The sequence below is a fragment of the Meleagris gallopavo genome, chromosome 22 (assembly GCF_905368555.1).
Source record: "Meleagris gallopavo chromosome 22, MGAL_WU_HG_1.1, whole genome shotgun sequence".
Taxonomy (NCBI): domain Eukaryota; kingdom Metazoa; phylum Chordata; class Aves; order Galliformes; family Phasianidae; genus Meleagris; species Meleagris gallopavo.
In genome coordinates, this window is record NC_139425.1 from 1,212,440 (window position 1) to 1,499,148 (window position 286,709).

Below are 286,709 nucleotides of genomic sequence, written 5' to 3' on the forward strand. Positions count from 1 at the left end.
GATTTTTAATAAATCTTGGAATTCTGGGGAAATTCCAGAGGTTTGGGAGGCTCTGGAGAAAAGGAATTCAATTCAGTACTATAATAGGTTGCTGTGTTGACCCGGCAATTATAAGCAAATTATGGGACTGTTGATACTGACTGAGTCTTATGATGTGAACAAAGGATGGTAGTTTAATTCATAGTTGATCAGGACAGGATGGACAATTAAAATCATTTAGCCAGACGAGCTGCACACCCCAGGTATAAAATTTTACCTGGGGACTCCACATCTCTGAAAATGCCATCTCAGTTTTCACAGGCATCAAGGCAGCAAACACCATTGTAGCAAGGGCTGGGAGAGTAACAGTGGAAATGGGAAATGGGAAAACAATGTGCAGGCACTCCAGGGATTGACATGGCCCTTGAACACTGTGATATGGCAGAGCTGGAAAAAGGCAATAAGAAGGAATTGGAAGTATGAAACAGCTTCTGTGAGAGGAGTAATTAGATAGAGTGGAGCTCCTCTGAGAGAGGTGGCTGGGGCAAGAAGGAAAGGTGATGAGGGCTAAGAATGTGGATGGGGAGCAAGCTTGCTCCCAAACGAGAACCACAGTGCCCTAAATGACACCAGTTCTGGACAGGGTTGAAACAGAGATACTGATTCCTACAGCGTAGCCCAGAGGTACAGCGCCCGATCATTCGCTGCCTGGATGTTAAATGTCTCCATATGTTAAAGAAAAACTGACGACACAAGTTCATGGAAGAAAGCTCCATGAAAGCTGGTGGGCACAAGGCCCCCCTGACCTCCTGAGCCACTGCAGCTGGAAGCTGAGGAGCTGTGATGGGAAAACACCACTCCCCATTCCTCCTGTCCTTATTGTCTTTAGGGACCCATTGCCCACTGGAGACAGGCCAGATGCCCCCATGGTCTCACCTGGCAAAAACTATTCTCATGTTCTCTGTGGAGACCAAAGCTTCCAGGGAAATTGTACAGCAGGACCTCCTGGCTGAAGCCATTGGGCAGGACTTGTGGAGCCCTGGCTACTGCCCTGTTAGAGAAGCATGGCTTTCTGATGTGGGATCTCTTTTCCCACCAATTTGTTTTTAAAAGGAAGTCTATTTTTAAAGTTCCTTGGAATTAAATGATACTACATAATAGCTGGGTATTACATATTTGGAAAGAGAGATCCAGGATTGATTTAAAGACCAGAAGTTTTAAAAAGCTCACCACAGTCAGCTCTGAGCTAATTCTGTGAATATTAGCACTTCATTTTTTTAATAAGCAGCTTATTTCTACCTACTGTCCAGTTTCCACTTTGAGTCAGTGAATTGGCTTCTTTGTCTGCTACGCTGAAAAACTTATTCCCAATGGCATTGTTCTACCTATGGAGATCGTGATGAATTTTTCTCTTTTCTTTTCTATGGAGAACATAAATCAACTTGGTCATGCTTTTGCTGTGCTGTGTACCTTCCTTACCAGACTCTTGGTTTTTATTATTTTTTCTTTCTTTAGATGTTTTTTCCATTTCTCCAAATATTATCTGCGGCATTGAGCGCCAGGTCTCATTTGACTTTGGGTTAACAGTGACCAACAGTCTCATTAACAGACACAATACTATTTCTGTACCTTTTCTGGATTGTGACTTTCACTATAGTCCCTCCCAGCTATGCTTCCATGTTAGGAGCTCAAACTCAGCCTTCCACTATGATCAACACTGCTCTTCCACTGCTGATGAAAAACTTTCCATCTCACAAGTTCTTGCTTTGCAGTTGAAAATCCTTGTTTACAGACGAGTTAAAGAGCAGCTTAGTACCACAAAAATGTTTCTGTCTGACAAGATTTATTTTATTCCTGTTAAAAGTAAAAGTTGCCTTGTTTTTTAGGATGAGGCGCTGAGACAAGGCACCAGCTCACGAGCTGTGTCAGCAGCAGCCCCAGGAACAGACCAGCAGAATTGGCAGAATTTCTCAACACCTTCCTGGGATGCCAGGCAGAGAGCTCCTCAGCAAGGGATTATAGGCAGCACTCTGTACTTCCCAAATGCTGACCAAGCCCTGGGCAGAGGACTGGCAGATCCTCTCCTGCAAACACACATTTGCTAAATCCCTTTTTCTTAGGACACTCTCCAGACATGTAGAGATGTGAAGATCAAGATGCGCTCCTGTTGGCATGGATCTGAAGGTGACACGAAAGCTGCTCTGGAACAGAGATGTGATTGGTACGGGTGTTGTTATCCACTCAGCAGTGCTCACAGACACCCTGCTCTCCCTGGAGAACGCTGGCTGACACAAGGAGACCTCAGTGCAGGGCACCAGGCTGTGTTTGGCACTGCAGCCTCCAGTGCTGGCAATGTGGGCACTGCTCTCCTGCCCAGCCCAGCAGTGGCAGGAGGCACCGATATTCTTACTGCAATATGGGCAATATACTGATGCTACGTGGGCCATCCCATTGCTTAGTCCCTCCAGGATGCTTCAGAGCAGCAGGAGCCCCAGCCACCACGGGGGAAAGCTGTTTGCTGCCCCGCTCCCAACCTGCCCTACTCCTGTAGCTCTCACTGGGAGCTGAGTGAAGGGGGGAAGAGGGACTTACTGCTGGACGGTGGGGGTGTTTCTCAGTGAAAACTGTTCAGTCTTTGCTAGGGGGGACTGACAGCATGCTCCTGATAGATTACCCTGGATAGCCAAGCCTTTCCCCATATTATATGGTTTTGATCACCAGCATAAATGTACTTGGTATAAAACAGAAGGTCAGGAAGGTTTAAGACATGGTATATGAGAAAACATTTTCCAGATTTCAGCTTCCTCCAAGGTAATATGCAAGTGTAATTAAAACAGAACCTGGAAATATAGAGTACAGTACCCTATTGAAAGTGTGTTGTATGAGCTGAACTCCCTTCATTGATAGTTTTCCAAAACACACAGCTGCAATAATCTTTATCCAGGAGAAGGGAATAAATTAAGTCTGAACACCTCTGCATATAGTGCAGCACAGTGTATGGCACTGCACCCCATATAACCTCCTAGCGGTAATGGAAAGCCGAAGGAGGCGCATGTGGAAAACCTCTCTGACCAGCAAACATTTTCTTCTTCAGAAAGCATACAGATGGGAAGAAAAGCTCACGAAGCAGAGGCGGCTTAAGTACTGGGATGTCTTGTTCCTGAAGCTGTCTGCTCAAGTCGTTGAGGCTCTGCAATGGCAGGGTGCCAAAGCACACTCCAAGCTTGACAGGTGGGGAGGGAAACGTTCTGGGCTTGCCCCAGCAAACAGCGACTGCTGACAGCAAGCTAAAGTGAACAAATAGGAGTTTATCATATTTAACAGTAGCAGCAGCCACCAGGATATATAAGCTCGGAAAAAGTTATCAGGTCTGACTTTGACTTCCCCTGGTCGGCTCAGTCGTGGAGTTCAGACTTTGCTCACAAGGCTTCACCGAGCGCAGGCAGGGCAGCAGCGAGGATCCTGCTGTGTGTCACATCTGCGTGTCCTCCCGCAGGGCTGGTGCGCGTCTGGGGGACCTTCCTCCTGCAGAACAGAGCAGGGACCGCTTTGCACCCCTGGCCAAGGAATTCCAGGTCAGGGAACGGATCTCCCTCCTTGTCAAACCTTGCAGGATCCGTCGGGCGTTGGCAGGATTGTAATTCCACTGAAAATTCACTTTTTGCATTTTTAAAATAATGTTTAGCCTGGGAAACAGCGGTTGGTCAACGTGTTTATAGTGACGCTCTACACCGAGTCTTATGGAGAGGACTAAGCATCTTTATGTTGTTAATAATAGAATTAACTTCCATTAAAATTCCTTTTTCAGCAGGTAATGACATCTCGAAGGTGGACTTGGTCTCAAAATGTCCAGATATACTCAGTATGCAAAGGGGAAAGATTCTGTGAAAGCAAAATTTGACAGATGTGTTATAAATCATCAGTTCAATCCTAGAAATGCTGCTTTCCTTCAGCACAGAGCCTGAGCTAGAAAGCCAGCCGAACCCGGGTTTCCCCTTGCCGAGTCAGACGGCCCCTCGCTTCGTTTCTGGGACTGGGAGTTCTGGGAAGAGCAGCGCAGAGACATCCAAGTGAGCTCTGGAAGAAGGCAGTCCACACAGACCAATGCTCCAAGGGCCTGTTATCGCTGATTTGTGCTCCAGCTCCTAAAAGGGCACGTTAGACAGGATGCAGTGCCAGACCTGCGCTGGCTCCGTTGGTACATACAAGGCCCTTTCAGAACCCGGAGCACTGGGAAAGTATGCTGCAAAGACAGTCAAATAGCTGAGGGGCCAGCTGGCAGTCTCGTAGTGTTGGCACTGAACCAGAGTTAATAAGACCTGCTGGACCTGAGCTGAGTTTTTGCAATTGGGTTTCTCTTTATCATGATCTCCAGGGTGCCCTGCAATATCCATACAGACTGTATTCCCTCTTGTTATCTGAAGGACCCCAGCCCCACTTGTTCCAGATAGCATGGAGAGATCCTGTTTCTCCATATGTTCATTAGATTTCCTTCAGCTTTTCCTCTGTGGAAGCAGCAACATACGGTTAAGAAGGAAAACCAATATAATTTTAAATTCTGCAGTTAGGTAGGAACTCTAGTCTGATTAGAGAAAAGGCTGAAGTGGAGATCTGTACTTTTGCCCTAGGCCGAGCTATGTTCCTCTTTTGGAACCAAGGAGCTTTCCCCCGGAAATGTTGGGACAGTGATTGCCTTAGGTTGGCTTTGATTCTTCATGAGACCGAGAGGAGAAAAGCTCAAGAAGTTGTCAAGGAACTATCAGACTATTATGAAAAGTTTGATTTACCTGTGCAATTACTTTTTAAAAGACTGAAATACATGCCTGCATAAAAATGACCGGTGAAACAGCAAAAAAGCACGTTCTGTGAAAACATCTGAAATAAAATCAGATGCTAACAGGAAATTAGGAGAACAGAAACGTTAAAATATTTTCAAATGCCTTTGTTTAAGAGCTATATGTCATTTCTTGTCTTTGTAGTAATGACAACTGTGCTAGCTTAGGATAGGTAAATGCACATGTAGTCTCAAAGCCACAATAGCCCAAGGAGCTCTGTGCATTTTGTGGAAAGGCTGTGGGGTCTTTTGAAAGTGGACAGAAATCCAAAGAAATAAATAGAGAAAGATTTACCCGTCAGAAGGTCTGACTGCAGAGTGGTCAGCATAGAAAATCATCACTGCTGGAGAGGAGGAAACGTAACAAGAAAAAAATAGCAAAGGTGTTCATTGAGGTGCTTGATTCTTAAGTCTAAAAAGTAGAGAATTCAGGAAAGATTTGGCCTGGGGAATTCCAATTTAGCAGATCAGGCAATGCCTTCCATGCTCAATTCCCAGGTGCAGCCCCTTCATCCGTTAGGCACTGCACTGCTCACTGAAAGACATGGGCATTCTGCAAAGCAGAGGCCTTGGAGGACCTGGATTGCTGCGTCACCATATGACGTCTTGTATTTTTTACAAACCTGCTTGTCTTTCTTAAAGGCATTATAAGGACCCATTTAAAAAATAAAATAAGAATTTTAAAAGTCCACTTCATTCTTTGAGAAAAGCGCAGAATCACTGAACGGCCAGGGTTGGAAGGGACCTCAAGGATGATGAATCTCCAACCCTGCTGCCACAGGTAGGGCCACCAACCTCCCCATGTCATACCAGCCCAGGCTGCCCAGTTCCCCATCCAATCTGGCCTTCAACACCTCCAGGGATGGACGGGGCATCCACAGCCTCTCTGGGCAGCTGTTCCAGCACCTCACCACTCTCATAGCAAAGAGCTTAAAATGAAAGTAAATAGTAAAGAAGTAAAAATTAGTAAAGAACATAAAATTTGTGTGTATCCACCAGCAGGGTGAAGAAAAGCCAATTTGCAAAGCTGCATTAAGAAGTCTGATCTCCAGAACAGCCAACCAAGTGCTTCTCTGCATCTCTACAGATCTTCTGACAGCAAATAGCCTGAGGCCCATTTACTAATGCCAAGCTCTGCTCTAACCCAACATCTTTAGAACTGGACATCAAAGGGAGGAGAACAGGGCTCACACTGAGCATCTTTATGGTAGGTATGAAAAAATTTTAGCAGTGGAAGACTGGAATGAGTTTCATATGGAAATGGGGAATCCCTCTATTGAAATTTTTAGGTGCACGTAAAAGAAACACGCATCAGAGAGATCTAAGAATATTTAGTACTGCCTTGGAAGTGGAGGATGGTTAAGGTGATCTTTTTAGCTACATACCTATAGGATTTGCAAATGTTTGTAATTAATTATGCCAACCAAGGAATAACATAACTACCTGGAATCAAAGTCATAGCCTCGCACACCCAAGCAAGAGCAAACATTTTAGAACTAGTAAATCATCTAAGCATCATAGCTGGTCTGAAACACTTCATCTAAAAATGACAGTTCCTCCAAACTGAAGTTTGGGGCTAGATAAATACTCAGCTTAGACAAGGTGGCATTCTGAGTTCAGCACTGAATTATTGGGTAAAATAGAGTCCCTGTGAGCAGAGTCCAGCAGCTGCCCTATGTTAGAGGACAGCCAGCTCCACCCAGCTCCAAGAAGAACCACAATGGAATAGTGCTTGGAGAGCTGCAGCCTGCGGGAAGCCCACCCGGGCTGAGTTTGGGAAGGATGGCATCCATGGGAGGGACACAGCAGGAGCATGGAAGGGAGTGAGGATGAGGGAGTGGCAGGGACTGACCACAGCTTTCATCTTCCATTCCCCTGTTCTGCTCTGGGGAAGGAGGTAGGAGAGGTGGATGGGATCAATGTGTTTCAAGTGTGCTTTTAGCTCTCACTACTCATGCCTGTTGCAAAGAGGCAATAAATTATATTAATCTCCCTCAAGCTGAGTCTGTTTTGCCCATTTAAATTCAGCTGCCCATCAGTGTGAAGCCACCACATTATGCTAGGGAGGCATTGCCCTCCTCCAGTCTTTCTTGTGGCACTTTATATGATTAATTAGCAGTTCACTGAGTCAGCAAGTCAGTTTCTGTTCTGACAATATTTAATTAACAGACGTCTGAGACTCCCAATTGATAATAGTCAAATATTCTTCCCTTGCAACTCTTCTTTTCTTACATATGCTGCAAATGGACCACATGCAATTAAACAGGACTGTGATCCTGACAACTAAGTCAGTAGAAGGTGACCTGAAAGTGGATCTGTACAGCAGCAAGATTAATCATAGAATCATAGAATCGTAGAATCATAGAATCGCCACAGTTGGAAAAGACCTCCAAGATCATCCAGGCCAACCATCCACCTACCATCAATATTTCCCCAATAACCCATGTCTCTCAGAACAACACCTAAACGTTTATTGAAATTCCTATACTGGCTTACATGGGCTAAGCTAAATTGAAATTGCCAAGAAGGAATGTTAGGCACAACTTGGATCTGAGTTGTTTCAAAGTGCTTAGTTTCAGTATAAGACCTTAGCACTGAAGAAGTTCCTATATGCTTGTAACTAAGCTCTCTCCTGCTTCTGGGCTGTGAAATCACAGTGCCTTGTTGGTATATTGGATCCTTATTCTGTCTTCACTACCTTCATAACAAGTGGATGCAGATTTTTTCCTTCCTGAGTTTTCCAAGTCTGAATAAGCTTCACCCTTGCCCTTTGTGTGTTGATGCTTGCTGGACTGAGGCTTTAATGAATAGGCTAGAATTATATCCTCCTTCATCTTCCGCACAATAGTCAACTTGTCAGAATGAAGCCTTGCTAACCAGCACAACAACCCTGACCTAGATATCATGTGCTCTAGAAAATTTTATGCTTCTGCAGAACCAAAGTTAATCCCCAATGAATACAAGGCAGCCCACAACACAGTGTCTTCTCCTGCACAGCTTCAGGAAATGTTTTAATTGTTCTCTACATCTGGGCTATAATGATCCCATGAGGGCCTGAGATGGCTTCCTGCCTGGATTGGATGTAAAATACCAGTGTAAGACCTCATCAAGAGTGGTTCAAGCATCCTGGCCTCTCAAAATGGCCTCTTGGGGAAAGAGACTTTTCCCCGTTATTACTTGAAGGAAAGGAATCACTATCACTACCTTAGCAGAAGGACTGACAGCAGCAGCAGTTGGGATGGAGGTTTCACGTGGTTTGACAACACAGCTAAGCTGACAGAATAGCAGGCTGCTGCCAGAACAGCCAGTCTGCTCTCCCCACCCTGTCCCCAGCCATGCATTCCTGGCATTCCTCTGATCCTAAGAAGGGCTGGTTCAGGTAGATAAGTTCATAGAGAATTAATCCTATTAAAAACAACAAAAAAGGCAATTTTCAATGGTCTTGCTTCTTCAACCAGCTCACTGGCTCTGCATTCTTATGATGAGAGCCAGGTGCTAGTACAGCCAGAACCCTTCAGCTATTTTAAACTCTTTAGTTGCATTGAACACTGGCACCATTGAACCAGACTTGCAGGAACAAAGAGAGGCCTCTTCCAGCTCTACCCTGACACATGTGGATAATTACTGCACCCATCTGAATGGATGACACATGTTGGACTGCACAGCACATCCCCAAGCATTAGAGTAAAGGAGCAACCATTCCTGCTGTCACCAGGCTTTTGTCACCACCAGTGACAAAGAGCAGACTTGTGGGCAGATGTGGAGAGTCAACTCCTTTTTTCTTGCTTTCTGCAGCCTGCTTCTCTGCCTTTAGCACACAGCAGTCCCATGCCCCTTATTGGTCACACTTTGAAAATAACTAATATCAGCTGTTTGGAAGATTCTGCAATTTTTCACTTTCTTTTTTAGGTCTCTGTTCATCCCTAAACTCAATCTTCTTTCCTATTCACTAACCCAGTTGCCAAAACACTTGTTGCCATTGTTAATGTCCTTGGATGAACAAACACCAGCACTTAGATGGAAACTTCACTGCTCTGCTGGTGGGACTTCTTGGTGCTGTTTGAAAATGCTCACCCAGAAGGAGCAGCATGCTGAAGACTCACTATGATAGGTAAGACTCATGCAGTCATGGAACCACCCACCAAGCAGAGATGAATGGTAGGAAGTTGAGGATAACAAAAATTGCATGAAACATAAAAAGGAGCAGATTGCCGGTGTTCTGAGTGAGAAATCCTCCTAGAGTTGACACTGAAATTCAGATCCCCACCACCAACTGTTCTGTCTTCACCCTTCACCAGACCCTTTGGATTCAGTCTGGTGTGCTGTTTGGCGCATGAGATAGAAAAGTTTGGCTAGATTGCCATGAAATCGGAGAATGAAGTAACAGAAAAAAAAAAAAAAAAGATAGAGGAATCTTAGGTTAGGACACTAATTTTCTATTACTGAAGCATGTCAAAATTCTTCTGTGCATTATTAGCTGAGACTGGAAGAAACCTAGGCTGGTATCAGGAACTGGCATACTCAGTGTATTCCTGACACACAGCTCCTAGCTGGAAAGTATCTGCTGTGGTGGACAGATTACTGCACAGCACCGAGATTCCTCTGCTGCTGATGTGAAGTCTTTTCACTATACAATTATATGCCAAAGGGATTCTCAAGCTTCACCACTTTCAGTGACTCTAACTCACTCGAGGCAAAAAGGAGGCTTCAGAAATGGGTATGCATTCCCCTCCGTTGCCTTCTCACAAAAGAAAAATGGCTGCTATGAATGGTATTCAACACTGCTATGAGTTGAACACACAGAGGACAGCTAGGCAAACAGAAAGCAGCAGAACTTAGCTCTGACCTTCCTCCCTAGAACTGGCAACAGGCACAAGAGCCAAATGAAATAAGAGTGCATCCCTGAGAGAGATCTACAGCCTGCCGTGTTGCTCAATATCCAGCATCAGAACAACTTGTTCAATAAACACGTTGCCAGATAGTTAGACCTATTTTGACAGCGAGTTGCAGTGAGCCAGAACATGTCAGAGAGCACTGGTTGTGTGTGTGGGGATCCGGGACGTCTGCAGAAAGGAAGCCCAAGCAGGTGTCTCCATTGGCCCCGTGAGAGCTGACATTTAGGGACATATGAAAGAATTCTAAAGACTACCGTGGAGTTTCAGGGCCATTAAAACAGTTTCTACTGCCCTCTGGAGAAGCTGCCGTCCCCATAAATGCGCGGGGAAAGAGGGGAGGAGAACATTACGGCTCCCCCAGCCCTTCAAGCCAGCAAGCAGCACGCTGAGAAGCGCAGCCTTCATCCTCCCCGGCTGCTGTCACACATCTGCAGCAGCCTCCAGCACCAGCACCGCGCAGATTTGTGAGGTGACGTGGACGCGATCCAGAGCAAGCCGTGTAACCTGGCAGAAGCAGCTGCCCAGCTCTGCAGCCCCACAGCAGCCCCTGGCAGCGGGAGGAACGGGCGGGGCAGCGCGCTGAGGCGGGCGGGGCAGCTCGTGGCACGGCGGACCTGCGGCACTGCAGGCTGCCATCTCTACAGAGACGGGCAGAGAAAACCGCCGCTGCCGTACGCCATGCAGACGAGATAAAGTGCAACCGCCATCGCTCTCACGGGCAGGGCTTTGCAGCAGAGAGGCCTCACGGAGCGGGGTGGCAGGGCATCACCACCTTTAGCCTTAAGTGCCAGCCCCAAACCCAACCCGCTCCCACCCCGGCCAACCACGCGCACACATCCCCGCCCCTCTCCGTGCGGCACTGCGCCTGCGCGGCCCGCGGAGCGGAAGGGGCGGGGTCTCTCTGCCGGAAGTGGCGTGAGGAGGCATGGCGGCGCTGGCGCGGGCCGCGGTGAGTGGCATTGGCGGGTGGTGCCGCCAAGGGAACGTGCGGTGCTTTGCGGCCCCGCCTGCCCGGCTCCGTCCCTCCGGTCCCGGCGGTTCGCCCGTCGCTCTGTAAGCGGCCAGTTCTCGTCCTGAGCTTACGGCGTGCCTCGCTGTGAGCCCTGCGCACGGCGCTCTGCACCGCGCTGCTGGGGCGCTCCCAGTTTTGATGCACGGGGCCGGCTCCGATCCTTCCTTCCGAGCGTGTGATCCAACAGGAGCCGGGGCAGACCTGAGTGTTCCGGCTGAGTGGTGCCCTTGAGGCCTTCTTTCTGTGCCCGTGGCGCTGTGCTGGGCGGTGGGGATGTGCGTTCCTATGGGCTCTCCGTTGGAGGTGTTGGGGTGGGAGGTGACGTTATCAGGTTGCAGGTTTTGCATCGAGTGGCAGAGATTGGGTTCCCTTGAGGATGGATTCCAGCTCACTTCCCTCCTTTGTTCTTTCTCATGCGTTTGTGTGCTTTTCGTCTGTCAGGTTTTAGAGCCTCTGCAGCACATTGCCGGATGTCAGGGCCTACAAAAGGGAGCTTGGAGGCTGGAGCTGATTTGTGCCACAGTACAAACGAGGGATGGCTGATGCTGTTGGATGGAGACAGGGTGGTGGCAGAAATGCAAGGCTTGTAGTCACAGAGCAGTGCCCACTTCTGAAAATAATCCACCTTGTTTCTGACATTGATGTCTTGGGTGTGGTATCACAGTGGTGAACCTTTCAGCCCTCCAGCTGAAAACAGCTGAGAGCAAATCTGCCTGAGAGAGACTGGAATGCAGTGAGCTGAGCTCCTGTTTCCTGCTTCAGCGGCTGTGCTCTGTCCTTGCATGTGGTTCTGTGCTATTGCATACCTCTGCGTGCCCCAGCATTTTTCTTGGCCCCTGTGCTCTAATGCCAAAGCAGCAGAACTGGGACAGTATAAAGTTAGTTTCCTGCTGTTTTAATGAGCTGAAGAGGCAATCGCTAGCAAAAAGCGAGGGGGAAGCCGAGCGGGAGTGGAGCAGTGAGTCACTGAGGGTTCAGCCGTCCATGGATCTGTACCCCAGGGTGCCAGTTTCAGTGTAAAGCTGCATGCAAAAGGTGCAGGTTTGTCTCCTATGCTTCCTATCCCCATGCAGTGCTCCTCTCTCATCTGCTTCTGGTATTCATATCGCAGAGGAAGCTGCTTGAACTTTTTATCCCGGCTGGAAGAAATTCTCTTTGGACGAGATGTAGTTGTCTGCCATTTTTGTGGTCTGAAGCACCTTGCTTTGTGATTAGAGAAACTCAGGAGCTGTAGTAAGTGGTGAGAGTACACAGATACAGATAGGAGGCAGGGGATTTCTAGCTGCAAGCAACATAATTCTGCTCAAGCTATGTGATATCGTGTGATTGCTGATACATGGTGTTCCATGCTATCATCTTTTGCAGTAGGATTTAATAGTTGCCTAATCAAATGAAAGCAAATCTTCAGCCTTTAAACATTTCTTCTTTGTACTGAAAATAAGAAGGGACAGTTTTGTTTTCTTCTAATCTTCAAGCTTTCTCAGGCACTCGTTGTATGATACAATCCTGGGTATTTTCTGAACATTTCAGTTAATAGTTCTGTTGTGGTAAAACCATCCTTTATCTAAGAAGAGATACTGAAGAGTAGTTTGTCTGCTACCTATGGCTTTCCTAGTAGTTGCCAGGAAGGGTTTAGAAGGCCGTAGGTATTTTCTTTCACCTGGATCTTGATAGGACAGCTGGCTGCAGGCTGCCATAGAGTAACTCCTTTTGATTTAGACTAGGTGTGTTTTCTTCCACCATATTGTGAAGAAAGAGCAGCATTTGTGGTTTAAATGGGAGGTGATTTTCTACGAATAGTGATAATGGCTCCTAATATACTCTTTTCCTTATTTCCTTATGTTTTTAATGGTAAATATCCCAATTTGTCTGTCCTGTCTTCTCGGCAGATCTGCTATAGTTATACTTTCCCTGGCACCACTGAGAAGAGTTTGGCCATATCTCCCCTCATCCCAGTGCCTCTATTTGTGCACATTGATAAAGTTTCCCTGGAGTTTTCTTTGCTGAAAGCTAAACAGTCCTAGCTCTTGCAGCCTATCCTCACATGTTGGGTGCTTCAAACCCTTAATCATCTTTGTCTCTGTTAAAAAAAATAAAGCTGTTTTTATATTAAAAAAAAAAAGCCTATTCTCTCTAATAATATATACATCGTTTCCAATATTAATGTAGATCATGTGTGAAGGAGACAAGTATTATACTAGCTTGAGTATAGCAAGTAAATGGAAGGTGCAAAGATAACCCTCTTTTCTATATTGCCTCTAATTCCTATTGAAGGAATTTTTTATTGTTGAAATTTACTGGGCCGACGTATTTTGAAGTACTAAAACACAGAGTATGATGAAGATGCATAGAATCTGAGTGTCCAAGTGCTTTTTAGTGATCCTCCAGTCAATGGAATACATGTCTGAATTTATTCTGCAGGTGTAAGTGTCATGCTGTGTTTTATGATTTGGACAGCCCACTGCTTCCTTTGATTGATCTGCTTCTGCCAGCATTCTCAGGTGGCGTGACTTTATCGGAGGGCAAGGGATTTTTTTTATAGTCAAAATTTATGCTTCTGTCAAATGCAAGTTTGGAATTTAATCTGAGGGTTTTGTTTTGAGGGTACCTGTGCGACCTGGTGTAGGGAACTACTTTGGCAGGGGGTTGGTCTCGATGATCTCTAGAGGTCCCTTCCAACCCCTACAATTCTGTGATTCTGTTTAAATAACTAAAACCCGTGGAAACAGGAGGACAGTTAAACTCTTCTTGAGTATTAGAATCTTCTTTTGCATTGCTTGTCTTGTTCCAGAGCTGCCAGGCTGAAGTAACTCAATGGATAGCAGCTTGCAGTGGCTTATTACAGACAGCCATGGTCCAAGGCCAGTGCAGGAGGATGCTTCATGGTATTTTTCAGGTAAGGTATCACTGTACATTAATTATGTAAAAACTGGGATCTATTTAAATCTGTAACAGTTTTTATGAGGCTTCCAGAAGTGCTGTCCTTGCTTCACTGTTGGTAAATTGCTGAAATATCAAGGCAGCTTAAAAGGTTTTTGCTGCTGAAAGAGTGAACTCCCCTACCCTCTATAACACGGTTGTCATCATTCTACCAACGTAGTCTTTTAGTGGGAAAGAATATGAAGCTGTTTTGAGTAGATTACACACGAAAATTGAAATGTAGATGTCGTTTTTCCAAAGCAGACGTTACAAATTTGTCACGTTTGCAATTTATCGCCAGCATTTTATTGTATTTAACATTTATTTACCACAGTAGCCTTAGGCTTTCCAGTATTGATAGTACATTTGCGTGGCACAGTGCAACATAGAGTAATATTGTTTCAGTATAAAAGCTTTGTGTTGCTGCTCACGGTTTTCAAGTAGCATTCGTAGTGTCAGACTGTGTCTATCCATAGTAAGCTAACCATAAGATTGCTTAACAGTTGGAGGTTAAGGACCCATATATGAGAATGCAATTAAAAATGCAAATGCAAAAAGATGCAGGCTATCTGAACAGGATCAAGGTATGTCTGAGTGTTTTCTTCTTGCACAAAATAAAACCAGAGGAGATTCAGCCTCCTCTTCTCCTATATGTTACATCTGGACGGGTATTGTTGGAAGTAGTGAAGGAAACGAGTAGATTTCAAGTTGACTGTTAAAATTAAAGTTAACTCTGAGCCACCAGTTTGGTTTTAGTAGGCATCTGGGAATGACTACGCTGAACAAAACAGCATGTTTACTTTATCTGACTTTATTCATAAACAGTTGACCACAAATCTGGGAAGATACTGTAGATGTGTGTCCCACTCTTATGTGGAGATGCTGCTTGCTTTTACATGATGTTATTCTTTATTGTACAGAAGCTTTGTAGCACAAATCATGTGCCATGTAGATGGTAAAGTGATTGCTGTTACTGTGCAGCTTGTTTTACTCCAGCCTTGGCCACGAAGGCAACTGAATGGACCATAAAGTTACAGAGAAAAATAGCATGGTCTGTTTTCATGCCAGGCCAGGAAGAAGAATTATTCTTTACTAAAAGATTAAAAAAATGTAATTGTGAGGAAACCAAAGCAGATAGCTTCTTGTTTTTGAGTTCTGCCAGACTGTTCCATCAATACATCTTCAGAATGCTTAAAAATACGTAGTGAGAAGCATTAAGCATGGACAACCATTTTGTTTGTAACTGTTAGTAATAGATTTGTGCTTTTTGTTGCATAAAGTTTTTCAGAATTGTACCAAATCGGCTTGGAAACAAAGTAAGGATCATTGCTGTAAAGTTAAGTATTCACTAGTCAGTGATCTCTTCAACTTTTCCTTTTTTTTTCCTTTGTTCTATTCTTTTTACTAGAGATGCAAGACTGGCCAGTTCCAGCTGCCTAAAGCCTGTGGTGGATTGATTGAAGCCAATGGAACCAAAATGCATCAGAATAGATTGATTTACAGTACAAATAAGGTTAGAAGAGTTTGATGTTTTTGTTTTTGGAGGGCACTTTATGCTAAGAAGTGGATAGATAGAGGTAACAGAATGCTTTGGAAACACGCAGCTGATGAATCTATGTCAAATGGTTTAGAGTAGCATTAATAATGGGTCCAATAATTTGAGAAATGTTCTGTTGCTTTCCAGAAAATGAAGTGCTAGCGTAGGAAAGTCAAATCACAGCTGGATTGTTTGTGGTGAAGGTTCTTATAATAAGCCCACTAAGGAAAGAAGGTAAGTTAAGGAGAGTAGTTATTGGTAGCGGGAGTGGCAGATGTTCCCTTCTCATCTTCAAAGAAGGAAATGCAGAAGTTGCCCATAGATATTGAAAGTGAATAAGATGAGTCCTGATTCCTTATCTTGGAGATAACGTGTAACAAAAGTTTTGCCATCTGCTAAACTGAAAGTTGTCATGTTGCATATTAATAAAGACTAATTATTGTTATACTTTTTATTGTTATCTGTATTATTTTGTTAATTTGTTATGTCTGCATCTCTTACATTTATTATCTTTCATCTTAGAATAGGAGTCTTCTGGAGCATGAATCACCTCCAGAACTTAATCAAAGCATCTATCAATTAGTAAATATCCTGATCCTATTCTTGCTATTTTGTTGTGAAGGGAATGGTAAAATGGAACATTCATGAAAGAAAAGGGAGGGCAGGAAAAAGGGCAGTAAGGGATTTATGGGTAAAACTTGCATAAAAATCTCATTTTGCTGTCTGACTGATTATGTATTTTGCTGGTGTAAGTGTTAGAAAGGTTTGGAATTTCAGTTGCTTATTTTGACATGGGTAGTTAAAATGAACAAGGGGATATGAGAAATGAGGAACTACTGGCTGCTCTTTGCATCTTGTCCTTAACTACAAGTTTTCACCTTTTTCTTCTTTTTAGCCAGTTTCTCAGCTGGTGAAGCAAACCAAACATTTTTTTTCAGACAAAGACTGAAACAAACAAAGTGGTTTGCACCACTTACATCATGAATTGAGCTAAGACTAGAATCCAGGCTCTCAAAGCTGGGGCATGGCCTAATCACTGTGCCTGCCTGGGACACCTCTTACATTTGCAGAAATACCATTTGGAGGGCAGATCTGGGAGAGCAGAGGGTGCTAAAATGACAGGTCTAACATGCCAGAAGGGGCATGAAGGTCTTCAAGTAGGGAGTGAGGGCCTTGGTTTTGATGTATTCCTCATTTAGCCTTTTCCAATACAAAAGTAGAGAGAGGTATAAGGGAGCTTCCTGGTTAAAATAGCCTTGATGTAAGAATCTGTGCAGAGAGGAGGTGTCTTACAACAGGGTAGGTCAGGTGGATAAGTTTTTGGACTGGAACCTTATTATTTTGAATAGAGAAATACTTGTCTTTGAAATGTGAACTTGATGAACTACCCCTAGTGGAAAAGTGGTTTAGAATTAAAGGGAAGCTCCAATTGTTTCTTTTTTGTATTTTTTGACAAAAGGAAGAGGGTTTTTGTTTTGAACACTCAGTTTTTGTGTGTTGAGCAAGAAAGATGGGCTTATGTGCTTTTCAGTGTTTTTGATGAGCTTGCTTAAATTTAAAGGAGAAGATTTCAAAAGTGTTTTGTTTTCTGTTTGGTTTTATACACACTTAAATGACTGTTTAATTGCATTTAGCTACAGTTGTACAGTTCATCCTGACAGTGCTATATCTCTGTCCATACACTGAACAAAGAATTTGCTGCTTAAATCCCCACTTCATTTCCTGAGGTAGTTGAGTCAGACTTCTGAATGAAATAAGAGTCATGGCAATTTGTAGCAGAAGGTTGTTCTCAGCTCTTTTATGCTTTTTGGTGATGGGCTAACAACAGTTGAATCAAGATAGTGTTGGCTTTTAACTTAATTTCCTCTGCATAATGAAAAGTCTGTACCAAAGGAGGCTTCATAATGCGTTTGTAGACAAGAGACACGTTGTAAAATTGATGTGCCTGGGTTCACTAGAGAGTTAGTATCACTTTAATTGATGTGGAAATTGATTTAGTGAGCTTGGTGTGACAGTGGTTACTGGGACCAAAGTTTTCCATTGAATATATCCTATTATTGCCTACCTGTCTTATGAAGAGATTCTATGACATAAGATTAGGAGTCATTTTTAGTGTAGAGAAGAATAATGCATGGAATAATCTTGAAAAGCCAAGTAGTAAAGGTGGGATTAAATCTTTATTTACCCATTCATAAACTCATTGGGTCCCATCACACGTGGTGTGGAAAGCACGAGGTTTGGAAAGCACCTTTACAGATGTGGCTGTTCTGCATGTTAGCAGTGGATTGGTGAACAGGTTTAATGGCCAGCATTCAAAGCAAAGGGGTCCTGGACAGTGGGATGCTGTCTTACTGATAGGTAATCAAATGGCATTGAGCACATTTCTTCACACTGATCTAGGCACGATGGAGGTCAAGAAATTAATAGCCATCTGTGGGTTGTACATGAGTACAAATCATTTTATCTCAAATGCCCTCCGTATCCCATGGAGATCGATTATGTCTCAAACTACAATTTTTATCACCTTTGCAGTTAGTTTTCTGTGGAAGTATATCAGCTTGAGCTGAATATATGTCAGTATTTTAATGCTTATTTATCACTTACGTCGTTTCAAAAATTACTCGTGCTAAGGAAGCTGTAGAGAATGTACAAATTATAGGAATCTGAAAAGCCTTCTGTATGTGAAATAGCTATTGTAGGGCTTTCCTGAACTGAGGACTGATAATTGGTGGGCATATACGTAGTACTAGTCTATAAAATTTGTAAAAGATGCTGAGAAAGGGAATAGGTAATGGCAATCTGTAACTTCGTACAGGTAAGTCGGGAGCTTTCAATGAACTTGCGAGGTCTGAGGCACAAGGGAACTGATTTTACACAACAAAGCAGTGAAATTCATGTAGAAGCGTGCCGTGGAGGTTAAATATTCAAAAACTGTTTGAGGTGCTGAAATGAGTAGCTTCCAAAAGTAAATGAGTGCATGCGTTTCTAGTTCAGGGATGAGTCTTTAAAGCTGGGCAAGTGCACCCTTGGGATCTGCAGTGTATGTGACTGTATTTCCCTGCTCTTCTCAGTAGCTCTTCCAAGTATCTGCAACTGGTCCTTGGTGGAGCTGGGGCACTGGTCTGAGTGTTCTGGCCATGCGTGGCAGTCCTTATGTTCCTGAATTGCTTCCCTACTGACAAAGTTCTTGGTATGTTGTAGGAGGAAGTTCATTGTGAAATTCCATCAATTCAAAGCAGTTTAACTTTCCTTGATCAAGGAACTTTCTCAGATGAAAATGGTTCACAGCTGCATTCCTCAAATATACGTAGGAGATTCACTTGCAGTAGGTTTTGGTTTGAATGGTGAAAATGAGTTTATTGATGAGTTTATTTATGCCAAATTCATTAGAATTAAGTATACTTCATTCATTAGAAATTATTTTCTGGAGTACAAATGACAACTACATGTTGTTCAGTACTGCAGTGATGTTTCAGGCAGAATGCCATGAACGTTTCTTATCAGCCTAGTGCTGTTTAAGATGTATAGGTAAAACCTTTATCTTCATGTTTGCAGGCATTGCAGGTCACTGAGGACTGAATATTTCCCTGATCTAGATTTTCTGCAAATAAAATTGAAAATAACTCTAATGGGAATAAGAATCTGGTGGAGCTTTTCAGTTAGAACAGTGGGTTCCTTAGCTTCATTAATTTTAAGGGGAGCTGATTGTTTTATATAATACATAATTACTCTAGAATACAGTATGTCTGAGAGAATGTGAAAGGACCCAGAATTTATCTTATTTATGATTTATTTGCTCTCTTTCTGTGATTTATTTACTCATTTTATCTGCTCAAGTAAAGGGCAGTCATTCAGAAAGCATATGGTAATCCAGAATAGGAGCACTGTTTTAGAAAGCAAATTTCTGTACAGTCAGAGCCTGAGCTTACAGTGGATTGCTTGTACTTATAAATAGAGGAATGTGAAGTAAGAAAAACAGGATGCTATTCTGCAGAGAAAGCTTAATTGTGTGCGTGTTGTTGAACAAAGAAAGTAACCAGAAAATTAAAATTCTCTATGAAGCTTGTAGCCTGCCTCTGATCTGATGTGTCAGGTCTAATTGCTGAGACTGATGTGATAATCTTTCTATTTTACAGCAGCTTTCTGCAAAAGATTCTGTGCAGACGTCTGAGGAGAAAGTGGGTCCTTTCACAAGGATAATAGAAGCAATGGGTTTCACAGGTCCACTGAAGTACAGCAGATGGGTAAAGCGTTTATTTGTCATCTTCTTGGTTGTTTAATACTTTTGGCTTTCTTATGGCTTCCTTAAGGGGGAAAAAAAAAAAAAAAAAACAAGCAGGAAAACCCATAATCAACTCTCTTTTCTTAAGTTGGGAGCAATACTTATATGGAACAATTCTAATTATTACCCATGTAAGTTATTGCTTTGTAATGTGGGAGTCTGGTAGTTCAGAGCTGGAACCTGCCCTGGTGGGTTTGTTGTCATTATTGATGTAAGCAGGGGTATTGGATTTGATTTGTAGAGTCGTAATTTAGCCTTTCTAAATTTGTTCTGATATCCTATTTTCCTCTTCATTGGTGCACCAAGGGACATGATAGCAGCTTTATTATCCTAAAGTAAGTGTGATGTCTACATAGGCCAGCATCTTGTTTCTGATAAATGACCAATAGTAGTTACCTAGTAAGAATTTAATTACAGGAAAACCATGTAATGGTACTTCTCTCATGTGCTCCTCTACCTTTCAGCAGTGTCTATTTCAGGACAACGTAAACATTTTTTTGTAGTATCCATTGATTGATCTTTGTTCTACAAATTTGTAAAGTTGCACTTGAAGCTCTCATAAGCTTATAGTGTGTATAGTGTCCTGTATCACAGAGCTCCATAGCTGAAAAATATGCTGTAGGAAGACGTAAAGTTGTTTTTAGCTTTTTCTAGATGGTGATTTTTCTTTCCTTGGGGTGGATGTTCACATTCTCCCATTCACTTGTGACTTAATAGTCTCAAATACACCATATTAGCTGAGCCTTCCACTGGGCTGAAGGGGACCTATTCTAACTTGTTTCTATTGCTGGATCTCTGTCATGTTTTTATTTTTGTTGGCTTTCTTTGATTTCTTTTCAGTGCTCTGTATTTCTGTGGCAGGAGGATCTCCCAAATGGACAGTAGTGAGATGTGTTACCACTGCTGTTTGTGTTGCTTTTCAGTCACGGCCTGAGCCAAAGTCACCCAAATACCTTCTCTTCAGTGATTTTTAAATAGTCCTTCCCTAAAGCTGTTGTTAACAATGATTGAATGAGAGCAGTTCTGTAAAACAGCTTCAGTTCCATCTGCAGAAAGGAAAAAGGCAAAGATGAAATTCTGAACGTAGCTTTGACCAGGACATGGTATAAAAGCAATTCTGAACGTAGCTTTGACCAGGACATGGTATAAAAGCAATCACAGGAAAAGGTGGCGTGATTCTGTGACTGGGAAGGGCTGAGCCCATCTCTGCCAAGGTCAAAAGACTCTCAGCTGCTCTGAGTACCTGCAAGGCAGAGTGGATGTTCTCTGATTCTAGTTTGATGCAGTTTCTTATTGCATCTCACCCCTCAAAAAGAAAATACAAAGAAAAGATAACTCGCTCCCTTAATATACAGTTATTTTGTTTAAAAATCAGTTTCTTTTATCAGGTGTTGCTAAACCTCATGAGAGGGTAGTTTCTCTCTCATGTGTTTGTATACATATTGTTGTAATAAAGATTCTCATTAGCTACAAGTGTTGATTCAGAGTTCTCCTTAATTGCTTCTCTTTACTGCTTGCTTTTGGCTAGGGAACTTGGGTTTGAAGAGAGTTATTTTGTGGTTAGGGCCCAGGAGACCTGAGTTCATTTTTGGCCTTGCCAGTGCTCTCTATGAGATCTTAGGGAAGTTTCTTAATATTTCTCTGTTTTTTTTCCACTTTCTTCTCCCTCCCCCCTTACCTTTTACCCACCAAAACCTCCACGATTAAATTTCACCAGTTTCTCCTGTGTTACTTGCCTAATTTAAAGGCTGGATTGCAGAAACTGCTCTTTACAATATGTTTTTAATGTCTAGTAATGCCTGTTCTGGGGCAGTGGCTTTCACAAGGGAGATCTCTGCTCCCAGGCCAGGCAGTGTTTCCTTTAAAATGGAAACCTTCACAACTCCAGTAAATGGTGTAAATTATTTTACTGCAAGAATTTTAGACATGCACTCAATTGTTGAGGAAGCTTCTAATCCTTCATTTTTGACAGAACCCTGTAAAAATATAATAGCCCCAGTGTTTCCATAGCTGATCAGTTGTAACTTCTCTATCTTGGTTGGAGGATATACAAATAATACTTGGGTAATTTGAAGTGTCATTCAACAGGGATAGGGTGTTTATCTGTAGCATAGTGAATTACTGACACAATCCTTAATAGATATCAATTAAAAACAAACAAATCAACCCAGTACTTCTTCCTGGCCTCCAGTTTTTTATTTCTGTTCTGCTTTCCTTGAGATCGGTGGAAAGGAATGGATAGCAGTTCTTCTCTTGCACATCTGTTCTGTCATTTCTTGTTCTCTTTGAAGCTTAAGCACATGTATCTTGGTTATACATTATGCCCTAAGGTGTTTCTGGTGGAATGGCAGGCCATGGACAAAATTAAGCTCTGAAGCACCTGAAATATACCTCGTATCATTCATCATGTGGCGTTATTTCCTTGACTTTGAAGCTTTGCTGGTCAGTTTTCATTACTGTGGGGAGGAAGAAGATACTTCTAGTGCATGTCTGGTATATAACTTCTTAAAAATTAAATTATACACCACACTCTTGCATACATAAACAGTGAAAATTATTGGAGGAAACTAAGAGTTGTGAGTTGGGATCTTTGGAGTCTATGTGGAGAAAACCATTTCAATTATTTTTGTGATGCAAATATTATATTAAACTAGATTTAGAAGGGTATTCATTAAGTCATTTAGCCATGTTTTGGGGTTTTTTTTTGCCTTAAGGCAAGATGAATTATACTTTGGTAATCCCTGAGAGGTAATATGATGTTTAATGTGCTCTTGAAAAATCTCAACGGACTGTGATTCTCAGAAGTCTTTTTAGAAGATGGCAGCTTGTGTGTTTAACTAAACCAGTAGTGTTCACTAGCTCTTCTCATGAATACTTTGTGTATTGTCTTCTCTTTTTCTTTAGAAAATTAAGGTAGCAGCTTTGCGCATGTACACGTGCTGTGTGGAGAAAACTGACTACGAGGAATTTTTTAACAGTAAGTCATGAATTTGATGATATTAGAATTTGAAGTATTACTCTGATGAGGGAAATGCTGGTGAAAATTGCATAAAACTATAAATAAGAGAGCAGTGAGTCTTGCCAGGGGTTGAACAGTGCACGACCAATAAGAAGCTGTCTGTGCTACACCTTTACACGGGGCAAAGGTGCAGGGGAGTGCTCTGGAGTCTGAAACTGTTAGATTTTGTGTCCTGTAGTGATTAACAAGGGTGGGATAGGAAAAATCTCAGAATAACCTGGAATTGGAAGAACATTGCCTTTTCTATTACTGAGTGAGATAAATGAAGAATCCAGATGCTTATTCCTTTTTTTTTTTTTTAATGTGATCCAATGGTCTCTGTGTCCTGTCTGTCCATTGACTAGTTCTGAGAAGGTTCAGTGTAAGGCATATCTTTGTCTGTTCATCTAGAGCAAAATGTACTGAGAGGGGTTTGTTATATGGTGTTGCTGCTGCAAAAATTTCTAATGGTTTTCAGAAGGTTTTCCAAAACTCTGATGTGGTTTCAGAGGTGGTAGAAGTGAGAGAACTCTATAAGCAGTTGGAGTCATCATCAGTGATCAGAAAACTGGAACCTCGTTTTTGCTGTGCACGTACCTCTGCTCAGCTGTATGCCCTCTCAAACTTTCCCTTCTTCATCATGTTTGCCTCTCAGATGGAGGTGTTACTATTTGTAGCTGTTTCATTCTCTCTGCTTAACAGATCAATTGTAAAAAGATGAATGGATGTTTCCCTAGATAAAAGGAATTTCAAACTGTCTGGGAAGGAGGATACCACATCTTTTCTTTGCCACAGATTTTCAGGCTCAGTACTAAATAAAAATTACTTCAGTTGTATCCTTGGCATTGTCTTGCTGTTTTAAAGCAAAGATACTCAGAGCTCTCAGCTGTAAGTGTATCACAAAGAACAGGTGATCTTTCCCCATTTTCTCCAGAATGTCACTGTTGCTCGTTTTTTCTTTTTGCTCTACAGTATAAGTTGTAGCAGTCCAGCTTGATTTTACATTTGGGGAGATCTTATTGCATACACTTGAGACCTTTGTTCCATCAGGAAATAGCTTGTTTTGCTCAAATTGACAGTGTGTGATGTGTCTGCTGTTGTCATAAGGATCCTGTGGTGTGGTTCCAAAGAAACCATTGCTCTCATAGAAAAACAGGTGTAAGGAGTTTCTGTTATGGTTCTCTACCTGCAGCTGTTTGGAAGATTGGCTTTAAAACCTAATAGGCAAGTGATGTGATCTGTTTAAAGAGTAGTTCCCCTAAGAGATTGTTTGGATGGGATGGACAGGGACCTTTTACACTGATGTAAAAGAGCTAGGGCTGTAATTCCATGGGTAGCTGAGTTGAAGCAGTGGCCAAAGGGAGAAGGCTCAATTCTCCTCTTCTTCCTGTGCTCCTCATGAGCTTTGGACTGGAAATTACCATATCTATTGAAGTAATAACTACTGAGGTATGTAGGTCACTGTAAGAAACTAGTTCAATGTTTTGCTGACTTGCTGTTTTGTTCTGTTAGGGAACTAGTGGCACATAGAAGGGTCTGATGGCAAGCAGCTGGCATGAATTGAGTGGTGAGGAATATGTCTTTAAAAGAGGGGAAACATGGAATCATGCAAGATATCCAACTTTTAATTCAGGTCATCTTCTTTTTTTTTTTCTTTTCTTTTTTTTTTTTTTTTAATCAAACTAGATCAATGAGAATGGGGGTTTCCTTTTTCTATCAAGTAAAGATGGGCAACCCTTAAGCCAGGACCACGGCTTGTTCCCAAAAGAGCAGTCTGGGTGACTGGACTAGCAGGAACAGGAAGCACTTACCCTTAGCTCTGTCTCTCAGTGATGTAACAAGCAAAGATGCACCTGAGACCATGCTGGTGTGGGTGCTGCACACCTACATAAGAAATTGCACCGTTCAGGACCCTTAAGAATAGTAGTGCTGTGGCACGGGACCCAGCTCAGGTCTGTCCTCACTGAAACTGGCTGCACACAGACATAGCAGAATATTTTTTATTTTTTTTCTTGGCTTTGCTGCCCCCAGCACTTCTGGCTGAAGTTGTATGGCGTTGAGATATCCAAGTGAACTGCACAGAGTCGGCTCTGGTCTCTGGAGAGCTTATTAGCTTTTTCTCTCTAGTTTGTGAGAGCTGTTAACCTACTGAGCTGGCCTTGAAAACAGTACACCCATGCATGTGTAAAACCATTTGTGGGCTGATTAACCCTGTGTGATCAGAATTGGTTCTTCAGTGTTTCTGGACTTGCTTTTGTGATGTGGTTGTGCTGTGGCTCGAATCATAGCTGCATGACCACGCGGATCTCATATTGGTATGCAGATTTCTGTAAGGTGGTTTTCCAACAGGTGAGGTAGACTGCCTGGATATTATGGTGCTGTAGCAATGACAGATAGTATTTCACATCTTAAACTATTGCACTTTCTCAGTGCCTTTCTGATGATGCCCAGTGAACTTTCTGAGAGTCTCTCTAATGCAGAATGAGCCCTGTGAACTGCCTTTCTGTGTTATGCTTTTGAACAACAGTACCCAAAATACATGAGCTGTGAATCCGCTGTAAAATGTGAAGGAGGTATTGCAATTGAGGCTGTCCAGTATTATACTGCGGTTAATTTTACTGTACCTGCCATTCTGCTGTCCCTTTGTCCATAAATGATCATCAAGCAAAATTTTGGGAACTTTAGTTAAGGGCTGATGTTCCAAACGTCTGCTACCCTGTACTGCTTGTATGGAAAGTGGAGCTGTTTTAGGACTTCAGATATACTTTGTGTAAAAGAGAACAGAGAAGTAGTAGAGGGAATAGCTAGATTACCAGCACAAAACTTTCTGTGCATGAAGCTTGCAAAGTTTGGGTAGTTCTAACAAAATGAAGTAATTTAACCATTTGTGAGGATAATGCCTCATATCTTATATTTGAAAGATTAAAAGAGCTTTTAGGATCAGGTAGGTGATACTGAGAGCTGAGCTGGAATTTGTTGATGAGCCTGAACTATAGGGTTGCTGCAATTCATCTTGAACTGTTAATACTGTTAATTGCTCCACTGTCCTGCAGTTGTAGCAAAGTGATGGCTCTATTTCCAATAGTTTCTAGTGGGTCTAACAAAGCAGCACAGAAGGGCTGGAGTTTACCTACAGCACTCTGGATCCTTCTGTTCTCTGCAGCCTTTTGGGCATCCTGTAGATACCTGCTGTTCTCCCTCTCAGTCAGTATTCTATGAGTGGGATGTTAGTGGGATGCCTGTTTTTTTTTATATATATATATATATATATATTTATTTATTTATTTATTTATTTATTTATTTATTTATTTATTTATTGCAGGATGTGGAGATGTTATCTCATTTCATCCTTCCTTAAATTGTGGTAGTTGCTTTTTCCATCACAAAAAATTCTATGTTAAAGTTTGCTTCTCTTACCTGATGAATTTTAAGTGCAGTATATGAAAAAGATGTACATCCCCATAAGCCTGAGTGTTTATGTCTCTTAAATACACAGACATGTAAACAGAGTGTGTTCTGCAGGCAGAACAGATTTATTCCCCAGCTGATCATATCACAGTATTTCACAGGTGGTTTTACTGTCTCATATTTTTTTCTGTATCTAGCTGTATTCTGAAGGAAATAATTTTCTACTGAATTTTAGGATGGATATTTCTTCCCTTTTGGTTTTTGGAAACAAGGTCTCCTGAAACTCCAAATTTTAGAAGCGTCTCCTTTTTAAAAGGCTGGTAACTAAGGACAAACTTGTTGCTCTAAAGCAACCATCCCTCCTTTAAATTAGGACATAGCCAGTCCTAATACAGAAGTTAAAAAGTGAATGAAGAAATAGAAGTGCAATACTTGGGGAAATTAGAGGAAAAAAATCTTCCCTGGATTCTACTGAGTAGGTCTGTAAAAACTTTCAGAATTTCCAGCAGTGGAGGTGTGAGCTTTGCTTTCCAAAGAAGAGCAGTGTCTGTGGTAGCAGACTGATGCATGCTAACTTCTATTTCAGAAACTTCTGTCTGTTGAACTAAGTGTTTCACTCTGAACCTTGTCTGCGGAACCCTCATTTAATTAACTGGTTTGATTAATGCAGGCACTGTGCACTTTTGCTCTGGTTGGAGATCCTTTGGCTTGCCTTTAGGTCAAAGTATTCATTTCTAAGGACTTGAACTATTTCTACTTGTAATGAGACAGCCAAAAGGGGAGAGGGTGGAGGAAACCTGTGGTTAACCTCCAAACATACTGTTAGTGACTTTATACCCTCTTAGAGGTGGTGTAGGTGATGTATAGGCATTGATGCTGAAGCTTGGCACGTTCTGTCCCCTGATGGCATCATCACTTTGAGGAGGAGGAATAATGATGAGTTGCTTGTTTGCTGTGGTGGCTCCCTGACTGTGGTTGACACATAAAAAGAAAGAGGCTATAAAAACTTTGCTTCGTGATCCATGTGAGCCTCCTTGTTACTGCCTGAGAGCCAGGAAGTAGAGTTAGGAAAGAATACATTGCATACAGAAAAAGGGATTGACTTCCCTGAGGGAGATCCAATGGGAAAGTCTGCTTCTGAATACTCTGCATCCCAGGTTTGAGTAGTCCAGAAGACGAGGCCAAGTGCTGGGTAGGCCAAGGTGTCAGATGCTTTTCATTAGGGTATTTCTTCAAGAGACTGCTGTAGAAATGGCTTCCTATAAGGAAGCTTTAAATCTGAGAGGAACTGAAGGGACTTACTGTGCACATAACCCGTAAGTCCATGCTTTCCTAGCATGAGGAAGAGCAGTCTGGTTTCTGTGGCATAGAGCCTGAATCTCCAGCCTCCCAACATCATGACATGGATGGTTTTATAATGTAATGTCCATGTGCACGTAGACATTTCTGGGAAACCCAGCAGCTTTAGCAGTAGAACAGAAAATGGAAAGAGAAATTATTTCTGTGGCTGGTTTGTTCTTTTAATCCTAATATGTGATGGCTTGAGGCAAGGGACTCCGAGAGTGCCATGGGTTGTGCAGCCACATAACAAGTCACAGCAGCTGAGTGAGAGCAAAGTGCCAGCCAGCACAGTGAGCAGCATCCTGCCTCTGGCAGGAGGAATCAGCACGTGCTAAAGGAGGAGTGCAAGGACTGGGCAAAGCATCCACAGATACTTCCTTGTAATTCTCTTCTGCTCTGGGACTTCCTGAGGTAGAAGCCGTATCTTTTAAATTGTGATTCTTCGTGTTTTTTTTCCTCCTGTTAGTTTTACCTCAGTTCTAAATATATGAAGCCTTTTGGTATCTACAGTGTCCTGTGACTGCACGTTCTAGATCTTAATGATGTCTGACAGTAAATGATATTTGCTTCCAATATGTATTTATAGAGTAAAGCTAGAAACTTAATTATTAATATGTATTCAAATTTTGGTGTAGTGAATCTGTTAGGTTAAAACAAAACAAAACAAAACAAAACAAGTTAAATTTAAATTAATTTTTTTTCTTTTTTTCTTTTTTTTTTTCTCTTTCCCATCAAGGGTGCCAAATGCCTGATACATTGAATTCATGGTTTCTAGTAGCCCAGCTTCATGTCTGGTAAGTGAAGCTTGAATAGTAATATAAATAGTCTCAGGAAATAAAATGATACGAACCTTACTGTGCAAAAAAAGTAGGCTCCATGATTATTGATAAAAGTGGTAATATTCAATTTACAAAATAATGAATTCTAATAGTTTTCTACTAAAGAGCAAAAAGCCCCATGGAGAAACTGACATCTTAAATCTCTGTATTTCTAGGTAATGGAATAACCCGTGTCGTGAGCTTTCTAAAAGCCTTACTCAGCCTGTGTGGAAAAATCCCATTTAGGTGTTTTAGGAAAAGTTTAAATTTATGTCGAAGTGGTTTAAATTGTGAGAATTTGTGGTGGTTGAAGTTTGCTGCTTGTCAGAAGCATTTAACAAATTATAGCACTGGCATTTATTCTTGTGCCTCTGAAATGTACATACAGGTTGGTGAATGCCAGCTTGGCTACATCTAAAAATATGTAACACCTTAAACATTAAGTTTTTTTCCTCCTTTTTCATTTATGAAAAGAGTAGCCAAAAAAATCAGTTTTTCATCTAATATTACATACTTATAAAGGTCAGCAGGATGCACAGGGGAGTACAGTAATTCTTGTTAAGTGCCAGATCTTTCATGAAACTGAAGTCCATAGACTTACATTTTACTACCCAAAGACTCGAAAGGAAGTTTGTGCTAAAATAGTTGCACTTAAGAACAGGCCTCTTATTTCCTTGCCTCCTTTTTTTTTTTTTTTTTTTTTTCCCCTTCCCTCCTTTTAATTTCCTGTCTCCTCAATATATTGAAAGATGGGGCAGCTCATTTCACTAAGGAATGAATTAATTAGCGGAACCATTGAATTGGTTAATGAAATCAGTGGATTCAATTAATGGATCACCCTTGAGATTTGCAGTCTGTTTCTTACTGTTCCATGTGAAAAGGGCTTTAATGACTGAATTAATAAGCTAATCATTTGGTTTGGTATTTGGAAAACTGCTGCAATAAATTTTCAAACCAAACCATTTGTAAGTGTTTGAGGAGAAATAAAGGGAGGTAACACAAAACTGCAAAAAACACACTTTTTTCTCAACAATTTTGCATTGACAGGAAAATGTGCCGTGTAGTAGCATGGCCTTTGAGATGCACAATATTCTTTCACAACTGACAGGCATGAAAATAAATAAGGGAACTATGATAGAGAAGGTAGTATTTAATAGACATGGAACTTCTGAGATCACAGTTATGTCAGAAGAAGCCAAGAGTTGCTGCTCTTCGAGCCTGTGATGCTAAAGAGACCCTTAAGGAGAGGAACTGAAACATTCTTATGCTTAACCTATAGTCAGTGTGTTAACAAGAAGGTCCTGCTCAAGCAGAAAGGAACAAAATCATTTTTCATTGGACAGTGGTGAAAATGTGAATCTGGAAGGTAGTACTAGGCTAATTTTTAATAAGAGGTTCATTTTTTTCCAAAGTTTTTATACATGGCTTTTCCATGTTTCTGACAGCTTGACCTAAATGAATGCTGTCATTCTCACAAATCAGAGATCTGGTTTGATGCTCTAGGACACAGAGAAGCCTACTCACTATCTGGGCCACTGGAAGATGCTGCATGTTTTGCTTCTGACTATCTCGGTGGCCAAGATTCTGCCATGACGTGGCAGATATATCGCTGCATTCTCTCTGATTCTCTTTTTTAAATCAGTATCTCAGTAAAAAGGGAGCAGGACATGAGGGATTCTGCTAACACTGGCGTATGTAAAGGTACCCTACTTCTGAAGGCTCTAACACCTATCTCTCCTCCTAGCCTTTTGTCTCAGGCTAGAAGTCTTTCTGATATGGCAGCCAACAACCTGACCATAGAGCCTAATTGCCATCTGTTAAGATGTTCCCGTTCCCTCTCATAAGCCTAGATCACTTTCTGGATTACTCGTTCCTTCCCTCTTCACCTACAGAGACTGACTTTCAACTGATTTAGAATATTTTCTGAAGCAGGAAAGGTTAAGATTTTTTTTATGTATACTTAGGTAAAAACCCTCCTCCTCTCTCTCTGCTATCATTGTCCGTCGTGTTCCAATCAATTCCTCGTGCTGTTGGATCCCACCTTTTATAAACTGTAAGATGCTTGTCAGAGCATCCTTGCATTACAGATTCTGATCGGTTCACTGTTTGAATATCTGTCCTTTATTTTTTCTTCTTTTCTGTGAACCAGATTTTCTATTTAACCAGAAAGGAGGGGGAGAATCAGACACTCATTTAGCTCATTCTTTATTAACTTATTTAAAGATAATGTTTCTTCAGATACACTCCATTTCTTTCCAATGTTCTTCTAAAATTATACTTTAGAAAATCAGCCTACTAGTGTTCTTCCCTGAGTTTTATAGGCTCTTTCAGTTACCTCCCACCCTTGATGTCAGGAGGACATCAGGCTCAGAAGCCCATACCTTCTAGGAAATCTCAAGCTTTTCATTCCTACTGCCACGTTGTTCTTTTCTTGTGACAATCTAATTGAAGTCTAGGCTGTGTCCACACAGTTTCCAAACTGCAAAAGAGATGACTTTGACTGTAGTAAGAAAAGTCTTACCTATGTGGTACATCCTGCATTACCTAGCATTTGGGGTCAGAATACAGCAGAGCTTCAGCTCCCTTTTTGAAACTCACCAAGGTTTGTTCACTGCTTTCTGTAAGAAAAACTGTGCTTGTGAAAGTGTTGATCAGTTTGAATGAGTGTAGAGGAAAAGAAGAACCATCAAGTTTGTGGAAAACAGTTCCTGCAGGGATAGATTTATCAGATTTGCAGAGAAAGGACTGAGGCTACTGTTCTATTTTGAGATACGCTGTCTCAGGAGAAAGAGAGTAAACTGTCCATGGCTCATCCTAGAAGAGCAGAGTGGAAGGAGTTTAAAATTACACCAAAGAGAGTAATATCTTACCTGAGAGACATTTTAAGAACAAGTTTATCTGGGATGTCTTAAGGTTGATCCTGCCTCACTATGAGTGAGTGGGCTAAACAGCCTAAGTGCAGGCATCAGGAGAGAGGGAGACTACACAGCCAGACTGAGATCTGTTAGCTTGTACCTCCACAAAAACCTGTACTTAGCTGTAGATACTATACCTAGTGAACTTGCTAGGCTGAAGCAAAGGATATCATGCAAACTTGCTAAAGGAAATAGCAAGAGTTCAGAATTCTGCTCTGTGCCATTATTCTGAGCTTCCTTTCATCATAAAGGTGCATGTCTCCACATCTAGTTGAAATCTATTCAGGAGATTTCTCCTTCTATCTTGAAGTAGCTGGCACTTCATGGATGATTTGGGTTACACAGAACAAAGCAACAGCCTTCTTATTTGGTTGTTGTTACACCTGTTGTTAAACCAGAGTCATTTCTCTGGTCTGGTATGATGTAACCCTAGAAATAATTGCCTTGGAACACCTGAGGAAGGCAGAATGCCTGGTCCTGTGAAAGGGGATAGTAGGAAGCTCTGAGTGGGCTTTAACCTTGGAGGCATAATGATTCATCAGACATTGACTGCATAGCATGGAGCTGCATCTCAACACTTGGAGAGAGTAGTGCTAATTTCTGCTCCTGGAGCTTAAACCAGTGTGTTTTACTATACTGGCAGAAGCAGTCACAGCTGAGGCTCCTGTTGGAAACTGCTGCTCCTCACCTCAGATGGAAGGAGGTGTATGTGCTCACGTGCCTTTCCAGACATCCTTACGTATTATTTTCTTCTAGTGTAATCTTTCTGCCTCATTAAATATGACGTAAATAATCTACCTCAACCAATAGTAGACAATTTTCTAAAGATGGTTTGGAATAGATTTGCTTTCATGGTTTGACAAAGATGGGTCAGTATTTGAGTAAACTGCAGCACAGATTTTGTAGTGAAACGACAAAATGTTTCACACTGTGTTGACCCAGTTAGAAAGTTTATAGTCTTTAAAGAGTGCGCGTCTTTCTAAACCTCAGACGGCAGGTGTAGTAACAAACTACCAAACTTTAAAATAAACTGCAGAATTCCATGATCTCACTCGCGGTGCTGCAGAACAGCTCTATGACAGCACTAAGCATCCAAACACAGAGCTGCCTTTTAGGCTTCGAGGGTAGCAGGCTTTCCTCTGAGCACTGCTCCATGGCTGCTCATCAGTGGGCGGTTGCTAACTGCTGGTCTTTGTGCTGCACTCTCCTCTTGGTTCACTGCTGCTGAAGGGAGACTGGATGGGAACTTGTATTTATGCATATGGGGGTGATTGCCAAGTCTCTCTTGCTATTTTGTTTTTTTTTCCCTGAGGTTGTGAATTGAGTGAGAGTAGTGTAAAAATACTTCTCTCAACCCAGTTAGGCTTCCAAGTCTTAGGCTGAGTGTTTTTCTCTTTGACTTGGTAAGAGTGAGCAAAAAAAAACTTGGAATACAACAACTCTTACTAATTGACTGTTTTGTACGGGTTAATTACATAAAAGCATAAGAGGAACAAAGGTTTTGAAGCTGATGAAAGTAAGACAAGTTTTAAGCTCACAATATGTCTGGCTCCTGTCAGGGCTGATAACTAGAGAGGTTTTCCAAGTTCTGGATCATTATTCTAGCTGAAAGCTTTGCCGTTTTTCTTTTAGCAAGATGCTGATAGATTTACTTCTTGCTACCATCTTCGCAGAATTTGGAGCATCTCTCCCATGGAGAAAGGTTGAGGGAACGGGGCTTGTTTAGCTTGGAGAAGAGAAAGCTGCAGGGAGACCTCATTGTGTCCTTCCAGTACTTGAAGGGAGTGGATAAACAGGAGGGGGAACGGCTGTTCAGAAGGCTGGATGGTGATAGGATAAGGGGGGAATGGTTTTAAACTGAGACAGGGGAGGTTTAGGTTGGATGTTAGGAGGAATTTTTTCACCCAGAGGATGGTGAGGCACTGGAACAGGTTGCCCAAGGAGGCTGAGGATGCCCCATCCCTGCAGGCATTCAAGGCCAGGCTGGATGTAGCTCTGGGCAGCCTGGTCTGCTGGTTGGTGACCTGCACATAGCAGGGGGTTGGAACTGGATGAGCATTGTGGTCCTTTTCAACTCAGGCCATCCTATGATTCCCTGATTCTTTGATCTTAATTGTAATTGTTTGCTGGGTGCTGTTAGACAGAAATGGGATTGTCACTACCACCATATATACCTTGGGAATCCTTACAGCTCTGTTTCCTGAGCCAGAAATTGCTGCTCTTCCCAATGTTCCTTTTGCTGACTGCTGTCCTTCTCTCCCTATTATCTTCTCCCAAGGCTCTCACTCAATTACCCCCTTTGATCACTGATCTCCTTGCCATACCTCAGTCCCTCTCCAATCTTTTGACCTCATTCTGCCAGGACTGTGTTGTGCTGGAGCCTGACCTGCCTCTCACCTGGTGGCTGCCATTTTCAAAAGCATTCATGTAGAAATCTGATTCTGGCTCAAGGGCTTTTCTTCTTTTGGTTCTGGAGTGCAAGTGGAATGGACCTTGTATGGGACTTAAATGTATGGTTCTATTTAGAAAAGAGTATAGAAGCAATGCAGCTCTTTCAGCTTGTTTTACCTCTGTGACTCAACATTGGCAGTAAGTTTTGCTTCCTTTGCAGGTTTAAAAAAAAAAACACAACAAAAAACACTTTACTAACAAATCAGATAGGATCCATCATGAAGATTGGCATCTGCCCTTTTACAGGTCAGCCCAACAGACGAGTTTCAGATGTTTATGATTTTCCCTGTTGAGCTGGCATTCACAGAGCACCGAATACTTCTAATGCCTGAAGGGAGGCCCAGATCTTATCTCCACTGCAGAAATGAACAGATACATAAATCATTTTTACCTCTTAACTCTTGCAGTGCTTTCACTATTAGTAACATGGCTGCTTCAAAGTGGCCTGTAGCAGCTCTGCTCTCCTGCTTTTTCAAAAGGTGTGAGAAGAAGCTTTTACATGAACAGTTCCCCAAGCATAGACGTCTCTGTGCGAAGCAGTGACTTATTTCAGCTTCAGTATTGGAGCATCCTGTCATCCCAGCTTTCTGCCTTGCAGTGCAGGAGCAGAGCTGACTAGTGAGGTAGAGAATGTGTCCTGGTGGTGGGACTCATCTCGTGGCACAGTGAGGGAGCAGCCTGCAATTCAGTTCGTGCTGTTTACAGATGTAATTAAAAAAAAAAAAAAAAAAAGTATGGTTGTGATGGTTTGTTTTTAGACTGAACATCAGCAGTAGTTTGAGTGGCTTTAATGCTTTATTTAAAAAAAAAAAAAAAAAGTAAAACAGCCCAACCTGGTATTCTCATTAAGATCCTGCTCACAAACTTGTGATTTCTTCTAGCATGTAGGGGGTTTTGCCAAGTGGTTGGATGTGTATCCTAAGACCCCTGTAGATGAAATAATTTAGGATATTGCTAATGTGAGTTTGGGTGAAGTCTGTAACCTGCTTAAGCTTTCACTACTTGGCTAGTACAGTCTTTTCCAGTATTTTAGTATACCAAGCTGAATTACAGCTGGCTTGTAGCCTAGGATTAGAAAAGACATTTGTTCTTGCTCTAAAGGATGATATGTTCTTAAGGCTGTGGAATTTAAGTTGCAGTACTGCTTAACTAGATTACAGTGCTGTCAGCCAAAATAGAATCCATTGTCACTCTTCCGTAGCTGGATTGGCCAAAATCCAGCAGATACAGCCCTCGAGTACAGAATGAACAAGTTTATGATAGTTGTTTTTTAGAAAATCTTATTTTTATTAACTTGATGAAAAAGCACATACTGTAAGAAGAATCTTAAATGAGCTGAAGCTGATTAAATGTATTCTTTAAACTTGAAGAAAGACTAAAAGCTATGGATGTGGTGTTTATGTTCCTGCAGGATGTGTCTGGTGCGAATGAAGCAGGAGGGTCGAGCAGGAAAATACATGTGTCGCTATATCGTCCATTGCATGTGGGAGGATGTTGAGCAGCGTGGCAAGGTGATGGGGGTAAGTTAACTCTGGTGTTGGCGATCTTGATGACTGAGTTCCTGCAATGAGTTTGTAATTTTGCATATCTTGGAAGAATGCTTAATAATAAATCTTAAATGTAGCTACACGTATATTTCTTTATGAGCTTAAGCTGGTGCGAGTGGTTATCATCTTGGCCACTCGTTCCTGCAGCTGTTGTACTGAGCCACTAACTTTGTTTTGATAACTGTATCATGGCCTGGATGAGATGATGATTTGCGTGAAAGTAATTAATTTTTCAAATATTTGCCATGTGATTACATAAACAAGGATGCTGCTGTAACAGGATGGGCATTTGGGGATAGGAAATAAGCAGCTCGAGTAGGAAGATACATCACTAGTGCCAAGCTTACAACTGCAATTTAAGTCATTCCAGAAGAGCTTTGAATTTTCTCTGTATCCAGGATGGTGAGCAAAAGGAAGGTCGAGGGACAAAGCTATTATGTTAAGTTCCTGCACGTGACTGTGTGCTTTTCATTAGTTTAATTTTCATTCCGGATTCTTAATATATCTAGTCCTCATTTCAAAAGAAAAGAGTTAAGGAAAGCTCAGCTCCAAGGATAGTTGATTTGGAAGTTTGAAAGAAGAAGAGACTCGGTCTTCTTGGTCTATACTATGAGCAAGGTTATGCTAGGTAGTTGTAATAGTTGTTTCTGACTTTGTAGTCTGTAAATATGTTTCTCCTTCATCGTGTTGGTGACAGTCTCCAGTATGACAGTGGTGGCAATAGCCTGATGTAGTTGAGAATATCAGTATTCAGGATGCTTCTAGTGAGAGAACAGGGCTAGGAAAGGTCTTCTGTGATGCTGGAAAAAGAAGTATAGAATTGTTAAATTATTGTATAGAGGTTTGTCTGACAAACAAGGAAATTAACAAGTGAGTTTTTATGATTTGGTGTGAGATCACACCAGTAATTCAAGAAGTTTTCTTTTTGTTGATATTCTGTTTTGCATGTGGTCTTCAAAAGCATTGATTCTGTTGTAACTTCAGTGATTCTATTGATTCTTTTCTTTTTTTTTCTTTTTTTTCCCCAATCTGTTGGAAATTAACTTTCCTTGTTACAGATTGGTTTTTAAGGTGGGTCTAAATTTAGGCATCTTAAAATTTCTGGCTACATCAATGAGCAAGACAAAAAGAAATGGGAATCCTTCTGTCTTGGTCAGATGCCATGAGGTAGTGTGCGCAAGCCTGGGCAAATTAGATGATTGCTAGTACAGGGCATTCTTAGTAGCACCTTTTTTTTTTTTTTTTTTCTAAAGCTCTTAAAGTATTCTTTCATTCTAGGAGACAGACAATGATATAAATACTCATATAACAGGTTTCAAACAGCTGCTTTTGTGCAATGCCTGTTGGGCACAAGCACTTCACAGAGCAGAGGAACTGAATTAATTTCTGGAAGTCTTGAAGGCCAGATGGCAAAAATCTCGCATTATTAACTGGCTATTCTAATGTCTCTGTATTTACTTTAAGCATTGCAAATTATTAATTAGCATTCTAAACTCATCTTTAATTGTATTTCTCATGTATTTTGTTTTCAGTATTTCATTATCCTCTGCTTTTGGCCTTAATTTCCTTTCTAACCTAGTCCTGGCTAAGAGAGAGAGAAACAAAAACATTAGGAAACCTATGGTATGTGAAAAGTATGAGGAAAAAGATGGAATTAAATGGGAAACTTACATGTTTTTGTCCTTTTCCTGTGCCTTCCTGGTCATAGCAATGATTGTTTCATGTTTCAGAAGGAACTGAAGGCAGTTCAGATCCTTGATATGGGTGTAAATTTAAGGTTGCTTTTTTATAAGAGCAAACAAAAAAACCTACACCACTGCTCCCCAACCCTCCAAAAATCCCTTTGGGGTTTTTTGAACTCCATTTGGGCAGAGAGAGAATGCTACTTCTGGATAGAAAGCTATTTCTCTGTTCCTTTTGACACGGATTTTTTCCTAATATCAACTAACCTCAAATGCCATCACCTAGTTTTCCTTGCAGGGTTTGAAACAGCAGAAAGCAGTGACGAGAAGCAAAACTGTTTGCTACTCTTACAAGCATGCTGAACTCAAAAATGAAGCGTGGTGTAAGTTAGAATTGTGTGAAGTTTAATGAAGAAAGGGAAAAAGATAGAACTCGTAGTCTGTTCTTTGTGAAGAAAAGCATGTAACCATTTCTGCAAACTGAATTATTCCTTTGCTCTCAAAATTCCCCCCAAAATGTTTTAAATGAAAAGAAAAAAGCGTCTCCTTATATTTTTCATCCAATCTGGAGCTTCAAACATTAATAAATGTTTACAATAATTGTATGGTTGCTGTATGATGCAACTGTGAAGAGTTCTTAAGTTGTTTGAGTGCCATTCATTCCTTGCTTGACAAGCTAGGCGTCTTTTCAGTTTGTCTTTGAGTTTAAATTTCACAATCTTTAATAATGATAATGCAACATAATAGCAAACAGGCTTGGATTGTAATAATATGATTCCTGTGAATCAATCCTGTTTACATTGGTACCAAGATAGGCTTTTGGCTGTAGCCTAGTCCTAACGTAGCTTTTATGTGGCAGTAGCTGATGCTTAACCAAAGTATGTACACATTTAAAGTCTTGATCCCACAAACAGCTCCATCTCTGCATATATTTAATATAGTTGAACTGCACAGAGGCCCACTGATTTTAGTTACACTCCTTGTAAGAGAAGGTAAACTCCTGAGGTAACAGCTAACTAGATGAGGTACTAAGGGTGTGTAAGAAAGTATGGTGAAGTGTGCTAGATAGTAAACTTGGAAATCAGGACTGCTCTTTTCCCCATACTGTTTGTGAAGGTACAGCTTACATGATTGTTTGATGTTTTTTTCATCTTTTAATTATTCCCAGTCTTTCAATCATTAGTTTGTCAACTTTGAACTCTTTAGTTTCTTCAAGTACTATTTATTGTGTATTGGATGAAAATACTTTGATGCGTGGATGGTCAAAGAGATTAGCTGCTCCTCTGCTTCTGATCTCCATTCCTCTCCTCTGTGCTAGTGATGTTAGCCTACCATCCCATTCTGGCCAAGACCCCACACAGGTGACTCCTGTTTTGTCCCTGTCTGCTCACCTTTCCTTGCTTCTCTTCACTGCACATGCACGTACTGAACTCCTTCCTCACATCTCAGCTTAAGCAGTTCCAAGGGGCAGAGAGGATAGGTTAAGGACACTTACCCTCAATATTAGGTTCTGCCTATTAGTTCTGATATATTATCCTTAGTGTTTCATTTTAAATGAAGTTGAGGTCATGCTTTGCCTTCTCTCATGCTCTGACAAAACATTTGTGAGCCGACTGAGGAATATATGTAACAGTTACTTATTCTCAAGCAGTTCAGTCTTGCAGTCAGTATATATTCTGCCTTCAAAAGAAGGTAATTAAATATATCAAAAGAAGAACAGTAGATACAAAGATGATGGCATTAATGTTTCTCTGCTGATGATTTCGGATTTCAGAATCTGAGCCTTTCTCAGAAGTAAATCAAACAAAAGGACATTTTCCTGAATTCTTTTAGGTCGCTAAGCTATCGCCTGCACAGCTCCCAGGTGAGGACATTCTATACCCAGCTTTTTCTGTCCTGCAGTGTCTCAGTGGTCAGTGTTGAAGCAGACTGGCACACTGCTGTATTGTGGTATAAGGGACAGAGCACCTGTATGAAACTTGCTGCTTGGATGCAATTAGCTGAACTTGCTGACAGGCCAGGCTGCAGTTCTTCAGCTCGTTTTCATATCTAGCAGCAATTCCAGCACTTGGTGTAGAAAATGGATATTATATTCCTGAATTGATACTGATGGTTTATTAAAATATGCCATCTGCTCTTAAGTACACAAGTTCAATGGAGCCGAAAGTGATAGAATGCCAGGCATTTTAACTGCTAATTTACATCAGCCCCAACTCCAAATGGAGTTTGTATTATTTCAAAAACTGGTTGTTAAAATTGCTGAAATCTAAATCTCAGCTACAAAGTTTTGGGACTTGTTAGCCTGAGCTCCTTCAGCACTCCTGAATGTCGGCAAGAGTCAGAAACCAAAACTTGACGCAGCTGTAAAAACACACGGAGAGCCTGTGGCCTCAGCAAATTCTACTGGTGCAGGCATATTTCAGATATAAATTTTACTCTGCTGTCCCTAGTACTAATGAAGTCAGTTTCTTTTGGTGGGTTTGCAGCCAGGTGTGTCCAGTTCTGTGGCTAACCAGTGCTCTTTACTTAATTTTTCCACTAGTGACATTTCTATCAAACTTTAAAAACAAACAGAAAAATTGGCTTGATGCAATGGCTCCAAGTGTTAATAGTAACATTAGGCTGGGTACAAGGCTTCCTTTCGATCCTGCTTTGCCAGAGATCTCCACCTTGTGGCTTGCACTGAATAGATTTATACTCCTCAAACGGGCAGATGCTTCATCCATTTGTAAGGGGAATTCAGGCAATACTGGACATTGCTGCTATTTGTCTTCCTATGAGAGTGCTTCAGCAACCTAAATATTAACCCGAGTCAAGTATTGTTGCAGTAACTGTATGTAAAAGCAGTTTTTGTGGGTCTGAGTATATTTGAATACCTTTAGATGATGCAGCAGACCTGATCAGAAGGGCTTTGGGATGCTGGAGTTCCATGGAGTAGAATTTCAGCTGATTGACAACAGAAGTATGATGGTTTTTTCTTTAAAGGAAAAAAAAACAGCAAGTCACTCAAAAGAACAACGAAAACTGATGCAAATCACATGCTGTCTTAAATGCATCAGTCTTTGTCCAACTACATGCAAGCTGCTCCTCTTGGCAGCAGTATTCTTGTGTGTTGCAGCATTGTGCTTCTGAAATGAGTGAGACATTTTCAGTGCAAAAGAACAGTTCCATTTTATAACCGTACATGTTCTGAAAACTGCAGAAGAGATAAGAACGAGAGGGGCCGACAAGCCAGGCATGCCAAACCTGTTTTAATTTATCTTAATCCCACTTTCCTGTTTTCCCAGCAGAGCACTCAGGACCCCTGCCCCCTTCTTTTTCCAGGAACACATCTAGGTGTCTTTTGAATTCATTTATTGGCTCTGCAGCGCATAGCACAATGCAGCCTTTGTTATACTCATAGCCAGAGCTGTTTATATACAGTGACCCATAATTTGCTCTCAGTTACATTGGTTACATCTGAGGTAACACCATCAGAATCAATAACGTGGTTCACATCAGTGTAACTGAGAGCAGAATTTAGCTCTGTAAACTTGAACACAATTTTGTCTTTTAATTGAGAAAAGACATTAAAAGATTAAAATATCGTCTTGCCTTACACTAACAAAACAAGCAAACAAAAACCAGCCATAACTTGGGCTTACATCCTACATTACAGGACTTGCCTAAACGTGATAGAGTACATTTCAAGTTGTTATTTTTGTGGAGAATTAAAAGTCTGACACTTACCTAAGAACTCAGAAATCACATCAGAGTGAGACCAGTATGATTCTGGAATGGCTTTCAGAGATGAGGACATGGCATAAAGTTGACAGCATTTCAAGATTGAATTCAAACTTTGTACTGACTGAAATATGCTGTTGATTCACCCACAGTGCTTGAAAGTTCAGGAGGTCCCTTTCAGGCCAGTCTTTTAAAGTCTCGTGGGAAATCATGGGTAAGATGGGGAGATGCTCAGAACACAAAGTACATTGTTATGGGAGAACAGGAGCAACAGGAAAGTGTGATTTTGTTTTGTTTATCAGTACAACTAAGAGGAAAAGTTGAAACTTCAAATGATCCGTGCATTTTTAAATATGCAATGTTAATAGGACGTTTTAAGGAGAAAAGTGTTAGGATGCTAACAGCTATATTCACAGAGCATGAAAGCCAAGCTGTGTCAGTTCTGTGCACCACTCGTGGATCCAGTAATTCTTGTGCTCTCTTGGTTGTTTTTTGTTACCAGAGCTCTTCATCCGCAGTTGGTCAGGACAAGAAATACAGAAAAATACATTTACTGACAGTTCTTTAGTCCAATATCAGATGATGGTGTTTCTTTTCTCTCTTAAGAAAATAATCCACACATAAAAAGTTAAGCATTAAACTTCTCTAGGTAGACAACATTTGTTTAGAATGTAAAATACTGTGGACCTCAAGATCCTCGGCACAAAAGAGCATTGCCTGTGATTGTGTAGAGTGAATGTATATACCTTTCTGGTGGTTGGAGCGTTCTTGAAATTGCAGTTGTAGGGCCTGTTTACTTAGCAGTGTGAGAGCACTGAGATGAACCAAAGAGACAAGTCATGTAGAAGATGGGATTTTTGTTGTTGCTGCTGTTTTAGCAAGATAAAGCAGCCTGCTGAGGGTCTGGTGACCAATGGAGCTGCAGCAAGGCTGTATGCATGGAAGGGGGGAGAGGATCCACCAAACCCATACCTGAGGACAGGATGGATTGCCCTTCGAGAGTTCAGGTTTTTCTCCATTGGCTTGAGAGAAAGGCTGGCTGACCAGTTTGAATTGGATGCTAAACTTCTGTCTAAATAGGAGTGAAAAATACTCCAAGGAAAATGTTTAACATTCTAAACAGCTTAATAGAATAATTTACATCTAGTTATCAATATTGTATTTGGAGTAGGAAAGCATGATGGGGTCACACCGTATCCTGAGAGCTACATGCTTCAGAGGGAAGTTGCAAACATCTGTTGTGTGCTTGGGAGTGTGCATGAGTACAAAATGATTGACTGTTATCTATGCAATAGAGCAGTTAGTTAGAGCTTATTTAATAAAAATAAAAATAATTTTAAAAAAGAGATACTTTCCCCTTACAGGTACTCTGAAATCTTGAGTAGGTGGCCATGAAAATTTCAATAGATTGGTTACTGTCATTGGGGTTTTAACTAGGGAAGCCAAAAGCGTGTGTTTTTATGTCAAATCAAGTAAGATGGAATGTAAGAATCTTTGGCTTGTTCTCAGAAACTTTGTCTGTGGTGAAACATTGTTGTTCCTTCATCGATAGGACACGAACTTTGATTTCTTTGCCTGCAGTCACCTTCAGAATGTCACTGGGAAGTGATTTCAGAACACCAAATTGAAATTCTGACTTTGATTCTGATGGCGTGAAGTCCACCAGCATATAAAAGAAACAGGGATGCAAGCAGAAAAGGAATGAAGTATAAACTCTTGATCACTTCTCAAAAAGCTCCAAAGCTCACCGTAAACTTCCATTAGCTTGTCATTTAATCAATGAGAAAGAGAACCAGACACTGCTTCCAGAGTATACTTAGTATAATCTGCTTTAACTGAAATATGCAGGAGGATGTTTGTGTGTGGAATGTTACCTTGAAAATACCCAAATCATGATGAAGCCTGGCACAGGTAGTGTGGATGGTGATAAGAGCTTAGCTTTGCCAGGTTGCAGAGGTTAGAAATGGGCTATGTCACGGAATCTGTTTTTAATGTAGTTCTAGAACCAGGGTCTGTGGGACTAACATCCCTGAGGGTCTGAAATAGGCATGTTTGCTGCGTGCCAAGGATACCTGGCATTGAAATCAAGGCATAATATATGCTTGAGTTATTTCCAACTGACCTGCCTCAGTTTGCTGTAGAATTTGACATAAAAATTTTAATTTCAGTTTCCCAGATGCGTTGGATGTTATTGCTGTACAGCAATGTCCTTGGTCTGTTTTGTTCCTTCCTCTCATGCCTACAAGAACTACACTGGAAGCTGCCTTGTGCCTTTTCTAGAAATGCTTCTGCCATTATTCCCCACATACTACGTCTGTGAGACTCGCCTGCCGAAACTGATTTTACTGTGCCATGGCTGTAGGCACTGAGTGCTGCCTTGCACTCCTCAAATTCCTACAGCGTAGCATAGCTCCCCAAATCCAGTGTTGAGCAACAGAACTGCTGCTCACTACAACTGTATTATTTTTCTTTTGACAGCATAGCGATGACAGTGGAAACAGGGAAGGGACCCATATCGAACCTGCAGCCATCTCCAGGCTCAGCAGAACTGGAATAGCAGTGAGAAGTGGCTCAGCAGTTAGGTTGTCAGTGCTGCCTGGCTTCTGTCATTGCTCTGTGTATCACTCACAGTTCAGCTTGTGCTTTGCCTACAGTCAATGCAAAGTTAAATAACACGGTGTTGTACTGGGTATTCTGACATTTGTTATCAACCTCCTATCCTTTTGGATTTTGTCCCAAAATTCCACAACCAAGATCAACTGATCTGCTTGGCTAATTCTTGTGAGTCTCTTGGAAGCAAAGTATTTCATGTTATGAATGTAGTTCTTTAATAATATTAAGCTGCTACAAGGAAAACGTGTCCACTTTTAAGCAAAATATCTACATCAGTGTCTCTTCTAAATCAAAGCATCGAGAGTTCTCAGTGCATTTTGATTATATTGTTGCCTGTGATTTTCACTGCGACTAGAATGTCACTGATACCTTCTGCTTCCTCTTCAAAATCTGTATGATTTAACAGTGAGATTGGAGTGCTGTGTTGTGCGTAAATTCTGGACTTAGCTCTCGGGTACAAATGGCGCAAGTGAGATCTGTTTAGTGTTTGGGATCTCTTCTCTAACCTTTATTTTGCAGAAGAATTAGCAACTATTTTTGATTCCTGTGTTTCTGAGGGAAAATGTGAATGCAGCTTCTCAGGCTACTCTGTCTGCAGGAGAGAAAGGGGCACAGTTTGAGAGATTGTTTTCTCTGTGACTGGCAGTGCATTCAATCTAGAAGGATCTTTGTCGTGCTTTAGCAATATCTGTACAGTTGTGGTGATCAGCCTTTACCTGTGCTGCCTCCTCTTCTGTAATAAAAATGTAGTGATGCTGTTTTGATTGCCTTCCTTGCATGACTGTTTTTTTTCAGGAGCAGCAAAGGTAGAAGTTTACTTCCCCATTTATGATTCTCCTTTGTGGTGAATTGGCTGTCCTCATTTCTGTTATGCCTCATTTTGGCATTTACTTGCAGTCCATGGGTAATTACTTAAGGTCTAATCTCACCAATTCTGAATGTTTTCTAAATGCTTCACCAAGGGAGGGTTGTGCCTGACCAATCTGGTAGTCTTCTATGATGGATTGGCAGCATCAGTGGATAAAGAATGCCAATAATGTCATCTACCTGGACTTCTGCAAAGCCTGTGACATGGTCCCCTGCCACATCCTTATCTCTAAATTGGAGAGAGATGGCTTTGAGGGGCGAATAGTTTGGTGGATAATGAATTGTTGGGATGGTCACAATCAGAGGGTTTTGCTCAATGACTCTATGTCCAGGTGGAGGCCAGTGACAAGGAGTGTCCTTCAGGGGTCTGTGCTGGGACTGGTACTCCTTAACATCTTTATCAATTACATAGATGTTGGGATTAAGTGCACCCTCTGCAAGTCACCTTGATACTAAGCCGAGTGGTGCAGTTAATATGGCAGAAGGAAGGGATGCCATCCAGAGGGACCTTGATAGACTCAAAAGCTGGGCCCATGTGAACCTAATCCCGGGTATGTATACAGACTGGAAGAAGAACTCTTTGAAAGTAGTCTTGCTGAAAAGGACTTAAAGGTCATGATAAATGAGAAGATTAACATGAGCCAGCAGTGTGTGCTTGCAGCCCAGGAGGCCGACAGCAACCCTGGGTGCGTGGTGGGCAGGGATGTGATTGTCCCGCTCTTCTCTGCCCTCGTGAGGTCTCAGCTGGAGTACTGCATCCAGGTCTGGGCCCACAGCAAAGGAAAGCTGTGGAGCTTTTGGGGAGGATCCAGAGGAGGGCCATGGGAACCTCAGAGGGCTGAAGCACCTCTCCTATGTACACAGGCTGAAGGAGCTTAGGGTGTTCAGCCTGGAGAAGAGGAAGCTGTGGGGAGACCTCACTTCAGCCTTCCAAGATTTAAAGGGAGATTATAAGCAGGAGGGAAATTATTTTTTTCATGAGTAGATGGTAATAGTACAAAGAAGAATGGGTTTTAAACTAAAGGAGAGAAGACAGATTAGGTGTCAGGTGGAAGAGAGAGTGAATGGTGAAGTGCTGGAACAGGTTGGCTTGATGGGACCCTGGGCAGCCTGATCTAGTGGTTGGGAGCCCTGCAGCGGGTTCCCAACTGAGGGCCTTTGTCATTTTTTATTACCCTGATTCCTGAATTCTTGAACTTCTATCTTCCCTTTTGGGAGCTTTTGCCTGCTTTCATGTCTCTCATGTCAGCATGTCTCGTACTTCTTTCCTATCTCTCATTTTGTAGAGAAATTAGTCTGTTGCTGTACCATTTCCTTTTACTTGTCTTCTGTTAATTCTCTTTGTTTCTTTGCAGGACATTTTTCTTTATGTCACTGACACATCCTTGCTTCCTTTTCTTTCATGTTCAGCTAATCAGTTTAATAATCCATTTAATTCAGCTAATAATCATCAGTTCCAGTTATGCCTGCCATGCTGCTTCACTGGTTCCATGGTCACACTGCCTCTGTTCAGTATGCTCCTCCAGCAACTTTGTATTGCAGAGGTCCACAATGAAAGCTTGGGATCTGTCCTCCTCTCTGCTTGTTTCAAACCTACACTTGCAAGTTGAAGCATTTTCATGGCTTTGCTTTTTTCAACTCCAGATCATTTTTTTTTTTTCTCCTTCAGTTGCTTTATTTCTCTACCTGAACACTTGCTTTTAATGAGGGGTCCAAAACCAGATAGAATATCTGAGGTGCAGCCTGTGCCATGTACAAGGAGATGGTCACTTCCCTAGTCCTGTTGGCCATGTTATTTCTGATGCAGACCAGACTGCTGTTGGCCTTCTTGGCCACCTGAGCACACTGCTGGCTCATGTTCAGCCAGCTGTTGTTCATGACCCCAGGTCCTTTACTGCCAGGCAACTTTCCAGCCATTTTTTCCCCAAGTCTGTACAGCTGCGTGGGGTTGTTATGACCCAAGTGCAGGACCTGGCACTTACTCTTGTTAGATATTATGTGACTGGGCTCAGCCCATCTACACAGCCTATTCAGATCCCTCTGTAGAGCCTTTCAACCCTCAGGCAGATCCACTGTCCCACCTAACTTGGTATCATCCAGAGACTTACTGAGGGTACACTTTCTGCTCCTGCAGATGGTTCTGTGCCAATTGAATTGTACAGCTCCTTCATAGTTCAGGTCTTAAATTCTGCTGCAGATGCAGTGTCTTCATGTTTGCAATGCACCTACTGCAGTGCCTTGTAGCCTGGCTGGGTAAGTGGGTTGCGAATGTTTATATTTTTCTGTTAGAACTCAGTTTATTTTTTTGCTTCATTTTCTGACTTCTGCAGCCCATTTTACCTGTTTATAAAACTTTCAGTACTGTGAAGCCCTTTATGACTGCTTTTGCTAACAACTCCCACAGTAAAATAAATGACAATGGTCATGGAGTGCAAATATAGAGTATTCGAGTAATTTCAATGCTGTCTTTCATGCTTCTTTACTGTCTTTTACTTTCATATGAGCAATGATATGTGATGCTTTTGTGCACACCTAGACAGACTTCTGTTTTCCATTCTATATTGGGAATCTCCATAGATTCAGTTATTTCTGTTCCCTTTTGTTTTGGGGCGCAAACACCACTTGCTCAATCTCTATTGATATTAAATAGCTAATTATCATTACACTTCTGAACTTGAATGTTGTTTCCGTGTTCAAAGGGCAGGAAACAATGCAAAAAGTTAAAACAATATTATCAGAATACCAGCATATCTGATCTTAATCTTAGTAAGGGATCTCTATTTGTTGCTTGCATCATGTTGATTTTCAGGTTGGTCAGTTGGCCTTGTGGGCACAAGAACAACTGCATATACAAAGGGATATTTGTCTTGCATTGTGGGATAATGTAGATGGGAGTCTGGATCAGTGAAGTCTTGGTGTATGTAAAATAAGCAACACTGATCTGAGTTGATTTTCAGATGAATTGGGCATATCTATCAAATGTAGGTGGCAGATAACAAAAAGCTGGCAGGCCTGTGAATGGTGGTTGTTTTGAGAATGTTACCTGAATGGTAAATTCATTTGTCTAGTTTGTGATAAAGGTATTACCTGCTTTCCTACTGGTAGTTTCTATTGGTAAGCTTCTATGTGAAATCTTGGTTTTTTAAAATTGAAGAAATGGTGGAGACCGTGTAGCTGGTGGAAGTCCCTGGCTGTAGCCCCCGAAGACAGCTTTGTACCAAAGAGCTGGAAAATAACGTGATTGAGAGCATCCTAAATTTACCCTTTTCTATTCCCTGCTTAATTCTGTACTTGATGATGGTCCATATGCAGGTTTAATATGCACTTGGTAGGAAAAAGTGCACAAGGAAATTTTTGCCCTCTTAAAACCCTTGCCCGCTCTTTCAGGATCTTCTGGAAGTTTATTTATCTACAGTAGCATCAAGCCTGGATGAAATGCTGAAGTGAGATGGAAAGCTCACAGTATCTTACCGTGCGGCTTTTTCATGGTTTGCTTTCCTCCTTTGCCTTTTACTTGAGGGCAGAACTAGGGTAGAGAAATAATTTTTGTTCGCTTCTGAAAGGTTACAGTAATAAAGAAACTCTTGTTAACATCAGAGTATATGGCAGGCAGGAGTTTTCACAGTCTGGCATTGTTTATTTTACCAGCAATTTGGAACCTTCTACACTCTTAAAATATTGGCAAGAAAATATTTAACTGTTAACTATTCCGTGGCATGCGTATGCTGGAAGCCCTGGGGAGGAGGAGTGCTCAGGGAAATTGGGTTTTTCTCAGCTTATGATTGAAACCAGAAGGTGCAGGATATTGGTAGAAGGTGAAAGCACTGCGACTTCAAATTTCAATTTTACCCAAATGTACGAGTGATGGCAGAATGTCCAACAGGCCACATATAGACAGGGTTGTGATAGGAGAGAGCGGGGTGTCTGATGGAGCAAACACAACCAAGCTTAGATGCAGCAGAAAGGAATTTCAAAGATAGAGTGTTTGCATTTGTCTTGGCCTCTGTTAGTAGGTCAAGATTGTAGCAGTACTAGGTATTAGCATTAAAGTTTAGGTTGGTTAATTGCTTATTAATTGCATGGAATCTAACAATTGCCCCTCCGTTCTGAAATGGAATTAATTCCTTTTTTTTTTTTTTTTTTTTTTTTTTGTGGAGAGGTTTTTTGGAGAGGAGAGAGAACAGCTGCTTTGGGTGACTTGCTGCTACCAGAAGAAACTTGGAAAGTCCTTGGAGGAGGCATTTCCTTATTTTTTTCCCCAGGGAGAAATAATTATTTGCTACGAGCAGGATCATTCTTCTAGCATTTCTACATAATATGCAGCCTGTTCCAGTAAGACTACTAATAGTTGTGCTACAAACAGCATTTCTTTTCTAATCACACTGGCTTATTTCAGGTGAAATTAATAGGAAGTCAGCAAAGTGAGCTGAGGATCAGAATTTGTGATCTATTGGACTGCAGCTATGTTGCTGTGAGTTGGGGGGAGCAGATGCACAGAGAGATGTCAATCTCTCTGCAAACATCAGTGGAAAAAATAATGAAACAGAACATATAAAGTGGTCATCTTCTAGTGTCGGATGAAGATCCTGTGCACCACTTCTGACAACAACTGGAGATGTTTGGGAAAAAGGATAAGAAGCAGAACAAATGTGTAGCATCTCTCTTCTGGTGTGCCTTCTCAGCATTCACTAATGAGTAATGTGAAGGTTGTATAGGAACTGTCACATGCACAAATACACTTAAATGCAAGCATAGTGTGATGGGTGAGCAGCTGGCTGGTGGGCTTGTAGTAACTGAGGGTACAGCAGGCTGGTGGCTGGTCACCAGTGGGGTTCTGCAGGGCTCTGTTTTAGGGACAGTCATCTTTTTTGTATTTTTGGTCTTTAATGTCCTGTGAAAATGACTTCTACAAATCAATAAGAGAACTTCCTCTACATGAGAAAGTTTTTCCATTTGTTTTTCAAGTATTTTTTGGACGCTTCATTAGCTTCTTTTTTTTTATGAGAGAGGAATAATTCCTTGTTTATTTGTTCCATACCACTCATGATTTTACCTCTCCCATCATCTTCTTCCTCATTCCTACCTGAACAAAGCTAGCACGTCCTCATGTGTCCGATCATCTTGATCTTCTCTCTGTTTTCTACTTTTTAAAAATATCTTTTCTGAAACAAAAATATAAGAAGTTTGTGCAGCATTTTATATACAGGCACACTATGGACTTGTGGCAGAAGAGAGTTTCTGTTCTGGTTTATATTTCCTTGTTAACAATTCTTGAAATTGATTCGTCTTTCTCCACTATTGAATGTTAAGCTGAAATTTTGGAGATTTATCCACAAAAACTTTTAAGATCCATTTCCTGAATTATAGCTGTTAAATGGGCACGTTCTTCTGTAGATTTTGATTGCTTTTTCTTAACATCTACTACTAGTACATTTATCAGCACTGAATATTACTGGTCATAATCATCTGTGATTTTTAATTTCATTTTATTTCTGTATTTTCTACTAATTTTTACCAACGTCAGTCAGATTTCCATCAGTTTGCACTGCCCGGGATCACCTGAAATACTTGTCCAAATGGACTCTATGCTTCATGGCTCTTCAATCACATTAGCTAATATTTTTCATGTAGTTTAGAACTTTGGGAGCACAGGGGTTTCGGTACACTTGAGTTCTGTTAAGCCTTTTTCTGTGTGCAGATCATACTACGTGGAACACAGTGGATGCTCTGAATCCTGTATGGTGGTGAGGCGGTGGAGCACTTCATTCAGACTCATCCAGAGAAACACCAGGACCATCAGATGAAGCTAGCAGACACCACTTTCAAAAGAAACAAGCAGCAGATGGTCGTTCTCACGAGTAGCAGACCAGGGAACTGAAGCATATGCAGGCGCAGAAAGTTCACTGAAGTTGTTTGAAATAGAGACCTTCTAAAGGCTGCTGTGTAAACACATCAAGGGTTAAGAAATGCCTGAGCTCATAGTGTTTGGGAGAATGCTTAGAGGAAGTGCATGTCAGCTTGCACTCCTGTTATCTCCCTCAGTGTATCTGGCTGCTGTTGAAGCCGGACGGGGCGTTGGGTGGACCCTCAGTCTGCCCCAGCACGGTTGCACGTGACTCTTTCTCACAGTTACTCAAGTTTGTCTCAGTAATGAGATCAGGTTTTATGGGATCTGTGTAAAGTGCTCGTGGTGAATATCTACCCTAATGATTTACTTTGCTTCACTACTGTCTTCTCCAAGTGCCTCTTTTAAACTTGATTGCGTGACTTCCTTTCAGTCTCTCAGTCAAAATTCTTGCTTCTGGTGCGTTCAGAAACATTCTAATGATCAGATTTAGGATTTTAGCAAGTGATTTTTCTGAGAGGCATTACAGCAAAAAATCCTCTGCACCTGCTCACCCCTACAGAGAATCAGAGCAACTAGACAGAGAGCATAGCAATTCGACCTTTCTTCCATGATCTCAATCTTGAGAGATCATCAGTGAGCTCTGCCAGCCATGCACTACAGAGAAAAGAAAAATTCAGAATAAGCCCCCATATATTTAGTATCATTAGGATTGTATGGTGACCTCCTGCATTTTTTACTGTTACCATGGCAAAGTTTCCAAGTTAATAGACTGCAAGATAGAAACATACCTTCTATTAGACATCTGGGGAATGACAATCATTATTTTTGCTCAAATATGTAGATAAAGTAGTATAACTTGCTTTTCTACTTCAGCCTGGAAAACATGCGTGCTCTGAGGTGTGTTATTGGTAACTGCAGTTATGAAGGTAGCAGAGCATAAAAGAACTCTTTCCAATAACATGTTGTTTTAGTAGACTTAGCATTTGGCAGAAGCTGGTTCTGATACAATCTAAAATATATTTAGCTTTAGTGTAGGTTAGTGCAATGCTGAAATAGGTTGTCACTGAACGTTTAAGAAGGCTTTAAAGACCATTTACCAAAGTTAATCATCTGCTGTGGTACATTAGAAAATTAATGACTTTTAATTAGAATCGTCAAAAAGTTAGTATTTTAAAGTGCATGGGGAGTCACAGCTGCAGCTAATTGCAAGCCAGTAAACTTGACCTTATTTGCAGACAAAGCAACAGTGGTTAATAAAAGACTCAAAAAATGAAGATTGGAAAAATGATTTCTGCAATTTCTTTGTCACTCAGCTATGTGAGGTTGCCTGAAGGAGCTAGCCATTTTGGCCCCTTACTAAGAAGGTATTTTTAATCTGCTTTGTTAATTCAATCTTTTTGATCTTACCTGCAGTCTCAGTCATTTTCAAGATTATTGTCCTACAAGTAGTAGTTATGTTCTTGGCAGAAATAAAAGGGCTGTATGCAGTCTTCTCCATTTTATGCCATGTGCATTTATTACAAGGGCAGCAAAACACTTCAGATGCCTGTATATAACTGTATGTGGCTCCTTTATTTACAACTCATGTAAATGTCTGCATGCAAGTCATTCTTTCCAAATGCAGATTTGGGAAAAGCGTGGAGGGGGGGGGGGGGGGGAAAGCCTGAATGCCAGAGAAATGGCAAAAAAAATATTATGGAAGGTTTGTTCTGTGTCTTCTTCAGGAACTTCTGCTGACACTGACTGTTCCAATAATCAAAAGTGTAAATAAGAGTGATTCATGTTTATGACAGCGTGGCAAGCAGAAGTCCTTGGAGTAGACTCAGTCATAACAGCAGAAGGTTTCTCATACCTGCGTGACTTGTTTTGCACAGGAGATGGACTGATTTCACTGCATCAGCATAAAACCCTACTTTGCTGCTACAGCTTCTGAGTACTGCGGGTGTGCTCTGATGATGCAGCACTCGCTGCACCCAGCACAAACTTACCTCTACAAACCTCAGTTTGGTAGAAAAGATGACTTTGGTGACACTCTTACTGTGTGTGTGTGCAGGAGCAAATACATTGCATGGTACAGAAGAAGCTTTATATTCTAGCAGGAATGGCATAATGGGAATGAGGGGGTGGAAGCTAAAGCCAGAACATTCAAATATGAAATGAGATACACATGTTCAGCTGTGAGGGTGATACGCTTTAGCCAAGCACAACTTACTGAGCTTAGTACAGAGGGAACTCAGTGAAATGTAATGGCCTGTGATATGCAGAGGGTCAGGTTCTATGATCTAATCATTTCTTCTGGCTGAAATCTCTTCATAAAAAAATCTAGTTCAACCATAACTTATGGCCTAAAGAGAGGAATTGCTGCATGAAATTCAATGACCAGTGCTTGCGCAAGGTGAGGTTGGAAGTGTCCCTTCTGGCTTTATAGTCTATGGATGGATTAATGTGCTGAAGTAGCTTAAGGGCAATACGTGCTGGCAAAAAAAAGTACCAAAAAGAAACTCCTGCTAAAATACTTTCAAATAATGTAGCCTGTGGAGATGGCAGCTCTGTCAGCAATCACATGTGCTATGGCCCAATAGGGAACATCTACGTGGAGGAAACAGCTGACGATCCAGCATCCCTGTTCCACGGTCTGCTCTTCAGTCCGTGCTGGTGCTGGACTGATCCCATCGGGCAAACGTCCCTTTGCAGGCAGAGCACCTCTCTCAGCACATTATTTTCCTGCTTCTGCACTCTGGGAATTTTCTGCAGTGTAAACCTAAACCAAAGATGGTAAGTGCAGGTGAGGAGGAGATTCGTTATGAAAGAACATTCTCCATTCAACAGAAGGGATCAGTGGAGGCTTATCCTAAAGCAGCTTTCAATTTAACTGTAGCTGTACATGAGATATTTCCATATGTGTTTAGCATGAGCACTAGAGCAGTGTGCTCTTACGTTCCTAGAAATTGTGATGGAACGAAAAAGCCTCAACTGCGACATGGTATAATAAGTTGCCTGGTATAGCAGTAAGCCTCAGCATCTGGCTGCTGAACAGTGCATGTTGGACTTGTTGAAGCTGAAGATAAGGTTTCTCACTGCAATACAACAGAGTGAACGCTCTAGTTTTGCAGGCAGTGTGGGATGATGGAGTGTTTTAATGAAAAGTTGTTACGTGTAGGAGGATGTACAAAACCATGTTCTGTGTTTTGAACCAAGATGGTTCTGTTTGTCAATTAAGGTGATGGATGTAAACTCGTGGTGGTGATAGCTCTACAGTGGGCTGTTGCAAACAAGGCAAAGGGCTCAGTTCTTAGGAGAGCTCCAGATGTTACTGATTTCTTTCTTGTTATTAGCAATTACTCACTTGGAATTGTCTGGCAGTTCTTGTCCTTAATAATGAACTGTAGAAGAGTCTGCAGAATCATGACCAACCAGATCATGAAACTGGCTCGTGGTAAGAATATGTACATGTTTGAGAAGAGGAAGCATTTCCAACAAACCCTGATTTGGATTTGCTCGTTTTTCTTGCTTTACAAAGAAGAGTGTTTTTTTTGTCTTTTCCTGCAGTGATTGTACTTAACCTAGGCTGTGGTATTCTTCAGAAACTGCAGTATTCCTTTAAATGTAATTTTATTGCCTGAGATACTGCTCCATCCCCAAAGTCACATTTTACATTTTAAACTGTTTGTCTTTTAAGATGTATTTATTGCCGTGTTTGTTTAACTTGGTTATCTCCTTCATCAATCTATTTCTTGCTAACTTAAAGCTGCTGCTCTTTGTTTTTAGTACAGAAAGCTGTGTCCCAAGGGACGTATAGTCCAGGACTTGTCTCTGTAATGGGACTATTTGTTTTCTTTGCCCCTTGCAGTTGCCTGCTGTAACATTTGTAGTATGTGTTAAGTAATCCTTGAGGTAACATTTTTATTATGTCATAAAAAGTGCGTGGCAAATATATAATAACTCATGGAATTTGTTTGTTTAAAAATGGAAGGATAATTTATTGAGTGTGTTACATGAGACCTGCTCCCCCTTATTAGAGCTGTAGAAGTGCAGCTTATTTAGAAGTACGTTCTATTGAGAAAAACCACGATCTCTGACATGCATCGAAAGTTTGAGCATGGTTGGGTAGAAATGACATCATAGTTTATGTACTCAATAAAAATTTAATTAAGTCATTACAGAAGTTGCAGTCATCATTTAACCCTCTGATTTCTTATGTTTAGTTCTTTTTTTAAACATTCAGTAATAACCAGTCACCAAATCTTGATAGCCTATAAAATATCTGCACGAATTTTAATAGTTTATATTAGTGGAAAAATATGAGTAACTGACATGAAAGGAATTTTCCTTGTGTTTGCACTATATGCATTTCTATAAAAATCAACTGATGAAAAAAAGATAGTGGTTTAATGGAAGAATATGTGAACTGGAGATTTGCTAGCATGGTAAAAACTAAATCACATGTTGGTAGAAAAGTTAGTTGTATTAGCACCAAGTTGAGTCTCTTAGGGATGCTAAGTATGTATTGGGATGTGGTTCACACTTTCATTAGTTTTAAGATATTAGATACGCTTATTTCACAGCTTTTCTTTAGCCTTGTCATAAGCTGTATGTCAGAGACAGTAGTGCTCACTCCATTGGAGAAGTGATTTTCCACCCCGTATCCCTGTTGTCAGAGTTTTGTTCAGCTGTCTCCAAGATGTGAGGTGTGTAAAATAAATAAAAAGATGATTTACCAATGGAAGCATAGTTCATCTCTCGGGAGAAGTGCTGTATATTAAATTGTTCTGTTGGTAGAGGTAAAAGATACAGGCAGAAGGAGTAGGCAGTTTGCACCAGGGAGGTGCATGTGAGTTATTCCAGCCATCGCTCTGGACCTAGCAGCTGATCACTTTTCATTCTGTCTTCAGCTTACATATGGGTCAGTTGTTCAAGCCAGTGAGTGGCGAAGACCAGACCAGCATCTATTTAAGCAATTGTTAAATTATGTAAAAGTTAGCATGGAACTTAAACTGAGCCACAGAGCGTGGGGGGAAGTAGCTGTATCATTGCAAGCTGTAAGAAAGGTAGTGTTCGTGAGCAGTAGTAAGTCTGAGCTTCTGGTGGGATGCTGTAAGAGCAGAAATGTGACTCCTGAATGTGCACATCCACATTGAGAAGTAATTAAGGAGTGGTAGGGATGCTGCCTCTATCTCTAGCATTACATCACTTCTCCTGGTTATGGAATGTCCAGCTTTGGAGTCCTTGCTTTAGGAAAAAAAATTATTGAAAGACTGCAGAGTTTCTAAAAACTCTGTATGAATGAACCCAAGGCCTGGAAAACCTGCCCACTAGTTAAAGTGCTACTTTATGTTAAAGTCTTCATTGTGTTAGTCAGTGCTACTACTGAAAGTGAACTACATTGCCTTCACTCTTCACCCAGTTGCTTTCTTTTTCCTCTACTGATGTGCCTGTACATCCGCTCTGGTGACTGAAGTTTTTTGTGCTATTTGAACATTCTAACATTGATTGTCTTTCTTTTGTGCACGGACTAAGAGTAGTTGTCCTAAAACCTTTGACAACATGAACATCACTATTACAACCAAATCCTAACCTATTTGGACCAAGGCACTTTGTCTTCTTTTTCTACAGATGGTGTTTTTTCATCACCTCCTGAGAGCCATACAAATGTGTTTCTGTTTTATTTTTCAGATTAATTCTGTTGTTCTAAAGCAAGATTTGAGAAGTATGGTAGAAAATTTCTATGCAGCTCTGTTTGGATATGATGAGGTAAGAAAGATGTTTTCAGAGAATGTGCAAGAAAAAACTGACTGAGCAGAGAGTGCTGCAGATGAGTAGCATGTTTGTTGTGTGTATCCTCAGAGAAATGTTAAATTGTGGAAGGAGAATTCTTAGTGATCACCTTAGGCCTTGAATTACAGTGCTTTTAAGGGGAAAAGAAAGCACTTAATATACCAGTTTAAACCATGGGACGTGGAAGTAAGAATGTTCTTTCTTGTTCTTCACCATCGCTACTGTCAGTGACATTTTCTCCCTCTGAATCCCATTGTACTCAATTATACTTTAAGAGCAAAAAGAGTATTTATAGGGAATGACTAAGTGAGAGAGTTTTTAAGGAATTATCTGGTGAATAATTGGAGCCAGAAGTACCACTGTGCACAAGCATCTATGGGGCTTCCAAAGGGAAAATACATTTGTATCAGCTCTTCCAGTAGTTTATATATTTGCTGTAGTGTATTGATCTTCAGATACTCTTCTCGTTCACGTGATGATTTTATTTTTTAAAACTTTGATTTGCATTATTATTATCTGGTAAACTTAAATTGCAAGTTTTAATCTAGTTTTAAGCATAGCCAGGATGTGTCTCCCTGTCTTTTTTTTTTTTTTTTTTTCACTTACAATCTCTTTGGAAACAAGATGTCTAGTTAAATTTAAGACAAATGCTGACCTCTTTTATTTTTAACTGAATATTTTAAAGTCCTCTCTTGCCTTTGGCAAATGTCAGCTGAAGACAGAAGTTACAAGACTGTGGTGCTAACACCATATAATCTAAAAAGACAATAAAAATAAGAGAGAATTTAGACAAAAGTGCCTGTGGATGTGGTTCTTGTGTAAGCCAAAAATAATATTAGGTTTAACTGGAAAAATGTAGATAGTTCTTGATGAATAATTCATTTTTTCCTCATTTAAACAGAAAATGGACAAGAAAAGCAAAATTGCATAGCCGTGATTACTTTCCTGCAGCATCATGTTATATATCCTTCCCGTTTTTTTCTCCAAGCATCACGGCCTTCATGCAGCTTTGTGAGGTGGTGCAGTTTTTGAGGATATTGTAAATATCTGCTGGGCAGAAGTCAAGTAGATGGGGCCAGGCCTTTCTCTGTGGCGCCCAGCAATGGAACAAGGGGCAACAGGCACAAGATGGAATATGGGAAGTTCCATCTGAATGTAGGGAAGAAAATATTTAACTGTCGGAGTGATGGAGCCTTGGAACAGGCTGCCCAAAGAGGTGGTGGAGTCTCCCTCTCTGGAGATGTTCAGACACACCTGGATGCTTTACTGTGCAGCCTACTCTGGGGAACCTGCTTTAGCAGCAAAGTGGAAGTGGGAGATCTCCAGAGGTTCTTTGCAGCTCCTACAGTTCTGTGATTGTGTCATTTCATAGCTTCTAGAAATGCATTTATCAGCTTCTACATTAGGAATACCCTAACCTAGACTTTTTCCAGATTAATTTGCTAGAATATTTGTTATAAACTGCTCTGTAAATCAGTTAATTTAAGCCCAGGGTTGTTTTTCCATTCTGGAAAAGAGTGATGTAGGTGTCTTTTTGTACAGTCTACACCGTCTGTGGGTTTGAGGCATCTAATTTTGTCAGGTGCCAAGTAGAGCAGAATCATAGCATCATTAAGATTGGAAAAAAGCTCCATCAAGTTCAACTGCCAACACACCACCACCATGCCCACTAAACCATGTCTCTCAGTGCCACATCCTATGTTTCTTGAACACCACTGGGGACAGGGACTCTACCAGTTTCCTGGGCAGCCTGTACCAGTGCATTAGCACTCTTTCTGAAAAGAAATTTTTCTTAATGTCCAGCCTGACCCTCCTCTGATGCAACTTCTCTCATCCTATCACAAGTCAGCTAGGATAAAAGGCTGACTCCTACCTGGTTACAGCCTCCTTTCAGGGAGTTATAGGGAGTGATAAGGTCTGCCCTGAGCCTTCTCTTCTCCAGACTGAACCATCCCAGTTCCCTCAGCTGCTCCTCATAAGACCTGTGTTCCAGACCCTTCACAGCTGCACTGCCTCCCTTTGGACGTGCTCCAGGGCCCCAGTGTCCTTCTTGTAATGAAGAGCCCAGCAGTGAGCACAGTACCTGAGCTGTGGTCTCACCAGTGCCAAGTACAGAGAGACAACATTCTCACTACACTGCTTCAGTTGCCTTTTGTTCAGACCCTCTTCGTGTGCACTTTTTAACCCCTCTCTATACTTCCTGTAGGGAATCCTGTCCGATGATCACGTTCTGGCAGCAGCTCTGTGGAGAAACCTTTTTAACAGGAACTGTGAGGACCCTCGGCACCTGGAGTTACTCGTGGAGTACGTGCGCAAACAGGTACACTGCAGCTCCCAGCACAGCTTCTCTCCATACTCTTGGTTGGGGTATTGAATGCTTATTTTTATTGCTCGGATACTACATAGCTCCGTTGTCTTTATCACTTTTTTTTTAACCTGTTGAATGCTTATAAGAAGATAAAAGTAAAAACATAAAAGCTAACAGGTTCGTTGCAATTTGAGAGAAATTCACAGAAGATTGAGAGCATCCCTGCTTATTCTTTTCCTGGACCCACTTTATGAAGGGACTCAACAAAACGTTCCAGCAGTGGATGGTAACTTCTTGTACAGTTACACCTGGTGCTGTGGAGACTAAATCCTCTTGATAATGAAGTACACGATGTACAGTGATTGAAAGTCTTCTGATTGTTTGGGGAAAGATGTAAAGTATTTGTTTTCCAGGTTCATTCAGTTACTATGTGGAGGAAAATATATTAAATAATGTTTGTCCTGTGAACCATTAGGAGGTTTCTGAGCCAGATTTCCAGGAAACATTGAGTAGGACCTGGAAAATGTGGTCCATGCGGGTACTGGAGACAGAAGATGGGTGAGAGAGGGCTGGAGGAAGGGTGTAGCTGTGGGACAGGAAATTGGTGACCAGAAACTCCACAGCAGCATTCTCAGTAGTCTCTCCAACGCTGAATTTAGGACCAGATAGAGTTGGAGATGTATTTCAGCATAACTCAGAAAGTGAAATGGAAAATGAGGGGAATTTGTCAGAGACCGAGGACGCTTTTGGAATGCCAGCAGGCAGTGTGTGCTGGCTATGCACTGCCATCTGGAAAGTGCGTAGCAACTTTATAAACTGAAGCAGAAGATGGGAAAGAACCTGTCAGCAGCCTAATAGGAAATAGTGATTACACAGATAAACGTGGCACATTGGAGAAAAGTCAGCACAGTTTCTATGGAGGCAGGTCATGTCTCACCCATCTGTGGCTTGAAAGCATCAGTGTAGATAACAAGTATCTGATTTATGTCATCTTTATGGATTTTTAGGAAACATCCAATAAAACACCTCGCAATGATTTCTTTTAAAAGAAAGAAAAAAATTGAGCAGTCACAGGGGAAGAGTGAACGTACCCATAGACAAGCAACTGATTGAAATATAGACAATAGAGGTCAATAAATCCTCAGTTTTTAATAGAAGAGAGAAGGTTCGTTGCAGTAAGAATTCGTAACTGCATGAAGAAATGGTTGATGCAGTTGAGTGTAGACAGTTGCAAAGTAGTAAACTTAAAGAGAAAAACAAATTCAGCTTTATGTTTAAAGAGATGAGCTTTAGACTATCAGAAGACCACAAAGAATGAGTTCTTGAGATTATGATTGTAATATGTAAATGACAACTCAGTGCTCACTAGTGTTAAAGAAAAGTAAAACAAATGCTCAGAACTAGTAAGGGAGGAATAGAGAATAAACTATAGTGTCACGGTGCCACTTTTTGAGTTCGTGATACCATTGTGATTTTGAGTAATCTGTAATGGCCCAAAACAGCAAGAAAGATAAAAACTGAACTGAACAAGGCTCAGAGTAGAGCAGTGCAATTGGGAGGAAACAAATTCTGTATCAGCAGTGACTAGGTTCCTTACCTCTAAAACAGCTGGGAAAGAATGAGACAGCTCTATGAAACCTTGAAGGTAAGGTGTATGGAAGGTGAGTGTGTTAGCTGCACACTAGTAAGAAGCTAAGCTTCACCACACTGTTCTCTCACTCCCCTTCCTCAAAAGATCAAGGGAAGAAAACATGATGGGAAAAAAGCTTGCAGCTTGAGATAAGAACTCACCAATTACAATCACAGGCAAAATAGACTCAGCACAGGGAAATTAGCGTAGTTTGTGCTGCTAACTACTAACAGACTGGATCAATGGGAACTAAAAGCAAACTGAAGACACCTCTGATCCATGCCCCAGTGGTGCTAGGGAATGGAGAAAAGGGGCTGTGATCAGTCCCTAGTGCTTCCTTGCTGCTGTTCCATGTTGGTTGCTGCCTTCCCCTGCTCCACATGGGGCCCCTTCCATGAATATCATCCTTCCTGAACAGATCCTGCATGGACTTCCCACGAGCTGCAGCTCTCCAAGCACTGCTGCAGCATGACTCTGTACCACGGGCCCCATCCTTCAGAAGCAGACTGCTCCAGCATCTGGTTGTCTGCAGCACTCACTTCTGATTTCTCACTCATCTCTCCCAGCTGCTGTTGCACTGTTGCACAGCAGTTTGTTCTTCCGTCTGTTCTCTCAGACATGCACCCAACGTCATTCCTCTGGCCAATGGCAGCTCCATTTTGGAGGGGGCTGGCTCAGGTCTGACATGGGGCTCTGCTCACAGACCTCTCTCTCTCTCTTGCATCCCTCCTCGCTACCAAACCCTTGCTACTTAAACCCAATACAGCAAGGAAAGTCTGAATGTGGATTGCCACACGTTGCTTGGGATGCTGTGTCAGTTCCAGTGTCACTGGCAAGGTTTATGGAAGAGAGAAACCTGTCTAGGGGTATTAAGTACAGAACAACCACTTCAGGCTCAAAATCTCTGAACTAACAAATTTTAGGAGGGCTGGGAAATAAGGAAGTAAGGTGGTGTTTGTGCATTGCGTTGAACTGCTGCTGGGAAGTCTATTCACTCTCAGTAATACAATGCTGTGCGTAGGTGGCTTTTCAGTCTGATCCTGTGACTGTTGCTGTATTCTTTCCTCTGTTGAGAAACTGCTTGTCAAATTATATTGTGTTTCTAGTAAACACTGTAAATCCTTTGTGTATGGTATCTTTTGCACAAGTTCTTGCTGATCCTGTCTTTAACAGTGACTATTAGTGAATGCACAGAGAAGAATACAGCAACAGGGCTGGCATGGGTACCAATTCCCTGGTTGACTCTCCCAGAAATCTGTGTTCAGACGTCCTGAGCTAGAGGTGGTACTTCTGAGTTTTAATGTCTCTTGATGGGCCCTTTTTCTTCTCCCATACCCATTTCCCCCTCTCAAGTCCCTGAAATGTCCTGTGGCAGCAAGCTTGCATTTACAGTGTGTTAACAGTGCCTCTCATGACACCAGTACTGAAGTGTTCACTGAGTGTTTTGCTTACATTACACCTTAACGTTTCTTTTGATGTCAGTTATTTCTTGCAGTGTTCACTCTCTGTTCAGCTCCTCCAGCCCATATGTTTTTATAAATCTCAGCTGTTCCCTGCTGGTCAGGTCCTTTTCTATAGGAGAAAGCCCTGGCTGACATGAAACCACTCTTATTAGAGCACTCCATGCAGATGATGATACCAGCAGTGTGTCATTGGAACTAGCTGCCAGGAACTCGGAATGCTTTGCGTGGCTCTTCTTTGTCCTGTTGCCAGACTTTCAGAGGAAGCATTAGCTAAGGTAGAAGTGGACAGCCTTGTGTGGTTACCTCCAGTTGATCTGCAGATACTTATCTCCTTGCCTTTCCGAGATGCTTAAGTAATCATGAATCTTTTTTGCTCTACTTCTCCAAAATGACAAAGCACGCCAGAAAGGAACATGTTTGCATGGCTGTTGAGGACCTTGAATGGAGTGCAGGATACTTTGTTCTAACAAACACCCCATCTCCTGCAGGTGCAGCACCTGGATGCACTGAGCGGGGAGGACCTGCTGCTGACAGGCGAGGTGAGCTGGAGGCCTCTCGTGGAGAGCAACGCTCGCAGCATCCTCAAGCCCCTTTCTCCTGTTTACAACGACGAAGGACTCTGAGAGCATTCGTCAAACCAGCTTGGGAAACAGGCCTGAAACTGAATTGGGCTGAAGCTGTGGGATCAGGAAGGAAAGTTTGCTGTTGAAAAGGAATGTATTTAAATAGATGTCTTACCTGTGGTGAATTGATAGCAAATTGGACAGCCATAGTCTTCTGCATTTTCACCTGGTGCGAGAGCCTCTGTTCTTTTTATGGCACAGAGTGGTCCTGGCACACAAATTGCAAGACCTGCCTTCCATCTTTGGGAAAACAGCTATTTTAACCGTGACTTAGTTGTCTCCAGAAGCCATTTCTGTCCCTTGCCTCATCTGAAGAGCTGCTACCTACAGAAACAACGGTATTCCTCTGCTGGATGAATGGTTGTGAATACAAACCTGTGCTTTGCATTGTAGATATTAACGAATTCTAAAAGCCTGGTATCAAGAAAGAACGGCCCATTTTTCTTTAATAGAGTTAAGAATTATTTATCAGGTTCTGAAGGATTTTCCATGAAAATCCTTCTTAGGAGCTCTCTGCTCTGTTGCACAAGAATAGGAGGATGCAAAGAATAACGCACAGTCCTCAGTAGTCCTCTGTGACTGTAGCCATCTTAATGAGGAAAGAGTCTGAAACGTGTTTGGGCTGCCACCCAAGGTTGTCTCAGAGTGCTTGGTATTTCAGAGGAGCTCAGCCTTGCTGATAGTTCCATACTCTTTTTAGAGCTGTGGTCTGAGAATTTCTTCCTGAAAATGACATCTCTGTTTCTGTCCATGGCTCTTAATGGCATAGGACTGTGCTGCCTCCCACCCCCAAAGCAGTGGTCCGGGGCTTTTCAACAGCACCTGTCAACCCCAGCTAAAAGTTGATATGGCTGTGCAAGCAACTTACACTGATACGGTAATTATGGGAGCCAGAGCTCCACTAATTAAACCAGCAGAGGCTGAGGTGTACTGCGTAGGTGGATGGTTCACAGGGCTATTTCCAGGCCAAAACAGTTTTCATTTTACTCCTGTCAAAATTGCAGTTGGTAATAAATGCCATTCTGGGTACAATCCATGCGTGTGCATTTTCTGTGCTCTGCAAGACTTTGATAAGAATCAGCCCTCTGATATTAAGGCGTATTCCTGATAATACTATTATGCAAAAGTCAAGGATGACAATTCTTTAGTTGATGAGGTGTTGTTTCCGTTGAAATTGTGACTGCCTGGATGTGACTGTTCTTCTTTCTGAAGCTGTTTTGGTGAGTACTTGACATCATCTGAACAGCAGTTGGGTGTAGCATTCAGGCTCCCAAACACTGGCTTGCTTTTTTTTTTTTTTCCCTTTGCCTCTCTTAAGGAGCCTTCTCTGTGTAAAAAAGGCATTTTGTTATTTTTTTTTTTTCCAGGGCGAACTTCCTCAGTTTAACTTGTTATAAAATGAGTCATGTAAAGAAACCCTCAATGTGTGAGGTGTATCCCTTCTCTGTGAAAACATTACAGACCAAACAACTTGCTTGCAGTTTATTTAAGATGCTTTTGTTGAAAGCTGAGCTAAGCAGAGAAACCTCTTATGTGTGAAGTATTATACAGTGTGTGTGAGATAATAACACCTTGTAATTCATTACAGCTGGGTTGTATTTACATAAAAGAAGGCTGAGCTGTGTAGGAATTTGCTGATTAATTTATTTTTAATGGGAGTGAAGTATACCAAGTACCAAAATAAACTTTACTTTGTGTATCTTACTGCTCCTGAAATAGGTGGAAAAATTAATGGTAGATATTTTGGCTCAAAGCTACATACATTAATTCACATACAAAACAGTCATTTAAACTTTAACCCCTTTCCTGCTATGTAATTTAAACCTGGACTCGTGTTATCCATGCCATGGGAACACAGGACTGGGCGTACATCACCTCCTAAGGCAGAGCACCCAGTGCTGGATGCAGCTCGGAGCTGCGTAGTGGCTGTGATGCTGATGCTGCAGGGCCAGCAAGGCAGCAGCACTCGTGGGACCATTAGCCCGGGGACAGCACATGCCTTTGGTGGTCTGTGTGGGTGTGGGACAAATGGCCAAAATTGAAGCTTCTCCTCGTTTTATGGGCAAGAGGATTCAGAGTTCGTGGTGCTGGTTTGTGGTTGATGGCATCTGCTTTTGTAGTTATTAGTATGAGGATGGAAGACCTGTGACCTTGCTGCAGAAGATGCCTTCAACTGCCCCACTGTTACGGAGCCGAGCCGGTGGTCACGGTGTGTTTTGGACAGAAACGTGTGGGACACGCTAAGAGAACAAGGTAGATGCTGTCTGTGAATTAAGAGTGATCCCTGTTAAAGGGGAAACATACAATGGAGGCTGCACAGGACCAGAGAAGACTGCTTCCCAACCATCAGTTACCTGGAGACAGCATTTGGATGTAAAGTATGACTCCAGCTCTTCAGAGATGCACGCCAATAGGCTAGAAACATGCCACTGCCTACATCTTATGGCACCTTTACAACCAGAATTTAGGGTCCTTGAGAGAGAATATAGATTGCCAGTAGCAAAATCTGCACCTTGCAAGCACTGCAGCAGCAATGATTAGCAGTTGAAAGATTGCTATGTACAGAAGTGCAGCAAAACAGTTATTTTCACTGAATGTTCCAAAGGCTGTTTTCCCATTGTGAAGGTTTTGCAGAGGGAATTGTTTAGAAGTGTTTTGTTTATGGACAGTTCTTTCTGCTGCATCAGCCTGGGAGCACTGACTGTATTTTAAGCGAATAAATGGATGTACATTTCTTCTGGAAGGAGCCGTGTTGAGCATTTAGTCATCCAGCCTGCTCTCCTGTGTCACCTACAGAGTTTGGAGATCGCTGTTTATTCTAAAGGAGTTGTTCCCCCTACTGTCAAGAGAGATGAGCCTGTGCAAGCACTCGTGCCAGTGTGGCTTCCTTGTGTCAGCAAGCAAAGGCTGACCCTTGCTGTCCTTTGCTCTTGTGCAGCAGTGCAGTGCAGTGCAGGTGTGCTCTGCCTGCAGAGCCAAACCTGGGATGTCTCTTGCTGCAGTTATATTCTGAGATGTGCTGGGGCTGGGGGCAGCCATCTGATACCCTTGGATCCCTGATTTTATTTGGGGCAGTTACATGCTTTTCTGCAGTTTGTTTCACCTCCTCTGTTCCTGTGTTCACACCTCTTGTTGCTGTTTGTATCTAACAGTTTTCTCATCTTTCTCAAGACAGCTACAGCACTAAAATTGCAAGCATCCTCAGTGATGTGCGTGTTTCCTGCCCTGTTAAAATGTGGTTACCACTTCCCAGATTTCTGCAACCCGTCCTCAGCTTCCACAAAGTGCAAATTTTAGTCATGTTCCTGCCACGCCACTCCCTCAGGTCAGAACTGTGGCTCCTGACATAGCAATGGGGCTGAACCACTGCCCCATCTTGTTTATACTGCCTTGGGCATGGCTGATGAGGTGAGCAGAAACTGGAGATGGAATAAGAGCAGATTTTTCCACTGGAGCTTTAAATGAGGTGAGCATAGAGTGGATGAAGAACAGCTGTAGGGGGCGAAGCATCAGTTGGAGAAGATAATGGATGATTCTATAAGTGTGGTTCCTGTGGTGTGTGCCACTACGTGATGCCCTTTGAGAAGCAGTGAGCACCAGACCTGTGCTAGTTTACCCTGTGACCCATACCTTTCTGTGCTCTCCTACCTCTACAACCCCACAAAGAAGGTCCTCATTCAGAAGCATAGACCTGGTGCAGTCTGCTTGCAGCATTCTCTGGCATGAGTTGAATCCTCAGAGTATAAGAAAGATTCCATGCATCCTTGATGTCCTGAAGTACTGCTGAGAGCATGTGGAGAAGTTTACAGGTCTGCTCAACAGGTGTGCAGAGCAATTCATCTCCCTTCTCTTCAGCTCCATAGCTGAGCTGTGTGTGCTTTCTTCCAGGAAGATGAAAATATTGCTGTTGGAGATGGTAAATGTGTATCATACCTAGAAATTACCAAGCATGCTTCTAACTCTTTTGCTAAGAGTTGTGCCACAGATGTGGCACACCTGCCCTCCCCACCTGCCTTTTTTTTTTTTTTTTTTTGCCATACTTTGTCCCATTTCTCTTATAATCTCTCATATAATGAGCTCCAGTCAGAACTCCTTTTTGCCTGTTCCTCACCTGCTGAGCAGCACAGAGCCAAAACTCATAGGGCCCTGGTGATCCCAGGGCGGTTATCAGCTCCTCCAGCGGCACCACCACTGCAGCATGCCTGCACGAGCAATACCTCCATCTTTTGGGCATACCGTGCCTGCACAGCCTGCCTCAGCCCTGTGTTTTCCTGATGGTCTGAAGGGTTGAGCAGAGGGCAGGAGCTTACACAGGAAGCTGAGAAGCTTGGCGAGGGCATGGGAAGGACCCTGAGTCTCAGCATGGAGTGGGAGGCTCTGCTGCATGGGCAATTGTGCTGTGCTTGGGAAGTGTCCAGCTCATTCCTGCCTGCAAGGAGTATCACTCACTGCCGCTGGTGGGCCTCCTGCGCTGTGAGGGGCCAGCTGTGCGTTAATCATCTCCTGACCCTTCCCACACTGCTCTGGCGAGCTTTTCTTTCCTGCTGCATTTCAGTGGCTGCACCCCAGGAGTTCAGGGGAGGTGACAACAGAGCTGCTTATGCCTGGGGCAGAGCGGTGTAAACAAGAGAAATACGTGCAGCCGTGTTCTGGGGCAGATTTCTCTCTTGTAGGAGGGCTCTGTGAGGTGCTGCTGAGGATGGGTCCTGCTAGTGACAGCATGCTGCTGCAGCTCTTCCAGGAGGTGTGAGCCTCCATCGTGCTTATTTAGGAAGCAAGGAGTCTTGCAAATGCAAAGCTCTCATTAACAGTTACGTCACTGACAAAAGGAGCTGCCCCACATCCTGCCGGAGCGGGGCATCCTGGGGGGGTTTGCTCATTGTCCACATCCTTCCCTTCATATCCCCTTCCTGCCGGTATCTAAACCCAATTCCATTTCTGTTTCCTCTGGAAGGAAGAGATGTCTGGAAATGCTCTATCACATGCCCAGCACAGAGCAGTGCCGTGGGGCAGAGGAACTCTGTGGCCCTGGTTGGCAGCTGCCGATCTGCACCCACAAAGGGACCCTACAAGGACAGCGGGGTGACCCCGTGGCCACACAGAGGATTCCCCACGTGGCACAGAGGTTGTCGGAATGGCAAACAAGGAATTCATCTACTGCCACTGAGTTAGGAGAGCGATTCCGAAATGCTGTGATCAGAAACTTCAGGCAAAGAACTGGGAGGTTTGGCACTGCACCGTGCTGTTTGTGAGCTCTGTATCGACACAGATCTCTGTGCAGTAACTAAAATTCAGGGTTTTCTCATCCAGTTGCCTTTGCTGCGTACACGTGGCACAATCATCCACAATGGAATGTTTAGGGGCTTTATGGGTTTCCAGGAACACCTGTAGATGTGTGTTTGAATGTCATGCTGTATTGTGGTGGAGGATAATGGTTGCAAAGCTAAGACAGAGGGGCAAAAAGCCCATAGGGCTTCCTGTGTTCCTGGCTGCACAGCCTCCATGCAGTCCCAGCCAGGTGCTTGTGTTTGCTGAGCACTGAGAACACCTCTAGTCATCTCTGTCTCTTGACTGCAGGAGGAACGTAGACAATGCTTTCAGATAAGATCCTTACTTTTAGCTGATAAATATTAACTGCGTGCTTCCCACATCCTGCAGCTGATCAGACCGAGGCGTGCCAGTTATAGACATTTATCTCTTTCCCAGACAGGGACGGGATATCTCTCATCTAATTTTAGATGTCTGCATGGTAAACCTCTGTCCCTGAGTCTGACGGCCTGAGCTTTCCTTCTGCTCAGTGCAGAGAGATAAACACCTTCATGGCACGTTTCCTCCAATCTGCTCCTCACGTCTGCAGGGTGAGGTGGCCCAAAAGATCTCTGCTCTTCCCCTGTCCCAAAGTGGCCCAGGCTGACAGCTGTGGATGGAGAGGTTTACACCACAGGTGCTTTTGTGTGCTGGTGTGCATGAGAAGCACTTGGAGGCAGAGCAGCTCCCTACAAACCAGCTGGAGATGGTGGAGAGCCCTGCACAGAACTGTGAGCAGAGATTTGTCTAGCAGAAAACACACATCTGATGGCTTAAACAAAAATAAAAGACGCTCCTCTAGCTCTTTAGGAAGGCAGAAAGATGGGTGGTGGTGGTGCATTTCCTGTGTTCTCGATGGGGTGATGGTATCACTCTGGCAAAGCACCTTAAGAAAAACGCCCATTGAATGCCATATCCTTTTGCTTACTTTGCTTTTTTCTCCCCTTAACTTCCTTATATTGTTTGTTCACCACCTTATGCTATTCTCTAAGTGGCTCTAGCACTTATTTATACTTACAAAGCTTCTTTTGTCCCAGATCTTTTGTCCACATCAGCAAACTCTGGACCTGCAGCATGCAGCTCGGAGCCTCTGACCGCACATGCCTTTGCTTCTGCTCCAGCACTTTGCACTGTAAGAGTTCATCCCGACTGCAGCAGCCCAGGGACCAGCAGCCCGTGCCTATTGGTCCTCCTGCTGCTGTAGCCAATGGAGCTTGATAGTCCCTTGGTGATGTAGGACATAGTGTCCAAATGTGCCGGTTCACACTTAGACATGGCTGTGCATCCCCACTGACTTTAGCCCGCTGATGATCAGGGAGCAGACATCTAGCATTTAGGTGTATTAGCTTAGCCTGGATGAATGTAATCCCCAAAGATTTTGTGATTTGTAGATGAAAGGCTGGCTGACCGGCTCCCCACGCAGCCAGTTTTGCACTGGTTGGCTGTGTGGAGTTGATGGCTAAAGGGGAAGGGAGATGATGGGATGGGGGAGGTCCTGGCTGCAGCCTGGGGACTTCGGTGCACCTCCTGTGCACAGCTTTTTCTGCACTGAGGAAAAGCATTGTGTTAGGAATGCATCTGGGTGCATTCCTAACGCAGTGTTTTAAATCCTGTATTAATGCTGCTCTGTATTGTTTTTCCAAGAATAACCTCATGGTATGCTGGAGCTAACTAGTCCCAAAATACACAGAACGTGGACAATACTGTAATCCCAGTGCACTGGGATCAGACTCGGATTGAATGGTCCCTTCCTCCAGGAGATCAAATGCAGAAAGACAAACGAGCTACTGCTCTCATAGCCTGCAGTATCTAGTGACATAGACTGTGCAGAGGATCCAGATAAATACCAGGGTCTTGTGACACCGAAGGCAGCTCTCAGCACCTGATGGAGCGGCAGCTGTCCCTGTTCATGGCAGGGGGTTGGACCAGGGGACCCTTAAGTCCTTTGCAACTCAATGATCCAATGATTCTATGAAGGTGATGTTTCGGCTTCTGTGTCAGTCACCACATGGTTCTCAGGAAATGCCGAGCAGGAGAGCAGCAGTGCTTTGGGGATAACTGAGCCTCATCACCCTCCAGGGGTATTTGTATTTCGTTACAATTGCCATCGAGAAGCATGTTTGATTTGGAACAAATTTCAAGCAGGAACAAGTTTCACCATCTGCATTTCCACTGTAAGCACAAGGAGGGACAGAACAGGTTGGAGCCTGCTTGGCCAAGGGTGGGGACCTGTCAGGAGCGGAGGGGAGGGCAGTGCATGAATCAGGGACCGGGAGAAGGAAGGAGCGGCTGGGAGAGCCGACCTTCCTGCCGGTGAGGAAGGGATCTCCCAGCACCGCTGCCAGGTGCGCGCCGGCGGGGCCGAGCGGAGCCGGGAGCAGCTCCTCCCCCGGGGTGGGAGGCTGAACCCGGTGATTAACGTGCGAAGGAGTGGAGCTGATGCTGAACGCCGAAGGAACCTGCTGGGAGGAACTCGGGAAGGCGCGAGGGGGCCGGAAATTACCTGGAGTCCTTCAGAGGACTAACGCAGCAGGAGAGGCGCTGCTTAGCTCTGGTCATGTTCAACTACCTGGCAGTAGAGGTGAGGCCTCAGTTCCACCGCAGCTATGGGAGCCAGCAAGGGGTGTCGGGGCCGCTGAAGAACCGCCTGGAGCAGCTGAAGAAGCCGTGGTGGAGGGAGCCCACCCCGCTGGTGCTGCAGCACAGCGAGACAGCCAGGCTGGCCGTCGACGCCTTCCTGGAGCAGGGGGAGCGTGGCTACATGAGCGCCGTCGCTGAGGAACGGGAGCTGCCTTTTCTTTCCACCCTGGACATGGAGTATATGAGCCAGCAGAGAAGCCAAAGCTTTCCGGAGGCCAATGCAAAGAGAGACAAAGAGGGTGACCCTGCTGACGGAGATGGGTCCTCCCTCTGCTCCGAGCTGACCTCTGGCACCTACTTTCCGCTCATGTCCGATGTGCACCCTCCGGAGCTGGAGCTGGGCTGGCCGGGGATGCCGATCCTCACAGTATCAGGCCAGACTCAAGCCACCATCATTTTCCAAAGAAACAAAGTTAACAGCATTAAGGATTTGCTCCGGTCTCTGATCAGCCAGGCACAGACGGTATGTACGGCACAGTGTGGGCGCACTGGGGTCTCCTGTCCTGGCACAAATCCCAGTATCTGGTCCTACAGCTGCACGCCGCCTGCTCCGAGCTGCTGCTGCAGTCTGGATGCCTGGCGTGGTGCAGCTGCTCTTTCTCTATCAGATCTGCGACTGTTCCCACTCCTTTCCTTCCCTGTAATTTCTTTCCCCCTGGGATTTCATGTCATCCAGGCAGTGTGCTTCAAGGCATTCAGTCTGTGCTTGTGGCTGTGCAGAGCGCGGTACCGAAGCCCGCAGCAAGCAGCAGGCTTGTTGTGCAGTGTTGCTGCTCAGCTGTTCTCAGCCCGCAGCTGTGCCTCATCCGTTCCCCACCAAGCGGCCTCGGGTCAGGGCTGTCTTGGCCTCTGGACCCCTCGTGAGGTGGGACAGGAGAACAGCACGGGGGGGTTGCTGCAGGAGAACGCAGGACCAGAGCAAACCAGTGGGATGAGAAGCCCTGCCTATGGTTTGGGGTAGACTAGAACACATCCTCATGTCTTCAGACCCCATGTGTGCTGCTGTGTGATGGGTGAGCTCAGCCCGTTTTGCCCCGTGGTGCCGTTCCTGCTAGGTGGGATCTCCAGCCCTCAGATGCCATCAGCACCGTGCAGCTGCAGTGTTTGCCTATCGAGCACAGTCCTGCTGGGGATTTTCTTCTTCTTTTCACTCCGCTGTCATACAGCGTGCTAAAGCAGCCACTCAGGCACATTTCCAGCTTTTATGAACCTTATCCCCTTTGTGGTTCTTTCAATCTCTTCCGTGTTCATTTTTCTTTTGTGCTATTTTATTTCACAACTTCGGGGATACTGAGCTAACTTCCAGTGCAAAGTTCATTTCTAATCGGTCAGCTCCTGGGTAATTACTCTTATCACCCCAGTAATTTCTTGTTTCACTCTCCAGTCATTCCTTAGATACCCGGTAGAGAAAGCAGGAACTACAGAACTGCTAAGCCAGGACATTAACTGTGTCAGGAATGCCAACAGCAGAAAGGAAGGTGTTATCTTTACCACCACCTGCAGAACAGAGTGAGCAGCTGAAGCTGTGGCCGTGCAGCAGCTCCAATTGCTGGGCAGTGTTTTAACAGCACCTGACAGCCGTGTGTGGCTGAAATACAGGCACAAAGTGGAAATCTCCAATTTTTGCCCAAAGGAGGACAGTTTGGCTGCAGTGTTTCATGCTGAATTTTGATAACGCCCTGTAGGTAAATATAGGAAGTTTCATCCAGGAAGTAACCAACAAAGTGCTCTGTTTGCCCTTACGGCAGCTGGTTTACGCACCTTCCATCACCTGAAGGGTCCCATGATGCTTTTCAGCAGTGGGGATTAAGGCACAGCCATGGTAGAATGCACAAAGTGAATGATTCCAACGAATGGCCCCTTGCTTCTTAGCACGTGTCTCAGATCTCGGACAACATTTTGATCCTTTAAACACCTGAAAAATATCCTGCTGCTCTTCAGCTCACAGAAGCTTCCCTGAAGCTGCAGGGAGGCTGCACATCGGGGGCTTTTTTATATCTAAGGGCATTTTGAGCTTTTCATTCTCACTTGGCTCAGAAAATCGCTGACATTCTTCAGCTCGTTGTGTCCAAGCTGGAGATTTTCGTATGTCATTTTTGGCTGTTGTATGAAATGTGCTAATGAGCTTTCAGCCATCTATTGGCTCTTTGCCATGTTCTGCTGGCTCCTGTTAGCAGCCTGCCAGCACTTCCCTTGATTAACTCTGATTGACGGCAGTTCCAGCTCACTCACAACCCCAGTTACTCATCTTTAAGCAGTTACTGAGTCATTTTGCTCTTCAAACCACCCAAAAGGATGTTAGGTGTATGTCTGTCAGTGCTAAAAGAGCGACCAGAGGTGGAAGCACCTTTTGCCTGAAGTGCCAGTAGCAGCTGTGCAGGGAGCTGCTTGCTCCTTTGCCATGTTCTGCAAATACTTTCTGCCTATTTTGCAACAGCGTATTCATCCTGACAAGTGATCAAAATGGGCATTTGTTTCATTGGTCCTTTTTGCTGGTGCGGTTTGTTTTTCTGCTTGGCTGCATTTACCAGCTTCTTTGGAGGTGTATTTTCAGATTTGAGCTTTTCCTTTTGCAGACATAAGAAGATGAAGCACAGCCACACCTCAGCCTGCATTTGAAAATGCTCTCATAATATCCTTCTGTTGGGTGAGCTGTTTGTGCTGCCCGCACTCTGTTCACTCCTCCTGTACACCTTGGACCTGGCTGTGTGTCTGCATTTGTGAGTGACAGCAGAAGGGTCCTTGATGGTCCCCCAGAGAGGCAATGTATTGCTTGGAATGGCAGCACTACAGTAATGACCCAAACCACACTGCTATTGGCAAACACCAGTAAAACCAGCTGTGCTGGTTAGAAACCAGACAGATGGCAGCCCCAGCGGGGCGCTGCTAAGTGCTGTAATTCCCCAAGTGATGACTGCAGTAATTGCTGAATTTGAGTTTCCAGAAGTTGATGCAGAAACATCATGATTTCACCCTACGACGGCAAGGTGTGAATTTTCCAGAGCCCGTGGGCAGCTGTCATTGCCGTGTCTTCAGTGAGGAGCAGGGAGGCCCTGAGCCAGCCCCAGCCTTGCAGCTCCCACCTCTGCACCCATGGACATGTATCATTTAGGTCTGGGTGACTTAATTGCTTGTAAGCTTGAGATAGAAGATGGCAGGAGCCTGAATGAGAGAGAGGATTCAGCACTTTCAGTGCAGAAGCTTTGAGGCTTTAAATCTCACTTTTAGGAAAATTCAAAGGGGAAGATTTCCAGGGTCTTCATCTCCCAAGACGTATAGAATCATAGAATCATAGAATCGTTTGATTTGAAAGGGACTCTTAAGGTCCATGTGGTCCTGGAGTGAATGGGGACACCCACAGCTCCATCAAGTTGCTCAGAGCCCTGTCCAATGTGACTTGAATGCCTGCAGGGATGGGGCATCTCTCACCTCTCTGGACAACCTGTGCCAGTGCCTCACCACACTCATTGTAAAAAACTTCTTCCTTACATCCAGTCTAAATCTTGTCTCTTTTAGTTTGAAACCATTTCCCCTAGTCCTATCACAACAGACCCTGCTGAAGAGCCTGTCCCCTTCTTTCTTATAGCCCCCTTTAGATACTAAAAGGCTGCCAATACTTCCACTTTGAGCCGATGTTATTACTAGAGCTGCCTGCCTTGTTTACCAAGAGGATATGTTATTGGAGCTGCAGTTGCCCTGTGGCACTCAGGCTCTGTACAAGGGACCCTAAGGGCATCTGCTCCTCCACCACGTGGGGCTGTGCTGGGACACATCCTCCCCTCTGTCCCCACTGCAGTGTGCAGTGCCAGTGGGGCCACTGGCCTCCTCAGACATTGGCTTTGAGTGCTCACCAGCACCACCGGGTGCAAACCTACCATGCAAGGAGGGCACGAATGGAGCCAGCATTTCTTCCACCTCCTAATGCCAGGTGAAGGCCCATTTTGGAAAACATGAGTCTGGCTGTGGTGTGGGGCTCCACCCAGCTTGCACAAGCTGCTGCCCTGCTGCCCGAGGCTCCTGCTCCCACAGTGACGCCAGAGCCCTGCCCCAGCACTGCCAGGAGATGCAGATCTGCCTGGCAGCCAGCTGTGCCCCACCGTGCCCGTGGTGACAGCACGGTGACAGCATGCTGCCACACGCAGCCATAGCAGTGCCTGCTCAGCTGCATCCCTCTCACAGCAAGCACTGCACAGTGTCTGTGCTGCTGTGCAAAAATCCTGAATTCTGTGAAAAATGCTGGAGAAAAGCAAGCTGATGTAACCTGCTGCACCCACCTGGCACATGTGGGGCTTTTCAGCGTGGAGGAGCCAAGGCCAGAGAATCAACAGCCTCTCTTAACTGCATCATATTGACCTTCCAAGACTGTCTTCAGGGCCAAGCCTGCCCCAGGAGCTAAGCTGGAGATGAACTGGGCTATCTCAGGCAAGTGTGTCTGAGAGGGACATGCCTGGGGCCCCACACAAAGTTTGAGCTACAGATTTTTTCTTGATGCTTTTTCATTAGAGGATGAGTAGCCTACCAAAGTCGTTTGAATTGCCTGGTCTTGCAACCCTTGCTCTTTGGCTGAAATGTGGAAAGACAGGGTCAAGTAGTCCTGCTCTTTTTTGAGGATCTCAGCAGTACCCAATGCTGACAGCACAGCAGAGTCAGTTTGGGAAGCTGAAGATGCTTCTCACTACCTTCACAGTGCACACAGGGCCGACTGTGATGAGTGGTGGGATTGCAGCATGAAATCCTGGTTTGCCAGAGCCTCATAAGAGCAACAAGAATTATGAAAAATACCTTTCGGGGTCAGGCTCTGAAGCTCATATCTGCCAGGGTGAGAGGGTGAAGGAGACATGATTTTGGCTTGGACAGTAGGAATGGCTTTTAGTGCTTGTGGGAAGAGTACATCACTTTCCTACAGCTGCCTTGTATCCCACATACCTGCCTGTGATCACACCTGCCTCCAGGAAGGTGTTCCTTCACATCCCTCTGTGGCTGGCTGGGCCTGGAGTCTCCTGCAAGAGGACCACTGTCAGTCGAGGTATGTGAACAAGATGGTCTTTGGGGACAGTTCAGATAGAGCCAGAAACCTTGTCCATCCATGAAAGTCGGCAGAGGAAAGCTCACCCTACATGCCACCCTCCGTAGGGTTGCTATAGAGTACTGTGTTCATTGCTATGCTCTAGCATGAGCAGAAGAGGTCCAGACAGGCTTCCCACCCTCCTGGGCGTATGATGGGCAGCAGGAACAAGGTCTGTCTCAGATTGTGCACAAGGGCAGGACACAAGCATTGAGTGGCAGGGTGAAGTAGGCCATTGGAGTTTCACTGCAAAACTCGGAGCTTTTGGGTCATCTTTGTTTGGACATCCCATACTGGGTGCAGAAACTCAAAATCAGACCTATGAACCATTTATCTTACTCACTTCTAAGATATGGTAAGAACTAAAGTTCTTGGTTGGTAATTCCAGTATTTCTTTAGCTTTTGAAATGAAAGCAGCCTGTCTTAAAATCCTTTGTTACTTCACTTTTTTCAGTCCCCCAGTGTGATGACCACTTCCCTGAGTTCTCAGTGTTGCTTGATACTAGATTAAGGCCTAGGTCTCTAGGATTGTTAGGATTGCTCCATAAGCGCCTTCAGGTGAAGTTCATCAGGCCTGGCTAATTTTCCAGCTCAGCAAGCGCTCTGCTTCCGGGTCCTTCAGTCTCCAAGCTGTCCCCCCATCTCCTATTCCCGTCACTAATGGTGATGACCAGCAGATGGATCTCAGCAGTCTCTTCTCAATCCGAATAATGGCTTCATTGCTGTTGTCTGCAGTATTTCTGCGAGATAAAGTGGAACAGCTTTTCCCCTTACATCAGTGGGATGACTTGCCATGGTCTTCAATTCAATCCTTCTTCTTCGTAAGACCTTATCTTCAGTGTATTGAGATGGACTTTCTTGAAATCTGTTTTTTGTTGTTGTTGTTTAATTTTTATGCCATTCCTTCTTTCCACTCTTGGGATTCTTAACTGCTACTTCATGGTCGTGCTTAGAAATACACTTTAAACAATCAATCTGCTTACAGGCAGAGTCAAATTCAGAACAGCTCTTCCACTGGTTGCCTCTCACCTTTTGTATGAAAACCATCATGAATGTACTCGTAGTCAATATCTGTCCTGCTGTGTCTTTGCCAAAAAATGACTGGGTAGTCAATGATTTCCACCAGAGCCTGAGCTCTGAGCAGCTGCCAGTTGCCTGTAAACTGCCCCATCTACGTGATCTTTCTGGCCCAGTGATCTGTAGGCAGTCCTTGCTGTAACGATGCGTACGTTCTTTTCCACGTTACTTACGAGGCAGATTCTTTCAGCCTGCTGATGTCATTGTGAGGCCACTTTCTATCATCTTCAAAATGGCATTGCAATTGGGGGAGGTTATTCATGTCTGAAAAAGGGCAAACACCACACCCATCTTCGAGAACTGTAAGGAGAGCCCAGGGAATTACAGGCACGTCAGCTTCACCTCTCTCCTGAGGAAGAAAGTGCATCCTGGAACATAAATCCAGGTACAGGAAGAACAAGATATGAATGTGAATGCCAGCACACATTGCTCCAGTCTGACACAATTCCTTTCCATGAGAAGATGACAGATGGTGCGGATGAGGGAGGAGCAGCAGGCACTGTGTTCCCTGAGTTTAACAAAGATTTGACGTGGTGTCCTGTAGTTCACTTACAGCAAACTGCTAAGACATGGTTTGGACTGGTGGACCATGAGATGGGTGAAAGGAAATGGGCTTGATAGCTGCACTGAGGGGGTTCAAAGCCTAACTAATGGTGTTCCCTGGAGATCAGTGCTGGAGCCAGTACTGCTTCATGTCTTTGCTAACGATCTGGAGGATGGGATAGAGTACAGCCTGAGCATGCTTGCAGGCTATATGACATTAAGAGCAGTCAATAAGCTCAAAGGTAGGATTTCTGTTCAGAAGGATGTCAACAAGCTAGAGAAATTGGCTGATGGAAACCTCATGAATTTTAGGAAAGACAAATACACAGTCCTGCAGTCCTGCAGTCCCACAGTAGGAAGGAACGACTACACAGAGCAGGACACAGTGGGAGCAGCAGCCTAGGAAGCAGCTTTCTAGAAGAATGTCCTAGAAGGAAAGGGGTACTGATGGACAAGAAGTTAAGCAGAGATCACTGATGTGCCTGTGAAGGCCAGCTGCATCCCCAGCTGTGTTAGCAGAAGTGCCACCAGCAGGGAAGGGGAAGGGTCCCTTCCCACGTATGTTCCATGATTCTGTTTGGTGTCCGTAGGATGTGATTTTGGAACAAGGACATGAGAGTACTTGAGCTACATACCTTCTCCTTTACCTGTCAGTGTGCTCCTCGTGAAGAACGCATGCTTCTCTGGGTTCATACGCTAGTCATGTACGGAGTCACTCTTACACCAAATGAATCATAGTTTTGGTCAGTCTCAGTTCTTCCTGTTTGCATGCTATGTTTCTGGCACATTTGCTTAAGGCAATACGTACTTGTTGCACCAATGACACTGAGTTTGTGCACATGCATAACCCTTTCAGCTATTTCTTTCTGTGAAGGACGGATGGATGAGGCAGGAGGCAGCAGGATGGGGAATGTCTTCATAGTTATTAAGAGTGATTGCCCTCATGATGGGGCAAGTGCTATTAAATGCAAAGTTCCAGGAGCAGTTTTTGCTCATGTGGCCATTGCTACTCTGTAGCTTTGGAGATTTGAATACTTCATTCTTAGTTTAAAGTACATTTCAACTGTCGTCTTTTTTTTTTTTCTTTTTCTTTCTTTTTCTCCCATGTAGGTTATAGCAATTGTGATGGATCTGTTTACAGACATGGAAATACTGTGTGACCTGCTGGAGGCCTCAAGCAGACGGCACGTTCCTGTTTACCTGATCCTGGATGAAGAGTACTTGAAGCATTTCGTGGAAATGTGCAATAAAATGTCTCTCACTAAGGACAGTTTCCCAGTAAGTGTTCAGTCACACTCTAGATGTGATAACCAAGTCTTGGAATCGATAAAAATTGATTGTTCTATTCATTCTGCCTGGCCTTTGGGACCTACCTGTTGACCTCTCTCAGTCCTTGCCCTAGGAAACTGAATTGCAAGACTTAACTGGCTCTTAGATCTTCAGATCCCTGAGACCCTTCAGATCAGCTTTAGGTTCTGTCCAGAGCTGCTACACTGCAGCTCTGTGGCAAAGTGTGGGGAAGGAAAGCTGTGTGCCCCTTTGGATGTCTTGATGCAGAACCCACCATTTCCTCCAAGCCCTATTGCACGCTCTCAGTGTAAAACCAGAAGTTAAAAATGTCATGTCAGGATTTATTTCTGGGCTTGTGATTCTTTTTGGTCCCTGAGTTCATGAAGGATTTGTGAAGAGCCTGATTCCCCACTCATTGGGGAATCCATATGTGGTGCCCACATATGTACTAGGAGTTAATATTGCAGTGAAATAAGCACTTTTGGCTCAGAAACTCCCAGGCTCAGAAATGTCCCCCAGCATCATGCTGTCCCCATATAACCTTTCTGGCTGTCACCTCCCAGTGGAGGATGATTTTGATATCATTTTTCAGTCCTACAAGGCTGACACTACTGGCTGTGCTCCTTCCTTCATGCCTTCCCTGGAGGGAGGGGCTGGTACTCTTCCAGCCATCCATTTCATCTTTCTCTCACCTTGGGAAAGCTCAAAAACAATGTTTTACAGCATTTTAAATACAGATAGATGCAATTGCAAACATCTAATTTCTTCCTCGTTTTTAACCTGTCTACACAAAGTGCAGTTTAGAGATGCAGCTTTCTTTCCCCGTGTTGGTGATGCTCTGTCCTTTCTCACTTCCCACAAGTCAGATCCATTTTGTCTTGCCTCTTGCCATGGCAGCTATTAGAGAAAACTACTTCTTGCTTTGTTTCATAAACAAATGCATTCCTAATGTCACCTGGCTGATAAATTCCACTTCTTCAAAATCTATTTTATTCATTTCTTATCCAAGAATCTGGCCATCGTTTTAAATTAAAGTCAGCATTGGTTTACATCCTTGGGGATGCCTATGTCTTTTTGTTAGACCTGATGTCACATCTCGTGCTTTAGTGGCTAATTAAAGCTTTCCTCCCCCATTCATTGACTCATCTGCAGGTTTCAATGTGAAGTGCCCCTTAGGCTGCTGCATCTCAAGCAGTACATTAACACACGTGCTCTGATATTCACATCTAACTGGAATGAATGTACATATTTTATTCCTGGTTCTGGGTTAAGACCGGATATGATGGTAAATCTCCATCTGGAATAATTAATGAGAACTCTGAGTGTAATGGGGAATTTTCTTACTTCTAAGAACTTTTTGTGAGCCTAATGGTGTTGAATATTGCTGCTGAGCATCAGCAGATCTGACAGTAGTGCATCAAGCATTGGCAGCAGTCCCAGCAGAAGGTTTTTGTATTTTTTTCAAAGGGACATGCATTGAAGCTAAAAGTAAGCTGAGTGGCAATGACACGTGGTGGTCTGGGTTTCCTGCAAGACTGCAGGATTCTCATCTTGCTTGGACAGCTGAAGGTCAGGATTGCCAAGGGGAAGAAGAGGATGGAAAAATTGAGCCAGATGTCAGCAACTCATCCAGTCTTGGAAAGGAGAGAGGGAGTGAAGGTGCACTATGGAAATAAACCAATGGGATATCTCTTACTTGTAGTTGTTTCAACTTACGTGTGGGAAAAGGAAGCTCCTCTCTATGAGAACCACTATTACTGAAACCTGAGCACTGGAAAAAAAAAAATTCCTGAATTGAATGGCAACAGGATTAGGTGATCACCTCCCCAAGCATATCTTGCTCTATTTCAGCAACTTGTGGTGGCATTTCATAGTACCATAGGACAATTCAGGTTGGAAGGGTCCTCAGGAAGTCATTAAATCCAGCATCCTGCTCAAAGAAGGATCACCTGAGAGGTCAGCCTGAAAATCTTCAAGCACGAAGATGGCACAGCCTGCCCTGGTAATGCATTCCAAAGCCTAACTGTTATCATGGGGAAAGAGTTCATCCCTTCTCATAGGTGACAACTCAGGAATGTTCTGGGTTGCAAGAATAAGTGGGATCCACAGTGCAAAGCTCGTGAAGCTTCAACTCTGTCCCTCCTAAAAGTTTTAATGAGCACAAGAGAAGACTGGAGAAGTACTTGGACAACCACAAGTAACATTAGGGGCAGCATCATAAATGGTTGCCTCGTTCCTGCTCTTCCCCCATCTCCCTATCATGGCCTACGACAGGAGATAGACTGTAGGATCAGTTGGACCCTTGTCTGGAGGAGATTCATGAAGCCCTGAAAGCAATGGTGCTCATTGCATGGGCAGAGAGACTTCCTCAGCATGACGTGTGTGTTGAGCCTTTTCTGCCCTCCTGTGCTGAGCTCCCAGCAGACATTTCCAGGAAGCCCACCTGCTGCCCACAGGGCTCTGGCAGATGAGGAAGGTCAGTGGGAGCAGAACTGAGCTGGGCCTCCCGCAGCTGGTTGCCCCCAGCTCCTCCCTGAGGCACAACTTCTGTGCCAGGAGCTGCACATGAGGCCAGAGACTGGGCCAGCCGGTGCCTGGCTGCATACAGGCAGCCCTGCAAGCCCACACTGCTCATCTTGCCCTGGAGGAGGAGAGGCCACAGCCATTCCCAGGAGCAGCTCCTGGAGAGCAAGAGGATAGATGGGATGTGGGTCTGTGCACTGCGGAGGACGTCTGCAGGCAAATCACAACTATTTGTCATGGAATCACAGAATCGTTTAGGTTGGAAAAGACCACTAAATTCATCTAGTCAACCCATCACCACCATGCCCACTAAACCATGTCCCTCAGTGCCACGTCTACACCTTTGTCCTTTGTCTTCAGCCTGCCAGTTGGGTGTTAAAAACTGCTTTCTAGCTGGACTGAAAGATGCTGCGTGTTTTGGGCCAGCACCCACCTCTGCAGAGGAGCAAAACAGCCCTGGCAGCTTGTGCCACCTATAGTGACCACTACAGCCACAGCGTTCTCATCTGTGGATGCTGGCACTGGGCAACGATGAGCTGCCCACAGAGAGATGTGCCTGCCCAAATGCAGTGGGAACAGTTCGTGGCACTTCCCGGCGCGCCAAGGCCACTGCAGGTGGCCATGAACTGGCCTGGAGGGGCAGAAGGGGCTGGCAGGTGCTTGGAGGTGCTGCCTCACAGATGCTTGAGTTGTTTTGTTTGGCACCATTTCCTATAGATCTGTCAGTAACTGCTTTCAGCAGCTGTTCTCCTCTCCAGTTTGCCCCACCTCAGGTGCAAATAACTCATATTATTGGTGAAAACCTCTCCTTAAGACAAAGGCTCCTGTTGGATACCAGGAACCTCATTTCCTTTTTTTGTGCTGGACAGTAGGTTTCATGGCTGAAGTTGGATCAGGGAAACTCTTAAGACAGGTGAGAATCAGCTCTGCATTCACCTGAATGCAGCCACATAAAATGTTAATACCGTTTTAAAATATACCGATAAAAGGTAAGTCTTAAAACATGGACATACTTTTCTGTAAATCTCTTATATTGAGCAATATTTTTTTAAGAAGTCTGTCAGTATAGAAAATCAGAGCAGTGTACTCAATTTGATGGAAAAACAGTTGTTTTGAGTCTGAAATTAGCTTTAATGCAGAGCCACAAACTAGTGAGGTTAGCTGAGTATTAGCAATATTCTGGAATAAACTGTAGTTTTACATACTTCAGGAATGATCTGTAGGATCGCTGAATTCTCTCTCTTTTTTTTTTTTTTTGCACCTAAGTACAACTTGTTCATATTTGCTGGCGTTTTTATTTTATAGAAGCATGCATTGTGATCAAATACGTGGGATGTGGGACCCAGCAAACACTTGCTGCCACGCTGCATTCTACCTCTGGGCACAGCAATCCTGCGTGAGATTTCATTGCTGACAAATTGTGGAACATTCCAGTTTGGTTCAGTGTGTGTTCCTTTACCATCTCTGCTTTCTTTGATTTCAGAACATGTGCATAAGATGTCTGAGTGGAGACACATACTACAGCAAAGCAGGCAAGAAATTTGTAGGCCAGGTTCTGGAGAAGTTTGTCCTGATTGACTGCGATCAAGTTGTTGCTGGTACATACAGGTGAGAAAAACAGCAACTGCTGACGCGGCATAATACTGAATAATTCCTATTTTCTTTTCCCCGTGATAAAGATGTACAGCTGTTCTTACCTTTATAAGTGTCAGTTTTCACTTTGGTGCTTCATCCTTCACTCCACCAGCTTGCCTTACTTTGCTGTTTTGTTATCAGATAGCATTAACTGCCTGTCTGCCAGCACTGACAGCTCCTGGAAACAACTGTCTATGAGTATCACCTGATTTCTTAATTGTGTAAAAAACGCCCTACCAGGTCAGATGTTGCCCCACCTTTCCTCCCACAGTGCACACGGTGTTTGCATCAGGCCTGTTGGAGAGTGCTTCCCTACTTATTCCCTTCTGGATCTGTTTTGGATCTATTATTCCTGACAGTGACCAGCTTTCATTGAATTTTTCAGCTGCCATTGTACAGTCAGTGTTTTTACCCAGTTACCTTTCCTGAAATTGAATATGCACGTGCTACATTTATTTAGATTGCTCTCTCCCACCACAGGGTTGAAATTGTACAGCAGGGTTGAAATGTGAGCAGCATTACAAAGTGGCTCTTCCACTTCTGCCTCTTAAACTGAGTCTCATGCATCATTCCTGCCCACATCCTGAATGGCATCTTTTCTTGTGGGTCAAATCATTTAGGGTAGTTAATTCTGGGAAGTAATTGCTTATTTCTTCCAAGAAGTTTTTCTCCACAGCTCATCCCCTTGAAGCATTGGCCTTTCTCTGGATGTGAAACCTCCTGCTGTTAAACCTATCCTAATTTTGCAGCTCTAATCTCACTTCACACTGCCTCATGCTGTTGCACACTGTACTGTCCACCACAAACAGTGCAACTCCCCAGTACGGATTGTTTGGCCATTTCTATTGGTGCCCAGCAATACTTCATCCTCCCTCCACCAGGTCTCCTTGACCACTGCTCTCTCTCTTTCTCTCTTACTCTTTTCCATCCCCTACCAGAGCCACTAACCATCCAGCGAGCCGCTGGTGCTGGAGCTCCGAGCTGCACTTCCCTTCTGCTGGCATCACCACTGAGTGTAGAGTTATCCTTCTACCAACCTCTGCCACTAAAAGATAGAAGTACTCGATCCCAACTGGCTATGTCAGTTTTCTATTTAAACAATATGGAGAGCAGTGCCTTTGCTGGCATTTTGGCCACGCTAAGACAAGGATCTAAGAGGGGGTGCCTGGAAACATCACTCCATCTCTTTTGACTGCACCGGGGGTTTGGATAACTGAAAGCACTCATTTTAAATGGCTAAAGTTGGGCATGTGTCTGCTGGGCTGGTCTCCACGGCCGTGAGAAGGTTTTGTTAATTTCCCCGTTGCCCTGAGTCAGGGGATTGCTTGAAACACAGATCAGTTCCCTGCGTCAGTTCCTCTCCTGCTGACCTGGAGCAGGGCTGTGGATCCAACGCCTGCTTGCTCTCTCTAGAGCAAGCTCAGTTGGATATGGCCTTATGTCTGATTCCCTGCTGTCCCACCAACCACCCCATGTTCTGGACTGTAAGAAATTGTCTCTGTCTATGGAATTTGGACAGAAAAATTTCCGCAGGAAAAAATCAGGTACACTGCAGCTTGGCACTGTACCAGGTATAGCAGACAGATAAATAACTCTCCCTGCGGTTGGGAAAATGAGATTCAAAGGACGAGAGCAATGCCTGAATAAAGCCAAATGCTTTGCTCAGGAGACTTGTGTGCAAGGATCAGAGGCTTCAGGACCTCTGGGGCTGGATGTTGTGCGTGCTTCTTCATGTTCACTTTCCCACAGCAGACTTTTCCCACCTTGATTGTTCTGTCTTTGGCCTCCACAACACCCTCTAGCAATGAGTTATGCAATATAATTTATGCTTTGTGTGAAGTGATCTATTGTGTTTACATTAAGTCTACTGCTGTACAATTATATTTGGTGCCCCCAAATTTCCATAACTCGGGAACAGTAAATCACTGTTCTCTATTTATTTCCTTGACTGCATCCATGATTTCATCTTCCTCCATTACAATCCCTGTGTGAATCATCTCAGCTGAAGTATCCTTAGCTCTTCAGTCATTTCTCAGGCACAACTTCCAGACCTTTAATCATTATTGCTGTCTTTTGAGAGACAAATTGACCAGAACTGCAGGAGGAGGCCAGGATATCCCCACTCACTATACTTCACTATAGGTGTAAGGGGGATGTCTCTCTTTGTCTCCCTGTCTCCACCGTGGCAGTTCCCAGCCTGCTGTTTGCCTTTCTGACCAGTGCAAAGCACAGCAATGATGCTTGTTTAGAACTGTCCATGGCAATTCTGACCACTTTCCTAAGTGCTAATATCTGAGAGCTCATCAGTATATAGAGAACATCAGATTTTTGCAGCAGTTTGCATCTACTGACATTGAATTCTGTCCACCATCATGTCACTATAGCATAAAATCCTCTCACCGCTTCTTATGTTATCCAGTTTTCCCAGGACAATTTTGCTGGGTACAAACTGCTTTCATACAACTTTCCAAAACTTGCGGGATTCCAGTGGGTACATTAAAATTATCGTTAGCGTTTGCTTCCCATCTTCCATCAGCTCCTTGGGAAGACATTCTTCTATGCTCCATGATCACTTAAGCTTTCTTAGAGTCCTCGATGAATGACTGTGTCCAGATCTCTGTAAATTCACCCATCCTACACCAAGCAGATCGTGCACATCTGTGTGCTCACTGCCTCCTACAAAGAACGGCAGCAGGCTTTGAGGCATGGCTTCCTTCCACAAAAACATGCTGAGTCTTCAGCGTTATGATTATAGGTATTTATGCATCTCATCATGTTACTTTCTGTTTGCTTCTACCAGTCTGTTCAGTATGGAAATAAGCCTGGCTGCTTCGTAGCTTTCAGTAGCTCTTTGAAAGGTTCACATTGACGACTTCCATTCCTCTGTTACCATGTTCAGTTTGAAATGATAGGTTATTCTCTGGTTAATAATTGGAAAATTGCTGACTTCCATTTTTTGAAGGCTATTTATTTTAGTGTTTTCTTTTACTGTGCCTTTTGACTCTGGTGACATTTGGATGCGTTAAGTTGTCTTTATTTTGATAGGTATATTTGCTCTGAGCCTCCAATATAGCATCTTTAAACAACCTTCACGCTGCCTCAAGCAGTTAACCTCTTCGGTTACTCATTTAAATTTCTTATTAATAGCGTTCCTCACTTTCTCTTTTCAGTTAAACATTACTGTTGTGGATCACTTTCCTCCTGAAAGTATATTTGATAGGTGCATCTCATCGATATTTTTGCAGAGTGGCGTTTCCGAAGGAGCTATTTCTCCTTTTGTAGGTTTTCTGGTTAGTTTCTCCCCAAAGCAGTCGTTTATAGAGGACAAAATGCAGTTTCTGCAGCTCTCCTAGTCATGGCCCCTATTCAGTGCAGGTATAACTGACTATATTCCTCTGCCTTGAGCAGAGGACGTGCCCCTTAGCACACCATGTGCACTGTCAGTGCTCTCAGATCACAGTACAGACCCACTCCTACGTTTTCCATATTTGAGAGTGGAATTTTAATCTAGCAGGGATACGTTTCATTTGATGATGCGTTATTTACATTATTTGACTCATTTTTCTTTAATGCTTTGTGCCATTGCCCCAGCAACATATCCCCTATTCATGCTTTCTGTAAAATTTCTACACTTCAGTTACACTGTTTCTCAGTTTCTTTTCCCCAGTCCCTTTCTGAGATGATTGCTGTGTCAAAGTCATCATTCCAGCTCAGGCATCTCACAGTATCTGTCCCTTTAGCTTAGAAAATCTGTGGATGTGTGTGTATCTGACCTGGCTGCCCCGCACTGACCACTTCTCTAAACACAGCTTTGTTTTTTCAGGTGTTACTCGTTGACTCTAAATCCTTACTGGCATTTCATTGATTTACTCCTGTCCTTACATCAGAATACATTTTTGCTTTTATTCCTAAGTTAGAGTGGGCAGTTTCAAACTATTCTGCACATCATAGAATCATAGAATCACAGAATGGCCTGGGTTGAAAAGCACCACAGTGATCATCTCATTTCAACCCCCCTGCTATGTTCAGGGTCGCCAACCACCAGACCAGGCTGCCCAGAGCCACATCCGGCTTTGCTTCAGATTCTCGTTTCAAACCTCCCTAGATCTTCTGCATTACATCACACAGCAGTCACATTTTATTTAGGTTTAGATGGAATTCAGCTTTCTTCCATACGGTCATTATATTCCACATTTTTCCAGTTCCTTATGAATTTACCATCCTTTCCCTAACTTAATTTCCACAGCCATGTACTGAAATGTTCTTTTACTTCTCTGTTCCTTTCTAAAGGTGGTAGAGGAAGCATTTTATGAGGCTACCAAGAAAATCCTGTTTGCTTTCAGCTTCCTACTTAGATGCTCATTTACTTTACACCCAAGAACCTATACACGCACTGACCATTGGCTTCTCTTAGTGCTCCATAATTTCGATCCAAATGCCTCTGCCATCCTTCATTCTACTGTCCTTCATCTCATCTTCCTTCTTTGCTGTCATCCTGTCTGAGCCTTCCCACATCTATTTACTTTCAGTACTTCCTTGTTGAACTGCATCTGTTTATTTCAGGACCCTTTTCAAATTCAGACCCGTGCGGTTCCTCCCCATTGGATCTGATTTGCTGATGTAATGGGTGCACTCTCATTCATGAAGCTGCTTGTGCAGATACGGAATAGCAGCTGAGATCCCCTCAAGTTTCAGTACGTACTACAGTGCTGACAGTGAATCCATCTGGGTGCTTGGTCTGCCCACACCCTTTCTTGCAGGGGAGTATTTTCTTTCTCTGTTCTTGACTACTCAGATATTCGGTGTCTCTTAATTCTTCAGCTGTAAGAAGAGAATACTTTCTCCTCACATAGGTTCTCATATCATGCCTGAACTTCTGACCTCTCCCCACGTCTGTAGCCATAAGATTCCCTCTTCTGACTAAATATTTCCATTGCTTCCCTTCTTCACCATTACGTTTCCTGTCATTAACAGGGACATTCCTGTCATTAAAAAGGAAAACAAGGCTCACTGAGCTAAGCAGATATCCAGAACAAGCAATAATCTAACATTCTAAATGTAATTGCATCTAATTAGTATCATTCCAGGCACCAGAAGAAATAGCATTTCCCTGAGCACTTTTTAACCTGACAGAGTGAATGGCACAAATATATTTATTAGTGCAGCAGATGAGAGAGAAGCCCAAGGGCAAATGGGGCTAGAGCTAAGCAGATTTTGAACAGGAAAACTTGAGTAAACATTTGCCAGGCTAGCAGTAGAGAAAAGAGGTGGTACTGTCAGCCTGAGGGCAGTTCCAGGGCTGTTTGTGCTGCCCTAGAGGGGGTTTCTCAGCTGAAAATGGAAGATGGTCAAAGTTCGTCCTGCCAGTGGCACAAGGAGGAAAGAGCTCATTGTTTGTTATATATTCTTGAAAAAAACTCAGTACCTGGGCTCGAAGCTGACACGACCAATGAAACTGAAAAATAAGGGAAGAAAGCTAATAGAGGGTTACAAAACTCCACCCCTGGCTTCAGCACGAAGGAAGGCAAAAACAAGTGCACAGGTGTTTGGCAGAGGGAAGGTAAAGCTACAAGGGTTTGAAGCCGGAGGAGGCTTGGCTTTTCTTCAGGAGAGAAGTGCTCGTGCCCTCAGGTAGCTGTGCCCCACACAGGAGGAAAGAGCTTTTAAGAGAGAGCTCCAGATCTAACCCAGTGAGCAGTTATCCTCAGAAATGAATTGCCATTAAGCAGAAAGTGAGTGCAGGGGGAATGGAAAGCACAGCGCATCAGCCAAGAAACCCCAGGCTGAAATGTAAAGCATTGAAGTGCCAGCAGATAGGTGATGTAAAGCTTTGCAGAGCACACCAAATCAAAGAGGAGGAAGTCCTTAGGTGTACAAATAAAAACTGAATCCAGAAGGAAGAGACGAGGCATGGTGAAGTGAGGATGAATAAGCAATAAGGGATAACCAGGATGGGATGCCCAAATTAACTGAATACATTGCACTGTAATATATTCATATATATTTATATATATTTACATATATTTATATATAGTTACATATAGTTATATATAGTTATATATAAAAGATGTAAAAACAGGGATGAAAATGATTGCAAATGCATTGGAAACAAGCTTAAAGAGCTTATCATGATAAAAACAGATTATTATCATCTCAGATATTAGAGAGGAAATGTAACATGAAATTAAATGTCTGGAAATAGTATGTATAGTAAGTATGCTTAATGTACTAGATAGTGCCTGTGTTGAACAGTGATGCACAGAGGCTGTTTGGGCACACAGAATGAGAACAGAACACCTTGGCAGACAGCGTAAAGCAAGAAAATAATGAAGACGAGTAATAGGAATTACACAGGAAAAAAAAGTTGTTATCTTCTCAGCCGGACAAAGCTGAAGCAGAGCGGCTGAGCACAAAGAACGACGGCACGGCTGTGAGAAGGCAGCGGCACCCCCGGCCGCCATGCGGTCCCCCAGGGGCACACAGAGGGGTTGACCTCGCTGTCCCAAATGCTGCTGAGCCGACACACCTCGTCTGAAACTCGCGGAGCTCCAGGCAGGCGCTGCCGCAGCCCTCAGTGATGCTGTAACTCCATCTCCCGGCCGAGGGCTGAGCTGCACGGGGCTGTGCGGGGCTCTGCTGCCGCTCTGCCTGACTGCAAGGCCGAGGGAGGGCTGCTCTGCCCTCTAGCCTCCCAGGCGCCGGCCCCGGGGCGATCTGCAGCTGGCTTCTCCCTGTGCAATGGTCCCTTGTGGAAGCAAATAATGGCAGGAAAATCCTATGGCTTTTGATCCCTCGTGAACTTTCAGCATCCTAAGTGCTCTGCAGGGAGGAGATCCTCAGCTTGCTGTGTGTTGTGCTGTGTGGGGAAGCACCTCTTCTTGTCTGCACTGAGTTTGTAACCCATTAACTTCATTCAGTGCTTCACTTTTATCCCAGAATAGATCAGGAATGATCATTTGGCTTCCCTTTGCCTTAGATGGGCTGAAGGAGTTGGACTTGTTCAGCCTGGAGAAGAGAAGGCTCATTGCAGCCTTCCATACTCAAATAGGCAGGAACTCAACATTTCACATGGGCAAATAGTGATAGTACAAGAGGGAGTAGTTTTAAACTATAAGAGGAGAAATTTAGATTAGATGTTGGGGAAATTTTTCACTGATAGTCACTGATAGACGGTCAGGCCCTGGCAGTGCTGCCCACAGAAGTGTGAGTGCCCCGTCCCCGGAGGCATTCAAGGCCAAGATTGGATGGGGTCCTGAGCAGCCTGATCTGGAGCCTGATTTAGTGACTGGCAGCCCTACGCACAGCAGGTGGGTTGGAACTGAATGATCTCTGAGGTCCCTTCCAACCCACCCAATCTATGAGTCTGTGATTTTATGAGTCTATGACTCTCTGGCTCTTTCCTCTATGGCATTCATGGAGGAAAGACATTTGTCAGTTTGTATGAGAGACTTCCACTTTGCCCTGCCCTGTCCCACGAAGTGACTGCCTGCTGTCCTCAGCGTGCAGTTGTCTCCAAGAGATGGCTTTGGGTAGCATGGCAGCATGCTATGCCTAGCCATGCACTGCCAACAGCTGTCATACTTCTGGTGTTCCTATTGCATACAGAAACACCAGATCTTGGCCTGCATTGTCCCACGTCCCACTAGAGGCTGAAGAACATGAGTTTGTTGGCAGAGGGCTGGGTGGAAGCTGTAGCGATGGGTATAGCCATGGCTGGCAAGGCCACATCATCCTGTCATGGAAATGATGGCGAGGAAGAGAGCTGTGCTTCAGCCAAATCCAGAGCTCCTTCATCACGTCAGGGTGCATCAGGTCTTGTTGGGATGTGGAGAGGGCAGCACCTGTTACATTAGCACAGGAAACTGCAGTACTCCAGTTGGACTGAGGAAAGGAAGAGCCATGAGAGGAATCAGTGGTGGGACAGTCATAAGGCCAGGGGGTTCTACCTTTTGGGGGAAAGGCAGGTTCCTGTGATAGGGCAGGGAGAGCTGGGTGTGCCTCATGCCTTGCTCTAGGGAGACGGACCTTGGGCCAGAGGGTGGGAGAAGACTGAGGCAGAAGGTGGAAGTCATGGTGTCCAGAGAGGGAAAGAAAACTTAAGCTCTGTTGTTTGCCCGCTGCTAAAGTGAGGCTAGAAGCCTTGATGGGTAGCTATAGTGATGCTCCTGCTAGACTATGTGAGTCTATGAGACGTGAAACCTCCTAGCCAGCCTCTTGCTCAGCTCTGCTTCCAGCTCTCCTAGCAAAAGCAGTAGATGTGGGTGGACAGGGATGGCAGCATTGTCTTCCACTTGTTTACTCCCATGGTTCACAGGATGGTGCTCACAATCTGAGGGATGCAAGGCTGCTCCCTCAAGAGCATGGATGCTAGGCCCTATTAGCCCATTTGTGGTTCTGAGGAGTTCAAGTGAGCTCAGGTGTTTGTGCAGGCATCCCATAGCTGTCTTCAACAGCCTCATGGCCTATGAGCAGCTATAGGCCTCTCAATAGATGGCTCCAAATAGTGCTGTGCCATGCTAGGGGTGACAAAATGCTGGGGGGTCAGTCCTGCATTGAGGCATCTGGAGTTCTAAGGACTACAAAGTGTGGACACAGCACACCTGTATAGAAGGGCAGTAGCTGTGAGTAACACAGATGGGAACAGCAGCATCCCTGGGAGCCGGCAGTGCTCCTGAGATAGATGCCTTTGAGGAAGTAGATATGGACTACATGAAATTGCCCCTGTCTGGGCTCTCAGATTTCTTCAAAGAACTCATGTAGCTTTGTGAGAGATGACTTTCCTTTACAAAAGCCACCTTTGCTATTATATTGTATTTACCTATGTGGCCATTAATTCTATTCTTTAGAAAGAGTCTCTGCTAATTTGTGCTGTGTGGTTATGAATCTTAATGGTCTGGAACATGAAAAAAAATTCTATCACATTAGCAACCTTCTGATAATTAAGGCACTTTCAAGTGAGAGATTATACATCCTATGTAGTTGTTGAGCTGCTTTGTCCTCTGGTGCTCTCAAGCTAATTTTAAGTGGTCCTGCAAATGTTTTGATATGTTCTCTCACTTCTTCTACATAGGTTTCAATGTGAGACTCATCCTCTCATTCTGCATAAAGGTGGATTCAGGGCAGGGACCACTCCAAGCTCCCGCATGGTAAACACCAATGCAGAGGAATTCTCTTAGCTTGCCCATGGACCACACATTAATCCCACAGACTATTACTGAGTACTATTTCTTATACCTTTTGTAATTTGTGACTTACATCATTATGAACCATAATGACTTTGTACTGCTCAGGAAGAAGCCAAAAGCTGCTTTTCCTACTCTGAGTTCCCAGATAGCTGTATTATAACGTAAGCATCGATGAGGTCCCAAAACACAGGGTCAGCATCTTGTCCTGAGATGACATTTACTTGGGAACAAATGCAACCTCCCATTGCAATTGCTTTCCCATGGCTTCTGTGATTTCACTCTACTCTTGTGAGTCAAGATATGCTATCTTGTTTTAGCAACTGATAGCGCAGCCTTAAGGTGGCACTTCTGCCCACAACTTCATTTAACACAATTAGTCTGTTTACTACAGTGAGAATAAAGGAAGAAGCTGAGAATTGGGATATCCAGGAGCCTGTGAAGCTTACCGTATAGATGAAGCTTCCCTGTTTAATCGAGGAAAATGAGGACTGGGAGGAGAAATGCGGTTACTATCTGTAGACATGCAGTGGGGAGCAGAGAGTTCTTTAAGTTACAGTTGGCACAAACAACAGGTAGGGTTAAACAGGTAAGGCAAATATGCAGACTGGTAATAAGAGAAAGTACTTCATCAGCTGGAACAAAACTGATTTTATTTTTTTCTAAGAGTATAACAAGCTCTCCCAAAGGATCTCAGTTCTAACGCCACATCTTTCTTAACTGGATGGTGAGGAAAAGATAAAATGAGTTAGGGAATCTCATGGCAATACTTACGGAAAACAACATTGGTTTTCCTGTCCTTTGCTATCCCTTTGGGGCTCTGGAGACCTTCTCTGCTCCTCAGGACAGTGCTTGATATCTGCATTCCCACCTCACTGAGCAGCCCCCTTGAGTCCACCATGTTGCAGATCTTACGGACATAAGAATGAAGGACATGTTGAGGCAAGGGAAGTCCAAGCATGCCTTGATATCCTCCCATGACCTCTGTGAAGCCAGGAGGTGGACATGATGATCCTTGTGGGTTTGTCCAACTCAGAATATTCTGTGACTCTATGAATGCTACATGGACTTGTGTTTCAATGACCCACAGCCTCTCCACTGTCAGACAGCTGGAGGTCTCCTTGCTGCTGCCCAATGGATACAACCCACACCTCCCACACTGACTGACAAGCCTACCCATGAATGTTTCACTGGTGTTCTCCACCACCTGAATGGGACTGAGAGTGGGAAAAGATGCTTGTCTGTGGGCAGAGTGCTAGCAGTAAGAAGATGAAGAAGAAACAGCCTGAAACATGCTGATGTGCTTTTTAACACAGGGCCCATTTGCTGCTCTGCACCCTTTACAAAGCTAAGAAGACCTACTGTTAGTGTATTAATGGTTGATACACTCACTGTAGAGGATAACTCTTGTCTGTTGTTTATATTTTCATACACGTCATATCATCAAGCTGAAATTAAATGACCTTAAGTCATTATATAACATGTAGCCATTGCTACATGTAACCTCAATTTGCATACTTCAGAAGAGGTGTTAATTTAGAAACATGAATGGGGCAGCGATACATCACTTAGATGTCAAAATCAATGCCAGGTGTCTGTGTGAACAGAAGGTACATGTGATTTTTTTTTCTTTTTTTGCAGTTTCACGTGGCTTTGCAGCCAAGTCCACACCAGTCTGGCAACCCACTTCCGTGGTCAAATAGTCGCAGAGTTTGACAAGGAATTTCGGTACTTGTATGCAGAGTCCAAAGCAGTGACCAGCTTCTGTGTGCCAGATTCCTCACTTCAGATCACCTCAGAAGGTGACGATTTCCTTTTGAAACCCATCCACATGAATGACGCAGAAACCTTGAGCGCCTCCAGCAGCCTCTCCAATGTAAGCATCAAAAGCATAAAAATGTCTCCCTTCATGAAAAACTCCAGCCACAACGTTCACCAGGACAGGCAAGATTTGAGCCCTGATTCTGGTGATAATAAGGGGAAAGATGATACGTCTCTGAAGCCCACTTGCCCTACGCAGCAAGGGGAGCCACCAGATTCAGCTAACAGTCCTCCAAATAAATCCACGCTGTATCACAAACCAAATCTCATGACAGGGACGACGCTCTTGCAGCCAGAGCTATCCCCTGTCTTTGGTTCCTACCAACCTTATTACCAAGGAGATGACAGGGCAAACAGCGGCCACTGCTTCACACTGACGCAGGAGCCAACACAGCAGTGCCTTTCTGAAGGCACCAACAGCACCGGGCCGAGCACGAAGCAGAAAGGGCCTGCTGCTACCTCTGGGGAACCAGCAGCAGAAAATGACAGCAGCTTTTATGGGATGGAGAAAAGACAGAGTTTTGGACAAGGGAAATTGGACTTGCTGTCTCTGTACAACCAGCCAAAACGTGAGAAAAAGCCTGTAGTTCCTTCCTATGATAAACTCACTGAGGACATGCTGTCGGAAAAGAGCAGTGCGTACGGGGCTGAGAAAAGAATGACTCTTGGGCACAGTAAACTGGATCTGATCATCAAATACAACAAGTTGAAATCCAAACACGTACACAGTCGGTTCGAACTCTGACCTGGTTCTCCCGGGCCCTGCTGTGTCCTTTGGTCTTAGTTTAAAGCGGTTACCACCAATCATTGTATCTGGGGCTTGAAATCAAAATATGGGTGGGAAATTGGTCTTGTTGCTATTAAAAGGTGTCTGTGTTACGCTGCAATTTCTGATATATTCAGATGACTGATTCAGATGAGATTAGCAAGATTAATTCAAATTTTCAACTACAAGATGATAGCAAGAGGGGCAATGGGACATAAAAATGATGCACACTTCTACATACTTCTTACCCATTTCCCCCCAAACCTAAAGTAAAACCCCCACAACAGCTGCAAACTGGCACTGAGGTTTCCAGGACGAATCCCTATTCCCTTTGTACCAAGCAATCCCACTGTCCACTTTCTGAAAATGAAATGAGCAAACGGGGTGATGTTAGAAATAAAAGTGCTGTTCTGCTGGAAAGAGCCGTGTTGGATCCCTGTTGGGTGGGGAGCGGCCTAAGTTCAGCCATGCCGGGCCGTGCCTGGCCGTGCCGGCGCAGAGCCGGATGCCCGCATCCCTCGTGGAGGCGTGGAGGCGTGGAGGCGTGGAGGCAGCACCTCCCGGCCGGCAGGGGGCGCTGTTCCTCCTGGCTATTCCGGGCCGCTCTGCCCCGCGGCTTCCGCCCTCCGCCGTCAGAAGCGGAAGCGGCCGTGCCGCGTGGGGTTGGTTGCGGCCGCCGCTCCCGGACGTCCATCGGTCCGTGCGCCGATCGAGATCGCGGCCATGGCCGTCCGCGCCAGCTTCGAGAACAACAACGAGCTGGGCTGCTTCGCCAAGCTCACCAACGCCTACTGTCTGGTGGCTATCGGCGGCTCCGAGAACTTCTACAGGTGAGAGAGCCGCGAGGGCCCTGCCCGGCCTCCCCGAGCCCTGCGCCCGCTCCTAACGGCGCCTTCTTCTTGCAGCGTCTTCGAGGGAGAGCTCTTCGGGACCATCCCGGTGGTGCACGCCTCCATCGCCGGCTGCCGCATCATCGGCAGGATGTGTGTGGGTAGGTGGCCGGGTGGGAGCGGAGGGACGGCGGGGCCGTGCTCTGCCCGTGCCCGCCCCGAGGGGCCCCGGCTGCAGTGCGGAGGCTGGGCGGAGGGCAGCGCTCCTTGTCTTCGGAGCTTTTATTTGACTGCATCGTGCGGAAAAGCTGTGAAGCTGGAGTAAATCTTAGAATCGTTAGAGTTGGAAGGGACCTCTGAAGGCCATCTGGTCCAACTCCCCTGCAGTGAACAGGGACAGCACAGCTCTGTCAGATTGCCTTGGGCCTTATCCAGCCTTGTCTTGGAAGTCTCCAGGGATGGAGCATAAACCTCATCCCTTGGTAACCTGTTCTAGTGCCTCAACACCCTCACTGTCAAAGCTTTTTTTATGTCTCTCCTGTTCTGAGGACTGCACACCTGGATGCAGTACTCCAGGTGAGTACTGTGCAGAGCAGAGGGGCAGATCCCATCCCTTGCTTTCCTGGCTACACATCTTTTGATGCAGTCCGAAGATACAATTGGCTTTCTGGACTAAGAGGGCACACTGCTTCCCACCTACCAGTACTCCCAGGTCTTTTCTGGCAGGGCTTGCTCAGTCCTTTCATCCCCCAGCTTGTATTGGTAATGGGAGTTGCCTCGGCCCAGGTGCAGACCTTGCACTTGGATTTGTTGGACCTCATGAGGTTCACCTGGGCTCACTGCTCAGCCTGTGTAGGTCCCTCTGGATGGCGTCCTGTCTTGAGCATGTTGACCCCACCACACAGCTTGGTGTTATCAGCCAACTTGCTGAGGGTGCCCTTGGTTCCCCTGTCAGTGTCACTGATGAAGATATTAAAGTGGTGCCCCAGCACTGACTCTGGTGGGACACCACTCATCACTGATCTCCATCCAGACCATTGACCACTGCTCTTTAGTCTTGATCCTGCAATCAGTTCTTTGTCCATTGAAGAGTCCACCCATCAAATCCGTATCTTTCCAATTTGGAGAGGAGGATGCTGTGGGCTGCTGTGTCAGAATGAAGTTGAAATAGATGCCATCAGTGCCTCTTCCCTTGTCCATTGATACAGTGAAAGAAAATAAAGCTTGGCCAATACAAACAGATGAAACCCAACAATAAAACAAACACAGCCACCCGAAATAGGTTTGCAGGAAGTGCCTACTGGTCAGGACCTGAAGAGAGGTCATTGATGTGCATAAATCGGTTTTGTAGTAAGCAGGGAGAAGCTGTTCCATTTCATTTGGAGGTCAGTGATTCAGAAACATTGCTGGAGAGAGCATTCCAGATGTGAAGGTCAAAGAGAGGTCTTTCCATGACTGGCTGCTGACACGCTGTTTAGTAGAGCACACTTTGTGCTTGCTTTTTGTTCCTGGAAGGTCTCTGCTCACACAGTCTTACAGTCTTGCTCAAGGAAAGGAACAAAAACGAGCACGATGTGTAGGCTCTATGGGGGCAGACAGCATCTTTGGGGGAAATCGTTCCAAAGTGTTTTGTTTGGAACCTTGTGTATCCTATTGAAAAGGCTGGATAAAAGTAGTGCAGTTAACCTGTCTATATTCTTAAATCTTTGTTTTATCTTCGTTTTCCACCTCACTTGTGCTTTTGTATTAATAAATGGTCACATTATTTCTGTGGGACTGAATTTTGGGCTTGAAAAGAGTAGATAGGGCAGGGGCCCCAAGCCATTGTGTCAGCATCAGGAAAGTAGTAAGCACAGTGGAAATATCTGCTTTTTTTTGAAATTACTTTAAAGTGAAACTCTTTGTTTTCTTTTTCCTTTTCTTGTTTTTGGGTCATCTTAGGGAACAGGCATGGGCTGTTGGTGCCAAGCAGTACAACAGACCAAGAACTTCAGCACATCCGCAACAGCCTCCCAGATTCCGTGCGAATTCAGCGAGTGGAGGAGCGGCTCTCAGCGCTGGGCAATGTCACCACCTGCAATGACTACGTAGCTCTTGTTCATCCGGATCTGGACAGGGTATATGGCTTCTGAATTCAGTGTGGATACATCTGAAATTATTCCTAGGTTGCAATTTCAGCTTGTAGCTATTTGGGGATTACTGTGAGTAGTGTGAATGCCAGAAGAGCTGTGCCACCAGCTGAGCTAACATCACGTAGGAAGCTGTGTTCCCTGTTCCCGTTCCTCTCAGGAGAGAAATCTCAATATTGGATTTTGAACTTATGACTCAGTTTCAGTCGATCCGTTTCTTTTCCTGTTGTTATCTTTACGTGTAGGTGTGGATCCTGTCCTAAGTATGTAGTGTGCATACTGCATGAGCATACTGTAGTTATCTGTGCTTGTAGAAAGAAAGGAGTGGGATATGGAAGAGTACTGTGAGATGCAGTTAGCTTTGCATCTGTAAAACTGAAGCAATAGTGTGCATGTATGTAAAGAACATAGAAAGCTTGGCCAGGACTGTAGTAGTAGTAGTTACAAGATGTCACTGACCTACTTGAAAGTTTTGTAATATCCATGGTCTCTGCCAACACTGTAGTGGTGTATATGTCCATAGTGAAAAATAGAAACTCTTGTATAAAAACTTAAAGGCAGGGCAGAAAGAGGAGAGGAAGAGCAGTGCTCAGTGGGGTGTGTTCGTAGAGTTGTGTTGGCTTGCAGCTCACTATGTGCAGGTTAATCCAGAAGAGTAAGAGCATTCTGTAATGTTTGAATTGCAGTGGGTTGTGAAAGTGAGGACAGGCTTTCAATGGGAGGATCCCAGCTGGTTACTCTTTGAAAGAATACTATGACTTCAATTTGTACAATACCATTTTGCTGAGGACTTTGTTCTCTTTGTTTGCAGGAAACTGAAGAGATCTTGGCAGATGTACTGAAGGTTGAAGTTTTCAGACAAACAGTAGCAGATCAGGTGCTGGTAGGAAGTTACTGTGTATTTAGTAACCAAGGAGGAATTGTGCATCCCAAAACTTCCATTGAGGATCAGGATGAACTGTCTTCATTGCTGCAGGTCCCACTTGTGGTAAGGCTTGTGAGGTGTGTTTTTTCTCACGGCTCCCTTCCATCACAGTTTGTGGTTTTAGTGTTTCTACATTCTCATGGGCTCCCAGACACTGTTTTCTCTGTAAGGATGTCCCAAATGGGAGGTGAGGAGAAGACCCGAAGAAGGGCAGTCTTCTGAGGCGTGTTCCCCTTCTTTTCTGTGTTTGAATAAGATGCACAGAACCTTCAGGTTGCTTCTGAAAGGTTCTGCCAGAGTTATGCAATTTGAGATGACTCATTCACGCAGAGTGTGAAATGGTCTGTGGTTTGGCCAAAGGCAAAGAGTTGAGCAATAAAATCCCGTGTCTGCACTGTTGGATTTTTAAATCCTGGGATTGCTCTGCCTTTTTGCTTCCTGTTCATGATGGGGTGTTACAATTGTTTTGTTTTGTTTTGTTTTTCTCTGAATCTCATAGGCTTTTCTTCCAGAAGTTAAAGGCTGCGTAAGGAAGCATAATAAAATGTATTGATATCAGCATGCCATGCCAACTTTTGCCACTTTGTTTATTTTCCAGGCTGGGACAGTAAACCGTGGCAGTGAGGTTATTGGAGCAGGAATGGTTGTAAATGACTGGTGTGCCTTCTGTGGGCTGGACACAACCAGCACTGAGCTCTCTGTCATTGAGAGCATCTTCAAGCTGAATGAAGCTCAGCCAAGTACTATTGCTACCAACATGAGAGATTCCTTGATAGACAGGTAAGGAGGATCCAGCTCTGTATAATTGTAATCAGAGAGGATTTCAGTACAAGGAAGCTGTAAAACTAGCTGCCTCTCAAAGTTGATTGCTCTCTTCTTCATGTCTGTCCCAGTTTCAAGCATGATAGGGAAAAGAGGGGCGGGGGGAGGGGGTGGCCCCTTTCACCCTTCTGTCCCTCTTTTGGAGAGAAGGAAAGAAAAACAACCCCACTCAGATAAGGAGAGATAAAAGATTTGCTACAGACGGTAGAAGACTATAAGATAATAATAAGAAGAGAGTTACAATTAATAAATAAAGCAAAATGGGAGAGAGGGGAAGGTTCTGACTGTGCTGCTCACTGCGCTGCTGGAAACTGGAAGAAACCTTCACCCCATTATCCAGAACTGGAGATCACATAGGAATAGTTGGGAATAGTAGTTTGTTCATCTCAGCATGTCTTCCTCTTGGAGTTAGAACTCAAGTGAGACTGCTGGAGAGCACAGGACCAGGAAGTACATTTTCACTGTGCTCAGTGCCTGCTCAGCCACCAGCCTGCTGCAGGATGTCATGATGTGGAATACTGATAAAACCAAGAAGTGTCCTCTTTGCTTTTATTGGGTTATGGATGAGAATTATTTTGTTGCAGAAAGATTTCTTTTATCATAGTAGCTGATAAGCCACTGAAGTCACACATGGGAGGTGTAACAGTTACTGTTCATAGTCAGGACTGGTGGTGGTATTGGACTTTTCCCATTCATTGATGAATGCAAAAAGTTCTGCAGGCTTTAGGAGCCTATATATGTGAAAACTAGTTTCATTTGGGCTTTCGACTGATTGTAGTTCATCTGATGATTGCCATAATCCTAGAGGTGTATTCTCGAGCTACTCAAACCACTGTAACTTATAGTTCTCTGCTCTTATAGAAGTGTATGGGAGTGGTTTATGGTATAGGGAAAGAGTAAGGAATTCCTTGAATGAAGAACCCTTCAAAAGAGTTCTTAGCTACCCCTTCACTGTTCCTATTTAACGGCTTGGTGCTTCTGAGCACAATCAAACGTGTGCTTTTAGTAACTACTAGGACAAGACAGTGTACGTGTTGCCTTTGCCAGCCTGACAAGCATGTTCTTACAGCTGGCTGTCAGCAGTCACCAGACCTCCTTCAGTCTTCTCACAGATTTATGTTTTAGGAAAGGAAATTACTGATGGTCCTTTATGACTGGAGGTTGAGAACTGATTATAATGGTGTTTTGAAGTGTGTTCTGCACTCTGGCACTTTTCTGCTAAATCTCATTTCTGTTTTGTCTCTTCAGCTTGGCGTGAGCAGTGTTGGTTCGTGCAATTCAAGAAGCTCCTAAGGAGTGAAGAGTCAAGCTGCAGTTTGGATTACAGACCTCTAGATCTTTGTTTCTGCAGGACTAGCACCAGGAAGAGGCTACCAAAAAAACACCTTTTCTGTAATGTTTTGTAAACTAAATATTATTGCAAAAAATGGCAAATAACTTTCACGAGTTCCAAATATGGAATGTTCTCTATCCCTTTGCTGATGTTCTTCATTTCTTCTTCAGCTGTACTTTCTCTGTGATGCTGACTGAGGCCTTTAAATTAGCCCACAATATTCACTTGTTTGGATTTTGGTTACTGATAACTAGAAAATTTTGCCTTAAATAGAGGATTAATATTCTGCTCTGCAGCTGGCAGTTTCAGCACATCTGTGGTACTGCCCACTCTTTCTTCTCATACTCTTGGTGTTTCTGCTGTAGGTAGGCATAAGAGCCCCTGTATTTCCTGTACCAAAAACATAGTATTTAACTTGCCACAAGAAATTTCAGAAGGCACCACCTGCTGTCCTGCCCTGACTTGTAGCTATTTTCATGGGGCTGCTGATTCTGAAATGATCAGCTCTGACTGAAAATGGAGTTTCTCAAAGAAGTCAAACCAGGGACTTAACAGCCAGTTGTGACTGCCTCCAGGGATTTGATCTGTTGTTTGCAGATGTCAGACCTGTGTGGTACTTCTGAGACATCTGCAAAAGATCACTGAGAAACATGCAGTTGCTGATGGGCTTAGGTGTTCTCCATGGGAGTTGGCCACCGTCCCTGAGAAACTCACAGAAGTCAGCAAATCAGAAAGAGTTGAACCATGTGAACTTGAGTTACCCTAGAGGCAAAGGTTAATTAACGAAGTTCTAAATGGTTGTTGCATTCAGCTGTACTTTCTACTTTTGAGGGCTTGCTGTTGAAGAGTTCTGCCCTTGCCTGGCAGCAATGGCGATGCAGAGGAGCTGTAGAGTTAACAGGTTCTGGGATTTGTAGCTCCCTTAATGTAGTGGACAGCCTTTCTTGGCTGATTCCATCTCTCCTCCTCCGTGTCAGTGTTTAGCATCAGAAGCTGATTGCCTTTTGTCATGTTGCAGGGCTCTCTTATTAGGAATAGGTAAAGAGCCTGACTGCTGCTGTGCCTGCTGGCATGGAGTCACCAACTGTAAATAAGTAACACTGACCCCTTTTTTTTTTTTTTTTTTTTTTTCCAGCTTTGTGGGGTTTTTTTCTTCCTCATTCCAATCATTAGGCAGAAATCCTAGATTGTATTAGTGATCTTGATATGCGTTAGAATTGCTTAAGCAAGAAAAATAATCCAGTTTCTGTGAAATGCAGATCCATTAGTGAGAAGGATTCTGAGATGCTGGTGAGGGTGGCAATATGCCAATTAGAGACAGACAAGAAGAGGGATTGCTGACTGTGGCGTGTGACTTCCAATGAAACTTGCACTGAAATTTGGGAACTGGGAGGTGGCAAATACAGTATCGGTTCTAAACAAAAGGTTTGTGGGAATTCTGAACTGGGAAGGTGGACCTATGTGGAAGGAGAATTAACAGAAACTGTAATACAGAATGAAATCAGTAGAAACATCACGAGACAGCAATAAACTGGATGCTTTAAGTGCAAGTCATGTCTCATAAGGCCTATGGAGTAATTTAAAGTTTGGTTGTAATCTCTGAATTTCTGAGGAGGCTTTTGGCAGGGTTTTGTGCCAAAGGCTTTTAAGGATCCCGGATAATCCTGTGGGAGGGAGGCTCATGTATGTGCCAGAGGATGGGGAAAATGTCAGAGTAAATGATTGGATCTTTCACTGGGATTTCAGAGGGAGCTCAGCTGTGTGCAGTTGGGGCAGGGCAGTGAAGTTTGCTCAGACTGCCTCACTCTCACTTGTAAGCACAAGAACTGACTGATGTGTTGATGGGAAGGTGGGAGATAGGAGAAGATCCCTTTGAAGTTTAAAGACTGATTACAAAGCAGAAACAACTGACTGCTCTTAGAGTGGAGGGCAACTTCTGTTCTGACTGATGGTTGACACATCCCAGCATACTTAAACTTACCTGGAAAAATGAACTAACTTTACTGGTGATCAAATTATTCACGCTAGTCAAAAACGAATAAATCAGTAGAGAATACTGAGTGCAGAACAGAGTACGTGAGGGGCTGCTCTTTGCAGGAGCTGCAACTGCTGTGCTTCAGGTGGGTGTGCCAGGACACCCCTCTTGCTGCCCAGATGGCCATGCTGCAGAGCAGTGTTGTGCCAAGAACACGCTTGGGAGAGCCCCTTGCTTGTGGGATTAGAGTTGGGTGAGCACTGATGTTCCTCCTCCCCTGTGGTGGCAATATGTCCTGGTGCTGTGCTTCTGGACAAGAAGTACAGTGTGGCCACCTGTCTGGGAGATGCTTTACCCATGCTGATGGGAGACGTGCTGGGTTGATACTCAGATGATGTGCTTGTGTAGCATCAGGCAGCGAAGAGCTTGGACATGTGGAGTCTAAGGAGCTGTGTCCTACATGGACACACCAATATGTAACCTGCCCCTAGAAAGTGAGCGTGCACTAGGAGTCAAATCAGGAGGTAGTTAGAAAAGGTACCAATTTCTTCAGTTCCTTAAAGCTGCAGTTCTTGAGTTCTGGCTCTGTGGGGCAGAAGGCTTACCTTACTGCAGCAGGCACTGTGCTGCAAGGCAGCACATAGCTGTGAGCAGACAGCTGAGCTTCCTACAGCCCCTCATATCGTGCTCATTGCACAGCTTGATACTCAGCATGAAGTCCTGAAGGGAAGCAAAGCCAACCTTTAGGCATGAGGAGAAAAAACCCAAAAGAACAAAAGCAGACATTTCTCCAGGTTGTAAATTTTTTTTTTTTTTTAATGATGGCTGTTGGAAGTTGCTCAAAGGTTCGGGCTGTCACAGTCCCAGAGGAGATGGCAGCGTACAGATGAGTTCGATGTGCCATGTGGCTGTGGCATTCATAGTGTGCATTCTACCACATAAATAGTACACATAGCAACTTAGGGAGTAGCGTGTATGGGGGGTGTCTAATTAGTAGCTCTGATTTCATTTGGTCCTTTGCACTCCTTCACCCATCATAAGACATTACCACATTTTTTCACTAAGATTCAGTTTTGCATCTACTAGCTTCTCACTTATTTCATAATATCTTTGTTATACATTTTATGCTTAAACAATAAAAAATGTGGCTATGGAAATTAATCATGAGAGACAAAATACAGTTGGAGACCACATTATGCAGTCCTAGTGGGCTTCACTATGAAATACCTATTGGTCTATCTGGCTTCATCATAGCAATATTTGAGCACTAGTTAGAAATCCAGAATGCAAACAATCTTTCTGCTTTTTCATTCCTCATAATTGTAATTACAAATACTTATAGCATGTTTGTCAAGAAAATAAAAATCCTTGGATTTTTTTTTTCGTAGCTGATATTATGGGGTTGTACTTTTCTAAACTACCTGGACATTCTGTGCATTGCACTTCCATTGCACTGAATAACATTCAGTTATAGGCAGAGGGCTTACACTAATCACCTATTCCCTACAGTGGGCGTGCAAAGCAGTTCGTATGCTTATATGAATGGCACTTTCATAGAGGGCTGGACTTAACCAAGATTGCACTGCAAGAGACTTCTCTTATTTAACATGGTGGGACTGTCAGTGTCAACAACAAAATAGGCTGTACTTGTGGTTAGGACACAACATCCCAAACCTTTTGCAGTCGTCACAGAGATAAGCAGAAGCTACCATTGTAAGAAGAGGGCTGTGAAAAGTTACTGACTGGAGGCTCAGGTATTTATTTAGCCTCTGCCTGATTTTATGGCTCTGTCAACTGCGGTTAGTGATGAACTCCTTCTACTGTGTGACATGCTTCCTTTGGTCCTTGCCAAATATTTGCACGTGAAGAAGTGAGCAAAAACAAAATTTCAAAGGCAGACAATGTTTGTAACATCTACAGGGATTGGATTTTGTTTTATAAACAGGCCTAATCCTTACTGTACCTTGACTATTTCAGCAAAACAAACTGACGATCTCACTCCAAACAAACATTTCCATTCTCCTGAAACCCAACGTACAAATTCCACAATCTAGTTACACATGCCACATAACAACAATTCATCTTTTCCCAGCATCTTAACGGGGGCAGAGTGCAGTCTACATTTATACATTTTCCATTATATTGGTAACCACGGCTTTCTGGCTCATGGGAGCTTAAGATCATATGACATCATTCTTTCACGAATGGCTCCCAAAACAAAAACGTGTGTTCCCATATTTGGTGCTGTTATATGCAATTAGCTTGTCTTCAGACTGTCCCAATTAGGACTCGATGTTGCCAAGTAACATTTATGGTGTCTGGTTTGGTGCTTGGTGAGCTTCTGCTCAGCACTCATTGACCTCTTGGAGGGCTGAATGGTTCCTCGTGCACGGTGCTGAGTGGCAGCGTTGATTAGTTATGAATGTACAAAACATCTGACCAGCAGGTATTGGAAAATTGTTTCCAGGTTAATGCCCTGGTTTTTGTAATAAACTAAGAAGATCTCTTAGAATGGCTCAGCATCAGAATGTCTTCTGCTTACGATACTGAATTGTTCCTGTTCAAAGGTTTCATGATCTTAATTCATTTATGAGAGCTATTAAAAAAATGGTTCTGTTCAGAGGTGGTTTAGCTACACTGGAGAATGCTGGGTTTAACAGGGAGCACTGGTGCAGGGAACTGACAGAAGTTTCCCAAAATAGCTGAGAAGTTTGAAGAAAACCTGTCTTGAAGTCTCTGATGTTTGCAGAGTGGGCCTGTGGAGAATGGCACACCAAGACTTACACGACTGAGGCATTAAGAAGGAACGAGGCTCCACACCGCCTGTCTTTTTTTCCAGTTTTCCTGCTGCTTTCAGTCCCAGGATGTCCAAAACTTTATAAGTCACTGAAGTAGTTTTGTTTGGTAGGCTTTGAATGCATTTTTTTTTTCATCTTTTTTTTTTGTCCATATCCTTATCAGGTCGATGTGCAGCTGACTGTGTCATACCCACTCCTGGACAGGTCTTTTGTAGTACACAACATTCTGCTGCACCTCTTTGTTTTTAAACTGGAAGATCGTGTACACCAAGACAAGGATACACAGAGACAAAATGCAAGGGATCACAACTGCAATTGCATTTACAGTGCTAGGCACATCATTTATTGTCACCATAATATCCACATCGTCGTGGGGGAGGCGTCTGTCTTTGCTTCGCTCAACATCCTTCTGGTTACAGCCCATCCAGTCTTTGAGGATTGACCTGGGGTAGCCTGGCTCCACGTTCAGCCTCTGGTTATCAAACTTCCAATACTCCTTCCCCTTGTAGAAGTAGGTATAAACTAGGAAACAAAACAGAATAGTTCTCACCATACTATTTCCAACTGATTAAACTCTGCATGCATGAGGGTGTACAGAGAGCCTGAAAGGCTGCAAGGTGGTAGCTCTCCGAGCCAACAACACACACATCCCAAAACCAGGAAGATATGCAGGCATTTTTGGAGCTTGGTTAAAAGGTGAAGCCCCAGCCTTGGCTTGTGGGTGCCATGTTGTCCACAGAGCACCACTCCCCTGGGCCAAGACAAGCTGCTCACTTTCCCCATCTTAAAGCGTTCTGCACTGATTTGTTTTCCTTTTTGTTTGTTTCTTTTTCTGCTTGTTTGCTTGGTGGTTTTTTTGTTTGTTTATTTGTTTTAAACTAAAGCATCTGTAAATACACACTGGTCATTACCAAGCTATTAACAGTCTTCAGAATGACGGTGCCTGGTTGTGATAATGCTTGGATGGATACTTAGGTTTCTGTTCTCAGTCTGAAAGACCAAATGCCAAATAAAACATGTCCTCTAAACAGCAGAATCTGGAAGAGTTGGGTGTTGTTAAGAAACAGCCCAGTCCTGCTGCTAATAACAAGCAGATGTCTGAAGTACCCCTCATCTCCCCAAGGGACTCCAAGACTCCTCTCCTAATCACTCTTCCATGATCAGTGAAAAAGAAAACTTCATACCACAGAGAGAATGTAGGAAGAAAACCTATGGAAGTCCAAACCCATGCTCAGGACCTGGCTAACTTCAAAGAACATCATGCAGGCTGGAGACAGAAAGTGAGCTAGCTACAGATAAGAAAACAGAAAAATGTAGCTCATAATCACGGCCCAAAAGAACTTAGGTGGGGGCTGCTGAGGAAGTAAAATCAGAAAAAAAAAATCGCTTTCCCATCCCAAAGAACTGGCTGTGGTTTAGCACCTAAGAGGCTGCCTGGGTTGGGATAAGGGAAGAACCTGACTGCCCTACTCACAGGTGTCAGTGTGACCTTGGGCTGCCTGAGACTTGAATCCTACCTCACCAAAAATCCCAAAACACCCCAAATCCAGCAACCCAACTCCCAGGCTAGACAAGCCGTTATCTATGTAATTTGTACAATAACTGCAGATACATACAGCCCTCTTTGCTGATAAAAGCTCCTTGTGGAGCCTGAGGGATTCCTCTCCACACAGTGATGGGCTTTGGGTACCCTGGGTCCGTTGCTCTCTTGTCCTCGTTGTACCTCCAGTACCTGTCTCCTTTGAAGAAGTAGGTTTTGCCCATAGGCTCCCAGCGCAGAGCCGTGTCGATGCCTTCCCGGGGCAGGCAGTTCCCCAGCTCCACGAGACTGTGTGGGTATCCTGGCTCTGCTGTCACTTCCTTGAAAACCCAGTATTTATCTCCTAGAGTTGAACAGGGATACAGGCAATGAATGAATGTGCAGAATTTGTAGTTAAAGCAATACAAATGTAAAACAGCCACCATGAACCACAGCATGGTGGAGATTAACTGTACTGTACTTAACTGTATTATGTGAAAGTTTCTCCTTGCAATTTTAAACCTGAAACCTCTCAATTTCATTTGGTGCTCCTTAGCTCTTGGTTTGGAAAGTTAGACAACTCCTTCCCATTCATCTTCTCTAGGCCAGTCTTTATTTAAAAGATTTCTCTCACATCCTGCTTTTGTCAGCCCTCCTTCAGGCTAAGGAGCTCTAGGATATTTAATTGTTCCCTGTAGGAAGGCAGTAGGAAGGCCAGTCCATTTCCATTGCCTTTCTCTGAGCCTCCTCTGGTTTTAAAACGTTTTATCGAGCTGAAGGTCTGAAGCTACGTGCAGTAATTCAGAACATGTTTTTGTACAGGAGCATGGCAATGCTTTTCTGACTTACAACCTGTTTTCAGTGACAGATCACCTTCACTAACTATCAGAGCGAAGGGAACTGCTGTGGGCTCCACATAAGGATAAGCATTTTGTTTCTTTAGGGAAAACACCCCTAACACATTTTCCCAGCACCTCAGAAAAGATGTGAGCACATATAACAGCAAAAGCTCACGTTGCACTGGCTGCAGCAAACAGCAGTGTGTCTCCCTTAGACCAGAGCAAGGACAGGAACATAACTGAAGTGCCATGTACCTCACCTAAATGCCACCACGCGCTCTGTAAGTCAACACACCATACTGATGCCTCACCTGTAACATTCTGTTACAGATGTCAATGAGCAGTGGCTGGAATACAAGGTATCCCTCAAGGATGCTGGCTACATTCTTCCCCAAATCTCCCCAAGCTCCTCTGACCAGGGCACCAAACCTTCATCCCTGTCATGAAATGTGGTTTCTGGTTGCCCTGGATCTGGAAAGGGTCTAACGCTGCCATAACGTGTCCAAGGAGACAGCCAGGAGCCTCAGCTCCTGCTCCTCAGGGAGAATCTCTCTTGTCGTTAGATGGAAGTCAACATCCACTGAACCACATTAGCTTTGCAGAGTTTCCTGGCAAGGCCAGCCCACACTAAGGAATATTTTAAGGACTGGCTGTCACACCGGAAGGCAGAAAGCAAAGGAGGACACTTATATATGGCTCAGCTGTTAGTACAACCAAAACCCATTAGCAAAAACGAAGAATGTGTAAGAAAAGGCCAGGTCTGTCCTAGCAGCCTCTCTTTTCACTTGTACCACCTACCTTCTTAATGGACTAAAAGATTATGAGGGATGTTGCCAAGCAACCATTTTTGCTAGTGCTGTAAGGAGGAGAAAAGGAGCCCTGCATGACTTAGCTGGCATGGCAAATGGTCACCCAGGCACTTCTGCATGCATAGAGAGATTTTTTAAGGCTGTAGGAGGTCTTATGGCTGAACTCTGCAACCCAAGCTGCAGCTGACTCGCACAATTTCCTTTGTAGCAGATGAAGGAGAGCATCTGAATACAATCTGAATACAATGGCACAAGGGCTAGCAGTAAAACCTTAGGAGGCTGTGCAGCACCAGTGCCCTGCACTGCTCCACAGTACTCCACACCCAACATACAAGCAAGGAGAGAGGCTGCTTCTGCTGTGTAGCAACACATCTTTTCTGGCCCTTTGATGTGGAATTCAAATCTGGTGATTTGGTTAGTGGCTTGGGAAACACTGGTTGCTTGAAATGCCCTCTTTGGAAGGATCCAGTGAACCTGTCCTCACCACCTTAACGCTGTGGGAGTGTGAAGTAAGGTAGGTGTGATAGGCTTGTACTGCAATATACTGTACCTTTGAAGAAAACAAATTTTCCATCAGACCTCTCATAGGCTGCATCAATCTTTGCAGGGAGACCTTTCCAGAACTGCTCAATTTGCATGGGATATCCCTCCTGCACCCGGTTGTTGCGCAGACGCCAGAACCAGCGATCCTGAGAAAAATCAGAAAGCTCTTCAGACTGACTGTTTTCAGCCTGCAGTCACATCAGGCTGCACATCCAGCAGCTAACATTACTAATTCTTGCCTAAGCCTGTAATCATCTAAGAAAGAAGTCCTAGTTTGTTGGTTGTGCTGCCCAACACCTTCTCCAGTGGTGTTGGAGAAGGTTGCTTCCAGCAGGAAGCATTTCATGGGGCGGAGGGCAGCCAAAGGGGCAAGAAGTTCACCAGTGGAGATCCTCAGGGGTCAGTTCTGGGGTCTGCCCTGTTCAATAACTTTAATGAATGATCTGGGTGAGGTCATTGAGTGCAACCTCAGTAAGTTTGCAGATGACACCAAGTTGGCAGGAAGTGTTGATCTGCCTGGAGGTAGGAAGGCCCTACAGAGAGCCTTCTCCAAAACTGCAGTCAGGTGCTGAATGGGCTGCCCAGGGAGATGGCTGAGTCACTGTCCCTCGAGGAGTTCAAGAACTGTTTAGATGTTGTACTGAGGGACATGGGTTAGTGGGGAAACGTTGGTTTTAGGATGATCTTGGATGTCTTTTCCAGCTTCAACAATTCTATGAATCTATGATTTCAAGTTGATTACTGGGACTCTGACAAAGGGTAGAAAGAATGAGAGGAATAAGGAGCAGGGAGAGGGAAGTCTACAGCTCTAAGTATTACAAACTCATTTGTGAGTGACCTCTGTGTGTCTCCTTGCTGAGATGTCACGCTTGGCCCAGTACAGCTGGTGTTCAACTACTTGACCTGAGGACAGCCATCCAGCATCTACCACAAATGATGTTGTGAGCTTCACACAATCACTAGGCACAAGTTATTACATATCCCTTTTGATATGAGATCATTAGTGAAAGCTGTAGTGAATGCTCCGGAAAGAGTAAGAGGATAGCCTGGTTCAGGTGTTTTCTGTGGCTGATGTGTCTGTCCATTTGATGACCTTTCACATCTATCCCTCTCCACATTCGCAGCCAGTGGGCAGAGTGAAAGCTGTGAGTGGGACCATGGTTTTTGAGATCAAAAGTGTTCTAACATAGGTTACTGACCAAAGCCTAACCTTCCCTGGCTGCAGCCTGTGAGTAAGGTTGATACAAACTCTCCAAGACCTTCAAGTACAATGAAGCCCAGGGTTTGGCGTGCATCATCTTGGAGGTCATGAGGCTGAGTGCTGCTCTATTACTAACTTTGCTTTCTGGCTTTACAGGTGGGTCCCTTCTCAGCTTGGTGATGTCTAAATTCTCTGTCAATGCATCTAGTTAACTTTTTGATGAACAGGCTGCCTGGGAATTCTGTTTAGCTTGTAAATCCCAACAGGCACGGTTTCTAAATACTACAAAACCAATCTGCTTACACTTCCCTCTAATGTTACTCATTTCGCAGCCTCAGAGCTTCATTCAGGAGCATGACAAAAGTGACTCTAATTACCTTATACATCTACTTGTCTTTTTCAGGAACAAAGCTAAAGAAAACTTCATGAATAAGCATAATTTTTAGTACCTTGAAAACAAACATTTCTCCTCTAAAGAGAGCCACGGTGTTAAAATTGCCATCACAGATGTTTGGTTTTGTGCCAGGAGGAGATGGCCTGTCACCTAGAGGAGGACTGGGAGGTCTAGGCTGTCTCTCATGTTTTCTTTCTGAAGTGGAATGAATTCTGCGAACAGGAAGAGTCGGTAAAGGCCTGGTTGGCTCCAGAGGCTCAATAGGAGGACCTAGAAATGAAAAGGAAAGTGTTCAGCAAAGTCACAATTTTGGATTTCCAATGCTTCCCTCAGGTTTCAAACAGATTGGATGAATAGTGCTGTGAGGAATTCCTATGTTCCTTATGAACTATCTACAACTAAGAGCTCATTCCCTAAAAACGAGAAGCAGAACAAGGTGCACCCACACACAAAGGATGTCCCAAAACAGGTGAGGGATAAGAACTGCAGAAGAGCCAGCAGGTTTTCATAGGTCCTTCCAAGGAGGCTGCAGACAAAACAAGGAGGATGCACACTAATCACACTCCCAGCTGAAATGAAAGATAATAGCCACTGAATATAAACATTTATTAGCCTACTGGAAAAACAACAACCAAAACAAGAACAAAGAGTGAAAAAAAAAAAAAAAACTGCTGCAATCTAAGGGAAACTGCAGTATTAGCACACTGGACAAGGCTGATCCTCACAAAAGGAGTCACCCTGCTGCTTGTGATTGTCTTGCCCATGTTCAGAAGGAATCTACTAGTAAGGATTTAGATAGCCATGGGGGCTGTACACCCATGGGATTAGAAGAGGCGATCTGCAAACAAACATTCTGAACTACAGCACTTAAAATGATGGCTGAGCGCCCAACCCCCCGTGTCAACTTAGCCCCTACATGTTACCTTTTCAGAAGGTTCCTATAAAGAACACACACTTAACACACCTTAGAAAGGTGACGGAGTCACTGAAAGTCATCGCATGTAGTGACAAAGACGTCATCAGAAAAGTCATCACATTTAGTTTTTATGAGGTTCTAACAAGAACTGTGTCTGCAAGGTTCATGATCGATAAGTTCAGAGTGCACCACTCTGATAGCTTAGACTAACTTCTGCATAATCAGGCCAGAAACCTTCAGATGCAAATCCTCTGACAAATCTAGAGTTTCTGTTACAGATACAGCACATTTTCCAGAAAGAGACATCCAGTTTGGGCCTGAAGACTTAAGCAGGAACTCCTCTATAATGCATAACAATCTGTTCCAGTAATTAAGCCCTGGCACTCTGAAGGCTGTGCCTTACCCAGCCTCTGAATTTGTGCAGGTTTAGCTTCAGCATTTTTTCCATTTTCTACTTCTAGTGTCTCATCATTTAAACATTAATAGATCTTGATATGGAAGAACTTCAACTTCCCCTTAATGAACTAAACAAACTCATTACTTCTCTTGCTGCAATGTCTTTTGGTTTTGACATCTTGAGACTTACAGCTGTTTTATAAAGAGTTTCATAAGGCTATCTATACTTCTACAAAGTGACATGTCCTTATCCAACGACATCTCCTATTTCTATTAGCAACTATCTTCATTTTTATCCCACAACTTCGATGAACGAGTCTGTAACAATCAGAAAAAATCAACACAATGGAATGGTGATACAAGAGGTGCGATAACAAAGGGACTAACACAACAGAAATGCTATAAGGGAAGGAAAAAGGACAGCTCACCTGTCTCTGAACATCTAGGCTCATAGATGAAAACTCCACAAAGGAAGGATCTCCCAAAAGAGATCCTTCCCCAGTGGCAGTCAGCCCTCAAATGAGGTCTGAGAGGTGCAGCCAGGCTCAAACCCTTCTGGTTCCAAAGCTGAATTGCCTTCACCTGTGCTCCCAGGGCTGACCAGGTCCTTGCCCCAGGTGATCAATCAGTGGTTCAGCCTGAAACTCAACAGTTCCCATGTAAATATTTTAGGTGAGGATTCTCTGTTGACAATTATCCTTGGAAAGGTATCAGCTAATTTGTCTATGTTAATTGAAGAAAAAATTACACTGTTACCATGTATTTCTCATCTACTTCTGCCCTTAGCTGGTCAGTGCCCAGTACCTTAGCAGGCCATAAAGTTTATTTTTTAAATCAATTTCCCACACCGTGACACTGCTATTGCTAATTTCCCCACTGCTGTTGTGAATTTTCCCAAATACTACACAGCAAAGATTTCCATCATAGAAGCCAGCAGCGTTAGAGCCCCTGGTTAGCTGGACAGTATGGGAGCATCTACACTAGGGCTTTGGTTGAGATAGGAGTGTGCCTTCGAAGAGAATCTCTCAACCAATTGCAATTTCTGTGCTGAGGTTCTCATCAGAATGCAAGAAATACCTTCCTTTTCAGTGAAACTAAGCTTGAAAATGCATTTCCAGAGCACATCTAGTGCATGGCAGCTGCAAATAGGCATCACAGGGAAAGGCTAAAACTAATCCACAGTGCTGCCTTCTACCAAATACATACAAAGTGACAAGTTCTCAGAAGTCTGTTTAGCTAATGCCATCCCCAAACACCCCTGCATCTACAGACATGCTACTATTAATCTTGCTATCTGTCCCAGGTGTAAACAGCCATAGGCAACACGTGGCCATGTGCAGCACGTGCAACAGCATCTCCTCCAACAAGCCACACTGCAGCTGGCACTTCTGATTCAGGCTGAAAGCTGGTGGAGGTAGGACTGAGTTGCTACAACAGGACAAGCTGCAGAGGAAGGACTGGAACGTGGAATGAGGCCCCATGCTGATCCTACACACTGAAAGCCAGGGCTGTGGTTTGTTCAGCTGTGTGATGGGAGCATGGTCTTCAGCTCCTGCTTTGGCAAATTAAAAGGGGCAGAAAATTGGACGCCTGTATGGCTGCCAAATTGGAAGCCTGTGCTGCTGCCAGAACTGTTATAAAATCTCTACTGTGTGTTGTATATGATGAGATTCCTATGCCAGCACACCAGTGCAAAGTTCATCCTTCTAAATGAGATTGCAGCATGTTGCTGCAACAGAACAACAGAGGTGTAGTTCTTTGTTCTCCAGTTTGCAAGAGGCTAACACTACTCTGCACTGACCTAAACAAAGGTGCTTTTTCTTGTTGCCACGTATAGATCAGAAAGAAACTTCTTTGGTGTGAATTTGACACGGTGGAGCGTTCTCATGAGACAGCTATCAGGCAGTCTGTGGAAGCCCACCAGCAGTTTCAGCACAAAGTCTACACCTGGGATAGATCCTTGTGTTGTACGAAGCAGCTAGAAGGAAATTCCCAACATGAGAGCAGGGAGAGCTCCCTGAAGCACTGCTGCCTTTAAAAAGGGTGAGATGAGCAGCAATCTGCAATGCAGAGAGGAACACCTGCTGTCAGAGGGAATTGTCTGGGAGGGAACCAAGAAGTCGCTATGTTATGTGTGTGTGATGTAATTCAAACTGCCTGCTGGAAGGACTCACATAGAAAGGGAGCAACAACCAAGTCCAGGCCATTCTGCTTCTTCTACACAGCAAACAGACAGGGACTGAAACCACATCTCATACATCACTGGAGTTAATTGAGATTCATGAATTAAAGGCGTGGTTTCTTAAAGGCGAATAAATCTTGTTAAGAGGGAGATAATAACAAACAACAAAGCAGGCTCATTTCAGATGAGTATCTTCACATTGTTGGAACAGCTCAGCTATTTCGGAAGGATGGGTAAGAAAACAGATTAACACAACCAGAGTCCAGGAAACTGCAGAATGAAGCAATCTGGGAGTGGGATCTCTTGGTTCAGCGATGGCCAAGCGAGAGGCAGAGAGGAACAAGACAGGGCAGTGGAGAAGTACTGGGATAAATTGCCCAAAGATCCTGTGGACTCTCCAGCCTTGGAGACTTTCCAGGCTCAGCCAAAGAAAGCCATGGCAGGTGGCAAGCAATGCTGGCAACAGTGCTACTATGGGTGACAGTTTTGACTAGAGACTCCAGAGATCCCTTCCGATCCAAACACTTCTACCATCAAAAGTGATGCTATCAAGACTGACAGTGTAAGTGATACGGAAACAGAACAGCTTTATTTCCAGAGTAGGGATAGAAACATGCACAACGTGTGGGGTAAGGGGCTATGCAGGGGAAAGGAGCTGTGTGTTCCATGTGAGCAGGGCATACCCACTGCTGGATACCCGCCTGCTGCGTTTGTGACTGCAGCCAGTACCGTCTTGTTTTACACAGCCATAGCACCAGGAAGGAATAAGCAGCCATCTTGTATCATCTGCTACGTAGCATGTATCAGTACATCATTCCTGTTGGCACTAAGCTAGTTTTTGGATATATTTAATATTAATAAGACGAAAAGGCAGAAGTGAAAGACTCATTGCAATCCTTACTAAAAGTGTTCCAGTCAAGACACCCCAGGAATTAAAAGTACTGCCCTTCGTTTACACTCTGGGTTCACAGAACTGGAACTGGTTAATCTTTCCCAGTGAAACCTAAGGGCCATTCTTGTAGTTTGGTTTTCTGGCCTTGATCCACAACCAAATCCAGAAATGTGAGCACAGACTGTTCCCACTTCAAGGCTTCCAGGCAACTTCAAGGCACCAGACCCAGGGGTGCCATCCTCAGGCTTTGGTGCTCTTCTCCCTGATAGGAGATCGGATGAACGAGATGCTTCACACAGATGCTTCAAAGGCAGCAATCTGGAGCACAAAAATGTGGCTGAGGGAGAGCATGGCTTCCAGGCCATGACATGGGGTTGAAAATCTCCACAGAGAGCTTTTTCTGTTACACTGTGGGCTCAAATTCACAAGGGAGGACCACTCATTACAGCCAGCCCTACCCACACTGCAGGACAGCAGTCACAGTCAACTCCCTAAGGCTTATGCACCCAAAGTCACAGTCTTCAGCAGAGATAAGGAAAGTTAAAATAGCACCTACAAGCCTTAAAGGCTTTAATTAATTCTAGGATGCCATTGAAATAGAATGCAGAAGGCTTGTGAGGGAGACGCAGTTGTTGCAGACTGATGTCTGGAAGTTGAAAGTCAGCAACAATGCCACTGGACCAATAACCTCAGCTGGGCCACCAAATGCTTTGATTCCTTGCAATGGCCCAACTAGCTGTGGGACATTGCTCTGAAGGAGACAGCCAGGCTTCCCACACATTTTGCAGGTGGTACTGCAAATTGCTGGGATGCAGACTCCACCATTTCACTTACAATACTGCTCTTGCTGTCTTCCCTTGCCAACAATGGCTTTTTCCTTGCTGTCTTTCACTTCTATTCTTGACCTTATGCATTCTGGGTTCCTGATAAATATTGACTGCAGCATTGTCTCCTGTTTGTAGTTATACACATTGCATTTTTATTTTTAATTGCTGCCTTCACTTTGTCACCGAGTGTGGGCTTAGGGTTAAAAGTGTGGAAGAGAATCCTCTGTGCAAGACAGTTCTACAGTCGGGCACATACAAAGAGCATAGAAGTCCATAAACAACATTGAAACCCATGGCTCCAAGTGCCAGCAGGAACAATTTGCTCTGCAGTTAGGGGGAAGAAAAACAGCAGCAAAGCCTGCTCACTGCTGAACAAAGATGCTCTCTTGTAAACCTGAGCCACTTTGGAGCCCAATCTGGTACAAAACCAGGATTAATAGACCCTACAGAGTTTGTCAAGCATTGCTATTATGTTATTGTCATGACAGTAACCTAACTAACTCAAAACAGATGGCTGAAGGCAGAGCTTAACAGCTTTATCAGCAGCAGAGATGACTGTGAATGAGTTACTTAGGAGACACTGGCACCTTGCTATTTATTACAGTACCCGATGATGCCCACCTCGGCATCACTAACCAGGCAGTATCACACACACATCACAGCCTCTATCAACAGATCTCCGAGCAACCTCATTGAGAGAAAATTAAGTGAGAGGCTTTAGCACTGGTCTGCTATGGGTCTGACCCCATCAGCTCTACACCTAGCTGTTGTGTGTGACTGCACAAGGGGCTGAGGCCTCCCTGGGGACTGAGCCCAGGGCCACTTCCATGCAGGAAGCAGGTAGGAGCCCCTTGCAGCTGCACTCTGTGATCTGGAGGGAGGCACCTGGCTGGAGCTTTACACTGTGTGGAGAAGAAGAAGACTTTCTTCCTCTCTATCACAATCAAGGCAAAAAAATGTCAGAAAGCTTTGGGGTCACAGCAGATCACCTTCGGAGTGTGACTTCCGCCACTGGCACTTAGCCTCCTCCCTTCATGCTTCCTCTGTCGCAGACCATCTGAATACCAAGGTGACCTGTGAAGATAACACAGAGAGAGGAGGCATTTAGGAGCCACTGTGTCGATAGTTGAGGACAAAATATAATTGTACTGTCCTCCCGGCTATTGACAGAGTGTTCCCTCAAACTGCACTGCACCTCCTGGAGGGATCCTGGAGGACTGGTGCCACCAGGGCCCGCTATGCGTGAGCCTGCCAGCACCAAGCACGGCCTTTGTTTCAGGTCAGATCCACCTGCAAACAAAAGGCTTTCCTGATATTCACCCCAAGAGTAAGATTACTCCCAGGCCTACAGGCAGGCTTTGGAACAAAATATAGGGTGCTTGTGGAGTAAAACATCGAGCTAAGTGTTTCTGCAGGGCTGTGGCAGCTGTCTGCGTACATGGGAGGAGCTGCTCAGGCACAAAGCAAAATGTGTGATCCACAGGAGTCAGGAAATAAGAGAAATTTGATGGGATGCTCTGACCCCACAGCAGGGGAGAGAGGTCCTTGGTCCTACTAAACAAGCTAGCTGTCACCAAAACACCTCAGGGACAAGAGAGAGTCCCCCACATCAGCTCAGCACTCACTCCACTGTTCCAGCACCCACAGTGTAGCCAGCAGCACGGCAGTGGGGTCCTTGTGACCATCACAAAGGCAGGAAGGCTTTCAGAGGTGTTCCTCTGAATGACCATCTGCCACCCAGGTAACAGAGCGCTCATCTGGAAGACAGAAGTCCAGGCTGAAGTCCTTGCTGTAAGCAAAAGTGCTCTCTGTAACAAGGTGATTCACCCTGTAATTGGGTTCTCTGCTTTGGGGGTGAGAAAATGGGATCCAAAATTGGCAAGTTGGCCTTAGGTAGAAGGAGGAGGAGAATTTAGGGCTCTGCAGAATGCTCCAACTATGGTGCCCAGTTCAGCTCTGGAAAAAAAACTTGAAAAAGCCTGACATTTGCTCCACTGCAAAACTGAGGGTTTTTTTTTAAACTTGAAAAGACCTTCAGGGTGAGAGAAACATTTCATGCGCAGACACATTCATAAAGCAGAGCTCTTGCTTCAGCTAAGTAGCACTGTCTGCTCCTCCAGAAGGCAGCTGATGGCCATGGGTCAGCTCCCTCCTCTCACAACCAAGGCAGATCCAAAGTTGGTGTGGTCATGGGCAGGTCCTTGCCTCATGGCAGAGACCGCCGTGTGCCAGGTGGACCTCGGGCACTGCACAGGGGACAGGCAGGTAACTCCCTGCCAGCATTTTGGAACAGGAATGGAAACCTGGTGTGAAGCAGGCAAGACTCAGTGGGTGCACCAGAGGAAGAATGTGGTATTTCCTTCTGGTGTCAACAGAGTCACTGGAAGGGAGACATGTGCACGTGTAGGGATGCAACACAGCAAAGGAGCCTGGTCTCTCTGCAGCATGCCAGAGATGTGGTACCAGGGCCTATCCCTGCCACGTGCCTCCTCCTGTCCTCCTATGAGCATAGCACTGTGTGGCATAGATCTAAAAATTCCAGATCTGGGAGCTTCCCTGAACACTCTGTGCTGTTTCAGGGATGTTTGCAGAATGTGTGTGTGGCTGGAGAAGGACTGATGGGTGGTGTAGGAGGCCCAAAAGTCCCCAAAGAGAAGCTCATTTCGGTTACTTTTCTGCTGCTGCTACAAAAGTACATGGGAAGGACTGCTGGGAATGAGGATCCTGCTTGTCTCTATTCTCTGCACTCAGTGAGCACAAGGAGACAGAATTAATCAGTCCATCCAAATAAGACAAAAGAAAACAAAAATCTAATTCCCCCCAGCAAAAGCAGCACTATTATTTCTACCATTATGAGCCAGTCTTCCAGCGCAGATAACACAGAGAGAGTTAATACTGTCAGCTCATCAGCTGTAAGCCTCAGTTCTTTTGTGACACAGTGAAAAAAAAACATTCATCTTCTTTGCTTTGAAAGACAATAGTATTGTCAGTTTGCCAATGAGGTGGAAAGATGATAACAGCTTTCCAAAGGAAGACTGAAATGAGCATTTTTAGAAACCTCTGTTCTGCTGCCTTGAGCACTAATACTTTAGAGAAAACTGGCTATCTCAAACTGCAAAGATGGTGGCATCTGCATGGCCTTTGATGCCATTCACGCCCATGCTGCTGGCAGTCTAGGGCTCACAGTCCTTTTGGATTTCTGGAAGTGTTCAAAAGGCATGATCTCGGGCTCACTGCTAGCATGCATCCTGCTTCCAACTCACCTGGACCTTGCCATCTTTCCTGCTCCTGCCCATCCACCTGCTCACCTAGCACAGAAACTCACCTTCTTTGCCCCTTTAAAGCAGAAGCTCTAGATGGGATGTGTAGTCACAGGGAGAATCACTCTGTCCTCAAGATCTGGGATCTCCTAGAGTAGGTACTTCAATTTTGCTTGTGAAAATTACCCTTCCAAGTTCTCTCTTCTGGTACTTGCTCTTCAGGAGACGAACATCCATCACAATGCTGTAGAGGACTGTCATTAAACTACTCCTTGTTTGGCACAGGAGGTATGCTAGAGGCTTGCAAATCCATCAAGCAGAACATACTTCTCTGTCTCACAATCACTAAAATCATTTTCTATAGATCAGGGTCTTGGTTATTACTCTATACCACTCCCACTTTCAGAGGGCATTATCATGAAACATTCCTAATACAAACACTTCTAGTCCTGCATGACAGCAAAGCTTGGTCTGATGGTTTACAAAGCAGTGACACCACATGGAACTTACAGCCTTTTGGCATCAAGTCTTTCTGCTGTTTCATAAAAAGCTATCTCACACATACATGTACGTCACGCAGATCTGGGATCTGCTCTATGGGAAGCCATTGGGAAAAGGTGAGTGAAGCTGTGAAACCTGTGCTTGCAGCATAGGAGTAAAGGGGCCAGAAGAAGGTGCTATTTGCTCAGGATCTGCTGACACCCTGTTCCTGGATGCCGGAGGTGGTATTGTCCAGCAGTGATTAATTTGTTCCTTGGACAGGGGCTGGTGGGGTTTTCATTACCACCTTGGACTTCAGCCCTGATGGGATGCAGCACATGCACTGACTCGGAGCTCCTGGGCTAAAAGATGTGTGAGGATGACGTGCCCTCGATGAGACTGTGGAGGACTGAAATCCTTGAGGTAATCTCCAGGATTAACAATTTGGTCTACCTTTGAGTATTCAGAAAACCTTTCGTTTGTGAGCTTAAGCTTAAAAAAGGCCTTGAAAGCAATGGCCTGGCTGACCAGCTCTAAGTAGCCATGTGGATGCGAGTTTTCCCTGCACATCATGTTGACCACCCTGCTCTCCAGACAGTGTCAGAAGAGTCACTTCTAACTATGAGAGCTACCTTACAGCCCACTACAAAAGGGTGCCTACAGCAAGACATGACGAACAGAAGCAGCAATGCTGGAAGAGGATCAGTTCAAGTTGTGTGACAATGCCATGGTTGAGTATGCTGCTTCTCTCTAACTGCACAGTAGCTGCATGCAGCCCTTACCTCAACACTAGGACAAATAAAAGAGGCAGAAAACCTAGCAGAATATCCAAGGGACCTACATTTTAGTGTCATTTCCAGTTTAACTCCTTCCTGGCCATCCCACTCATAACATGGGCCCATAAGTACAATGGGAGCTGTCATTCTGAAAAAGATACACAAAGAACAGTTACGATATTTCCCTTTTTTTGTCAAGGAATGTGCTGCAAGAAGCACCTTTCGGAAGATAAGAATCCTGCTGACTTTTGTTATAGTTCATTCTTTGCCATACTTGGTGAGCTGCTGCCCCTTTCATCATTAGCTTCTAAGTCAGAGCAACATTTTAAACATCGACCTTACACTAACCATGACAAGGCACAAACAAGATTTCACACCACCTACTGTCTCTGTAGGTGAGTTCTGAACTATATCCAGCAGAAAATAACTTAATCATGCAACAAATTATTAGATGACAGACTTAGACATATTCTTTCCCAAGGGATAAATGCAGATACAACATGAAAACACATTTAATGTGCAACACTGTCAAAGAAGACAAATCAGACTTAAATTTCAGTAGTGCCTCTGTTCTTTGATTTGCAAGTTCAGTGGAATGAAAATCTGTAGGTTTGAATTTGATTTTAAAAAAAAAGGATGCTACATGCAAGGCAGTGGCTTTATGACTTATTTTACATAGTATGCTCCAACATCATACATATTGAGCATCATAGAAAATGTCAGGGCAGCAAATCAGGATGTTCTGGTTTTTCGCCAGCTGCTTTGGTAGACGGCACCCTTAAAGCAAGACAAGGCAGACTGGTATTGTGGAAATAAGGCACGTTCATGAAATGTTACTGCTATAGCTACAAGAAAGATATTTCAACAGGTCCTTCTCAGCCCCAAGGCATTCTGATGGAAGGATTTGTTCTCGTATCTCCTGTTCCAGGGAGAAATATAATCTGCATTTTCCATTTTTTCTCTGTGACCTTAGCAGAGAGTTTCCAGAACCCTGTGCTGAGAGATGAAATCTCTACCTTGGGAAGCAAAGCTCCCTATGCAGAAGCTGTTACTTATTCTCCCTCCACAAGTAAATCTCTCTACAACTACCAACACCATTCCTAGCCCACTCCAGTTCACAGGTCTCAGAGATCAGCCTCACAGGATTCCATGACAGTCAACAAACTCATTCCTGATTACAACTGCACCAGGTGGTAGTTCACTCACACCACTTTCTTCAAGCTGAGTTTAAATTTTAAGCATATTATATTGCATAAGGAGAATCTTAATGTAGCTAGTGGCTAATGTTTAATGTCACCAGGTTGAGTAAGAAACAATTTGAAGTCTAGCAGTGCTGCTGCTAAGCTGTGAGCAGCACAGTGCTGAGCTCTCTGCGCTGTTCCAGCTATGCACAAGCTGCTATGCAGCACTCTCAGGAACTGTCAGCCCATGAGGACACGAATAAGCCTTAATGCCCCTTACCAGCCTCTCAAGGACCTCCAGGCCCAGCCTGTCTATGGGCCCAGAAGACAATTCAGCTCAGCCCTGGAATTTGGGTCCCTGCCTGGGCTGTGCTGACATTGGCTTGAACCACAATCATGGAAGAAGTACATTTGTCAGTTCCTCATCTGTTCCCTTTGCAAAAAGGTATCTGGAAATAGAGAAGCCAGTCATATTTTCTCAACTGTATTTTCATTGTCAGCATGTATTCTTTTTTCTTTCTAATTCACAGGAAATAAATCAACATTTCAAAATAGAAACAGCGTAGTGACATTTTATCAGCTTTCTGAAATGAAAGCGTGGGTATTTAATGAAGCTTTAGGGCTTCCTACCCCAGCACTCAATGTCAAAACCATCCAGAGTCTCTGCAATCCAGGTTTCTTGAGTACATACATACTGAGTGAAATAAAGAATAATTAAATAATACTTTATCCATTAATGAACAATGAAAAGAAATCTTTAGTTGTACTAACGAAAAGAGCCAGTCCTCCTGGGTGTACTTCAGGCCATCTTATTTTAAAAGCTGGATCTCACCTTGATATCTGCCTTACAGTGTGGGTGAACTACAGTCATATAAATGCCTCTTTTTTATTTTTTTCCCACTACCTAGGCAAGAGTTAGTGAAAATAGTCCAGATGGAGATGCCTGTTCTTTGGATATGTCTGTATGTCTGTGAGTCTCATTCCAGTCACCAAAAAAACAGACTAAAACAATTGGCATACAGCTTAGATCTCTAAAGTCTCTCTGTACTTCTTTAGTTTTATGGGTTTTGACACAAATTCCATTAGCAGTAATTTAAAATTTACTGGCAGATTATTGCTGCAAAAGCTGACTAGTATTGGATCTGTCACTGATTCCAGCAGCAATCCCTTAGAAACACCACGGTTCTGTGATGATTTCCCACTGACAACCATCTTATAAACATTTAATTCCTATAATATTTGCTCTAATGGTACTGGGAGCTAACTCCAGGTGCTATGCAGCTGTGAATATGTCTAGCTACATGGCATAGTTGCTCTATGCTACAAGTATTATAAAGCCTATCTGCCAAACTTGCTCTTCTCCCAAAAAAGGAAATCAGGCATGTCTGACAAAACATTTTCCACAAACTACCATGCACAGTATCAGACCAGACCTCCCAGCCTCCATTAGCATCTCCTAGCTCAACCTGCCCTTGACTGTGGCTTCTCAAACCTGTCCCTCCCCCTGCTCCCAGTCTCCTTCAGTCAACCACTCTGGAGATTCCTGTCCTCAACCACTCCATCAGATGGTGCCATATCATTCCCAGCCCTTGATCTTCTCCTGTAATCCCTCTAACTCCTTTCCTCTCTCTTTTCTCTGACCTGTGTATTTGTGGCACAACAATGTTCTTTTATCTCAGCCAAAAATTAAACGAAGTTAAGTGCTCCCTAAGTAGATCCAAGGTTCTTTTACCCACCTTCTATATATGGAAAAAAAGAATATGAGAGCATAAATACTTATTACTTTCCTTAATATTCCAGGTTCCTCACATTCTTCCCTCCCATTTGCACTGGCTGTTCCAACTGGCTGAATTTCACTGTCCAGCAGTCCTTGATATTGGGGACAGTGAGGGATGGAGCAGCAGTGAGATCACACAGGCCTGGTTATCCTCACCTGCACAACGATACTGCAACTGCAACAACTGATATTTGGTTGTGGATCAAGGGCTTTTTAACAGTTCCCAATCAGCTACAGCAGGAAATCCATCCTGACTGTAATTATTTTAGGTGCTACCTCTTTGTGGTTGTATAACACTCACTGCACTTGGGCTCAGTGTAAATAGACGAGTGAATACTGTTGCTCACCATAGATTTTCTGAATTCCTTGGAGGTCATCCTGGGGCAGTTTGAAGTTGTGTGTTTCCATGTACTGGTAGAAAGGAGCCATGATTGCGCTGGGATCATTGGAGTGTTCCAGACCCAGTGCATGTCCCAGCTCATGGACTGCAACCAGAAAGAGATCATTCCCTGTGGAAGGAAGGCATAACTGGGTTAATACGCAGCCAGAACCTGACACAATCCCAAGACCTGCCTGATCAATAGTGCAAGAAGTAACTGCTTTGTGATCCTAATGCACAGTGTGTTACGTGCCAGTGTCAGCCGAGGGAGAGGACTTTAGTCCTGAAAGCTTGGGTAGCTTTTACAGTCACACAACGGGCAGGAGGCGCCTCGCTGATGGCCACGTGGAGATCCATTAGACCAGTTAAAACAGGCAAATGCCTGGACTAAAAGTCTGTAGTCTTTTTTGTAGAAAAGAAAACGGCCAGCAGGCTCCTTGGATACCACAGGCTCCATACCCCAGTGCTGCTAGCAAAGGTGAGAGCACTGCCAATCTCCCAGTCAGCAACGATGTCTGGTGGGAAAGGAGACTCTACCTCATTCCAGGTCCCCCAGTGACATCTTCTGGTCTGACCTGGACCACCAAATCCTAGGGGTGAGCAGCAGTGCACCAGCCAGGCCTACAAAGGCAGGAGCTGGGACACAGACAGCTAGAGCTAACACACCACAACACACTTGTGATATCAGGAACAGCCTCATCTCCCCCAGCACAGGCTCCTCAACATGCTTTTACTTTGCTAAGCTCCTGGCACTGCCAAGTCAGTGGGAGGAGCTGATATAACACAGCCCTAGAGGACACTACGTGCCACTATCACAGACATACATTCCTCTTCAGCCCCATGGATCTGGGGCCCCAACCTCCTTGATCTAGAGTGGTCCTTGGATGCTCTACATCTTGACGGCATCTTGACATGGAAGGTGACACAGGCAATGCTTCTATGAAGGGTGAAGACACAGACAACAAGGACAGATTTAATAATTGTCCTAAGCCAATAAAATGAACCCTCAGTCTTCCCTAAATGGGTCTTAGCAGTTTGGCGAGGTTTTTTGGCAAGACACAAAACAAGAGCAAAAAACTGGCAATCAGGCACAGGAGAACACGGCAGCATCCACTTCGCAGCTGCCCTGCAGCATGTCCCTCTGCATTTGCATCTTCAAACCACCCGAGTTAGAGCAACAGACTTCAGTTTTGTGTACATGGCTGAGGTGTCCTTGGGACAGGAGTCTCAACAGGGATTCAAGTTTAAGAAATATGATCATATGGAATCAGAAGCCTGCAAGTCTTTAGAGCAGGGTACTTTGCCAGCATCTCAAGACATTCTTGTCTAAAGCCAGTAACAAACGGTACTGAACTGGTCATATTTATCACACCAACATGGTTGTATCATCAAAACATATGAGCTGGAGAGAATATGCATGACATGTAAAAATACACATTTCAAATAAATATTCAAATACATTTGTTCAAGTAGAACTAACTGAAGAAATAGATGGGTTAAAATCTAGCCACGCATGTATTTTAAACACCAGAATTTCTGTATTCTGGAAATCCAAATGGAGACTTGCTTTTCTTCCTCTATTGCTGGAAAATCTGATGTGTACTGAACTAGTCAGTAGAATATTCAATTTCTTAGTGTAAAATGCATTAAGTGGTTACATGGTGAAGCTTGGACCAATTGCTTTCCATGGGTTTTCAAATATATCCAAGCTTAGAAGATGCACTCAATTTTCAAAAGCAATGCAAAGACTCAACGCCATGTTAGCAATTGGACTTTGTTTCCTGTAGCACTTTAATGTTCATGAAAGCACAAATTTTCACTGCCACAACAATTCACACACCGGAGTCCAACTAAAAGCCACTCCATACTGACTGTAAGGAGAAAAGGGCTGTGCCCATGCTAAGTGGTTGGAGACTTTTTCCCCTCACCAGTTTGGTGGCTTTCTCTTCTTGCTGAAGTATCTGCAGAGTTTTTGTATTGATAGCATGTCTACAATTTACACAATTTATCACTCTGCAAGTCTGCATACAGGTCTACCTGAATCACTTGCCTCTCCATGGGCTGTACTAAGCTCTACCAGGAGCATAATATCTGACACTATCTTCATTTAAAGTAGATTTAAATAATCTTCCATCACTTCTTTCTGCCCTAAACAAGAAACAGCCCATTCTACAGCTGGAAAACAGAACTACAGAAGCTCATTCCAGCTCGAGGCTGGAAGTAACCACTGGAGATTGCCTAGTCCAACTCCTCTATCCAAGCAGGGCCAAGTAAAGCAGCTTGTCCATGTCTGTACCAGTTTAGGTTTCTTGTACCAAAAAGCCCAAAACTGGACACAACACTCTATATACGCCTCCACTGCTGCTGAGTAAGAGAGGAAGGATCAACTCCCCTGACTTGTTGGCTTTTCCTAACGCAGCTGATGCTGTTGGCCTGTCACACACCTGGCTCACGTGCCCACCAGGACTCCTAGATCCTTCCTGCAAAGCTACTTTCCACTCTGTTGCCCTCTCAGATGTGCATAGTGTTATTTCTCCCTCTGTGCAGAACTTTGCTTTTCTCTTTCCTCAGTTTAATGAGGTTCCTGTCAGCCCACTTGTCCAGCATGTTGATGTTCCTCTGATGACAACACTGCTATTTGGTGCATCAACCACTCTCAAACTGAGCATCATCTGCAAACCTGCAGAAGTTCTCTTTACTGTAAAAGGCTGGGAATTTCACAGCATGAAATGCAACATATTGCTCATTTTCCTTTTCAAATTGTAGGCTATGATCTCTGAAAAGAAAATAGCAACATATAAATCCATTGCCTAATAGGTACAACTATCTTTTCCAGCAGCCCTTTGCATACTCACGCTGCTTGGAAACTTAGCTGATCTGCAGGCACCTTCAAAGGAGGTGAAAAAACCTCTGGGACTGTTTCTGACAGTTCTCAAACACATTACAGTATCTGGCCATGTTCTGCACAGATCTTGTCTGAATACTACTCTCTTATTGATGTCCATCTCTTTAGGAGTAAAATTCAGGAGGACAGGTAGTCTAGCTTGATACTCTCCTGCTACAGAAACATCAGACACTCAGATAAAGCTCCTTCATTCCCTGTTCAATCCTGGCCACCCACAGCCAAGAGCAAGGAACCAGTTAACTCTGTATCCAATATATACTAGCCTCCCATGGCAGAGAGCACAGTACTGAAAGAATGGGATCCCTCTGGTTTGTGTTTGCAGGGGAAGCTCTCCAGAATGTCCAACAATTTTTTCTCACTTGCACCATCTGTACAAACTAAATATGCTTGGTCAGAGACCTGCCAGCACTGCCTCCCTCCTGGTTCTTAGGAGGCATCCCAAAGTCCACCAGAAATCACCAGACAGAAGATAAGTCCACACAACCAAGGAGAGTTTCAAAAGTTGGTCTACGGAGTAAAATAGGTTGATTTGCTATGCTAAAACAGAGTAACAGTTCATGTATGGTATATGCTCCTTACCAAAACAATGTTATCACCGAGAAAGTTTTAATTGACAGCCCACCTGTAACAACATAAAAACATTCATTTCTCATTACCATCATCCAGACAATCAAACTGTTCACCTTATGTTCAATTTAACAGTTCTGTTACTTTCCATGTGTACACCAGACAAAGAATATGCACAACTACAAACACACTTTTGCGTTGAATTTCCTTAATTAAAATAAAGATTAATTAGAATAAATTAATTTCCCCTTTTAGCAGATGTATTCCCAGTTGAACTGGCTGAGTTAAGATATATTGCAATATAATCACATATCAAAACCAAGTCTTCAGTCAAGCACTCTCAAATTGTTTACTAACCTTCCCTGCAGAAGCCAGTGGTTTTACTGCACCAACATAAAGAACACTACAGTCACAGATTAACAGATTCATCAATTATTCTCCTAGACATGTATTCCATGCTTCTTTTAGTTCCATCTTCAGCTGGAGAAATGACTGCTGAATCAGGTAATAGACATTGTGGGGAAGGTTTCTGTGGAACTGCTAGCACATACCTTCTTTTATAGTTTTATTCACTTTGATCATCAAAATTCATATAGAAATATTTGGCTAAGAAACACTTTGCATATTAAGGTGTCCAAATTATGGAGATAAGCAAAAAAAAAAAAAACCACTCACTAGTATGTCCATCAGCTTATAGTAGTGGGTCACAGAGCTATTGCTGTGGATATACTCTGATATTGCTCAGTAATACATAATCAGTATTTACCACTGATTATGAAAGCTCTGTAGAGCATCTGGCACAACAGAGTGTAGAACCAGGGCAGAGCTGTAAGACAGCAGGTGTGTAATTCAATAACACTGTACATCTAGTTAATAATAGCAGAGCAACTGTGAATCTATGATCTCTACCACATTATGCTTTAAGCAGTATCATGATAACACTGAGCTACTTACAGCAGCTTACTCAGACAATTGAAAAGACATGTGTAGGTTACATTTTTGAAATTTTATTAAAAGTAAAAATGATACTGAAGAAGTCAGATCATTGTTTGTGACAATACCTAGAATGATTACAGAAAAAATGGTGTGAACTATAAACATGATTTTAAAATATACTAAAATGACCCCTTCGAGTCCAACAACTGTTTTCCAAGCACAACTTAAAGCAGCTTTAGGGCTACTCTAAGCTATGCCTTGGTACTTGCATCTTCAGACCTGGCAGGTCTGATCTGTCAAACAGAATATGCCATTTGTTTTGTGCTCTTCCATTCACTCCCACAATATGCTCTGCTCAAGAAATGCTTTCAATCTTCTTGCAAATGATGACCTGTAGAAGTGATGATATTGCTCCTTCATTTGTTTGCATTGGACAATGAAAAGCTGTTTCCCACATTCCATCTAAAAAGGAAAAAAAAAAAAAAAACATGTTAAAAAGAAAGTCTTCATTTTGTTCCTAAGCTGTTAGAGTTGTGGATTTAACAATGAATAAGATACATCTTAAAGATTTCATTTTAGAATCTTTAAACAGCTTCACTACAGAAAGAAAGTCTTAACAGAAATCAGCCACGTAATGAACTGTTAACATACTCAGATTGCAGGGAATATCTCCATAAAGACAATTTGACCAACTTTTCTTGTCTGCAACATAAACACATCCAACAACTGCAATGTTAACTCATACAAGATGTGAGACGCTCTTCTTTATGATAGTTTTCCAACCCCTTTTAAATTTTATTTATTTATTTTGAAGTTCTCACTTGACTTTTCTGAACAGACTTTCTCAAACTCAATTGCAGCTGCTCAGTTTCATCAAGGCTGATGAGCCACAGGTCTAAGTGCTCAGTGGAGCTCACCCTGGAGGAACTGACCTGTAGCCAGCAATTCAAGGTGAATGCTCCTGGTCAGGGCAAACAACTCATAACTTTTAAAGCCATCACCAGATGGGAGTCACAGACCCCTCATGGAAGTCTTCATGTGCCATAGCAGACCTTTCATAATGTTTTGTGAACAAATACATTAAAATTAGCCCTCAGGACTCATGGTTCAGGGAAGTGCTGAACAGCCTGTACAGTTACAGTCAGCATGGTCACAACAGCCTACTTTAAATTTTTATCATCTGGATAAACAGTTCATATCACAGGACAACTCAAAGCAGGAGTCTCTGTCAACTAAGGTGTCAACTCTGTTATAGACATGCCAATAAGAGACTCACACCCTTGTAAGATCAAGTGATTGCAGGACAGAGAATCAGGAATCATGAAAGATAGGTTTGCTTTACTGTCTCCATAAGGCAGTGTGCAAACTAGGTTTGTTAGTTGTGTTACAGCCCTAATTGATGCTACAAGCTGTGCTTCATCTGAGATAGTACTGATAGCACTATGAAACCAATCTCCTGTAAGAATTTTGAGGAAAAAAATGTAATTTTTTCTGGAGTGGTAAAACCTTAACTGACTAAGGGATGTGGAAGCAAGAGCGAGCAGTCAGAAAGAGGGGAAGCAGTGACTACTTTCAGCTGGCTCAGCAGGCAGGCATGGAAAGAAATAAGAACATTCTACTCAAAAATGTGTCCTATGCATTCCCATAAGTACAGATTTAAGTGTAGCTCGTTACTCAATGAACTAATACTAAATAATCATATAACCATAGAACAGCCTGGGTTGAAAAGGACCACAACGATCATGTAGTTTCAACCCCCTGCTATGTGCAGGGTCACCAACCACCAGACCAGGCTGCCCAGAGCCACATCCAGGGATGGGGCATCCACAGCCTCCTTGGGCAACCTGTTCCAGTGCAATCATCCCCAAACTGAAAGCCCTTATTTAACTTCTGTATCATGAAGATGTATTAATATGCTCCCTTCGTAACTCATGAGAAGGGATTTTTACTCAACCCTAACCACAAATGACTTCTGTTACTCATTAGCAGTCAGTCAGTGGCAGATGTTATCTTTTTTGCTCACAAACATTAAACAGCATGGAACACAACATTTTCAGGGTTTTTTTATTTTATTTTTTTTTAAAGCAGAATTTTTTTATAGAAATGTTATTTGCATAGCATTGCCTTATCTGGTAGAACACATGGTAAAGAAAAGGGAAATACTTAGAAAATGTAGATAACTTTCATTCCATTAGTCTAGAAAAAAAATGTAACAAATAACCTAGAGCTTTCCTTTTTCTCTTTTTTTTTTTTTTAAGGGAAAAGCAAATACTAAAAGCTAAAAATGTGTAAAATGATAAAACAAAAGAACCAAACTATTGTTCACACAGATATGGCTGATGAAGAGAGAAAGTGCAAGTCCAAACAATGCTAAAGTCTACCATACTGCAAATAGTAAGGTCTACAGAGAGCTGACCCAGCTGGGGAACAACCAGGAGCATTCCGTAACAATTAGAAGGCTGACCCAGTGTGCTCAAAACAGAGCTGGCACAGGCAACGTGGACAAACTGGTTTGTATTACTTAGGACTCTTACTTCCAACCAGCTTGAAATGATTCTCAACTCCAACTGCTGGCAACAGGGAAATGCTGTTCTGGGAGCTACAAGAGGAGCTTTTTGCCACAGAGGTGTTTTCTACTACAGATAGGAGACCTATCTTATTATCTTTGTCCTTCTGACACAGAATGTCCCTGATGGGGCTGTAAAGACAACTGGGATGCAAAAGAGTTTCCCCACTCAAAGTGGTACTCTTGGTAGATTTGTGTAGAGAAGGTCACACTGGTTAAACTATCTTCAACATCTTGTATTCTCTGTTCTTCCAAAACAGGAGGAAGAGGTCTGGAGTACTGGCTATTGTTTCAGTGCTGATGCTGCAAACCACATCTGACTGCAATTAGAAAAATCTTTTTAAATAATTCACTTATTTTCCTTTATTCTCTTCCTGACTGCCTATTATTTCATTTACTGCCCCGTTCAGTGGAATAGAGAAAGTTTATCTGAAATACTGCTGTGTTTTGGCTTACTTCCCATTATCTGTTTTTGGATCACAAAGTCAAAAGGCAAAAAGATTTTTTGTCTCACCTTGATTCTCATGTTCTGCCTTTGTATATTTTTTTTTTCTCCTTTTTATGGGAATGACACCATTCTGAGTCCTACTGGCTCCTTCCTATGAATCTCAGCACACGTGATTTTCTGTGGAAAGAAGTGAAATATTTCATTTTTTTTATAAAGAAATCAGTAGGTTCCAAATACCTAAATACCTCCATTCACACACTGCAAATCAAACTAACATTGACAAAAGCAAATAGATATTTTCTTTTCACAGAACACTGTGAGCAGAAAGTATACTTAAAAGTATACTGCTTTGAAAGGAGAAATTGCATTCAGCTGTAATCAATAACTAGCACTGTCAATACTGCAAAGCTTTCATATTCTTTGCTCTAGCAAATTTGTTGCACTAGCTCAGCACTACTGCAGTGCCACTTCTATCTTTGTATCTTTGTATAGTGACTGCACATAAATCAAAAGAAAGCACTACTTACAGAGATGCTGTCCAGTAGTGAAGAAGAATCTGAAGACAGAAGTCCTCCATGTGTGCTGGTGGGCTCTCTCTCTTCACTTTATTTTCTTAATTCATAAAGTAAGTGGAACATCTGCTCCATGAGCAGCTACAACAACTAACAAGTTTCTCTGGTAGAATTAGTTTTTTTTTAAGTTACAATTTTCTGGTCCTTTACTTAAAGACTTCTATGTTTTTGTTGTTGGACACAACAGGGATATAACCTCCAGCTGTTGCTTATTTAAGCTACTTGATTTTTATTTTTATTTATTTATTTATTACCATGGATGGCTGTTATGAAACTATGCATCTATATACTTGCTCAAATTCAGTTCAACATTAAATTTCGATTTCAGAGAAATCTGGCTTATGGGAACTGGTCTTTGAGCAGTTATGGGTTGAAACCAATGTTAAGTAGGCATGAGACTACTGAACTGTTCTGGCTTTTTTTTTTTTCTTCAGTGGAGTGAATTACTATAAAAAAGCCTGACAGAATAGGTGGAAATCTTAATACAATCTTATGCCCCAGAACTTCCAACATCTATACAAAAGTCTTTCAGAGAACAGGTCTTCTGCAACAGAAGATAACTGAGTAGCTTCAAAGCACTTCTGGTTTTCACTCTGAAAAGTTCTGATGCTTGTTTTCAACAACAGTGCCAGAAGCCTGAAAAATAATGATGGATTCAAAATGCCATTTATTAGAACAAATCTCTTTAGATGTGGAGATGTTCTTTACCTGAGAAATCAGAGAAAGAAAATTAAAAATGTATTTAACAGCCAAAAAGCAACATTATAGTTATACTGTGTTATGACTACATGTGCTGTTGAGTTGCTCATTATATTGATACTCTGTAGATTTTCTTCCTTGTCCTCAGTGTTTCCTTAGAAAACTAATATTAAAGAAGTAGTGCTATGAACATAGAGGAAACAGGATTAAATTTCAGAATAAGTTGAGGATAAATGTGTGAAGGGGTTAAAAGCAGCTATATTTTCTTTTTTAGTAAGCATGCACTGTATCTGTACAGTTCAGATAGGTGGACTACAAGCAGACTGTACAGACATCCCAGAAAAGTGCAAATAAAGAAAATTCAACAAATCACACTATTTTAATCAAAGACATCCGATAAGATAAAAGTTGCAGGCAAAAGTTGTAGGCAATAGGCAATGGTACGATGACCTGTTTAAATAAAAGGCAAAGCTATTTACAAAGCCTGCTTAATACAAGGCAAACTGTTACCCTAACATACATCCAATACATTTTTAATACTCATCAGTGATGCTTACAGCAACATTTACATAAAACACTGCCATCTACCTTTCCATGCACATCAGTCCTCCCTCGTGAATAATGACAACATTAAAAGATTCCCTTCTTATTAAAAGAAATCTTTTGCTAAGAAGGGAATTTGCTGCCATCATTTTATAAGCTGAATACATTCTTACAGCTCCGAGCTGCTGTGGGAAGATTAAAAAAAAAAAAAAAAATGAAGTCTAACTAGTATAGAAGTCTGCCTGACCTACCCCACTACAGAGAGCAGAGCCTTTACAGTAAAAGTACAAAGAAGTGCTGAAGACTCACGCCTAAATAGGGGCTAAGTAAAACAGAACCTTGTATTTTGTAGTATTTAGTGCTTCTGTAACCTGATTTAAACAGTTTTCTGTGTGAAAATTCCTCTTTAACAAATGAGAAGCACACACTAAGTGATGCAGGTCTTCCTGATGTTTATTTCCTAGAAGAACCCGAATCCCACTTGCCAGCCTTGTGAGCGTGCCTGGTACCCATGGGCGATCTGGGGCTCTGAGAGGTGGAGAAGAGTCTGAATTCCACAGAGGAAGCAGGGATGAGAGGCTTCTGTCTTTAGGAAAAAGGATACAACTATCACAGGAATCTGGAAGGCCTGTGATATCCATACTGCCAAGACAGAAAACAACCAACCTCCAGCGGCAGACACCACTTGACAACGGAACAGTTCAGTTGGAAGGGATCTACAAGGGTCATGGAATCCAATAGCCTGACCAGTAAAAGTGAATGATGGAGTGCGTTGTCCAAATGCCTCTTGAAAACCAACAGGCTCAGGGCATCACTAGGAACCATCTTCCCATCTCTGACTACCCTCACAGTATGGGGACATTTCCTGAAGCCCACTCTGAGCCTCCCCTGGCACATCTCTGCACAGTTCCCATCCTACCACCACTTCCCAGGAGCAGATCCCAGCAGCTCCTCCTCCTCAGGGGCTGCAGGGCGCGGTGAGGCCGCCTCTCAGCCTCCTGCTCTTCAGACCAGGCAACTCCGGTGCCCTCAGGCTCTCCTCACAGCACACATCTCCCAGCCCTGCTGCCCGCTCGGTGTCCTCCTCGGGACGCCTCCAAGGACCTTCACGTCCCTTTCACACTGCGCAGCCCACACAGAGCTGCACACAAGACTCGAGGTGAGGCCATACCAGCGTTACACATAACGGGAGAATTCCCGCTCCTGACCAGCTGGCCATGCTGCGTTCAATGCACCCAGAACGCGGTCTGCCCTCAGAGCTGGGCACATTACTGGGCACCCTGCTGGCTCTGGCTGCCACCATTGCCCCCAGTCCCTCCCCACCGAGCTGCTCCAGCCAACAGCTCCAGGCTGTGTCTGCACGCTCTGCACAAGCTGCTCCCACAGATTAGATGTCAGCTCAGAGCGGTGCACCTCCTCCCCACCAACAGGCAGAATTTTCCCCTCGGAGGCTGTAATGCTCACTGGCAATCAGTAAGATTCTCTCCAAAATCAAATTCTAGCCAGAATTTCTTCCTTGAGGTCCTTGCTGAGCACTGACACCCACCAGCTTTGATGGCCTCTGGCTGTCCTGAAAACCCTGCTGAGCATATGCCGTGTCCAGATGGCAGCTTGAGCATTTGTTCTGCTGTCCAGCAAGCTGTTCACTGAAACAGCACTTGTCCTTGTGGTGAAAACAAAGAGAGAAGCCTCTCAGTTCTTCTCTGTGGCTAACAGGAGCCTTCCTACCAAGCAGCTCAGAGCCTTCTCCTCCACAATTCCTGCAGAAGCTCCTGAAGGCACTGCTCCTTGCACTGGCGGTGTCACAAGCAGGTACTGGCACTGCAAACAGGAACTAATGGCTGTAACAGGTTGGCTCACACCGCACACTCAGTGGTGTGGTGCTGACAGCATGCATGGACAGAACGATCTTATTAAAAAAAAAAAAAAAGAGAGAGGAAGATTTGACTGGGATTATTAATGATGTTATTTGCAATGTTAATTGGGGGATTAAAACTGATTTCCTGTAATTAAGCCGGGTTACACAAATATTTGAATAGTCAGGTATAAGAGCAGACATGCATAAAGTGGATATTTAACATGACAGTTTAGTTTCTGCCACTTGGTAGGATACTTTTTCAAGCTACTATTGGAGATTCGTACAAATATATTATTAGCAATTTAATATAAAGGCTAGGAAATACTTGCTTTGGCCCAGTTAACAAAGGATTTCATGCAGCACATCAATGCTTGATTCAAGTTAGGTGAAATACCGAGGCAGCCAAGGGAGCAGTCACAGCACAGCCCAGTCTGGGTGCCTTCTTTCAGGCACAGGCTTTGCTGCCTGCAGTAAACAATGTATGGCAGCAGCTGAGTCCTGAGACAGATGTTTTGAAGTGTGCTCAGCTTTTCCTACAGTGTATTTTACATGAAAAAAATGCCCAGGGCTTGGAGAAAGCATGGCACAGTTATCCTTTGATGTGTGTGAAACTGAGATACTGAGGCTACATTTATGAGCAAACACTCCAAGCAGCCACTTGGCTCACAAGTAACCCATACCAACATACCACTAAAAGACAACAAATTCAAAATGGCTTCAGCTGCCTCCACGTGCCCACACACCGAAGTCTAACAAACTGGAGCCTCTGCTGCCACAAGTCTGGGGTGAGCTGGGGGCTGAGTGCTGCTTTCATTGCTTCTGAGAAGCACCTTCCAGGAAAAATAAGAGATACGTCCTCCTACTCCATGTTATCCACGTGTGCTGAGGGAGCTGGCGGAGGTCATTGCCGAACCGCTCTCCATCATTTTTGAGAGGTCCTGGACAACAGGGGAGGTCCCTGAAGACTGGAGGATAGCCAATGTCACTCCGGTCTTCAAAAAGGGCAAGAAGGAAGATCCGGGTAATTATAGGCCTGTCAGCCTCACCTCCGTCCCTGGAAAGGTGATGGAACAGCTTGTGCTGGATACCATCTCCAGACAACTGGGAGAAAAGGAGGTTATCAGGAGTAGTCAGCATGGGTTCACCAAGGGGAGGTCGTGCTCGACCAACCTGGTGGCCTTCTATGATGCTGTCACATGCTGGGTGGATGGGGGAAGAGCGGTAGATGTAATCTACCTTGATTTTAGAAAGGCGTTTGATACTGTCTCCCACGACATCCTTATAACAAAGCTGAGGAAGTGTGGGATAGACGAGTGGACAGTGAGGTGGGTTGAGAACTGGCTGACTGGCAGAGCGCAGAGGGTCGTCGTTGGTGGTGCAGAGTCTGGCTGGAGACCTGTAACCAGTGGTGTCCCCCAGGGGTCTGTGCTGGGTCCGGTCTTGTTCAACATCTTCATCAATGACCTTGATGAGGGGATAGTGGCCACCCTCAGCAAGTTTGCTGATGATACGAAGTTGGGAGGATTGGCTGACACGCCTGAAGGCTGTGCTGCCATTCAGCGAGACCTGGACAGGCTGGAGAGCTGGGCAGTAAGAAACCGGATGAGGTTCAACACAAGCAAGTGTAGGGTCTTACACCTAGGGAGGAAGAATTGCATGCACCAATACAGGCTGGGGGATGAGCTGCTGGAGAGGAGCTCTGCAGAGAGGGACCTGGGCGTCCTGGTGGACGACAGGTTGGCCATGAGCCAGCAGTGTGCCCTCGTGGCCAAAAAGGCCAATGGCATTCTGGGGTGCATTAAGAAGAGCGTGTCCAGCAGGTCGAGGGAGGTGATCCTCCCCCTCTACTCTGCCCTGGTAAGGCCTCATCTGGAGTACTGTGTCCAGTTCTGGGCTCCCCAGTACAAAAAAGACAGGGATCTCTTGGAAAGAGTCCAGCGGAGGGCCACAAAGATGGTGAAGGGCCTGGAGCATCTCCCCTATGAAGAAAGGCTAAGTGAACTGGGTCTGTTTAGCCTTGAGAAAAGAAGACTGAGAGGGGACCTGATCCAGGTTTATAAATATCTGAGGTGTGGCGGCCATAGCAGTGAGGCCAGTCTCTTTTCAGTGGTACGTGGAGACAGGACGAGGGGAAACGGACATAAGCTGCAGCATAGGAAGTTTCGCACGAATGTGCGTAAGAACTTCTTCACGGTGAGGGTGACGGAGCACTGGAACAGGCTGCCCAGGGAGGTTGTGGAGTCTCCTTCTCTGGAGATATTCAAGTCTCGCCTGGACGCCTACCTGTGCGACCTGGTGTAGGGAACCTGCTTTGGCAGGGGGGTTGGTCTCGATGATCTCTAGAGGTCCCTTCCAACCCCTACAATTCTGTGATTCTGTGTGTGATTCTACTGCAATCACTCCAGTGCCTCCTCATTGCATGGTTGTGCAGCTGATTTATCTCTAAATGAAAACCACATTCCTTTTCTGGTTGCTTCCTGTTTGCCACATCACTTCTCTTGTTTGCCTTGATTCTTCTGAATTCCAAGCCTGCCTCATGCTTGTAGCAGCTCCCCCACTGACACCCTCCTTCAAAAACTTAGCAAAGGAATTCTGTACACATGACAAGGACAGCTCCATGAATTCAGCTTCCTACTCAGCTTTGCATATCCTTATATTAGCTATATTAGTTTTCTCCATAGCTTACTTATGGCAATGTGAGAGAAGGTAGTAGAATTAAGATGATAAATCAGCAGTCATGAATTGAAAGCACAGTAGTACTTAGTGAAAGGAGCTGTATGCAGAAGAGAAACTGTATTTAAAATATAGTGTGAAGGGGACTGCATTTACCTCTTCGCAGCAGAAGATACAGACGTGTTGGTGCACACACCCCTATGACCTCAGTCTTGGACAGCCAGCATCATGCCTATAATGATCACATCACTGATTTTAATGGACATGGTAACACTCATAATGTCTGCAATAGGCAAAGTCAGTATAATGATGATTATGCAAAATAACAAGTACACGAAGCTGCTGTGATAAACTGCTATTGAAGTTCAGCTGGTTACCACGGGGTGTTTTCACGTGATTGATACTTTGATGAATGGGAGCACTAGGACAGGCTGTGCAGAGGGGTGGTGTACTGCCCTTCTCTGAGGGTATTCAGAACCCACACGGGCACTTTGCTGCACAACCTGCTCTGGGGAACCTGCTCTGGCAGAGGGGGTGGAATGGGATCTCCAGAGGTCCCCTCCAGCCTCTACAAATCCGTGATGTCATATTTTCCATAGACAAGAGATGGCTGTTGACACAGAAACATCCATTCACACCATTCTTCATTTCTCCTGTCCGGATGAGACTTCATGTGAAATGTTTTGTTTCCGTCCACATAGCTCGCTCTGCTACTGAAGACTCTCAAGTAGCTCTTCTGTGGGGTGACAGTTGCATCTAGTCGTGGATTTAGTGCAGCTCTTCAGGTGCTACAACACAGCAAGACAAATGTACCAACAAAAGCAAACCTTCAAGTCGTACCATTTTGTAACAAAACCACACGGACTAAATGAGAGCTCTCATCAGCCAAGTGTTCTGCAGATCCATGGTGCCAGCCTCAGTATCCTGACACACTGACCAGAGGTTTACCTTTACAATTAGCACAAGGGCAGACCATTCAAATTTTCCTTACAATTAACACATTCTTATCAGGAATTTTACATTTTACAGGTTCCTTTTTGCATAGGAACACATGGAAGAATGCTTTGCTACTGGTCTGCTGGTAATGTTTTGTGGGTTTTTTTCACTAAGAGAATTTTTCAGTTCTATATTGCCCCCAAAATACCAATCATAAGAATAAGCACGGTAATGTGTGAAGAAATATTTCCTATTAAAGAGGCAATACTGACCTTGCTAACTCCTTATTTCCAACAAAAAAAGGCAGTGAACTGATCACAGTCAAGAAAACTCTGACAAAGGAGAAACTAAGACCTGCTAACCACATTTCAAATAAAACACATCAGAAAGTGAGAACTTAGAGCTGGTGAGAGTTGACAAGAGATTGTGAAACAGAAAGAAAAACCCTCCTACAAAGGCCTGGCCCACCTCTATCAATAAGACAGGACATTTTCACATTGGCACATCAAGGCTAAGAACGCAGGCAAACCAAATTAGTCATATTCAATGCCCACATTTACAATGCTGAGTACAGGCTCACCCCGTCATCCTCCATGCACGACATTCCCCTTCTACCATCAGCAACTCCTTTAGATGCAGAGGACAAATATGATCACACCATTCTCACTTCCTTTACTGGTCACTTTTATAGACGTTTTAAAATAATTACACCATCCAGATAATGCTGCACTCAAATGCAGAAGTGACATTTATGCTCTGGAAAGGAAAGCTCAACACTTTAATCAGTTTCCACAAGCAGCAGATTGCACACCAGTCCCTCAAACACCAACCAGAGGCACTCTGAGGACACCACCCAGCAGTCTGGCAGCACAACAGAGAAATGCACCATGTGTTTTAGAGAGCCACCATGTAAGACACAGTTTTCATACAAAAAGAGACCTTCAACTCACTGTACACATTGTTCTCAATGATGTCCTAAAACGTACACAGAAAAAAAAAAAAAAGAAAATCTCAAGACAGTGATGGTGTTGTACCATCATACCAAAGAGGAAGTTTTTCCCAAAGCCACCCCTCTGAGTCTTTAAAAGGCCTCCCATCCCTGCTGAGCTTGTTATAAGGAAGCTTATGGGTTAAAAAAAAAAAAGTACAACTTGCCAAAAGCTTTCCTTCTACCTTCCTGTAAGGAGCTCCTGTCCCAGCGCTCCTGAGGAGTCCTGGGATTCATTGTGTGCATCCACTGATGGCACACAAAAGCAGCTCTTGCAAGCAATTGCTCACTCTCTGACGCTCAATCTTGATCCTCAAAGGAACCTACGAACTGCCTATCAGCCACAAACACGGGAATTAAAATTCATAGCATCTCAAAGATAGCAGAGTGCTTTTCCACCACACCATCATCTCCCACGCTCTCCACAACCCACAGGCTATAACCTCTCTTTATTTGATCATTTAAACATGCCAGGAAAGATTTCTTCTCTTTCCTGAGAAAATAATTATCTCATAACTGCTGCTTTCCTTCAAATTTGCATTTCCATATTGAATTTAGCAGCTCTATTTCTTATCAAAAATGATCTGATAGCTATCAATTCAAAACTCAGGGATTTTTTCCATTTGCATTCCACTCTAATAGAAAGCTGCAACAAGAATGCTGTCTGGTTGAAGAAAAGGTATCACCAGTGCATTTGTTCCTAGACATCATGGCCACACAAAGGCTCCTATGCATTTATACTATTTAAAAATCAAGTCATTTACACGCCAAAAACTCCTAATCTTTATAAAATGTCCCAAAAATGTGATTTTTGAATCCATGTTCTTTCCAGCACATTAAAGTCGGTGGAAATTCAAGATCACTGTAGAATTCTGGTTTTCCAACTTAAGAAGTTTTGCAAATCACCACAATCCTGAATCAGAGGTTTTAAAATAAATCAGAAAGTGCACATTGTCACTTGACAGCAAGATAAAGCCACAAAGACACAGAAGCTTTTCATTGCTTAATATCAAAAGAACAGTTCTTCTAATCATCTGCCTTCCTTAACAAGGCAGCCAGCCCCATCCTCTGACAGAAGGAATAATGACTGCACTCAGATTGTGGGAAAATAAATACAGACTCAAACTATTTGAAATACAAATGCCTTCACTCTCTCCATTTTCTGTTCATCTCTATAACCAGCTATTCACCCACGCTAAGCACAGGGACACAGTTTACATTCCATGATCCTCCTGTTCATGTCATCCCTCAAGAAACCCAATCTTCTGCTGCAACAGTGGCCCAGATTTTAAGATACCCAGTGAGCAAGAAGATGCATCCTTCTGTTCAACCTTCAGCACGTACATATGCTCGCAGAGGCATGCACTCACAAACCTACATTTAAGACAGAATACATGCCTTAGAACACACCTGAACTGCCATTTGGGAAGGGAAGGCTTTGCTAAGCACCTCCCAGTTATAAGCCTGCCACTGTGCTTACACTCAACTTTTTCTTATTCTGAAAAATAACTTGCACTCTTACCATCGTGATTGGAATTTCCCAGGGTCCACGGCTCATCTGAATCAAAGTGAGTGTCCCCTCCTATTCCTGGTCCAGGAAAGTAAGCGTGAGCTAGGAATCCACCTTCTCCATCAAACGGAGAACTGTCTCCATGGAAACCAGAGGCAAAAAATATCATAATATCTGCCTCCTTCCTGTCATTTTTAATTTCATGGTAGGGGACCTCTTCAAAGGTAAGCGGTGTCACTCTCTGCCAAACATCAAACGCCTGACGAATGGCTCTCCTCGTATCAAGCTCTCCAACCTTGGGAGTATAGTTGTGCACACTGTGAAAGAGAGAGAAGGAGCATTTAGAAGTGCTGATTCCATTCAAGACTTACTGTAACTCCAGTACTCACCCACAGTATTTTTACTGATTGCAGACTCTACTTTGGCCATGACAAGTGTCGCTGTTACAGATAAAGTTACCAACAAACTAACAGCCTTGATCTGGACCACATTTATTAGTAAGAATAATCCCAGTACTGAGGTTCATCTTGTAACACTTTGTGTGTGCTGACACTCTTTCAAATCCTCACAAATAGAGTTGAGGAATTAAGTTTAAAAACAAGTAAATTATTCCATACTTTTCCTGAAAATACCACGCTAAAACAGAATACATCATATGAAAACACCTGACATCTGCATGTCTGTCTGGAACGGGGCACTGTCACCACTGCTGAGATGTACCACCACCAACTCACTGTGCTCACATTCACTGTTTGGCCTCCCTAAATGTTCACCAAGCGTCGATGAATGTCATTGGGTGTCATTTTTTCCATACAGAAGAGTTCAGTTCCACACCTTCGCTCCATACATGCTCCCATGTCAGATGCCATTTCGTCAGACTGCCCCTCTGCTACTGTCTGTCATACAGCAGCAAAATGGAACGGGCTTCAACCCCTACTGCCATGCCATCTTCCACCTCTGACGTTGTGGAACAAAAGCACAAAATAGGAGGCATTACTTTCAGAGTACACCTCATTGCTTAACTGCAGATAAATTTTTCATAATTAAACTTCAGCTTAAAGAGCATTGCTCTTGCAGTTCTGGTTTTGTTTGTTGGTGGACATATAGCAGACTCATGGCCAAAGAATATGAAACATCCATCTACGGTAAAGCAACTACTGCCATTGTTTAATGAAATTAGTTCAATTTAATAGAATGATTGAGAGATCATATCCTGTAATACATTTAGTGGTAAAATGAGACATCCAAGACTGCAATGTCACATATTCTGCCTCTCACATCTTCACATATTTCAGTTAAAGGAGTAAGTTTTGTTGAAAGATTTGATCTAGGCCCCAGAAATAATCCCTTCTACCACTCTCAGCACTCCCTCGTTGTTGAGTGGAAGAATTCTCCTCCTCCTCCTCTCTCAGCAAAATTACTGAAACTCCACAGACCCTAATTCTCCTTCCCTTTACACAGTCATCTTTCTTGCTATATATATATATATACACACTCAGGCAAATTCCCCACGGTGTCATTCAGACTTCTACCTCTTCAATACCAATCTCTTTCTTTCCATCTAAACTTTGCTCATCCATATCTTCTCCTTAGTGTCTCATTCCTAAGTATTCCTCCCCCAAAAATTAGAAGGCCATACTTCTGGAACTCTCATCTGCAAGGGCTTTACATTTTCTTTTCATAGTGACAAACCATCGTGGACATCATTCGGCATCATTCAAAAGCAAAGGACCAAAACAACCAACACAAAGGTTTCTCTGGAAAACAACCATCACCACATTCATTTTACACTTGCTGATTACTTCAGCATCTTGGCTTAGCAGGTCTAAGTCTGGACAGAAGCAAGAGTTGCACTATGCGAGCAAAATTAAGAACTCTGCAAAAACAAACACACAGTAGAATGTTGCACATAGTGGAGGGAGAAAGCACTACTCCTTTAGACAGTAACATTCCTTCTGCCTAAGGAGACCATTTGTTTGAGAGAACATACGATTTAAGGGTTGGAGACCTGTTGGGGTCCTGTTGACCCCAATCTTAGCTGCAGTTGCAAGGGTTACTTTTCATCAGCATTTAGATTTCTAAGGCAATGCGCACCCTCAACAAACACAGAACACTTTTTTTCCCCCTAAATATAAAGAGTGAGTGAGCAGACTATACCTGTAGGTTATATGCTTCTGCCTCCATTTTTGCCCTGTTAGCGCGTACCGCTTTTTCCTCCGGCTATGGCCTAAGTGGGGATGATCTGGAACTCCACATCGAGGCTTCTTCATCCACCTAGAGGAGCCAAAGAGCAAAAAAGGAAGCTACTGAAGAGCTTGGAAAAGAGATTCAGAAGAATTCAATGGTGACCAGAAGACCTCCTGGGAACGACAAACGCATGCAGAGAAAGGCTCAGTATTCCCTCAGTATTCCCTCCTTGTGCAGAGCTATAAACTCCATCTCTGCTGACATTCCACACACAACAGCACATCAAAAAGGCTTCATTTTTCCTTTTGGAAAGAGATACCAGGGACAGGTAGCCCTCATTCTTGACAACAACTGAACAGTGAGACCACAAGGGACCCTGTGTCCCAGGCTGCCTGTGTGTATAAGCTGGGATCAAGTTCTTTTACCACCTACCACACCTACCCTACCTCTGCTGAAGTACTCCTGTCCTGGTCAAAGCAAAAGAAAACCAAAACACCACCACCAAAAGCGGCCCCAAGGCAGAACTCACAGGACAAAACCAAACAGGTTCCAATGCGCCCCTCCCACCTACTGACTGCAGCTGTTGTAACCAGCAGAACAGGACCCCGAAGCCTGGGGGTCTCAGCCACCCAACTCCCGCAGCTCCTCCCGGTATCCCTTGTCTCTTTGGGTGTTACTCACAATGTAGGAAACTCCTGCTAATACATAGCAGTTTTTAACATATCTTTACACAAAGTGCAGTGTGAATTAGAATTTTCTTTCATGAGCTTCTCAAGAACTGATCTTCTCAACGTCACTCTCCGCAGGCCCTGATTACACTGTCTGGAAATTTTCTTCTATTTTATCTCTTCCAGTATCACTCAGAAGACAGAGGCCAGCTGCAATACACTGCTCTGGGCTTTAAGGACTTCTGGAGTCAAAGCTCCTATGGCATCAGCACTCGCAGAGCTGTCAGCAGAGTTTCCTCACGCACAGCTGCCTTGTTCCTCTTTCCACCGTACTTAGGCCAGACTGAACTTCTGTGTACCACAGCTTATTCCAGAGTTCAGCTCCACGTTGCTCAAAATACATCTAATACAAAATGCCTGATTACCTGCGTCCTGATTCTGCCTGGGTTAGTTATTTTTCTTAACACACCAGCCCTTTAATTGCTGCAGAATTCCGTGGACAGAGTCAAGGGCATGTCATCTTCTCGCACTGTCCCGTCACTGAGGAGGTGAGGCATAGAGAACCTGGACAGCTGACCAAAACAGACCAAAGGGATATTCCATGCCAGATGGCTTTATATTCAGTGATAAAAGCCAAGGGGAGAGAAGGAGGGTTTGTCTTCCCAAGAAACTCTGCTTTCCCAGCAAAGGAAAGTAGTGTGCAGCTTTTGCTTTACCTGGCACAACATCTCAGCACACCAGTTCTTGCACTTTACCCTTCTAATTCTCTCCCTGATCCTGCATGGGCACAGCAATCTAGCAGCCGTCTGATGCTGAGCTGCAGGCCAGGTTACACCACACCACCTGGCTGCAGCTGGGCAATTCTATTTTAAATAGGACATCAAGAGCATTTGGCCACCAGATGTTCCACATCGCACTGTTTAAGTACAGCCTACTGCATTCCTCCAGCTGCCTGGCATACAGAACCATTGGTAACTTCCTACAGAAGGGACAGCCAGCTCTTGGCCAGACACGGCTGCTTTCCCCAGTTCAGGCTCCAAGTCCTCCACTAGCTTCTCCTGTATAGAGGAAGCTGTCACTCTCGGTCTGCTACCGTTGAGCAGATGGCAGTGGTACCTTTAAACTCCCTGAGGTAAATAATAAAATAAGACGGCTGTGTCTTGCAGCTCAAGGTGAGGGACCTACACAACAGGCTCAAGATGATGCAGAACACATACAAGACATGTCCAACACAACTATTTCCTGGTTCTCCTCAGGTCTATGTGATTATGAGCAATGTAATGGTGAGCACTTCTGTTAGGTGCTTCTCTCCCCGCACACTCCCAGGATTATATGCTTGCTTAGCTGTTAAATCAAATTACTATTCAACCCACTTACTGCAGGCAGACAAAGTTTGCTGAGGTGCTGTTGAATGCAGAGTAGGAGGAGGCTGTTCTAAGTATTCTCCCACACTCTTTTCACAGGAAATCATACATCCTCAACCTGTTCTCTCAAGACATCCCCCCTTGTCCCTCTGGTGCTGAGCACCACCTTCCCTATAAAAACCAGTAGGCCACAGCATCTTCCTTCCCATTCCCCACTCTCACTGGCAGGGCTTATACAGCAGCTTCCACACACTTGGACACCACTCTTGGAAGAAAGCCCAAGCTCAGGGTTTGCGTGGAGGAGATAAAGAACATGAGGCATCTATAATAAGTGTAAATAGAAGATACAGAATTTTCTGCCTGATAAAGAAGCCATAGAAACTAATAATTTTACACACTGACCAATTACACACCAAACCTTTAAAGGCACAGAGCTTATGACACCAACAGAAGTGACAGAAAACGTCACAAGTCCAATCTCCACACCTATATCACAGATTGAAATAACAACTTGGCAAGCACCTGACTAACTTGGAGCCCTTAAAGCCAGTCTGCATTGCTGGTTCTTCTCCCTTTCCTCAGCTTCCAGAACAGTATGACTTTCCACAGCTGGGTCCGAGGAAATAACAGAGCCCAATGAGGCCCAGCAAGACTTTCCCCTCCCATTCAAAATGCAGGCTCACAGCAGTTAGGACTTCTCTTTTCTTTAGCCTGACTCCTAAGAAGGTACTCCTACTCATCCCTGTCATACAGCAAATGGACCTACTGGTTAGACACAGCAACAGCACAATCCAGCACAGCACACATGCATTTGGTTGCAGGTTTCAAGTCTTTGGAGACTTGTTTCAGAAGATTTTTTCACCATCAGCCACTGAGTATCCACGCAGTGATAAAACCTGCCTTCATACACCGAGTACAACAGGGGCACCACCTTCTTTTCCTCCAGAAAAACCCTTTTGCTTACTAAAGCAGGGGCTTCCACATACAGTTTGCTCCCTCCCCCACCATCCACAAGGCAGCAGCTGCTCATGGCCCCTTCTTCACCACCCTATGTCAACTCATAAGCATTCCACCTTCAAGCTTCTATACATCAGCTACACATACAAAGCCCTGCTCTCCTCTAGCTCTGCTTCAATGTAGACTATCACAGCTCACTTCAACTCAGAACTGGAGCTCTCCAGAAGCAGCATCTACGCAGATCCACTGCTGCAATTCATTAAGAAATACTCTATCATTGGTCATTTCTGGAGCCAGCTTTTCACCTAGGTCTAGACGGAGATGCAATAAATGAAACCCTCGAGGTTCACTACCTTCAGAAGCCTCACACTTCACCCTTGCAGTAGCAACAGGGATCCCCATATAAAGAATGATATTTAACAAGAGCTTCTCACACTCCCAAACAGCACTGCAGACAATAAGATCAAGCTGGAGTTGTCCACATGTTCATTAGGGACACCTCTATGCAAACACTGAGACTCCTCTGATGGGCTCAGTCAGGCAAATCTATCCCTTCTGAAGACTTCTGGCACCTGGGACAACTACTGAGGTAACAAGACAAGGCTGTGAGAATGAAACATAAAATGAGCCCACATTAATCTTACTCAAGAGTTGTTTGGTCCAAAACTCCTGTTACTGGGATCCCGTAAAACCGTTGCATAGTGGCCACTGCAGACTGCACAGCTTTTCCCGACTGCGCGGCAGACATTTGGCTGTCAGATGGAAGCAAGTAGCCATAAGTTTTTAACCAACCCTGAAAAAGAAAGAAACAGATCGTAAGTTTCTGCCACAGTAAGTTTTCAGCTTAACAAATCAAAGCATTTTTCAGAAGAAAGAGTGACAAACTAGCACAGTAAGTTCAACAGCCTCTCTTTTTCAGTGAGCTTTGGGAGCAGCAGTGGATCTCTGGGCAGACTCAGCAACCATCTGTCCTAACTGGATGATGCAGGCCTGGCAATTAGAAACAGCCAGCGTTTTCACTGACTAACTGGGGAAGACTCAGGTTTGTGGTGCAACACAAATACCCCAGGAGATCCATTCCTTGTGCAGACTACGCTCATCCCAGAGACTTCCTGCACGCCTTACCACCAGCCCATCACCACCAGGCTGCTCAGCTCCCACAGCAACACGCTTCAAATAGCCTCTGCTGCTCCCAGACCACAGTTCCGAGCCAACAGCTCAGCAGCCCTAGGCAATTCCCCTAACTACAAGTTCTGCTTTATGCCTGCATTGAGCACAGCAGCATCTCCCCCAGAAAGTTAACAAGGACTCTCAGTATTGTTCTCTCAATACCGTATCTCCCAACAGTTTTCAGAGCAGAACAATGGGAAGAACCTTTTTTATCTCTACTCCCCTCAAACACAGCCTTAGATAAAACCACATCAAACTTGCAGGCCAGGGACAGTGTTTTAAAAACCAGCCAAGTAAACCAAGACTTTCTTTTGTATTACTGTACTATCATGAGAAAAAGTCACATTAATTCAATGTTAAATAATAATAAAAAAAAAACAAATGAAAAAACAACAACAACATCATCAACAAAAAAAAAAAAAAGAAAGCAACTCTGAATGCAGGCTTGCTTTCACAAACTTTCAAGGTAACATTCAACGAACGCACAACAGTGGGAGTTTGTCTGGCCTATACCCAACAGAAATCAATGCAACCTAGCTGACAAACTCCCCAACATCCAGAAACACAGCAAAGAAACCTAAAGCATTAATAACTGAACAGAAGGATGTCCAACTGCCCTGGCACGGTCCATATCCCAAGAGAGATTTATAAAACCTTCATAATGCCCAGCTCGGGCATTATGCGTCTCGGCAACGCTTGCTTAGGCCCTACACAGATTACTACAAGCCCTACACAGAGCCCAGCAGCTTCCTCCCACCAGCAGGACGACATGCCAGCCACCAACAAACGAGCTGAGAGCAGGGAGGGCAGGAGGGCACATCCGCCTTAACCTGATGCAGTGCAGGAGAGGAGCGTGACGGGACAGCGAGTCCCATTTCTTTTTAAGAAGATACAAGGGAGACAGAAAGGCTTTGCTTCCACAGCCGGCAAAGCAGCACAACGCAGCGGCAGGGCTGGCGGTGCCAACGCTCACGAAGTAACTGGACTCACAGCGTGGCCACCAAAGGCATCGCCAACAGCTCGAGTCGCAGAGCTGCTCGGATACGAGGCATTTTCTGCGCTTCCCCGCACCTCCAGTTGGCCTCCGACACGCACAGCACGCCCGAGGACACCGACCACCGTCCCACCGAAGCCCGCCGTCCCCGAGCACCGCCAGCCCCGCTCCGCCCCGGCCCGGCCCAGCCAGCGGGTTCAGGGCACGGCACGGCCCGCAGCACCGCACCGCACCGCACGCTCCCCTGGCACACAGCAGGGCACGGCAGCCTGTTCGGCCCCGAAAGACGAACGCGCTCAGGAAAAGAGCTCGGGCACGGCCAGAAGAGCCGCCGGGCAGCGAGGCCGCGCCTCCGAGTCCCGCCGGGCAGCGGCTCCCAGGGCGGGCGGCGTGCGGAGCGGCGGGACCCGGAGCGACGGCCGGAGCGGAACGGCGCGGAGGTTTCGTGGGCGCCTCCCGGCCCGGCCCCGACCGCCCCCCGCCCCGCTCCCGGCCGCGGAACTCCGCGGCCTCCCGGCACGGCCGCCCCACTCCCCTCAGCGACGCGACCGGCACCCACCCGGCCGGTGCCGGTATCGGCGGCGGCGCGGAGCAGCGCGCAGAGCAGCGGCAGCAGGGAGCCCGCCGCGGCCAGGCCCCGGCGCCGCCTCGGCGCCATGGCAGCGCGGCGGGGCTCCGGGCAGCGCTCCGGCCCGGCGGCGCGGGCTGCGGCTGCGCGGGGACGGCGGAACTGGGAGGCGGCGGCCGCGGCGACGCCTCTTCCTCCGCTGGGCCGGGCCGCGCGGTGTGGCGGCGGGTGCTTCTCCGGGTCGAGCCCCGTGCGGGCGGTTCCCGCTGCGGAGAGCGCTGAGGGGCTCGCGGCGGCCCCCGGATCCCGCGCGGCGCCGCGGCTGCAGCAGGGCTCCGTCTCTCCGTGCCGGCCTCTCCTCACGGAACGCGCTCCTTTCCCCTCTCGGAGGCGGGCGGAACTCCGCGCGGATGCTTCGCGTGTCTCCTGTGCGGCAGCAGCGCGAGGCGGAGGACAGCGGTGCAGCTCTGTTGGCCGGGTGTCCAAAAGCACGGAATATCCCGTGCTCGTCACAGCAGCGCCCAAACCCTACGGCTGAGGTTGGTGTCCCAGCGCTCCCTGAGCTCCAGCGCAGGCCGTGCCCGCTGCCCTGGCAGCCCGTGCCATGCCCACCAACCTCTGGGGCTCGGCCTTTCGCTGACACCCAGCTGCCCCTCCCCTGACACAGCTCTGTGCAGACGCAGCTTCATGCCGTTCCCTCAGGTCCAGTCGCTGTCACAGAGCAGAGCTCGGCCGCAGCTGCCATGAGGGCTCCCGTCGGTCAGTTCTCTAGTGTTGATATTAGATGAGCTATGAAGAGGAAATTCTTCACCATCAGGGTGCTGAGGCACTCAAACAGGCTGCCCAGGGAAGCTGAGGGTGCCCCATCCACGGGACTCTACCAGGTTGGATGGGACTTTGAGTAACTTGTTCTAGTGGGAGATCATCCCAGATGGGAATAATTACACCATGCACTTCACTTCTAGGAAGGTATTTATTGAAATGATTTAGTTTTAAGGTAGTGAATGGGTCGTGGCAACCTCCACTATCAATACAAGCTGGGGGATCAGAAGACAGCACAGCCTTGCCAAAGTGGATGATGCAGTACCGGTGGATGGCAACCTGGAAATGGGACAGCAGTGTTTTCCCTCACAGCCAAGAAAGCCAAGCATGTCCTGGGCTGCATCCAATGCAGAGTGAGCAGTGGGGTGAAGGACGGGACCCTGCCCCTCTGCTCTGACATCTCACCTAGAGCACTGCGTCCAGATGTCTTTCTCAGTGCAAAAGAGACGTGGACCTATTGGAGTGTATGCAAAGGAGGACCACAAAAATGGTCCAAGAGAGGGAACCCCTCCATGACAGGCTGAGAGAGAAATGGGGGACCTTGAGAGGATCAAGTTGTGCAGAAGCCCCAGGCACAGGAGGTACAGCAGTGTACACCTCCTCATGGTATGCATGAGGCAGAGGGCAGCAGGGCTGGTTCAGTCCAGCCTAAGTACAATGGGATCCAAAGAAGAACGAGGCAGCTGTGCAAGGGGAAATTTGGCTGACAGCTCTGTGAGTGCTGATGCCAAAGGAGCTTTGGATCAGTAAGTTCTTAAAGCCCAGAGCAGAGCATTGCAGCTCACCTCTGTCTTCCAGGTGATAATGGGAGAGATTTAATTTTCTGGCAGTGTACTCAGGGCCCAGGGAGAGAGACATTGTGGTGACCAGAGTTCTGGTGAAGCTCCACAAAAGAAAAACCTAATTCACATTGCACTTCGTGCACACTGCAGGAAGGAGGGCAAGGAAAGTGGGAAGCAGAGTAAGTGGTGCTCATGGAGATGATTTAGCAGTGGGTTGTTATGAGTCTAGGGGTGGTATGGTTAGGCTGAGGTGGGACTTCATCTTGAAGGTCTTTCCCAACCTGAGCAATGCTATGATTCTAAGCACAGCAGCTGCAGACAGGCAGGGAATGCAGAAGAGGTGAGGGCTGTGCTGGTGGGCCAGACACTGAGGCTTGGAAAGAGGAACCCAGCTCAGAGCTGAGCAAGCAAAGGATGCTGGTGTGTGGGTGACTTGGAAAGATGCATTCAAGCAAACAATGTGCCAAGGATATCCCTTCTCTTCTGCTCTCATTGAGTGGCTGAAGCAGAGTGCTGGTCCTCACTCTGTGTAAGGCAGCAGCAGGCAGGGAGGGCTTTCAGAGATGAGTGCAAACCTAAAATCATTGTCCTCTTCCAGAAGGAGCTACATCAGGAGATACTCCAGCAGAAGAAATTTGCCCACAGACTGATGATGGACATGGACAAATCTTGCCTGGGCTTAGCCACTTATGTGAACTTGGTTGTGGAAGAGGAAGCCAGCTCTCTGCAGCCTCACAAACCAGCTGGCCCTCCTCCAGGCAATACTCTGCAGTCTGGCTGACACAGAAGGCTGAAAGTGGCTTCAGTTCCACAAGATCTTCAGGGAGATTCAAAGAGCACAGGACATGCAATGAAGTTGCCTGACAAGTTGCCCAAACCTGAGTCAGGCAGGGAAGGCTCCAAGCTCTCTGGAAGCATCTGTGCTGATGCTGCCTCAGCAAGAAAGCCACGCTTCCCTGGAGATGATGAGTTCAGAGCTATGTCTGAAGAGCACAGGGAAGACCAGAGTCTTCAAGAGGCAGTTAAGACTCAGGCAATAGAAGCATTGGAGGGGATGAAGGCACTGGATCCATCTGCCGGTGCCTTAAGTAGAGCCTCCTTCAGAACTGGACAAAGATTGCTAGGAAATTCAGATAGAGCAGAGTCTTCAGAGATCTCCTCTTTCAACCCTGAGGAGGAAATTGCACTGCTGGCAAGGAAAGTTGTAGTGAGCATGCTGCACAATGTTGGGAAGCCTTGGGAAGCCCCTTCCCTTTGCAGAAGGGAAGCTCTGACAAAGCATCCTCATGGGCTTCCCTTGATAAAGCCATCTGAGAAGCTGCTGGAAGTGCCTGCAATATGATGCAATCTTTTGTAGCTTCTCACTCTGAGCAAGAGTTTGGTGCTGAATATTCTGAAACCATCGAAATTCCCAACAGCCATCTCTCTCAGAGGCAACCGCAGCCATCCCAGGTGCCTCTGTCATGGCAGAGCAGGACAGAAGGACGAGGCTCATCAGAAGAGCAGAGCTTGGCAACAAGGCAGAGAGAAAAGCTGCCCATAATCCAACCAATGCCAAGCACTGCTGTGGTCTCTCATCTGAGTTGCAGCATTGTAAAAGAGAGCATTGAAAATACCATCTCCAAAGAGAAGGAGGAGCAGGAAGAAGAATTGCTTCCTGATTGTGCCAAATTCATTGTCACTGAAGTAGTTTCACGAGCAAAGAAAATTGTAGAGAATGAGCTGTAGCAAAAGCCTTAAACGCAGCGCAGGTGTCTGCCAACACCACGGCATCTGGGACGGTGGGCTCCGTATCAGAGCAGAGCTCTAAGGCTCAGGCAGCGCGTGGGCTACAGCTGAGCTCCGGGAGGCCTGCTGTCAAAGAGCCCTGCCCAAGAGGTGGCAAGGAGAGCCGTCCCTCTAAGGACCTCCAAAGCTCACCTCATCTCCTGCCACCCATCCGGTGTGGCTCTGGGCGAGGTGCTCCTGGCATGCTGGAAGACCTTCAGAAGTCCCTAGATTGCACCTCTGTACCCACAGAATCTTTGGCAGGCACATGGGAAACCCCAACAGAGCAGAGACCATGGAATATTACTACAGTTACCCCTTTTCCACAGGCCTGCAAGTCTGCCAGACAGCCCGTTCCTCTAGAGGTGTTGAGTCCCTTCTTGAGGAGCTTGCATGGAATCATACTTCTCTGCAGAATTCCCTGGGGAGACAATCAGTTCCACATGGAAACAAATCAAATTCAGAACAGGAAACGAAGGTGGCCTCTTTAATTACAGCCAAGATTCTTGCTGTGTCTTACCTCTGTCTGCCACAGCATTGGCCTTTAGGTTTTACTTTCCCAGAAGCCTCCCTTAAAACCTTACAAGAACAGAGAAAGAGATCACTAGTCAAAAGAAACATAAGTAGCACCACTGTATGAAGTAGCCCAGCTCCAACAGTGTCCTTTGCAAGAGTCAGCTGGGGGGTAGTCTGCACCTAAAAGGTAGCCTGGGCTTTTCAGTTGGGCTGTGAAGGGCCCATCACAGCTGGCTCAACAAAGGCCGTGCATGGCAGCAGAGAAATGACCGATCACAAGAGCCTGTAGCACTGCTGGTCTCACTTGTTGGCTTGCCTTTCTAAACAGTAGACAGGACAAGGAAGGAGAAGACTTCTGCTTCAGAGCAGTGGCAGTGCCTCACTCCTACACCAAGAGGCAAGGAAACGACTCTGGGACATCCCCATATCACAGAATCACAGAATTGTAGGGGTTGGAAGGGACCTCTAGAGATTATCGAGTCCAACCCCCCCAAAAAGCCTTACTTTAACCTTGCCTGAAAGATCCATCTGCTAAATCATTATCTATTTGTTTCTATATGAAAGCAAGAAATCTATCTAAAAACACAGTGTGGAAAAACTACCTGGCATCACTGAGAATAGTATTTCTCCCAGAACTGGACAACTTCTGACATAATCAACAATGCTGTTGCATAAGGACAGATAAAAACAGCAGTTACATTACACACTGATATTTAGTGCATTAGAAACATAAATGGGTGTATTCAGTCAGTACTTGGAAATAATCTTTCCTTCCATATTAATACTACTTTATATGATGAAAATCCTACAAAGATCATAAGCAAAAGAAAGAAAACAAATGACCAAGCAAAAATCTCCATGCAAATTTAAAAAACAATGGGATACTTGTAATTTGTAAGTTGAGCATTTAGCACATCCTGTTGTTTTCTACAGGTTCAGTTCCTGAATGATTGTAATCACCTGATCTTAGCAGTGAGCAATGAGTTATTTACAACTTCATTCATGTATGTAAGCACAGAAGGCAAGCATTCCTTATAAAAAGCAGGATGATTAGGCTACTTTATATCTGATTAAAATTCTAATAACAAAATGTTCACTGATTATTCAATCAAATTCCCAAATCTACAATTCTGCAAGCTTGCACATCTGTCCCACCAATCTGTGGGGCTGTATAGTTCTGGAAAGTGCTGACATACCTCCTGTGGTGCTCCCTATAATGGAAGCCAGAAGAAACCTAGAGCAGATCTGAGGTTCAAAGCAGGGTCCCCTGGAGCAGCTTGCTCACTTGCATTCCCAGAGGGGCACAGGATTGACTGATGTGGTGTGGCAAAGTGGTCATGCAATAATGGGGAAATGCCTCCCTTGGCTCGGAAACCAGCTAGGGTGGCCATAGATGGCTGCCTCTGGACTGAGAGGTGCCAGCAGAGAGTCACAGCTCCCAGAGAGCTCCCGCAAAGATCCAGCACTGTGGCTCTGCTGGTTTCCAAAAATCCAGGCATACGGATGAGCATAGCAGGGAAAACCAGAGAGGTGAGCACTGTGTTCTCAGAGAGGGCTGAATGCAGCATCCTGGGTCATGTGGTACTGCACTGTGGCCAGACGATGCTCTACGGAAGCTGAGGAGTATGTTCTCATGCTGGGGCTGCAGAAGGCTTGCAGGGAACCATGCCTCTGCAGAGTCCAGCTTAAGGTAAAAAATGAGAAGAGAACCACAAAAGGGTACAGAGGTGGGCTGAAGGAAGGACTGAAGACCTTGAGTGCCAAAGCATATGCACAGCATTGCCATCATGCCAAGGAGGCCTTAAAGGCACCTGCTCTACAACAGGTGCTGTGGTATCTCAAGGAAATGTGCACGATTCATCTCTAAGCTGAGCAGTGCAGTCAATACACTGTAAGGAAAGGAAACCATCCAGAGGGACCTGGACAGGCTGGAGAAGTGGGCCCATGAGAACATAGTGAGGTTCAAGAAGGCCAAGTGCAGGGCGCTGCACTTGGGCTGGGGCAATCGCAGGTGTTTACACAAAGTGGGGGAAGATCTCCTTGAGAGCAGCCCTGCAAAGGAGAACTTGTGGGTCCCAGTAAATGAGAAGCTGGACATGAGCCAGCAGTGTGCACTTGCAGCCCGGAAAGCCAGCTATGTTCTGGGCTGCATTAAAATAGGGGTGGCCAACAGGGAGAGGGATGTGATTGTCCCCCTCCACTCGGCTCTTGTGAGGCCCCATCTGCAATGCTGCACCCAGGCCAGGAGGGGAAATGGCTGTTTACAAGGGTGGAGGGTGATAGGACAAGGAGGAATGGTTTTAAACTGAGACAGGGGAGGTTTAGGTTGGATATGAGGAGGAAGTTTTTCCCCCAGAGGGTGGTGAGGCACTGGAACACGTTGCCCAAGGAGGTTGTGGATCCCCATCCCTGGAGGCATTCAAGGCCAGGCTGGATGTGGCTCTGGGCAGCCTGGTCTGCTGGTTGGCGACCCTGCACACAGCAGGGGGTTGGAACTGGATGAGCACTGTGGGCCTTTTCAACCGAGGCCATTCTATGATACGATTCTATGACTCTATCCTCCAACTGAGTGTGCAAGAGGCTAAACTGTGTGCCTGAGAAACCTGGAAGCATCTTTGTGTGTTTGCTCCTCTCTCCATCCCTAGTCCCAATTCTGGAACACGCCTCTTCCAGCTCAACCAGCCTTCTCAACTTGATCTGGAAGATCCACGCTGTTCTCTGCTGTGCACAGAGTACAACAGCCTGCATGACCCACACATGCAGGCCTACTGCAACCACAAACCCAACCTGCAGAACCTGAAGAGCCAGCAATGGCAAAGCAGATTTGAACACTGAAACAACCAACACGGGCCTCCTCAGGATGGGTTTCCAGAGCACTTGCTGCAGCCACCTGTCACTGGTCGGGGGACACACAGCAGTTGTGCTGCTTTCCCTGGGAACATGCTTAGCCCCAACACCCTGCTGGCAATTCCCACTCCTGCTGTTGTCTGGCTGCCTTGCACTGCCTGAGTGTTGAGGAGCTGGGATGGGCCAGGTGCCAGAGCGAGGACTCCACCCATTCAGCCCTGACCATGAGGGAAGCAACAATCCCACACATTGGGGAAGGGAGGGTGGAGAGAAGAGCAGCCCTCCTACCGCTGGGGGCCTGCAGAATTACAGAGTTCGCATTCTGAACAAACAGTAATTTTGCCCCCAAAACAAAAAGGGCTGAACAGGGGACTATTCCTCTAAGTTATACACTTCTGCTGCCAGTTTTGTCCAGTTAGCACATACCATTTTCTCCTCTGGCTACTGCCTAGGTGGAAAGGATCTGGAACTCTGTATTGAGGCTTCCTCATCCACCTGGAGAAACAAAAGAGCAAGAAAGAAAGCTAATGAGTTTGGAGAAGATTCAGAAGACCTCCTAGGGATGACCAACACAGACACCAAGAAAGGCTCAGCCTTCCCTCTACGTACAGAGTTATAAACTCATGAATAATGTTGACTTATCTTTTTAAGACCTACCGTCATCCAAATGCAGCAATGTCAGAACAATAAGAGAAAGCACATCTTTCTTGTGCAACGTTTACCAGCAAGCATAACAAAAGATAACAAAACCCCCAGGATACAACGCTTGCCCCCAGCATCTTCAGGGTGCCAATCCCACCGTCTTGGCCAACTGGGATGTGAAGGGAGACCTGCGCCTCAAGCTGCAGAGCAAGGTTTCTACTTTATACACGGTGACCAGAAACTCCTCACAGAACAGAGATTTGATTCTCTTAAAATTGGTTATATTCACACACAATTAAAATACCAGCTGTACCTTCCTATCTCAGAAGAGCCATTCCTTCTCCCAAACCCAAACCGCTCTCAACTGCCTCCTTGAGGCATTTGATGTTAATATTGCCAGTAATTTCAAAACTAGATTCTCTGCACATCTTTCCCAACAGCCCAGGAAATATAGATAGCACTGGAACTTCCACATCAGATGAAGGGAGCTGAGTAGAACTGCAGTTCTTCTACAGACTCATTTTCCCACAGATGCATAAACAGAAAGTTCAGTAAAGCTTTCAGTTCAACCATCATCCAACCTCACGATGTATGCCCTTCACAGCACAAAAGTGAGGTGAATTTAACTGCCCGGCCACTTGGGCTCAAGGCCTCTGCCCATCTCCTCTGCAGTAGTGGCCAATGTCACACTTGAGTCTACGGGCCCCACCTGAAATCCAAGTCCTGTCACAGCAGGCGCTGTATGAACAGCAGCAGCTCAGCTCCCTCCTGAAGCACAAACACTTCTTCCCCCAGAACTTCCCCCTGGCTGGGTGGGAGGCAGCAGCCCCACTGCTGGGGAGTGGAGAGAGGAGCAGCTCCCACGCCGTTGGAGGCCCGCAGATTTTTGGAAGGCCATGTGGGTAGGTACCTCAACAGTCCTAGGGAGCTTTCTGCCCATGGCCCGTGCCAAATATGTCATTTTATGGAGTTAACAATGGAGTTTATGGAGTGGGAGGGGAAGTGCAAGATGATATGGAGTTGGCCTGGAGAAAAGGGACTGGAGTGCATAAGTGTGCAAGTGTGTCTCTGTATTCCTACCTCTGACCCAGAGGACAGAAAGTTAGAGCAGAAGGTAGCAGGCTGCTGGACCTCCCACTCAGGGTCAAAATCCCTGTGCAGCCTGGCACCAAGCCTGTCTTCTGCAGAACAAAGCAGGGGAAAAGTTGTAGCATGAAGATAAGGAGACAACAGCTATCCCCTCCCAAGTCTAAAAACTTCTGGCCCCATAGTACATCATTTAGTGAAGCTGAGAGTAATGAATTAAAAACTGTAAAGACAAACATTTTTGCAAAAATATATGTATAAATAACCACCATTCCATTCAGTGTTGTGCTTGCTTTGTGAATGACCAGCGAACAGTTAATTCTGCTGGATAAAAATGGAAACCTTCGTGTGGATTCTGACTCTACATGCTTATTGCTATGCACACTGGGCACAAAGATTAGGGATGAGAAGGGCTGTGGTACCTCTCACAGACTGTGCCTGGTGGAACAGCCACACTGGAGGAGAAGAATGGAAAAAACAGGGAGGAGAGAAAAGGGAGTTGAAGGAAAGAATGAGAGACAAGGAGTGGCAGAAAGCCCTGCACTGATGCAGACCCTCATGCCTTGCTCGATGTGGTGCAAGAAACCAAGGGTGACACTGCAGGAAGGAGGGCCAGGGAAGTGAAAAGCACAGCAGCTGCAGACAGGCTCCATGGGTCTTTGGATCTTTTGAAGGTGATGGCTGTGGGGATGGGTTAGAGGTGTGGCCCACCCGATACACTCCTACACAGCTACTGAAGATGATTTTGAGGCAAAAAGAGAGCATTTCTGAGTGGAAATTCCATGTCTCGTGCTGATAGACACAGATGTCTGTGTTTCTTCAGAGAACGACAAAAGCACTGCGGAGGAAAGGGGCTTTTGAAGGGACCAAGTGCAGGCCCTGGGCTCAAAGCAGGGCCAGCTGGAGCAGCTTGCCCGCAAGTCATGCCCAGGAGGGCCTCCATCAAGCTGAGACCCAACGTAACAGGGCATTGGAACTAAGGTGGAGAGAAATAGCCTGCAGGTTGGTCTTGTTTAGACCAGTGTTGCAGCTGGGCTGTGGTGGGGGCTGGGTCCAGCTCTGGGAAGCCTGGTTTTTATAAGGCACTGAGGACAGTGCTGCTCTTTGTGCTGAGTCCCTTCTTGAGGATCTTGCAGGGAATTGTGCTTCTGCAGAATTCTCTGGGCCAACCTTCAATCTCACAGGGAGACAAATCAAATCGCTGACAAGAAACAGTGTGGCCTTTCTATTTGCATCCAAGGTTCTTGCTATGTCTTTCTGTTACTTGCCACAGCATCTGCCTTCAGGTTTTTTCTTTCCTAGTAGACTCTATTTACCTCCTGTGAGAAAAATGGAGAAAGAGGTCAGAAGTCAAAAGAAACATAAGCAGCACTACAGCATCAGGTGGCCCCTCTCCAACCGTGCCTCTTTACAGGAGACAGCTGGTGGTGCTTTAAGGGCAGCTTTGCCTTTGTGTTGGGCTATCAGGGGCCCTGTCCCAGCTGGTTCCAACCAGCTCAACAACATCCACGTAGTAGAGAGCCATATTTATGAAGGGAATCCGCATGTCTGTAGATGACTGTATTTGTAGTGGACACAGAAAAGTGAGCTCCAGTACTCCATTCCATGGTGCCTCTCCTGCCCACTGTTTACCCGTGCCTGATCCTATGTTACCAGTTCCCATCAAGAAAAGCCTCATCTGGGATGGCTGCTGCTGGGGCTGCTGAAGCAAGGCACAATCCCATCACCTGCAGGAGCCTACCCTGCCGGGAGGTTGGTGGGAGGGCTTCAGCTCTGGCACCAGTTTAAAAATCTGAGGTCAATACTTAACAAAGGGGCAGCTCCCACTGTTGGTTTAACTGCCAGGAGCAGTGGGGCAGCTGTTCTTGCCTGTACTCTGCTGGGTATGGTGCTTCCTGCTGGCTTCCCGCTGTCTTTCTTCTCCACCTACCCACCCACATGCTCTCTGCTGGACCTGTCCCTTACACCAGGTCCTTCTCTGGACACAAAATACCCTGCAGGCACAGGGCATGAACAAAACTGTCAGCAGCAACTCGAGCAAAGAGTATCTTTGCTAGGAAGTGCAAAGGAAGGGAAGACACTGAAATGCTAAATGACATTTTCAGTCCATGCTTTTGGCTGGAAAACAGCTTTGGCTGAGCACTCAGGGAGGTTTCCAGCACTGCTCAAGGCTTCTTTAAAAGCAGTGAGTCTGTGCAAATCCCTCCAACTCCAAAGCTTTTTTCTCCCATGAGGCAACTCAGTCACAAGAGAGCTACCTAACAGTATGTCACAGGTAGGTTAACCACATTGCTATCCAATGCTCTGGCCTATAAACCAAGTTTCCACTTTTAGTTTAGTCCCTCTGCCATACCTTGGAGCAAGCAGCGCCAAGGGCTGGGCATACAGTGTGCCAGCAAACATGAGGAACATGCATCACGTATACATCACTTATCTTGAGGGACGCACTGACATAGACAAATGAGATGGAAACAAAACATACCTACAAGACACAACTTGAATGTATATTTATTATATATATATATACCTTTGTATAGATTAAACTGGGTGGAATTTTATCATATACATTTTTCTGGTATAATACATGAAAAACTGGAACGGGAACATAGCAAATACAAATCCATACATTCCTTGAGCAAACTCTTTGCCACACTGAGACTGAAAGACTGCATGCAATGGGGAGACAGAGAGAAGGGAAATAATTTTTATTTAAAAAAAAAAGAAAGACAATCTAGGTACAACTGTCATCAGAGGAGCAGCACTAAATATGGCAAACCTGTATAAATTAAAAAGTAAGTTCCATTCTGACATCTACTATGCCTTAAAGTGCAACAAAGCTTGATTGACCGCCCTACAGAATACAGGAAAGATTACCCCACTCCCCATTCCAACCTGTCCCTCAAAAACAAAACCAAACAAAAAACACAAACAAACCGATAAAACAAATCTAAAGGATATACATTATCCACAGTCATACAGAGACGCCTACATCTACTCAGTAGCACCAAGAATCTGATATGGGTGTAATTAAAATCAATTAAAACTCAGGAGCAATGATTACATTTGTTGTTTTTGCAGACTTTCTGCCCTTTATTAGAGTCTGGAAGGAGGAGGCAGCTCTTCTTGTACTGAAAGTGAAGGTGACAGCGTCCTGTCCTCTCTCCACCAGCAGCCAAACTGTTTTGGCAGCAGGCTAGGAACACACACACACGCACACACAGCACAGCGAGAGCAGCAGGAGGTTACGCCAAGGGGATGGGATGGGAAGCCGAGGCCTGATGTGTGTGCCTGGGTGCCTGTATGTATATGCACACACACGTGCGTGGATGGAGCGGGGCTAATCTACACAGAAGTGAAGGGTTGTGCGAGTCCAACACACGCCATGAGCCTCTTTGGTGAGAGGGTGATGGGAAGAGGAAGGAGGGAGAGATAGGGAGTCAGCACTGTCCCCCTCTCATGAGCCTCCGGTTGTTGTCTCCCAGGGCCGGGAGCACATGTGCCACAGTTAATCTGTCTCCACGTGCCACCTCTCGGCAGGCCTCAGTAGCCAAAGGTCTCCTGGGAAGCGTAGACCATGTAGAGGAAGCCATCCTCATCCTTCTCCTGCTCGTAGATCTCTGAGATGGGAGTAGACACACTCACCATACTGTGCTGGTTCACCAGCAGGAAGAAAGCCTGGGTGGGATTCAGTTGCAAGCGGCGCCTGTGGGAGCAAGGGCAGGAGGTCTGGGTCAGCCCACTGTGAGAGCAAGTCCTGCCTCCCCCAAAGCACTGCTCACATGGGGCCAGGCTGGCATCAGGACGTGCTGCTGGTGAGCCACACTGAGCTGCTGGAGGCTCTTGGCCTTCTGAGCTGGGAGGACTCAGCAAAGTCCCTTTCCCCAAGCACTGCTGCAAAGCAGAGGGCTCTCCTCCTCCATCGGAGCTGAAGGATACAGGAAGGAGACTGGAGTCCCCCTCAGGAATATCCTGAGGGAAAGGTAACGATCACGTGCCCCTCACACAAACAACTGGCAAAACTTGCTGTGGTTTTCCTGTCCTCCATCCCCTCCCTCAGCAGCTGCCTCTGCCTCATCCTCACCCCACCACTGTGTGTTCACAGCACGTCAGTCAGGGCCACCCTGCTCACCGGATTATTTTGACCAATTCACTCATGTTGACATGGTCTGGGACAAGGAACTTGGTCTTGTCCAGCACTGGCAGCTGCTTCTCTCCTTTATAGCGTTCAATGATGACCTGGGAAGAGAGCAAAGAGGAGGGTTATCCACAGTTTACAATGTCCCAACCCCTGGCCACAAGATCATACGCAGATCAAACCAACACAAATGGAAAAGCCGAGGTGAGACCCCACCTTGCTTCTCCCTGGCAGAACAGCAAAAAGAGGTCACAAGCAGAGACCAGAAGGTTGGCTGCAGACTATCTTCAGCAGAGCCACCTGTATGCTTGAACCAGACCACGGATAGCATCCAAGATAAGTGACTAAAGCATCACTTGCTCCGGCTGAATGTGAAACAGTAGGCATTTGTGCACCTCCCCTACCAGGTGGGATCTGTAACAGCATTAGAGTGTACCAATACCACTTTCAGACTTACCAAAGCTGAGCTAAGGACCTAACGTCTACTTATGTGGTGGAAGGGGCCACAGGGATAGAGAAGGGAGCTGGCCCAGGCCAACCAGTCTGACCAGACAGCCTCTGCACAGCAAGAGATGTTTTTCCTTCCCTTTTGCACCATGAAGCTGCACTTCAGCATCACTCTGCCTGTTTAGGAAAAGCTGTAGATATTCCCCAAAAAAGTTCTTAAAAAAGGCTGCAAAATCACCTAAGGCATTCCTTCAGAAAGGGGAGCTGGGTTTTGCCAGTCCCGTTCCACATGTTAACAGCCAGACACCGACTCCACAGCTAATCAGAAACCTACAGCCACTTCAGCACAGTGCCACGAGGGAACAGCCCGGCCGGTCCTCCCCCAGCATCAATAAAGTTCTCACCACACCTACCTTCTGAAAAGACAAAACAAGGATTTCTATCCACCTTTCTCATCCATTATAATTAATGAATGTCTTTCCTGACAGCTACAATTACTATTCTAAGCCACCTGGAAATGTGCTGTTTGTTTACTAAGAAAGAAGGTGGTAGGCATTTATAGAAATTAATGATCTTACTTCAAAAGCTCAATTCATTCCCCTCAGAATGACGTTTGGACTCCCACATCTCTCCAGTACCCAGTTATTTTCTCCACAGAATGACACTTGTATACTAATCCATTCGCTGTGCTCTCCAAGTTGAACTCAACCTTATTTTCCACGTATGGCAATTCCCATAAGCCGTTTTCCCAGCTCCTTCACAACAGAAACAGCCAGAAGACCACAAACACCTTTGGCAGTGGAGGAGCAGAGACCACAGGGCCCAGGAGATGGCTCTGCAGAGCCAAAAGGAAGATGTGAACTCAGGTAGCATTGCTTCATTCACCTCTCTCAACCATCTGATGATGCACACTGGCTTCTGCCACCAGCAGCAATGCTCTCCTGCTGCCTGAGTGCAAACAAAAGCAGTAAGCATTCCCAGGGCCCCTGCAGACACCTGTCAGAGGGGTGCTGGAGGAACATCCAGATCTCTTCCCACTGCAGAAAGCTTCGTGCCCATCCCACGCCCTTTCCTGTTCTCTCTGCAGCAGAGGCTGCCCTGGGAAAGAAGGCAGCCCTGGTCGGCGCTGTGACCAGCGAGGGAGCAGTTCTCAGCCAGCCAGCCACTGGTGGGCCTTCACCACCAGTAACAGCAGCCCTGCATCTCAAGCATGCAATGTTGCATGCCCTGTGCAGACCTGATGGGGAGCGGTGGGGCCAACGGCCTCAGCACCACCTCCACGTGTAGGAGCCCCTCCCTTTGCTGCACCTGATATAACAGGACACTGTGGGAGCACAGAGCTCACCAAGAGGCTGCCCAACACCACGCAGTACCACAGCTGGGATGAGCCTGCACACACACACCATACTCTCTCTAACTGCAAACTAATTTAGAGCTGAGCAATGTGGAGACTGAGTATGGGGAAGCACCCAGAGAATGGAGACAGCTATGGGGAACAGAGGAGATGTAAGGAGAAGAGCTGAGCATAGCTCTCAGGCTCTGTCTTCATCAAAGCCAAATGAGACACAGGTGCTGGGATGCTGCAGTACCACCAGCAGGCTGGAACATCTGACAAGTGCCCCACACCATGGGCCAAGCTTCATCTCAGGCAGTTCCCAGACAAGGGAGAGGTGCAAGACACTTTGGTAGGAACTCTGCACCTCAGCACCCTCTGAAACTCACACAAAGCAACCCAGGAGCCCAAGAAACAGGACGACTAGCATATGAAGGGCCTCTGAGTCCTCTAAGATGCTCTCACACTGGCCACATCCCCTCTTTCACCAGAGCAGAACAACGTGAAAAAAATAGGTACCGCTCCTTCAGCCCCTTTTGCCATATGGGGCCTTGCTGAAAGAACAATTTTCTGCACCAGGACGCCTCTTACCAACCTAACTTCCCTTCCCCTCTGCAGGAGGGAGGGCAAACTCAATCAGAGCCATCCTGCTCTACTAATTTGAGTCTCACTTTCACAGATGAATACTTTGTCTACAGGGAGATGAAGAGACTGGAGGGACTGGGTGCTCACAACTGCCGCCTGCAGGGATGCAGCTCTGCCCACTGGGAAATACAGAGGCAACACCCAGAGCTTCAGATTTTAACAGCAGTTTGCACAAAGGGTGACAGTGACACGGCAGCTGCTCACACACTGTGTTCTGATGTAGAGAGGGCCCTGTGCAGCCGCACTGAGGCTCACTTCTCACTTATCTCTAAGAGGAACAGAGGAAGGCATCTCTAATTACCAGCCAGCTCCATCCCACAAACAAATGCCTCTCAATTAACCCAAGAATGGGCTGAGGAGGATGTCCTGGCTGCTAAAGAAAAAGTTGCCTTGTGCCTTGAGCAGACACACGGTCTGTCGTGTAGAACAGCTCCAGGAATTTCTATTTCCAGAACACGAGCTGCTATTTGGGTAACCCGGTTAAGGGAACAGGTGGCCAGTGGACATGAAGTTCTTGTCTAGCTAAAGAGAGAAATGTATGATCAAATGCTAATATTACATCCCTGAGGCCTTGGGCTTGGATACAAAAGCATTTCCCTTCTGGGTCCTCTTCCAAGCTGCTGCCCTACCTGGAGGGTTTCTCTATGGGGGTACCCACCAGTGTGGGGGGAATCCTCTGTGAGCCAGGCACGGGTGGGAGGGTCGACAGCAGAGCCTGGGCAGACCAGGCCCACGGGCAGCACTTGCAGACAAAAGCCTTGCTGTAGGGCCAATGCTGAAGAGGTGGAAGGGTTTTGTTAGGGAGTGGGACCAGACGGCAGCCCGAAAGAGGCAATGCAGCTGCAGCTCCATGTCTCCAGGTCCGACTGCCAGCAAGACTCAGGAGGCACAAACACAAGTGTGTGTTTAGAACACACATCACACAGGATGTACCTATCTGCATGGCAAATCACACAGATCAGCACTCACATGGACACAGACATCACCAACAGCCTCCTCTGTCCTCCCCAGCAGGGTGGAGACCCTTCAGTAGAAACATGCACATAACGCTCAGCCTCAGAGGGGCTCATCTTGCTGCCTACCTGCCCTGGACAATGACGGTCCTTTGAACAGCCCTGGCAGGAGCCCAGAGCAACCCATCCCTTTCTCTGAGGGTGCAGTTTAGGTTTCCATCCACCACTTCGGATCCCCTGCCTTATGTCTCCCTGTGCTCCTCCGTGGGTGTGAAGATGTGTTTTGTTACCACATAACCTTATAGATATTTCTTTACGTGCACCAGACAGACCCTAAGCCTCTGCTAATGCATCCTATGCAGCAATGCTGCCCGTGAGTCACCAGGTCTCACTTAGCTGAGCAGGTTGGGTCAAACAGCATCGCTTCCCTATGATTTTAGATTCTTCAAGGCTCACAAGAGCTGGCTTTAAGCCCTCAAAGGGCGCAGCCTCAATGGGCTCAGAAAGAGATGCCAGAGCCGACAGCCTGGGCAGGCATAGGCTTGGTCTGTCCTCTAGTGGGCAGAAGATGATTTCTAAAGTACCTGCTGCAGGCTGTGCCCAGAGCTCCCAGCGAGGAGGCATGAAACCGAGGAGGCAGCCCTGAAGCACAGCCTGCCAACACTCCTGCCAGCAGGAAGGTGTGACTGCAGCCATCTCCACCGGGGCCATCTGCCCCATCAGCCCAATGCTGCATTGGCACACTGCCATGCACAGGCAGCCCTCTGATGCAGGTGGAGCGATTTTAAGAGATCATTATGAGAAGAGCAAGAATCGGCACTTACCGGGATTTTGTTTGGATGCTGCTCTCGGATCTGCTGTACTTCTTTACAACGATCCGCTGGAAGGAAAAAAGTAAAGCAAGGAAGTTAGAAGTAGCTGACTGTGCCCTGCGAGCCACAAACAGACAGCAGGGACATGGCAAAAAAAATACAAATGCTTCCTCAGACCATTCCCACATGCCTTGCAGCAGGCGCTGTCAGGCAGATATCAGCTGCAGTGAGTAGCCCTTTGGAGTTTCTCACCGCCCCAATCAGCCACCAGAGCAGCTAAGTGCCACCCTGCCCAGTAAAACATGTGGAAATGGAGCGACTAACATGAGATGTAAGGATTATAAAGCCATATTCTTAAATCCACATGAGCAGGTGCAGCTCACGCCCATCAAAGCTGGGCGGCAGCAGCTTTAGGGTCTCTGCCCTGAGCAGGGTCCTCCCAGCAGCTCCTCCAAGGGAGCCTCCAACCAGGGCTGGGTTCTGCCCATTTCCTCTACCTGTGCTATCTGGCAGAGTGCCTCTGTCCTAAAGATACATGCCCTGCCAAGAAGAAATCCCGCACTATTATAGATCTGCAGCTACAAGAGCTCTTGATCTGAGAGAATGCATCTCTAGACCTGTTGTGGAAATAGGAATAAAAATTAAGCAAGAAGAGTGATTTTTTTCTGCAACCATTCTCAAACATTCTAACCCATTTTCCTCCAGAGTTCATACCCTGTGACACAGAGCTCATTCCCTCTGTGCACATTCCTCCATGTTTCTCTCCTGCAAGAAGCAGGCGGTGCTCACCCACAGTCCCCATCCTGCCTGGGAGGTGGGCGTGGGTCCTCAGGAAGGCACCCACCATGTCACACAGGAATGGCTGTAACACCATCTTTCATTTAACTTATATGTGGCCTAATTAAGTAAAATTACATAGATTAAGCAGCACTCCTGACTCTGGCAGGGACTGAAGCAGGAGAGGATGGAGCTGTTGTATGGAGGGGCTGAGCAATGATGAATGAGCTGCCCCCACCCACGGGGAAAGCCCCGTCCCAGCTCCGGTGTGGGTCCCATGAAGCTGCCCCCACACCACGATGGGAGAGCTCAGCACAGCAGTAAGGCAAAACCCGCACCTTTGATTGGCTACTCCCAAAATACTCCCTGCTATGGCCCACTGAAAGACAGGAGTTATTTCTGTAGCTGTGCACATGACAGAAAAACCGCCTCTCCTCTGACTGCAGTTTCAGCTGTTGAGTACCATCAGCAATGCTGCAAACCATACAAAACACAGCAATCTCCACAGTTTTCTTGAGTCAAGTCCTTCCCAAGCTGTTCTCTCAAAGATTTGGGCATAGAGCATTTCCCACAGCAATATGGGATGAGGTCACTATGCCAGCTAAGGAGAACAGTGAAAGATGTTTTGGCTTTTCAAGCACTGACCTCTACCAGCAGCGCCCATGGGACGCCGCTCTGCCATGCAGGCACTGCACACAGGCGAGAGGAAAGCACAACAGCTCCACCCACCCCAGATAGGGGTGGGGGAACACAAGGAGAACACATGGCGAATCCTGCAAGAGTGTGGTTGTGTAAGGGGTGGCATTTCGGGGGGTCAGGCACTGGTGATGGACATCAGGCCCGGCCCTGCCGGCTATGACCAACAGCACTTGCAGTAAGAACACAGCACAGGGACACAATGTCAAGGTCAGCAGCTCCCAAACCGAGCCAGAGCTGCATGGGAAGGGCAAGGCAAAGCATGGACTCAGCCCCAGCCTCAGCCCTGCCTCTGGCAGGAGGCCACACAGCTCAGTGCACGTGAACAGGGCCATTGCCCCCAGCAGCCATGGGGCTCCTGCTGCGTGTCCTGCAGCCCACATGGGGCTGATGTCTGAGGTCAGCCCCAGGACAGAGCACTGTCACTGTGGTTCTCTCACCGAGAGATCTCTGGCATGGAGAATTGGATGGTGTGAAATCAGGATGCATCTGGGATGAGCTGGTGATGGCTGAAGGGGTGGGCACATTGCACAGCTCATTTCAGATGAAGGTCAATAAATATTTACGTAATGCACTGCCCTGAGGACTCTACCTACCAGGAAATCCACCCATGTTTACGTGCAGGGCTCACACAACAGCTGACCTGCCCATCCCTGCCCAGTGTTGCAGAGGTCATTCCTGGCCAGGGCACTGCAGGAGCAGCAGCAGCCTCCCACGTCTGGAAAGCAGGACAAGGCCTAGAGGCCAGCATTGCCCTGGGAGCATACATGGGACAGCAGTGTCACAGCAACTGGAAGTGTACACTCAAGTCAGGACAGTTGATCTCTGGTCACACAGCACGGTGTCCAGGTTATGCAGGGTGCATATCAGACCCCCACTGCTCAGACAGTGCTACTTCTGCTGGCAATTTCAGGACTTCCACAACACCAGTGGGCATCCCAACGTGCCCAGCAAAACACAGAGTCAGAAAAGCACAAAATCGCATCACCATAGGGGATGCCAAGCAAAGAGACATGGCCGCAGCCAGGCGAGTAGAGCTGGGTCTGGGCAGGGGAACGGAGCCTGAAGAACAGAACAGTGCTTGGGTTTCAGCCCCTCAGCCTTTTCTCTTCACTTACAGCCCAGGGGAAAGGGATGCACCTGAAGCTGGCAGCCCCCACAGCTGGGGCAATTGTACTCTTCACTGGGTGGATGGCCAGGTCCAGACAGTGGTGGTGAATGGAGTTCCACTCACTAGTGGAGCTCCCCAGGGGTCGGTATTGGGACCAGCCCTGTTTAATGGCTTTACAGATGACCTGAACAAAGTAATTGAGTGCTGAGGGAATGGGACTGTTCAGTCTGGAGAGGAGAAGGCGCAAGGGGAGACCTCACCACCCTCTGTAGCCCCCTGAAAGGATGCAGGGGCTCAGCCTCTGCTCCCAGCTGATTAATGACAGGATCTGAGGGAATAGCCTTAAGCTCCACCAGGGGAGGTTCAGGTTGGATGTTAGGAAAAATTTCTTTTCTGGAAGAATGATGATGCAGTGGCACAGGCTGCTCAAGGCGGTGGCAGAGTAACCATCCCTGGAGGTGTTTAAGAAATACAGAGATGTGGCACTGATGGACATGGTCAGTGGGCACGGTGGGATGGGCTGGCAGTTGGACTTGATGATCTTAGCAGTCTCTACCAATCATAATGATTCTATGATTCTGTACCCAGGAAGTATCAGCCCTGATGCTCCAGAAAGGATGGATGCACTACAATCAGACAGGGAAAGAAATCACCAGGTTGTTAAATCCAACCAGGTGTTTTCACATCAGTTGAAGGTAATCAAGCAAAGGCTTTCTCACTAAGTTTCAGGGCACCCTTCTACAAAAAGGCATAAGGGAGCCAACAGCTCTGCTTCCAGGGAACAGGGGCCGTGTGAAAGGCAGAAGAAGCTGAGAAAGAGAAAGCAGATGTAAAGAGCTTTCCCTTTGACATTAAGAAAAATATTTTCCACATGGTGTTTGGACTGTGTACACTGTGTTCACATTAAGTGTTCCAGATAAAGGACTGTTTTTTGCTCACTGTTTAATCACAGTTTCACTAGTCCTGGAAAAAGAACAACCAGTTCCTGTATGATGAGCAGGCTGTCCTCTGCCAGGGCTTCCCTCTGCCTTCTGTTTGACCTTTTCTTCCATCTTCACAACTTGAAAATTACAAATCTCTGAGACAGCAGGAACACACTCCTGTTTCTCAGAATTGCTCAGGACACTTCAAATTGCTCAAGCAAACAACTGGCATTTTTGACAGAGCTACATTTGAATGCAGGAGAACACACACATGCACGTACAAAGAGACGGTGGCGGCCGGTCACTGGAGCACGTGGGAGCAGTGAGCTGTGCAGGCACAAGAGCCAAGCAGGAGCTCCTTCCTTTTTCCTTGCAGCCTGTTCCCAAACAGCCTTCTGAAGACAAGAGGCATCAGACTGCTCCGAGAGCACAACAAAAAGACGATGCACGGAGTGCTGCTGTTTGAGTGCCAGGGCTGCTGGTCCTACCTTCAGCAGCACCTCCACCCTGCTGGTTCAGTGGATACTTCATGTTTTTTGTAGCAAAGACAATGTTAAATAATCAACAAAATACATGCAGGCTGTATTTTGTATTATTGCTGGCTATCAGTCAGGAGCTTTTGTTTAAAAACAAAAAAAGATCAGCATTTGTGGTCTGTATACCTCACTGGCATTTGTCCTCAGCATTTGTTTACCTTTTCTTCTAACAGCATTTTCATAAGTGCTGTTAGTCAGGCCCACATCAGGTCTCACAATGCCCTTGGCAAGTAACACAAGCAGATAGAGACAGCCAGGCACCAAAGAGCAGCAGCAAATCTCATGTCAGGGCTCTCAGCTCTTGCACACCATTACATGAACCCTCACAGCATGGCGTGCAGACGAGCCAACCCAGTGAGCAGCCTCAGCTCCAGGCCAACTGACTATGAAGCATAACAGTTATGACAAGCACAGGATGGCACGTGGGACACTGTCCATTAGTGGTCTTTCCACTGGTATAAGCATGGCCAGCTCACACCAGGTGAGTCACAGAATTACTGAATGGTTTGGGCTGGAAGGGACCTCAAGGATCACCTATTTCCAGGCCCCTTGCCATGGGCAGGGCTGCCAACCGCTCGATCAGGTTGCCCAGGGCCCCATCCATGGTTGTGGGCACCTCCAGGAACAGGGCAACTCCAGCTCTGGGCAGCAACGCCAGGGCTGCATCGCCCTCTCAGTGAAAAACTTCCTCCTGACATCTAATCTGAATCTTTCCTCTAGTTTAAAACCATTCCTCCTTGTCCTATCACCATCTACCCATGTAAAAAGTTGATTTTCCTCCTGTTTATAAATCTCCCTTTAAATTCTGCAAGGCTGCAATGAGGCCTCCCTGCAACTTTCCCTCCTCCAGGTGGAACGCTCCCAGCTCCCTCAGCCTGTCTCTATAGCAGAGATGCTCCAGCCCTCTGAGCACCTTTGTGTCCTCCTCTGGACCCGCTGCTGCAGCTCCATGCCCTTCCTGTGCCAGCAGCCTAGGGCTGGATGCAGTACCAAGGTGGGGTCTCACAGGGGCAGAGCAGAGATGGACAATCCCCCTTCTCAACCCGCTGCCACCTGATGAAGGCCACTCTTCAGTTCTATGCGCCGCTCTCCCTGCTTGCTGCCTTTCCTGTATGAGAAGTACGCTGCCAGAACTGAAGGCAAACTCCCAGAAAACCGCACCTGGGATGGGACATTCAGCCCAAAGATGTTCTCCTCATAGGAAGCACCGCAGGGTCAGCAGGCGGCTGCGCATGGGCTGCAGCCAAGACACCCCATTCCTCTGACACAGACCACAGCTTCATTCTGGGAACTGTTCTGGACTCCTACCACGGATCTGACTAAGCAGAATGCAGCTCCCTCAGCATCCACAGGCAGGTTCGTATATGGAGCTGAGGGGCTCCGTCAGACCTCACCCCCAAACCAAAGACACTGCCACAGACACAGCAGGGAGCACAACTCCCAGCAGGGCCCCCCCAGGGGTGCGTATCAGGCACTGGGAGAGCCCCGTGCCTCAGCTCTGTACTCGAGTCCTCAACAACAACTCACAGCAATCCAGAAAATGTATTCAGAATGTACCCAAGACAAAGCAGATGAGCAAGCAGAAGAAACTCGATGGAAAAACAAATCTCAACACTACAAGAAGGGGGAAAACGGGCACAAAGAACAGCAGAGCCTCAGCTCAGGGCAGCGGGCCAAGGCCTCACCAAGCCACGTGCGGTGACACCGGAGCCTGGGCGGCTCTTGTAAACAGCCACACTCTGACTCTGCCTTTTCTGTTCCCTTGGAGCTGTTCCACTTCTCTACAGCTTCGCGGCCTTACAAACAGAGCCGTTCTGAGGGTGCAGTGGCACTGGAAATATTTTCCATCGGCTCTCTCCAACAGCACTGTAAACAATTGCTTCCTGCTCCCGTTGTGCAATGAGCTGAAGATGAAAACAAGCCGTGTTTACTTTCTCCAGCGATCCCAGCCCTGACCCAAAGCGGCCTCCTCCTCCTCCTCCTCCTGCTGAGCTCTGCAGATCAGCTGGGAGCCAAAGGGCAGAGGATGGCGCAGACACCCGCGGCTCTCACAGCACCCAACTCTCTCTCCCCCTTTACCCTCCTGGTCTATTTTAATCCTGCTCTCCTTCAGTCACTCGGAGCCTCAAGTTTTGTTTTCCTCCAGTCTGAACAACGTACAAAAGCAAAGCAGACGCCTCCCGCTCGATTCCCACCAGCTCGGCAGCAGGCGGTTACTAAGGGTGTCATTTAGGATGCTGTCGCTTTTAATAAAAAGCTTCTGAGAAGCGCTGCGGGTCGCTGGGCTCAGCCGCCCGGCTGGCAAAGGTCAGGAGCAGCAGCAGCTCCAGCAGCCCGCACTGCCGGGCCTGGCACAGCGCCGCGCCCCGTGCGGGAACCGCCGCCTCATCGGAGATTTCCCACCGCCTCCATTCAGCAAAACGCCGCTTTCCACGCGAGCGCGGAACCCGCCAGGCCTCGGCAGCGCGGCACGGCGACCGCAACCCGGGCGGGGGCACCTGGGCGATTTGCGAAGAGCGTCCGGGCGCCGCGAGGAGAAGGAGCCCGAGGGCACAGCCCGGCCGGAGGGCACCGCCCGCCTCGCGGCACCGCGCGGCCCCAGCCTCGCCTCGCCCTCCGAGCGCCGCGCCCCGTCCCTGCCCGCCCGCTCACCGAAAGTGCGGCGCTGCTTGAAGGGCCGGTCCGAAGGCATGGCGGCGGCCGGGCCGGAGCGCGGGTGCCGGCGGCGGCTCCGTATGGCGCGGCTGCGCGAGCTGCGGCGGAGCGGGCGGTGACGTCACCGCGGCAGGCGGGGCGGCGGAGGGCCGTGACGTTACCGGGACGTGCCTGTGAGGGGCGGTGCCGCCTGCCCCGTTCCGCTCTGATTACCTCAGAGTAATTAATACTCATCTGACCTGAATCTCCCCTCTCCTAGTTAAAGCCACCCCCCGTCCCACCACTCTGCCCATGCATGAAGCCCCCATCCGCTCTGCTTACTGCCCCTCACACCCCGGAGCGGCCCATCCTGCCGTCTCACCCCGCTGCACACACTGCCTGCGTGCCTTGAGGACCAAATCACGCCTACAAATAGAGCAGGCTATTTCTGGAGCTGTGAATGAATCAAACCCAGCAGCAAACAGTGACAACGTTTTGCAGAGAGCCACACTTAATGTCCCCATGAAGGCATGCTGCAATGAAAGCAGTGTTGTGGTGTACGACAAGCTGTGGAAACGGGCAGACATTGAGCACATCCCTGCTTCAAAGAGACATAAAGGCTTCCATGCATCTTAAAAACGCTCTGATTATCAAAAGGGTCCTTTTCATCAAAAAATGCAGAAGTGAAAGCTGTAGTGCTGAGATAAGGCAAGTGGACTGACATTACAGACTGCAAAGAATATGAAGAATTTGTTACTGTTGTTAAACTAACCCATTTTTGATGAGGAACAGATGGACAGACCGACCCGAGCAGCAGCAGCAAGCCGTCCTGTAGCAACACAGGACCAACAGCCAGCTTTATACATGCTAGCATTCCTGCAGGGTGAGCACCACTGGTAATAAGCACCCTGCACGCCTGTGGCTCCACGGAAGCTCCCTGAGGAATGCTGTCGTGCTGCTGAAGAAGTATATTTCTGCCAACACAGACTGTGATGATGCTCAGACTTCTGCAGTGATGGTTCTGTCAGCTCAGCGCCCCGCAGTCCCTGCACACCACAGCTCTGCGTACAGCCTGCACTGCTCAGGGCTAACAGCCAGCCTGGCCTGCTGTAGGCCTTGCCTTCATTCCCTGCAGACATAGCTATGCCTAGCAAAAGCTTTAACAAAGGCAAGGTACAGATTCCCGTATGTGAAAGAAGTGCTGCTCAACCACAGCTCAGCCATCTCAGGCAGACAAGTAGCTGCTGAAAGATCCGTATGTCCATAGCAGCTGAAAGATCTGTCTGAAGATCCACAGATGTTTCCACTAGTCTATCTTTTGTGATCTTTTAACTGTTACCGCCTCCATTCCTCTGCCAAGTCCTTATCTCAGTCAGCCAAGGAGGCCTTGGGCCTCAAGTGCTGCTGCTTGCAGCCCAGAGCCGTAACTCAAACCCCTTTCATCAGCTTGTTAATGCATCAGGGTTTGTTTGCTCTGTCTTTGCAGCAAGTGCTTCCTCTGCCTTCAGAGAGGGATCCATTTCTCAAAGACAGCAAGTTAGGCCATTCTCCAGTTGTAACACAGAACAGCTCAAAGCCACAGAGCACAAGTGTTTTTCAAGCCCGTCTTGTAGTTACTGTTCTTTGTTTTCAGGCTCGGAAAGAGAGCATAGAACCATAATGCTTATTCTTCTGTCTTCTTCAATTTGCTGTTGTCAGTAATTTTACTGAATGTTAATAATTCACATGAATGACTAGGCCCAGGCCCAGCAAACACAGGCAAGCAGCAAAACATCATCCAGACTCTTTCCTGGACTTCACTTTTCTACAGCCACCTTAGTGAAGACCTCCCTGACACCTATGCAGAGCAATTCCTTCCTGTCAGATCTTTGTGACTCTTCTGATGCTCCTGATCCAAGAAGCTTTATCTCCATAATACGTATTTGATGTGTATATATACATATATATGTAGATGTATACATAATACTTTAAAAGAGAATATTGTTCTTCACCTTGGTCCACCCTACTTAAAAAATAAAAATGACACAACTTTGATTCAGCTAGTGTCAAACTGGCAATAGCATAACATAAACAAGGCCCTGCCCTCACCAGCTGGATGCGGCACCCCAAAATCAGCTTCAAGACTCTTTTATTCAAGTTCCTCAGTATATTCAAGTCAGATTGGTAACAGCACCTTGGAATACACACGTACATATATAATCAATTTCACTGGAAGTTTATAGTCTCATTTATGGCCTCAGTGCAATGCAGAAAGCACGCATGATCTTGGATGTTCAGTCAGCTTACTGCCTACAGGCTCTTTGAGGAAAACAAACATCACTCTGTCCTGAAAGCAGATAGGATACAGATAGGATAGCAGGATAGTTACTCTTAAGGAAGAGTCAAATAGAATGCTGGGCACCAGAGATTCTTGAGCACTGAGAAGAGTAGCAGTACCACCTCCCAGGGAAAGCGAAAACACACCAGCAGGTCACAGCCTCCAGGGAAACATTTCTCTGGCCACAAACAATAAAAAATAAAAGAGACATCTGAAGACATATTTTTCTTCTGCCTTGCCTCATTATTCAGATATTATCCAGAGCTTCCAGCTCGCTGGAAATAATTTTCTGGAGACAATATTTAATTAAATTGTAACAGATGGCATGTTTCATATAAGCTGCTGTGTATCAAATAAAAATTAAATAATAAAAGTCAGTGTATGCGTGCTATGTGAGTTATCTGTCAGATTTCTAGACTAGGAGATGGATGTTTACATTAATCATTTCTTGGCACAAAACCTGATTGCAGGGAGGCACCAGTTTAGTGTGGTCAGACATCTCCTGATGGGAGAAACAGTTCACAAACTGAGCAACAGCCAACATGAGTCACAGTGATGACAGCTGAGACGCTCAAAATATGAACAAGTTCTTAAAATACCAATGAGTATGCACAGCCAGGTGCTGCAGGACTGACCATTGATGCAATTTCAAGTTAGAATTTCAGTTCTCTTCCAAAAACATTTCTGTCTTTCATGGTCAAAAACACTATCTAAAAAAATAGAAGCGGTCTATAAATTAATGCCCAAGCCTGAAAACACATAATAAAATGCTGAACATTCAGGTTACCTTTGCTGCTTAGTCACCACATACACACCACATAACTTTCTGCTCTGAAATCCAAAAAAACGTCCAAACCAACACCAACATTTTTACTAACAGACTCCAAAACTTTGCTGCGGCCAATTGCCTAGAGTATACCAAAACCTGCTGAGATCAGATACAGATCCTAATTTTGTTCCCAGGTGTAGAACTGGGCACTGCCCTGTGTTCCCAGCACTGCCTGTGGTTTCCAGAAGGCAGGTCTGAACATAGGCTGTGCACTTCTGCTAGCACAGATTTGTCAGGAGCAATCCCTCACCAGCACAAGCAGCAGTATCCCCTAAGACGAGTGCAGTTACTCAATCAAGGGAAATCCTTTCATGCTGATAAAACTGCCATCACATAACTTCTAGCAGAGGTCAAAGGGGTGAAAAGAAGGGAGCCCAGCAGGCGAGATGGAACAGCTCACTGCACAGCCCTCCCATCCCATGGGACAAAGCAGCCTGGAGAAGGAACAGGGCTCTCCGAGCACTGCACACTGCTGATGCCACTCCCAGTACTGAGCCAGCTGAGCACGCAAAGGAAATGCAGCACAAGACAATATGCATCATTTTTTAATGTGGGCTGTGGCATTCCGCAGAGCGCAAGGTCATTTCAGTACAAGGCAGAGTTGTGTCTGCCACATGGGACAAACATCGGTGACACAAACACTGGGCACAAATTCTTCAACTCTGCATGCAGTTACAAGACTTTTTCAAGGCTACAGAAAAACATTTTCTTTGTTATTTTGGAAGAACCAGATAACATATTTATCTTTAATAACATGAACAAAAAAAATGACGAGAGCAAAGTAGCAGACGAAAGCAGCTCCTGTGACAGCAGAACTGTGACAGCTGAGAGCTCCAACAGAGCCTCGGTGTCTGCACTCGGTCACAGCACCTCTGCTTGCTGCCTGAGACAACAAAGAGACGTGATGGAAAAACACTCCAACGTCTGAGGCAATTATAAGCATGCAGTACATGTATTTTAAGTGAATCACTGTTCAGACAAAGCAACAGATAGGTAAAACGCCCTACAAAGGTTCTACTTTTGAAGAAAAAAAACCAATCATGACAATAATTAAACTCCTTACAAGACAAAGAAAAACAAGACAAAGGCCATCACTGATGACACTTTTTTAATTTAATACGACCAGACTTTTTCAAAGTAACTTATAAAATAAGAGAGAACAGGACAGGAAGGTTTCATATTTACAGTCATTCAAAAGTGATAGTGTAAGAGCTTAACTCAAATAGTGGTGACAGGATCATGGAAATGTACAGAGAATAATCTTGTAGAACATTATTAGGATTTTTTATGTTATCTTGTCAACTATTAAAAGTATCTGTTGCATTTTTATTTTACTTTTGTTACTGCCAAGGTCACCAGATTCTTATTCACCATTTCCTTCTCAAAATGACGAATGATACCAAAAGAAGCCACTTTTTCTGTATGTAAAAAAACATACAGACATCAAGAACATCTGCTTTTGTTCTTCCAAAACATCACAGAAGTGGCACAGCAGAGTTAACACTAGAGCTCTACTCTTTAGCATTAAATTAAAAAAAAAAAGTTGGGGAAAGGAAATAAAGCAGATCAAGTTAGTGTAATCATTCGGTTGGATTCTGGATGACAATCAAGAAGTAGTCTTTATCTGGAAGGGAAAAGAAAAAAAAAAATCAAATTATTCTTTTGTTGTTGATATTTGTTCACAAAGAAAAGCATTCCTGTTGCTAAATACAGGAACTTTCAGCTTTTTTTCTTTTTCATGTCTCACTGATATGCTGTTGGAACCGTACAGTCCTGACATTCATCCCCAGTGATCAAAACAGGTTTGACATGTTGGATCACTTATCTGAGTCTCGTGGTGGAAAAGTCTCACATGCTCAAGAGCCAAATTTAACACCACTTGTCCCTAATAAATGAGAATAACTGATACATGCAATGATTTAACCAAACTAGGCAGTGCAAGACAGTGATTTCCCATATCTCACAGGCAGACTGCTGGACTGAAGGGGTTCCAGCTGCATTTGTTCTGGAGCAATGGTTATTTCTCTTTCCATCTTTCACATGGAAATGAGAGGGTGCACCAGCATAAACCCCAGAGCCTCTCTTCCCCAAGCACTGCTCTGACTGCTGGAGCACCAGCCTCCTTCTTTGCCTCCCCACCAGCAAAATGCCCCCACAGAGCAGATGGAGTACAAAGGAAAAAAAAAGCTGAGTTCTTGCACTATCAGTACAACTCATCTCATCCCTGTTTCATAGTTGGATGAAATACTGAGGAGTATCTCCAGAAGAGAAGGCTGCTGCCACATTCGGTGACTCATCAGTACAGCTACATGTTAAAATCCTTTCCTCTGAGCCAGAAGAAGTGGAATGAGTAGTGAGTGAGCCGCTAGGACAGAAGCCCTCCTGCACTTCATGTATGAAGAGGGAAGGTCCTATGGGAGCTGTGACAGCAGGCAGCTGTTGTGGCCACAGGGATCATGAAGTGGTTTAGTTCAAAATTTTTGGTGTAAGGAGGAAAAAAAAAAAAAAAAAAGCAGAATTGTCACCACGAACTTTTAAAGAGAGAAAACTTTAAGCTTCTCAGGCAACAAATTAGCAGCGTCCCCTAGAATTCTGCCCTCCAGCATCTAAGGGCCCACGAGAGCTAGTCACTTCTCAAGAAACACCTTTCAAAAGCCTGGGAGCAGGCAATCCCACTGTGCCATGTGCCAAGCAAGTGGGGCAGCTGGCCTAGCTGAAGAGGGAACACGTGGAACTGGGGCAAAAAGAAAAAGCACACAGCTTCTGGAAGCAAGGTCTGGTTTCAAAGGGAGAGTACAGAGCTGCAGTTTGCATTTGCAGGGAGAAAACAAGAAAAACCAAAGCTGTACTTGAGTTGATGCTGAACAGTGTGGTCTGATACAACAAAAAGGCTTTTTCAAGTTTGTCAGCAGCAAGAGGAGGTCAAAGGAAATCAGGGACTGATACTTGGAGTGAAAGGTCACCTCACAAGTGGAGACGTCTAATGCCTTTTCTGCCTCAGTATTTAATAACAACAATAGATCTTGGTTTGTCTTGACCTCCGAGTTGGAGGACATGACTGGGAAGCAATAACTTTCAATTAGCAGACATTACAATTGTAGGGATGCAGCTGTACCAGCTGAATGGCCATAAGTCCACGGGGTCTGGCGGGACTTGCTTCAGAGGGAGTTAGCAGATGTTACAGCTAAGTGGCTGGAGCAGCTCAGCGGGAAGGGAATGAGGGCACTGGTGGCAGCAGGCTCAGCAAGAGCGAGCAGTGTCCCTTGGCAGCTGAGAGGCAAATATTTTGGGGTGTATTACACAAAGCACAACCAGCAGGTCAAAAGAGGTGATTCTTCCACAATATTTAGCACTGGTGCGGCCTCAGCTTGAACACTGTGTACAGCTCTGAGCTCCATAACATAAAAGGGACGTGAAGGTTCTTGGAAGCATCCCGAGGAGGACACAGAGCGGGCAGCAGGACTGGGAGATGTGTGCTGTGAGGAGAGCCTGAGGGCACCGGAGTTGCCTGGTCTGAAGAGCAGGAGCCTGAGAGGCGGCCTCACCGCGCCCTGCAGCCCCTGAGGAGGGGGAGCAGAGGGAGCAGCTGGGATCTGCTCCTGGGAACCAAGGACAGGATGTGCAATAATAAAAATTGTGCCAGTTTTCAATTGAACGATCCCATTTCAGATGGTTTATAAGTTCAGCACTCAGTTAGGTGAAACTGGTCTCAAAACATTTATTTCTGACTTTCTGTATTTCATATTGAAAAACACAAAGCAAATGAGAGGCTGCAACACACTATCAAATGCTAATTAACCATTTCTACTCCAATAAAAATGAAATGAGGAAAGTGATTTCGCACACTGCAGCATGAAAAAGCAAACTAAGGCCAGTGATAAAATTTCCAACTGAAGAAAGCAGTGAAGGACAAAGTCTTTGGAAAAGAACAGAGTAGGTAACATGAATAAAAGCAGCATGCAGAACTCATTTCTCAGGCTCACAGCATCTCTACTGTAGAGAAACCAACAAGCGACTTTGACAGACCTCACAGGAGAAGTAGCTGCTGGATGCTCTGATGCCTGCTTTCAGCCTACTTCCTCTTACCTGGAGCAACCATGATTTCATTTTTCTTGGAGCGGATCCGCAGGAATGTGAGGTCATTTTGGGGATCAATGTCTCGCACAGTGCTCCTTGCCTTCATGATGAAGCTGTGCATTAGGCCAGCATACTGAATGGTTGTGGTGTTGTCCATAGTACTTTTGATAGGAATACCTGCACAAAGCCACCACGGGGACAGCAAGGGTCAGTAACACAGCTTTTGAACCAACTCCCTCCAGGAGTGGCCAGTGAACCTGAGTATGGGTTAGAGAGCTAAAACAGGGGAATGGGATCAGGAGTGCTCTTTTTAAAGCTTAAAAGAAGAGTATGAACAGAAATAAGATAGAGAGGTTAAGTTCTGCAACCACAGACAAAAGTGAGAATAACCACTTCCCTCTACTAGCATCAGTGGTTTACTTTTGCTTTGTCAGTTATTCATTTGAGATGTATAAACAGATAAATAAAAACAAAAATAAGTGTTTTAGGGGAAGACTGGGAATACCTGTCATGTTTTCTAAGGATTATTTCTAGAAAACATTTGGTTTAAACTGACAATCACACAATTTTAACAAGCTGAGCTTACGTACAGGAAAATCTTTGCTGAAGAGAGACATCAACTGCAACTCCTTAAAATGCACGAGTGGTGTAAGTTATGATCTCAGAAAACAGACTGACAATACCTTCAGAGTTAACAACAATGATTCCTTGCACTCCTTTCTGGCTCTGAATTCGCTTCAGCGTTTCTTCTACCTCAGCCTGCAAAAACAGAAAGCACAAATCAAAAGAGAGAGTGGTGAGGTGCTGGGACGGGTTGCCCAGAGAGGCTGCGGATGCCCCATCCCTGCAGGTGTTCAAAACCACGTTGGATGGAGCCCTGGGCAGCCTGGTCTAGTGCCAGACCTGGAGGCTGGTGGTGCAGCCTGTGGCAGAGGGTTGGAACTTGATGATCCTTAGGCTTTTTTCCAACCCAAGCCATTCTATGATTCTATGATCTGTCTGAGTAATCTTCAGTCATTTGTGATTACAATATTGTGCAAACTTGGAACTCTCTTTTAATTCTGCCCTCTCCTCCTCCCAACCCTCCTGGCTCACAGTGGGAAGACTTCTTAGACTGCTACAGGATAGGCACGCAGCAAAATTTGTGTACACACAAATGGAATTCATGAACAAAACAGAATAACGCACACTCACCATGCAAAACTACCCTCCCTTTTCTCAAACCAATGCTAAAAGGAATTAAAAACATAAAAAGCAAACGGAAGAAATGATCCGTGCTTTTTATTTAGAATTATTATTGGTGTAGGGATCACTGCTTTGGAAAATCAACTCCTCCAAAAATAAAAGAAAAAAAGATGACTGAAGGCCCAAGCATCAATTTTGGTGTTTCTGACTCCCTGTAAAGGAAACAGAGGCATGCTGGACATTTCAGATCCTGCAAGACCTGGCACAGAACAAAAGAATCAGCTAAAGTCATGGGAAAGGCCAGAGCTACAGGGGGCACACGGCCAACTGGGCTGCATTTGTCAGGTACTGTGAGTAACCCTCTGCCCACCTCCCCCAGCTGGGAGAGGTGATTTGTGTCAGCAAAAAAAAGCATCAGTTCAGCCTAAGAAGTGCCAGCAAAGCTTCCATGGGGCTTTGGGAACGTAAGTAGTTCAGAGTAATGCAGACTGCTGCTATGATCACACAGCACCACCTGAGCTTGTCTTGACAAAGCAGAATTATTATCCTACACAGAAAAAAAAAATATATTAGTTTAATTGCTTTGGCAGAGGCCTTGATTTCTTCTGAATGCTGGACTGCTTCCACATGGAAGAAAAGGAAAGAGAAAAAAAAAAAAACAAACAGACAACTACAGGCTGAGTGATAAACAGTGGCACTCTGTTCCATCTGAAAAAAATGTCCTGTCTTCTTCGTAGATGCATCTGAGTCCAAAGTCATCAAAACACTTAATCAGACCTCAACAAATCTGCTTGGGTGCCAAGAAGCATCCACACAGAACTACGCTGACTTTAAATCTCATCTACCAACCAGCAGATAACCCAACTCAGAGGAGGGGGAGCAGCTCTGGCAGCTCACAGCTGTTTGTTCAGGGATGTCTTCTGGAGCTGCACACAGAGGAGACTCCTCCCCAGCACCTCACAGAACCTCTGCCACTCACCGAGCCAACAAAAACATCATCCAGAAAAACATCACATACTGAACCCGAGCAGCAAACAAAACCTTAATCCCAACATAAGGCCAGGTGATGCAAGAGATAGCATCTGGGAAAAAGATGCATTCTGTAAAAGGAGACCAAAATCTCCTCCTGTCAGACTCTTACATAAGAGTAAGTACATACAAACCGCATATCAGCACAGCAGGTTTTGCCTAGAAGGTGTGAGCCACAATCCCACTGCGTGTCTCAATGAGCTGCTGCAGTTCTTCACACACAGCTTCCATCTGCATTCCTTTATTCCCACACAAACTGAGCCCTAACGCTATAACCTCCGGCTGCAATCTCCCACAATTTAAATTAAAAAAAAAAAAAAAAGAACGTTCCGGGTTCCACAGAACATCAGCCTGAAGAAGCCGGTAATAAACACGGCCTTTTCTCCCGACTTCCCTCCGGCTGTCTCGACCCGCAGCTCGGATCCACAGACGGCCGAGGATCCCTGGCGTTCAGACACCGCAGCGGTGCAGGGCAGCGCCGCGGCCTTCCCCCGCACGGCTCTGAGCGGTGCCGGCCGCCCGAGCACCCCGCGGCTCCCAGCAGCTCCCTCGCGATCCCGGCGGCGCAGTTCCCGCCCCAGCACGCCCGGCCCGCGCTCACACCGAAGCCGAGCGGCACGGCCTGAGGAGCGGCCCCAGCCCGGCCGCCTCACTCACCATCGCGAGCCACCACCTCGCAGCCCAGTCACGCCCTGCGCGCATGCGCCTCCGGCTCCACCAATCAAAGGGCAGAGCGCGCTGCTGACCCGGAAGCACTCGTTGCGGGCGGGGTCAGGCGCGTGCGCGTCCCTCGGGGCGGTGCCGCCGTCGCCGCGGTAACGGCCGGGCCCGGCGGCGAAGCGGGGCGAGGCGAGGCCCTCGGCCGAGAGTTGTGGCAGCGACTCGGGCCCTTTGTGAAACGCGACTCCCGTTGGTGTTAAACATGCCCGATAAAAGGCTTTGTCGCTCTCATTTTCCTCAGTTCTTTGGGCTCCGTTCTTTGCCACAACTGAACGCTGCGTCTTCCAGCCCTGCGAGTGACATCCGTGCAGGGAAGCGAGGTCCGGCTGCTCCCGGCTGTCACGGAATCATCGAATGGCCTGGGCTGAAAAGGACCACAAAGACCATCTAGTTCCAACCCCTGCTATGTGCAGTTGCAGAAAGACAGCTGAGAAGAAAATGCTGACCTGAAGGACATTTGTTTTCTCCTCACTTTTAGCCAAAGCACTGAAAAATAAGCAGGAAGTGACACAGCACATTGCCTCCCTGCTCCTGCTGTATGTCCAGAGCTGAGCCACACACGGTGCTTCCATCTGCACGCTCTCAATGCAGCACCCTGTGCTCTTTAACCAGTAAGCAGCCAAGCACTGCAGCACCAGATGGCCATATTTTCTCCGCCTCAATTTGATGTGAAATATGGCTGCAGCTACTTCGAATTTTCTGAAGTAATATCAAAATTTGGGTTTGCGCCACTTGATAGTCTGCTCTCCTACTGCAGATATACACTAGGTGTAGAAAACTATGTTTGGAATCTGCTGCAACTAACCAAGTTGCATTTACTGACCCTTGGTGAACATCTGCAAGAGCAAGAACAGAGAAAGGACAGCAGGGAAGAAAGGCAGAGTGTCTCTGGGGGACGATCACTTTGTGTACCACGGGCACTGAAGGCGAAATACCAGCTAAAAAAGAGGGCTACTAGGTGGGCAGAAAATTAGCTGAATGGCCAGACAAAGAGGGCTGTGAGAACTGGCAAAAAGCTCAGCTGGAAGCCAGTTGATAGAAGGCTGCCTAGGCCTCTATCCAGCACCAGTATTGTTCAACCACTCCATCATGACCTGGCAGCACAGGCTGCAGATGATGTAGAGGGACAATGAACAGTTTAAAAAGCAGATCTTCATGCAGTAATTCAAATGCAGAAACTCCATGGAGTGATAGGAAAAAGCAGGGCAAAGCAGTCGCCCTTCAAGGCTCAGCACTGAGCCCTCGCAGCACCCAGGCACAGAACACACGGGGCAGCCCATAACACGCTAAAAGCCATTGGAGCTGAAGCAGCGCAGCACAGCTCAGTGTCCTCCAACCTCGAGCCTGAGCTCTGGGCCCGAGACACATTCACTTGCAGCCCTCCCGCTGCAGGCTCCCAGGCTGCCCAGCTCCCCATCCAACCTGGCCTTCAACACCTCCAGGGATGGACGGGGCATCCGCAGCCTCTCTGGGCAGCTGTTCCAGCACCTCACCACTCCCGCTGTAAAGAACTTCCCCCTGACATCCAACTGACATCCTGACATCTTCCCTCCCTCAACTTCATACCATTTCCCCTTGTCCTGCTGTTACCTACCCTTTCAAAGAGTTGATTCCCCTCCTGTTTGTAGGCTCCCTTTAGGTACTGAAGGCTGCAATGAGCTCACCCCGCAGCCTTCTTTTCTCCAGGCTGAACAAGCCCGGCTCCCTCAGCCTGTCCTCGTAGGGGAGCCGCTCCAGCCCCCTGATCATCTCTGTGGCTCTCCTCTGCACCCTCTCCAACAGCTCTCTGCCTTTCTTGTACTGGGGCTCCAGACCTGGACACGGCACTGCAGATGGGGCCTCACAAGAGCAGAGGAGAGGGGGACCATCACCTCCCTGTCCCTGCTGGCCACCCCTCTTCTTCTGGCCCTTTCCTGAGCCCCAGCTATCAGGAGTGCCCCGCTGCTTTTGCTGCAGAGCCTTATTATCCAAGAGCATGAAGACTTGGGGGAAAACCTCAGCAGCTACGCATGTGCCGAGGGAAGATTTCATGCCCTGGCCTACACACAGCCCGGCTTTCCCCGCTCTGCGCTGCCGGCGTCCCCCGCAGCCCCTGTGCTGTGACAAACACCAGCGGGGCTCGGGCCCAATGCCCCTCCTGCTGCACGCCCTCCCACATCCCCATGTGCCTCAACTCCTCGTGCCTCAACGGGAGGCTGATGTGCAGGCCACGGCTGCCCGCGCGCAGCTGGGCTTCCCGGGGCAAACAGCAACCCTCAGCACAGCCCAAGGCTGAGAAAGCCATCAGGGAAGAGAGGCGAGCTCGAGGGGCCGAATGCAGGGACACCTCTCTTCCTCCCGCGCTGCTTCCCCTCCTTTGTGCCTTTGCAGTCCTTGCAGAGCAAGGGGATGCTCACGGCCTGGCGCTAGCAGTTATGCTTGGGCTGAAAGGCCACCCGTTGGCAAGACCAACAAGGAAACGGGGCAAAACCAGCAGAATTTCAGGGGAGAGCCGACCGGTTCATGGCCCCGCAATTGCCAGCCCAAGCAAGGGACCTTTGGACCAGCTACGGAAAGAGGCAGCACCATTTTTAAAAAGTTGGTTTCGCTTTTATTCAATACAAAAGGACTTGGGCTGTATTTATCAACACAGCCCAAAATGAAACCCCAGCGTCCAGGATTTCTGCCTAGCAAGGAGTCGTCGGCCTCCAGTCACACACAAGGAGAAGCCTGAGCCTGTGGCCTCGTCACCTCCTCTCTCTCCAGGCCCGGCTAGCCGTATTTCAATCTCGTACTAGACCGGCCCTGGCCCTGAAGAGACGCATCCTGAAGGAACGCAGCGTCTCCACCTCTTGCCACAGATCAACTCCTGCCTCTGGCGAGTCCTCTGCGCTTGGGACGCAGCACAAGCCCTTCCCTTCCAGTTGCCTTAGTTCCTCTGCACTGTCCGTGACGGGACACGCACGGCCATGCCAGAAAACCGGACGACTCAGTCAGCTGCCTTTGGTGCCACCTCCCAGGAAGCATTCCAGCCGATTCTGCTGTCCTGCGGGCCTTCTCGCTCAAGCCCTTATCATTTCTTTTTGCTTTCCTTCTTGGCTTTCTTCCTCAGCCGAGCAGCACTTGCCTTGGGTTTCTGCACTGTCTCCCAAGTCTCAGTCTCCCAGGACTGCGCGAGTCCTACAAGAAGCAATTCAGAAACGGTCAGGGAACCTTCACGGCTAACAACTGGCTGACAGCTCGCTGTGGGAGCTCAAGTCACCCGCCCGGGCAGCTTTGGCTGCCAGTACTGGAAACCGCCTTCCTCACCTTCGGGCACGCTAGAAGCTCCACCTCTATCTCCTTCCCAAAAGTCCCATACAAACTAGAACCCAAAGCCATCTCCTGCAAGGCAGCGCCTGCACAGGGGTTGGACACTGTGCCTGGCAGCGCGTGCACGCAGCACAGCAGCAGCAGCAGGATAAGATGAGCTTGCACCTCAAGGCTTCCTGCGTGCATCAGGAACAGCACGCACACGGAAGGCAGGACAGAACAAACCACGGCACTCTCAGCAGTGCCGGGGCACACTACCGTAGGCCACGGCTACAAACTGTTCCCTCCCTGCCTACCGTCTGCGCCTTTCTATCAGCCTCACAGAGCACGACTTACTGGCTTATGGCACCTGGAAACGGGCACGATCGCAGCGAGCGCACAGAGAAGCTGCAAAGTGGCTCCACTGAAGACACCGCGGCGCAGCTCGTTCTCCGCCAGCGTGGGCTCAGGGATCTCAGCTGGGGAGAAACGCCCTTCAGCAGCCACACAGCAGACAGCCTGCTGCTCTCCTGCTCTCAAGGAGGCTGCTTTCTACAAGAGGGGAAAAAAAAAGAGTCCTTATTCTCTCATGCACATTGGTGTTACAGGCTGACTTAGAGAGCTGTTCTGAAGATATCCTTGCTCTACTGACCCAATAACAAAGAAGGACACAAAACTCGCAGCTGCGGCGTCTTTTACCGCCTGCCGAGGAAAAGATTCCTCAAACTTGAGCATCGCTCCACTTGCAGGCGAGGGGAGCAGGAGCTGAAAAGGACAGGGGGACATAAAATAAGGGAAAAGCTTAACAGAGAGCAGATCTGGTGCGGACAGTGACACAAGCTGTGTCTCAACAGCACTGCCTTAGCGCACGCCTACATTAGGCACACCTACCTTGCAAGGGCCACACAGGAAGCTTGGGACACAGGCACCTATTGCTCCCCCGAGTCCCAACTCCATTGCTCAGCCGCTCCTCCATGTTCTGCAACAGAAAAGTCACAAGACGGAAATTCAATTCATCGCAGACGTCACCAAACCTCCCTTCTCAGGGCAGTGGCACTCATTTCCCTGCATGATAAATCAGGGCAGAGTGAGCAGCTTACCGAGTGAGCAGCATTTACTGCCACTTGGTAGCAGCAACCTACGCCTAACTCTAAACTACCAAAAGCAACCTACGCCTAACTCCAAACTACTAACAGGAACCTACGCCTAACTCCAAACTACTAACAGGAACCTACGCCTAACTCCAAACTACTAACAGGAACCTATGCCTAACGCTAAAACTACACTTAACACTAAAACTAAGCTAACGCTAAAATCAACAACAAAGCCCAGAAGCGGGACCTAACTCCTACAGGGGGAAGATGGAACTGGGGGCCCGCAGAACCGCAGAGGAGCAACAAGGTGGAGGAGGAGCAGATGTGAAGCAATGCCACCCAGCTAATGCTGGGGGCGGGGGCCGCGCAGCGGGTAAGGAGCCCAGCGCCCGGACCAGCGATGGCGGAGCTGTGACTGCGCCGATGCGGGGCCTGGCACGGTGGTGTGGTGCCAGGCCAGCTGTGCCGCAGGCGGATCCACCTCCATGGGCTCCTCTGGAGGCAGATCCACCTCCATGGGCTCCTCTGGAGGCGGATCCACCTCCATGGGCTGCCCATGGTCGCTCACAGCGGTGGTCCGGGCGCGATGGAACCGGGCTCTCTTCCTCCTCTCCCTCCTCCGCTTGATGGTCATGGCGGGCCCCCTCCTCCTCTTCGGTTCTGGGGCCCCCAGCTCCCTCTTCCCACTTAAAATCACGCTCTCCTCAACTCTCGCTCTCTTAGTGCTGGACATGGCTGCCACCTGCCCAGCACGCTCAGAGACGAGTGCGCCAGGTGGGGCGGCAGCGACCAAGGAGACAGCTGTGACATGGGGAAGGTTCTACACCGGCACCTGTTCTGCTGCTGCTGGGAGTGGGCGTTCTGCACAGGATGAGGAGGGGGCTGGAGAACAGGGCACGGGACGGGAGCTACAAGGCGCTCCCTGTGCCCAGCGGGCAGCCCTTCTCTCCGGCCAGCAAGAGGCCACAGAGGAGCCGAAGCCGACAAAAGGGCCCTCGGCCTCCTTCCCCCTTTCCCTCCTGCCACACGGGAATCCCCTTTTGGGGCTGGGCCACGCAGCACACAGCGGCACGCTCAGGGATCTCCTGAGCTCAGCGCAAACAACGGCAGGCTCCAAAGTGGACCTGACGACGCCTGCCTCCTGGGAGACAGAAGCCCCGGCTTCCATTTCAGCATCCCGAGCCTCTTCCTGCTGGGCACTCAAACATTACCTACAATAAATACGTCCCACTGAGTTTTCAACAAATCTTGCAGAGTCTCTGAGGAAATGCGGTACAGGGAACAAGCTTCCTCAGCAAGGCTCTCTGTTACTCGCCTCGCTGAGAAAGCCCTTGCGTTCAGCACAGTAACAGCCCTGCTATTTGCTGGGGCATCTCAGGCAGCCTCGGGGGCAAAGACGAGGTAGGTAAGTGATGCAGCACACAACTTCCGGAGGACACCCAGGGACTTGGAAGGATGTCAGTCACTGCAGGCCCTCTCCCTACTGCACGTGCTCAGCGACAGCACGAGAGCATCTCCTCCTGCCATGAAGCTGGCAGCCGGCAGCGGGGAGCGGGGAGCAGGGAGGCAGCAGCTGGGGCACGGAGCTGTCAGCAGAACAGGAAGCGCACGCTAAGCGAGGTGCGTGCGGGTCAGACCCACAGCCAGGAACACTTCAGCTGCAGGGCCAGCGCTGGGCCTGCCTACATCCGCCCGGGCAGCTTCTGCCAGCTCCCGCACAGCTTCTCCCCTTTGCACTTTCTCTTGGCAGGGGACGAGGGAAAACCAGGCTAACAGGCAGAGACCTGATGCGGGCCGCAGCCTGCCGTGCCTGCCCAGAGCATCGGGAGCGCTACGGCCGTACGCAGGAAGCTTGACTGCTGTGCTAAGACACGGCTAGGAAAGCACTGCTTGTCCTTCTTGCCACCGTGGCTGCGTCCATACGGACTGAGCGGGGCCGTCCTCTTTGTGCCAAACCAGCAGAACACAGCCTGCAGCGCCTGCGTGGGCCAAGATGTTCATTGCGCGCCGCCTGCCACGGCACCCAGCTCAGCTCCTAACAGCACCTGCGATGCCGAACGCTGCACACAGCCTCGCTGTGCACCCAAAGACTTACAACAGCGCCAACAAAGCGCGCAGAAACGCGACGCGCTCCTGACTGCTTGCCCTTTTAACATCTCCCTCGCCCTCCTTCCCTCCCTCCCTCCCTCCCTCCCTGCCTCCCTCCCGCCAAGCTATCAAGGCAGCCGTTCCCAAGCAACAAACAGGATCACACAGAACTTCAGCGCACACTCGTCCCGCTCACTGACATCCAGAGCACGCGACAAACCTTCAGCCATGCCCACTCCTCCCCCACTCAAACAGAGCACCAAGGCGTGTGGATCCATTCCTCGCCCGGGCTTTGCTCGGCACCAATTCCAGCGCGGAGTCCTCATTCACACACCTGAAACACCAACGCACAAAAACTTAAGCTTATCACTAGAAAACTGCAGTAACAGCGGGGGCCAGTTTCCTACTACAGACATCCGGAAACACCAACAAGCGTAACGCTTTAAGGTACGGACCCCAGGACTCGTACAGCTTTAAAGATGCTGCGTGAGGATCACGAGCGGATGCATTGCGAAGATCCCAGCTCCCCCCCATCTGACAAGACAAAGGACGGCTGCCCAGCAACAGGCCCACGCCTGCGCAAGAGATATTATGAAGCCACGAACACCGGGGAGTGAACCGTATGAAGACTGTCAGCTGGAAGGGGAAAGCGCGCGCCGCTGCTGGAGCAGAGACTCCCCGGCCGCCCGGCGCTGTTTTGCTTACTTGCTCGCTTGAAGAAACGACAATTTCCAAAATGCACAATCGGGCTGTTCAATCTGTTGAGCAGAACGTAAAACACCACCACAGCCACACGGGGCCGTCGCCATCCTCGCCGCAGCATCGGGCCCCGCCATCCACAGCCTCCCGCAAAACTCCGCCGAGCGAGGCCAAAAGCCAAACTCGCCATCCGGACGGAGCCCCGCGCTTCCCCGCCGCCACCTCCGAGGCCCGCCGCCACGCAGACGACGCCCAACGAGAGCGAGCGAGCGAGACGCCGGCTTCCCCGCCGCGTCCAAACGAAGAGCGACGGCACCGGATCGCGGCGCGACGGCTCCCAGCGCACGACGGAGCGCCGCGCGGCCCGCAAAGCCGCGAGCCGGGACCCGCCTCTGGCCGCCGGCGGCACCGCGAGCTCCTCCCCCGACAGCCCCTCGATGCCCCCGCTCGGGGCCGAGGCCCGACCCCGTTCCCGGCACACAGCCCGCTCCTCCCGGCCCCGCTCGCCGCCCTCGCGCCGCCGTGCCGCGCTGCCCCGGAAGTGCTCTCCGCCGGCAGGAAGCACTTCCTGCCCCGGCCCCAGCAACCGCCTGCGGCGTCACGTTGCTGAGGGCGGCCTGGGGGCGGCTGCCGGATTCCTCCCGGATGGCGCCGGAGCCACGCGACTTTTCTGCTTCTCCTCTGCTTTGCTTTCCTTTCGTGCCCTTTCTTTTCCTTTTCCCTTCCCTTCCCTCTTCCTTCCCTTCCCCTTCACAGTTCCCTTTTCCTTTCCTTCCTTCCTTCCTTCCTTCCCCTCTCCTCCGCTCCCCTCCCCCCCCTCCCCTCCCTTCCCTTTTCTTTCTCTCCACGCTCTCTATGCAGCTCGGAAACGGAGATGCCTCGAGAAGATCATCTACGCAGGCAATAAATGCCTTGTGCTGCATTTCATTGCTTTGTGCTCTTGACAGACTCGGATTCGGTTTGCCCTTCACACAAGAATCACAGAATGGCCACGGTTGGAAGGGACCTCAAGGATCATGAATGTCCAAACCCCTGCCACACGCAGGGCCACCAACCTCCCCGTTTAATACCACACCAGGCTGCCCAGCTCCCCATCCAACCTGGCCTTCAACACCTCCAGGGATGGACGGGGCATCCGCAGCCTCTCTGGGCAGCTGTTCCAGCACCTCACCACTCCCGCTGTAAAGAACTTCCCCCTGACATCCAACTGACATCCTGACATCTTCCCTCCCTCAACTTCATACCATTTCCCCTTGTCCTGCTGTTACCTACCCTTTCAAAGAGTTGATTCCCCTCCTGTTTGTAGGCTCCCTTTAGGTACTGAAGGCTGCAATGAGCTCACCCCGCAGCCTTCTTTTCTCCAGGCTGAACAAGCCCGGCTCCCTCAGCCTGTCCTCGTAGGGGAGCCGCTCCAGCCCCCTGATCATCTCTGTGGCTCTCCTCTGCACCCTCTCCAACAGCTCTCTGCCTTTCTTGTACTGGGGCTCCAGACCTGGACACGGCACTGCAGATGGGGCCTCACAAGAGCAGAGGAGAGGGGGACCATCACCTCCCTGTCCCTGCTGGCCACCCCTCTTCTTCTGGCCCTTTCCTGAGCCCCAGCTATCAGGAGTGCCCCGCTGCTTTTGCTGCAGAGCCTTATTATCCAAGAGCACGAAGACTTGGGGGAAAACCTCAGCAGCTACGCATGTGCCGAGGGAAGATTTCATGCCCTGGCCTACACACAGCCCGGCTTTCCCCGCTCTGCGCTGCCGGCGTCCCCCGCAGCCCCTGTGCTGTGACAAACACCAGCGGGGCTCGGGCCCAATGCCCCTCCTGCTGCACGCCCTCCCACATCCCCATGTGCCTCAACTCCTCGTGCCTCAACGGGAGGCTGATGTGCAGGCCACGGCTGCCCGCGTGCAGCTGGGCTTCCCGGGGCAAACAGCAACCCTCAGCACAGCCCAAGGCTGAGAAAGCCATCAGGGAAGAGAGGCGAGCTCGAGGGGCCGAATGCAGGGACACCTCTCTTCCTCCCGCGCTGCTTCCCCTCCTTTGTGCCTTTGCAGTCCTTGCAGAGCAAGGGGATGCTCACGGCCTGGCGCTAGCAGTTATGCTTGGGCTGAAAGGCCACCCGTTGGCAAGACCAACAAGGAAACGGGGCAAAACCAGCAGAATTTCAGGGGAGAGCCGACCGGTTCATGGCCCCGCAATTGCCAGCCCAAGCAAGGGACCTTTGGACCAGCTACGGAAAGAGGCAGCACCATTTTTAAAAAGTTGGTTTCGCTTTTATTCAATACAAAAGGACTTGGGCTGTATTTATCAACACAGCCCAAAATGAAACCCCAGCGTCCAGGATTTCTGCCTAGCAAGGAGTCGTCGGCCTCCAGTCACACACAAGGAGAAGCCTGAGCCTGTGGCCTCGTCACCTCCTCTCTCTCCAGGCCCGGCTAGCCGTATTTCAATCTCGTACTAGACCGGCCCTGGCCCTGAAGAGACGCATCCTGAAGGAACGCAGCGTCTCCACCTCTTGCCACAGATCAACTCCTGCCTCTGGCGAGTCCTCTGCGCTTGGGACGCAGCACAGGCCCTTCCCTTCCAGTTGCCTTAGTTCCTCTGCACTGTCCGTGACGGGACACGCACGGCCATGCCAGAAAACCGGACGACTCAGTCAGCTGCCTTTGGTGCCACCTCCCAGGAAGCATTCCAGCCGATTCTGCTGTCCTGCGGGCCTTCTCGCTCAAGCCCTTATCATTTCTTTTTGCTTTCCTTCTTGGCTTTCTTCCTCAGCCGAGCAGCACTTGCCTTGGGTTTCTGCACTGTCTCCCAAGTCTCAGTCTCCCAGGACTGCGCGAGTCCTACAAGAAGCAATTCAGAAACGGTCAGGGAACCTTCACGGCTAACAACTGGCTGACAGCTCGCTGTGGGAGCTCAAGTCACCCGCCCGGGCAGCTTTGGCTGCCAGTACTGGAAACCGCCTTCCTCACCTTCGGGCACGCTAGAAGCTCCACCTCTATCTCCTTCCCAAAAGTCCCATACAAACTAGAACCCAAAGCCATCTCCTGCAAGGCAGCGCCTGCACAGGGGTTGGACACTGTGCCTGGCAGCGCGTGCACGCAGCACAGCAGCAGCAGCAGGATAAGATGAGCTTGCACCTCAAGGCTTCCTGCGTGCATCAGGAACAGCACGCACACGGAAGGCAGGACAGAACAAACCACGGCACTCTCAGCAGTGCCGGGGCACACTACCGTAGGCCACGGCTACAAACTGTTCCCTCCCTGCCTACCGTCTGCGCCTTTCTATCAGCCTCACAGAGCACGACTTACTGGCTTATGGCACCTGGAAACGGGCACGATCGCAGCGAGCGCACAGAGAAGCTGCAAAGTGGCTCCACTGAAGACACCGCGGCGCAGCTCGTTCTCCGCCAGCGTGGGCTCAGGGATCTCAGCTGGGGAGAAACGCCCTTCAGCAGCCACACAGCAGACAGCCTGCTGCTCTCCTGCTCTCAAGGAGGCTGCTTTCTACAAGAGGGGAAAAAAAAAGAGTCCTTATTCTCTCATGCACATTGGTGTTACAGGCTGACTTAGAGAGCTGTTCTGAAGATATCCTTGCTCTACTGACCCAATAACAAAGAAGGACACAAAACTCGCAGCTGCGGCGTCTTTTACCGCCTGCCGAGGAAAAGATTCCTCAAACTTGAGCATCGCTCCACTTGCAGGCGAGGGGAGCAGGAGCTGAAAAGGACAGGGGGACATAAAATAAGGGAAAAGCTTAACAGAGAGCAGATCTGGTGCGGACAGTGACACAAGCTGTGTCTCAACAGCACTGCCTTAGCGCACGCCTACATTAGGCACACCTACCTTGCAAGGGCCACACAGGAAGCTTGGGACACAGGCACCTATTGCTCCCCCGAGTCCCAACTCCATTGCTCAGCCGCTCCTCCATGTTCTGCAACAGAAAAGTCACAAGACGGAAATTCAATTCATCGCAGACGTCACCAAACCTCCCTTCTCAGGGCAGTGGCACTCATTTCCCTGCATGATAAATCAGGGCAGAGTGAGCAGCTTACCGAGTGAGCAGCATTTACTGCCACTTGGTAGCAGCAACCTACGCCTAACTCTAAACTACCAAAAGCAACCTACGCCTAACTCCAAACTACTAACAGGAACCTACGCCTAACTCCAAACTACTAACAGGAACCTACGCCTAACTCCAAACTACTAACAGGAACCTATGCCTAACGCTAAAACTACACTTAACACTAAAACTAAGCTAACGCTAAAATCAACAACAAAGCCCAGAAGCGGGACCTAACTCCTACAGGGGGAAGATGGAACTGGGGGCCCGCAGAACCGCAGAGGAGCAACAAGGTGGAGGAGGAGCAGATGTGAAGCAATGCCACCCAGCTAATGCTGGGGGCGGGGGCCGCGCAGCGGGTAAGGAGCCCAGCGCCCGGACCAGCGATGGCGGAGCTGTGACTGCGCCGATGCGGGGCCTGGCACGGTGGTGTGGTGCCAGGCCAGCTGTGCCGCAGGCGGATCCACCTCCATGGGCTCCTCTGGAGGCAGATCCACCTCCATGGGCTCCTCTGGAGGCGGATCCACCTCCATGGGCTGCCCATGGTCGCTCACAGCGGTGGTCCGGGCGCGATGGAACCGGGCTCTCTTCCTCCTCTCCCTCCTCCGCTTGATGGTCATGGCGGGCCCCCTCCTCCTCTTCGGTTCTGGGGCCCCCAGCTCCCTCTTCCCACTTAAAATCACGCTCTCCTCAACTCTCGCTCTCTTAGTGCTGGACATGGCTGCCACCTGCCCAGCACGCTCAGAGACGAGTGCGCCAGGTGGGGCGGCAGCGACCAAGGAGACAGCTGTGACATGGGGAAGGTTCTACACCGGCACCTGTTCTGCTGCTGCTGGGAGTGGGCGTTCTGCACAGGATGAGGAGGGGGCTGGAGAACAGGGCACGGGACGGGAGCTACAAGGCGCTCCCTGTGCCCAGCGGGCAGCCCTTCTCTCCGGCCAGCAAGAGGCCACAGAGGAGCCGAAGCCGACAAAAGGGCCCTCGGCCTCCTTCCCCCTTTCCCTCCTGCCACACGGGAATCCCCTTTTGGGGCTGGGCCACGCAGCACACAGCGGCACGCTCAGGGATCTCCTGAGCTCAGCGCAAACAACGGCAGGCTCCAAAGTGGACCTGACGACGCCTGCCTCCTGGGAGACAGAAGCCCCGGCTTCCATTTCAGCATCCCGAGCCTCTTCCTGCTGGGCACTCAAACATTACCTACAATAAATACGTCCCACTGAGTTTTCAACAAATCTTGCAGAGTCTCTGAGGAAATGCGGTACAGGGAACAAGCTTCCTCAGCAAGGCTCTCTGTTACTCGCCTCGCTGAGAAAGCCCTTGCGTTCAGCACAGTAACAGCCCTGCTATTTGCTGGGGCATCTCAGGCAGCCTCGGGGGCAAAGACGAGGTAGGTAAGTGATGCAGCACACAACTTCCGGAGGACACCCAGGGACTTGGAAGGATGTCAGTCACTGCAGGCCCTCTCCCTACTGCACGTGCTCAGCGACAGCACGAGAGCATCTCCTCCTGCCATGAAGCTGGCAGCCGGCAGCGGGGAGCGGGGAGCAGGGAGGCAGCAGCTGGGGCACGGAGCTGTCAGCAGAACAGGAAGCGCACGCTAAGCGAGGTGCGTGCGGGTCAGACCCACAGCCAGGAACACTTCAGCTGCAGGGCCAGCGCTGGGCCTGCCTACATCCGCCCGGGCAGCTTCTGCCAGCTCCCGCACAGCTTCTCCCCTTTGCACTTTCTCTTGGCAGGGGACGAGGGAAAACCAGGCTAACAGGCAGAGACCTGATGCGGGCCGCAGCCTGCCGTGCCTGCCCAGAGCATCGGGAGCGCTACGGCCGTACGCAGGAAGCTTGACTGCTGTGCTAAGACACGGCTAGGAAAGCACTGCTTGTCCTTCTTGCCACCGTGGCTGCGTCCATACGGACTGAGCGGGGCCGTCCTCTTTGTGCCAAACCAGCAGAACACAGCCTGCAGCGCCTGCGTGGGCCAAGATGTTCATTGCGCGCCGCCTGCCACGGCACCCAGCTCAGCTCCTAACAGCACCTGCGATGCCGAACGCTGCACACAGCCTCGCTGTGCACCCAAAGACTTACAACAGCGCCAACAAAGCGCGCAGAAACGCGACGCGCTCCTGACTGCTTGCCCTTTTAACATCTCCCTCGCCCTCCTTCCCTCCCTCCCTCCCTCCCTCCCTGCCTCCCTCCCGCCAAGCTATCAAGGCAGCCGTTCCCAAGCAACAAACAGGATCACACAGAACTTCAGCGCACACTCGTCCCGCTCACTGACATCCAGAGCACGCGACAAACCTTCAGCCATGCCCACTCCTCCCCCACTCAAACAGAGCACCAAGGCGTGTGGATCCATTCCTCGCCCGGGCTTTGCTCGGCACCAATTCCAGCGCGGAGTCCTCATTCACACACCTGAAACACCAACGCACAAAAACTTAAGCTTATCACTAGAAAACTGCAGTAACAGCGGGGGCCAGTTTCCTACTACAGACATCCGGAAACACCAACAAGCGTAACGCTTTAAGGTACGGACCCCAGGACTCGTACAGCTTTAAAGATGCTGCGTGAGGATCACGAGCGGATGCATTGCGAAGATCCCAGCTCCCCCCCATCTGACAAGACAAAGGACGGCTGCCCAGCAACAGGCCCACGCCTGCGCAAGAGATATTATGAAGCCACGAACACCGGGGAGTGAACCGTATGAAGACTGTCAGCTGGAAGGGGAAAGCGCGCGCCGCTGCTGGAGCAGAGACTCCCCGGCCGCCCGGCGCTGTTTTGCTTACTTGCTCGCTTGAAGAAACGACAATTTCCAAAATGCACAATCGGGCTGTTCAATCTGTTGAGCAGAACGTAAAACACCACCACAGCCACACGGGGCCGTCGCCATCCTCGCCGCAGCATCGGGCCCCGCCATCCACAGCCTCCCGCAAAACTCCGCCGAGCGAGGCCAAAAGCCAAACTCGCCATCCGGACGGAGCCCCGCGCTTCCCCGCCGCCACCTCCGAGGCCCGCCGCCACGCAGACGACGCCCAACGAGAGCGAGCGAGCGAGACGCCGGCTTCCCCGCCGCGTCCAAACGAAGAGCGACGGCACCGGATCGCGGCGCGACGGCTCCCAGCGCACGACGGAGCGCCGCGCGGCCCGCAAAGCCGCGAGCCGGGACCCGCCTCTGGCCGCCGGCGGCACCGCGAGCTCCTCCCCCGACAGCCCCTCGATGCCCCCGCTCGGGGCCGAGGCCCGACCCCGTTCCCGGCACACAGCCCGCTCCTCCCGGCCCCGCTCGCCGCCCTCGCGCCGCCGTGCCGCGCTGCCCCGGAAGTGCTCTCCGCCGGCAGGAAGCACTTCCTGCCCCGGCCCCAGCAACCGCCTGCGGCGTCACGTTGCTGAGGGCGGCCTGGGGGCGGCTGCCGGATTCCTCCCGGATGGCGCCGGAGCCACGCGACTTTTCTGCTTCTCCTCTGCTTTGCTTTCCTTTCGTGCCCTTTCTTTTCCTTTTCCCTTCCCTTCCCTCTTCCTTCCCTTCCCCTTCACAGTTCCCTTTTCCTTTCCTTCCTTCCTTCCTTCCCCTCTCCTCCGCTCCCCTCCCCCCCCTCCCCTCCCTTCCCTTTTCTTTCTCTCCACGCTCTCTATGCAGCTCGGAAACGGAGATGCCTCGAGAAGATCATCTACGCAGGCAATAAATGCCTTGTGCTGCATTTCATTGCTTTGTGCTCTTGACAGACTCGGATTCGGTTTGCCCTTCACACAAGAATCACAGAATGGCCACGGTTGGAAGGGACCTCAAGGATCATGAATGTCCAAACCCCTGCCACACGCAGGGCCACCAACCTCCCCATTTAATACCACACCAGGCTGCCCAGCTCCCCATCCAACCTGGCCTTCAACACCTCCAGGGATGGACGGGGCATCCGCAGCCTCTCTGGGCAGCTGTTCCAGCACCTCACCACTCCCGCTGTAAAGAACTTCCCCCTGACATCCAACTGACATCCTGACATCTTCCCTCCCTCAACTTCATACCATTTCCCCTTGTCCTGCTGTTACCTACCCTTTCAAAGAGTTGATTCCCCTCCTGTTTGTAGGCTCCCTTTAGGTACTGAAGGCTGCAATGAGCTCACCCCGCAGCCTTCTTTTCTCCAGGCTGAACAAGCCCGGCTCCCTCAGCCTGTCCTCGTAGGGGAGCCGCTCCAGCCCCCTGATCATCTCTGTGGCTCTCCTCTGCACCCTCTCCAACAGCTCTCTGCCTTTCTTGTACTGGGGCTCCAGACCTGGACACGGCACTGCAGATGGGGCCTCACAAGAGCAGAGGAGAGGGGGACCATCACCTCCCTGTCCCTGCTGGCCACCCCTCTTCTTCTGGCCCTTTCCTGAGCCCCAGCTATCAGGAGTGCCCCGCTGCTTTTGCTGCAGAGCCTTATTATCCAAGAGCACGAAGACTTGGGGGAAAACCTCAGCAGCTACGCATGTGCCGAGGGAAGATTTCATGCCCTGGCCTACACACAGCCCGGCTTTCCTTCCCCGCTCTGCGCTGCCGGCGTCCCCCGCAGCCCCTGTGCTGTGACAAACACCAGCGGGGCTCGGGCCCAATGCCCCTCCTGCTGCACGCCCTCCCACATCCCCATGTGCCTCAACTCCTCGTGCCTCAACGGGAGGCTGATGTGCAGGCCACGGCTGCCCGCGTGCAGCTGGGCTTCCCGGGGCAAACAGCAACCCTCAGCACAGCCCAAGGCTGAGAAAGCCATCAGGGAAGAGAGGCGAGCTCGAGGGGCCGAATGCAGGGACACCTCTCTTCCTCCCGCGCTGCTTCCCCTCCTTTGTGCCTTTGCAGTCCTTGCAGAGCAAGGGGATGCTCACGGCCTGGCGCTAGCAGTTATGCTTGGGCTGAAAGGCCACCCGTTGGCAAGACCAACAAGGAAACGGGGCAAAACCAGCAGAATTTCAGGGGAGAGCCGACCGGTTCATGGCCCCGCAATTGCCAGCCCAAGCAAGGGACCTTTGGACCAGCTACGGAAAGAGGCAGCACCATTTTTAAAAAGTTGGTTTCGCTTTTATTCAATACAAAAGGACTTGGGCTGTATTTATCAACACAGCCCAAAATGAAACCCCAGCGTCCAGGATTTCTGCCTAGCAAGGAGTCGTCGGCCTCCAGTCACACACAAGGAGAAGCCTGAGCCTGTGGCCTCGTCACCTCCTCTCTCTCCAGGCCCGGCTAGCCGTATTTCAATCTCGTACTAGACCGGCCCTGGCCCTGAAGAGACGCATCCTGAAGGAACGCAGCGTCTCCACCTCTTGCCACAGATCAACTCCTGCCTCTGGCGAGTCCTCTGCGCTTGGGACGCAGCACAGGCCCTTCCCTTCCAGTTGCCTTAGTTCCTCTGCACTGTCCGTGACGGGACACGCACGGCCATGCCAGAAAACCGGACGACTCAGTCAGCTGCCTTTGGTGCCACCTCCCAGGAAGCATTCCAGCCGATTCTGCTGTCCTGCGGGCCTTCTCGCTCAAGCCCTTATCATTTCTTTTTGCTTTCCTTCTTGGCTTTCTTCCTCAGCCGAGCAGCACTTGCCTTGGGTTTCTGCACTGTCTCCCAAGTCTCAATCTCCCAGGACTGCGCGAGTCCTACAAGAAGCAATTCAGAAACGGTCAGGGAACCTTCACGGCTAACAACTGGCTGACAGCTCGCTGTGGGAGCTCAAGTCACCCGCCCGGGCAGCTTTGGCTGCCAGTACTGGAAACCGCCTTCCTCACCTTCGGGCACGCTAGAAGCTCCACCTCTATCTCCTTCCCAAAAGTCCCATACAAACTAGAACCCAAAGCCATCTCCTGCAAGGCAGCGCCTGCACAGGGGTTGGACACTGTGCCTGGCAGCGCGTGCACGCAGCACAGCAGCAGCAGCAGGATAAGATGAGCTTGCACCTCAAGGCTTCCTGCGTGCATCAGGAACAGCACGCACACGGAAGGCAGGACAGAACAAACCACGGCACTCTCAGCAGTGCCGGGGCACACTACCGTAGGCCACGGCTACAAACTGTTCCCTCCCTGCCTACCGTCTGCGCCTTTCTATCAGCCTCACAGAGCACGACTTACTGGCTTATGGCACCTGGAAACGGGCACGATCGCAGCGAGCGCACAGAGAAGCTGCAAAGTGGCTCCACTGAAGACACCGCGGCGCAGCTCGTTCTCCGCCAGCGTGGGCTCAGGGATCTCAGCTGGGGAGAAACGCCCTTCAGCAGCCACACAGCAGACAGCCTGCTGCTCTCCTGCTCTCAAGGAGGCTGCTTTCTACAAGAGGGGAAAAAAAAAGAGTCCTTATTCTCTCATGCACATTGGTGTTACAGGCTGACTTAGAGAGCTGTTCTGAAGATATCCTTGCTCTACTGACCCAATAACAAAGAAGGACACAAAACTCGCAGCTGCGGCGTCTTTTACCGCCTGCCGAGGAAAAGATTCCTCAAACTTGAGCATCGCTCCACTTGCAGGCGAGGGGAGCAGGAGCTGAAAAGGACAGGGGGACATAAAATAAGGGAAAAGCTTAACAGAGAGCAGATCTGGTGCGGACAGTGACACAAGCTGTGTCTCAACAGCACTGCCTTAGCGCACGCCTACATTAGGCACACCTACCTTGCAAGGGCCACACAGGAAGCTTGGGACACAGGCACCTATTGCTCCCCCGAGTCCCAACTCCATTGCTCAGCCGCTCCTCCATGTTCTGCAACAGAAAAGTCACAAGACGGAAATTCAATTCATCGCAGACGTCACCAAACCTCCCTTCTCAGGGCAGTGGCACTCATTTCCCTGCATGATAAATCAGGGCAGAGTGAGCAGCTTACCGAGTGAGCAGCATTTACTGCCACTTGGTAGCAGCAACCTACGCCTAACTCTAAACTACCAAAAGCAACCTACGCCTAACTCCAAACTACTAACAGGAACCTACGCCTAACTCCAAACTACTAACAGGAACCTACGCCTAACTCCAAACTACTAACAGGAACCTATGCCTAACGCTAAAACTACACTTAACACTAAAACTAAGCTAACGCTAAAATCAACAACAAAGCCCAGAAGCGGGACCTAACTCCTACAGGGGGAAGATGGAACTGGGGGCCCGCAGAACCGCAGAGGAGCAACAAGGTGGAGGAGGAGCAGATGTGAAGCAATGCCACCCAGCTAATGCTGGGGGCGGGGGCCGCGCAGCGGGTAAGGAGCCCAGCGCCCGGACCAGCGATGGCGGAGCTGTGACTGCGCCGATGCGGGGCCTGGCACGGTGGTGTGGTGCCAGGCCAGCTGTGCCGCAGGCGGATCCACCTCCATGGGCTCCTCTGGAGGCAGATCCACCTCCATGGGCTCCTCTGGAGGCAGATCCACCTCCATGGGCTGCCCATGGTCGCTCACAGCGGTGGTCCGGGCGCGATGGAACCGGGCTCTCTTCCTCCTCTCCCTCCTCCGCTTGATGGTCATGGCGGGCCCCCTCCTCCTCTTCGGTTCTGGGGCCCCCAGCTCCCTCTTCCCACTTAAAATCACGCTCTCCTCAACTCTCGCTCTCTTAGTGCTGGACATGGCTGCCACCTGCCCAGCACGCTCAGAGACGAGTGCGCCAGGTGGGGCGGCAGCGACCAAGGAGACAGCTGTGACATGGGGAAGGTTCTACACCGGCACCTGTTCTGCTGCTGCTGGGAGTGGGCGTTCTGCACAGGATGAGGAGGGGGCTGGAGAACAGGGCACGGGACGGGAGCTACAAGGCGCTCCCTGTGCCCAGCGGGCAGCCCTTCTCTCCGGCCAGCAAGAGGCCACAGAGGAGCCGAAGCCGACAAAAGGGCCCTCGGCCTCTTTCCCCCTTTCCCTCCTGCCACACGGGAATCCCCTTTTGGGGCTGGGCCACGCAGCACACAGCGGCACGCTCAGGGATCTCCTGAGCTCAGCGCAAACAACGGCAGGCTCCAAAGTGGACCTGACGACGCCTGCCTCCTGGGAGACAGAAGCCCCGGCTTCCATTTCAGCATCCCGAGCCTCTTCCTGCTGGGCACTCAAACATTACCTACAATAAATACGTCCCACTGAGTTTTCAACAAATCTTGCAGAGTCTCTGAGGAAATGCGGTACGGGGAACAAGCTTCCTCAGCAAGGCTCTCTGTTACTCGCCTCGCTGAGAAAGCCCTTGCGTTCAGCACAGTAACAGCCCTGCTATTTGCTGGGGCATCTCAGGCAGCCTCGGGGGCAAAGACGAGGTAGGTAAGTGATGCAGCACACAACTTCCGGAGGACACCCAGGGACTTGGAAGGATGTCAGTCACTGCAGGCCCTCTCCCTACTGCACGTGCTCAGCGACAGCACGAGAGCATCTCCTCCTGCCATGAAGCTGGCAGCCGGCAGCGGGGAGCGGGGAGCAGGGAGGCAGCAGCTGGGGCACGGAGCTGTCAGCAGAACAGGAAGCGCACGCTAAGCGAGGTGCGTGCGGGTCAGACCCACAGCCAGGAACACTTCAGCTGCAGGGCCAGCGCTGGGCCTGCCTACATCCGCCCGGGCAGCTTCTGCCAGCTCCCGCACAGCTTCTCCCCTTTGCACTTTCTCTTGGCAGGGGACGAGGGAAAACCAGGCTAACAGGCAGAGACCTGATGCGGGCCGCAGCCTGCCGTGCCTGCCCAGAGCATCGGGAGCGCTACGGCCGTACGCAGGAAGCTTGACTGCTGTGCTAAGACACGGCTAGGAAAGCACTGCTTGTCCTTCTTGCCACCGTGGCTGCGTCCATACGGACTGAGCGGGGCCGTCCTCTTTGTGCCAAACCAGCAGAACACAGCCTGCAGCGCCTGCGTGGGCCAAGATGTTCATTGCGCGCCGCCTGCCACGGCACCCAGCTCAGCTCCTAACAGCACCTGCGATGCCGAACGCTGCACACAGCCTCGCTGTGCACCCAAAGACTTACAACAGCGCCAACAAAGCGCGCAGAAACGCGACGCGCTCCTGACTGCTTGCCCTTTTAACATCTCCCTCGCCCTCCTTCCCTCCCTCCCTCCCTCCCTCCCTGCCTCCCTCCCGCCAAGCTATCAAGGCAGCCGTTCCCAAGCAACAAACAGGATCACACAGAACTTCAGCGCACACTCGTCCCGCTCACTGACATCCAGAGCACGCGACAAACCTTCAGCCATGCCCACTCCTCCCCCACTCAAACAGAGCACCAAGGCGTGTGGATCCATTCCTCGCCCGGGCTTTGCTCGGCACCAATTCCAGCGCGGAGTCCTCATTCACACACCTGAAACACCAACGCACAAAAACTTAAGCTTATCACTAGAAAACTGCAGTAACAGCGGGGGCCAGTTTCCTACTACAGACATCCGGAAACACCAACAAGCGTAACGCTTTAAGGTACGGACCCCAGGACTCGTACAGCTTTAAAGATGCTGCGTGAGGATCACGAGCGGATGCATTGCGAAGATCCCAGCTCCCCCCCATCTGACAAGACAAAGGACGGCTGCCCAGCAACAGGCCCACGCCTGCGCAAGAGATATTATGAAGCCACGAACACCGGGGAGTGAACCGTATGAAGACTGTCAGCTGGAAGGGGAAAGCGCGCGCCGCTGCTGGAGCAGAGACTCCCCGGCCGCCCGGCGCTGTTTTGCTTACTTGCTCGCTTGAAGAAACGACAATTTCCAAAATGCACAATCGGGCTGTTCAATCTGTTGAGCAGAACGTAAAACACCACCACAGCCACACGGGGCCGTCGCCATCCTCGCCGCAGCATCGGGCCCCGCCATCCACAGCCTCCCGCAAAACTCCGCCGAGCGAGGCCAAAAGCCAAACTCGCCATCCGGACGGAGCCCCGCGCTTCCCCGCCGCCACCTCCGAGGCCCGCCGCCACGCAGACGACGCCCAACGAGAGCGAGCGAGCGAGACGCCGGCTTCCCCGCCGCGTCCAAACGAAGAGCGACGGCACCGGATCGCGGTGCGACGGCTCCCAGCGCACGACGGAGCGCCGCGCGGCCCGCAAAGCCGCGAGCCGGGACCCGCCTCTGGCCGCCGGCGGCACCGCGAGCTCCTCCCCCGACAGCCCCTCGATGCCCCCGCTCGGGGCCGAGGCCCGACCCCGTTCCCGGCACACAGCCCGCTCCTCCCGGCCCCGCTCGCCGCCCTCGCGCCGCCGTGCCGCGCTGCCCCGGAAGTGCTCTCCGCCGGCAGGAAGCACTTCCTGCCCCGGCCCCAGCAACCGCCTGCGGCGTCACGTTGCTGAGGGCGGCCTGGGGGCGGCTGCCGGATTCCTCCCGGATGGCGCCGGAGCCACGCGACTTTTCTGCTTCTCCTCTGCTTTGCTTTCCTTTCGTGCCCTTTCTTTTCCTTTTCCCTTCCCTTCCCTCTTCCTTCCCTTCCCCTTCACAGTTCCCTTTTCCTTTCCTTCCTTCCTTCCTTCCCCTCTCCTCCGCTCCCCTCCCCCCCCTCCCCTCCCTTCCCTTTTCTTTCTCTCCACGCTCTCTATGCAGCTCGGAAACGGAGATGCCTCGAGAAGATCATCTACGCAGGCAATAAATGCCTTGTGCTGCATTTCATTGCTTTGTGCTCTTGACAGACTCGGATTCGGTTTGCCCTTCACACAAGAATCACAGAATGGCCACGGTTGGAAGGGACCTCAAGGATCATGAATGTCCAAACCCCTGCCACACGCAGGGCCACCAACCTCCCCATTTAATACCACACCAGGCTGCCCAGCTCCCCATCCAACCTGGCCTTCAACACCTCCAGGGATGGACGGGGCATCCGCAGCCTCTCTGGGCAGCTGTTCCAGCACCTCACCACTCCCGCTGTAAAGAACTTCCCCCTGACATCCAACTGACATCCTGACATCTTCCCTCCCTCAACTTCATATCATTTCCCCTTGTCCTGCTGTTACCTACCCTTTCAAAGAGTTGATTCCCCTCCTGTTTGTAGGCTCCCTTTAGGTACTGAAGGCTGCAATGAGCTCACCCCGCAGCCTTCTTTTCTCCAGGCTGAACAAGCCCGGCTCCCTCAGCCTGTCCTCGTAGGGGAGCCGCTCCAGCCCCCTGATCATCTCTGTGGCTCTCCTCTGCACCCTCTCCAACAGCTCTCTGCCTTTCTTGTACTGGGGCTCCAGACCTGGACACGGCACTGCAGATGGGGCCTCACAAGAGCAGAGGAGAGGGGGACCATCACCTCCCTGTCCCTGCTGGCCACCCCTCTTCTTCTGGCCCTTTCCTGAGCCCCAGCTATCAGGAGTGCCCCGCTGCTTTTGCTGCAGAGCCTTATTATCCAAGAGCACGAAGACTTGGGGGAAAACCTCAGCAGCTACGCATGTGCCGAGGGAAGATTTCATGCCCTGGCCTACACACAGCCCGGCTTTCCTTCCCCGCTCTGCGCTGCCGGCGTCCCCTGCAGCCCCTGTGCTGTGACAAACACCAGCGGGGCTCGGGCCCAATGCCCCTCCTGCTGCACGCCCTCCCACATCTCCATGTGCCTCAACTCCTCATGCCTCAACGGGAGGCTGATGTGCAGGCCACGGCTGCCCGCGTGCAGCTGGGCTTCCCGGGGCAAACAGCAACCCTCAGCACAGCCCAAGGCTGAGAAAGCCATCAGGGAAGAGAGGCGAGCTCGAGGGGCCGAATGCAGGGACACCTCTCTTCCTCCCGCGCTGCTTCCCCTCCTTTGTGCCTTTGCAGTCCTTGCAGAGCAAGGGGATGCTCACGGCCTGGCGCTAGCAGTTATGCTTGGGCTGAAAGGCCACCCGTTGGCAAGACCAACAAGGAAACGGGGCAAAACCAGCAGAATTTCAGGGGAGAGCCGACCGGTTCATGGCCCCGCAATTGCCAGCCCAAGCAAGGGACCTTTGGACCAGCTACGGAAAGAGGCAGCACCATTTTTAAAAAGTTGGTTTCGCTTTTATTCAATACAAAAGGACTTGGGCTGTATTTATCAACACAGCCCAAAATGAAACCCCAGCGTCCAGGATTTCTGCCTAGCAAGGAGTCGTCGGCCTCCAGTCACACACAAGGAGAAGCCTGAGCCTGTGGCCTCGTCACCTCCTCTCTCTCCAGGCCCGGCTAGCCGTATTTCAATCTCGTACTAGACCGGCCCTGGCCCTGAAGAGACGCATCCTGAAGGAACGCAGCGTCTCCACCTCTTGCCACAGATCAACTCCTGCCTCTGGCGAGTCCTCTGCGCTTGGGACGCAGCACAGGCCCTTCCCTTCCAGTTGCCTTAGTTCCTCTGCACTGTCCGTGACAGGACACGCACGGCCATGCCAGAAAACCGGACGACTCAGTCAGCTGCCTTTGGTGCCACCTCCCAGGAAGCATTCCAGCCGATTCTGCTGTCCTGCGGGCCTTCTCGCTCAAGCCCTTATCATTTCTTTTTGCTTTCCTTCTTGGCTTTCTTCCTCAGCCGAGCAGCACTTGCCTTGGGTTTCTGCACTGTCTCCCAAGTCTCAATCTCCCAGGACTGCGCGAGTCCTACAAGAAGCAATTCAGAAACGGTCAGGGAACCTTCACGGCTAACAACTGGCTGACAGCTCGCTGTGGGAGCTCAAGTCACCCGCCCGGGCAGCTTTGGCTGCCAGTACTGGAAACCGCCTTCCTCACCTTCGGGCACGCTAGAAGCTCCACCTCTATCTCCTTCCCAAAAGTCCCATACAAACTAGAACCCAAAGCCATCTCCTGCAAGGCAGCGCCTGCACAGGGGTTGGACACTGTGCCTGGCAGCGCGTGCACGCAGCACAGCAGCAGCAGCAGGATAAGATGAGCTTGCACCTCAAGGCTTCCTGCGTGCATCAGGAACAGCACGCACACGGAAGGCAGGACAGAACAAACCACGGCACTCTCAGCAGTGCCGGGGCACACTACCGTAGGCCACGGCTACAAACTGTTCCCTCCCTGCCTACCGTCTGCGCCTTTCTATCAGCCTCACAGAGCACGACTTACTGGCTTATGGCACCTGGAAACGGGCACGATCGCAGCGAGCGCACAGAGAAGCTGCAAAGTGGCTCCACTGAAGACACCGCGGCGCAGCTCGTTCTCCGCCAGCGTGGGCTCAGGGATCTCAGCTGGGGAGAAACGCCCTTCAGCAGCCACACAGCAGACAGCCTGCTGCTCTCCTGCTCTCAAGGAGGCTGCTTTCTACAAGAGGGGAAAAAAAAAGAGTCCTTATTCTCTCATGCACATTGGTGTTACAGGCTGACTTAGAGAGCTGTTCTGAAGATATCCTTGCTCTACTGACCCAATAACAAAGAAGGACACAAAACTCGCAGCTGCGGCGTCTTTTACCGCCTGCCGAGGAAAAGATTCCTCAAACTTGAGCATCGCTCCACTTGCAGGCGAGGGGAGCAGGAGCTGAAAAGGACAGGGGGACATAAAATAAGGGAAAAGCTTAACAGAGAGCAGATCTGGTGCGGACAGTGACACAAGCTGTGTCTCAACAGCACTGCCTTAGCGCACGCCTACATTAGGCACACCTACCTTGCAAGGGCCACACAGGAAGCTTGGGACACAGGCACCTATTGCTCCCCCGAGTCCCAACTCCATTGCTCAGCCGCTCCTCCATGTTCTGCAACAGAAAAGTCACAAGACGGAAATTCAATTCATCGCAGACGTCACCAAACCTCCCTTCTCAGGGCAGTGGCACTCATTTCCCTGCATGATAAATCAGGGCAGAGTGAGCAGCTTACCGAGTGAGCAGCATTTACTGCCACTTGGTAGCAGCAACCTACGCCTAACTCTAAACTACCAAAAGCAACCTACGCCTAACTCCAAACTACTAACAGGAACCTACGCCTAACTCCAAACTACTAACAGGAACCTACGCCTAACTCCAAACTACTAACAGGAACCTATGCCTAACGCTAAAACTACACTTAACACTAAAACTAAGCTAACGCTAAAATCAACAACAAAGCCCAGAAGCGGGACCTAACTCCTACAGGGGGAAGATGGAACTGGGGGCCCGCAGAACCGCAGAGGAGCAACAAGGTGGAGGAGGAGCAGATGTGAAGCAATGCCACCCAGCTAATGCTGGGGGTGGGGGCCGCGCAGCGGGTAAGGAGCCCAGCGCCCGGACCAGCGATGGCGGAGCTGTGACTGCGCCGATGCGGGGCCTGGCACGGTGGTGTGGTGCCAGGCCAGCTGTGCCGCAGGCGGATCCACCTCCATGGGCTCCTCTGGAGGCAGATCCACCTCCATGGGCTCCTCTGGAGGCAGATCCACCTCCATGGGCTGCCCATGGTCGCTCACAGCGGTGGTCCGGGCGCGATGGAACCGGGCTCTCTTCCTCCTCTCCCTCCTCCGCTTGATGGTCATGGCGGGCCCCCTCCTCCTCTTCGGTTCTGGGGCCCCCAGCTCCCTCTTCCCACTTAAAATCACGCTCTCCTCAACTCTCGCTCTCTTAGTGCTGGACATGGCTGCCACCTGCCCAGCACGCTCAGAGACGAGTGCGCCAGGTGGGGCGGCAGCGACCAAGGAGACAGCTGTGACATGGGGAAGGTTCTACACCGGCACCTGTTCTGCTGCTGCTGGGAGTGGGCGTTCTGCACAGGATGAGGAGGGGGCTGGAGAACAGGGCACGGGACGGGAGCTACAAGGCGCTCCCTGTGCCCAGCGGGCAGCCCTTCTCTCCGGCCAGCAAGAGGCCACAGAGGAGCCGAAGCCGACAAAAGGGCCCTCGGCCTCTTTCCCCCTTTCCCTCCTGCCACACGGGAATCCCCTTTTGGGGCTGGGCCACGCAGCACACAGCGGCACGCTCAGGGATCTCCTGAGCTCAGCGCAAACAACGGCAGGCTCCAAAGTGGACCTGACGACGCCTGCCTCCTGGGAGACAGAAGCCCCGGCTTCCATTTCAGCATCCCGAGCCTCTTCCTGCTGGGCACTCAAACATTACCTACAATAAATACGTCCCACTGAGTTTTCAACAAATCTTGCAGAGTCTCTGAGGAAATGCGGTACGGGGAACAAGCTTCCTCAGCAAGGCTCTCTGTTACTCGCCTCGCTGAGAAAGCCCTTGCGTTCAGCACAGTAACAGCCCTGCTATTTGCTGGGGCATCTCAGGCAGCCTCGGGGGCAAAGACGAGGTAGGTAAGTGATGCAGCACACAACTTCCGGAGGACACCCAGGGACTTGGAAGGATGTCAGTCACTGCAGGCCCTCTCCCTACTGCACGTGCTCAGCGACAGCACGAGAGCATCTCCTCCTGCCATGAAGCTGGCAGCCGGCAGCGGGGAGCGGGGAGCAGGGAGGCAGCAGCTGGGGCACGGAGCTGTCAGCAGAACAGGAAGCGCACGCTAAGCGAGGTGCGTGCGGGTCAGACCCACAGCCAGGAACACTTCAGCTGCAGGGCCAGCGCTGGGCCTGCCTACATCCGCCCGGGCAGCTTCTGCCAGCTCCCGCACAGCTTCTCCCCTTTGCACTTTCTCTTGGCAGGGGACGAGGGAAAACCAGGCTAACAGGCAGAGACCTGATGCGGGCCGCAGCCTGCCGTGCCTGCCCAGAGCATCGGGAGCGCTACGGCCGTACGCAGGAAGCTTGACTGCTGTGCTAAGACACGGCTAGGAAAGCACTGCTTGTCCTTCTTGCCACCGTGGCTGCGTCCATACGGACTGAGCGGGGCCGTCCTCTTTGTGCCAAACCAGCAGAACACAGCCTGCAGCGCCTGCGTGGGCCAAGATGTTCATTGCGCGCCGCCTGCCACGGCACCCAGCTCAGCTCCTAACAGCACCTGCGATGCCGAACGCTGCACACAGCCTCGCTGTGCACCCAAAGACTTACAACAGCGCCAACAAAGCGCGCAGAAACGCGACGCGCTCCTGACTGCTTGCCCTTTTAACATCTCCCTCGCCCTCCTTCCCTCCCTCCCTCCCTCCCTCCCTGCCTCCCTCCCGCCAAGCTATCAAGGCAGCCGTTCCCAAGCAACAAACAGGATCACACAGAACTTCAGCGCACACTCGTCCCGCTCACTGACATCCAGAGCACGCGACAAACCTTCAGCCATGCCCACTCCTCCCCCACTCAAACAGAGCACCAAGGCGTGTGGATCCATTCCTCGCCCGGGCTTTGCTCGGCACCAATTCCAGCGCGGAGTCCTCATTCACACACCTGAAACACCAACGCACAAAAACTTAAGCTTATCACTAGAAAACTGCAGTAACAGCGGGGGCCAGTTTCCTACTACAGACATCCGGAAACACCAACAAGCGTAACGCTTTAAGGTACGGACCCCAGGACTCGTACAGCTTTAAAGATGCTGCGTGAGGATCACGAGCGGATGCATTGCGAAGATCCCAGCTCCCCCCCATCTGACAAGACAAAGGACGGCTGCCCAGCAACAGGCCCACGCCTGCGCAAGAGATATTATGAAGCCACGAACACCGGGGAGTGAACCGTATGAAGACTGTCAGCTGGAAGGGGAAAGCGCGCGCCGCTGCTGGAGCAGAGACTCCCCGGCCGCCCGGCGCTGTTTTGCTTACTTGCTCGCTTGAAGAAACGACAATTTCCAAAATGCACAATCGGGCTGTTCAATCTGTTGAGCAGAACGTAAAACACCACCACAGCCACACGGGGCCGTCGCCATCCTCGCCGCAGCATCGGGCCCCGCCATCCACAGCCTCCCGCAAAACTCCGCCGAGCGAGGCCAAAAGCCAAACTCGCCATCCGGACGGAGCCCCGCGCTTCCCCGCCGCCACCTCCGAGGCCCGCCGCCACGCAGACGACGCCCAACGAGAGCGAGCGAGCGAGACGCCGGCTTCCCCGCCGCGTCCAAACGAAGAGCGACGGCACCGGATCGCGGTGCGACGGCTCCCAGCGCACGACGGAGCGCCGCGCGGCCCGCAAAGCCGCGAGCCGGGACCCGCCTCTGGCCGCCGGCGGCACCGCGAGCTCCTCCCCCGACAGCCCCTCGATGCCCCCGCTCGGGGCCGAGGCCCGACCCCGTTCCCGGCACACAGCCCGCTCCTCCCGGCCCCGCTCGCCGCCCTCGCGCCGCCGTGCCGCGCTGCCCCGGAAGTGCTCTCCGCCGGCAGGAAGCACTTCCTGCCCCGGCCCCAGCAACCGCCTGCGGCGTCACGTTGCTGAGGGCGGCCTGGGGGCGGCTGCCGGATTCCTCCCGGATGGCGCCGGAGCCACGCGACTTTTCTGCTTCTCCTCTGCTTTGCTTTCCTTTCGTGCCCTTTCTTTTCCTTTTCCCTTCCCTTCCCTCTTCCTTCCCTTCCCCTTCACAGTTCCCTTTTCCTTTCCTTCCTTCCTTCCTTCCCCTCTCCTCCGCTCCCCTCCCCCCCCTCCCCTCCCTTCCCTTTTCTTTCTCTCCACGCTCTCTATGCAGCTCGGAAACGGAGATGCCTCGAGAAGATCATCTACGCAGGCAATAAATGCCTTGTGCTGCATTTCATTGCTTTGTGCTCTTGACAGACTCGGATTCGGTTTGCCCTTCACACAAGAATCACAGAATGGCCACGGTTGGAAGGGACCTCAAGGATCATGAATGTCCAAACCCCTGCCACACGCAGGGCCACCAACCTCCCCATTTAATACCACACCAGGCTGCCCAGCTCCCCATCCAACCTGGCCTTCAACACCTCCAGGGATGGACGGGGCATCCGCAGCCTCTCTGGGCAGCTGTTCCAGCACCTCACCACTCCCGCTGTAAAGAACTTCCCCCTGACATCCAACTGACATCCTGACATCTTCCCTCCCTCAACTTCATACCATTTCCCCTTGTCCTGCTGTTACCTACCCTTTCAAAGAGTTGATTCCCCTCCTGTTTGTAGGCTCCCTTTAGGTACTGAAGGCTGCAATGAGCTCACCCCGCAGCCTTCTTTTCTCCAGGCTGAACAAGCCCGGCTCCCTCAGCCTGTCCTCGTAGGGGAGCCGCTCCAGCCCCCTGATCATCTCTGTGGCTCTCCTCTGCACCCTCTCCAACAGCTCTCTGCCTTTCTTGTACTGGGGCTCCAGACCTGGACACGGCACTGCAGATGGGGCCTCACAAGAGCAGAGGAGAGGGGGACCATCAACCTCCCTGTCCCTGCTGGCCACCCCTCTTCTTCTGGCCCTTTCCTGAGCCCCAGCTATCAGGAGTGCCCCGCTGCTTTTGCTGCAGAGCCTTATTATCCAAGAGCACGAAGACTTGGGGGAAAACCTCAGCAGCTACGCATGTGCCGAGGGAAGATTTCATGCCCTGGCCTACACACAGCCCGGCTTTCCTTCCCCGCTCTGCGCTGCCGGCGTCCCCTGCAGCCCCTGTGCTGTGACAAACACCAGCGGGGCTCGGGCCCAATGCCCCTCCTGCTGCACGCCCTCCCACATCCCCATGTGCCTCAACTCCTCATGCCTCAACGGGAGGCTGATGTGCAGGCCACGGCTGCCCGCGTGCAGCTGGGCTTCCCGGGGCAAACAGCAACCCTCAGCACAGCCCAAGGCTGAGAAAGCCATCAGGGAAGAGAGGCGAGCTCGAGGGGCCGAATGCAGGGACACCTCTCTTCCTCCCGCGCTGCTTCCCCTCCTTTGTGCCTTTGCAGTCCTTGCAGAGCAAGGGGATGCTCACGGCCTGGCGCTAGCAGTTATGCTTGGGCTGAAAGGCCACCCGTTGGCAAGACCAACAAGGAAACGGGGCAAAACCAGCAGAATTTCAGGGGAGAGCCGACCGGTTCATGGCCCCGCAATTGCCAGCCCAAGCAAGGGACCTTTGGACCAGCTACGGAAAGAGGCAGCACCATTTTTAAAAAGTTGGTTTCGCTTTTATTCAATACAAAAGGACTTGGGCTGTATTTATCAACACAGCCCAAAATGAAACCCCAGCGTCCAGGATTTCTGCCTAGCAAGGAGTCGTTCGGCCTCCAGTCACACACAAGGAGAAGCCTGAGCCTGTGGCCTCGTCACCTCCTCTCTCTCCAGGCCCGGCTAGCCGTATTTCAATCTCGTACTAGACCGGCCCTGGCCCTGAAGAGACGCATCCTGAAGGAACGCAGCGTCTCCACCTCTTGCCACAGATCAACTCCTGCCTCTGGCGAGTCCTCTGCGCTTGGGACGCAGCACAAGCCCTTCCCTTCCAGTTGCCTTAGTTCCTCTGCACTGTCCGTGACAGGACACGCACGGCCATGCCAGAAAACCGGACGACTCAGTCAGCTGCCTTTGGTGCCACCTCCCAGGAAGCATTCCAGCCGATTCTGCTGTCCTGCGGGCCTTCTCGCTCAAGCCCTTATCATTTCTTTTTGCTTTCCTTCTTGGCTTTCTTCCTCAGCCGAGCAGCACTTGCCTTGGGTTTCTGCACTGTCTCCCAAGTCTCAATCTCCCAGGACTGCGCGAGTCCTACAAGAAGCAATTCAGAAACGGTCAGGGAACCTTCACGGCTAACAACTGGCTGACAGCTCGCTGTGGGAGCTCAAGTCACCCGCCCGGGCAGCTTTGGCTGCCAGTACTGGAAACCGCCTTCCTCACCTTCGGGCACGCTAGAAGCTCCACCTCTATCTCCTTCCCAAAAGTCCCATACAAACTAGAACCCAAAGCCATCTCCTGCAAGGCAGCGCCTGCACAGGGGTTGGACACTGTGCCTGGCAGCGCGTGCACGCAGCACAGCAGCAGCAGCAGGATAAGATGAGCTTGCACCTCAAGGCTTCCTGCGTGCATCAGGAACAGCACGCACACGGAAGGCAGGACAGAACAAACCACGGCACTCTCAGCAGTGCCGGGGCACACTACCGTAGGCCACGGCTACAAACTGTTCCCTCCCTGCCTACCGTCTGCGCCTTTCTATCAGCCTCACAGAGCACGACTTACTGGCTTATGGCACCTGGAAACGGGCACGATCGCAGCGAGCGCACAGAGAAGCTGCAAAGTGGCTCCACTGAAGACACCGCGGCGCAGCTCGTTCTCCGCCAGCGTGGGCTCAGGGATCTCAGCTGGGGAGAAACGCCCTTCAGCAGCCACACAGCAGACAGCCTGCTGCTCTCCTGCTCTCAAGGAGGCTGCTTTCTACAAGAGGGGAAAAAAAAAGAGTCCTTATTCTCTCATGCACATTGGTGTTACAGGCTGACTTAGAGAGCTGTTCTGAAGATATCCTTGCTCTACTGACCCAATAACAAAGAAGGACACAAAACTCGCAGCTGCGGCGTCTTTTACCGCCTGCCGAGGAAAAGATTCCTCAAACTTGAGCATCGCTCCACTTGCAGGCGAGGGGAGCAGGAGCTGAAAAGGACAGGGGGACATAAAATAAGGGAAAAGCTTAACAGAGAGCAGATCTGGTGCGGACAGTGACACAAGCTGTGTCTCAACAGCACTGCCTTAGCGCACGCCTACATTAGGCACACCTACCTTGCAAGGGCCACACAGGAAGCCTGGGACACAGGCACCTATTGCTCCCCCGAGTCCCAACTCCATTGCTCAGCCGCTCCTCCATGTTCTGCAACAGAAAAGTCACAAGACGGAAATTCAATTCATCGCAGACGTCACCAAACCTCCCTTCTCAGGGCAGTGGCACTCATTTCCCTGCATGATAAATCAGGGCAGAGTGAGCAGCTTACCGAGTGAGCAGCATTTACTGCCACTTGGTAGCAGCAACCTACGCCTAACTCTAAACTACCAAAAGCAACCTACGCCTAACTCCAAACTACTAACAGGAACCTACGCCTAACTCCAAACTACTAACAGGAACCTACGCCTAACTCCAAACTACTAACAGGAACCTATGCCTAACGCTAAAACTACACTTAACACTAAAACTAAGCTAACGCTAAAATCAACAACAAAGCCCAGAAGCGGGACCTAACTCCTACAGGGGGAAGATGGAACTGGGGGCCTGCAGAACCGCAGAGGAGCAACAAGGTGGAGGAGGAGCAGATGTGAAGCAATGCCACCCAGCTAATGCTGGGGGCGGGGGCCGCGCAGCGGGTAAGGAGCCCAGCGCCCGGACCAGCGATGGCGGAGCTGTGACTGCGCCGATGCGGGGCCTGGCACGGTGGTGTGGTGCCAGGCCAGCTGTGCCGCAGGCGGATCCACCTCCATGGGCTCCTCTGGAGGCAGATCCACCTCCATGGGCTCCTCTGGAGGCGGATCCACCTCCATGGGCTGCCCATGGTCGCTCACAGCGGTGGTCCGGGCGCGATGGAACCGGGCTCTCTTCCTCCTCTCCCTCCTCCGCTTGATGGTCATGGCGGGCCCCCTCCTCCTCTTCGGTTCTGGGGCCCCCAGCTCCCTCTTCCCACTTAAAATCACGCTCTCCTCAACTCTCGCTCTCTTAGTGCTGGACATGGCTGCCACCTGCCCAGCACGCTCAGAGACGAGTGCGCCAGGTGGGGCGGCAGCGACCAAGGAGACAGCTGTGACATAGGGAAGGTTCTACACCGGCACCTGTTCTGCTGCTGCTGGGAGTGGGCGTTCTGCACAGGATGAGGAGGGGGCTGGAGAACAGGGCACGGGACGGGAGCTACAAGGCGCTCCCTGTGCCCAGCGGGCAGCCCTTCTCTCCGGCCAGCAAGAGGCCACAGAGGAGCCGAAGCCGACAAAAGGGCCCTCGGCCTCCTTCCTCCTTTCCCTCCTGCCACACGGGAATCCCCTTTTGGGGCTGGGCCACGCAGCACACAGCGGCACGCTCAGGGATCTCCTGAGCTCAGCGCAAACAACGGCAGGCTCCAAAGTGGACCTGACGACGCCTGCCTCCTGGGAGACAGAAGCCCCGGCTTCCATTTCAGCATCCCGAGCCTCTTCCTGCTGGGCACTCAAACATTACCTACAATAAATACGTCCCACTGAGTTTTCAACAAATCTTGCAGAGTCTCTGAGGAAATGCGGTACAGGGAACAAGCTTCCTCAGCAAGGCTCTCTGTTACTCGCCTCGCTGAGAAAGCCCTTGCGTTCAGCACAGTAACAGCCCTGCTATTTGCTGGGGCATCTCAGGCAGCCTCGGGGGCAAAGACGAGGTAGGTAAGTGATGCAGCACACAACTTCCGGAGGACACCCAGGGACTTGGAAGGATGTCAGTCACTGCAGGCCCTCTCCCTACTGCACGTGCTCAGCGACAGCACGAGAGCATCTCCTCCTGCCATGAAGCTGGCAGCCGGCAGCGGGGAGCGGGGAGCAGGGAGGCAGCAGCTGGGGCACGGAGCTGTCAGCAGAACAGGAAGCGCACGCTAAGCGAGGTGCGTGCGGGTCAGACCCACAGCCAGGAACACTTCAGCTGCAGGGCCAGCGCTGGGCCTGCCTACATCCGCCCGGGCAGCTTCTGCCAGCTCCCGCACAGCTTCTCCCCTTTGCACTTTCTCTTGGCAGGGGACGAGGGAAAACCAGGCTAACAGGCAGAGACCTGATGCGGGCCGCAGCCTGCCGTGCCTGCCCAGAGCATCGGGAGCGCTACGGCCGTACGCAGGAAGCTTGACTGCTGTGCTAAGACACGGCTAGGAAAGCACTGCTTGTCCTTCTTGCCACCGTGGCTGCGTCCATACGGACTGAGCGGGGCCGTCCTCTTTGTGCCAAACCAGCAGAACACAGCCTGCAGCGCCTGCGTGGGCCAAGATGTTCATTGCGCGCCGCCTGCCACGGCACCCAGCTCAGCTCCTAACAGCACCTGCGATGCCGAACGCTGCACACAGCCTCGCTGTGCACCCAAAGACTTACAACAGCGCCAACAAAGCGCGCAGAAACACGACGCGCTCCTGACTGCTTGCCCTTTTAACATCTCCCTCGCCCTCCTTCCCTCCCTCCCTCCCTCCCTCCCTGCCTCCCTCCCGCCAAGCTATCAAGGCAGCCGTTCCCAAGCAACAAACAGGATCACACAGAACTTCAGCGCACACTCGTCCCGCTCACTGACATCCAGAGCACGCGACAAACCTTCAGCCATGCCCACTCCTCCCCCACTCAAACAGAGCACCAAGGCGTGTGGATCCATTCCTCGCCCGGGCTTTGCTCGGCACCAATTCCAGCGCGGAGTCCTCATTCACACACCTGAAACACCAACGCACAAAAACTTAAGCTTATCACTAGAAAACTGCAGTAACAGGGGGGGCCAGTTTCCTACTACAGACATCCGGAAACACCAACAAGCGTAACGCTTTAAGGTACGGACCCCAGGACTCGTACAGCTTTAAAGATGCTGCGTGAGGATCACGAGCGGATGCATTGCGAAGATCCCAGCTCCCCCCCATCTGACAAGACAAAGGACGGCTGCCCAGCAACAGGCCCACGCCTGCGCAAGAGATATTATGAAGCCACGAACACCGGGGAGTGAACCGTATGAAGACTGTCAGCTGGAAGGGGAAAGCGCGCGCCGCTGCTGGAGCAGAGACTCCCCGGCCGCCCGGCGCTGTTTTGCTTACTTGCTCGCTTGAAGAAACGACAATTTCCAAAATGCACAATCGGGCTGTTCAATCTGTTGAGCAGAACGTAAAACACCACCACAGCCACACGGGGCCGTCGCCATCCTCGCCGCAGCATCGGGCCCCGCCATCCACAGCCTCCCGCAAAACTCCGCCGAGCGAGGCCAAAAGCCAAACTCGCCATCCGGACGGAGCCCCGCGCTTCCCCGCCGCCACCTCCGAGGCCCGCCGCCACGCAGACGACGCCCAACGAGAGCGAGCGAGCGAGACGCCGGCTTCCCCGCCGCGTCCAAACGAAGAGCGACGGCACCGGATCGCGGCGCGACGGCTCCCAGCGCACGACGGAGCGCCGCGCGGCCCGCAAAGCCGCGAGCCGGGACCCGCCTCTGGCCGCCGGCGGCACCGCGAGCTCCTCCCCCGACAGCCCCTCGATGCCCCCGCTCGGGGCCGAGGCCCGACCCCGTTCCCGGCACACAGCCCGCTCCTCCCGGCCCCGCTCGCCGCCCTCGCGCCGCCGTGCCGCGCTGCCCCGGAAGTGCTCTCCGCCGGCAGGAAGCACTTCCTGCCCCGGCCCCAGCAACCGCCTGCGGCGTCACGTTGCTGAGGGCGGCCTGGGGGCGGCTGCCGGATTCCTCCCGGATGGCGCCGGAGCCACGCGACTTTTCTGCTTCTCCTCTGCTTTGCTTTCCTTTCGTGCCCTTTCTTTTCCTTTTCCCTTCCCTTCCCTCTTCCTTCCCTTCCCCTTCACAGTTCCCTTTTCCTTTCCTTCCTTCCTTCCTTCCCCTCTCCTCCGCTCCCCTCCCCCCCCTCCCCTCCCTTCCCTTTTCTTTCTCTCCACGCTCTCTATGCAGCTCGGAAACGGAGATGCCTCGAGAAGATCATCTACGCAGGCAATAAATGCCTTGTGCTGCATTTCATTGCTTTGTGCTCTTGACAGACTCGGATTCGGTTTGCCCTTCACACAAGAATCACAGAATGGCCACGGTTGGAAGGGACCTCAAGGATCATGAATGTCCAAACCCCTGCCACACGCAGGGCCACCAACCTCCCCATTTAATACCACACCAGGCTGCCCAGCTCCCCATCCAACCTGGCCTTCAACACCTCCAGGGATGGACGGGGCATCCGCAGCCTCTCTGGGCAGCTGTTCCAGCACCTCACCACTCCCGCTGTAAAGAACTTCCCCCTGACATCCAACTGACATCCTGACATCTTCCCTCCCTCAACTTCATACCATTTCCCCTTGTCCTGCTGTTACCTACCCTTTCAAAGAGTTGATTCCCCTCCTGTTTGTAGGCTCCCTTTAGGTACTGAAGGCTGCAATGAGCTCACCCCGCAGCCTTCTTTTCTCCAGGCTGAACAAGCCCGGCTCCCTCAGCCTGTCCTCATAGGGGAGCCGCTCCAGCCCCCTGATCATCTCTGTGGCTCTCCTCTGCACCCTCTCCAACAGCTCTCTGCCTTTCTTGTACTGGGGCTCCAGACCTGGACACGGCACTGCAGATGGGGCCTCACAAGAGCAGAGGAGAGGGGGACCATCACCTCCCTGTCCCTGCTGGCCACCCCTCTTCTTCTGGCCCTTTCCTGAGCCCCAGCTATCAGGAGTGCCCCGCTGCTTTTGCTGCAGAGCCTTATTATCCAAGAGCACGAAGACTTGGGGGAAAACCTCAGCAGCTACGCATGTGCCGAGGGAAGATTTCATGCCCTGGCCTACACACAGCCCGGCTTTCCCCGCTCTGCGCTGCCGGCGTCCCCCGCAGCCCCTGTGCTGTGACAAACACCAGCGGGGCTCGGGCCCAATGCCTGCTCACATCCCCACGAGGCAGAAACCTGAAAACATGGAATCCCAGCCTACCTCCAACGCCCTGAAGCCGCTCAATCATTCATTTCTACGCTGTTGCTTCATAACACAGAAGGAATGACAACAGGACTTCCATCTCTTTAAGTCGTTTTATAAAAGTATTTGACTTACTGAGATACTGTTACAGTTACCTGAGTATTTGAAATTACAATACAAGGAAATTTCGACAATGAATTTCAGTACAGTATTTTACAATCCAGTGCTGCTGATCCCAGTTAATGTCCTAGTTCACTAGAGCATATATACACAAACAATGATTCTTGAAGAAAATTAAAAAGACACCCACAAGAAAAGGGGGCTGGAGATACCAATATAAGAAAGAGTTGAAATCACAAATTCAGGGCAGCATGTAGTGATAATGCAAACAAGAAAAATTAAACAGTTTTTCTTTTTGTTGTTTTGTTTTGAGCTTTTTTTCCTTTTTCTGGAACACAAACAAATGCATTAAAATATAAGTTTCTCTACTAGATCAGATGAAGACATGACGTTTTTACTGTGCAATGTCACATACAAACACTTCCTGAGCTACCTGGAGCAATAAGGCTTTGTTACTTTAGATCTGCAGCTCAGCATTTCATTCATTTTTTCATGTCATTCTCATAAGGCAAAATTCTAAATAGAAGTTATTTTAATGCCTGAAAATTAGGATTAATTGGCAGCTACATATGAACACGTTTGTTGCGCAGTATCAATTTACACAGCTCAGGCTGCTAAAGCAGTGGGAGTAGCAGCGGGAGACAAATTCATTAACCTCTGCTGAACATCCAATATTATCTGGGATAGCAGATGCTGTGGGTCATCCACGTGATGTTTCCACCACATCCCCATAAAGAACAGAAAAGTGCACCAGTGGTTCATATTGACAACTTTTTATTTCTACAGAACACGCTATAAAAAATTAACAGACTTGTTAGCTTACAAAGTAAAACGTTTAAGTAAACTCTACTTCAGACTTGAAGAACATTGCCAATTCAGCACGCTAGTCCTAGCTTACTTTAATTTTTGGCCAAATACAATGTTTCACAGACTATTTTCCCCAGCCGATTCTTTGTTTGCAGTATTTTAAGATCATTTCTGGTGCTTGGGATATCCAGCCCCCTCTCCCCATCCTAATACAGCAGGAAAGACACAAACATGCCACTTAAATTAAAGGAAGAAAAAATGGAGTAAGTGGAATCCGAGACTGCAAAAATATATACAAGCATTTACCTTTTTCCTGAACTAAACATTTCAACCATAAAAATATTCAACAGCCATACCCTATAGAACTAGGGCTAGGGCTATTTCAATTATAACTACTTTTTATTTTAAAAATATAGGGCTGAAAGCCTTTTCGGTGATATTTATACATTACCAACATTTCTAGCTTCCCTACATGAATCATAAATCATTATGCAGAACACAAACTATTTTTCGTAGCTTAATTTTGCATTATCCTGTTTAATTCAATCTCTCTTGTAAATATGTTAGATAACTAGATTTCACGGTAAGAATTAACATAAACAGAATATTTATAAGGCTTTTTTCTTCTCCTTGTGAGCTGTATACGGTAAAATAGCCATCAAATGTCTTGAAATTGGCAGATTTTCCTCCTAGTAAAACTGTGTGGCTTTCACAGCCAGTGAAAAGGTCAAAGAGGATAATCCCTGTATCATCAGAAACTCTTTCCCACTGCTCTTGCTAGAATACGCATGACAAAAAGAGGCATTTACTCTAAGGTCTTATCGTTCTTCTTTCCAATGAGCATGTATCACTTCGACCTGAAAAACTCTTTCAGTCAGTTCAAACTGTAATGTCTTGGTTCTTAAAAGGCCTGAATCAGATTTTCCCTCTGGCAGCTTAGACAGAAGGAAGGAAATATTCTCTTCAAGACTGGAGGTTCGGTTTTAGTTTCCCGGTGTCCTGGTTCAGCTCCAGAACACAGAAGTCTCTTCACAACAGCTGCTGTCCCAACGCTTTGAGCTACGGTTATGCTTTAACTTGTGCTACGTGCTACTTCAAGTGCCACATTTCTGACTATGGCTAACAGCCATGTCGACTCACAGAGGTTTCCTTTCCTCCCTTCAGATAAGGAAAGAGCTGACCATACCTGAAAAGTGCATTCAGTCTAAAGGAGCAATAAAATATCACTGTAAACCAGAAGAGAACTGAATACTAACAGATTCTAAAGGGAAGCAAAAGATGTTATTAATCCAGTAAGGACTTACTACAAAAGTTACTAGCTGTGTAAGCAGCTTAGGGTGACCTAGCATAGAAACTTTCCTAAGAACTTGTGCTAATCTTTATAGAACTGTTTTCTGATGCTCCAACACGTCGAAAGTCTGGAATCCACATACAAACTTCCAAGTCCTCTGAGCCTTAGCTAATATGGCATTACCAGCTCATCACCAAAAATGCTAAGCATTATCATTTTTAAACTCCAGCTATTTTGTACCTCTTCCTGAGAAACCAACAAAATCTTCAGAGAAAACTGACTGCAACACAGAAGAGTAACACTGAGTATAATGTCCATTAACACTTCCCACAAGAATCATCAGTCTGCAAATGGGAATCTAAATTGAATCAGTGCAATCCCAGGTGGTCTCATCTTTTGCAAAACAAGGGAAGAACCACAGTGTTAACATAGTTGTAGAAGTTAGATGTGTTACACAGAAAAAGATCAGAACTCTTCGGAGGGCACAAGCAAATGTTCCAGCAACTCTGGGCAGACGTTTATTTGCTGAAATTAGCAAGACTGTGAAAAAAACAAAGCACAGCTACGCCCTGGATTTGTGCCACAGTTTGACATCCCCTTAACAGCAGTCTGAGTCCCACTGGCATGTGAGCAGACTCCAGGCAAGGAAAAACAGTCCAGCCACACTTGAGTTACAAAAATAGCTTCAGCAATGAATTTGCTCACAGTAGGCAGAGGACGGTTACAAGTTGGCTCTAATAACACTGCTGTAAAGAGGTTATGATGTTGCTGCAGCATTGCAGCTACTAATGAACTTCCCAGTACATCAGTAGCAAAATATGCTACTAAAAAGGAAAGACAAAACTATTTTAAAAAACCTGTCAGTCATTAAGGACACATTCTAAGTAATGAAAGGTAAAACAAAGCAGAGCCCAAAGCTGGATTTAAATCTCTACTTGGGTCACAATTCCTTTGTAGCCATATCTGATTGCTCTTTTGATTTCTGAAAGTGCTCAGTAGAAATCCAGAGTTAATGTGGATAAAACCCCAGGATAACATCCATTGACTTACACACTAGTATTGTTAAATAAATCCAAGTCAAGTCTACTTTACAACGAAGTGTGCAACAAGCAGAAGAATTGAAGAACATCGTGTTGAGTTCACATTCTTCAAGGTGCAAATCACAGCTATTCCTGCCCAAAACCTTCTGTTTCTTCAATTGCAAATAACAGCTTTTCCTTCAACTGCTCATAATTCTTATAGGGTGGAAGGTCTAAGCGATTGAAACTGAAAACAAAGAAAAATCTTAATTATTGTAGAATTATTTAAACCACCAAAAATCCAGTAGGAACACAGGCATATGAACTTTCCTGTTTAGAGGGATAACTGGATTGATACCCTCTAAACCAGCTGTATCTTGAGGTGCATTTATCTGTGAAAGTGCGAGTTAAAGCACAAGCACTCCAACAACAATAATTTTCCAGAAATGGTGATGTACTTAGTAAGAAGTCTCACTTTATCTCTCCTTTGTATTTGAAATTTAAAATTTGAGCATCTTCACAAAGCACCAGTGTAACTGAGAAACAGAGCAGAAGCTACAATTTCTCTAGAGAAGAGGGAGCAGGAGTGTGCCTATTTGTTTTCACTGCCAAGATAGATCAATCCCAAACTCTTGAGTACTACTTTACTTTTCGTTTTCAGTAGTGTGCAAATCCATTTACAATGGAATCAGCTCCACAACAAAACTGTTTTTCGGAAGTTCAACTATTATTCAACAAAGCTTACTGGCATAACCCAGTGTTTTGCTTTCACACAATCTCAGCCATTTTCATCCATTACCCACCTACTGAAATCTCAAAGTAGATTGTCATCAGTAAAAACAGAACCATAATAGAATTTTATCCTATGTACTTACCAGGTGTGACTTCTAGGTAACCAGTTTTCCTTCCCAACTTTCTCAATACAAAATTTTTGGGGTCCATTGCTCCCTGTAAAAAAATCAAATAATTAAGTCTCAGGTCTAGCTGCCTACATGTATCAGTAGGTAATACATGACAACTGAGTGTGAAAAGCTTGAAGAGAAAACGAGACTTGCAGAAACCAAAGACATCTGTCTTTCCCTATATCTCTCTGAAGAAATCCATGTAGCAAAATGCAGAAATATGAAGTGGTTTTGAAAGAAACTCAATCACCGGATCACATAGTTGCTTTGGTGCTGGAAGGAATCTCTGGAGTTTACCTAGTCCTTCCACTCTGATCAAGCAGGGATACTCAGAGCAGGCTGCCCTGCCAGGACCACGTCCAAACCACCTATCAAATCACTGATGTAAGGTGTGTGCTAACATTCCCTCCATCCCTTTTTCTGTCACAGCTCTAGCAATGCAAGATTTAGGAAAAAGAGTCAATATACATTCATACAAAATATCCTTAAACATACAGCGTGGTCCTTATTAAAGAAAGGAATTAATGTAAGTGTAAAATGCATTAAAGAGGGCTTGTTACCCATGAGGTCAGCAAATCCTCCCACTGGTAATCTGCATGTTCCAGTAACGAACTGTAGAAGTCTCATTCTCTTCTCGTTATCTATTTCTTTCACAAACTAAAAAATAATAATTAACATTGATGTAAAATTTAATATTTACATTTTCACTTCATCATCACCCCTAGAATAGCTGGATTAGCAGCAATAATTTATATTTACACACTACAAATCTGCTGAGTAATTCTGACTGTTGTTCACTAAGCTGTTGCTGTGCTCTACTGAGGACAAAAGCAGTCTACAAACCTGCCAGAACCACAGTATCTGTCTGCTGGTTCTGGTATAATGCCTGTAGATGGTATGCCTCTGCCAGTCATTTAAATCAATTTCTTGCATTCCACACAGGAGCACCTTTAGGGGAGAAAAAGGATAACAGACATGAAACTACAAGCTACTGCTTTGCTTCCACAGCAAGACTACTGTACTCAAATTCTGCTGTACTTCAAAGCACCTGCAATCACAGTATGCTCATTTTTAATTCTAAACTTTAAAACTTCCACAGCAAATAATAACAACTGCTCATGAACAAAATTTGGAGAGGCCACAAAATAGAAAAGCCATTTGTGAAAATGTTTGTATTTAGACATTCAAACCAGGAACATACACTTTGTTATTGCCTAACCATACAATTCTGTGCTAGAAATGCGATGTTTTGCTTCAGAGTATAATTTTGAGAGATCAAAAGTAGCTAAAAGCTGGTCCACTCAGTAACGTGATCATCCACTGATATTTGGTTTTTACCCCCCTTTCTTTCAAATTAATCGTTCTTTAAACACAAGCAAATCTCAATGTCAAGGATTTCAAAAGCAATCAGTCAAAAAGTTCACACTGGCAGAATCTTTGTGCTAAAAACAGGTAAGTTGGTTGTGAAGAAGAAAGTGAAGAAGAACATGCTAACTAAACACTAACCAACACGTAAGGCTTCTCTCACACATTCTCGAAACAGAACCTGAACTTGAACTCTGCTCTTCAGACACTGCCTGAAATTTAAGTATTACATGTCACAACCTGGATCTGGCAATAGTCAAAGAACCCTTTACCTCCAGTTCCTTAGCATCAAAATACTGCAGATATTGCTGTGGTAGAATTTCATTGAAGCCTTCAAAAAAAGCTTGTGTCTGTTCCTCAACGCCTCGGGAAAGTCTCCATTCTGCTACCAGCCTGTAAAAGATACAGAAGGATAATTTAAAATGGGCTATGCTAACCCAAGTTAATCTTTGTTAGTTTATTTTGAAACGAACTGTAAGCTATGTTAAGAAAAGTTATGGAAAGTCTGGGAAGTTCTGGGGATAGAGCACTGTATAACAGTATTTGCAACCTTCATTCTGTGCAAACAGTTTTAAGTTAAAACCCTATGTTTCCAACCACTCTGCTATGGAAAACATTTTAGGCTCAAACAGGAGGCAGCATTTACTCACTGATGATATTAATGAGAGCACAGCAGTCCCTAGGTATTTGGAGAAGGAAAAAAAACGCAGAGCTAGATTCATCTAATATTGTCCCCAGAAATCTCAGTCATTATCCACGACAAGGTAAAATCTAGATCAGGTGGTACTGGTGAAGATAAGTAGGACTGCTAGCTTACCAAGAAACGACTATGTCCATTTGGAAAGTTCCATATTTGTTTCTGTTAATCATGAAACTTTGCTCTGTGGTAGAAACTCCACTCTCCATTAATAAAAAGGTGAAAAGCAGGCAGGAGACCCGAAGAACCTGAACCCAGGGAGAAGCAGATATTATGCTGAATTCAAGCCTAACCTGTCAGGAGAACTGGAACCCAAAGGAGAGATGAAACTCTGGGGAACGTAACACAGGACCCAGAGTATGGCAAAAGAATATTACTTAGGCTGGAATCTGAGCTCTCCCTGGGTTCCTCAAAACTAGAAGAGAATGGTCTTCTGCAGATACTCCTTACTCTCTATCCCACGTAGTATTTTGCACAACTGCAAAATGCCAATATGTTCTTTCTGCAAATGTTACAATTTCTGTGAAATGTTTTCGGACGACTCATGACGAAAGCAATTCCTACTCCCTCATCCCTCAAACCTTTCCCAGAAAAAAGCCATCACAGAACATATCATAAGAAAGAGGAAAATTCTACTTATTCAATTTATCTCATGCCTGCCACATGTGCAGTGGTTTCTTGCTTGTTTCTTTTTGTTTTGAGCAAGTCCTCTATGTAAGATAATGTTGAAGTTCACACCTTAAAGCAGAGCTTGTATGCTGCTGCTCGCTGGGGATATTTCAAGACAAGAAGGGGATATTTTGAGACAAGGCACCTCATCGCTCATGTTTTTCTTCTGTAATCACTCGTAGGCTCCTTTGCTTGCTTTAAAACATTCTGGTACTGCTATATCACACTTCCTCATTTACGACAGCACAACACATTACATTGTTCATAATGCTGCCTTGTTACAAATGCCAAGACATAACAGCACTATAAGGGCAGTTTACATGGAAACTAGTATTGAAACTATGCATTTTTAAAAACTCAAGTTTACCACAAAAGCATCCAAAAATGTTCTTTGGTTAAAAACAAGCAACAGCATAAATGGCTGGAGAGAATATCAACAGTCTACAAAGCCAAGATGTGAATAATAAATGTGTGCAATGGTATGGTGAAGTATCTGACAAAGTTCACATTTGTTGTCACAACGTTCTGCTAAACTTAATTATCTCTGGGGAAAAAAAACAAACAAGTGGAGCTTCTACTAAGCTGAATCTTTTGGGAAAAGTAATATATATTTTTTTAATATTTCCATCAATATTTTCCTTTCAAATGCAGAATCTGAACAACTGCCAACATCAGTAATTATTCATAGATAGAATTTCAATAATCTTCATATGACATAGTGTGACAGTATTTTCTTGATTGAGCTAAAAGAAATGGGAGAGAAGAGTATTTTAAAATCTTCATTTAATCTTACCTAATATATTCCTCTTTGTTTTCTTCTGTCACGAGAATGTTGCTACCATTTGGCTTCAAATCATGGCTTTTGATTTCACCTAGAATTTCTTTATCAACAGAGAAAAACATTTCCAAACCACATTCTTCAATATCATTCTCTCTGCAAGGAAGAAAATGCAATTATAAATAACCAGGTCCAGACTGTGCACGCAGTAGAAGAGATGGGTATGAAGAATATAAGGACTTTTCTTAACTGCTTAGAGCTCAAGAATCAAGTTAAGGAAATGTTACACAATAACTGTGGTTTTGTAAGATTTACAGACTTCACCTTACTGATGTGCATAAGCAAACTGTGCACTAAGTACAGCAGCATCCTTAAATTCATCTGACACTGGGCTGACAAACTACCCACCACCTCTAAGCAGAATGCCTATGGAATACAAAAACCTTTCAAGCAATGACATTGTTGTATGTTTCATTACCTGCTGCCTTGTCAAGTAATAGCAGATAAGATGAAAAAGACTCAGAATGCTTAATGAGTTATCTTCAACTCCAGTATATTGATGGGACTATCCTGTAAACATATATCAAAATATCCCAAGCTCCTAAGTTAACAAAATAATACATTCCTGAGAAAGAGGAATTTTCTCATTAGAATCTTCAAAGTAAGTTCAACAAACATTGCTCGGACCTCTGTTCTCTCTATATGGTTTAATAGCCAGATTAATTATGGTTTAATAACAGGTGCAACATTGCAATTTCTATGTTGATATGTGCAGTGATGCACACACGCAGGGGGGCTGTACTGGGCAGGCAGGGACAAGGCTGCTGTGCCCACGGCAGCCACACGGTGCTGTGCTCAGCACTTGCTGCTCCAGCAGCACTGGTACCACAGCCATGTTTTGGCTCCTGCCAAGCAGTGCTGGCACAGCATCAACCCTGCAGCCCCTGAGCCAGCAGGCTGGGCGTGAGCAAGAAGAGGGGGAAGGGACATCAGCAGGGCACTGATCTGAGCTAATTGAAGGGATACCTCATACCAGAAGATGCCACACACAGCACGAGGAGCTGGGGAAGGGCCACAACATGTACTGAGGCCCTGCTTTCCAAGGGGTGGCCAAACACTGCTTACTACTGAGAGAAGCTGTGGATTTCCCATCCCTGGGGGTGTCCAAGGCCAGGCTGGGTGGCATCCTGGGCAAGTTGATCTGGTGGTGTCTGATCTAGTGCTGGCAACCCTGCTGGCAGCAGTGGAGGTGGAACCAGATGGACTTTGAAGTCCCTTCCAACCCAGGCCACTCTATGATGAGCAGAGGATAATTGTTTTCTCTCCTTGTATGGCCTTTGCTTGATGTTTTTCTTTTTCCTCCTTTTCCTTTAAATTGTCCTTATCTCAACCTATGAGCATTTCTTTCATTTATTTTCCAACCACATTTTCTCTCCCTCCTCTTCCTTTGAGAAGGGGCAGTGACAGCACAGTGTGTGTTCTGTTGATAACTGGTGAAACCACTACTTGATGAACATTTCCCCAACATAAAATGCAAATGTCCTGAACTATAAACATAGAAACATCAGTATTGAAAACATCACCGTGATGTATTTAGTGCTGCGATGCAACGGTGCTTCTCAATTTGATCTCTCCAAAATACAGTACGAAACCTTAGGAGAGCTGATGGATGGCAAAATAAAATTACTTCTTCCTTTCAAATGAAAGACCCCTGCTCTAAGTGACCCAGCTTGAGCAGAGGGGCCTCACTAGACGAACTCTCAAGGTCTTTCCAAACAAAGTAATTCTGCAGATTTTCTGAAACAGCGGGAACAAGAAAAACAAACACCTAATAGGCAGAACAGAAAGTGATTCAATATCACTGCAAAGCTTCCTGGGAACTTGCATCATTTGCTTTTTGGTAATTAATGAAATGGTATCCTCCCTGCCAGGTGTGATTTTTTTACTGCACGTTTACGGTCATTTCCTTCAGCAGTGCTGGTAAGCAGGTCCAGCTGCTGACCTCTGCATTTAGTGCACACTGCTCAGAGGTCTGAAAGTTCTTCTCTGAAACGCTCACATACTTCCGTGTTTACTCAAAAGGGGCAAAGCCTTTCATGGACTCCAGATTAGAAGACTTCTGTATCAGTACAGATACTGTAACAGATAGTTTGTATTTTCTCTAGAGATAGCTTTCAGAAAAGTTCTTGCTACAGCCCTAAGTTTCCTCATCGCTTTTTTTTCTGAGGCAATGAACTAGAAGTCAAAAAAAAAATCCCAACAGCCAAAGTAGCCAAAAAGAAACCCCTCAAAATACTTAAGTGTAAATTAATAAAAGCATATGCAGCCAGCAGAGTGGAGGAATTTGAAACTAGCAGTTAGAGTGAAATGCAAAAGCTGTTTTTGACAAGTTCTGAGTTTCCTAGCTCCCTCCTTCCTATGTGAGCTTCTCCTGGTAGGACTGCTGGTCCTACTTGCAAACTTACTCAAACTTTTTGTACTTGGAAAGCTCACACAAACTGTCACCTGAATGCTATCTGGCAATGCTGCGCACTTTGAAGTAAAGGCGAGGAGGGGGAAAAAGTAATCTGTAATGTCTACAAGTTCTCTTCATTGCCATTGACAAGCAGCTTAGCACTGATATTCAGAAGGCTCTGTGCTCTCTTTTGATCCATTATAGTAACACATGCATCAAAAGAACCATGCAGAGAATAGATAGACTTCTGCACCAAAAGCCCTTCAAGTTATCAGATGTCATTAAAAAAAAACCAAAACACTGCTTTGAAACGTGCAAATGATAGTGCTGAACAAGTGTCCAGCTCACCTGTACTACACAGACAAATGCAAAGAGGTGGCTATGTTTACAGAAGGTTAAAACTTCTCCTTCACTCTTAGACTTCCCACAGAACGGTAATGGATTGACATTGTTCCTAAGGTAAATTTTGTTACACATGGTACTTATTAGAATTTATTCACAAGTTCCTTCCCCTGGATTAAAAACCAATTACTGTAAATTTCTTTCCAGTACCTTGCCTTTCTCTCACTGTTGTATTTGCTTGGTTTCTAAAACCCAGTAAGTCACAGGATAACAAATGGTTCTTCTTATAAAGAAAAAAAAAAACACACCTACTTGAGATTCTTTAATCACAAGAATCAAGCCTTCGATCTTGTTTTCCCTTTCAGGTCTCAATTTCATGGCATCTTTACTCAAATACCAACTACTGACGTTTCCTAATGAAATGTTCCCTTACTACACCTTCTAGCAGCACATCACCCAGCACAGAACATGCTACTTTCTCAAAACTGATCCAAAACTCCTATTTCAACTTGCAGATGTCTCAAAAGCTCTTTCACCCTTTCTTCCTTGCTAACAATCCCAAGATTCATCACCAGAGATTCACTACTTTTCGTCTTTCATATTTCTGCTGTTAAAAAATGCATTCACCTCCTAAGCTTTTTAAAAAATGCTTCATCATTCTCAAGTGAAATACGTTTTACCTCTCTAGACACATAAACCAGCCTAAGTTTTCAGATTTTCAAAAAATTATTATTTATTATTATAGCAGTAGAACTTTTAACTGACTGTTTATCCCTTGTACTCTGCAGCCCCCAATTCCTGCTTTTAACTGTCAGGAAAAGAAAATCACCACTGTTATTAGAACAAATGGTGCATAACAACCCTGCTCTTATAAATTTAGTACCGAATTACAATGCTTTAAAACTAAATGTTGGTTAAAATTATTTCCAAGTAGTATTTTTATGACATTTCCAAAATTGCTCTTGTCTATAAACTCCACATCCTTTCTGCTTACTGCTCTCTAGAGAGGAAATCTGCAAAGGAGTGAAGGAGGACTCAAAAAGAATACGAATGTAGAGCATACAAATGACTGACAATGCATACATGGAAGGCTAGATGTAGAAATGGGCTTAAATCATTCACCTGGGAGCAAAAAAGCAGCAACAGCTAGAAAATATACAAGAATTAACTTTAAACCCTTGATATTAACTGTTTAGTAAAAAATGCAGGTACGACTGACATAAGAATTACATGACAGCAAATAATAAGCTACATTTGCTAACTGCAAGTCACTGTAAGCACCAAAGTGCTTTCTAACTAACTCAATCAGCTGTTTCAAAGCATTACTGAAAGGATTTTTGCTGATTTCTTTTGCTGATTTCCAGTTTCAGTGGAATTTACTCATGTTATTAGTAACAGCATGCAAGACTACCACTTCTGTCCAGCTAGATTTATTAAAAAATAGGAAAAACAGAAAGCAAGATGCTGTGTAGAATATCCAGTGAATTAAAAATGCAATGAAGTCTTGCATATCTAATTATCTGTGTATCTTAAATGATGGTAAAAGTTCCATTACTATACTGTAGCTGACATACCCTACTGCTCACTGGTGGTTTGGTTTTTTTTTTTTCAGTAATAAATTTACATTTCCTTTCTGGCATAAGTGAAAAATAAACATTTTATTGCCATTTCAAGAACAAAATCAAGTCAAACTCACTTTACCCAGATGAGAGAGTTGTAAAACTCTGGGTCAACAGATTCTAAATCCTTGAGTCCTACTGGCTTGTTTAAGATACGTTTATAGAACGGCAGAGAGAAACCAGTGTCAATGAATTTTCCATGGAACAAAGCCTGAAGAACACGAAAACAGACAAAATAATGCAAAGGATGACTGAATACTCAATATGACAACATTCTGTACTGTGAACCAATGAAATTTGAGAGCTCAATATTAGAGCAACTCAAAATATTATAGCTGCTAATATGTTTGATTCATTTATACTCATAGTAGTTATATACAAACACCTCGTAAAAATTTTAGCTCAAAGATGCACTTTTAATTATTCATTTGATGACAAAATATCTAAAGGAAAAATTCCAGAGATAACTTTGTTTTTGAACATACCATGGCAATGAATCTTCCAATAAAACGGAAGTATTTCAGATGGTCTGGATTAATGTAAGAGGCTGGGTTTATCTGTAAGCAGTAGTTATCTTTTCCAGCATATTCAAACAGGCAATACATTGGGTTCAAAACCTCATGTGACAACAGAAAGAACCATTCCCTGAAATCACAAACAACAAAAAGTACATTTCAAAAGATTAAAAATGAGCTGAACGAACTGATAAGCTGAAAGCTGAGCTAAAAACTTGCTAACACAAGTAGTCAAGCTGACTTCTTTCCCAGGAAGTATGGCTAAACTGAACTGAAACTAAGAAAAAAGATCATTTAGTAAGCAAAGTTACAATGTTACCCTACCATCAGTGATTAGGAAAATGGCTCCTCCTTGTAAAACAGGCAATTAAAATGCTATCATGGGTTTAAACTGTAAACTTTTAGGCAATGCTAATTAATTTATGCTCTTCTCATTCCATTCACATAAGAGGTTTGACTTGAAAGTAGATTTCCACCCATTTTCAGTAAACCTCTACTGTGGTTATCAACAATCATGACAAAGGCAATGAACTGTGCATCTGTTGAGACAGACTAAAAGTGAACTGAAAAGTGTTTTAAACAGTTTTAAGGCATGCAGTGATATTCTAAAGAAAGATTAGGAATGAGCTTTGCTAATATTCTGAAAGCACTGCAGTTCAAGGATGTACTTTAGAGAAGCCTTCAGAAAAACTTGCAGGAAAAACCATTATTCATCATCTTAGTTCAGCTTACCTTGCAACACCTCCATAATCTAAGCCTTCTTCACCAGGGAAAATAACCCACAAACGTCTCCGCAGATCCTGAGGGCTGAAGCTCATTATCTTAGTAAAAGAAAAACAATCCATTTATGTGAAGAAAACAGCTACAAACATTGGCTGGGCATATTACTATTTACTATACCAAGCAGCATTCAATGAATCATGAATTCATGGAATAGCAGAATCACAGAATTGCTCAGGTTGGAAAAGACCTTAAAGATCATCAAGTCCAACCACAACCTAACTATCCTATCCCAACTTTAACAGCCCTCTGCTAAATCATGGCCCTGAGCACCACATCCAAATGGTTTTTAAACACATCCGGGGTGGTGACTCAACCACCTCCCTGGGGAGCCCATTCCACTGCCTAACAACCCTTCCTGTAACAAAGTTTTTCCTGATACCCAACGTTCATTACATCTGAGGGGTTAGTAGCAAACATATTTCCACAGATTAACAAGAAAGAAAAATAATAATTTGCAAATCAAATACTCATCTTAGGCAAACAGTCTGTACATAAGTACCTGACAAAAAAAAAAAAAAAACAGCCAAAAAATAACACGGGGCCAAAGTACATAAATTCAGGATTTTTAAAATACAATACTGAATGGTACCTGAGTGGTACCCAAGTTACAAGCAGCAAAGAGAAAATGCAAAAAGCAATGAAAAAAAAAACAAAACAGAAAACACCTACAATCAAAATTGTTTGCAATGACAGGCATAGAATTTGGATTAAAGTTATTTTAAAATCTCTACTAGGCTGTAGTTATCATCACAGCAAATTCTGTATTTCCAACACAGATAACTACTAATGACAAATGCTGAACTAAGCAAGTTAGGTCTTTGTGGTTACATCATCTAAACTACTGATCAATTCCAAGATTTGTTGACATTTACATGGTTATATTGTCTCTCTCCTGCTTCTTTCCAGTAATAACATAATTTCATTACTTCTACAATTACTACAAAATAACAAAGTGCAATTTTAGAAATTAGTTTGGAGTCAATTTTCAGTTCCAGGGTTTGTTTTATCTGCTACTAGCCCCCTTTATTATTTGACCAAGCAGAATCTCATGTTGTTTCTGCACGTTCAAATTTGTTTCTCTATCAAACTGAAAAACAGCTGCTCTCAGCTTCTATTTAACAAGCACTGGAAGTGATTATTGCCACAATTAACAGTAAAAAAGTAAAACGAGAATTCCAAAGCACTTAACATATTGTACAGAAACAAATTTTAAGCATGGTTTAGATCTCTAAACATTGTGAAATTTTGCTACTAGTAATTCAAATACAATTAATCATTTCTGTTTTCTTTCAACCACTTCATTACTCTTTTGAAGATCTCTAACACTGAGACAAAGTTCAGCTTAATGTATTTTGGTACAAAACTGTGCTTATGTAACACAGGATAAGTGTGCCAACACAGCAGAGCATGCTAACTACCAGAGGAGGGGGAGTTGCACTCCTCCCAAAACAAACTCAATAGATTTTAAATAATGTTTTGGAAAAAAAAAAAATATATATATATATTTGCTTCATGGACACAGTGACACTTGGAGACAGAATTTCACATTTTTGCATGACCTTTAGATATACTAATAGTTAGCATACAGCCATGCTTGTTTTTGTTAGTCTCTATTCAAATAACATCATTAAGGTGTCAGGGCATTAAGAATGACACATAGATAACAGATTTCTTCATTTCAACTTCTCATGCCCACTACTAACATGTTTTAGTACAATACCTGTTGAAATGAGTCTTCAAACAATGTTTTTCTGCTCACTGTGATCTTTATGTGTTGTGGCATTGCCAGTTGCTGAAATGACATTTTTCAGAGGTGAGATACACAATCACTTCATGTTTCTAATACTCTTTTAACTGTAGTTTACTATATACATTGTTTTAAGAGGTAAAGGTAGATTTCACTAATCTATATAAGCAGCCAGCAATCAAGACACTTTCACTTTAATTTACTCCAAGAACAATTGCTTCCACAACTGAGACCTACAGCCAGGTATACAGGCCTTCTGATCCTGCTTTGAACAGCTTCAAAGTGTACTCTGCCAGAACACTGGAAAACATTAAGATCAAACACACAGTCTAAATCAGCAGGCCTTCCAGCACAACACTTAATACAAAAAAACATTCTGTTTTTTTTGTATTAAGTGGTAATTCTGAACTAAGTGAAAAATTAGGCTCCACTCTGCTTTTTCAAACTATAATTCATGGACTTTTGAAAATGGAAGCAGTTAAAACTAAGACTCTTTCCAAGGTACCAAGTTACACAGTCCTACGGTATTTGCAGAATGTAAAGGACCAGGACTAACTGCAATTTGCTACGACAGAAGGACATACCAATCTCTAACACAGTATGTTCTTCCAAGCTTAGACACACGTGTTTCACGTCAGACACCTTGCACTTTCTTTCAGAAACATTTGTGCAGAAACCTCATTGTGTATTAACCGTGTTTTAGAATACTGTGCTTTCACACATTCACTTACTAACAGCACAAGGAAAACTGCATTCTTAATTCAGCAGTTTGCAAAATAAACTGTAAATAAATGTAGGTTTTCTATACCAAGTTTTAAAGCTGCCTTCCCACTTGCATCTGTTTATACAGGCCTGGTGTTCACTCTCTCCTTTTTAAATTCACTTAAAGTAGGTTGATTAATTTAATGTGATTAATCTTATTTGTACAGCATTGAATAAGTGGTTCATTTACAGCAAGTCAGCAGAACACAGAAAAAAGAAAGAAATGTTCCCAATAAAGAAATCCATACCTGACACCAGAATCGGAAGTAGTGGACCTTTGCCTTGAAATCCCGCACATAAGCTATGTGGGGTCCGTTGTCTCTGGAACCAATGCAAGAAGACAGAATTTCAAAAGTGTTTCCATAATTTAAGAAAAAGTCTGCTAATTTATTGTCTATGTAGCTACATGGTTCAGTTGGCTTTCTGGCTGGATATTCTTTTCATTTGAGAACGTTGGGGTTTTTTTTTGTTTTTAAACTAAAAAAACCTCTCCTTTTAAACTGTAAAGTGTATATGCAGCATTTTTTCCAACAGTATATCTACCTATTAATTGTATTTAAAAATATAATAAGAAGAATGGAATGTCATTAACCATTTGGTTAATTTAAGTTTGTACTTAAGTTCTGGTTTTAATTCCAGTTCATCTCCTAAAATGCAAAGAAAGAAAGAATGTATTTACAAAAAGAAAGACTAGTAAATGGAAGAAAGGGATCTGGTCATCAGAAATACCAATGAACCTCATGTCTTATATACTGGTTATCAAGGGCAATTCTGAAGTGTTCAAAACACTCCTCTTCAGGAGGAGTTATCAGTGGACTAAAAAAAAAAAGGAAATAAAAAGTTCACATGTACACAAAACGAAGAGGAAATGAACTTTTAAAACTGATGGCTGTTAAACTTCACATTTAAAAGCTAGTAGTCAAAAACCACTTACAGAGCAGACTTGCCCGTGCGGGGATCTATGTATGTAGTGGTTCTTCTATTGTGATCCACAAAATACGGGATGCCATCCACAGTAAATCGCATTTCCCAGCCCTCAGGTAAGGGTTTCTCATTTAATTGACTGTGAGTACAAGAAAATACATGGGAACTTCATGCAACTTAACACAATTAAGGCAACCGATCAGTGACTGGAGACGGTAAAAATTTTAGTGCATCTGGAAGTGTGGACTGAGAAACTTCCCATTCAATCTTTATTCTGCCTTTTTCTCTCCAATTTTCAAGTCAGCTCTCAGACCACAGTGATTGTTTAAATACATTTTTAGCTCTTTCAGTTGCATTATCGAGAATAACAGCAAATAGAAACTGTCATTTATTACATTTTTACTCTGAAACTGGCACTGCCTTAGTAAGTACTTTAGCTACCTCACATATAATTGCAGTAGTCAAAAGCTTCATGTTTCAGAATGACAAAAATAAAAGAACATAAAGAAAATACAAACAGTGCCTTGTACAATTTTTTGACAACTTCCAACTCAAGTTTGATATCACTGTAAGTGTATCTTGAAATACTTGGAAAACTTGAGTAGTATCCACCAAAGTGTTCCCAGAGACCTTCCCCCATGGAAAGACACTGTAGGACCACTTTTCTTGAATTTGGGTGGTTGTTAGAAATAATAGTGTTTTCCATGCAGTTAGCTGCTGCAGATGTGCCTGACACGGAAAGGCCATCATCTCTGGCTACGGCTATTAGCACCTCCGCTTCTCTTCCTCTTGTGTAAGGGAGAGGTGAAGTTGTTTCACCTGGTGGAAGTTTTCATCTCACTCAGAAAATCTGGGATAAAACATCCTTCTCTTCACTTCCTACCTCTGAGAGACAAAGTAACTGGACCCCAAACTAAACAGTAATACAGTAATCAATTACTTGTGGTGGTGTCTCAAGTTCTCTTTGTTTTTTTCTTTTGTAGTAGTTTTTTTTTAATTATTATTTTATTAAAAAATGATAAGGTGGAAGTGCTGCGGTTCCTGGAGTTTGTGTTTTCATCTCTATCTCTTTGCTATTGTCTGTTTGATAAATAATATTTTGACTCAGAATCTTCTACATCACGGGATGCACAAAATCCTTCTCTCTGTCCCACAGCAATAGAAATATATATACAATATAGAAAAATAGTAGGAACTGTTCTGGGGAATTAACTCATTGCTGCTGACCAAGATTTTCCTGCTAACTCTATTATTACTCTGTGATATTTCTGACAATCTTCATTTCAGTGGTATCCTTTAATATTCACTGTCTGAGAACTGCGTATATGACATGGGGGAATGGTTTTGAACTGGGACTGGGGAGATTTGGATTCAATAGTGTGAGGAGGTTTTTCACACAAAGGGTGGTGATGCGCTGGAACAGGTTGCCCAAGGAGGCTGTGGATGCCCCCATCCTTGAAGGCATTCAAGGCCAGGCTGGATGTGGCTCTGGGTAGCCTGGGCTGCTGGTTGGTGACCTGCACACAACAGGGGGTTGGAACTGGATGATCTTTAAGGTCCTTTTCAACCGAGCCATTCTCTGATTCTGTGACAGCCTATGTTTAAGCCATAGGCAGTATCACCTAGCCCTTATTATCATTACTTTGTTACTTTTTCACTTCAGATTTACAAGAAGCTGCAATTGATTTCTTACCCCTGACTCCTGGGATCTTCCCACTGTGTGATACGTGTGTTGTGATTGACAAAATACACTCTGCCATTGCTGTCAGTTCTCTTTTCTAAAAATATAAAAAAAGAAAACAAATTTCAAGACCTAAGTTACCATACTGTTGAAACATTAAATAAAACAAATAAATCCAACTACCAGAGCCTGCCACAGCCTCACCTGTGTTCAAGCTTCCCTGTACCTCCTTTGACACAACAGCTTTTCACTTTCATTGACATTACTCCTTACTAGTCTATTCACAAATAGGAGTTTACCTAAATAATGCCAACTGCTAATAATCATATGAAACTGCATCATCACCCATCCTCAGTGAAAAGCTGCACTTAAGGTGTTCATGCAGAATTTCTCAGCATCTCAATTATTACCATGAAAAGATCAGCTGTCTACAACTGTGCAGCTTGTAGCAGTGAGAGTCTGGACATCATAGTAACAACAGAAACATTTGTGGGAAGGAAACAGTTAATCACAAGAGATTCACCCTTCATTACACACACTGGCCTTCTGCTTGCACTTCTTAAAAAGCTTTTTCAGGTATTTTTCCAAGTTAAAAATGTATAAGGATTACAACACAGATAAGATGATTTTCCCTATTAAGATCCTTTGCTACGCTATTTTTTTTAGCAATAAGAAAAAATAATTGGAAGAAAGCAAAACCAGAAGCTGTTTCCTCCACAAGAAATCCCAGCTGCTTTGATTTTTGCTACACGCTTCACAAACCATATAGACAATGAAGATAAAAGAGGTTGCAGAGGTACATAAAAGAATCAAGAAAGTACAAAGGTATGGGAACAGCAGTATCATCTTTCATACTCATGTAACAGACAGGAAATGAAAGTGAATGTGGTTTCCAAGATTTTCACTCCGATAAATATATGTCCATGATTGAAAACTGTTTACAATAAATGCAAGGATTTGGTCTTCTGGATCATTTGGCATTTCTTTACAGCATTTTTATTTAGGGAGTTACGAGGCATGCAGAATGTAGAAGACAAATTACAAAAAAAAGCCAAAGTTTGACTATCATAGGTAAAAAGCTTCAATTTACAAGGGAAGTCTGGAAGTAGACACTTGTCTACAGGAGCTACACTGGCAGCAGAATTCATCTCAGTATGGAAATGCAGTTTCATAGCTTCCCAAGCAACATCAGCCTGAAAAACATGCTTTGAAATATTGCATATGTCGTGCAATAAAGCACATGTGAGGGCACAAGAATTTTATGGCATGATGTTGCATCTACATGAGAACAGAAATCTAAATAGTTATGTTTGAAAAACAAAAAAACAAAAACCCAACTCTAACTCTGACAGGCAGTCACTTGCTTTAAAATTAAACAACCCTGAGAACACTGCCCTGTGTATCATGAAACTTGAATTCTCACATCTGCTTCACAATCACAGCAGGAACTTTTACATTTTTGTAGACATATGCATGAAAAATTGCATTAATTGTAAACTGTTAAACTTGTGAAGTACAAAACCAAACAAATTTATTCCAGGGAGAGGGACAAGTCCAGGAATGATTATTAGTTATCATTATAAAAGCTTTTCAGAGCAATAAATATCCAGGGTGGAGGGAGAGGGGGTAAACCCTGCCTAATGAAAGTGGTGAAAAGTAGGATGACAGTATGAAAGAAGCTATTGTGACACAATAATTACTGAGAAAAAACAGAATACTCTGTAGTTTCTAATGCACTTCAAAACTGCACATCCTTGTCAGGACTTGACATTTTAACGTAACGCTTGATTGGATTTAATTTTGAAAGGGAAAATGATCTAGATTTTCATTTAAACAAAAGTAGCCTAGAAAAGCTGATAAAATAACTTGGCAGAAATCTTTAATGCTTTAATGTCTAATTACACTGCCTTACAAAACACTATTTCAAATCAGTCTTACCCCATCCAGGTGGCAGTGGGCCAAGGGGATCAAATTCTTTGTTCTGAGTAGAAGAAAAGTCCTGGTTCTGAAAGTCACACAAACAAACGGTGCATTAATAATGGCCAGCTACCATCCATTTGCTTTCCAGATGTTCTAACGCAGCCATCATAAATCATTGAAGTATATATGCATTTCTGTTGATTTTACATATAACTAAAAATGCCAACAATTTTTTTTTCCTCAAAAAAAAAAAAAAAAAAAAAAAGGTGGAAATTGCAAGCAAAGAGCATACAGTTCATTACAAATTGGTCTTTTCTTTGGCCTCACTTGTTTCCTGGTACTAAGCTCTTCTGTTAGCTAATTTTACAGCCTTTGGCATGCTTCATGAACTGCAGAGCCAAGAAAATAATTATCCTTTGTGAAGTGCCCCTGCCTACACAGAGGGAAATTAGTACAGTGGTACCCAAAACAATCAGAAAGCAAACCACTTCATTCCTGCATACAGTACTCTTTTCCTTAGCACCTGAGAAGCTGCTCTGTTCCTGACAAGCTAGTAGCATTTCAGTTTCTGTAGTCTATTTCAGAGGCACTGCATCTACTGTTATAGGCATTATTCCTACTATTCTGAGGCAAACAATACACTTGCAATTCTGGAAGGTTTATCTTCAATTCCTCTGCCTTGAGTGCATTCATTTCACTTTACTCAGAGTAGAAACGTGTCCTGTGAGCCTGCCTTCCTTCCCAGTCTTTGGCTAAGCCATTGCAATATAAATAAAATAGCACTAATTTTATGAATATTAGACATAAATTTTACCAAAGAACATCAGATACATTCAGCTATAATATATATTATATAGGTATTATACGTAAAAACGATCACATTGTCTACAGCCACTGCAAGGACATGGACCAAGGTTACCAATTACTACTTCATACCATGCTACAAACTCAAAGATACAATACATCTAAAGAATAAACTGCAACGAAGCCTGGAATCATTGCTGGAAGAAGTCACCCACAAACAGGCTCAAAACAATTGTATAAACCTAGTTTCAATCTGCAGAAGAGAGAATAATGGGTTCAGGACTCAGAAAAGGTGCTTCTCTTAGCTTTTACAGCCAGCACCGTGTTTCTTACCCCATAGATAAACCTCTGGTTAAACTGCTGCATGGCTCCTTGAAGCTGACTGCGCTGCAGCTGCCACTGTTCATAATTTCGGACTGACTCTAATGTTGGCCTCTGCCACGTGGTTGTTCTCGTGAAGTGGTCAACGTAGTAAATTCTCCCCATGTTGTCAACTCGTCGCTCCCAGCTTTAAAAAATTAACAATAAAATTAGATCTGCGAGTTCTCAAGAGCAGACAACTGTAATGGTTCAGCAGCACTTACAGGCAAACAGCCATTATGTTTGGAAGCAGACTTGAGGCATGGGCTCATTAATAGAGGTGTTTTTCATCTTTCACTCTCCACTAACACTATGTAAAGAGCTAAAATCACATATAACCCCTATATGTTCTTCCCAAGGCAGATTCATTCCCATTCCTGCACTTTCAGTTTAAGCACTGAAAGGTTAAAACCTACCCTTCAAGTGCTACCCCAAACACTGTCAGTACTGTACTCTTACTACTGCATTTACCCCAGCCAATCTGTAAGACAATAATCTGCAGGCTTCTCATAAAAAGAGAAGAAAAACTCAGATAGTTGAGTGGTACAATACAGGATTTCTTCACGCTCTTTTCAACAAGTTCAATCTGTTTGGACAGAAATCCTTGTTTGCCAGGGGAGGAGGGGGATTTCCCCCCCTCACCCTCAATATTTCAGTCCCCAAACTTCACAGAACAGCTTGGGTTGGAAGGGACCTTAAAGACCATCTTATTCCAATCCCCAAGTTTGAATAAAACCACCATGGTTTTGAGTAAGTTTTAATAATACAATAACAAATTCTCTCAAAATTAAAATAAAAAAATAATTGAATACAACAGTTAGGTTCCCTTTACTCTATGCCAGCTTGGTTTGTTCATTAAAATATAATTCTCCTTACTGTCCCATGTGCTTTTACTTTGTAATTCTCCAATGCGTGAATCACTTAAGCCTGAATGAATTGCAATACAACAATTGTGTTTTTCTTTCAGTATGGACAAAAAAAGAAGAATAACAAATGAGAGAATGCCACCTGCACAAAGTGTAACATCACTGGCTGTTCTAACAGCTGGAAACACCTAAAAACTAAAGATTCTTTATAAGAGCATAGTAACTTAACAGCTGGAATGCTAAGACAAGATCAAAGGACTGGAAGCAATAACCTCAGGATAAATAGGTAACCAAGAGCATTCATGCTCAGGCTAATAGCTGTCTTAATCACAAAACACCCTCCTGTGGTTTGATTATCTTCCACAGTCAAGGGTGCCTACTGTTTTCACCCATTTATCAGCATATTCCCACTTGCTTATTCTTTTGACAAGCAATCTCATTTCATTATCTTCGACATTCAACTCCTTTCCATACTGTAGAACTCTTCGGAAACAAACTGGATAAATTGTTTGCTCCTGTTCACGTGCAATGTACAAATGTGCTTTCCAGCTGTAGTAAATTGATAGTCAGTTTTAGATGCACCCAGTCCAGGCACATCCAAGGCAGTCAGATGCCTTTACATGGCTTACCTTGGAGGAAGAGGCTCTGGCCGATCCCATGTTGTTCTTTTTTCAACATGATCTACATAATATACTCGACCATGCTGGTCTACTCTTTGCTCCCATCTGAAAACAAAATGACACTTAATCACTTCTATCTCGACGTGGAGTTACTACAGCTGCTCAACAGTATGAAGGATCCAGTAAAGGATGAGAAACGTTTCGTTTTGTAAAATGCTCATCTTAGTAAAACACTTGAAGCATTCAGAATAACAATTTTTTTTTTTTTTTTTTAATTTTCTGTATAACCACCTTCAGGTTCTGATAAACTAAACCTAAAATTCGTGCATGTGCATGCTGCCTTAGCAAGCAGTGTTATGTATTCAATACCAAACAGATCAGTAATGCATTGAGCAGAATCATCAGTGGAGCATAATACCCTATTAGAATAATACTCATTTAATTTAAATCTCTAAATTATGCAGATGTTGCACATGTTACATATAAGCAGTTCATCAGAAGAGCACTGAAGTTGCATTTTCTGAATCTGCAGCATTTGGGACGCTGACTTACACCTGTATTTGTATCAAATGCACCATGGAGGGAAAGGCACAGTAATTTGCCATTTCTAATGAAATAAAAATGGTAAAGCAACAACTGATGTTTTCAAAATTGCCTTCACAGTTCTCCTGTAAGCATGGTAATCCAAGCCTCAACCACCTATTGCTTTAACTGCAGGCAAATTAAAGCAGGTAATAATTCACCTATTATACCACTCACATTAGGAAGCTTTTGCTTTCCCTCACTCAGAGTACAGAAACAGTTCTAGTTTTTAGAGACAAAGTTAAGAATCTAAATAATATCTTTGAGGCAAGAGACCAATCATCTGACAAATTCCACATGGGTATGAAATATCTCACTGTGCCCACGTTGCTCTCAGGAGGTGCAGTGTATGAACTATAAAATTTAAATCCACAGAGCAGATTATGTCCTGCAACAGTAACTTTCCTTTTTATTTATACCAGTTTCTTACTACTTGACTTCTAATTTGAAGACAGCAAGTTGTCTCACTATTTAAAACCTCTGTTTCACTGACTTAGCAGTTCACAACAAGCATCAAAACTACTTAAAATTTAATTCCTTTCTTGATTAATCACACACACACACACACACACACACACACTTGAAGGTCTACTAGGTCAAACAGTTTAGAAAACCTTCACTTTAAAAGCTTTTGGGAGTTTTTGTTATGCAGCAAAAGACAGATGTTACACGTATTTTGGTATGCTTAAAAGAAGAAAACAGAAAAGGCAGCAGAAAAATTCATTAAGCGCATACCCAGGTGGAAGAGGACCTTGACTGACTGTAGCTAGTGCCTGAGTTGGAGGATTTACTGGCTGGACTTGTCTTGATACTGGAGGTGTGGTGAGTGCAGCCGTTGCAGGAGCTGTTGTTGCTGCTGTTGCCCCCTCAGGGCTCGGTTCTGAAGATGTATTTGCAGCTGCACCTGCCAGTGAACCTGCACTGGCCCCATCATTCTCTGTGGACGTGGATGGAGAACCATTTACACTTCCTATGATGCCAGGCATGTCAGAAGAAAAAAAAAATATCTTTAATTGCTATTTCTCTCCTTATTGGTAACCTATTTCAGAATTCACAAAAGTCACAAAAGTAAACGTGCAAAAGGTGGTAGTTTGAAGTAGTGCACACATACAGCCACATTTTCTACTACACACACACACACACATACACAAAAAAGGCAACTTAGCTGCACTCTGTAAAAATGCTTTAATCCAAGAACTGCTATCAGTTGCACAGCTTTGATATTACAAAGAAAAGTGATTCACTAAAGCAACTTGTCTGCATTCTCTAAACACTAGATGATTATAAAAAAAAAGCTACTTGCTTGCAATGATGGATTTCCCATTTATTACTTGCAACAATTTAAGAGGCAGTATGCCTAACATTTTCAAGAAGAGATTTGACACAACGTGGAAAAATTAAGGGTGTGGAAGGGAGAATACATGCATTCTTTAAACGCTTTCAGATTTTTTTTCCCATGCAGGCCATTTGGTAGGCAGTACTAAGAACTATACACAAGTCTTATTACTAAACTACACTGCCTTTATCTTTTAAAGTAATTACTGCAGCCTAGTTTTCCATCCAGCCTCAGCATTTATCAACTGTGACAATGAGATCACCAAAACACCTGGTAGTGTGTGCATGTGGAGGAGTTAACCTGAAAACACCTCGCACTGTCTTCAAGTTTTGGAGTTTCTAAACTCTAAGATAGACTAAAAAGTGCATTTGTTTTCATGCAATCAACATTTGAAGTGCTGCTGTTCCAAATAATTTAACCAGGACTGTAGAAACAAACTACTAGTCTTTCAAGCCCCAACGTTATCTGCTTGAGACAGTTCTGTAAGTCCTTCAGCAGATTTGTTCACAGGTCTCATTAAAATTAACTGAAAGCAACAGTGGCACTCACTCATGTTCTTCTGGCACCACCTCCAACGTATTTAGCAGAATCACTACAATCATCTCTTATCAGTCATGGAAACAAGAAATTACTCATAAGAGGAACAATGATAGTGAATGCAAACTGTTCAAATAGAAGTTATATATCCAAGAATTTACCATGAAAATAATTGTAGTTAAAAACACACATCAGGAAACATTATGTTCATTTTAAGACTGTACAGAGAATCCACAGCTCTGAAGTGGATGCCTGACCCTAGAATACGTACCAGCTACTGATGTGGGTCTGCGGGGTGTGGGTGGAGGTGGTCTAGAAGGTCTGGGAGGTCGAGAAGGTTTGCAGCTTCCATTTGTGAGTAGTGGAGAATCACTGCCATTAACAGCCTTGTTTTCATTTGAAGCAGCATCTTCAGAGCTTTCAAGGCCATTGGAGTTGGTCCTTTGCAGGAAAAGACAGAAAGGAGAACTGTTCTAAGAGTATATGCATGACAACAAGTTTTATAAAAGAAATGAGAATCTAAGAATTATGGCTAGATAAGATTTTTACATTCATGATAATTATAAAAAAACCTACAAATCTGTACAAACACTCTGAGAATTTACCCGAGGCGTACAAGACCTCAGCTGTGGAAATCTCCTTTTTCATTACCCAACTCCATACACCTGCCTTCAGGCCCTTTGCACTTTGCTGCTCAACCTTTTCCTCCCATGAACGCCACTGGTCTCTAATGAGATGGGAAGCTGATTAAGACTGGAGAACAGCCTGTATGCATTGGCTCCACAGGGTAAGCATACGTTCAGAACAAACAGAATGCTTACAAATTTTACACAAATTAACTACACACACACATTCTCCCCCTCAGCTCAGTTCTGGATATTGCTGGAGAATTTAGGACTAAGATTTTGATGAGGAGCTACGAATTAATAATCAGCATCTCAACTTTTCAAGCACTGAACTTGAAACAGCTGTCTTCCTTCATTCTGTTCAGTTACATCTAGCAGTGTATTACTCTGATACATTTGTACTCCACTGAGCAGAGGTAAATGCATCTACACCTTTATGTCTAAAGCATTCAGTTAATCTAGTGGATTGGCAGGTCAAATACAGAGGCCACAAGCAACAAAAGCACAGGTTTCATTTCAGACCAATGCCTTTAAAATTACATTCTTATAAACACACAGTAGGTAGTAGGTAGGCCTAGTTAAACCACAAGGCATAAGAGATCAAGTAGAATCACCTATGTCTGACCTCAATATCAATGCCAAATGTACCTCTGCCCCATACTAGGTGTGCTACACGTGACAATTTATACCATGCTACAACTACCCTGAAGTAAATGACCATGATGTACAAATCACTGGGGATGTGAAGTCTGCAAGAACTACAGCCTCACTTTCCCTTGGCCCTAGGAAGTACACTGCTTCTGTTTGAATTTTACTGTCAAAAGTAAAACCTTTCATCTTTTCTGTACTTAGACCAGGCATTTTCAGACAACGGTGCATATGAAATGTAATTATACACACAGCAGTAAGTGCTGCTAGGTATGTTCCAGAGCACTTATGTGATCCTCAAAAGGGATCCTTCAGGAACACCAAAAGCCCTATTAGGTGGTACTAAAACCACACAAGCTCTTATTACTATTATTGGGCATTCCATCCCCAAGCAAGGAAGCATTTTTCTGAGCAAAAAAAGGAAACAGAACTATGTAAAACTTCTATAGGAAGACTCCAGACTACTCAGCTAAGTGAGGTATGAGTTCTGCTTTCTTACAGATCAACTTAGCTAATCCAGATCTCATCTGAGAGTGCTGCACATTGTACAAGTACTTAAAATACTCGTAGAACTGGAAACTAATTGAAGTGGCTTGGTGCCCACTGCAGGTTAAATATGGTCACTTTTGTCCCACTAAGCTGTATGGGACATAATCCCAAATCAATCTTCAAATACTGCACTGTTATCTTTTGGTATCTTCTTAACAAAGCAAAATAGAGTTCTGATACCTCCGTGCTGTGAAACAAATGTAAAAAGCATGCACCGTGGTGTTTGTGCACCAGTGGGACTTCTTTAAAGATTATATTTATTTTTATGCAATCTGATCTATCATTGGGAAATGAAATCTCAAATAAATCTTTTTATTTTGGGATTTTTATTTGTATCCTTGTCTCGAGAATGGAAGCTGCACTCACATTAGAAGGAGAAATACTCTGTACTTTGGAGTGAGACAACTGCTTTTCAGACCAGCTCTAAACTGCAGCTTGCTAGCTTTCATTGAGAAAAATAACACCTACTGCTGCTATGCTCCCTGAAATAGCTCCTCACAGTAAGGACAGTGAAGTCAAGAGATTCAACCACGTGTCTTCAAAACAGAACAGAATTTGCCTGTGATACTGAAAATCTGCATTCAGCTCAAGCATTTTCAGAAGAGCTATAAATCCAAGAATAACGTATGTGAAGAGGCTCACAATTGTTGAACTAGGAATGTAGATTCATGTATGAGAGCCAATGCAACATCATGCTTATTTCAGACCTCTTTAAGGCAGAAATTTACAAAGCAAGCTGCTGTGGCAGCCAAAACCTTACTGGTCTCATCAACATTAGCACTCTTAACACAAGGTGCTGTCCTCATAACAGAGACAGTAGGATGCATAAGCACCTCATAACAACACACTTAATTGCTCAGGGAAGATTAACTGAACCTAAATCCTTCTATGCACCCTTTCCAGCTATGGTTCAGTACCTGGGAGTAATTCTAAAACATGCCAACTGTATGTGCTGATGGACTCAGCCAAACCAAAGCACCTGTTCTGATGCCCAAGACTGACAGCCCATGCAGTTTTCCAACATTTTAAATGAAGCAGATAAAGAAAAATCTGCAAATACTAAGTTACTGAATGCAAAGCCAACGCTCTCACATTATATTGAGCTAGTGCAAAACAGTTTTGCTTAATTCTGGAAAAAGGTTCCTATTGCTAGTTATGTTAAATAAACTTGTTACAATTAACTTGCTTTCAAAGACAATTAAATATTTGAATGCACAATAGTATAATTTTTTTAAGGATGTGCTCAGAACTTAAATTATTCAGTCATCGTGTTTGTAAACCATACAGTCCCTCATTCGGAAATGCAAACATTAAGTGCAAAAAACAAGGGAAAAAAGTCTTACCGAGCTTCATTTCTTGCTTTGGAGCTGTCACTCTGCGTAGGACCTTAAATACCAGAAATAAAAGGACAGCAGCAGTATGAGCAACATTTGGAATCACTTCCAAGCACACAAAGCAGAAGTCTTTAAAGCCCAGATTCCTCTCAAATGCCAAGGCTGTACACTTACATGCTGCCGATCTACTGGCTTCTTTTAAGGCTGTCCACATGTCACACCTATCTGTGTGTCTGCATTTTCTTAAAGCACTGCTGCCACAAAGTACAAAAGCAGTAACATTTTCACCTTATGGAAGATGTAACACTACCTTATCCAACTGCATGAATACTGCCAAAGGCACACAGTTCTGTAACTCTCTTCTGTCTCTTAGCAGTACCAAGCAGTCATTTTTCCATTGAAACTCACTTTTCATATTCTTGTCCCTGTTCTGAGGGCAGGCAGAGCAGGGAGGACAAGTTCCTCTAAAATCCTCTCTCTGGCTGGCTGGCAAACCCCTGCAGCTGTTTGCTTGAGAAGAGGTCTCTCTGACCTGGACCATTCCCTTTCTCTATGCACAAGAAGCATCAAGGCATTGAAGCAGGTCCAAATTTGGCTGCTCTCCAGAAAGTATTAGAGCAATTCAGCTTAGATTTGCAAACGTTTTTCAACTGCTTATTCAGCTACCTTGCAAATATTTGCCTTTTGTGCCAGCACTTGCAACATGCAACACTGAAACGCTCACGTCCATAGCACAAATACTTCATTCCATTGAATTAAACAAATGCCATTAACAAGGAAATCAATTATCAGCTCTGATGGGAACTTACTGCAGCTGTAAGCCAAAAAGTGGGATGTAAACTCTTACCCTGACCTGCTGTTCAAGGAAGTGATTCTAATTCCAGAAACACAAACTTAACTTCAAAGGCCAGTCAGGCAACAATGCAGGGCCAGCCAGTGCCCTTCCACTCTAGAATATGTTACACTGAATCTTTTCAAGATCTCTCTCTTTTCTCATCTGCTTCAGACCTCATTGTCTTGGAACCCTCTGTTCAACTGCTTTCTAACACTTGCCTGCATTCTGGAGTATTGTATTCAGTTCCACTATCTGCATGACTTTTCCTACTTACTAGCATTTTTTTCTCAGTAGGTTAATTTAAGGAAATGGTTTCCAACTGTGCTTTTACTTCTTCCAAGTACTGCACCTCAGGGAAATCTGTTACTTTCACTTCCAGCCCTGCTCTACAAGCCTCACAGTATTTGGGCTTGCTTTAGAAAAAGCAAGACAAACAACAAAAATCACACTCCATCAGAGCACATGATCAATCTTTTTAGCACAATTACATATTTGGATGCAATCAGAACCTGACTTCATTTAGTCCTTCAAAAAACAAAAGCACTTTTCTGGCACAAGCCAGCTCATCATCCAGCTGGTTTCTACCACAGAGAGCCTGTTTGATCCTGGGGAAATCACCTCCCATCCAGTTCTAGTCTGCACACTGCATCACCCTCAGAAATGCACTTTTGTCTGTCTCAACCAAAGGAACTGCAATGCCTTACTTTTATTTTAATGTCATGACACATTTTACACTTACTGAAGACTTTCAGTTAAAAATTCTCCTTGTTACCTGAGAACGAAGATACGAATTCAACAGAAAAAAGAGTGGATCTCCCTCTCCAGCAAAAATCTGTGTAAGCATTTCATTTAGATATCTAATGAAAATTAAATATAAAGCTGTTTCCTAGCCAGAATGCTTACTATGATGAGACTAAATTTATCCATTTTATATTGCTTTTTTGCTTATAGGCTTACGAAAATTGAGGGAAGCTAAAGCCTTTCATTAAAGTAAAGCACAATGGTAGCTCGTAATTGCTAGATAAAGTAAGCAAAGTTCAGAAAACTAAGGTGCTGATCTTATTTACATTACAGTAATGCTGATAATCTTTGCTGATTATGACTCCACCTCAAATAAAAGCACATAAAAGCTCTGGTCTCTACTAGCACCAAGTTAAATAAACCACTCATTACCATTACTAAAACACTGCGTTCAAGCATTCAGTAAAGAAAAAAAAAATCTTTGTCTACCAGATATTATATAGATTGTACATTTAAGCTGAAAGTCACTTACTTCTTGTACTTGAGGCATCACCATTGGTCAGGAGCTCAGGATCTACCTGCATCCCATCTAGACAGACAGACAAATCTCCTACCACTTCTGCTGGCTCTCTGTCACCAACAAGATGCAATGTTACCACTACCTGATCAACTGAAAAAGTACAAGAAAAAAGTCAGGGTTATCCTTTATATATAATGAAAGAGATCACAGCAATCAAGAAAAAATACACAACTTCTGCTAGCACTCTGCATAATTTCTTACACCTTGTGTGGTACAGCTAATGATTCCCAGGTGTCAGCAAACTTATTATTTCTACAAAGTAGGGAGAACTAGAACACAAGCTTTTTGCTGCCTAAAGAAATGTGTATCTTTACAGGAGAAATGCAGTCTCTGGTTTCTGCCCACACTTCTTAAGCAATTAATATACCTGGCCTTGACAATCTATAGATAGAAAATGTAATTCACCTCATTCTTCATTCAGAACAGCTATCAAGTCTATCTCGGAGTAAAACATAGCACATTTATCCAGTGACATGGAGTTTTGCATTTTGAATGCAGAGATTCCGTATCACATCCCTAAGTCAGAGGTACTTTTTGGGTACATGCCAGTTCTTGGTTGAAATGCAATTGTAAACAGGCATGCCTGAATCAACATCCAGTAACATACAGCATGACACCAGTTGTTATACAGAGCAGTGGAGTCATAATTTCCAGCTACAATCACAACAGGACAGTGACTGTCAGGAGAAAAGCGTATTACAGTGCTACCAATGCTGCACTTTGAGTGCCCACATCTGAAAGTCAAGAAGCAGAAGTCAGAATAAGGATGAGAGCACATCAGGGCTGTATGCTGTAGCAATGCAAATTTGACAATGGATGTGATGCTCCACTTGGAAGCTCCATAGGTGCACATACTGCCTCACTGGTTCTAAGACACATTAAATAGTACAACGTACACCTGTGTAACACTACTTAGAACATCAACAACATTCACTCGTTTTCTCATCCAGCACCAGAAATGTACCAGCTTTTAGGCTATGTAAAAGGAACCACTCTTTAATCACACTTTCACTCCTGCACATAAAAGCAAAGTGAAAAACATCAGGCTTCCAACGACACCATGATAGGTTGTGTATAAGGAAATAAAGATTATAACAAACAACTGTGAGGATGCTCAGAAATACAATTTGTAGCAACAAAAGGAACACTCAATGCTCACCACAGAGTTACACACTGCACTCAAACTTGTACTTACGTTTCATACTGTTTGATTTCAAAGTCTCATGAATATCCAGGGCAGCACTTCCCAGGAGGACATCAGACTTTAATGTTTGATGGCTCCAGACTCGAAAGGTTAATTTACTTAGAGGAGTGACAATTCTGAAACAAAGAAGTTGAGCATTAGTGCAAAGGTTTTTGGATGAACTGAGCAATGTACATCAACTGTCACTTAAAAATTATTAAAAATAGCAGAGTACAAACTGTGGCAATGTGAAAAGCCTGCTTTGGCTGATAAGGTCATAGAACCACGATGCTGGAATCTCTGCCCAGCGCGCAGGCAGCTCCATTTGTTTACTGATGGCAGAGACTGTGAGTGTCTGCTTCCAGAGAAGCCACCAGCAGGGCCACATTCTGAAGCTGACAGCACACTACCTGTGCTGTGAGGCCCTCCAATCCCAAACTGTCAGCAATGACTTGCTGGGAGAGCCCCTTACTGAAGAAGAAACATATGCCAACGCAATTATCCTTTTTAGAGGGCAGTTAGTTACTGTCTCCCCTCTATCTCCAAAAGAAGCTTAGTCAAACCACGCTAACTGCTGTATTTCTAAATGTGGCTTGGCATTTTGCAGGAAGATGACAGCTCAGATGGTGCATGTGAGCAGGAAAGCCATGGAGAATATAGGAGCTCTCACAGTGGAAAGAAAAGCCTGAAAGCCTAGAGAGACTTTTCCTTTTCCTTTGTAGAAGTATTCTGACAACAGCAGAAAGAAGAGCACCACCAAACAGCTGATGACATAACAGTTAAAATAAACAGAAGCTGCAGATCTTTTTTTTAATATCAGTGTTTATACCTCCTATCATCTCACAACACAAACACTGGCAGAAGCAAACACCAACTCTGTTTCTTCTTGAAACTAATGCTAGCTTTGTACTTTGTAGCTATAAACGCAACAGCAATTTTGCACTTGGGACTGAAGTGGGAAGTGACTATAGGCAGCCAACTCACAGTGCTACAGCACACTGCAGGACACTGCCACACACAGCTACACTTTTCAGCCACGAAATACTAATTCCTTAATTGTGACAATGAAAACATGAATGGGTCTGTCAGCTTCATCAGATTATCTTCACTTTCCTGTTACTTACACAATTAGAGCTGAGTTCTTACACTACATACATTGATACATTTCCTTGTAAGCACTATGTCTTTTCTACGGGACATAATGCAATGGTTTTATGAATAGATAGGTTGAAATGTAGTATATTAGCCCTTAAAAATTCTCTCTATGCTGTGCAATGCAGAATGCCTTGTCTAAAATAATAACACAATCCACCCTTACATCCACAGTCAGTTGCACAGCATTAATTTAACTCAAACTAGAAAACAAAACCATCAAACATACACTGTAAGATGCTGTTTCCACTTTGGACTATTTGTGTTGTTGCATTTTTCTGTCTTCTTTGACTGTCCATCTACTGAGACTTCCACATAAGGGCTGGGTCCAAACCACTTATTTTTTTCTTTTAGTTTTGCTGAAATAACTGTTAAGAAAGAGAAAAGTTATAATCAACTGAATATTTCAACAGCAAATAATATATTTCAGCTGGCTACTTCACTATTCAAGTATTAGGTCATTGATGGCTGACAGCAACACTCAGGAGAGAAAGCACACATGGAAAACAAATGTTTTTGCATTTCTGGTTATTTTGTCCAGTGTTACATCTCACACAAAAGTCTCAAACACACAGCAGTACTTCTTCACAGCATCAGACACTGTGACTGATAATTATCAGTTTTAGATCCCCAAAAGCACTTCAGTGTTGGAAGCAGAAAATATCACCCTAACCTGCTCCCTGTCCCCAGCCAGGATCGTTCCTATAGTTTATTACACTTGCTTCTTATAAAGCTGGAAACACAAGCCATCTTCCTCACTAATGAACCCTGGACAAGTGCCACTGCTGGTGATGAGAAGACACTTAAGAAAAGGAAACGTTTGTTAAGTTTTCTGTACCAAAGCCTTATTTACACAAAATCTAACAGAAGGACAATTTGGAGCTCTAATAACTACCTACTGTTCTACAGCAAAACTTGGATGGGACTTGCAGCTCTAGAGCTTTTCTCATGCTAATAAATATATTCTTTATATTAATACCTGGACAGCAATGGAAACCTGAAATTTTCATTTTTTAAACATTCAACATCAACTACAATACTCCCGTCTTGCCAAACACTGAGTACACTGCCTTGATTTGGTCTGCATGTGCCTACCCCAATATTTATTTGGCTCTTAGATTAGGAGAGTTCTTGGATTCTTTGACAGCACTAAGCTTACAAATCAGTACTTACAACCAACACCCGAACTCTTCTAATTGGCCAATGAACCCTGCTCTGTTGCTACAAATGTCAGTCTGGTCTCCTGTATTTTCATCGCTACTTAAGCTGCACTACATGATTTAAAAAAGGTGACCAATTCAAGCCCCTATGGTTAATCTACCTAGTTTCCTTTTATAGTCTATATTCCTCTAGAGATTTAAAGAAGTAGCTTAGTACAAACTGATCCGAACTGCTCCCAAGGGAAGCTCTCTCTCTCTATGAGCTTTCACCGAAATTAGTTCCGTTAGCTGGCACTGATCTCCAAGAATTACCTTCCCCTGATGTCTCCAGTACTTGGATACTGCAGCAGTTCATGCCTCAACATCACTAGCTGTCTCAAAGACATCAAGATCTGATTTGAATCAGCACAAATCAGCAGTCCTGTGCCTACTTTTGAGGTTCTTACTTACCCAGATTGCCTGAAAATTCATTTGAAACCAACTGAGAGCAGCAGAATGGAGAGAGAAGGGGGAGACAGATGGGGGCTGCTGTTTACTGAACTTTCTAGAAGAAGGCAAAGTCTGCCTGCACCAAAGGAAAGTTTTGCAGACAGTGGCTGAACAAGGAAGAAATTAAGAAATGAACATCATAATTCTCTTCATCCTAAAGATGAGACAATTCTTTCCTTGTACGTGCCTTTGACGGAGCAAACCTCACACAGGCATCAGTAATGTAACCCTCAGCTAGGTTTCCCTTGGCTATGGGAAGATGCACTGCCTTTGCAACCTCTTCAATTCTCATCTCCAATATCAATCTGCAGAGAAGAGATATTTCTTCAAGTCTCAAACTCCAGTGAGAAAAATCGTGTTTGTGTCCTCAAACTGACAGCAAGGGGCAGCACAATTTATTCATTTCTCATCTTCTGTTTGGTCTGAAGTTTTCCCATCTGTTTATGACAATTCTTTTCATTTGTACAACTTCTGCATATATCCCCACACTGAAGGTGCAAAGCTTAGCCTAAATGCTTCTAAATATACATGTGCATACATCCACAGACCTTCCATTCTCAGGCTTCAGCTTTCACACTTGAGTAAAATTTGTCAGGCAGAGAGCAGAGAAACCTGCTAAGTTTCAGCAGTTGTTCTGTTGTGTGGCACTACAAAAAGCAAAACATGGCCTCCTAAATCCATTCCTATGCAATCTACAGATCCTCAATTACATAACATCCTCATCACGACTGAAAATGTTTAACAAAGAAGTCAAATGCAATGAACAGCATATAAATTCACTTTGTTTGAGATGTAAAAAAGATTGTGAAATTGTTAAGATTCAGTGCTGTGCCAGCTGTTAGCAACAGAAAGCAGATTTGTATTACGCTGTTACATTTCAAACAGAACTTACCCAGTTCTCTCTTACTGTTCTGTACAACTGACTTAATGCTACTCAAAAGTAATTATTCATTTCTTCATTCCTTACATAAAAAAGCATAATTTCAAAACACATTTTGATAAAATCCTACATATTTCTGCCAAGTCACAATTTTGTTACACCATCAGTTTTATCTTGCTATTTCTCATGGACTTTGCACCATTAAAAGCTTGCCAAAACGCAACATGCTACTATAATTACTCCTTAATTACTGGGAGAAAAACAAATAAATGAAAATTTTTCCTTGTACGTTTTTGATTGGAAAAGATACATAATTTCCAACAACTTACCAGTGATCTGAAGCTGTGATTTCATATACAGCCCACCAGGTAATCCTGACTTGGATCCAGTGCCAGCCATAATATGGGCTGGATCTTGAATCTGGATAAAGAGAGTGTCAACATATCAAACCTTGAACACTCAAAAATGATTTCATTGTCTTATCTTTTTTTTTATGTGTAGATACGTTATTCTGCAAACAAAACAGCCATATTCATTCTCTTTCTAGTTTCCTTCCCTGTCCTAAAGTACCAAACACAGCTCATTAAGGGCTTAGCCTTTACCAAAACATGATTTCTAAGCATTCATGTCCTGACCAACAAGATCTTCTGATCTTGTCTCCTCAGTTTGCCCATCAACCGTGTGTGAACAACATTCTTATCTTACCAGTGTTTACTCTTCTGTCTGAAAATGTTGCTTTTATTGATATCCTGAGTCCTGGGGTAAGAAGTGATTACAGTTTGAAAAACTCCAAAAGCTATCAAACAAACCCACAAGCGCAGAAGACAGGAATTATGAAATTAAAAAGCTTAGAGAAACCTGTTTCTCTAAGTCTTTTGTCTCCATTTGGTCAGACTGAGGCCTGGGGCTGTAATTCCAAAACACTGAAGAGGAAACGTTGCCTCTGGAAGAGGATGAGACACCCTTGCCCAGCCTTCCCTCTCAGCACAGCCTGCTCTCCTGGCCCCCCAGCACCCTCTGCAAATGGCATTAAAGCAAACTGGTATTCCTGCTATTCTTTGAACTCACGCACTCCATTCTCTACTTGGTTTTCAAGGACGGGGGAAAGCAGATGGGGCCAATACACATCACGTAGCTTTGATGTTTACAGACAAATTAAATATGCTGCTATATTCAGATACAGATTACTTTGAAGTATCCTGATATCCTTGCTCAGACTTATTAATGCAACCCCTCTGTGTCACATCCCCTCCCTCTGCCGACTCCTCACTGCCTGCTGTGGTCAAAACCACTCATGCACCAATGCGTCCATCCGAGCTCCATCTGCTGCCCACTTCTGCTCAGCCTCTGGACCTGCGAGCAGCACCGACCGGGGCGTCTGCTGCATGCAGTGCTACTGCCAGCAAGGCAGGTAAGGTTAGCTGAATGGCTCCTTCTGAAGGACAAAACGCTACACACGAGGTGTTCCCAACTGTGTCACCACAAGCAGTCCAAACCTTCTCTACATTCTGTGCAACCCACAGTTTGAGAAAGGAGGCCACAGTAGAGGAACACAAATTCCTTTTCTGAGGCTGCGCTGCAAAGCCGAAGTCTGCGTACTGTGATTGCAGTGAAACTGCTGCTTCCACAGAGGTATTTCAAGAGTGGCCGTATGGAAAGTTCTTACTTGCTGCAGCTTGCACACACAGGTGTCAGCCACACCACCAACAAGAGTACAACCAGCTTGCTCAAACAGATTGTATTATCAGTGGACTTGAGGACTTCTAACCACTAAATTCCAGCTGCGAACCACAGAAATCTAAATCTTGCAAGGGTGAAAACGTTTTTAAGAGAAGTATTTTAGAAATCATCTAAATTTACAAGACTTTCAAGGACAACTCCTAAGCCTGTTCCTGTGATGAGCTCTGCCAAGCTAGATAAGCTTTGTGCTTTAAGAAAGCAGCCGAATGAAGCACCCAGAGCAGCACAGCTGTTCTCAGCAGCCCAAATGAGTCTGAATGTGCAGAACTGAAGTTTTCCTGGAGAAATAGCACTGCACATAACAAACACAATTACTGAAGGTGAGGATTAATTTACATTTGGAAGCACACAGTAAGCACATACAGCAGAAGCACACGTTAAAGCTTATTTTCATTTCTAAGCCTGCAAAATACGCCCAGTAAAATTAATGTATTAATATTCGACCATTTTCACTGAGAACATGGGGAAAAAGACAATCTATCAGCTTAATCCCATCAGAAATGCCCATCCTGCACACACCTGAATCCATCTGACTGCCACATGCACATACTGGCACTTACACAGCCCAGCCTGCAGGTCTTACTGGTCAGCTCAAGTCACATCTCAAGAGCCTGCCAGTATTTCTAAGAGTAAGAAACCATGTCATACAGAGCTTAGTTCTCTCAACTGCCATTAAGCTCCTAATTACTGTTCAACAACGATCAAGCTGAAGAATCTTATCTTATTGCTTATGTACCAATGAGGCACACAATCTAGAATCCAGTAGTCAAGAAACTACTGTATGAGCAGCAATTTTTTCATGATAACTGCACAAACTTTTAGCACGAGAACCAGCCTAGGGAGACATAAAAATGAAAACTACAATATTGAATAATTATAAAAATATTGCCATTTTATTACAGTAGGGACAGTAATAACTGAGGGTTCTGAAAGAAAGGAACGTGTCTATTAAAGTACCTGGGTGTGAGTGGGCAGGCAGGCACGAAGTAACGACAGCTACCAAGCACTGTGACTGCCCTGCACTTTGGACCCTGTGCCAGTGGAAGGGAATATGACAATTGCTTCCAAATGATGTTATAAATCACCAGCTAATGAACAAAAATATCATTCAAGACATTGCAACCCAGGTTTTCCACAAGTTGAAAATATTCCAGCCAATTTGAGAATGCCTACTCAAGCCTTTTCTATGCAGTAGGAAATTGTGTCTTCATTAATATCCAGCTTTGTTTTTACTTTTCTTAAATTACAGTAAGATCACGTTGCCATTTTTCACCTAGATGCAGCTACCCATTTCCAAGGAGTCTGCCAGAACTTGAAATTTGGGAACATTTGTTGAGAGGCTCAAAAGCTGCAACACAGAGAAGGAAGGCAGGCAGCAGGCAGTAAAGAGCACAATCACATAGGCTTCACTTCCATAAGGGATGAACACACCTACACAAATTAATTAGTGTATGAAAAGATTAAGTATCACATAACAGGGAATGAGTATGTCCTGTCAGTAGAAATAATCACTCAGTAGAAATAATCACTCCAATGCTTGTCCCAGTCACTGGTGGCTACAAGTATCCTCCCAGATCATTTATTTTTGCAACAGGCCACAGTAAGGTGTAATTATGGGATAGCTTATGCTGCACTGAGCTACGTATGCACTTGTTGATTTTAAACCATCAGACAAACTTCAATTTTAAGCAGCCCAGAATTTTCTGTCGTACCCAAAGAGATGAAAGACAGCTTTCATCCCGTTCCTTTTGTGCATGCACAATGAATTGGGAATTGTTACTGTTTGAAGAAGGCTTGCAGCGAGCACAGCATTACATGCATCGGCCAGCACTCACTTCAGAAGTTTACACTTCCCCTTCAGAAGAACGAGCTGGTTGGAATATGGATGGTGACACAAAGAAAAGAACACAACCAGGATCTGACAAGCAGAGCCTGTACCCAGAGAACACGGAGCTATGGCTTCCTCCCAGCCCTGGCCCGGAACTCCTCCAGCCAGGAGCTGATCTGCCCTGTCCCTTCCTGCAGCCATTTCATGCTCTGCACAGCTATCTGCTCCTAATGCACTCCACTGACACACTTCGTAACAAAGTAAAATCTAATGTTACTGTGATTCCAGCCAGATTTCATCAGGCTTTTATCAGGTTAATAACTACTTGATGCTTCCACTGTTCAATGTAAAAGTGTGTTGTCTCTATTTTGAAGAGAGCAGAGAAAAAAAAAAAAGAAAAAAAAACACACAGAATTTGTTTAGCTCATGGTAAAAAGAAATGTCACGGGCAGCCGCTGCCACGTACAAACAAGAACAGGTTTTGTACATTTCACAGCATCCTAGCAAAACAAACTGTGGTTACACTCAGCTGCAGAAGGCCACCTCTCACTGTGTGCACAGACAGCGTGGCTTAGAACAAACCCACTTTGCAGTCACACATCTGGACCTCACCTGCTTCTGGGATTCTGTTCTTTGAATTTCCACCGTAACCACAGTGCTTTCTCCAAAGCCTCCCCTATGGCATGGCGTGCTCTTAGGGCAAAATGCATCATCCTCAAAGGAATTTTAATCCATGACAGCAAAGTTCATCACTGAACTTTTTTGCTTGCGCGTGAATGGTGCAGAAGAAAAGGAAGAAATCCTAGAGGGACACAGCCCAGACACTACCAACACGTTCAGAAACAGATGGGGCTGTGAGCTGGGGGCTTTATTTTTCTTTTAACAAATCATGAGAAAGAGTAGAAAGAAAAGCAGCATTGAGTTCATGGTTGAAGCAAAGCAAGGAAAGAACGAGTTTCTTACCCTGCAAACCCAGTGGGTATAAATAGCAGAAGAAAAGCCAGCAAAGACTAGAAAGCCCTTCAGAGGGTTACTGTGAGACCTTCATTCATGGATGGGAATCATTAAAGGATAGACTTGCTTTAAAAGGTAATTTTATTTCATGTTCATTTGAAAGTACAGAAGACAGCTGGGTGAGAACGAAATCCTGTGACTATTATACATGCATAGCTTTGAAAATATGTAGGCACACACTCATTATTATTAAAAAAACTGAAATAACTGCACAGTCTGCTGCTGGAAAACTGATGTTTGTTTAGTAACTATTTATAAGAACACAGCCTGCTCTACATTTCAGAGGTGAACTGACTCAAAGGGAATTTGCTATTTCCACGAGCCAGTCAAAATATCTGCAATAAGGAAAACATTTCTTTAAGATACTAATGTTAACAATGGGTGTTGAAAATCCGTGTGCAGAGGAATACAAGATTCTGGAAAAAGTCTCAGTTATGAGACATTTTATTTAAAAAGACTGTATATAAAGTATGCTGCTTTTATGACAGCTGTGTTTTTTTTTTGTTTTGTTTTGTTTTTTGTTTTTTTTTTTTAAACAATTGACACGATTCACATAGCTGTAAGAGATAAGACCTGTATTTCAGGAACAACTCCAAGTGAAGTGTTTGTGTCAACACTGGACATGTTTTCTGTGTAAGGAATTCATACACACTTCTTCTCTTTCCCCCTAAAACACTGAAACCTGTTTTTAACTGTAGGCTGTCATATGGCAGAAAGGTTCTTTTCTCTCAAACGTTACTTACAACTACCCAGTAAGGCTAAGCAAAACCAGCAAGTGTGGCAATTTCTTGCTTTGTAACTTTGTAGGTATTTGAAAATTTCAAGTTTCAAAAAGTGGTTTCACAAAGCTATTTTTGTTTCACATTTTTCTTGGTTTTTCCTTAAAATAAGTTCTAAGGACATGGTAAGTTATGCCTAAGCAAGATGACATGCAGAAAGAAAATGCTGAGTTATCAACTAGGAGGAAAAAAACAGATAGATTCTAACAGTGCTGAGTGCAGGTTAGAAAAGGAAGCAATTCTGAGGTTTGCATCATGGGATGTTTATATGAGAAATGGAAACAAAGAGGGTTTTAGCAGCAGAACACAGCTTAGCTTCCTTAGCCATCAGACAAACCAACCTGAGAATGGTGACAGACCTGGTGCTCACCAGCTCAGCAAAGAGGTTCAGATTAGAATTGCTCTGGGCTGCAGTGAGCACGGCCTGGTGGAGCTCTCGAGGAATATGGGCCTAGCAAAAAACTTCAGGGCCCTGAGCTTCAGAAGAGCTAGTTTTGGCTGTTTAAGGCAGTACTGGATGAGATCCCCAGGGAAGCTGTCCCTTAGGGAAAAAGGAACAGAGCAGAGCCATATCTCTTAAGGACGCCAGCCTGATAACACAAGAGCTCTCCATCTCCCAGTGTGAGGAATCAGGCAGAGGAGGCAGAAAACCAGCAGGGCTGAGCAGGGACACTGTGCTCCAAGTGAGGGGTAAGAAGGAAATGTGCAGGTAGTGGAAGCAGGGAGGTGTGCTGGGCAGAGCACTAGGATGCTGCCTGGATACAAAGGAAAGCCAAGGCAGAAATGGAACCAAACTTGGCAAGGTACGTGAAAAATAACGAAAGATTCTACAAGTACGTTGGTCAGAAGAAGGAGAGTCTTCCTTTCTGGTAAATGAGAAGGGAGAATTGGCTTCAGCAGACATGGTGAAGGCTGAGGTACTCATTGAGTTCTTTGCCTCAGACTTCTCTGGCAGCCAGGCTTCCAGTGTCTTCCCTGTCCCCCAACCACTAGGCAAAATCTCTCCTACTGTAAAAGAAGATCAAGCCTGAGGCTACGTCATAAGATTGAGCACGTGCAAGTCTTTGGGGCCAGATGACATGCATGCCTGGGTTCCAAAGGAACCAGCTGATGTGGCTGCCAAGTCACACTCCATCATATCTGAAACATGGTGGATGGCAGGCAAAGTCCCCTCCAACTAGAAAAAGGGAAATATCACTCCCATTTTTAAGAAAGGAAGAAAGGAAGACCCAAGGAACTACAAGCCAGTGAGTCTAAGCCCTGTGCCTGGGAAGATCATGGTGTGGTTGTGACTGTACCTGAAGCAACTTCACCTGCAGCTGGATGACGACTCAGGACATGCTCTCAGCCTATCTGCAGATGATACCAAGCCAAGATGCCTATGGACATTTTCCTGCATGTCTGCTGGCTTGTCTGAATTGGGGACAACTGCAGCCATCCTGCAGGCTCATCCCAGGGGTCAGCCATGGGTCCAGGCCTGTATCACTGCCTCACGAATGATCTGGGTGATGGGGCTGAGTGTACCCTAACAGGGCTGCTGAGGATCCAAAAGCCAGGAGCGTCTGATGCAGCAGAAGGCCATGCAGCCATCCAGAGGGACCTGGATAAGCTGAGGAAATGGCTCACAGATTTTAACAAGGGGAAGTGCACAGTTCTGCCCCTGGGGAGGAACAAACAGAGGTACCAGAGCATGCAGGGAGCACCCAGCTGGAAAGTCAGAAATGTTCTCCAAAGCACACTTGGAGGTGACTTTGGTAAGGAATGCGAAGACGAATAAGAAGGGATTCTACAAGTATGTGGAAGTATTCTGGCCAGAAAAGAGAGACAAGAGAAAATGCACACCCCCAAACCACCAATGGTAACTAAGACAGAAGAACCAATGACATGGAGAAGGCTGAAATTAATGGCAAGGTTCATACTCCTGAGTACAATAACGAGCTCTAAGAAGAACATGCTAAGCACACATGACTACAGTACTCAACTCTCCTCCCAAATCGTGTTACAAGTCCCCACTGAGAGGTAACAGCTAAGGTTAGGATGTAAGGGAAAGTCCTGGAGGGGGAAGAGTTTACTTCTGGTTTACAACTGACACCTGCTGCAGGGGCTGCATCCAGCATTGCACTGCTACAAGCACTCACTGCACACTGTACTGTGCCAGCCCACCACCACCCTCCTGAGCCTTATGTCACAGTCCAGAGGACACCCTGACCCATCAGCCCCAGGAAAGGTTCCAGCAGACCAGGCAGAAGTGGGAAAGAACACCACCCTGTCGCTCCTGGAGCATCTCACCCAGGCACGTGAAGCACAGCACCTCTTGGCCCTCCTACCAGAGAGTGGGCAACTTCCTCTGGCAACAGGAGCACAACAGGACCAGCCAGGTTCAGTCATCACAAGACAATGAGGATGTGGAATGGCTGAGCTGGGTCTGACTAGAGCAGCTGGGTGTTGGAGCATAACACCACACTGGGCCCTGCTTCTGAGCAGGTAGCCTGGCCTCACCTGGGACAGTATGGGGATGGAACGTGCTGGGAGGGAAAGGATGCTGAGGCACTCCACAACTCTTCTGCCTCAGATCTCACTGAGCATCACTTCTCCCCAAACTGCCTTAGGAGAGGTGTTGCCAGCAGCTGGAGGTCGTCATCCCATTCCCCTCTGCTCAGCCCTGGTGAGGCCAACATTGAGATTTGGGCTTCCCAGTACAACAGAGACTTGGACACACTGGAGATAGCCCAGTGGATGGCAACCAAGCTACAAAAAAGGACAGGAGCATCTCTGCTAATAGAACGGTACTCCTGTTGAAGAGAAGGCTCTGGGGGGACCTTGTTACTGTCAATAAATTGAGACATCTTGAAGTTGGTGGTAGAACAGTTGCTTCTATTTCCCTCTGAGAGGTAGAATCATAGAATCACAAGGTTGGAAACAACCTGCAAGATCATCTAGTCCAACCGTCCTCCCACTACTATTGCTACCACAAGCACTAAACCATATCTTGTAGCTCCTCATTCAGATGCCTCTTGAACACTGCCAGGAAACAGAAACCTGGTATCTCACTGTAACAAAAGAACAGGTAACAAGGATTGGTCAAACAGTTTATTTCCCTGAGACTCTGAACTCTTAAGACTGCTGAGTTGTGGTCAGCAGTTCTATGTCCAGCTGAAGGCCTGCCATGAGAGGTGCTCCGCTGGGTTCCTACATGGGACCAGAAGTCCCCAACATCTTTATCAATGACCTAGACAGTGGGATCGAGTGCACCCTCAGCAAGTTTGCTGATGACATCAAACTAAGTGGTCAATTGACACAATAAAAGGAAGGGATGTAATCCAAAAGGACCTGGACAGGCTTGAGAAGTGGGCCTGTGAGAACCTAGTGAGGTACAACAGGTCACAATAAAATCCCTGAAGGTGCCAAAGGCCAGGCTGAAAGGGGCCCTTGGCAGCCTGATTGGGAGGGAGGCAAACAGTCCATGGAAGGTATTGGAGCTGGATGAGCCCTAGGGTCCCTTCCATTCAAAGTTCCAAACATTCTGTCATACAGCATGTTAGCAGCACTACACCAATTCACCGAAAATGCAGTAAAATCACAAGTGTTCTGCCACAATGCTCCTGTTAGAATTTAAAATACAGATGCTAAACCAACAGCAGGCATGAAAACATGAGAAATAACAGAATTTTGTTACAGATATTCAGAGCAAGCCTGCTTCTCTCATACAAAAGAACATCACAAAACTCACGATGAACTAATATTTAAACCAGATACTTTCACAGTGTATTATCAGCAGCTACAGAACACATTCACACACAATTCAAGAACTATAAATTAAGCAAACAAAGGTTTTTCAAGAGTTTGAATTTATACCGTGAAACAGAACTGCAAAACGTTACACTTTGAGTCAGAACACTATTGCTGCACAGGGACTCACCACCCCACTGACTCACTGGCAGAGAGAAGAGCTGGCACAAACAATGACACTACAAGGCAGATTTCCAGGAGCTCTCTCTGAGGCTGCCAGGGACGTGAGGAATAAGCACTGAGTTCTTGTGTTGTTCTGCTGCTACCAGTAATGGTACTCATCTGATTACAGCCAGCACTACTGTGTCAACCAGCACTACAGGCACCACTCTGTTTTGCTGTGTTTAATTTGGTTCAGCTATTCACAAAGCCAACATACAGACAGTTTTTCTAGCAAGGATGAGTGACGTGCACACTCAAAGGCAACATGCCAGCAAAAATCTATTTCTGAGAGAAACACAATGCAGTTAGCTTGGGAAACAACTTAAGTGACACAACTTGGAAGCAGTGGTAAAGTTATATAAACCATGAACCAGAAGAGCTGCCCAACTTCTTCCCTTCCCCTGCAATGGACTGGTTAACGAGAAATCCTTGAAAGCCAAATAGAAACCATCCATTATGCTGTGTTAATCATGTATGCAAGTAATCCATATTTTTCCAACCTAATTCATTTATATAATGCAAACCAGAACCACTTGTTGCATCTGCTTACATACAACCATTTCTGCTTTGTTCCAAAGCACAACAGTACAGTCAAGAGTTACTTCCCCTTTAGAATAAGGAGTCTAGTTGTATTTGGTGAGATTTCCTAAATCTATTCCAGGTAATTGCCCTTCTGAATCTTTCTGTTCAGTGTTTTTCTACCAGTAAGCTTACCTTGTAGAAAATCCTAACAGAGATATTAAAATTGGTATGAACAAAGAAGTAATGGAATATACATGCAGAACAAAGGTCAGCAGAAAGGCTTTTACTGACAAAGGACACTTTTTGTAGCAATGAAACAGAATGTCCTGGTGTCAAGACAAGGATGTCTTCACTGTGATAAGACTGCAGCAAAACTACGTGTCAGCATAAGAGCCTATGCTTTAAATAGAGGAGATGGCAACAGGGTTACAGCACATCACATCTGTCATTCTTTTTTCTGTTGGGTTAACAGGAAAACACACTGTAGCTATAAAGAGGTGGATATTTCATAAAAGGAGAAAACAAACAACCAGCATTAACCCTCACTTCAGTATGGAGGCTTAAGCAAGCCAGATTCTGAAGAAAAAGGCCAGCTTCAAACAACTGTTGACTCCCAAAACATGTAAGAGATCCATCTATAACGTAGTTTGTCACCAAAGGGACTCAAGAGCACAATAAGCAGCTGACAGAAGCAGGTAGGTTCACCTCACGCTGCACAGAGGAGATGCTGTGCAACTCCCTGACACACAGAACAGAATGCCCTGGTGCTCCTCAGTACGAGTGTGAGGGGAACTGAGTCTGAGAGAAGGCAAGAACAAGTGAGGAGAACTGCCTGGAGACTTTCAAAGCCTACAGCACCCTCCCATCTGTAAGGTCTCACACTGGGCCCCGTTACAGTAACTTCCCACAGCCCTACACGCAGCAGGGAACCTAATCAGATAACCATGCTGATATCCCACAATATGATTAAAAGATGGCTCTGCTGTATCATGAATGGATTAGGCATTACAGAACCAAAGACCAAGGAACTACCAACAGCCTTAGACAGCTTTCCGAAAAACACTCAGGCAATTATTTGTACAAGACTGATCCTCGGGGCTGATCCCATTTTTCCAAATATCTTCCTTAGTTCTGTGGGAATGGAATATTGTTTCTGCATTAGATATTGAAAAGGGGGGATTGATCTGAAGAAGTAGAGCACAGTGTATTCGTATTTTGTAATTTGTCCTTAGAAATAACTGATGTGAAAAGTAGAAATACCATATATGTTAGTAACATACTTTAGAAATATAGTTGCTGAATTATGTGATTAATGCTTGCTTGCAAAACTACAATAGTTTTTAAATGTTCCAAATAGTACAGGTATAGTATTATGGACTAGAAAGCATATTGTAGGGCTATTCTGTTTGGATAAGAGACCCTCAGCAAAAAAAAAACAGACTTAACAAACATCAAAGCAGGACCTCCACACAAGGCTGGGATGCCTTGCTCTGTGGGTTGGTTGGGATGCAACAGGCAGGCATCGGGATACTCCCCTCTATCCTCCTTCCAAGCTTATCTCTATGCAAGGACGAGCAGATGTCCAGAAACAATGACCAAGTTGAGTGGGCAAATGTCAGAAGTCAACTAATTAATGATATATGCTTAGCTAGCAACAATTGATGTTTATCCAGTATTTGTATGTTTAGCTGAGCTTTGGGAAGATTGTGAACCTGAAGTCCTCAGCCAATGAGGAACCAGGAGAGGAAGAGAGAAGCGTGAAGTAATAGGGCATAAAAGAGGTAATGCTGTTTTCTGTGTGCCCTCCTGCTTGTAGGAGGCCCACCATGGCAACTGGAAATAAAACCTGCTTTATCAGAGATACCATCCTGATAAATTATTTAGATATTTCCAACAGTTTCCTTTCATAAAGGGAACTGAACATGGGAAACTTCTCTGAACCCAAAGCTTTTAAGCTGGAAGTATTTAACTTGGCTATCAAAACAAAGAGATAGCCCAAGGAAAGATGAAAGCAGTGTGGAAGCACTGTGGGCAGACATCCAGTGACACCTTCTTGGCACAGCTTTTATACCAGGGATAACTGGTGCTCTTATGCAAACCCTGCAGATTAGAGAAACTGGTCCATCAGCTTCAACCTGCATAGAAAAATGCCTCCAATGACAGAACTGCTTGCAATCCCAACCCACCTGCCTTCAGACTTCCCAAAACGAAGACTTGTATCAAAATTATAAAGAATTAATTTATTAGCATTCCCGTGCACCGAAGTCCTACTTGTATAACCTACATCTCAGTAGAAGATTTTCATGACTTTTCCATAGTACATGTAGTATTTGACACCAAGTAAGAGAACTGGAAAAAAGACATGAAGAAACAGCACAGGAACATACAAAATAGAAAGAGAATAAAGCAATATAATGCAATAGGTGCTTCCACATTCAGTACCTTGGCAGTTCCAACCACCAGCCGTTCTTGGAACTGACTACAACTAGCAGGCATGGCACATGGCACAGAACAGCCCTCGCTGCAAACTCTCATCGCTCGCCAATCAATTTCCTTCCTAACCGAAAGGATGTTAGCTTTAACTAACTTCTAATACACGTTCACAAAGCGGAAAGGAAAAACAACAGACAAGTGTGCACGAACGTGTACATGTTTGACTTGAGTCAAACTTTTGCCTGAGTCCAAAAACCCTGGCAGAAAAAGAAAGCCACTGCACAGAGCTGCACAAGATAATTAAAACCATTTGTGAAAACAAAGAGATAGTCTATTTTTATTTCAGCTGTTTTCTTGTCAATTTCAGGGAGAAACAATCATTCATATATGCAAACCACTAAGCTAAAACTGGTTCCTTTCTGTAATCTCAGAAAAAGCAACTCTTAAAGCAGCTGGGTCCTAAATACCATAGCTGGAAAACAAGATGTACCACAGCTTGCCAAGCCCAGTAACCCGCAGTAGAGAGCACCAAAGTGCTCCCAGCAAGGCTGAGGAGGTGGTGATAAAATGGTATCTTTCTAACTAACAAAAATTGAAAAAAAAAAGACCATTATGCTATTGCTTGGGTTACTGTTATTGACTGGACATTAACTCCTGCATTTTACAGCTTTTAGCAATTCACATTGGCTTTCTGAACTCTTTCAAATAAGATTTTTGTGATAATACATCACCAACACAATACTACATCGACTCAAAACTAAATCTCTTCTTAACACTTCCATGATGAGGTTTCAGGATAATTTTTCAGTATTAGTGCACAACCAGAGCAAAATTACAGTTTCTAGATGGAAAGCAAGCAGCCACCCGGGTACTCACACAGCAAAACACATTGCTTGCTGTTCACTCATGGGGTCTGGCATTCGACCCAGTCCTTTTCAGCCTTAGAGTACTCAAGTGTTATTGTAGGCTGGTTACAGGTGTGCAAAGTAACATTTGAAGAAGGGTTTGTGGTCTTTTAACCATTCCATGACTGGCAAAGCCATTCTCAGTAAGCTACTCTCTACATCAAGATTTTTAAGTTATTGTTTGTTGACTTCAGTTTACAGAGAAACAAAGTTTCTAAGCATATGACCACAGCACATTTTTATTTAGCTTATCAAAGATGAGTAATAAAATTTAGCCCCAAATCTGTTTCCACAGCAGCTGGTCTACCATGACTGTATGCCGTTTTGTTGCATCGTAGGCTTTTCAGCGTGGTTTAAAGGAAGTTCTGCTTCCAACATAAAAATTAAACTCATAGCTGAAGCCCACCGACTGACAGTGTCAGAGCTGCTGTACTGAAGAGCTGAAGGATCCGGAGCTGGAGGTCACCAACTGCACGCAGAGAACCAGGCTGTCAGAACAAGCAGTGTTTTTCCTTCACAGGAAGGCTCCTCCAAATCACTCTGTTCATCTCAACTTCCCCAATTTTCTGTAGGCTGTTATTACAAATATGATGAAAAGGCGTCAATCAACTCCTAACAATCAGAACTCTCATGTCTTGTAGAAATTATAGAAATTTTCCCTTTTAATTCTTCCACTTCCATGCACTGTGAACCATCTCATATATGGAGATCTGTGGAAATACAGCTCTCAAAATAAACCAGTGCTGTAACTTCACGGACATCCTTCCTCAGAGTGGAAGATGGTTACAAAGTGAATCCGAATATCATCTATAGATGTGCATCAACAGAACGGACACAGCATTTTCTTATTTCTTAATTTAAAAGAAAATAGCATTATATTTCCAGTTTCTAACCCAAAGATGTCTAGAAAGTATAAACACCACTTTCCAGTAGCAACTCTGGAAGACAGTTTTCTCTGGGAAAAAGCAGTCAGTATGCCCAGACAGTTGCAGTCACTTAAACCCTGCAGCAAACTGACCAGCCCTATGGCTTTTGGCAGGAATTGAGTTAATTTTCTCTACAGCAACTGCTACAGCGCTATGTTTTGGATTTGTGACCTGCAGGTGGTAACACAAAGATGTTTTAGTTATTCTGAGCAGTGCTGCACAAAGCCAGGGACATGGCAGCTTCTCACACTGCCCTGCCAGAGAGGAGCTGGGCAGGCACAAGAAGCAGAAATACCAGGGCTGGCTTTGGCCTGCCACTGTTTCATAACCGCTTTGTTCTACAACATACAGCCTTGCTTATAGCTTTCCTAAGACTATAACCTGACTAGAAATACACACAACTGTTTGATAACTCTACAGTTACATTTCTTGACACTACTTTAAATAAACTTCATCGCAAATGACAACTTTGAGCATCAAAGAAAGCACTGAAGAAGTTCCAGATAATTACAAAACACCACGTTTCCAAAAGCATCATTAGCTGCCCTATACAATCTCATTCTGCCCTGCAATTAGCTTTAAGCTGCAGTTGGCTCAGAGGCTCAGCACTTCCTCCTACAAAACAAATCCCAGCCTTGAGCAACTCAGCCAAGCGCTAATGTCAGTGTCAGCACGAAGTTATTTTGGACCTTACCTTCAACATACTAAAAACAGTTTTTCTGAAGAACTTTTCTCAGTCTTCTCCTGCCTTTTGCTAGGAAAGAATTCATCCGGAGGCCTCCGTTCATCACTGCTTTATTTACACAACACAGTGGCAAGAAGACATGGACACACAAACCTACAGGCCATAAGCTACTTACCCATGGCATTTAATTAATTATTAATTATGGCAATTAAATCTTAATGTGATCACCCAGAGCAAAAATATTAAGGCAAAACTAAGTTATTTTTCCCCCTTTAAGCAATTTTTTTCCTTTAAGTCTATTAACTGATGATTGCCAGAAAGAGATGCATCACATCACCTCTCTCTTACATGTCTTCTCATGATTTTAACTATTTTACTGGAAAGAAGTTACTACTAACAGCCAGGAAATACACAATTCAGCACTTCAATGTTTAAAATAAACACATTCAAGGATAAAGTGTTATTTCACATAAACCATATGAACAGAGTTAAAAAATACTTTTAAGAATGTACAATAGGAAACAAAATTTTGCCAATTACATGCCCAGAAAATTATGGACAGGAAGACAACACATACAGAACAGTCAGTGCCTTTAAAGCAGTGGTACAAAGCCTTGCACAAACACTTCCCAGGGGCTGCAAAGACAAGCTGACTTGGTTTTAGGCCCAGACATTTCTGAACATAGTCTGAAAAACCATCAAGCAGCATCTACATCGCATCTCTCAGAACCTTCCTACATACACTTTTATTTTCTAATATTGTGGTTTCTTTAAAAGAAAACACTTTCTAAAAATGATCTGAAAACAATGTAAATAAAAATATGCTACTGAAAGAGGCTAACTTAGAACATACTTCTCTGAATCACTTTGATTTCCACCCAAATGCTTTTATAGTACCACAGAACGATTTGGGCTGGAGAGGAACTCTGGAGGTCGTCCACTCCAACGCCCTCCCACACAGGGCCAGCTTCAAAGCCAGGCCAGGCTGCTCAGCCTTATAGAAATGTTACTAAATCAGTCCGCTAACCTAGCAGTGAGACAGAAGCTGTAATTGTGCAATCTCAAGAGAAATCCAAGTTTCCAGATGCCACAACAGCAAAGTGAGTTGCTCAGTGGTTTTATACAAGTGTATCTTATTTAGCTATGGCAGAAATGGGGATGAATGCCTTACATTCCCAATGTTTCAGCCTTTCACATATCCCTTCATACTGTTACTAAAATATATGAGGAGAAAGAGGAGGCTCACGTAGAACTAAAACATCAAGTTGCTTAAGGACACGTTCCTCAGAATGTGTTATATTTACTCTATATTTAAGGTCATTTTTCCAATATAAATTTGTACATTCATTTCATCTGGATCTCAACTGAAAGATTGAGAACAGCTTCCAAGCTAACCCTTTCTGAAGTACAGCTTTCCAAAAATAATTCTGGGTTTAGCAAAGGTCATAGCTAGTCCCTCAGCACCTTAGGCTCTGAGTTTCCCTGTATCTTTTATCAATACAAACTCATGCAGCATTTTCCCTTTCAGGCTATCTATAGGGGGTTATTTTCAGTCTGTTGCTTTTCTTAAGGACTTCTACCGCATGATCATCAGGAATGTGGCTTGTCTTTCACATCGCTGTTGCCAGTGCAGAATCACACCACCTACCACCTCTGTGCTCACATCCATTGCTTGGTCTCTATAAACATTCAGCAAACATCAGTGGATGTCAATGGGTGCCATTTTTTTTCCTGCATAGAGGAATTCAGAGACACATCTTTGCTTCATCTGCATTTCCACATCAGACTGCCCCTCTGCTGCCATCTGCCGCACCACAACACAACAGAACAGAAAACCAGAGGGAAGGTTCAACCTCAGCTGCCATACCACCATCATCATGGAGCACAAGAACGTGGAGCTGCTGGAGCACATCCAGAGGAGGGCCACGATAGTTATCAGAGAGCTGGAGCAGCTCCTCTACAAGGACAGGCTGAAAGAACGGGGCTCTGCAGCCTGGAGAAGAGAAGGCTCCGAGGAGACCTTACAGCAACCTTCCCATACCTGAAGGGGGCATATAGAAAAGCTGGGAGGGACTTTTCATAAGGGTATACAGCAACAGGACATGGAAAAACAGTGTAAAACTAGAAGAGGGCAGATTTAGATTAGACATTAGGAAGAAATTCTTTACTGCGAGGGTGGTGAGACACTGGAACAGGTGGTCCAGCGAGGTTGTGGATGCCCCCTCCCTGCAAGCACTGAAGGCCAGGCTGGATGGGGCTGTGAGCAACCTGGGCTGGAGGGAGGTGTCCCTGCCTATAGCAGGGGGCTGGAACGAGGTGATATTAAGGATCCCTTCCAATCCAAACCATTCTACGATAATCATATAATAGGATGCATTACTTTTGGAGCAGCCCTCACAGAAGCAGAGTGACTCCCATGTTCCCCAAAGGTTCCTGGAGACTGAAAAAAAAGCAAACATAACTTGTCTTCAAAAAGAGCGAGGAGAAACCAGAACATCACAGGCTGGTCTGCCTCATCGTGGTCCCTGGGAAGGTCAGGGAAGAAATGCTCACAGGAGCCACTTCCAAACAGATTAAGGATGAGGAAGGAACAGGGAAATCATGTTGGAGCAGCCTAGCAGGTGTCTCTAACAGGATGACTGGCTTTCTGGGTAAGGGCAGCAGTGAATGCTGATTACCGTGCCTTTAGAAAAGTTTTTGACAGTGCCACCAGTAACAACCTCACAGATAGACTGACAGTGTGAGCAGGTTCAGATGACTGTGGGGTGGGCTTAAAACTGGCAGCACTGTGACACCCAAAAAACTGCAATCCGTGGTATTGAGTCCAGCCGGAGGTCAGTCCTGACTGACACCATTCAACTTAATTCATTTTCTGGACAACGGGACCAAGCACACTCAGCAAAATGCGGATGGTAAAAAGTCAGGAAGTGGCTAACACACCAGGTGTATTACTGCCACTCAGAGGGACCTAGAGAGAACCTAGGCTAGAGAAATCAGTAGATAGAAGCTTCAAGAAATTTAACAATAGGAGACACAAAATTCTGCACCTAGGGAAGAATAAACCCATGCACAAATAAAGACTGGGAGCCAGCTGGCTGGAATGCAGCACTGCAGAAAACACTGGTGTCACTGAACATGAAATAGCAGGGTTGTCTTGCAGCAAAGAGCACCCAGTACGCTGGGCAGTATTAAGAGCACCACTAGCATGAGGGGGGTGGCCTTTCCCCTGCAGTCAGCACTGGTGAGACCACATCAGTAGTGAGCCTGCTGCCAGGCTCCCCAAATCAAGAGACACACAGATGGACTGCAGTGAGCCCAGCTAAGGGCTTCTCCACAGAGGTGGAGAAGGTCTGGGAGCCTATGAAGAGAAGGGCAGCTGAGAGCAGGCTTTGTTAAAACTAGTAATGGAATGGTATCAGTGAGCAGGGGGTGGTGAGGGCAAAGATGAATGCAGACTCTTGCCAGTGGTGTTCAGTAACAGGACAACAATGGGAACAAATTAAAATACAGGAAATTCCAACTAAACACAGGGGAGAGTAATTTATTTATTAACTGTGATGTGGTTAAGTCTTCATCCTCAGAGAAGCTTCAACCCTGACTGAACACAACAGTCAGCAGTCTGTTCCATGTCACTCTAAGCAGATGGTTTTGGACTAAATGATCTCCACGAGTCTCTTAAATTCTCAACTGTTTTCTGCGATTCTTCAAATTCCCTAAAATAAACTCAATAATTCCTTCTGCACCTGTCCTGTTCTTCCTGCTTGTTCTTTGTAGGTGTCTATCTGGTAACTGACTCCTCCCCTACAGAGATATTTATCGAGGTTCCCCCCTGGCCCCCCCCTTCAATTGAGGTTCACTTTCAGTGACCAGCTTAAGTTTTATCAGTCTGAATAGAAAGGCACCATCTGCATAAACGAGTAGGCAGATTCCTGTGATTTGGTAATCTTGACTGTCACTGGGCCCAAGGGAACAGCACTACCCTGTGTCAGGGTAGGGGCAGCTGGGGGTCAGGGAAAGGCCGAGCCCAGAGGTTGGTGGGCATGGCACAGGCTGCCAGGGCAGCGGGCACGGCCTGCGCTGGAGCTCAGGAAGCGCTGGGACACCAACCTCAGCCGTAGGGTTTGGGTTGGGGCGTTGCTGTCTGGGGCCGGGTTGGGCTTGGTGACCCTTGGAGGTCCCTTCCAACTCGGGATATTCTATGGCTCTGAGATCTACTTTAGTTTCTCCAGCTTTTCACAAGGCCTGTATTCAAATGCAGTGGGTAAGCCTACATGAGGTGCTTATTCTCGCTTTCAGAAACCACTTTCATTTACCTTTTTGTTGCTCAACATGAAAAAGAACAAAACAAAGCAGCTCAAGTCAGCCTTCCACAAAATGCCCAAGAACATACCAAAGAGTTCACTAGGTTCAATTAACAACAATCACGTACCGTGAGACTGAAAAACATGCAAAAATCAAAGCCAAGTTCCATTGTCCCCACAGAAAGAATGCAGCTGTACACTTCACATGCACACTGTGTTCCTGGGTTATTTTAATTTTCTTTTGCACTGATAAGAAACCTCATAAAACCCTCACTTATGGCTGTCTTGGAACCTGTGGCATTCCTCCATTACTTACGTTTCATCAGAGATGGGGAAGTGATTTGGTATCACGGCTGATTCTCTGTTTACTCAAAGAGGTATTTTACTTTGGTGGCAGGCACCCAACTGATTGCACCTTCCAGAATTTCCTTCATTTTTAATTCACACTGTGATAACTTTCCTGAGCCAATCTGGACTGTTAATCCATATCTTGCTCTGCATCTCTTTCAAGAATCTACAGTGCCTGTGTTCCAAACTCTCCAGCAATTTCAATCAAATTAATTACCCTAAGTAGCATAAAAAAAATTCCCAGGTGTGACTAATTTGGGTTGCAAATTCACTCACAGGGCATTGATCTTCTAACGGTTTCTAAAAGTTCATTTTAGGTATCCATATAAATTAATCCAAATCTTTGAGGGAAAAAATGGTAATGCAGTTTCATTTCTGACAGCAAAAACATCAAAACTATGCTGCCAAAAGTCCCACTGTTGTATACAGGTAATATATTGAGGGAGGTATAATACAGCTGCATACTGTGCTGACCAATTCACATCAAAGTGCCTCATGGTTACAATGCAACTTTCACTCATTTCACAGTTTCCAGTGCGTAATTTAGCAACCTCATCTCGTTATTACAGAAGTACTGAACCCAAATCAGCACTGCAGTTTAGATTACAGCTATTACTCAGGATGAAATGATTAACTTCAGAAACACTGCTGAATGCAGCGTTGGATGCAGACATGCAGTGGCAGTTATTAGTTGGTGTGTTGGAGCAGCTCTGCTCTAACAGAGCTCTAAGCATTTTGACAGGTTATTCTGTGATTTGGCATCAGAAGAAAACTTTTTTTTTGTACTACAACTATTTAGGAATGTATTTGAAATATAAATATTAATCCAAATATTATAAAAGATCTCTTTATAACAAACTCTTACAGTAAAACAAAATCCAGGACTACCATCTTTTGTTTCACAACTTACCTTGCAGCTTTTAAACCAGCTGCTTTAGAAGCAGTTATATATTTGGTTATTTACCACCTACAGAGGATTCTGTAACCTCCAGCTGTTCACTTTTCTTGTTTACAGCTCAGTGCTTGCTTCCATGTATTTCCCTGCTCCACTCTCAGCATCATACCATTACCATTGGTTCACACACTTCCTTATTCAAACAAACCTACATGAAGGTTTTCACTCCTGGAGAGTGATTAAAAAAAAAAAAACAAAACAAAATATGACCATTAAATTACACTTTTACCTGTAATCATTACTAAGTATGACAACTTATAATAGTTTTAAAAAGTAGTTTTTTTTTTTTTTTTTAAAGCTGTTGTATACTCCTGTCTGTAAACCCAGAATCCAAACTACATCCTGCTGCTTGAAGGCTCAAACACAGCAGGCTGTCTTCTTAAAAGCATAAAGCAGATTGCAAACATTCCTGTTTAGATTAATGTAGGTATGTTCTGCACAAACCTGTACAGCACACTTCACAACGGGTTTTAGGGTTTCTCTGTACAATTCCGTGGATTCTAATGAAGAGCACCACATATGAAGGTATCTCTCTGGGGATACAGTAGCAAAGAGAGGCCCAGATATGCCTCAGCTTATTTGCTCTCAATAACTTGGTAACAAGGGCCATGGAGGCTTCAGGAGAAACCCATGGCAAACAGTATTGCCTGTTATCAACTTCCTTGCTGAACAGGTCATCACTGTAGGTATCTGAGCAATGCACTGAATCAAAACCGTCTGCACAGATCTGCATTTCTACCTGGCAAGGATCATCAAAGAAATGATGAATCACTCTCTACCACTACCGACATAATGGCAAATCTGAAATTTGCTGATTATTTGAAATCTCTTGAATAAGAGAGTTCTGTCACTTGCTGCCTTTAAGTGCTCCAGCAAATGAGCTGAAGCAGGATGCAGCACCTCCTGAGAAACTGAGCTGTAACAACCAGTGTCCTTCTGCAGCCACTTAACTGGCTGCCACAGTGCACACACACATGCACTGCAAAAGCTGCATCTTTCAATATTCTGAAGCATTATGATCAACTAAAGAAACTAGAACTTGAAATCTACTATTTGCAACAAGATAAAATAATATTTCTACAGGCTTAATCCAGTGTCACATAGAAACAAAGGTTGTGACTTTCCAGTCTAAAGCACGAAGCACACAAATCAGGAGATGGAAAGGAGATGAAAATTTCTGTACAAATTTAGAAAAGATTTAAGCAAACGCTGAGGGAGCTGAAATTCTTTTTTTAAAAACTGATGCAAGTGAAACCTTGAGTTCTGGAAGAATCCTGTTGTTATTTAACTACAACAGACACCTGCCACCTGTTTCGTGGGAAGCTTTGCCATTGACCAGATGACATGAAAGAACCAACACAACCATCCCAAGGCCACGTCTAAATGTAACTGTTTGCTACATCCCAGCTCCTGCCTCCCTGAAAAATAAAACAAACTCTAAGACGGCAGCTTAGAACTGTACCATTACTCCAGTACTGCCAGCACTCCCATCTCAATTGTCTTTTTTGTGGGGCTGCTCTGAAACCATCAAGAAATAAAGCAGATTACTCTTTCGAAATCCTGGGTTACACAGAAGACTGCAGAAATTGGAATATTTAAGAAATCAATTCAGTAATAAATAAAATAGCTGAATGTTTCAGTCTTCACAGCCTAGATTTTTCACATGAAGAACTGACAATTATATTTATATATTTATTAATTATATTTAAACAACAGCACAAGACCAATGCTAACAACAAACACTAATGGTATCTTTCAATTTTAAGGGAATCAATCACCACGCTATAGGGACACAACATAAATAGCTGTGAAGAAGCTTAGAAATGCCTCCTAAAACTACAATTTCTCCATGACTTAGAGGAACTGCAGTGTCAGAGTGATGAGGACGCAGCTCCCAGTTATCATGTGAGCAGAGAGTGGCTCCTTCCCCTGCACTCCCCTCTTCTGTCCCATTCTTGTGCCAATCCTATTGCTAGGCCAACACTTACCTGCCTCAATTCAGTGAATCCTACTGAGAAATAAAGAAAAGAAAGAAAAAAGCCTAGGATCCCTGACAACAACAAAATACTTTGCTGGTGGTTTGTTTCCATTTTTATGTGTTGTTTTTAAGATATTCCACAGCAAGATATTCTACATGTGAAGTACACTTCAGCATGAACACACTTCATATGCTACGCCCCTCACAGCTCACCTTTCCATGCATCAGAGGCAAAACAAAACGCTGCTCGCCCTGGAGCAGAAGTGCAGGTCCCAGTTGGGTTACAATGCCACATAGTCACCTTTTTACCCAACAAAGCATTCTTCCAGATTCAAACCCAAGTCATCTGAGGAGGTGTGACTTCAGTTTTAAGACACTTTGTATTTGGTTCATCTTGCACAATGATCTTACTGCTTTTACTTACAAGGCATGAACTAGCAAAAATATAAAATACCAAGGACAGAATTTGCTGCTTTAAAAATATGAAGTGAAATCCCCAAAAGGAAATAAATTCCTACTGTGGACAATTGGATCTGTATCCCAATAGATCCCATCCCTACCTTTAGTGCCTGCAGTCTCCCTGCACTGTGAGTTTCCTTCTGTGGGTACCTTCCACACTCAGCCTCACAGTTATTAGAGACAGCAGTCTCTAATAACACCAGCAAGAGAGTCATGTTTTTATTCAGGCGTTCATATCCCAGACAGATAGGAAGATGAGATTTTCCTCACACATTTTCCTTTGCATTAATAACTCCCGAATTGTCACTAATGCCATAGAAGCCTTGTAGTTCTGAGGGACTCCTGGAGGGGGAAGGAAAATGCACCAACACGCTACACACATCCCACAGGACTCTATTTCAAACCTTTAAACTTTGGAGAATGCCCAAATAAACCACCAGCAACATCAACAGGTCCCCACAGAGCCAGTGCAGATGTCCAATCCAGATGTCAGAACAGGGGTTAAATAAATACTCTGATTCTACAGGTGCACAGAGAGGAACAAAGAGAAAACCTCCGTCTTGTGATAGCTTATTCATTGACGTGAACCAGATCTGGTCCAGGCAAATGTTTAACAAGTGCAGCACTTCTATGGAAATTGCTTGCTGTTATACAGTGCATGCTGCACTTGCAAAAGACAAATATTTGCACTTATTTCACACAGATAAGTATACTATTATTTCACAGTATTCCACAGGCAACCTTTACATCTTTATACAAACCTGGGAGGTTATTGTGTGAACACTTAAGTAGCATTCAAAACTGATATTTTAATGCCTTTCTGGTAAACTCAATTTAACAAGCAGAAAGTCAAGTATGCCAATTGCTCACAGAAGTAATGCCCAGTGATTATAAGACTTCCTCTACAACCTTAGGTGATGAACACTTTAAGATGGAGTTAGAAACGTCACACATCACCATTAATCTCTAATTAAGACAATGTGAAAAACTGAAAACACGTGCCAGCAACTTAGGTCAGACAGCTACAGAAACTTTTTTTCAGTGCTGGATGAGGTAGTCCAGTTTTTTTCCCTAAACCTCTGGCATTTCCCTCATCATTCCTGTTCCCTTCCAATAGCTGGAACAAGAAGTGCCTTTGAAGACAACATCACGCCTGACAGCACACATGCTTCACCAACCATGCACATTTAGAAAAGAAATGGCCTTGCTGTCCTTAGACAACAAACAAGTGAGTGCCACACTAACTTATCTTCAATTTTCTTTTTTCTTTTCCCCACTCCTTCACACAGCAAAGTTACCTTACCCTCCTTATCCAGGAGCTGTCACCTGAACAGCCAGGGAAAGAAGTTCAACCTCAGGTAAAACCAGTGAAAATAAGCATGTCACCACTTTCATGTAAGCTTTTCATTTAAATATGTTATTGCCTTATGAACATTTTTTAATATATTAATCATTAATTTTTAATCCGGACTCTGAAATGATACAGTCACAGCAGCAGAAAATACACAGCTACGTGCACACCTGTGACAGCAAGCCATAGAATCATGGAATGGCCTGGGTTGAAAAGGACCACAATAATCATCTGGTTTCAACCCCCTGCTGTGTGCAGGGTCACCAACCACCAGGCTGCCCAGAGAAAGAGAAGAAAAGAGTCCTACAGAGGTCCATAGGAAGTGAACTCCATCCGTGACACAATGGGCAACTACTTCAGGCCCTGACAAGTAAGAAAACGTGAAAATGGAGGAATCCTTACAAAGAATTCACTCCATCTAGCTGTGCTGCAAATAAATCAAGAGAAGAATAACTCATGGCACTGGCAGAGCAAAAATTACACCATCAGAAAAGTACAAATGTCACACTTGGAGCAATAGATCTCAATCCAACTAAATAGGTATGAGACCAGCAGTGGAGAAATCACCACTTGGACATCTGACTGCTCTAACTGTCAAGCAAGAGTAATGAACATTAATATATAATTAAAAGATAGCAAGCGTTCGGGGATAGGAGCAGGTACCAGGGATGGATGCTGACCAAAAGCATGTTAAAAATTAACAATCCACTGTTTGTCTCTTCAGCTCTGCTCAGTCTTCCTTCACATTTTCCACTGTAGTGGAAGGAGCAAAGCCGTAGAAGGCAGCAAATGCTTCACGTCCCTCTGAGGTAATCCTGCAGAGTGCACGAGGGGCCTCACGGACAGGAGGTCCATCACAGCCACGTCAAACTTCAGAAATCAAACAGCCTGTCTTATTTAAGTAAATGAACATGCTCCCTGTTATAAACTTACACTCTTGATGAATATTTCACTGCAAATCGCTTTCCATTTCATGATGTAATGAATAAATCAGAGTCGGAGTGTCAATTATGTCTTTATGCTGTCTTCCTCTACTCAAGGTCTCTTAAACCTGATCTGATTTTTCTTTCTCTTTGTATTAAAGTTCAAAGATTACCAACTATCCAGCTAATGCTGAGAGAAAAAATACACCCCCTGAAAAAAACCTGTATCTATAAATCAAAGTAAGCAGAGAGGATAAAGATTTTACAGAGGTCAATATCAACCACTTCCTCGAGAGTCCCAATAACCCGCCCAGCCTAATGCCTGAGATCTGTGCAGCCCCAGAAAAGATGTCACTTAACATTCTCTTTTCTCAATAAGAAACAGGGTTTCATGCAGCAATACTTCAATGACCCACCTGAAGGAAATGGGCCTCTTCTGCTCAGCGACAACACTACTTACATCTAAGCTCTGAACCTCAAAATCAGCGATCTAAGTGCATCCATGTAAGTACTGCTGCACACGACTGAAACAATAGACATCTTCCAGGAGCAGTTTAGAATAGCTCAGGCAGGTGGGCGGAAGGCAGGCATTATCAGTTCCTAAATGGGAGGACTGTCATAAAATGTTTTTTAAAAGGGAATAGCATACTAACATTCTGCCAGATCGTATCGTTGGGCTTGGCTTTTTTTAAAGGAAAAAAGATTTGAATAACCAGTGTAACAACATCTAGGATCGTGTTTCCTCCGAGGGGGGAAAAATCCCTGATGTTTATCAGGAAGTTTGTTCAGTGTCCCACTGTAGTAGAAGCAGAAATTCCAGGCGTAACTTAAAAGGCGGCCGTAAAAAACAGGGCCTTGGTTACTTAAAAACGCTCTCTCCCAGTCTGTCGCATTATTTTCATTTCTATAAAGTGTAATTTGCAATTCTGATGAAGAAAGAGATCAATCCCTCAGCTGCAGCAACTCTGCCCGATGAAGTAAAAGCTGAAAGCCAATCACTCCCAGAACGTTCAGGTCCTTATTGCTTTATTTCTCATACAAAAGGGATGAAGAAAACCTACCACTCCCTCCTCAAAACACAGGCACAGAATTAGCTCTGCTAACAGCCATACCACAGCCCAAGAATGCAAACCAGCTGACTGCCTAAAACCATTAAAAATACTCAATTTGTGAGACAGTAAAAAGTAACCATGTAGCCAAACAGTCCTCCCAAGCAAGACTGTAATCCCAGCTTGTCTGCTTCCTCTTCTGAGGTGAGCACTCACCTCAAAGCACACAAAAGTACAGTTGCTGAAATCAACCCAGGCAAGTGCTCTCCTCCTAGTCATGCGTGTATGTTCACTCTCCTTAGCTGTAAGGGCACAAAGGAGTTCCTCCAGTTACACACAGAGCAGAAATTATTACACTATTACATTATTACACTAAATGAACACAACTGGACAGCCAAACAGAAAGGCTTAACAACAAGCAGCATCAGTGACAGCACACCCAGAACCTTCAGCACTGCGCTCCACAAGGTTTCCCTCCTGCTTTGACCCCGGAGACATCTTTTCCCTTAATTTTAAGGAGAAATTGCATTGTTTGCTGCAACACAGAAAGCATTCTACCAGGATTTAGCACGTTTACTACTTTGTATCGCTCACATTTACAAAAGATATTTGTTTAGATGCTGCCACTGACTGATAATGATAATGCCATTAAATTACCAAACTCCTGCACATCCTACAAAATAGATCAAACATCTTTTCAGCTTCACTTAACACTGTTTTCAAACAGTCTTAATGCAAGTTTTTTTTAGAAACAATGACAAAGTCAGCTCTCCATGAGAAGCACCACGCTGCTCTAATACCTGCCTTCCTATCTGCTTATCAGCTCTGCAGTTAACTCTCAAGCTATTTTGAAACATACAACCAAAAGAAACAAAACAACTTTGTGTTTCAGGAAATGGCTCATCACAAAAAAAAAAAAAAAACACCTTTAACTTTACAACAGGAACAAAAACAGAGTGAAGAAAATGAGATGATGTCTGTTAACTAATAAATTCATGTGAATAATCTCTCAATCTCTCTTAAGACCCAAAATAACTGTTTAATCTGTAAGAAGCTTTCAAAGTTAGCACTCAGAAGTCTCAGTTATTTTCCACTGCAACATCACCTCTTACACATATGGCAACAGTTCTTTCTTAAATACATCCTTAAATACAAATTCTTAAATACAAGAAAATTCACTTCAGATTAGAATGCTGCATATTGCCCTGATGATGACTAAGGTGAAAACATTCAGAATAGTGATTAAAGCTGTCAGTCAAACCACCACTAAGAACTTACAGTAGACCAAGTTCGGATTCAAATGGCTGCAGCAAAGAATAATATAGCTGTAATTAAATTAGAACTGCTTTGGACTTTCACTGTAAGAAGAAAGAAAAGAATTGAAATTTGTTCTTCAAACAAGATGTTTTAAAGGCAATAAAGCCCTGGGAGCTAATGTCAGATTGCAGCTGACGTTTCATTCTTATTATCCACAACTTGTTTGGGTCAATTCAAGCAAGCAATAGCTGGACCTACTGCCAGCCAGCAGTTTCTCAATACTAACTGTCTTCTCAGGAATACCAGTTCACATTTTTCCTCCTTCTCTGCAAAAAGGATAAGTGAGCAGAGATTAAAAAAAAAAAAAAAAAAAAAAAAAAAAGAAATAAGAAAAAAGAAAAACAAACAAACAAAAAACCAACAAGGAACACTGAGAAAAAATTGTTTCTAAAAGAGAACTCGGCTTCTGAATTTTTTTATCCTACCAGAGCTATAAAGGTTAGCTTTTCTGCGGATGTTTTCTGAAGCTTCAAGGATAAAGAATGCCACGCAAATGACAACAGATGGTCCGACTGCTTGGTTTTCTCTCCCCACATCATACTTAGATACAAGCTTGTTTATCAATTTAACATCACAAATGACACCTATCACAACAACTGAACTCCTGGATGTCACAGCCGATCTAATAAAGGCGTTCACACCCTCAGACACCACCTTCCACTCGTACTTACTACTGCCACACAAGGTCACGGACCCCTATCAGGAAACAGGAGAGTTAACAGCCAAAACTCGTCCGTGTTTCCAAAATAAAGCGGCGGCACCAGCAAGAGGGCACGCACACCTCCAAGCACACTCGTGCTGGGAAACGCCGCTTCACGGCACAGCTGTACTCGCGCGAAACAAAGCGGCGAAGCCCGGCCGAGAGACGGGACGGGGCTGAACGCGACGGGAAGGGGCCGCCCGCGGAACGGCCACCGGAAAGCGGCACCCGGGCCGGGAGCGATCCGGGGCCCCGAAAGGCGGAGCGGCCGGTCCCGGCTGCAGGGAGCGCGGAAGGACGGCGGGGCCGCGCGGGAGGGGAAGCGCGCAGCGCCGGGGGACGCGGGCGGGAGCCGGGCGGCCACGCAGACGGGCCGGAGGTCCCGGGACCGCCGCCGCGGGGCGCGGAGCGACGCCAACGGCCGTGCCCGGCCCCGGCTCGGCCCGGCGTGGCGGGGCCGCTCGGCGAGGCTCGGCGGGGCCGGAGCCCCTCAGACGGCCGGGCCTACGCCCGCGGGGTCCCCGCGCCCCCCGCCTGTGCCGCCGCGCCCGCCCGGAGCCGAGAAGAACGGCGGAGCCGCCGCGCCGCCCCGCGGGGTCCGATCCCCGCCGATTCCCGAAACCTCCGCCCCCCCGCCGAGCCCGCTCCCCTCACCGGGCGCGGCGGCGTAGCAGCTCCTCCGTCCCTCGGCCAAGATGGCAGCCGGTCCGAGCCCAACCTGAGGCAGCGACTTTCCAAAGTCGGGCGCGATGTACGCACGCGCGGAGTCGCCGGAGCAGCCGCGGCCGAGCGGCGACTACAAGTCCCGGCTTGCCCCGCGCCGGGCGCTGCGCGTGCGCAATGCGGCCCGAGGGGGGTCGCCGGGTGGGGTGGGTCGTCGCGCGCGCGGTTGCGGGAGGCGCTGCTGTCGGTGAGGCCGTGCTTGTGACTCGCTGGTAGCGGCTGAGACGGGATTAAAGGGGTTTTTTGGTTCGTTTTTAATGCATCCACGACAAATACTTAAGATTTTGATACTAATCTTAATAAAGCCTTTTTTTGTTATTGTTTGAAGTGACTTATTTTTCATTACCAGCATGCCCATGACATAACCAAACGTGTGGAAATAACAGCGCTTGGCCTCATTTGACAGTGGGGTATGAAGGCGTAGTTTTCAGGCTATGAAATCAGAGAAAAGACTCCTTAATTCTTAAAGTGTAGAAGGGCCCTGCTAAGACTTCATTAAAATGACTTCTTTAGAAGAGCAAATTTTAGTTTTCTTACAAGTGTGGGGCTCTGAAGCCATCCCCCGGTCACACACAAACAGGGCAGTTCGCACACCGGGACTGAGTCAGCATTGCTGTAGGTGAGGTCTAGGCCAGCAGGCTGCTCCGGCTGTGTTCTCCAGCAGGATGGCACCCATGTCAGCACCCACCGTCCTGTTACCATAAAATTCTGCCTTGGAACCCCATACAAAAGCAGCCGTCTCTTCTCCATCATCACGGTACAGAACGCTGCCCCAGGATAGTAAGGCTCAGGCTGGCTTTATCTGGAGTTCCACATCTGCATAGCTGGTTTCCTTTGTGGTGTGCTTCTTCTATCTCACAGCTGTTTATGACATTGTTTTTGCAGACTGCCTGTGGTATCCCAAAAGTGTAGGTGCCTCGTGACCCTTCACCCTGGCCATGGGAGCTAAGTTTGTAGTATTGGGTTGGCGTTTTCAGGAAGGAGTGCTGCCCCAAGCACTCTTACATGTGACTCCTATCCAATGCAACAGACGTGCATATATCACTAGAGGAGCGTGGCTCTTTGCAGTCTCAGTTTTTATCTTTTAGGCTTCCAATGTAAAGGTTGCTAAAGCAGATGTGGATCAATGACATTCAGTATTGCTTTTCAGAGACACCTTGTAATTTCTCCTGTGTTATATTTTTTTTCCTCCATTTGTAACTTGCATTGGGAATAAAAATGTTATTCAGCATCAGCAACCCCAATCTTTTTTTTTTTCTTTTTTTTTTCCAGCTTTTGATGCTTCGAGTCAAGTTCCACTTGTGTTACCTGTAAAATTCATAAGCAGAATGCACTCCAGGTGCACAGATTACTGATTAGTTTATGCTTCCAGGACAAGATGAATGTCGTGAAATCTTCCCATTCAAACTCTTGCATAATTTTCCCTGTTAAAAATCATAGCCTTTCTGTGAACTGCTACACCAACACCGAATAACGATTTAACACCAGAACGATGCAGCAAATGAAGATGAATTTAATTCAGTGGCAGAAGTGACCCAGCACCTCTTCCAGCAAATTGTGTTCCAAGTACTTGCCCCTGTGCGTCCTGCTGAATTGGAGTTACTCCCTTCCAGAGGCAGGACTGTCTTGGACCAGTTGCATTTATCTTTGTCGAGTTTCTTGAGATTTTATCCACCTTCACTTAGGGCTTCACTAACACTGTACAAGTCAACAACAAAAGCCAGTCCTGGTACTGAAGGGCCCACGGTGACCATGGAAGCAATTCTGATGGTGTGAACACTTACCTGTTCTAGGCTAGACACAGCCCCAAGCAAATATCACACAATGACTGTTCAGTAGTCATCACATCATCAACTTCCATTAGCTGCTAAGCTATTTTAAATCTTTAATAACGGCTTAACACTTCTGCCTGACTTAAGGTTTTGTGAAGCTGATGATTTATAAGTGTACGAATATTTCATTTTCACAACATTTTTTTTATGACTGGATTTCAAAGTACTTTGTAAATAACTATAAAGCAAATTGTCTTTAAAAACAAGTCTTCTAGAATTTGTGGTAACTGGATAATTGCTGCAGAGAGTGATTTATAATTTAAGATCAAACTTATTTTGAAATTACCATCCTTAAAAAGAGATTATTTTTGTGTTGTCTTATAATCAGTTGTTTTCACTCATGAACACAGAAGTATGGTGGTAGAGCATGTATAATTCTAACTACCTTTAAAATCAGTATTGATTACTTTGACTGGGGATTTAGAAAAATATCAGTAGGAAAATATCAATTAATTCCTGCTAACTGGAGAAAGAATGAACAAAACCTTCAAGGTTGGCAAGGCACTGTTATTACTTCCAAGTAATCTAATTAAAGGGTAATACAAAGACATGTGGCTATTTAATTACTTTATCATTCAATTGCTCTCCAGTGCATAATCAGAGAACCAGGAGGAAGTGATTAGCTGTCTTGGGAAAGGAAATGACACAGTCAAGATATATGAATGTTTTAAAGGAAGGACAAGATACTGGGAAGATTGTTACTGTCTCCCCACACAGAAGGATGAATGTGATTCTTTCCTGGAACTGAAGAACATTATACCATAAATTTGCTGGGGATTTTTCAGGAAAAGATAGGGCATGCTGGTGCTGGGATGTGTGAAACTTAGAATCATAGAATGAATCATAAGATCATAGAATGGTTTGGGTTGGAAGGGACTCTTAAGATCATCTAGTTCCAACCCACTGCTATAGGCAGGGACACCTCCCTTTAGACCAGGTTGCTCACAGCCCATCCAGCCTGGCCTTGAACACCTCTGGGAGGGCATCCACAACCTCGCTGGGCAACCTGTTCCAGTCTCCTCACCTTCGCAGCAAAGAATTTCTTCCCAATATCTAGTCTAAATCTGCCCTCTTTCAGTTTAGAGCCATTTCCCCTTGTCCTATCACTACACGCCCTTATAAGAAGGCCCTCCCCACCTTTCCTGAAGGCTCCTTCAGGTACTGGAAGGCTGCTATAAGGTCCCCCTGGAGCCTTCTCTTCTCCAGGCTAAGGAGGGGAGGTGCTCCAGCCCTCTGATCGTCTCCATGGCCTTCCTCTGGACCTGCTCGCACAGCTCCATGTCCTTCTTGTGTTGGGGGCCCCAGAACTGGACACAGTGCTCCAGGTAGGGTTTCATGAGAGCAGAGTAGAGGGGCAGAATCACCACAGCTTACTGTGTGTTTTTTGATTGGAAGCTTTGCCCTGCTCTTGTCCTCAAAGAGGTCTTGCAAGCAGCCTGAAGTTGAGCTGGATCAGTGGTGAAACGGCACAGCAGGTTTACAGGATCCAGAGGCACCCCTTGGGTCCTTGGTACAGCCTTGTTGTCCAGACCCTATGTCTAGGAGCACATGCTTTTACCCTGTTTCAGGAGTAGGATACCTGCTTCTGCCAGTCTCTTTAAGAAGAGTTTTTGAAATGGGGAAGATAGTAGAGAAAGCCTTTATCTTGTTTAGCCCGAAGTTTACTCCTGTCCCACCCTGACACCCGCCCTCATTTGTACAGTTGCTTATTATTTACAACAGAAAGACTGAATCATTCCCTAACTGTTTACCTCCTTGCAAATTGTTCTGGTATAAATTAGGTTGTGTTTCAGAGCAGAACAGGTGCTGATAAAAAGCTATGTAATATCAAAGCTAACACAAAGGGAGAAACTACAATTTAAATTACTGAGGCTTGATCCAAAGCCAAATAAAGCCAATAAACTTTTTTTCCTTTGTCCTATTTTCTATTTTTTAAATTTTTATCACTTTCAGGACTGTATATCTTCTTTACTTTATATAGTCCCTTTTGCCAGGATGCCTGAATGCTCTCCACTAAAAATTACAAAACATCCCAAGCTATAAATTCCCTTGAGCTATAAATTCCCCACATCATGTTATGTGTCTCACTAAGTCTGTTTGTCCCTTGGAGCTGATGTGAACAAAAGCTCTGGTCTTGGGAAACTAACAGGAAAAGATTTTAGCTGCTAGTAATAGTCTCACTCTTTCACTCTATTTATTTTACCCAGCCTTTTTTGTATGCTCAGTAAGCATGAAGTAACTGGGCAGCTGAATTACAGACTTCAGGTGAGGAACAGGAAGGGCAGGAGGCTTGCTGTACCAGTCCCATCGCATGCCATTAACATACCACATGCAGTGTTCGGAATTTCCCAGACTGGTTTAAGGGGGAATTTACTTGGTTAAACTTGCTCTACGAGGCTTAGGGCTTAGTCCTCAGTTCATGTTGTGCTCATGCTCGCTATGACTTGGAGGCAGGAGATGACGTTGCATTGTCTTACCACCAACCCAGAGTCCCAGGATCCCAGGGACTGAACCAGACTCTTGTACATCAGGTTCCCCAGAGAAACAAAACCTGGTATTTTTTCTCTTGTTGGGGGAATAGTGAAAATAATAGTTAAGAGGTAAAATTAGTTCAAATGTTTCTTCATACTAGTTCACTTTCGCTCCAGTTCATTGCTCACAGCTTGCAGTGGCTGTACAGAAAGCATGTTCTCAAGTAAATAATTTCTAGCATCCTCGCAACATAAACATAGCCTTCTTTTAACCCTTGGACTACCTTTACTCCTCCAAACGA

At 45.8% G+C, this 286,709-nt stretch overlaps 8 protein-coding genes across 59 annotated transcripts; 4 read left to right on the forward strand and 4 right to left on the reverse strand.

Moving 5' to 3' along the window:
- The first annotated feature begins 10,507 nt into the window (after positions 1-10,507).
- UQCC1 (ubiquinol-cytochrome c reductase complex assembly factor 1) lies at positions 10,508-62,500 on the forward strand. Of its 2 annotated transcripts, none has more exons than XM_010722259.4 (10): positions 10,508-10,657; positions 13,512-13,616; positions 15,048-15,152; positions 19,313-19,420; positions 22,363-22,435; positions 27,942-27,999; positions 34,801-34,909; positions 55,343-55,420; positions 57,651-57,764; positions 61,334-62,500. In XM_010722259.4, the coding sequence occupies exons 1-10, from the start codon at positions 10,634-10,636 to the stop codon at positions 61,466-61,468; spliced, it is 909 nt and encodes a 302-aa protein (XP_010720561.2). In that variant the 5' UTR covers positions 10,508-10,633; the 3' UTR covers positions 61,469-62,500. The 2 variants fall into 2 exon arrangements, with proteins under 2 accessions (XP_010720561.2, XP_085097615.1); XM_085241489.1 differs by having other exon boundaries at positions 19,316-19,420.
- Positions 62,501-69,005: 6,505 nt separating this feature from the next.
- SACK1C (scaffolding CK1 anchoring protein C) lies at positions 69,006-93,737 on the forward strand. Its single transcript, XM_003211916.5, has 4 exons — positions 69,006-69,878; positions 77,211-77,378; positions 81,397-81,521; positions 92,372-93,737. The coding sequence occupies exons 1-4, from the start codon at positions 69,333-69,335 to the stop codon at positions 93,294-93,296; spliced, it is 1,764 nt and encodes a 587-aa protein (XP_003211964.3). The 5' UTR covers positions 69,006-69,332; the 3' UTR covers positions 93,297-93,737.
- Positions 93,738-93,926: 189 nt separating this feature from the next.
- EIF6 (eukaryotic translation initiation factor 6) lies at positions 93,927-102,723 on the forward strand. The gene is made up of 6 exons (XM_003211897.5): positions 93,927-94,147; positions 94,223-94,308; positions 96,089-96,264; positions 97,088-97,264; positions 97,800-97,981; positions 99,272-102,723. Exons 1-6 carry the CDS (start codon positions 94,041-94,043, stop codon positions 99,279-99,281), a joined length of 738 nt encoding a protein of 245 aa, XP_003211945.1. The 5' UTR covers positions 93,927-94,040; the 3' UTR covers positions 99,282-102,723.
- On the reverse strand, positions 102,086-147,734 carry MMP24 (matrix metallopeptidase 24). Of its 2 annotated transcripts, XM_085241815.1 has the most exons (9): positions 147,601-147,734; positions 145,522-145,670; positions 141,859-141,975; positions 139,714-140,018; positions 122,469-122,630; positions 109,490-109,704; positions 107,847-107,985; positions 105,746-106,012; positions 102,086-104,651 (listed from the first exon to the last, which is right to left on the reverse strand). In XM_085241815.1, the coding sequence occupies exons 1-9, from the start codon at positions 147,697-147,699 to the stop codon at positions 104,314-104,316; spliced, it is 1,791 nt and encodes a 596-aa protein (XP_085097941.1). In that variant the 5' UTR covers positions 147,700-147,734; the 3' UTR covers positions 102,086-104,313. The 2 variants fall into 2 exon arrangements, with proteins under 2 accessions (XP_085097941.1, XP_085097942.1); XM_085241816.1 differs by lacking the exons at positions 145,522-145,670; positions 147,601-147,734 and adding an exon at positions 140,536-140,658 and having other exon boundaries at positions 141,859-141,973.
- Positions 145,637-158,812, forward strand: LOC146542906 (uncharacterized). The gene is given in 3 exon segments (XM_085241834.1): positions 145,637-145,692; positions 147,125-148,148; positions 149,812-158,812. Coding segments are annotated over 3 exon segments (1,824 nt in total). The 3' UTR covers positions 150,556-158,812.
- MAP1LC3A (microtubule associated protein 1 light chain 3 alpha) lies at positions 158,555-171,252 on the reverse strand. The gene is made up of 4 exons (XM_085241818.1): positions 171,092-171,252; positions 164,409-164,464; positions 160,201-160,307; positions 158,555-159,774 (listed from the first exon to the last, which is right to left on the reverse strand). The coding sequence occupies exons 1-4, from the start codon at positions 171,129-171,131 to the stop codon at positions 159,612-159,614; spliced, it is 366 nt and encodes a 121-aa protein (XP_085097944.1). The 5' UTR covers positions 171,132-171,252; the 3' UTR covers positions 158,555-159,611.
- A 3,496-nt stretch (positions 171,253-174,748) lies between these two features.
- On the reverse strand, positions 174,749-181,300 carry DYNLRB1 (dynein light chain roadblock-type 1). The gene is made up of 4 exons (XM_085241819.1): positions 181,168-181,300; positions 178,980-179,055; positions 178,306-178,473; positions 174,749-175,843 (listed from the first exon to the last, which is right to left on the reverse strand). The coding sequence occupies exons 1-4, from the start codon at positions 181,210-181,212 to the stop codon at positions 175,800-175,802; spliced, it is 333 nt and encodes a 110-aa protein (XP_085097945.1). The 5' UTR covers positions 181,213-181,300; the 3' UTR covers positions 174,749-175,799.
- A 2,497-nt stretch (positions 181,301-183,797) lies between these two features.
- Positions 183,798-282,185, reverse strand: ITCH (itchy E3 ubiquitin protein ligase). Of its 50 annotated transcripts, none has more exons than XM_085241564.1 (45): positions 282,036-282,162; positions 253,547-253,637; positions 250,918-251,056; positions 249,549-249,673; positions 248,306-248,443; positions 246,207-246,249; positions 243,312-243,481; positions 241,903-242,137; positions 240,595-240,690; positions 239,073-239,247; positions 237,954-238,020; positions 236,028-236,112; positions 234,345-234,473; positions 233,659-233,731; positions 232,622-232,693; positions 230,851-230,939; positions 230,089-230,248; positions 229,681-229,814; positions 225,203-225,343; positions 223,316-223,436; positions 222,522-222,626; positions 222,239-222,335; positions 221,652-221,724; positions 215,706-221,023; positions 214,124-215,334; positions 212,710-212,797; positions 212,471-212,583; positions 212,176-212,370; positions 208,875-211,707; positions 208,390-208,503; positions 207,293-208,060; positions 205,879-205,966; positions 205,640-205,752; positions 205,345-205,539; positions 200,464-204,876; positions 199,050-199,137; positions 198,811-198,923; positions 198,516-198,710; positions 192,221-198,047; positions 191,982-192,094; positions 191,687-191,881; positions 185,392-191,218; positions 185,153-185,265; positions 184,858-185,052; positions 183,798-184,389 (listed from the first exon to the last, which is right to left on the reverse strand). In XM_085241564.1, exons 2-24 carry the CDS (start codon positions 253,614-253,616, stop codon positions 220,924-220,926), a joined length of 2,637 nt encoding a protein of 878 aa, XP_085097690.1. In that variant the 5' UTR covers positions 253,617-253,637; positions 282,036-282,162; the 3' UTR covers positions 183,798-184,389; positions 184,858-185,052; positions 185,153-185,265; positions 185,392-191,218; positions 191,687-191,881; positions 191,982-192,094; positions 192,221-198,047; positions 198,516-198,710; positions 198,811-198,923; positions 199,050-199,137; positions 200,464-204,876; positions 205,345-205,539; positions 205,640-205,752; positions 205,879-205,966; positions 207,293-208,060; positions 208,390-208,503; positions 208,875-211,707; positions 212,176-212,370; positions 212,471-212,583; positions 212,710-212,797; positions 214,124-215,334; positions 215,706-220,923. The 50 variants fall into 50 exon arrangements, with proteins under 50 accessions (XP_085097690.1, XP_085097691.1, XP_085097702.1 ...); XM_085241565.1 differs by having other exon boundaries at positions 200,464-201,231; positions 201,561-201,674; positions 202,046-204,876; positions 207,293-211,707; XM_085241576.1 differs by having other exon boundaries at positions 192,221-192,308; positions 194,732-194,845; positions 195,217-198,047; positions 207,293-211,707.
- Between the last annotated feature and the right edge of the window lie 4,524 nt (positions 282,186-286,709).

Excerpts from the sequence above, each read along its gene's own strand:
- DYNLRB1 (XM_085241819.1), bottom strand. The coding sequence starts at position 181,212 with ATGCGCGCAGGGCGTGACTGGGCTGCGAGGTGGTGGCTCGCGATG. Across the intron at positions 179,056-181,167 it reads CGAGGTGGTGGCTCGCGATG|GCTGAGGTAGAAGAAACGCT; the intron begins GTGAGTGAGGCG and ends CTGTTTTTGCAG. Across the intron at positions 175,844-178,305 it reads TGAAATCATGGTTGCTCCAG|ATAAAGACTACTTCTTGATT; the intron begins GTAAGAGGAAGT and ends TTTCCCTTCCAG.
- MAP1LC3A (XM_085241818.1), bottom strand. The coding sequence starts at position 171,131 with ATGCCTTCGGACCGGCCCTTCAAGCAGCGCCGCACTTTCG. Across the intron at positions 164,465-171,091 it reads CAAGCAGCGCCGCACTTTCG|CGGATCGTTGTAAAGAAGTA; the intron begins GTGAGCGGGCGG and ends TTTTCCTTCCAG. Across the intron at positions 159,775-160,200 it reads GAATTGGTCAAAATAATCCG|GCGCCGCTTGCAACTGAATC; the intron begins GTGAGCAGGGTG and ends TTGCTCCCACAG.
- MMP24 (XM_085241815.1), bottom strand. The coding sequence starts at position 147,699 with ATGGCGCCGAGGCGGCGCCGGGGCCTGGCCGCGGCGGGCTCCCTGCTG. Across the intron at positions 141,976-145,521 it reads TTGGACCAAACAACTCTTGA|GTGGATGAAGAAGCCTCGAT; the intron begins GTAAGATTAATG and ends TGGCTCCTCTAG. Across the intron at positions 107,986-109,489 it reads GAGAAATGTTTGTTTTCAAG|GATCGCTGGTTCTGGCGTCT; the intron begins GTACTAAAAATT and ends GATTTTTCTCAG.
- UQCC1 (XM_010722259.4), top strand. The coding sequence starts at position 10,634 with ATGGCGGCGCTGGCGCGGGCCGCG. Across the intron at positions 15,153-19,312 it reads TGATTTACAGTACAAATAAG|CAGCTTTCTGCAAAAGATTC; the intron begins GTTAGAAGAGTT and ends TCTATTTTACAG. Across the intron at positions 55,421-57,650 it reads CTCTGTTTGGATATGATGAG|GGAATCCTGTCCGATGATCA; the intron begins GTAAGAAAGATG and ends TACTTCCTGTAG.
- SACK1C (XM_003211916.5), top strand. The coding sequence starts at position 69,333 with ATGTTCAACTACCTGGCAGTAGAGGTGAGGCCTCAGTTCCACCGCAGC. Across the intron at positions 69,879-77,210 it reads TGATCAGCCAGGCACAGACG|GTTATAGCAATTGTGATGGA; the intron begins GTATGTACGGCA and ends TCTCCCATGTAG. Across the intron at positions 81,522-92,371 it reads GTTGTTGCTGGTACATACAG|TTTCACGTGGCTTTGCAGCC; the intron begins GTGAGAAAAACA and ends CTTTTTTTGCAG.
- EIF6 (XM_003211897.5), top strand. The coding sequence starts at position 94,041 with ATGGCCGTCCGCGCCAGCTTCGAGAACAACAACGAGCTGGGCTGCTTC. Across the intron at positions 94,309-96,088 it reads CATCGGCAGGATGTGTGTGG|GGAACAGGCATGGGCTGTTG; the intron begins GTAGGTGGCCGG and ends GGGTCATCTTAG. Across the intron at positions 96,265-97,087 it reads TTCATCCGGATCTGGACAGG|GAAACTGAAGAGATCTTGGC; the intron begins GTATATGGCTTC and ends CTTTGTTTGCAG.
- ITCH (XM_085241594.1), bottom strand. The coding sequence starts at position 253,616 with ATGGCTGGCACTGGATCCAAGTCAGGATTACCTGGTGGGCTGTATATG. Across the intron at positions 233,732-234,344 it reads CGCACGGGCAAGTCTGCTCT|AGACAACGGACCCCACATAG; the intron begins GTAAGTGGTTTT and ends CATTGGTTCCAG. Across the intron at positions 230,249-230,850 it reads GATTATGGAGGTGTTGCAAG|GGAATGGTTCTTTCTGTTGT; the intron begins GTAAGCTGAACT and ends TTGTGATTTCAG.